Source organism: Diceros bicornis, chromosome 26, assembly GCF_020826845.1.
Source record: "Diceros bicornis minor isolate mBicDic1 chromosome 26, mDicBic1.mat.cur, whole genome shotgun sequence".
Classification (NCBI taxonomy): Eukaryota; Metazoa; Chordata; class Mammalia; order Perissodactyla; family Rhinocerotidae; genus Diceros; species Diceros bicornis.
In genome coordinates, this window is record NC_080765.1 from 45,223,925 (window position 1) to 45,492,038 (window position 268,114).

The window sequence follows — 268,114 nt, forward strand, 5'->3', positions numbered from 1 at the left end:
CACTGCTAGTGGGAATGTAAATTGGTGCAGCCACTATGGAAAACAGTATGGAGAGTCCTCAAAAAATTAAAACTATGATCTAGCTATTCCACTTCTGGGTATTTATCCAAAGAATATGAAAACACTAATTTGAAAAGATATATGCACCCCTATGTTCGTTACAGAATTATTTACAATAGCCAAGACATGGAAACAACCTAAGTGCCCATCGATGGATGAAGAAAATGTGGTATATATATAAAATGGAATACTACTCAGCCATAAAAAAGATGAAGTCTTGCCATTTGGAACAATATTGATGGACCTTGCAAGTATCATGCTAAGTGAAATAAGATGGAGAAAGACAAATACCATATGATTTCACTGATATGTGGAAGATAAACAACAACAACAACAACAAACAAACACATAGATACAAAGAACAGATTGGTGGTTACCAGAGTGGAAGGAGGTGGGGGAGGGTGAAAAGGGTAAAGGGGGACATTTGTACAGTGACCATGGAAACAACACTTTTGGTGGGGAAAACGATGTATTGTACACAGAAGTTGAAATATAATGATGTACACCTGGAATTTATATAATGTTATAGACCAATGTTACCTCAATTAAAAAAAAGTGGAGCAATTTTATAAATATATGAAGAAATGAAATTAGAGCCATAAACACAAATTATTGATTTAAACTGTAAAAACTAAAAACAACTAGAAAAAAATATAGCTGGAGATTTAAGTAATGTCAGAATGGGCAAGAAAATATAAAGCAAAAGAGAAGTGGAAGAAAAAACAAAATAAATGCTTGCTGGTTTTAATAATATAAAATTAAAATATATACTATGTCCAAAAAACCATTAACAAAACCAATGGCAAAGCATAAACTGGGGAAAGCTAGCTGCAGCATTTGTGAAAAGGTGTCTGACGTGCTCAAAAAATATTGTGTAACCATTTACTATTGAGTCAACATTTAAAGAACTCTCACAAATAAAAAAAAATTTAAGAGAAAAATGCTCGGGAACGAAACTGTAAATCAAGGATCCTATATCCAGCAACGCCATCTTTTAAAAACAAAGGTGACAAGAACTTTCCTAGGTAAACAAAAACTAGGAGAATTTGTGACCAGTAGAGACCTACTTTACAAGAAATACTAAAAGAATTCCTTCAGGCTAAAAGCAAGTGACCCCAGATGGCAATTCAGATCCACATAAATGAAACAAAGAGCACTGATAAAGTTGATCAAGTAATTATGAAAGACACTATAAATGCATTTTTTTCTCCTTTCCTCTCTTAAATGATTTAAAAAGCAATTGGATAAAATAATATATATGTAATGTATTGTTGGGCCTATAGCATAAAGAAATGTAATAGATGTGTAATATATTTGCCAATAAAATCACAAAAGAGGTTGGTGAGAGTAAAGTTATAATGGGCTAAGGAAATGACGACAGATGGTAATGTAATAACTGTAACAATGTATTGTTGGTTTTGTAACATTGATAGATATAACATGGAAAGGAATAATACATAAATAATACACAAAAGGGGAAAGGAAATAGAGCTATATAGAAGAAGCATTTTTATGTATCACAGGAATTAAGCTAGTATCAATCTGAAGCTGATTTTGATAATTGAAGACGTATATGGTAAAACCTAGATAGAGCAACCACTAAAAAAATCCAAAAAAATCACTACTGGGGTTAAAATGCTACATTAGAATATATTTACTTAATGCAAAAGCAAGCAGTAAAGACACAAGAAATACAGAAAACAAAAAGTAAAATGGCAGACATAAATCCAACTATATCAATAATAATATTAAAGGTGAGTGGATTAAACAATCCAACCAAAAGGCCAAGATTATCACATTGGATTAAAAAACAGGATCAAAGTATATATTGTCTACAGGGTACATACTTTAGATTCAAAGACACAAATAGGTTGAAAGTAAAAGAATGGAAAAAGATGTATCATGCAAACAGCAGCCACAAGAAAGCTGGAGTGGCTACACTAATATCAGACAAAATAGACTTCAAAACAAAAAATGTTACTACAGATAAAGAGGGACATTTCATAATGATAAAAGGATAAAACAAGAATATATAACAATTATAAACATACATGTATCTAATAAGAGAGCACCAAAGTACATACAACTAAGGCTGGGGATTTCTTTCAAACTTTCAAGGAATAGGTACTTTCCATCTTATTATGAAGAATTCTTCGATACATAGGCTGAAAATTAAAAATGCTACCATTTATTCCTTTAGGCAAACATATCAATATACAAATATGATAAAATATAAAAAAGAAAATCATATGATAAACTCAGAAACAGCTTCTGATTCTGAATTCTGTCAGTTTTCATACAAGATGTCATCTTACCTATCTCTCTGAAATTTAGGGTAACTGCTCTATTTTCTTCTTTGTTTCTCAAAATCCAGAGCATCCTGGTTCAGTGATGTTTTAACCAGTTTCATATATTTGTCAATTTTTTATTTTATGCAATGATTTTCAAAATAAATTTAAAGTCATACTTTTAAATGGTAAGTTTCCTTTATGTTTTAATTCAGAAACAGAATTACTAGTGAATACATTTTGCTAGAGCAACTTGATGGAAATAAAATTGTGGAAACTATATAGCAATTTAGAAAAGCTTTATTACAAAATGAAAGTGGAAAATCAGGATGTAAATTAGTATCTATGTAAAATATCTTAATGCATTGACATAAATGGAACAGAAGGTGAAAAAAAGATGCAGTTGATTGACACGGCTGGGCATTGAGATTTTGGAAGATATTTATTTCTTGTCTAACTTACCCATATTCTTGTTGAAATGTCGTGTGATACATAAAACTCAGATAAGAAGATAAAAAATAACTAGCTTGAATGAGCGGCAGAATTAGGGAATCCTAGAGCCCTGAATGAACCTTTCCCCTTCCTGTCCCAACACCAGTCTGACCCTCCCATCAGATGTGTTCATATCTCTGTGTCTCTGCTGTAAGAAAGAGAAATCAGCCCTGATATCCAGGAGCTGGCCTGGCACTCACAGCTAGGTCGTGGTACTCTCCTGATAAACACACAGTATTTCACAGTATCACACAAGGCTACTCTGTGACTATTATGGAGCAAGACAGAACAAGACCACTCTGTAATCATGTCCGAACACAAAAACATGAACACTGTCCAAGCCACAAAAATGACTAAATTCACCCTGTGAGGGCTGATATGAGTGACTGCTACTTCTTTGCCAATCACAGCTTTGGCCTCAGTCTAGTCTTCCCTCCTTATAGATAAAATATATTAAGTTATTCAATGAAAATTATCCCCACTTTGTGATGGCATTTAATCCAGAGCAAAAACCCAATTCCTTAAATCCTCACCCAAATCAGCTCACACAAGCCCAAATCTTTTAATAAGTCCTTTCTAGCACCTTCCTACTAAGATAAGATGCCTCACTATTCCCCCATGGTGTGTATTCTCCCTTGTTATAATGAGTAATAAACTCAACTTATTCAACAAGAGGAGTGTTCCCAGGTTTTGGCTGCAGGACATTGACAGTTGGAATAGTCAAGTTATTTGGTAAAAGGATCTCTCTTTCCATCTTTAACCTGAAGAGGCAGTATCAAGTTTTGTTCTCCCAAGATAGATAGTAGATGATTCTCTTACAAAAAACAAATGCTACATTCTGCACAATAGAAGAAACAAACATGGTTTCCTTAGAAATTAGTTCCCTCTGTGATTTTCTTAGCCCATTTCATTATTGAGCAAAAAAAATTTCATAACAACCACTTTTCCAAGAGCCCTTTTTATGTCTTTGTTTCTCAGACTGTAGATGAAGGGGTTCAGCATAGAGTCGCCACTGTGAACATCACAGCAGCTGCTACATCTGTCTCAGTGGAGTGGGAGGATAAAGAGTTGAAATACAGAAATATGATGGTGCCATAGAAGAGGGAAACCACAGCCAGGTGGGAGCCACAAGTGGAGAAGGCTTCAATCTTCCCTTTGTGGATGGCGCTCTCAGGACAGCACAGGTGATAAGGATATATGATACTAGGATGCAAATAAATGGAGTGATCATTATCAGCCCTGCCTCGATAAGAATCATCATCTCATTGAGGTGTGTGTCAGAGCAGGAGAGTTTCAGGAGGGGGGTCACATCACAGAAGAAGTGGGGGATGGCGTTGTCTGCACAGAATGAGAGTCGAGCCATCAGCAGGGTATGCAATAGGACATCCAGGTTGGCAATGACACATGACTCAGCAACCAGCAGGGCACAGAGCTGATGGGTCATCTTTGTTGAGTAGTGTAAGGGGTGGCATACAGCAACAAAGCGGTCATAGGCCATCACAGCCAGGAGGAAACCGTCCATACCCATGAACATGTAACAAAATACATCTGTGTGAGACACCCGGAGAAGGAGATGGTCTGACTCCTCAGTACGTGGTTGGCCAGCATCTTGGGGACGGCGGTGGAGGAGAAGCAGATGTCCACGAAGGACAGGTTGCTGAGGAGGAAGTACATGGGAGTGTGCAGGCGGGAGTCCATGTTGACGGCCAGGAGGATGAGCAGGTTTCCCGGGACCGTGGCCAGGTACATGCTCAGGAAGAGCATGAAGAGGAGCTGCTGCTGCTGGGGCTGCTTGGAGAGCCCCAGGAGGAGGACCTCGGAGACACTCGACTGGTTGGCCACTCCCATGGGCCTGGACTCAGATGCAGAGAAGAGAGGCAGAGGTCAGAAACCTAGAAGCTAGGGGTGTGGATGCAACAATCCAAGCTCCAGCCATGGTCGTGTTAACAAAACCTGTATTAGAGTTGCTCGGTCAGGATCTGTCCTTAGTCTCTACACCCTCAACTTCCAACTCCCAGTCCTAGATGATGCTGGTCCCACTGGACTCCTTGTCTAAATTGTATCAAATATAACATAAATACAACACACGGGCACATACTCAGCCCTCTCTGCCATTATGTATGTCTCTTTAAACATTCCCAGGCTTTCTTCTACTTCTTAGTAGTTCTTAGAGACAAGAGAAACAGCTGACTATTACTGGGTTTATCTCAAGCTCCAGCTGATGGATTCAAGACTCTTAATGCTTCTCCCTGGATCTGGAAGATTTAACAAAGGAGATTCTCAAAGAACTTCACTCATTAGTAAACAAGTATTGACATCCCCATTGTTATAATCTCACCTGGGAGAAGTTAGTGCTGCTGCTATCAAGTGTTCTTCACCTTTGAGGAACAGGCCAATGCTCCTCTTTATTATAAGGTTTGGAAAGTCTTGGAAATATAGGTAGGTCCTGAGCAAGTGAGGAGCAGAGGGTCAAGGCCTTAGACCTCTGTGCAGGGAGGATGTATAGGGGAATTAGAAACAGTATGTATAGGAGCTTCCATGGCCACTGGGACCAGATTCCCTGAGAACATCATTAGAGAAAAGCAGAGAGTAATTGTCTCACTTTTTTCCTGGTCCTGTGGACCCAACAAAGATGACAAAGTATATCATCCAACTCCGGGGTCAGAACTTTGAGATAAAGCAATCTGGGTGGGGACAAGTCCCAGAGAAAATTCCCTGAGACCTCAAATTGCATCACCTTGCTGATCTGGACTCATGTTTATGTATTTGAAAATTCAGTCGTTAAAAGATTTTTCGTCCTATTTTCTTTTTTTTTTTAATTTTTATAATTTTATTTATTTATTTATTTTCCCCCCCAAAGCCCCAGTAGATAGTTGTATGTCATCGCTGCACATCCTTCTAGTTGCTGTATGTGGGACGCAGCCTCAGCATGGCCGGAGAAGCGGTGCATCGGTGCGCGCCCGGGATCCGAACCCGGGCCGCCAGCAGTAGAGTGCTCGCACTTAACTGCTAAGCCACGGGGCCGGCCCCTCTTCCTATTTTCTTAGCTCGGAAACTGGGGTTATTTCAGTGTTATTTGAGTGAACCCCTTTTTTCCTCTCATATCTGGTCATTTACTGTGTAGAGTTAGCAACGCATTTGCAGATAAGGATGCTGGGGGCTGGGGGGTGGTGTGTAGCATTACACAGTTGTGCTGAGTCCTTTAAAGCATTTGTTGTAAAGGATAATCTGTTTGTAATTGGGAGCAGAGATATGAGAGAGAGCACAGCATGCCATGACTGAGAAACTCCAGGCGCCTAGAGTAGACTTCTTTTGGGATGTCTTCCCAGCTCACAATGGATCACCTTTTCCTGAGAATGGTCCCTGAATCCATAGAGTCACAGGGGCATGGGCTCCAGCAGCCCAAATTATACTCTACCACCTCCTGCCCAGTGAGCATTCGTGATTGGATTAGGGGACCTGGAACTGAGGCTGAGGGCCTGTGGGTCATTCTCAGTATAACTTGGTCTGGACAGGTAAATTCAGGCATTTGTAATCTCTCCTGATTGCCCCATAAATGGAGAAGCAGAAGTCTACAGAGAAGGACAAAAAGTGCAAACAGAGAGAGAAGTAGAGATGAGCTGGAGAGGGTACTGATGGCTGTCCAGTTCAGGGTTCAAGTCCTTTTCTGATGATTGGCTATATTGTGGCCTCACTCACAGTTCTTAGTTGCAAATAACAAAAACCAAGTCTTGTTGAGTTAAGCAGAAAAGGATTTCATGAAAGTGATAATGGTGTGGAAATTAATAAAAGAAACCTTAACTAAATTGGAGCTGAGAGGTCCTGCAGCAGGGTGCTCTCACACCCTATCACACATCGTCAATTATACCAATCAGGAAGGGAGGGACGCTTGCATTTTGGACAGGAAGTAAAACTACTTTACTACTAAAGGAAGACTTCTCTCCCCACCTGGCAATGCCCCGCCAATGAGAAATGCTGCAGCTCAGCCAATGAAAAGGTGTTGCCACCATGAGCTGCTACTTTCCCCCCAGTGGACTTTATTTAGAACAGCCACTCTCTACTCCCCCTTTTTCTTTATAAAAGCAGCTCCCTTCTTCTCTTTTCTGGATTTGCCTATAGTTTTCCATAGCATGCACAACCCCATTTGCAATTCTTGGATATTTCTGAATGAACTCATTTTGAGATAAAATAACAGGCAAATTTGCTTTTTAAGTTGACAGTCATACCTTTCAAAAGCACGGAGCATCTGGAGAACCAGGCTCAGAAGGTCACACACCAGCTACAATGGCCCCAAATCTTGCCACAGAACTGGTTTGATTAGTATACCTATGTTCCTGCTGCCTCCAAGCATGAATGTTATAGTTCATGGCTTTGACACAGTTATCATTGACATGAAATGCCACCAGTAGCACTGTCGCCCTGGAATCCATCTTGCTGCAATGGCTGCCACTGCTAGAAAAAGTCCTCATGGTTTCCCCTTCTTTGTGTCAAAGGCTGAGTCAAGATATCTGATGAGGGGGCTGGCCCAGTGGCATAGCAGTTAAGTTCATGCATTGGTTCGGATCCTGGGCATGGACTACTCACCGCTTATCAAGCCATGGTAAGGCAGCGTCCCACATAGAAGAAGTAGAAGGACCTACAACTAGGATATACAAATAGGTACTGGGGCTTTGGGGAGAAAAAAAACAAAAAAATAGAGGAAGATTGGCAACAGATGTTAGCTCAGGGCCAATCTTCCTAAAAAACAAAAACAAAAACACAATAAAACAAAATACAAAACAAACCCGAGTGACGTCAGCATCATGGCAGAGTGAGCTTCCCCCATTCAACTCTCCCCCTCTAAGACACAACAAAAAGGACATTCACATTCCAACAGAAGCTATTCACACAACACAGGGGACATCTGAGGCACCCAGGCAGCCATACACCTGAGGACAGAGGTGCTGGAATCTCCATAGGAAGTGGAAGGGGATAAGAGGAGCTCTTTTCCTTCCCCAAGGACTGCGACCCAGAGACTGAGACCTTGCGGCTCCCAGAGGAGGGGGAGGGGAGGCTCGCCACGTGAAATCCAGTACTCTCCAAGACCCCTCACAGCCTGAGGGGATCCCCCTGCGGAGAGAGCGGAACTGTTGCAAGGGTAGTTTCAACAGGCTGGCCCCTCAGGAAAGCAGAGAGCGACAGCTAAGTGAGAAACTTCTGAGATTGGGGAGGTGAAAGTAAGCGCCCCTCCCCCACCCAGCCCATCTGACTGGCACTTCAGCACAGCAGTGCTTCAGCTCAGCCCCATCCCCAGGGTCAGTGGCCCCCAGGTGCCTGGGCCCCACGGGCAGGGGCAGTGTGACCACGACCCACCCCCATGGGTGGTGGCTCCCAGGTGCCCAGCCTGACCAGCAGTGGGGCAAGCCTGTGCCCCCGCACCAGAGGCAGTGGCAGCTCAGGCCCCACTATGCCATAGCCCCAGCTGCTCTCGCTGGACCAAGCCATGGCCCAGCTCCTTCGGCTTGACCGCCCCCTCAACCCCTGGCTCCAGTGGCTTCGGCTTGGCCTGTGCTCAGGCTCCAGCTGACTTGGCACCAGCAGCTTCGGCCCAGGGCACTCCAGTTCCAGCTTCTTTGGCCCAGCACACTCCAGTTCCAGCTTCTTTGGCCCAGTGGCCCTCCAGCTCCTCCTTCTTTGGCCCAGTGCACTCCAGCTCCTCCTTCTTCAGCCCAGCGCACTTCAGTTCCAGCTTCTTCGGCCCAGCAGCGCTCTAGCCCCTGCTTCTTTGGCCCACTGGCACTTCAGCTGCAGCTGCTTCAACCCACCCACATCCGAGCCCCAGCTGCTTCAGCCTAGCTGTGCTCCAGTCTCACCTGTTCCCACGCTCCAGCTCCAGCTGTTCCCATGCTTCCCACCCAGCAGCCTCCACTCAGCCATGCCTAAGATCAGCCAGGGGCAGACGAGAGTGCCTGCAGGTTGAAGCAAGCCAGAATACACAGCCCTTGACCCCCACCCAGTGGCAGCAAGAGGAAACTGCGACCATGTATTTTCACCATGAGGAAAAGTAAGCCAACACCAACAGGCACCATGCAAAAATATATTCAATCTCCAGACCAAAAGGAAAATGACAAGCACCCAGAAGTCAACCCAGAAAGCACAGAAATGTATAACCTTAATGACAGAGAATTCAAAATAGCCATCATAAAAAAGCTTAATGATATACAAGAAAACACAGACAGACAATTCAATGAAATCAGGAGTTTCTTCACAAAAGAGATTGAAACTGTAAAAAAAAAACCAATCAGAAATCTTAGAGATGAAAAACACAATAGAGGAGGTAAAGACAAATCTGGAAGCCTTAAGCATCAGAGCTGACAATATGCAGGAAAGAATTAGCAATATCGAGGACAGCAATGCAGAAACGCTCCAGATGGAAGAAGAAAGAGAACTAAGACTAAAAAGAAATGAAGAAACTCTCTGAGAAATATCCAACTCAATTAGGAAATCCAACATAAGGATTATAGGTATTCCAGAGGGAGAAGAGAGGGAAAAAGGAGGAGAGAACTTGTTCAAAGAAATAATATCTGAGAACTTCCCAAACCTGGGGAAGGAGCTGGAAATACAAGTGAATGAAATAAATAGATCTCCTAAATATATCAACATGAAAAGACCCTCTCCAAGGCATATAGTAGTAAAGCTGGCAAAAGTCAATGACAAAGAAAAAATATTAAGGGCAACTAGACAAAAAAATAAAATAAAATAACATACAAAGGATTTCCTAGCAGGCTTTTAGGCGATTTCTCAACAGAAACTTTACAGGCTAGGAGAGAGTGGAACAATATATTCAAAATTCTGAAGGACAAAAATTTTCAGCCAAGAATACTCTATCCAGCAAAAATATCCTCCAGATATGATGGAGAAAGAATAACTATCCCAGATAAACAAAAGCTAAGGGAGTTCATTGCCACAAGACCCCCACTACAAGAAGTGCTCAAGAAGACCCTCATCCCTGATGGAAAAAAGAGACAGGGGATTCAAAGTTTTGAACAGGAGGAAAATAGGTCGACAAAACCAGAAAAATTACAGTCCTCTATCAAAATAGATTAGCAAACACTTAAATATAAAACTAAAGATCAAGGGAAGGTAAGCACCAAGCATAAATATAACCTCATCATGTTAAACACGAACTCACAACACAAGAAGGAATAAGATGTGACAACAATAACTTAGAAGAGGAAGAGGAAAGGGGTCAAATCGACTTAGTCTAAGGGAATAAGAGGCCATCAAAAAATGGACTATCACATCCACAAGATTTTTAATACAAACCTCATGGTAACCACTAACCAAATAATCAGAACAGATTCACACACGATAAAGAAAGAGAAAACTAAGAGAACCCTCATACAGAACTACCAAGCTAAATTGGTAGTCCGAAACACACGGGACGAGAAACAAAAGAAATGCAAAAGAACCAGAAAAAGAGCGATAAAATAACAACAACAAGCCCCCATATATCAATAATTACCCTAAATGTAAATGGACTGAACTCTCCAATCAAAAGACACAGAGTGGTGGGATGGATTAAAAAACAAGACCCAACAATATGCTGCCTCCAGGAAACACATCTCAGCTCTAAAGACAAACACAGGCTCAGAGTGAAAGGACGGAAGACAATACTCCAAGCTAATGGCAAACTAAAGAAAGCAGGGGTTGCCATACTTATATCTGACAAAGTTGACTTCAAGATGAAACAGGTAATGAGAGACAAAAAGGGGCAATATATAATGATAAAAGGGACACTCCACCAAAAGACATATCACTTTTAAATATATATGCACCCAACATAGGAGCACCAAAGTACATAAAGCAACTATTAACACACCTAAAGGGAGATATTAACAACAACACAATAATAGTAGGGGATCTTAACACCCCACTCTCGTCAATGGACACATCATCCAGACAGAAAATAAATTAGGAAATAATGGACCTAAATGAAAAACTAGATGAGATGGACTTAATAGACATATACAGAGCACTCCATCTAAACACAGCAGATTACACATTCTTCTCAAGCGCGCGTGGAACATTCTCAAGAATAGACCATACTTGGGAAACAAGGCATGCTTATATAAATTTAAGAAGATTGAAATCATAACAAGCATCTTTTCAGACCATAATGCCATGAAGTTAGAAATGTACTACAAGGCAAAAACCAGGAAAGTAACAAAGCTGTGGAGACTCAACAACATGCTACTAAACCACCAATGGATCATTGATGAAATTAAAGGAGAAATCAAAGCATATCTGGAGACAAATGAAAATGAAAATACACTGTACCAACTCATATGGGATGGAGCAAAAGCGGTCCTGAGAGGGAAACTCATAGTAATACAAGCCCACCTTAACAAACAAGAAAAAACCCAAATAAGCAACCTCAAACTACGCCTAACAGAATTAGAAAAAGAAGAACAAACAAAGCCTAAAGTCAGCAGAAGGAGGGAAATAATAAAAATCAGAGCAGAAATAAATGAAACTGAAATTAAAAAAAAACAGTAGAAAGGATCAGTGACACAAAGAGCTGGTTCTTTGAGAAGATAAACAAAATTGACAAACCCTTAGCCAGACTCACGAAGAAAAAAAGAGAGAAGGCTCAAATAAATAAAATTAGAAATGAAAAATGAGAAGTCACAACAGATACCACAGAAATACAAAAGACTATAAGAGAATACTATGAAAAACTATATGCCAACAAATTGGACAATCTAGAAGAAATGGATAAATTCCTAGACTCATACAACCTCCCAAAACTGAATCAAGAAGAAATAGAGAACCTGAATAGACCAATCACAAGTAATGAGATTAAAACAGTAATCAAAAACCTCCCCAAAAATAAAAGTCCAGGACCAGATGGCTTCTCTGGAGAATTTTACCAAACATTCAAAGAAGACTTAATACCTATCCTTCTCAAACTATTCCAAAAAATAGAGGAGGATGGAACACTTCCCAACACAGTCTATGAGGCCAACATCACCCTGATACCAAAGCCAGGCAAAGACAATACTAAGTAGGAAAACTACAGACCAATATCCCTGATGAACATAGATGTGAAAATCCTCAACAAAATATTGGCAAACCAAATACAGCAATACATTAAAAAGATCATACACCATGATCAAGTGGGATTTATACCAGGGACACAGGGATGGTTCAACATCTGCAAATCAATGTGATACACCACATTAACAAAACAAGGAATAAAAACCATATGATCATCTCCATAGATGCAGAGAAGGCTTTTGACAAGACCCAACATTGATTTATGATGAAAACTCTCAACAAAATGGGTATAGAAGGAAAGTACCTTAACATAATAAAGGCCATATATGACAAACCCACAGCCAACATCATACTCAATGGGGAAAAACTGAAAGCCATCCCTTTCAAAACAGGGACAAGACAAGGGTGCCCACTCGCCACTCTTATTCAACACAGTACTGGAGGTTCTGGCCAGAGCAATTAGGCAAGAAAAAGGAATAAAAGGAATCCAAATAGGCAACAAAGAAGTGAAACTCTCGCTGTTTGCAGATGACATGATCTTACATATAGAAAACGCTAAAGAATCCATCAGAAAACTATCAGAAATAATCAACAACTACAGCCAAGTAGCAGGGTACCAAATCAACTTACAGAAATCAGTTGCATTTCTATATACCAACAACGAACTAACAGAAAGAGAACTCAAGAAGACAATCCCATTTACAATTGCAACAAAAAGAATAAAATATCTAGGAGTAAATTTAACCAAGGAAGTGAAAGACCTATACAATGAAGACTATAAGACATTACTGAGTGAAATCAATGATGACATAAAGAAATGCAAAAATATTCCATGCACTTGGATTGGAAGAATAAACATTGTTAAAATGTCCATACTATCTAAAGCAATCTACAGATTCAATGCAATCCCAATCAGAATCCCAAGGGCATTCTTCACAGAAATAGAACAAAGAATACTAGCATTCATATGGGGCAACAAAAGATCCTGTATAGCTAAAGCAATCCTGAAAAAGAAGAACAAGGCTGGAGGCATCACAATCCCTGACTTCAAAACATACTACAAAGTGATAGTAATTAAAACAGCATGGTACTGGTACAAAAACAGACACACAGATCAATGGAACAGAATTGAAAGTCCAGAAATAAAACCTCATGTCTATGGGCAGCTAATCTTTGACAAAGGAGCTAAGGACATACAGTGGAGAAAGGAATGTCTCTTCAATAAATGGTGCTGGGAAAACTGGACAGCCACTTGCAAAACAATGAAAGTAGACCATCTTCTTTCGCCATACACAAAAATTAACTCAAAGTGGATCAAAGACCTGAAGGTGAGACCTGAAACTATAAAACTCCTGGAGGAAAATATAGGTAGTACACTACTCATCATCAGCCATAAAGGGATCTTTTTGAATTCCATCTCTACTCAGACAAGGGAAACAAAAGAAAGAATAAACAAGTGGGACTTAATCAGATTAAAGAGCTTCTACAAGGCAAATGAAACCAGGATGAAAATGAATAGGGAACCCACCAGCTGGGAAAAAATATTTGCAAAACATATATCTGACAAGGGATTAATCTCCATAATATATAAAGAACTCACACAACTGAATAACAAAAAACAAACAACCCAATCAAAAAATGGGCAGAGGAAATGAACAGAAACTTCTCCAAAGAAGATATACAGATGGCCAATAGGCACATGAAAAGATGCTCAACATCACTAATCATCAGGGAAATGCAAATCAAAACCACACTAAGATATCATCTTACACCCGTTAGAATGGCTATAATCACCAAGACAAAAAGCAACAAATGCTGGAGAGGATGTGGAGAAATGGGAACCCTAATCCACTGCTGCTGGGAATGCAAACTGGTGCAACCTCTATGGAAAACAGTATGGAGATTCCTCAAAAAATTAAAAATAGAAATACCTTATGATCCAGCTATCCCACTACTGGGTATCTACCCAACGGACCTGAAATCAACAATACAAAGAGGCTTATGCACCCCTATGTTCATCACAGCATTATTCACTATAGCCAAAACATGGAAGCAACCCAAGTGTCCCTCGACTGACGATTGGATAAAGAGGATGTGGTATATATATACCAAAAGACAAAATCGTCCCATTTGCAACAACGTGGATGGACCAGGAGGGTATTATGTTAAGTGAAATAAGCCAGAAAGAGAAACACAAACAGTGCATGATTTCACTTATATGTGGAAGATGAACCCCAACACACGGACAGATAGAACTGTTTGGTGGTTACCAGGGGCTAGGGAGGGGGGGGGGGTGGGCACAAGGGGTGGAGGGATGCACTTGTATGGTGACTGATAAACAATAATGTACAACAAAAATTTCACAATAAAAAAAATATATAAAACAAACCCAAAAGATACCTGATGAGTAGTCAAATGCCCACATCTTAGCTGCAAGAGGGGCTGGGAGATGTTATTCCGGGTTTTCTGCTATATAGGAAGAACTGGACATTTTCCCAAAATTATGAGATAGGGGATTACCTAGGCTTTGGAAGGGGTCACAGAAGTTGGGAAGCCAAAAAGCATGATAAATGCCCACTAGAACCCACCCCTCCAGTTACACAACAACAACACATATCCCTCTTACCAATTTACCCTTCAGGAGAAGAGAAATTCTCTGGCCTAACATAATGCAACTATCCTTCTCACAATATGGGAACAACACAAAATCCCATCAGTGACTGTATCCAGGTCGACAATGAGAATCTCAGTCATGATCCCATCATGACATTCTATAACTTCTGAATCAAACTTGAAAGCTAACCAATAACCACATATCCGACATGTATGTAAAACAGAGGGATAAAGGGAGAGAAAAGAAAAAGACAGTTAGCTCATTAAAATACATAAATATATGCATAACAAAGGAAGGAGGGAAATATGACTGGATGACGTAGTCTTCATGTCCACAGGTGGCCATGAACCCTTAGTCGATATTAATAATTTTCCTTATCCACAATCTAATTCCTGTTCCCTTTGTCTTTAGTCAGCATCTCAACTGTCCAAGGTTTTTAAAATCTGATATAATAACCTAAAATTTCATGTCTGAAAGATTTGACCTGCTTATGATTTTGCCCATATAAGATGGTCCTAGCCTTCCATTAACTGGCATCACTGGATGTGGCAATTCCAGAATCCTCTCAAGGAGATCTTTCCATTCATAATCCTCTCTGCTACCATTGTGTAGCAGCAAAACTATTTTCTATTGATAGTCAAAGTCATAACGATTTTAGAGTCTTCTTTTCAGTCAGATTATCCAGGAGCCCAAATTGGCCAGCAAGAAGTCTCTTCAGAGCCCAGTTTTGCTGATAAAAGAGGCAAAATTTTGAAAGGAGATCATTGTATTACAAAAGGACATGCCCATTTCTAACTCTTGTGTCCTTGCCCCATAAATAACTGGTTGGGAAACAGTTCAGCGTATATTGTCCACTGGTATGAAACTTACACTGTGTCCTGTAAAACAGCACCCTAACCTCACAGGGTAACCTCAACTGGTGCCAAAACTGAGTCTTTAAAACACCATTTCTCTATTCCATAAGGTCAACTTCTCCTGGTGATGGTGAGAAGTAAATACCGATGAATCCCATGGACACCAGCCTTCTCCCTTATGTTAGTTATCTATGGTCACGTAACAAATTAGCCCCAAACTTAGCAACTTAAAACGGTAAACATTTACCTCACGCAGTTTCTGTGGGACAGGTTTGGTTAAATGGTTCTGGATCACGGCTTCTCATGAGATTGCAGTTAAGCTGTCAGCAGGGGCTCAGTCATCTGAATGCTTGACTGTGGCTGGAGGATGGGCTTCCAAGATGGCTCACTCACATTGCTAGTGGCAGGAAGCTTCAGTTCCTCACATGGACTTCTTTGAAAGCTAACTTGATATGTCCTTGCAATAGAATAGCTGGTTTCCCCCAGAGCAAGTGATTCAAGAGATCAAAATGGCAGCCACAATATCTTTTATGACAGAGCTCCAGAAGTCACGCACCATCATTTCCACAACATCCTATTGCTTACACAGTGCTATGGACTGAATGTCTGTGCCCCCACAAAATTCATATGTTGAAATCCTAACCCCCAAGGTAATGGTATCAGGAAGTGAGGCTTTGGGAGATGATTAGGTCATGAAGGATTAGTACCCTTATAATAGAGGCCTGAGAAAGCTCTCTTGTCCCTTCCATCATGTGAGGTTACACTGAAGATTGCCATCCATGAACCAGGAAGTGAGATCTCACCAGACACCAAATGCGCCAGCATCTTGATCTTGGACTTTCCAGCCTCCAAAACTGTGAAAAATAAGTTTGTTGTTCATAAGCCACCCAGTCTATGGTATCTTGTTATAGCAGCCTGAATGAATTAAGACACCAAGTCAACCCAATTCAACGTGGGAAGGGACTATACCGGACTACGATCATGGGGGGCCCACTTGGCAACTGGCTACCACATTCCTTTTATTATAAAGTGAGTTTCTTGGTTAGAAACGATGTTTGTGGGATACCAAGTTGATGAATAGATCCATTCACGCCTAATACACATCCTATCAGTCTTTCAAACTCAGGTTGATGAAGGGCCTCATTGTGTACACTAGTTTCCCTTTCCCGAGTGCTTCTGCACATTCCCAGATACCCATGCTCACCATAGGTTTGCCACCTATATTGTCGCACATCATCAATTTTGTTATATCGTCTTGATTAAGTGGTAAGTGATACCAAAGATGTCATAAAGATCTGAGTCTCACTCACAAAGCTCAAACCTTAACATCTCCTTTAGGTTTGCAGTATAGGCCACCATCTGCAGAACCAAACACATACATCAACATTGCCTCGTAGACCAGAAATCTAGGGGAGCTAAAAGCAGCGATTTTCAAACTTTAACGTGCACAGAAATCACCCAGGGATGTTGTTAAAGTGAAGAGTCTGGCTCAGGAAATTTGGGATGGAGCCTGAGATTACGCATTTCTAACAATCACCCAGGCAATGCCTGGTCCTCGGATCATATTAAGTAGCAAGAGCTTAGCCTTGGAGTAAGAGGAGCCCTTACTCTGATAAGGTCCGAGCCACCAACACCTGTTCATGCGCTGCTGGCTCTCCAGCCAACCTCGCCTCTTGAAGGGATATCCAGATTAGAAGTTAGATCTTGACCTCCAACAGTCCCAGCCCGTGGAAGTAGGAGATATTCAAGATCATCTCGTGACCCATCCTAACCGAGAAGGGCAGACAGATGGGGCAGAAACCTAAAGAACTGGGACCAGGTGGAATGTGGAAGGCTCATGGGACCCGCCAGTTGCCCAGGTTGGCGGGCACCAACCCGAGTGCCATCTTTATGTCACTTTGGGCTAAAAGAGACAGAGCCACTTCCCGCAACGCAGAACCTCCGCTCCACGCTGGGGCTCACAGCCCGCGGTACTTCCGGTGAAAGACGGCGCCGCACTTCCCTGGGAGACTGCGCAGGGCTGATGCCCCGCTCCCTCCTATCTAACGACCAGGAGCACGCGGCGAGGAAAATGGTCCCCTAGTATTGAAGGATTGAAGAAGGACCTGCAAAGGGTGGGGCAAGGAGAGCCAGGAGACGCAGCCTCTGATTGGTCCCGTTCGAGGGTGGGTGCAGCGCTTCCGGGAAGAGGTACCGCCGGGTCTGCGCCTCACTCGCTGCGCCTGCGCGTGGCAGACCGACCTGGGGAGATTCTGCGGTGCTGGGAGACTCCGGATGCGGGTGGGGGTGGGGCGTGGGGTGGAAGTGCAAAACATAAGGGGGCCCAGAAACCTTAGTAATCAAGATAAATAATATTTCAATGCAATGTGTTTTATTTTTTTATTTTTATTTTTTTCAATTTTATTTATTTATTTTTCCCCCCAAAGCCCCAGTGGATAGTTGTACGTCGTAGTTGCACATCCTTCCAGTTGCTGTATGTGGGACGCAGCCTCAGCATGGCCCGACAAGCGGTGCCTCGGTGCACGCCCTGGATCCCAGCCCAGGCCGCCAGCAGCGGAGCGCACGCACTTAACCGCTAAGCCACGGGTCCGGCCCGCAATGTGTTTTAAAAGGCAAAATTAACGCAAAAATTCTTTGAACAACATATCGAAATTTTAAAGACAAGATCAGTAAGATGGAAGTTAATTTAATATTGTGTAAGACTTTCACTTGGTCAAGAGAAATTGTCCAATATGGCAATTATGTCAGTTGAAACCAAGATAGGCAAAGAAGTAGATTTTGAAAATATTACTGATGAGTTTGCTTCCGCTAAAGCTAGTGTTAATGATAAACAGAGCTGGAGATAAGTTAAAGTGGTGAAAACCGATTTTATTCAGTAACTACTGACAGTAGGGGACGGAGCTGAGTGCCATTCCAATTTCTGCAGAGGTGACTGGGCACTTTAAAGGGAGAATGAGAGAATAGGAGGGGGATGGCTGGGATTTGAGCAGAGTCAGGGAAGTGAAAAATTACAACAAGTGGGAGAGGGGGTTGGTCCGTGTGAAACCCATCTGGGTTTGCTAACTAGCGCTGATGGAACTTAGGCTCCTATCCTCCACAGACACAGAGACGAGGGCCCTATCTTCAGGTGTTCCTGCAACAAAGAGTAAATTCTTTTGACAGCCTTGATTTTTCTGAGGCAGGCGCTTTAAGGGGGACTAGGGTCATCCTAGGGATGCAGCCTTCAGCTACTAGATGCCTTGTTAGTATTAGTTCAAGTCTTTTAGGCCAAAGTTGAGCCTAGTCGAGAAGAGGGAGGAGCCTGACTAGAGTTTGGTCAAGGAGGGAATTTTTGTCACTAGGAAAGTAAAATTTTTAAATGTTCTGGTTTTGATATAAATAAAATATTGGATTCAAAACAATGTGAGTTTTAATGTACCTACTTTTTAATTTTTCAACTACTTTAAATGTTCTGGAAAAAAAATAACCATTAAAAAATACATTAAAATGTACATATCAGGCTTCAATATGGCTTGGAAGCTGTGACATAAGGTGGCAGAGAGCTGAGCCTTCAAGTCCTTCAGGAAACTTTTTCATTTTCCTCTTCAGTGACTTCCCTATATTGATTAATTCATATAATCATTTATTCAGGTAAATAATAGTTGTTTAGTAACTACTACATCCCAGGTACTGTTGAAAGAACTGGGTCCCTGTACTGATGGAGATACAACCTAGTTGGGGTAGGAGAGATAGAAAGAAAAACACAAAATAATTCCCCCAGGGTACCAACTTCTATTTATTCATTATTCATGAAACATCCGCTTTACATGAACCAGACCCATTGCCTAACACTGAGTGTACAAATGTGAATAATGACCCATTCCTTATTTCAAGGGTCTTATATGCTCACAGTGGGAGACCCAAGGAGAATGCAAACAACTGTAGTAGAAGGTTGTATGGGGCATATGAGAAGAATAAGGCAAGCAGTTCTATTGGGATGGTGTATTAGTTTCCTAGGGCTGCCGTAGCAAAGTACCTTAAACTAGGTGGCTTTAAACAACAAAAAATTATTCTCTCACAGTTCTGGAGGCTAGATGTCCAAAATCAAGGTGTTGACAGAGTTGATTCCTTCTGGAGGCTCGGCAGGAGAATCTGTTCCATGCCTCTTTTCTAGCTTCTATAGCTGCCAGCAACCCATAGTGTTCCATCACTTAGGATTGTTTAGTGCCAGCAATCCTTAGGGAGGCTTGTAGATGTAGCACTCCGGTCTCTGCCACCACCTTCACATGACCTTCTCCCTGAGTGTCTTCTGTGTCTCTGTCTCTTCACGTGGTGTTCTCTCTCCGTGTAGCTATGTCCAAACTTCCCTCTTCTTATAAGGACACCAGTCATTGGAGTAGGGCCCACCCTAATCCTGTATGACCTCATCTTAACTTGATTACATCTATAAAGACCCTACTTCCAAATAAGGTCATATTTACAGATACTGGGAGTTAGGACTTGAACACACCTGTGGGTTTTTTTTAGGTGGGAGACACATTCTACTCATTACAGTAGGGAATAATATTGAAGAATGATAGGGAGGTGGAATGCAGAGCACTTTGTGACTGATTGGATATGTGGGATTAGGGAGAATGTAGGGGGGTAGCAGCATAGTGGTACCATTAACTGAAAGAGGCAATGCAGGCAGGAGAGAAGTACAGTAGATGGTATGTTTGTGGTTGTTGGGATGGATTGTGGCGCTGATGGTGGCAGTTGGGAGATGATATGTTCCATTTAGCAAATGTTGGGTGTGAAGACATCCAAGTGGAGGGGTTCAGGAGTTGGACATCATGGATGTACATGCAAGGGGAGGTCTGACAGATATGGATTCAGAAGTCATCAGTACATAGGTGTGGTTAAAGACATGAACGTGGATGTAATTGCCCATGGAGAGAGTAGAGTGAGAAGAAGTCCAAGAATAAAACCCAAGAGTAGAACAAACACATATGGGATGATAGAAGAGGAGGAGGTGACAAAACAAATGGGACAAAGAGACAGTCGGGAAACAAGCAGAGAATGGTATTTAAGAAGCTAATGAAGTCATGAGTTTTAAAAAGAAACTAATGGTAAACAATGCCAAGTGCACAGAGAAATCAAGCAAAATGACTGGATAGCAACGTTGTACTTTGCAAAATTGTGTTTTCAAATAAAATACTAAGTTCTATTTTCAATGAATAGTTAGTAAAGTGGCAAATGGACTAGATCACCCTCGTACTTAACCTTTGGTTAGGCAACATGGTGTATCTGTTCTTTCTCGTTGTTTTCATGCTGTTGTTGTTAACTGTTGTTAAATGTGTCTCAGGTTGGGTTCTCCAGGAGCACATGCTTTTTGTTCACCTATTCAGTATTAGAGGGTTATGTGTAGTTTGTTTCAGGAGCCAAGCTTTGTGCAGAGCACCCAAGGTGAACAGTGTATGTGTGTGAGTCCCAAGCATCTCATTGTCTGTAGAGGCCCTTGCAGGCAAAGAGGAAGGGGGAGAGGAAGCAGCAATAAGCAGACTACACAGTATCACATATACAGTAACTCAAAGAGGAATTTTCTGTGGGAAGCCAGAAGGAATGAGAGTCTCAGCCTGGAGGAATCAGCAAAGGTTTCATAGAGAAGACATTGACTTGAATCTTGAAGGTTCAGAGAAGGTTTGCTCCTCAGGGAAAATGTCCAGGCATCCTAGACAGACAGAATAGCAAATGTTGATCCCTTTCTCCAAAATCAAAGGTACGCCTTATGTTAAACATACCCCATAAGGTAAAGCAGTCAAATTGGATGATGAGATACTCATATAGACTGAACGTTTCTTCCCCCAAAAATTCATATGTTGACACCTAACCCCCAGTGAGATGGGAGTTGGAGGTGGGATGTTGGGAGGTGATTAGGTCATGAGGAGGAGCTCTCATGAATGGGATTAGTGCCCTCATAAAAGAGATCCCAGAGAGCTCCCTTGTCCCTTCCACCATGTGAGGACACAGTGAGAAGATGGCCGTCTATGAACCAGGAAGCAGGTCCTCCCCAGACACCGAATCTGCCAGCGCCTCAATCTTAGGCTTCCAGCCTCCAGAACTGTGAGAAATAAATGTTTGTTTTTTTGAGCCACCCAGCCTATGATTTTGTATTATAGCAGCCCAAATGGACTAAGACAGGCACTAAAAATTAAGAAGTGTTCTTGGATTCTATGTGAGGCCCAGGAATGTGAATATGGTCAAAGGACCAGTCCTCTCAGTAAAACCACACATGCCCACAGAGACCTTCCAGTGACTATTTTCCTCCTCTATTGTTATTACCCACATTAGACCTCAGATTTCCTCTAACGGTCTCTAGGCTCACTCTTCAGGATGAGCCATCATAAAGGATATCCATAGCAGCATGATTGTCGACACAGAAAGTTATAGTAGAACCCACTGGGGAACTTAAAGGGGGGAAAATACCAATGCCCTGGTCCCACCTCAGAGATTCTGATTTAATTGGTCAAGGTTTTCTCCAGTATAAGTATATATATTGTCAAAGCTCCCGAGTGATATCTCACGCATCCAAGATTGAAAACAAATGCCATAGATTCTGAGAGCATTTCCAAGAAGGAAGGGCAAAAATTGTTGTTCCATGTAGCTTTTCAAAGTGATAACTTAGAGAGGAAAAACTTGACCTTTATGCAAAGTAGTTTGAAACACAGTAATTAGAAACAAATATAATTACCTATTTAAAGGAGCAAGGCTATACGTAAGTCCGAGTTCACTGATTAATATCTGTTGAGAGTATTTATTTATTCTAAGTTCTTTGCAGAAACTTTGAGAAATAGATTGCTACATTTCAGTGAGTTGACAGAGTTTAATATGCCTGGGAATGATAGGTCCATGGTACTTTCATCGGTAAGAGCATGTCTTCCTGCCAATCATTTTTTGCAGGGCCCCTTTCAAGTCCCTGTTCCTCAGGCTGTAGATGAAAGGGTTCAGCATGGGGGTCACCACTGTGTACATCACAGTAGCTGTGGTATCTTTCTCAGACGAGTGAGAGGATGAAGGATTGAAATACAGAAATATGATGGTGCCATAAAAGAGGGAAACCAGGGCCAGGTGGGAGCCACAGGTGGAGAAGGCTTTCCATCTTCCCTGTGTGGATGGGACTCTCAGGACAGCACAGGTCACCTGCATATATGAAGCCAGGATGCAAACAAATGGGGTGATCATGATCAGGGCACCCTCAGTCAGAATCATCATCTCATTGAGGTGTGTGTCAGAGCAGGAGAGTTTCAGGAGGGGGGTCACATCACAGAAGAAGTGGGGGATGGCGTTGTCTGCACAGAATGAGAGTCGAGCCATCAGCAGGGTATGCAATAGGACTCCAGGTTGGCAATGACACATGACCCAGTAACCAGTGGGGCACAGAGCCGGTGAGTCATCTTTGTTGAGTAGTGTAAGGGGTGGCATACAGCAACAAAGCGGTCATAGGCCATCACAGCCAGGAGGAAACCGTCCATACCCACGAACATGTAACAAAATACATCTGTGTGAGACACCCGGAGAAGGAGATGGTCTGACTCCTCAGTATGTGGTTGGCCAGCATCTTGGGGACAGTGGTGGAGGAGAAGCAGATGTCCACGAAGGACAGATTGCTGAGGAAGAAGTACATGGGAGTGTGCAGGCGGGAGTCCATGTTGATGGCCAGGAGGATGAGCAGGTTTCCCAGGACCGTGGCCAGGTACATGCTCAGGAAGAGCATGAAGAGGAGCTACTGCTGCTGGGGCTGCTTGGAGAGCCCCAGGAGGAGGACCTCGGAGACACTCGACTGGTTTGCACCTCTCACGGGCTGGACCCATGTGAATAGATCACAGTGAAATCAAAAGCCTAGACAAGGATGGTTAAGATGTGACAAATGAGGCTCCAGGCAAGATCACATTTGCAAATCAGTTCACAGAGTTGCTAAGACGGGATGTGCCCACCCCACCTGCACTCCCAATTTCCAGCACTCGGTTCTGACGTTTTTTCTACTGGTCTCACTGATTCTTATTTTGTAGTGAAAAACTCACATTAACACTATAAAACAGACAGGCAGGGCGGGCCCTGTGGCTTAGTGGTTAAGTGCGTGCGCTCCGCTACTGGCGGCCCAGGTTTGGATCCCAGGCACGCACCGATGCACCGCTTCTCCAGCCATGCTGAGGCCACGTCCCACATACAGCAACTAGAAGGATGTGCAACTATGACGTACAACATCTACTGTGGCTTTGGGGGGAAAAAAAAGGAGGGGATTGGCAGTAGATGTTAGCTCAGAGCCAGTCTTCCTCAGCAAAAAGAGGAGGATTAGCATGGATGTTAGCTCAGGACTGATCTTCCTCATGAAAAAAAAAAAACAGACCAGGGAAGTCATGATGGTGGTGTAGGGAGACTCTGAACTCACCTCCTCCCACGGACACAGCCAATTTACCACAACTCGTGGAGAGATTACCCCTGAGACGGAGCTGAAAGCTGGATGGGAGGGGCTCCTGCAACGGGGGACAGTCCTAGTTGAGGTGGAGGAGGCAGAGACTCCCTTCTGGAGAGAAAGGGCACCGCTTTCATGGGCCACGGGGCCATGCAGCCACCCGGGAGCGGCCCACAGGTGTGCAGCACTCCCTGGAGGAGCGGGGCCCTGAGCCGGGAGTGCCCCTGCTGTGGGCAATTTGTGGACCCAGCACAGTTGAGATGACTGGCGTGGTGTCTGACTTTGCCTGCTACTGAAACGTTGGTGAGTACCCCCAGAAAAGCTGATTCATAAAGAAATTAAAACCGGCTCTTAAAAGGCCCACGCGCAAACTCACCCGTTTCAGAAAGAAATCACCAGAAAGAAATGTGCACAGTGCTTTGGTGAAAAAAGACTCACCTGATAGGCCCTGAGTGCATCTCACTGAGAGATGAGACTTCTCCAGGGACTGGGACATTGACAGCGGCCATTGTTGTGGCCTGGTGTGGGCATGCTGACACAGACGCCATTGGAGTTCTCCCTGGGGCCTGCTAGCCCAGGTCTGCCCCACCCACTACAGCACCAATTTATTTATTTTTTATTTTTTTATTTTTTATTTTTTGGTGAGGAAGATCAGCCCTGAGCTAACATACATGCCGATCCTCCTCTTTTTGCTGAGGAAGACTGGCCCTGGGCTAACACCCGTGCCCATCTTCCTCTACTTTATATGGGACGCCACCTCAGCATGGCCTGACAAGTGGTGCATTGGTGCACGCCCAGGATCTGAACCCGAGCCTCCAGCAGCAGAGCGCACACACTTAACTGCTACACCACAGGGCCAGCCCCTACAGCACTGATTTAATCCAGCTCAGCCAGGGCAGGCAGCCCCCCCTAGAGATTGGCCCCACCCAACAAAAAGCCCTCGGGCAGCTTGTGGGCCTGCATAGATTGGTGACTGGATTCTCTGCAGCCTGGCAACTGAGCCCACTTCAGTGGGGCAGGGCGTGCACAAGGAGCAGGTGGAGAGTGTGGGACAGTGGTGGAGTGTGTGGGGCTCCCGCCGTGGAGAGACTGGGTCCACTTCGGGAAGTCGGGGTGTGCACATGGGACAGGACTGTGTTGACTGTGTGTGTGGACCTGTGAGTGGCAGGGCTTGTCAACTGCAGAAGACTTGTGCTTCTCAAAGACCCACATAGGGGGTTTGCCCCACCTTCCAAAGCCTGAAACAATTGGGTGCTCCTGTGCCTGAGGCCAGCCCCACCCAGCTGCAATCCTCAGAAAGCTGACAAGAGACCTAAAGGCTGGAGGCTTATAGCAATTGTAAGGCCCTGAGCCTAACAACCTGCCACATTGGGGGCCTACTCACTTAAAAGAAATACTGCAACACAAAGGTGGTATAAGAATTTGCAGCCAACAGTGTTGGGGCTCCCCACACCTGATAAAGAGACTGAAGGGCCCACAACAACTACAAGCAGCTGAGCATTACAACAGCTGGCCAGGAGCATAACTCAGCCTCCCTGGGCGCCTACAGGGAGAGCAAACAGGCCACAACAGAAGGACACACGTAGCCCACATAGGGGTCACCCCTGGAATATTGAGAACTGAGAGAAGCACACTGCAGGCCTCCTAAGGCATCACTTATATAAGGTCACCTATCCAAGAGCAGGAGACGTAGCTGACCTACCTAATATGTAGACACAAGCACAGGGAAAGAGGCAAAATGAGGAGGCAAAGGAATACATTCCAAGTAAGGGAACAGGACAAAACCCCAGAAAAGGAACTAAGTGAAACAGAAATGAGCAACCTACCTGACAGAGAGTTCAAACTAAGAGTGTTAAGGATGCTCACTGATCTGGGGAGAAGAATAGATGAACTCAGTGAGAATGTCAACAAAGAAATGGAAGATATAAAAAAGAACCAATCAGAAATGAAGAATATAATACTGGAAATTAAAAATTCATTAGAAGGACTCAAAAGCAGAGTAGAGGATACAGAAGAATGGATCTGTGAGCTGGATGAAAGACTAGAAGAAATTGCCCAAGGTGAACAGGTAAAAGAGAAAAGAATTAAAAAGAGTGAGGACAGTCTAAGGGACCTCTGGGACAACATCAAGTGCACTAACATCCGTGTTATAGGTGTCCCGGAAGAAGTAGAGCGAGACAAGGGGGCAGAGAATCTATTTCAAGAAATAATAGATGAAAACTTCCCTAACCTCAGGAAGGAAACAGACATCCAGGTACAGGAAGCACAGAGAGCCCCAAACAAGATAAACCCAAAGAGGACCACACCAAGACACATCATAATCAAAATGTCCAGAATTAAAGATAAAGAGAGAATCCTAAAAGCCGCAAGAGAATGTCAAGTTACATACAAAGGAAACTCCATAAGGCTATCAGCTGACTTCTCAGCAGAAACCTTACAGGCTAGAAGAGAATGGCATGATATATTTAAAGCGCTAAAAGGAAAAAACTTATAGCCAAGAATACTCTACCCAGCAAGGTTATCATTCAAAATGGAAGGAGAGATCAAAATTTTCCCAGACAAGCAAAAATTAAAGGAGTCTGTCACCAAGAAACCAGTGCTACAAGAAATGTTAAAGGGAATGATTTAAGGGGAAAAGAGAAGACCACAAATAGGAAAAATTATCTATTTCCATGATAAGAGCGTAATGGATATAAATGCACAAAAAGAGGTTAGATATGATATCAAAAACATAAAAGGAGGGAGGAGGGGAGTTAAAGAGTATAGCTTTCAGACAGAGGTCAAACTAAAGTGACCATCCATTCTGTATAGAAGAAGAAAGGAACAGAGAAGGACTACTAAAACACTGAGAAAAAAAAAGTTAAAAAATAGCAGTAAGTACATACTTATCAATAGCTACTTTAAATGTCAATGGACTAAATGCTCCAATTAAAAGGTATAGGGTGGCTGACTGGATAAAAAAACAGGACCCATATATACGCTACATACAAGAGACACACTTCAGACCTAAAGACACTCACAGACTGAAAGTGAAGGGATGGAAAAAGATGCTCCACGCAAATGGCAATGAAAAGAAAGCTGGGGTAGCAGTACTCATATCAGACAAAATAGATTTTAAAACAAAAACTGTAAAAAGAGACAAAGAAGGGCATTACATAATGATCCACGGAACAATCCAACAAGAGGATATAACACTTGTAAATATCTACGCACCCAATGTAGGTGCACCTAAATATATAAAGCAATTATTAACAGACATAAAAACAGAAATAGACAGTAACACAATAATAGTAGGGGACTTTAACACTCCACTTACACCAATGGATAGATCATCCAAACAGAAGATCAATAAGGAAACATTGGCCTTAAACGACACACTAGAACAGATGGACCTAGTAGATATATACAGAGCATTCCATCCAAAAACCGAAGAATACACATTCGTTTCAAATGCACATGGAACATTCTCCAGGATTGATCACATATTAGGCCACAAAACAAGTCTCCACAAATTTAAGAAGATTGAAATAATACCAAGCATCTTTTCTGACCACAACGGTATGAAACTAGAAATCAACTATAGGAAGAAAATCAGAAAAGCCACAAATATGTGGAGATTAAACAAAATGCTACTGAACAACGATTGGGTTAACGAAGAAACCAAAGAAGGAATCAAAAAATACCTGGAGACAAATGAAAATGAAAATATGACATGCCAGAATTTATGGGATACAGCAAAAGCGGTTCTAAGAGGGAAGTTTATAGCGATACAGGCCTATCTCAACAAGCAACAAAAATCTCAAATAAACAATCTAACAATGCACCTAAAAGAACTGGAAAAAGAAGAACAAACAAAGCCAAAAATCAGTAGAAGAAGGGAAATAATAAAAATTAGAGTAGAAATAAATGAAATAGACCCAAAAAAATAGAAAAAAATAATAAGACCAAGAGCTGGTTCTTTGAAAAGATCAACAAAATTAACAAACCTTTAGCTAGACTCACCAAGAAAAAAAGAGAGAAGGCACAAATAAGTAAAATCAGAAATGAAAGAGGAGAGGTTACAACAGACACCTCAGAAATACAAAAGATTATAAGAGAATACTATGAAAAGCTATATGCCAAACAATTCGACAATCTGGAAGAAATGGATAAATTCTTAGAATCATACAACCTTCCAAAACTGGATCAAGAAGAAGTAGAGAATTTGAATAGACCGATCACCAGTAAGGAGATCGAAACAGTAATCACAAACCTCCCCAACAATAAAAGTTCAGGACCAGACGGCTTCCCTGGTGAATTCTACCAAACATTCAAAGAAGACTTAATACCTATCCTTCTCAAACTCTTCCAAAAAATTGAGGAGGGGGGAAGCTCCCTAACTCATTCTAAGAAGCTGACATTACCCTGATACCAAAACCAGACAAGGACAACACAAAAAAAGAAAATTACAGGCCAATATCACTGATGAACATTGATGCAAAAATCCTCAACAAAATACTAGCAAATCACATACAACAATACGTTAAAAAGATTATACACCATGATCAAGTGGGATTTATTCCAGGTATGCAGGGATGGTTTAACATTCGCAAATCTAGCAACGTGATACACCACATTAATAAAATGAAGAATAAAAGTCACATGATAATCTCAATAGATGCAGAGAAAGCATTTGACAAGATACAGCATCCATTTATGATAAAAACTGAATAAAATGGGTATAGAAGGAAAGTACCTCAACATAATAAAGACCATATATGAGAAACCCACAGCTAATATCATCCTCAATGGTGAAAAACTGAAAGCTATCCCTCTAAGAACAGGAACCAGACAAGGATGCCCACTGTCACCACTCCTATTTAACATAGTACTGGAAGTCCTAGCCAGAGCAATCAGGCAAGAGAAAGAAATAAAAGGGATCCAAATTGGAAAGGAAGAAGTGAAACTGTCACTATTTGCAGATGACATGATTTTATATATAGAAAACCCTAAAGAATCCACCAGAAAACTTTTAGAAGTAATAAACGAATATGGTAAAGTTGCAGGATACAAAATCAACATACAAAAATCATTTGCATTTCTGTACACTAACAACGAAGTAGCAGAAAGAGAAATTAAGAATACCATCCCATTTACAATTGCAACAAAAAGAATAAAATACCTAGGAATAAACTTAACCAAAGAGGTGAAAGATCTGTACACTGAAAACTATAAAACATTTCTGAAAGAAATTGAAGAAGACACAAAGAAATGGAAAGATATTCCGGGCTCTTGGATTGGAAGAATTAACATAGTTAAGATGTCCATACTTCCTAAAGCAATCTATAGATTCAATGCAATCCCTATCAAAGTTCCAACAACATTTTTCACAGAAATAGAACAAAGAATCCTAAAATTTATATGGAACAACAAAAGACCCCGAATAGCTAAAGGAATCCTGAAAAAAAAAGAACAAAGCTGGAGGTATCACACTCCCTGATTTCAAAATATACTACAAAGCTATAGTAACCAAAACAGCATGATACTGGCATAAAAACAGACACACCGATCAATAGAATCGCATCAAAAGCCCAGAAATAAACCCACACATCTATGGACAGCTAATCTTTGACAAAGGAGTAAAGAACATACAATGGAGAAAAGAAAGTCTCTTCAACAAATGGTGTTGGGAAAATTGGACAGCCACATGCAAAAAAATGAAAGTAGACTCTTACCTTACACCATACACAAAAATTAACTCCAAATGGATTAAAGACTTGAATGTAAGACCTGAAACTATGAAACTTCTAGAAGAAAACATAGGCAGTACGCTCTTTGACATCGGTCTTAGCAACATAATTTCAAGCACCATGTCTGACTGGGCAAGAGAAACAATAGAAAAAATAAAGAAATGGGACTACATCAAACTAAAAAGCTTCTGCACAGCAAAGGAAACCATCAACAAAACAAAAAGACAACCTAACAATTCGGAGAAGATATTTGCAACCATACATCTGATAAGAGGTTAATCTCCAAAATATATAAAGAACCCAGGCATCTCAACAACAAAAAAACTACCAACCCAATTAAAAAATGGGCAAAAGACCTGAACAGACATTTCTCCAAAGAAGATATACAGATGGCCAACAGACACATGAAAAGATGTTCAAAATCATTAACTATCATGGAAATGCAAATCAAAACTACAATGATATATCACCTCACACCCGTCAGAATGGCTATAATTAACAAGACAGGAAACAACATGTGTTGGAGAGGATGTGGAGAGAAGGGAACTCGCATACACTGCTGGTGGGAGTGCAAACTGGTGCAGCCACTATGGAAAACAGTATGGAGATTCCTCAAAAAATCAAGGATAGAACTACCGTATGATCCAGCTATTTCACTGCTGGGTATTTATCCAAAGAACTTGAAAACTCCAATGCGTAAAGATACATGCACCCCTGTGTTCATTGCAGCGTTATTCACAATAGCCAAGACTTGGAAGCAACCTAAGTGCCCATCAAGGGACGAATGGATAAAGAAGATGTGGTATATATACACAATGGAATACTACTCAGCCATAAGAAACGATGAAATCCAGCCATTTGTGACAACATGGATGGACATTGAGGGTATTATGCAAAGTGAAATAAGTCAGAGGGAGAAGGTCAAATACCGTATGATTTCCTTCATTAAGTAGTAGATAATAACAACAATAAACAACCACATAGAGACAGAGATTGGATTGGTGGTTACCAGAGGGGAAGGGGGGAGGGAGGAGGGTGAAAGGGATAATTCGGCACATGTGTGTGGTGATGGGTTGTAATTAGTATTTGGGTGGTGAACATGATATAATCTATGCAGAAATAGAAGTATAATGATGTACACCTGAAATTTATACAATATTATAAACCAATGTTACTGCAATAAACAAAAAATTAAAAAATTAAAAAACAGACAGGCATCTACACAGCCAGACTCTATAAGTGTCTCTGTTTACATTTCTCAGTTCTCTACCTCCCACCGAACTCCTACATAACTCCTAAAGAGACAAGAGAAATGGTTGATTATTGCTGGGTTCATATCGAGTGACAGCCAATGGATTCAGGACTCCTACTATTGACTTCCTGTGTCTGGAAGATGTAGTGGAGGATGTTCCTAAAAGAATTTCACATCTTAATAGATATCAATGTCTCCACTGCTGTACTCTTACCTGGGGGAGGTTGCTGCTATTGCTATCAAGTGTTCTTCACCTCTGCATAACCGGTCAATACTTCTCTTCATTGTAGTGATTGGAATGTCTTAGAAACATAGGCAAGCACTGAGCGAGTGAGGAGCAGGGGTTTATGGTCTTGGCCCTCTGTGCAGGAAAGATGTTCAGGGCAATCACAGAACAGGCATTTAGAGGAGCTTCACAACAGCTGGGATGAAATTCCCTGAGAGCCTTACTAAAGACAAGAAAAGAATAATTGTCTTACCTCCTTTTCGGCGATTTTGGACCAAGCAATGATGACAAGGAATATTATCTAAAGTTTAGCTGTAACTCTTGGGTCAAAACTTGAAGATGTCAGAAGTGAAGCACCTGCATGAAGACAAATCCCAGACAAAATTCCCTGGGACCTGGTTGGTCTGGGCCTGTGCCCTTAGATGTAGAAATTCAGTTATAAAATCCTTGTTCTCCTCACTTCCTTTGTTCAGACCTGGGGCTGTTCTGGTCTTTTCTGTGTAGCCCTTGCTTTCTTATGTCTTGTATCTTCAGAGAAGATTAGTGATGCCTAATCTTCCCCATTTTGCAGACGGGAATGTTGAGAGCACATTACAGAGCTGAGCTCAATCCATGAACACATCTAGGATACAGGATAGCCTGACTCTAAGGGAAGTTGTCTTCAGGAGAACCCAGCATGCTGTGATTTACAAAGTCCATGCCTTTTGGGATGTCTGTCCAACTCACATTGTTTACCATTTTTTCCTAATGGAACCCCCTAACCCACATAGTAGTGACAGTGGGGCCCCAGCCACCGCGTTTATACCACATCCCGTCCCCTTCACCACAGTTGGTTGGAACAAGGGTATTTGGAACTGGGATTGAGGGAGAACCAGTCCATGACACTATGTGGCTTGGCTGGAATGCATATATCCAACCCTCTTCTGTCCACCCATTGCTACCCACGGACTGAGAAGCAGAGAGAGGCTGAAGAAACAAACACACAGAGAGGAGAAGATATTAGCTGGAGAAAAGCTTCATTGTTTTCCAGTTCTGGGTTCGAATCCTTTCCTGATGATCGCCTACATTCCAGCATGTTTCACTCAGGGTTCTTAGTTGAAAACAATAAAAACGAATTGTGGCTAATTTTAGCAGAAAAGGATTTCATTAAAAGAATATTGAGTCCATCGATGGATGAATGGATAAACAAATTGTAATCTATATATACAATGGAATATTATTCAGTAATAAAAAGGAATGAAGCCTGATACATGGATAGACCTCAAAATCACTAGGCTAAGTGAAAGAAGACACAAAAAGTCACATATTGTATGATAGGACATCTGGGTGGGGGGACCCAAGAGTCAGATATTTTGGGCTGGTGGCTCAGGGGAGGGTCTGGCTTCACATGGTTCAGAAGTCATGAATACATAAATTTATTTGAGGCTATAAGAGTGAATGTGATTGTCCAGGGAGAGAGAGTAAAAAAAAAATCTGAGAATAAAACCCATGAGGGCAATAACGTATAACGAGGTGATAGAAGAATACAAGCCAGCAAACGTGATCTGTAAATGTGGTAACCAGGAAAGAATCAAGGAACAAGAAGAAAATGGTGTCTCAGAAACCAAGACCTAAGATTCAAAAAAAGAAAAAACAAACAAACAAAATAAAACAAATCGTAATGTATTATCATAGTGATAGTATGTAACAAAATTCCCCAACCTCAGTGGCTTACAAAAGCAATAACCTTCTATTCATTGGTCTGCAGGTTGATTGAGCTTCAGACTGTGGCACATCTGGGCTTGGCACCAGATGGTTTGGGTTGGTTGGGTTGGGCTCACGTCAGCTGTTCTTGTGTCCTCCTGGGTCTCAGGCTGGTGGAGCAGCAGGCATCCAGAGCGTGTTCTCCTGGTGGAGCACTGGAGTGAAGGAGAGCAAACTCAACTGTGCAAGCCCATTTGAAGCCTTTCCTTACGTCATCTTCACTGACATCCCGTTGCCCAAAGCAATTCATGCGACCAAACCCCAAGTCAAGGGTCAGGGCACTCCATCGGCCATGAGGCCATGGAAAGGACATGCACATGTAATTGTACTACAAGGGAGTGAAGGATTGAGATTCACAATTCATTCTACCACAAGAACACAATGCCAACGAAACAGAGAAATTAAGGAAAGAACTAGATGGCATCAACTATATTTTGTAATATTATTTTTTAAAGAAAATATTAAGCGATGTTTTCACATCATATTTTATATTTCCAGAGCAAAGGGAAGGTTAATGTAATGAATAAAGTATTCATTATATTTTATAATATGATAAATGCAATACAGCCTGGTGGTTAAGCATATGTGTTTTGGTCAGCCAATATGGCTCAGCTCTTCTTGTTGTCAGAGTATCACTATAAATTAAATGTTAAATGAAAAAATGGGACACAAATATATTCAGAATACAGGGTTTTTAGATATTTTTCTTTCTTCTTGATAACTTCCTGCATTTTACAAAACGTTTCTTCAATAAGCAGTATCGAGAACTGTGAAGAGTCTGAGATTTTACCCGACTTGCAAGTTAAGAAGCTGGTCTGCCAGTTTCATGGAGAGTGGCAGAAAACGTGAGACTCCCGGGTCAGAGACAAAGGACTTTATTACTCGCAGCAATGGCAGGAGCCAGAGTATCAGCATTTACACCAGTTCCCTAAGCCCCAGTTCCCACAGAATGATGTGAATAAGGCCAGGTGGTACCTGCATACACAGTGGGTGTGTTAGAGGAGAGGATCCCAAAGCTTAGGAAATCAAATCTTTTGTAATTGGGAAAAAGCCTGTGGGACCTTGTCCCAGAAGGAGACATTTTATATTTAGTATACTGAACAGTGAAAAATCTTCCCTTTGCTCTGGAAAAACACACCATTTCTAACTTCCAAGGCCATTCATTATACAAAAATCCTTGAAGATATGGTCTAGAACAAAGCAGTGAATGTGTCTGCTCACAAAATGTGCAGAAAAGCAAGAGACCCATGGAGAATTGTCTCCCACCAAGCCTGTATTAATTTTATACTCATAAAGTTTTGTTGGTTGGTTGGTTGGTTTGTAACAGTGAATGGAAGATGGAGGCATTCATTGTTGACTATTCTTTGCAGGTGTGGGGTTGTACTCTAATTTTTTTTCATGTTCTAGAAGCTAGGGGAAGGGGAAGGGGAAGGAGAAGGAGAAGAAGGAGAGGAAGGAGAAGAAGGAGAAGAAGGAGAAGAAGAAGATCCTGACACACAGGGAAAGAACCTTTCATCCAAGTCAACTATTTCAGAAAGTCTGAGAGAATGAGCCAACACAAGCCAAAAGGAAGTAGAGTTAGTGATATTAATATTAATGAATGGGGGGCCAGACTCGTGGCCTAGTGGTTAATTTCACTGCACTCTGCTTTGGTGGCCAGATTTAGTTCCCAGACGTGGACATACACCACTCATTGGCAGCCATGCTGTGGCAGTGACCCACACACAAAATAGAGGAAGATTGGCACAGATGTTAGCTCAGGGAAAATCTGCTTCAGCAAAAAAAGATTTATAAAAACAATTAACCAATGCATGCTTTAAAAGGAAAAAAGGAATAAAGAGGACAAAGATCTTTCTGTTGCTAAAAGATACAATCCATAATGAATGTCTAACATTCATGAACCTCTATGCCCTCCATAACCCAACATCAAATCAAAATGTAAAACCTATTAATATGTAGAAAGAAAATAGTTGAAATGTTAATTATAAGACTTTACAGATCGACCAATAAATAAAAACATTAAGTATCCAATTGTTACCATCTTCATATACACTTATTTGAATTCTATTTCACAGATATAGCTATACCTTAGAATAAACCCGACTGAAGTTCCCTCTACATAAAGAGTCCCTGAGGATCCAAAGGGGATGTCAAATGTAGAAGGGTAAATCTGAGTTAGGTATTCATGGGCAGAGCTTGTTTGACACACTGGAGCTGGAAGCCCAGTGTAGCCGCCATAGCTCAGAGTCAGGCTTTAATTGTGGATAAAGTAAATTTGAGCTCAGATAGCTGTGACCTGAGGCCATAGATGGGTCCTGGTGTCACTGCCAAAGGGATGTGGGCCACGAGCTGTAGCAGACATGCCTCTAGCAGACAAAACTAGATCAAGGTTCAGAAGCTACACTGTGTGCTAGCAACTCACACAATCATGCCCATGGGTGTGTCCAACTTCCGGTCTCTCTCTCCACCTGGTGGGGGAAAGTGGTACTGGCTTACCCCTTTGAGTGAGCTTCTGGGGTGCTTTCACACCAAGAGGGAGGTACTGGACCCCTGCTAGTATTGAGAGGTTGGGTGGGACAGAAATAATGAAAAATAAAAAAGGAATGATGACCTTAATTTTTATTTCAAGCTGGAGAAATAGGTCAGAAACGCTACCTGTGGGGGCTGGCCTGGTAGTGTAGCGGTTAAGTTCGCGGTTCTGCTTTGGCAGCCCAGGGTTCAACAGTTTGGATCCTGGGCGAGGACCTACTCAGTACTCATCAAGCCATGCTGTGGTGGCATTCCACATAGAAGAACTAGAAGTACCTACAACTAGGATATACAACTATGTCCTGGGGCTTTGGGGAGAAAAAAGATAAAGAGGAAGATTGGCAACAGATGTTAGCTCAGGGCCAATCTTCCTCAAAAAAAAAAAAAAAAAGAAACCAAACCAAACAAAATGGAGCCTGACGCTTTAAAAAAAAAAAAGAAAGAAAGGCTACCTGTGGCATTAAGGGAACATTTATACACCAGGAAGTGTGCAGTTGCATTATTTATAGTACAGAAACACTTGAAACTGTTCAGAGTTGGGGAATGGATAAATTATATTGCATCCATGGATGGATGCAGCCATTGGCTTTTATGCAGCCATTAAAATCACATTTCTAAGACCTTTGCTGACATGGAAAGAAGGAGGTGGGAAGTTGGAACACAAAATTGTACGGAAAGCTTGCAGCAACTTTTCTAAAACTATATTCATAAGTGTATAACTGCAGTTATCTTTGAGCAGCAAGATTACAGGTTAATTTTCTTCTTTATAATTTTTGGTATTCTCTAGTGTGTAGGTATTACCTGTCAAATAACAAAGATGATACTTTTTTAAATGAGGAAATTTCTAAAATTCCTTCTTAAGAATATCCAAATTAAAAGTTAAGGCAATATTCATTCATTCATTCATCTTTTTTTCTTTCAGCTGGATTTGAGTCTTGCCATAGGTCTAGGAGTAGTGCCAGACACTGGTGTGTGAGATGAATAGTATGTGAATTTGGGTATGGAGGGTCTGGTTATCCGTGGAAAGCCTTTGTGGAGGGGAAAAATAAACAACAGAAAAAACAGAACTCAAGAACCAGAAGAGAGAATCAGGAGGCATCATGAAGAGGAGGTGGCATTTGATTTGCCTCTTGAAGACGTGGAAGGGGTTACTAGCCAGAGAAGAAAGCAGGAGCAGTTGGTCCACGCAGAGAGAAGAGCAAACGTTGCTTTGTTTCCCTTGTATCAAAGACTACTCGGCTGACCCCGCCCCCTAAGGTCGGACAGCCAATCAGGATGCTCACAGACGGTTCTCCCATTCTGCGCTGCTTCATCCCTAGATGCTCTGGGCCCCATGCCCACCCGGGCCTCTGAGTCTCACCTGAAATGTTATTACCCACTTTAGTCCTCATATTTTACTCTGCTGTTCTTTTGTCTGAGTTTCAAAACTAATTTTGTGAGCGTTTTTGTGACCCAACCTTTATGACTGACCATGACAGAGGACATACAAGGAGTATAAGATAGACCAGTGATCCTCCCCCGACTTCCCAGTAGAATCATCTGAGATTTTTTAAATCTCAGCATTGGGCCCTCACCCCTAGAGATTCTGATCTATTTGGTCAGTGTTGGGGCCTGGACATCAGTGGATTGTAAAAGCTTCCAGGTGATTCTAATATTCAAAAATAGTGTAGCATGTATCCTTCCAAACAGAAGTCATTAAAAAGAAGTCTCACGGGGCTGGCCCGGCGGCGCCACCGGTTAAGTGCGTGCGCTCGGCTGCAGTGGCCCGGGGTTCGCCAGTTTGGATCCCAGGTGTGCACCAACACACCGACGCACTGCTTGGCAAGCCATGCTGTGGCGGCATCCCATATAAAGTGGAGGAAGATGGACATGGAAGTTAGCCCAGGGCCAGTCTTCCTCAGCAAAAAAAAGAGGAGGATTGGCAGATGTTAGCACAGGGCTGATCTTCCTCACACACGAAAGAAAGAGAGAGAGAGAGAGAGAGAGAGAGGGAGGGAGGGAGGGAGGGGGAGAGAGAGAGAGAGAGAGAGAGAGAGAGAGAGAGAGAGAGAGAGAAAGGAAGGAAGGAAGGAAGGAAGGAAGGAAGGAAGGAAGGAAGGAAGGAAGGAAGGAAGGAAGGAAGAAAGAAAGAAAGAAAGAAAGAAAGAAAGAAAGAAAGAAAGAAAGAAAGAAAGAAAGAAAGAAAGAAAGAAAGAAAGAAAGAAAGAAAGAAAGAAAGAAAGAAAGAAAGAAAGAAAGAAAAAAGAAAGAAGTCTCATTACTTGGTAGATGCAACAGGTTTACAGGTGAATTAGGTCCACAAATAAATAACAATTGCCTTCTCAATGCCCCTAGCACAGACATCACTATGTTTGTTTCCAGACTGTCTTTGACAAAACAGCTGCTATCTTTTACTCAACTGATAAAAAATAAATTTGCATGGGGATCAGATTCAGTTTGGATTCTCCCATCAGACAGAAAATCTCACTCTGCCAACCACTTTTCCAAGGGCTCTTTTCAAGTCCCTGTTCCTTAGGCTGTAGATGAAAGGGTTCAGCGTGGGGGTCACCACTGTGTACATCACAGTAGCTGTGGTATCTTTCTCAGACAAGTGAGAGGATGAAGGGTTGAAATACAGAAATATGATGGTGCCATAGAAGAGGGAAACCAGGGCCAGGTGGGAGCCACAGGTGGAGAAGGCTTTCCATCTTCCCTGTGTGGATGGGACTCTCAGGACAGCACAGGTGATCTGCATATACGAAGCCAGGATGCAAACAAATGGGGTGATCATGATCAGGGCACCCTCAGTCAGAATCATCATCTCACTGAGGTGTGTGTCAGAGCAGGAGAGTTTCAGGAGGGGGGTCACATCACAGAAGAAGTGGGGGATGGCGTTGTCTGCACAGAATGAGAGTCGAGCCATCAGCAGGGTATGCAATAGGACATTCCAGTTGGCAATGACCCATGACCCAGCAACCAGCAGGGCACAGAGCTGATGGGTCATCTTTGTTGAGTAGTGTAAGGGGTGGCATACAGCAACAAAGCGGTCATAGGCCATCACAGCCAGGAGGAAACCGTCCATACCCATGAACATGTAACAAAATACATCTGTGTGAGACACCCGGAGAAGGAGATGGTCTGACTCCTCAGTACGTGGTTGGCCAGCATCTTGGGGACGGCGGTGGAGGAGAAGCAGATGTCCACGAAGGACAGGTTGCTGAGGAAGAAGTACATGGGAGTGTGCAGGCGGGAGTCCATGTTGACGGCCAGGAGGATGAGCAGGTTTCCCGGGACCGTGGCCAGGTACATGCTCAGGAAGAGCATGAAGAGGAGCTGCTGCTGCTGGGGCTGCTTGGAGAGCCCCAGGAGGAGGACCTCGGAGACACTCGACTGGTTGGCCACTCCCATGGGCCTGGACTCAGATGCAGAGAAGAGAGGCAGAGGTCAGAAACCTAGAAGCTAGGGGTGTGGATGCAACAATCCAAGCTCCAGCCATGGTCGTGTTAACAAAACCTGTATTCGAGTTGCTCAGGCAGGATCTGCCCTTAGTTGCTAAACCCTCAACTTCCAACTCCTAGTCCTAGATGATGCTACTCCCAATGGACTCATTTTCTAAATTTTATCAAATATAACATAAATACAACACATGGGCACATACTCAGCCCTTCTCTGCCATTATGTATGCTCTTTAAACATTCCCAGGCTTTCTTCTACTTCTTAGTAGTTCTTAGAGACAAGAGAAACAGCTGAATATTACTGGGTTTATCTCAAGCTCCAACTAATGGATTCAAGACTCTTACTATTTCTTCCTGGATCTGGAAGATTTAACAAAAGAGACTCTTCAAAGAACTTCACTCGTTAGTAAAGAAGTATTGACATCCCCACTGTTATAATCTTACCTGGGAGAAGTTAGTGCTGCTGCTATCAAGTGTTCTTAACCTTTGAGGAACTGGCCAATGCTCCTCTTTATTATAAGGTTTGGAAAGTCTTGGAAATATAGGTAGGTCCTGAGCCCTCTGTGCAGGGAGGATGTATGGGGGAACTGGAGACAGGTGTTTGCAAGAGCTTCCATGGCCATTGGGACCAGATTCCCTGAGAGCATCATTAGAGACAAGGAGAGAGTGACTGACTCACTTATTTCCTGGTCCCTGTGGACCCAACAATGATGACAAAGTATATTACTCAACTCCTGGGTCAGAACTTGGAGATAAAGCAACCTGGGTGCAGACAAGTCCCAGAGAAAATTCTCTGAGACCTTAAATTGCATCACCTTGCTGATATGGGCTTATGTTTACAGATTTGAAAATTCAGTCATTAAAAAATTTTTCTTCTCATTTTCTTAGCTCAGAAAGTTGAGTTATTGCAGTGTTATCTGAGTGAACCCCTTTTTTCCTCTCATATCTGGTCATTTACTGTGTAGACTTAACGATGAATTTTCACATAAGGATGCTGGGGGGGGGGTGGCATTACAGAGTTGTGCATTACAGTGTTCCTTTAAAGCATTTGGTATAAAGGATAGCCTGTTTGTAATTGGGGAGAGAGATGTCAGAGAGAGCACAGCATGCCATGACTGAGAAACTCCAGGCGCCTAGAGTAGATTTCTTTTGGGATGTCTTCCCAGCTCACAATGGATCACCCTTTTCTGGAGAATGGTCTCCGAATCCATAGAGTCACAGGGGCATGGGCTCCAGCAGCCCAACTTATACTCTACCACATCCTGCCCAGTGAGGATTCGTGATTGGATTAGGGAACCTGGAACTGAGGCTGAGGGCCTGTGGGTCATTCTCAGTATAACTTGGTCCAGACATGTAAATCCAGAAGCTTGCCATCTCTCCTGACTACCTTATATATGGAGAATCAGAAGTCTACAGAGAAGGGCAAAAAATGCAAACACAGAGAGAGAAGTAGAGAGGAGCTAGAGAGAGTACTGATGGCTGTCCAGTTCAGAGTTCAAGTCTTTTTCTGATGATTAGCTACATTGTGGCCTCACTCACCCCTCTTATAACAAAAACCAAGTCTTGTTGAGTTAAGCAGAAAAGGATTTTTTGAAAATGATAATGGTGTGGAAATAAACAAAAGAAACCTTAACTAAATTGGAGCTGGGAAGGCCTGTAGGGGGAACTTTCACACCCTATCACATCGTCAATTACACCCAACAGGAAGAGAGGAGTTTGCATCTTGGACAGGAAGTAAAACTACTTTACTACTGAAGGAAGACTTCTCTCCCCATGAGGCAACAACTTAGCCACTGAGAAGCCATAGCTGTTCTAAATTGCTACTTTCCCCCAAAGGACTTTCATTTAGAACAGCCTCCTCCCACTCCCACTTTTTCGCTATAAAAGCAGCTCCCTCCTTTCTTCCTATGGTCTGCCAAGCACGCACGTCCCCAGTTGCAATTCTTTTGGCTATTCCCGAATAAATCTATTTTGAGATGAAATAACAGGCAAATTTGCTTTTTAAGTTGAAAATGGATGCCTTTCAAAAACACTGAGCAGCTGGAGAACCAGGCTCAGAAGTTCACGCACCAGCTACAATGGCCCCAGATCATGCCACAGAACTGGTTTGATTAGCAAAACAATGTTCCTGCTGCCTCCAAGCATGAATGTTATAGTTCATGGTTTTGACACAGTTATCATTGACATGAGATGCCACCAGTAGCACTGTTGCCCTGGGATCCCATCTTGCTGCAATGGCTGCCACTGCTAGAAAAAGTCCTCCTGGTTTTGCCTTCTTTATGTCAAAGATTGAGTCAGGATATCTGATGGGTAGTCATATGACCACATCTTAGTTGCAAGAGGGACTGGGAGATAAGTTATTCAGGGTTTCCTGTGACTAGGAAGAACCGGGAATTTTTTCCCAACCAGAATGATGAGGTTGTGGATTACCTAAGATTTGGAAGGGGTCACAGAAGTTTGGAAGCCAAAAACCATGATAAATGCTCACTAGAACCCACCCTCCAGTTACACAACAATAACACACATCCCTCCTACCAATTTACCCTTCAGGAGAAGAGATATTCTCTAGCCTAACATAATGCAACTACCCTTCTCACAATACGGGAACAACACAAAATCCCATCAGTTACTGTATCCAGGTCCACAACAAGGATCTCAATCATGATCCCATTATGACATTCTATAACTTCTGAATCAAACTTGAAAGCTAACCAATAACCACATATGCGACATGTATGTAAAACAGAGGGATAAAAGAAGAGAAAAGAAGAAGAGAGCTAGCCAGCTAAAATACATAAATATATATGTAACAAAGGAAGGAGGAAAATATGACTGGATGATGTAGTCTTCATGTCCACAGGTGGCCATGAACCCTTAGTTGATATTAATAATTTTCCTTATCCACAATCTAATTCCTTTTCCCTTTGTCTTTAGTCAGCATCTCAACTGTCCAAGGTTTTTAAAATCTGATATAATAACCTAAAATTTCATGTCTGAAAGATTTGACCTGCTTATGATTTTGCCCATATAAGATGGTCCTAGCCTTCCATTAACTGGCATCACTGGATGTGGCAATTCCAGAATCCTCTCAAGGAGATCTTTCCATTCATAATCCTCTCTGCTACCATTGTGTAGCAGCAAAACTATTTTCTATTGATAGTCAAAGTCATAACAATTTTAGAGTCTTCTTTTCAGTCAGATTATCCAGGAGCCCAAATTGGCCAGCAAGAAGTCTCTTCAGAGCCCAGTTTTGCTGATAAAAGAGGCAAAATTTTGAAAGGAGATCATTGTATTACAAAAGGACATGCCCATTTCTAACTCTTGTGTCCTTGCCCCATAAATAACTGGTTGGGAAACAGTTCAGCGTATATTGTCCACTGGTATGAAACTTACACTGTGTCCTGTAAAACAGCACCCTAACCTCACAGGGTAACCTCAACTGGTGCCAAAACTGAGTCTTTAAAACACCATTTCTCTATTCCATAAGGTCAACTTCTCCTGGTGATGGTGAGAAGTAAATACCGATGAATCCCATGGACACCAGCCTTCTCCCTTATGTTAGTTATCTATGGTCACGTAACAAATTAGCCCCAAACTTAGCAACTTAAAACGGTAAACATTTACCTCACGCAGTTTCTGTGGGACAGGTTTGGTTAAATGGTTCTGGATCACGGCTTCTCATGAGATTGCAGTTAAGCTGTCAGCAGGGGCTCAGTCATCTGAATGCTTGACTGTGGCTGGAGGATGGGCTTCCAAGATGGCTCACTCACATTGCTAGTGGCAGGAAGCTTCAGTTCCTCACATGGACTTCTTCGAAAGCTAACTTGATATGTCCTTGCAATAGAATAGCTGGTTTCCCCCAGAGCAAGTGATTCAAGAGATCAAAATGGCAGCCACAATATCTTTTATGACAGAGCTCCAGAAGTCACGCACCATCATTTCCACAACATCCTATTGCTTACACAGTGCTATGGACTGAATGTCTGTGCCCCCACAAAATTCATATGTTGAAATCCTAACCCCCAAGGTAATGGTATCAGGAAGTGAGGCTTTGGGAGATGATTAGGTCATGAAGGATTAGTACCCTTATAATAGAGGCCTGAGAAAGCTCTCTTGTCCCTTCCATCATGTGAGGTTACACTGAAGATTGCCATCCATGAACCAGGAAGTGAGATCTCACCAGACACCAAATGCGCCAGCATCTTGATCTTGGACTTTCCAGCCTCCAAAACTGTGAAAAATAAGTTTGTTTTTCATAAGCCACCCAGTCTATGGTATCTTGTTATAGCAGCCTGAATGAATTAAGACACCAAGTCAACCCAATTCAACGTGGGAAGGGACTATACCGGACTACGATCATGGGGGGCCCACTTGGCAACTGGCTACCACATTCCTTTTATTATAAAGTGAGTTTCTTGGTTAGAAACGATGTTTGTGGGATACCAAGTTGATGAATAGATCCATTCACGCCTAATACACATCCTATCAGTCTTTCAAACTCAGGTTGATGAAGGGCCTCATTGTGTACACTAGTTTCCCTTTCCCGAGTGCTTCTGCACATTCCCAGATACCCATGCTCACCATAGGTTTGCCACCTATATTGTCGCACATCATCAATTTTGTTATATCGTCTTGATTAAGTGGTAAGTGATACCAAAGATGTCATAAAGATCTGAGTCTCACTCACAAAGCTCAAACCTTAACATCTCCTTTAGGTTTGCAGTATAGGCCACCATCTGCAGAACCAAACACATACATCAACATTGCCTCGTAGACCAGAAATCTAGGGGAGCTAAAAGCAGCGATTTTCAAACTTTAACGTGCACAGAAATCACCCAGGGATGTTGTTAAAGTGAAGAGTCTGGCTCAGGAAATTTGGGATGGAGCCTGAGATTACGCATTTCTAACAATCACCCAGGCAATGCCTGGTCCTCGGATCATATTAAGTAGCAAGAGCTTAGCCTTGGAGTAAGAGGAGCCCTTACTCTGATAAGGTCCGAGCCACCAACACCTGTTCATGCGCTGCTGGCTCTCCAGCCAACCTCGCCTCTTGAAGGGATATCCAGATTAGAAGTTAGATCTTGACCTCCAACAGTCCCAGCCCGTGGAAGTAGGAGATATTCAAGATCATCTCGTGACCCATCCTAACCGAGAAGGGCAGACAGATGGGGCAGAAACCTAAAGAACTGGGACCAGGTGGAATGTGGAAGGCTCATGGGACCCGCCAGTTGCCCAGGTTGGCGGGCACCAACCCGAGTGCCATCTTTATGTCACTTTGGGCTAAAAGAGACAGAGCCACTTCCCGCAACGCAGAACCTCCGCTCCACGCTGGGGCTCACAGCCCGCGGTACTTCCGGTGAAAGACGGCGCCGCACTTCTCTGGGAGACTGCGCAGGGCTGATGCCCCGCTCCCTCCTATCTAACGACCAGGAGCACGCGGCGAGGAAAATGGTCCCCTAGTATTGAAGGATTGAAGAAGGACCTGCAAAGGGTGGGGCAAGGAGAGCCAGGAGACGCAGCCTCTGATTGGTCCCGTTCGAGGGTGGGTGCAGCGCTTCCGGGAAGAGGTACCGCCGGGTCTGCGCCTCACTCGCTGCGCCTGCGCGTGGCAGACCGACCTGGGGAGATTCTGCGGTGCTGGGAGACTCCGGATGCGGGTGGGGGTGGGGCGTGGGGTGGAAGTGCAAAACATAAGGGGGCCCAGAAACCTTAGTAATCAAGATAAATAATATTTCAATGCAATGTGTTTTATTTTTTTATTTTTATTTTTTTCAATTTTATTTATTTATTTTCCCCCCCAAAGCCCCAGTGGATAGTTGTACGTCGTAGTTGCACATCCTTCCAGTTGCTGTATGTGGGACGCAGCCTCAGCATGGCCCGACAAGCGGTGCCTCGGTGCACGCCCTGGATCCCAGCCCAGGCCGCCAGCAGCGGAGCGCACGCACTTAACCGCTAAGCCACGGGTCCGGCCCGCAATGTGTTTTAAAAGGCAAAATTAACGCAAAAATTCTTTGAACAACATATCGAAATTTTGAAGACAAGATCAGTAAGATGGAAGTTAATTTAATATTATGTAAGACCTTCACTTGGTCAAGATAAATTGTCCAATATGGCAATTCTCTCAGTTGAAACCAAGAAAGACAAAGAGGGACCTGCCGGGTGGCATAGTGGCTAAGTTTGCATGCTCTGCTTCCGTGGCCCAGGGTTCACAGGTTCAGATCGCAGGGTGGAGCAACGCACCGTTTGTCAAGCCGTGCTGTGGCGGTGTCCCATATAAAGGAGAGGAAGATGGGCACGGATGTTAGCCCAGGGCCAATCTTCTTCAGCAAAAAAGGGGAGGATTGGCAACGAATGTTAGCTGAGGGCTAGTCTTCCCAACAATAAAAAATAAAAAGACAAGGAAGTAGATTTTGAAAATATTATTGATGTTTGCTTCCATTGAAGCTAGTGTCAAAGATAAACACAGCTGGGCATAAGTTAAAGTGGTGAAAACCGATTTTTTTCAGTAACTACTGACAGTAGGGGAAGGAGCTGAGTGCCATTCCAATTTCTGTAGAGGTGACTGGGCGTTTTAAAGGAAGAATGAGAGAATAGGAGGGGGATGGCTGGGACTTGAGCAGTCAGGGAAGTGAAACATTACAATAAGTGGGAGAGGGGGTTGGTCCGTGTGAAACCCATCTGGGTTTGCTAACTAGCGCTGATGGAGGTTAGGCTCCTACCCTCCATGGAGACAGAGACAAAGGGCCCTATCTTCAGGTGTTCCTGGAACAAAGAGTAAATTCTTTTGACAGCCTTGATTTTTCTGAGGCAGGCGTTTTAAGAGGGGCTTGAGCCAACCCAGGGATGTGGCCTTCAGATATTAAATGCTTTGTTAGTATTAGTTCAAGTCTTTTAGGCCAAAGTTGAGCCTAGTCGAGAAGAGGGAGGGGCCTGACTAGCGTTTGGTCAAGGAGGGAATTTTTGTCGCTAGGAAAGTAAAACGTTTAAATATTCGGATTTTGATATAAATAAAATATTGGATTCAAAACAATGTGAGTTTTAATGTACCTACTTTTTAACTTTTCAACTACTTTAAATGTTCTGGAAAAAATTAACTATTAAAAAATACATTAAAATGTACATATCAGGCTTCGATATGGCTTGGAAGCTGTGACAGGGTGGCAGAGAGCTCAGCTAAGACCATTAATTCCTTCAGGAAATTTTTCATCGTCCTCTTCAGTGACTTCCCCATATTGATTAATTCATATAATCATTTATTCAGGTAAATAATAATTGTTGAGCAACTACTACATCCCAGGTACTGTTGGAAAACTGGGTCCCTGTACTTATGGAGATACAGCCTAGTTGGGTAGGGAGGTTAGAGAGAAAAGCACAAAATAATTCCCTCAGGGTACCAACTTCTATTTATTCATTATTCATGAAACATGCACTTTACATGAACCCAGACTCAGTGCCTAACACTGAGTGTACAAATGTGAATAATGACCTATTCCTTATTTCAAGGGCCTTATATACTCATGGTGAGAGACCCAACGAGAATGCAAACAACTGTAGTAGAAGGTTGTATGGGGCATATGAGAAGGATAAGGCAAGTACTTCTATTGGGATGGTGTATTAGTTTCCTAGGGCTGCCATAGCAAAGTACCTTAAACTAGGTGGCTTTAAACAACAAAAAATTATTCTCTCACAGTTCTGGAGGCTAGATGTCCAAAATCAAGGTGTTGACAGAGTTGATTCCTTCTGGAGGCTCGGCAGGAGAATCTGTTCCATGCCTCTTTTCTAGCTTCTATAGCTGCCAGCAACCCATAGTGTTCCATCACTTAGGATTGTTTAGTGCCAGCAATCCTTAGGGAGGCTTGTAGATGTAGCACTCCGGTCTCTGCCACCACCTTCACATGACCTTCTCCCTGAGTGTCTTCTGTGTCTCTGTCTCTTCACGTGGTGTTCTCTCTCCGTGTAGCTATGTCCAAACTTCCCTCTTCTTATAAGGACACCAGTCATTGGAGTAGGGCCCACTCTAATCCTGTATGACCTCATCTTAACTTGATTACATCTATAAAGACCCTACTCCCAAATAAGGTCATATTTACAGATACTGGGTGTTAGGACTTAAACACACCTGTGGGTTTTTTTTAGGTGGGAGACACATTCTACTCACTGCAGTAGGTAATAATATTGGGAATGATAGGGAGGTGGAATGCAGAGCACTTTGTGACTGATTGGATATGTGGGATTAGGGAGAATGTAGGGGGGGTAGCAGCATAGTGGTACCATTAACTGAGAGAGGCAATGCAGGCAGGAGAGAAGTACAGTAGATTGTATGTTTGTGCTTGTTGGGGTGGATTGTGGTGCTGATGGTGGCAGTCGGGAGATGATGTGTTCCATTTAGCAAATGTTGGGTGTGAAGACATCCAAGTGGAGGGGTTCAGGAGTTGGACATCATGGATGTACATGCAAGGGGAGGTCTGACAGATATGTGACAAAATAACGCTCCAGGCAGGATCACGTTTGCAATCAGTTCATTGAGTTGCTGAGATGGGATGTGCCCATCCCACCTACACTCCCAATTTCCAGCACTCAGTTCTGATGTTTTTTCTACTGGGCTCACTGATTCTTATTTTGTATTGAAAAACACACATTAACACTACAAAACAGACAGGCATCTACACAGCCAGACTCTATGAGTATATGTATCTCTCAGCTCTTTCCCTCCCCACCCAACTCCTCCGTAGCTCATAAACAGACAAGAGAAATTGTTGATTATTGCTGGGTTCATATCGAGTGACATCCAATGGATTCAGGATTCCTACTATTGACTTCCTGTGTCTGGAAGATGTAGTGGAGGATGTTCCTAAAAGAATTTCACATCTTAATAGATATCAATGTCTCCACTGCTGTACTCTTACCTGGGGGAAGTTGCTGCTATTGCTATCAAGTGTTCTTCACCTCTGCATAACCAGTCAATGCTTCTGTTCATTGTGGGGATTGGAATGTCTTGGAAACATAGGCAAGTACCAGTTGAGCTAGGAGCAGGGGTTTATGTTCTTGGTCCTCTGTGCAAGAAAGATGTTCAGGGCAATCACAGAACAGGCATTTAGATGAGCTTCACAACCACTTGGATGAGATTCCCTGAGAGCCTCATTAAAGACAAGAAAAGAATAATTGTCTTACCTCCTTTTGGCCCCTTTGGACCAAACAATGATGACAAAGAATGTTATTTAATATTATCTATTATCTAATTCCCTTGGACCTCAACCCTGGGACCGAGGTGGTCTGGGGTTGTTCCTGTAGATGTGGAAATTCAGTTATGAAATCCTTATTCTCCTCACTTGCTTTCTTCCGACCTGGGGCTGTTCCTGTATTTTCTGTATAGCCCTTTCTTTCTTATGTCTTGTATCTTCAGAGAAGATTAGTGATGCCTAATCATCCCCATTTTGCAGATGGGAATGTTGAGAGCACATTACAGAGCTGAGCTCAATCCATGAACACATCTAGGATACAGGATAGCCTGACTCTAAGGGAAGTTGTCTCCAGGAGAACTCAGCATGCTGTGATTTACAAACTCCAGGGCAGATACCTTTTGGGATGTCTGTCCAACTCACACTGTTTACCATTTTTTCCTAATGGAACCCCCTAACCCACATAGTGACAGTGGGGCCCAAGCCACCGCGTTTATACCACATCCCCTCTCCTTCACCATAGCTGGTTGGAACAGGGTATTTGGAACTGGGATTGAGGGAGAACCAATCCATGACACTATGTGGCTTGGCTGGAATGCATATATCCAACTCTCTTCTGTCTGCCCATTGCTACCCATGGACTGAGAAGTGGAGAGGGGCTAAAGAAACAAACACACAGAGAGGAGAAGATATTAGCTGGAGAAAAGCTTCATTGTTTTCCAGTTCTGGGTTCGAGTCCTTTCCTGATGATCGCCTACATTCCAGCATGTTTCACTCAGGGTTCTTAGTTGAAAACAATAAAAACGAATTGTGGCTAATTTTAGCAGAAAAGGATTTCATTAAAAGAATATTGAGTCCATCGATGGATGAATGGATAAACAAATTGTAGTCTATATATACAATGGAATATTATTCAGTCATAAAAAGGAATGAAGCCTGATACATGGATAGACCTCAAAATCACTAAGCTAAGTGAAAGAAGACAGACACAAAAAGTCACATATTGTATGATAGGACATCTGGGGGGGGGGCAAGAGTCAGATGTTTTGGGCTGGTGGCCCAGGGGAGGGTCTGGCTTCACGTGGTTCAGAAGTCATCAATACATAAATTTAGGGGGCCGGCCCGGTGGTGCAATCGGTTAGGTGCTCGCGCTCAGCTGCGGCGGCCTGGGGTTCGCAGGTTCGGATCCCGGGCACACACCGAGGCATCGCTTGTTAAGCCATGCAGTGGCGGGGTCCCATATAAAGTAGAGGAAGACGGCTACGGATGTTAGCTCAGGGCCAATCTTCTTCAAGAAAAAAGGGGAGGATTGGCATCAGATGTTAGCTCAGGGCTAGTCCTCCTCACACACACACACACACAAATACATAAATTTATTTGAGGCTATGAGAGTGAATGTGATTGTCCAGGGAGAGAGAGTCAAAAAAAATCTGAGAATAAAACCCATGAGGGCAATAACGTATAACGAGGTGATAGAAGAATACAAGCCAGCAAACGTGATCTGTAAATGTGGTAACCAGGAAAGAATCAAGGAACAAGAAGAAAATGGTGTCTCAGAAACCAAGACCTAAGATTCAAAAAAAGAAAAAACAAACAAACAAAATAAAACAAATCGTAATGTATTATCATAGTGATAGTATGTAACAAAATTCCCCAACCTCAGTGGCTTACAAAAGCAATAACCTTCTATTCATTGGTCTGCAGGTTGATTGAGCTTCAGACTGTGGCACATCTGGGCTTGGCACCAGATGGTTTGGGTTGGTTGGGTTGGGCTCACGTCAGCTGTTCTTGTGTCCTCCTGGGTCTCAGGCTGGTGGAGCAGCAGGCATCCAGAGCGTGTTCTCCTGGTGGAGCACTGGAGTGAAGGAGAGCAAACTCAACTGTGCAAGCCCATTTGAAGCCTTTCCTTACGTCATCTTCACTGACATCCCGTTGCCCAAAGCAATTCATGCGACCAAACCCCAAGCCAAGGGTCAGGGCACTCCATCTGCCAGGAGGCCATGGAAAGGACATGGACATGTAATTGTACTACAAGGGAGTGAAGGATTGAGATTCACAATTCATTCTACCACAAGAACCTAGTGGTAAACAATGCCAATGAAACAGACAAATTAAGGAAAGAACTAGATGGCATCAACTATATTTTGTAAAATTATTTTTTAAAGAAAATATTAAGTGAGGTTTTCCAAATATATTTTATAATATGATAAATGCAATAAAGCCTGGTAGTTAAGCATATGTATCTTGGTCAGCCAATATGGCTCAGCTGTTCTTGTTGTCAGAGTATCACTGTAAATTAAATTTTAGGTGAAAAAGTGGGACCCAAAAATATTCAGGGGCCGGCCCAGCAGCGTGGTAGTTGGATTTGCGCACTCCACTTTGGCAGCCCAGGCTTCACAGTTCAGCTTTGCTGCGCGGACCTATATAACACTCATCAAGTCATGCTGTGGCGGCATACCACATACAAAATAGAGGAAGATAGGCACAGATGTTAGCTCAGGGACAATCTTCCTCAAGGAAAAAGAGAGGAAGATTTTCAATAGATGTTAGCTCCGCACCATCTTCCTCACACACACACACAAATTAGAATACAGGCTTTTTAGATATTTTTCTTTCTTCTTGGTAACTTCCTGCATTTTACAAAAAGTTTCTTCAATAAGCAGTGTCGAGAACTGTGACGAGTCTGAGATTTTACCCGACTTGCAAGTTAACAAGCTGGTCTGCCAGTTTCATGGAGAGTGGCAGAAAACATGAGACTCCTGGGTCAGAGACAAAGGACTTTATTACTCGCAGCAATTGCAGGAGCCAGAGTATCAGCATTTACACTAGTTCCCTAAGCCCCAGTTCCCACAGAATGATGTGAATAAGGCCACGTGGTACCTGCATACACAGTGGGTGTGTTAGAGGGGAGGATACCAAAGCTTAGGAAATCAAATCTTTTGTAATTGGGAATAAGCCTGCATGACCTTGTCCCAGGAGACATTTTATATTTATTATACTGGACAGTGAAAAACCTGCCCTTTGCTTTGGAAAGACACACCATTTCTATCTTCTAAGGCTGTTCGTTATACAAACATCCTTGAAGATATGGTCCAGAACAAAAGCAGTGAATGTGTCTGCTCACAAAATGTGCAGAAAAGCAAGAGACCCATGGAGAATTGTCTCCCACCAAGCCTGTATTAATTTTATACTCATAAAGTTTTGTTGGTTGGTTGGTTGGTTTGTAACAGTGAATGGAAGATGGAGGCATTCATTGTTGACTATTCTTTGCAGGTGTGGGGTTGTACTCTAATTTTTTCTCATGTTCTAGAAGCTTTAAAAAAGAAGAAGAAGAAGATCCTGACACACAGGGAAAGAACCCTTCATCTAAGTCAACTATTTCAGAAAGTCTGAGAGAATGAGCCAACACAAGCCAAACGGAAGTAGAGCTAGTGATATTAACATTAACCAAAGTATGCTTTAAAAGGAAAAAAAGATTAAAGAGGAGAAAGAACTTTCTGTTACTAAAAGATACAATCCATAATGTATGTATAACATTCATGGACCTGTATGCCCTCCATAACCCAACATCAAATCAAAACGTAAAACCTATTAATATATAGAAAGAAAATAGTTGAAATGTTAATTATAAGACTTTACAGATCGACCAATAAATAAAAACATTAAGTATCCAAATGTTACCATCTTCATATACACTTATTTGAATTCTATTTCACAGATATAGCTATACCTTAGAACAAACCTGATTGAACTTCCCTCTACACAAAGAGTCCCCAAGGATCCAAAGAGGATGTCAAAGGTAGAAGGGTAAATCTGAGTTAGGTATTCATGGGCAGAGCTGGTTTGACACAGTGGAGCTGGAAGCCCCTGTGGGTGTAACTGCCATAGCTCAGAGTCAGACTTTAATGGTGGATAAAGTAAATTTGAGCTCAGATAGCTGTGACCTAAGGCCATAGATGGGTCCTACTGTGGCCTCCAAAGGAATGTGGGCCACGAGCATCAATGCTGCAGCAGACAGGGCTCCAGCAGACCAAACTAGATCAAGGTTCAGGAGCTACACTGTGTGCTAGCAACTAACGCAATCATGCCCATGGGTGTGTCCAACTTCCGGTCTCTCTCTCCACCTGGTGGGGGACGTGGCTGACTCCTTTGAACGAGCTTCTGGGGTGTACTGACACCGAGAAGGAGGTACTAGACCCCCTGCTAGTATTGACAGGTTGGGTGGGGCAGAAATAATGAAAAAAAAAAAAGGAATGATGACCTTAATTTTTATTTCAAGCTGGAGAAATAGGTCAGAAATGCTACCTGTGGCATTAAGGGACACAAACAAAGATTTATACACCAGGAAGTGTGCAGTTGCGTTATTTATGGTACAGAAACACTTGAAACTGTTCAGAGTTGGGGAATGGATAAATTATATTGCATCCATAAGTGAATAAAATATGCAGCCATTACATCACATTTCTAATAATTTTACTGACATGGGAAGAAGGAAGTGGAAAATTAGAACACAAAATTATATGGAAAGCTTGCAGCAACTTTTCTAAAACTATATTCATGAGTGTATAACCGCAGTTATCTTTGAGCAGCAAGATTACAGCTTATTTTAATTTTCTTCTTTATAATTTTTGGTATTCTCTAGTGTGTAGGTATTACCTGTCAAATAACAAAGATGACATTTTTTAAGTGAGAAAATTTCTTAAATTCCTTCTTGAGTAAGAATATCCAAATTAAAAGTTAAGGCAATATTCATTCATTCATTTTTTTTTCTTTCAGCTGGATTTGAGTCTTGCCTTTGGTCTAGGAGCAGTGCTAAACACTGGAGTGCAAGATGAATAGTATGTGAATTTGGGCATGGAGGGTCTGGTTATCTGTGGAAAGCCTTTGTGGAGGGGAAGAGGAAACCAAAAAAAAAAAAAAAAAAAGGAACTCAAGAACCAGAATAGAAAATCAGGAGGCATCATGGAGGAGGAGGTGGCATTTGACTGGCCTCTTGAAGACGTGGAAGGGGTTACTAGCCAGAGAAGAAAGCAGGAGCAGTTGGTCCACGCAGAGAGAAGAGCAAACGTTGCTTTGTTTCCCTTGTATCAAAGACTACTCGGCTGACCCCGCCCCCTAAGGTCGGACAGCCAATCAGGATGCTCACAGACGGTTCTCCCATTCTGCGCTGCTTCATCCCTAGATGCTCTGGGCCCCATGCCCACCCGGGCCTCTGAGTCTCACCTGAAATGTTATTACCCACTTTAGTCCTCATATTTTACTCTGCTGTTCTTTTGTCTGAGTTTCAAAACTAATTTTGTGAGCATTTTTGTGACCCAACTTTTATGATTGACCATGACAGAGGACATATAAGGAGAATAGGATAGACTAGTGATCCTCCACCCTGACTTCACAGTAGAATCATCTGAGATTTTTTAAATCTCGGCATTGGGGCCTCACCCCTAGAGATTCTGATCTATTTGGCCAGTGTTGGGGCCTGGACATCAGGGGATTGTAAAAGCTTCCAGGTGATTCTAATATTCAAAAATAGTGTAGCATGTATCCTTCCAAACAGAAGTCATTAAAAAGAAGTCTCATTACTTGGTAGATGCAACAGGTTTACAGGTGAATTACGTCCACAAATAAATAAGTAACAATTGCCTTCTCTGTGCCCCTAACACATACATCATTATGTTCGTTTTCAGACTGTCTTTGACAAAACAGCTGCTACATTTTACCAAACTGATAAAAAATAAATTTACATGGGGATAAGATTCAGCTTTGATTCTCTCGTTAGATAGAAAACCTCCTTCTGTCAATCACTTTTCCAAGGACTCTTTTCAAGTCCCTGTTCCTTAGGCTGTAGATGAAAGGGTTCAGCATGGGGGTCACCACTGTGTACATCACAATAGCTGTGGTGTCCTTCTCAGATGAGTGTGAGGATGAAGGGTTGAAGTACACAGCAATGACAGTGCCATAGAAGAGGGAAACCACGTCCAGGTGGGAGCCACAGGTAGAGAAAGCTTTCCATCTTCCCTGTGTGGATGGGACTCTCAGGACAGCACAGGTCACCTGCATATATGAAGCCAGGATGCAAACAAATGGGGTGATCATGATCAGGGCACCCTCAGTCAGAATCATCATCTCATTGAGGTGTGTGTCAGAGCAGGAGAGTTTCAGGAGGGGGGTCACATCACAGAAGAAGTGGGAGATGGCGTTGTCTGCACAGAATGAGAGTCGAGCCATCAGCAGGGTATGCAATAGGACATTCCAGTTGGCAATGACCCATGACCCAGCAACCAGCAGGGCACAGAGCTGGTGGGTCATCTTTGTTGAGTAGTGTAAGGGGTGGCATACAGCAACAAAGCGGTCATAGGCCATCACAGCCAGGAGGAAATTGTCCATGTCCACAAACATGAAACAAAATACATCTGTGTGAGACACCCGGAGAAGGAGATGGTCTGACTCCCCAGTATGTGGTTGGCCAGCATCTTGGGGACGGTGGTGGAGGAGAAGCAGATGTCCACGAAGGACAGATTGCTGAGGAAGAAGTACATGGGAGTGTGCAGGCGGGAGTCCATGCTGATGGCCAGGAGGATGAGCAGGTTTCCTGGGACCGTGGCCAGGTACATGCTCAGGAAGAGCATGAAGAGGAGCTGCTGCTGCTGGGGCTGCTTGGAGAGCCCCAGGAGGAGGACCTCGGAGACACTCGACTGGTTGGCCACTCCCATGGCCTGAAAGCCTGGGGCCAGACGCAGACAAAGCAGCAAAAATTCAAAAGCCTGGAAAATGATGGTTAAGATGGGGCAATTAAGAAGATTACAAGAAGAAAGGTCATGTGACCAAAGTGAGGCATTAGAATGTTGTTCCCTATGTGTTTTGTGCCTCCATTTATTCATTTTCACAATGAATGCAGTTTTCTTACACATGTACAGTACCTCTGTGTCTTGACATGAGTACAGCCATGTTTGGCCGCTCCATTGACCTACAGCCACCAGCACAAAAAGAAATACAAAGCTGCTTTCTGTGTGATGGGAACTGGCCTTTTCCCAGGAACTGGCCTTTCTCCCATGGAGAGAGTTGCAAGTTGTAACATTTCAAGGCTCTTGGAGCGTCGTAGCCCGGAATGGACTGGCCATCTGTGCCGGGCTGAGACCATAACCAAAGAGAACAATGTACATACACAACTACTGGGCTGGGACGTTAGCCAGGGGGCTCAGTGCACGTACGCCACTGATAACCATTTGTGCATGGAAACACTAAATGCTTGCTCTGCAAACTCTGTAATTGCTTACTCTGAAAATTACTGATGGTATAAAAACTGCTGGAAACTGAGCCCCGGTGAGAGTTCCACCTGTGGAAGGGACACCTTGCCCAGGACGTGTGATCCTTGCCCAGCCGCGTCGATTAACAGGGCTCTCCCGGCAGTGGGGCGTGGATGTTGTGAGTAACTGATTTGATGTGAAGTAATTGATTTGATATGAAGTAATTGATTTGATGTGTTCTCTTTTCGGTCAACCTGGTGTTTCTCTTTCTGGTTGACTTGTGTCATTTCTCTTCAGCCGATGTGGGTGCTTTCCCTTTCCAGTCGGGCTGATGTTTTTTCCCTCTTAATATTTGACCTATTTGGATCTGTTTGCAGACTGTCGCCTTTACTATCCTCTATATAATAAAATATACCTTCAGTCCATTTGTTTGGAGTGGAAAGTGTCTTTTACGTCTCCGATCGAATCCCCGAACCTCTCATAACACTCTGGAAGGGCATTGAGAGATTGTGACAGTGGTTTTGTTTGTAAATCCTTTGTATGTTTGAACTGTCTACCATAACCATGTGTTTTTAAAAAACAAATGTCATAAAACACTACAGATATAAAAATATTAATAGAGACTTTAATATTTATAATAAGTACTGGAGAACACAAGTGTAAATAGTTACCATAGAGACTGACTTATAGTAAGCATGTACCCTAATATAGGGTTACTGATGTCATCAATATCTTTAGTGATAGAGAATGCCTCATCTATCACTTAGAGAATATGCCTTAGAGAATATTTTTCAGTTCCATCACCTCTAATCTGAGCATGTTGCATATTCTTAGCATGTTTGCTCTGAGGATGATATCCATGGTCAATCACTAACTGCTCCCAGGGTGGTAATGATAATATTGCTGCTGCTGCTTCCTGGACTCACATTTTCGGACCACTTTACAGACCTCTGAGCCAGCCCTTCTGAGCTATGTCCTCTGTGCTCCCTAAGTCTAATTTGTAAAATTAAAATGGAAATGACCCAGACATATGGGCAGAAACTTGACCAGTTTGTTTTCCCCACAGTTCAGGGTCTCGTAGACAGACAAGACATATACTGCTCAGGACTGGGCAATCACAAGAAACTGCTCATGACCTCAGAACTGTTTCTGTGGCTCTGCTTAAAAGAAAGACGTAGTGAGAAGTGCCCCCATAAGGCTTTACACCTTAACACGCAGTTATTGACAAAGTACCACTGATCTGACTCTTACCCGAGAAGAATGGCAGTCTTCACGGTCACCAGAAATTCCAGGCTTGCTTTACTTTTCCAGACTTGGCCAGAGATTATTAGTCTGAGGGAGAGAGACTCATCATTGGGATTTTCAGGCTAAGTCTGCGTGAACAAGGGGCTGGAGCACATGGACTCAGCCCTCAGTGCAGGAAGGATGTTTGGGGGAATCACAGGGCCAGCTCATTACAGGAGCCTCCATGGCCACTAGGGCCATATTCCCTGAGAGCCTCATCAGAGACAAGCAAAGAGTAATTGTCCCTTCTCCTCCTTGGGCTCTTTTGGATCCAACATTGATAATAAAGACCTGTCATCAGAGTTATGTAATTGTTGCTTCAGGACTTGGCAACATTGGAAATGATGCAATATTGGGGATAATCATTAGCAACAACCTTTTTGCTAGAGATATCTCACAATCCTATATTTTATATAGGATTATATAGGACCTATATTTTATATAGGGCCCAAGCTGGGTAATTGAGTAAATTGAGTAAAATAAAATATATTATTAAAATTAACTTCACTTTAAAAATTTTAATAAGGTTACTAGAAAATTTTTGATTACAGATGTAATGTTTGCTTGCTCTAGCATGTGGATCCTCAGGAGGCATATTATATCTGGTTGCCTCTCTCTTTTAAATGACGAAGTACTGTGGATATTGTCTGTCTTGCTAAACTTAAAAACTTCCATTCAGATACACCTACTGGGCACGTATTTAAGGAGAGTCTTGGCTTTCTCACCCCTCTCGGCAGCCTAGGGGTGAGAGAAAAAAAGGAAGCACGCGCCCAACGTGGGGCTCGAACCCACGACCCTGAGATTAAGAGTCTCATGCTCTGCCGACTGAGCTAGCCGGGCACACAATAACGCGCTTTATGCTCAGAAAAGAGTGTGTATACACCACTCGGCAAGACCATGAGGATGAAGTGGGAGCGCCACCGACTGCTGGCGGGAGAAGAAGCGCACGACAGCGGAGCGGGATTTGACCCAGGGCTCCGGGTCAAGAGGTGGCGCAGGAACTCCGCGAGCCTGGATCCCGAGGCAGGGGCTCAGCGACGAAACTCACCCGGCAGGGCTGTGCCCCCAGGCTGGGGGCGTGTGTCTTTCCGTAAGCTCTAGGTCCCATGGGCCCCCAACATACCCAAGGCCACTCGCATAATAGAGTCATTCATTCACTCAAGTGTTTACTGAGCGCTTACTGTATGCCAGGTACTGGGGATACAGGAGTTAACAAAATGTGTGTTTAAGACAGATGAAGAAAAGGAGTTGGACTCCGGATCAAAGGAAGTTGCTGCTTTTCATTTTGTCTCCTTCCTCACCAGGCTCGATGCCTGCGGTTTAACCAAGCACACGAACCGGGGTAGGGGTCTTTTAGGGGCAGTTCTGTCTCGCCTGTTCGGATACTCGCCCTGCCCTCTTTAGTTATTAAAAGGAAAAAAAGAAAATAAAAAAGCACTGGAGGCAGCTGGTCTGAGATTGGTCCCGGACCCCGCGCACTCTGAGCAAGAAGCGCAGTCCTGGACCCCCCGGATACCCTTCCCAAAGCCTGGCTGGTGTGGTGTTTCCGAGGACACGGGGCCTTCCGGTGACCAGAGCGCTCATTGAGTCACACGCAATCAAGGACAGCGTTTGCTAGACCCCAAATCCTGGAATCACACCAAGACTCCGCCAACAAAGCCCTTTCTCACCCTGGAGGAACTATAAAAACGCAGAAGTAATTATATTGAAATAGAAATCCAAGCAGAAAACCACCCACAATTCTAACCCAGATCAAGTCAACGTTACCCTTGGCCAAGTCACTCCAGGTCTCCCTTAGCACCCATTCAGTTCCTACACACCCATACATCAAAGGTGCTATGTGTGTTCTCACAGTTTCTGGTTACCCTTTGACCTGCATAATTCTGCATTGTGCTAGTCTCTTTTTTCTCCTTTCACACCCATTTCTTTCTTGGGCATTCATGCACAAACAGCTGGGGCTCGGGAATTACCCTCCGTTTCATAAAAATTGGGTCATACACCTCTCTCAAAGTGGGATCTTCCAAGTCAACCGGGAGAGACTGAGCATTCTTTTCTGAGGTGGAACAATATTAACCAAGCAAAATGTATTCAATTCCTCTCCATAGACCGCCATTCGTCTCACCTTTTATTTATTTTTTACCAAACTCTGCTGCAATAAAACACCCCTGTATATACATCAGCACTTTTATATCTGAGGCAGATTCACAGAAGTGGAATTGGAGGATCAAAGACTTGTGCATCCCGATTGTGAATTCACACATTTTTCCATTACGATGCATGAGTACATTCCCTTTTCTTTCGCTGGGAGGGAAGTCAACACGTCACTATTACTTTAACTTGCATTCTTCATCTTTGAATTTTACATAAAGTTCCCGTTCCAACTGCAAATCTTGTTTGTTTTATGAGGTTGTGTTTGTAATCCAAAACGTGGCCATACATTTACAGATGATGGCCCTCACATTACCCCAGGTGGGACTCGAACCCACAATCCCTGGCTTAGGAGGCCAATGCCTTATCCATTAGGCCACTGGGGCAGCTGCTAAGTCCCCTGCTAAGAATATTAAAAGACGGAATAACTCAGCATTGGTGGCTAGAAAGGAATCCAGGAAATGGTTTGGGCATTTACTCAAAACTTGGCTGAGTTCCTACAATGTACCAGCCTCTATTCAACTCTCCAGGAACGCATGTACCAGCCTCTATTCAAGTCTCCAGGAACACAAGTCTCGTGAACAAAACAAACTGCCCCTCCCTGCCGAGCTCCTGTGAGACTGCGCCCTCGCCGCCCGCAGCGCTCTCCTCTCGCTGCGTTCTTGCCGCTCCTCCAGTGCGGGCTTCCCGGAGTCTGGCTCGTCTGTTTCCTCCAGAAATGGTCCTAGGCTCCGGAACGCACTGGATTCTCCTTGGGATGAACGGATTCAGAGAGCAGTGGGGGACTCTGGCTGGATCAGTCGGTGGAGCATTGGGCCTGACCGCCCAGCTATGTTTGATAAACTTTCGGTCCTCCTGGGGCCCAGCTTAACCCAAGACCCGGCAGAGCGCAGGGCTGGGAGGAAGATGGTGCGGGACCTACACGGCGTGCAATGGGGAGACGACCCCTCCGGACCCTCCGAGACTCACCCGCAGACAGAAATCAGAGCTTCCTCCGCAGCCTCCTGCTCCGCGCGGCCCGGGGCCGGACGCCGTAACTCTGGGCTTGGCCACCGTCTCAGAGACAGAGAGCGCCCGGAAGATTCTACCCCGGACCTCACTTTTCCAGGCATGGGCGCGAGGGGGTGCACAGAGCGCCAGACCAAATTCCTCCCCTTGGGAGCCAAATCCAAAGTCCGCGGTATCGTGGACACACCCGTTGCAATTTTCCTTGCAACCCACCCTTCTTTATTCACTGAGGCCTGTAGTTTATCCAACGATAAAAATTCAGCAGAATCCGCAGCCGCTCAAGATGCTCTCCCCATCCCGCCAAGAGAGCTCCCGAGACCTCAGAGACTCCCCTCGCCACACCCCCAAATCTATCCTTTGTCATTCGTGCAACAAGATTATCTAACGTACAGTCCATATTCGAGTTTCCTCCAATAACGTCCTTTATGGCTTAAAAAAAAAAAATTCCAGGACCGACCCAGGGAGCACATTTTGCATTTAATTGTTGTGTCTTCTAATCTTTGTCCCGCCTGTCCTGGCAATCTGGCCACAGGAGCAGAAGATGAAGCGGCGGGCAAGGGGCTGAAGCCGCCATCCCTGAGACTGCAGAGAAACCAGCCTGGGAGGAAGGGATCGTCATCGAGAGGAACCAGGACGCAGGAGACGCGGGCTCCTTGTTCTTGGGGTGTGCTTGGTCCTCCGGTTGCTCGAGGTCTCTGCACATGCTCTGCTCTTATTTAAAATTATTTTCATTTTAGCGGAAGGCAGAAGAAGGAGGAAGTCCCAGCAGCAGCTGGCGCCTGTTGGGGCGGGACAGGTATATTTCTGTGCATCCTCTTCTTTTGGGGTCACAGATTCGAGGGGGAACCCAGGAGCAGGTCCTGGGCTCCGCCTTCGTCTCCCAGAGCGCGAGGCGATCACGTTTGCCGGAACTGGCAAATGCCCTCGGTGCGACCGCAGCTTTGGGGCTCCACGCACCCTTCTGGTTTTCCACATCCGTTTAAATTTACTCTCCTGAAGCTTTCCACTGCTTTTAAATTTGTTTGTTTTTAATACCAACATTTTCGGTTGGTTTTAGAGAGTTTGTCCTCCAAACCCCGCCCATTCGTGTTACTGGAAACCACGAGCCTCTTCGGGAGTGTTTTTCTTCGTAATTTCTTTAAAGCTGTTAATATTTTTTTAACCAGTAAATAAAAGTTAAAAAAAAAAAAACACTTTGGGACAGAGATGGTTCCCCCAGGAAATCTAACACGACAGGCTGTCCCGGGGGCCTGCGGTGGGCTCTGGGTGGGGGTGACCCCGCCCACCGCTGCCCGGAAAGCGGGGACCCTTCGCCCTTTACGGAAAGCAGCTCTCTAGGAAAGGAAACTTCTATTGGGTCAAAGCCAAACCCCACCTGGACCCCAGCCGCCGAAAAAGGGGTTAAGAGTCGGGCACAGGACCCCTGTCCTGACGGCGTGGACCCCAGGATTCGGTCCCCGGAACCCTTTCCCGATCTGGGCAGAGGGACCAGGGCAGACCTGGGAACGCCCCAGTGGAGGTGACGAGGAAATGGAGGGAGGAGGAGGAGGAAGAAAAGGGAGGAACGGAAGGGGAGGAGGGCCTCTAAGTGCCGTCACCCCACGCTCCCCGCTCCATAGTCACGGCCAATAAATTTCTGGACGCTTAGCAGCGGGGTGTTTGAGTCTCACCGGCGTATTTGCTGGACTTGAACCTTCAAAGGTGTGTAACTGTGGGAGAGCGTCGCCTCCCACGGATTTCCTCCGCTTCTGGCCTTGAACTGAACCTGACCGAAGCCTCGGCGGAGGGCCCTGCCCCGGGCTGTCCGCACTCTCTGGACCCCCAGAAATCCAATTAAAAATTTAAAAGCATCAGGAACTAGCTTGAGGCTTTTAGATGTTTTCTTTTAATTCTCTCTTGCAGTGTCGGGTTTTGACGCCTAAAGGCTGACGTAACGGGTCAGTTCCCAAATCTCTAGGGAAAGAGGAACACTTTTTCTTAAGTGTAAAAACCTGGGGCTCGTCCGGGATTTGAACCCGGGACCTCTCGCACCCTAAGCGAGAATCATACCCCCAGACCAACGAGCCACACAACTTGCTATTTCCAGCTCTTTTTTTTTTATGACTTCGTGGCGTCAGAGGTGCGGGACGCGAAGGACAGGGAGGTGGCGAGGAGAGAAGACTCCGGGTGCAGACCCGCCCGGAAGGGCTGAGTTCAGGGATCAGTGGGCTCAGAGGGAGCCCAGCGTTCTCCGCAACAACAAACTGAGGAGCAGTCCCTGAACGCCCCCCATCTGGTGGCCCCAGGGCTCAGGCAACAACGAGCCCCCAGCCAGGAAGGACGGCCGGCTGGGCCGGCGATCTTTGCGTCCTTGCACCGCCCTTGGGTCACTTCACAGACACACCTCGAAGCCGCGAGCGTGCTGGGGCAAAAAGCCCGCGACGAGCTCCCAGTCCGGGCGAGGGGGAAGCATTGAGTGTCTTTTGATCCTAGGTTACTGGGATGCGCTGCTTGGAAAGCCCGCACCTCCACAGTGTGGCATCCACTAGGATGCTCACCAAACGATATCTACTGAGTTTCTCAGGATTCGGAAGTCAAACCAAGAAAACGAGCCGCCCAACGTGGGGCTTGAACCCACGACCCTGAGATTAAGAGTCTCATGCTCTACCGACTGAGCTAGCCGGGCATCCCTAAGGCAGTACCGTCACGTCTAGATGTTGGCAGGGTGGCCTGAAGGTGGTGGGAACTCGGTTAGATAATGAATTAGACCTGGGCACCAGGGGCAGGTCAGAAGCCAAAGCTTCCTGGGCCCACGGGGGTTCCGCCGCTACAGGTTCCGCTTCCCACCGACGCCCCCGCTGCAAGAAGGGCGCTCCTAGTCCAGGACTTCCCTCACCGCACCCCTCCCCCTTGGCCTATAGCTGGGGAACCCCGCTTGGCGCCTGTGTTCGCCAGGGCCGACTTGGCGTCAGGGACTGGCAGGAGCAGCCGTGCAGCTAGGCGAAGGGGCACGGAGGGAGCAGCGCCGGGGTGGAAACCTAGGGTGAGATGTACCGCAGATAAGTTAACTGTTGACCCCTTGAAGGACGTCTGGATTATTTCCAGTTTTTTGGCTGTTACAAATATAACAGCTATAAACATTCGTGTACAGATTTTTATGCTCATGTAAGTCTTCGTTTTTCTGGGATAAATACCCAAAGGTGCAATTGCTGGGTCATATGGTAGTTATGTGTTCAGTTTTCAAACAAATTGCCAGTGTTTCCAGAGTGGCTGTACCATTTTACATTCCCACCAACAAAGTATGAGTGACCCAGTTTCTCCAATAAAATGTTCAACAGAAATAGAGAGTGTCAGCATCCTTGTTGCATTTCCAACCTCAGAGAGTATGTTTTCATGGTTTCACCACCTTGAAGTTTGCTGTAGTACTTTGTAGATAATTTTGGCGAGTTATGAGTATTACCTCCTTTCGCTAATTTACTAAGAATTTTTAAAACCATGAATGGAAGTTGGATTACATCAGATACTTTTCCTTGAATTTATTGAATACATTAACAGATTTTCTCATGTCAAATCAACCTTGCATTCCCTAGGATAGCTCCACTTGTCCGTGGTGTATTATTCTTTTTATATGTCATAGGATTTTGTTTGCTAATATTTTACATCTATTTTCATGAGCAAGATTATGTGCTTTCAAAATTATTTTTCATGCTGTGTTCAGTTTTGTTATCAGAGTTATGCTAGCCTCATCAAATGTGTTGAGAGGTTCCCTCTTCTTCTAGTCTATGAAAGATTTTGTATGAGATTAAAATTTTCTTTCTTGAATGTTTGGTAGCATGCTCCAATACAGCCATCTGGGTCAAGAATTTTCCTTGGAGGATAATTTTTGACTATTGGCTCACTTTCTTTACTGGTTTTAAGATCATTTTCCTTTTTAATTCCATTTGATTCCACTAAGGCATGCTTTGTATTTCAAAAAATTATATATTTTTCTAAATTTTCACAAAGTTGCTTGGAATATCCTTTATTATCTTCTTAAGTTATGCAACAACTTAAATTATGCAACACTATAAAGGGTTACATGTGTCTTCTTTCACTATTTCTTAATCAGTTTTTGCAGTTTTATCAATAACATTAGCTTTTTCCATGATCTTTCTTCAGGATTTGTCATTAATCTCTATTGTATGCTTGTTTTTTACTTCATTAATTTTGTCTCATCATTATTTTTTCCCCCATTCTAACTTCTTTGGGTATATTTTTGCTATTCTTTTTCTAACTTCTCGTCATTAGTTTTCAACCTTTCTTTCCTATTGTACACAGCTAAGGCTATCAGTTGTCCTCTAATTACTGCTTTAGCTATGTCCTACTGGTTTGGGTATGTAGTGTTTTCATCATCATTTATTTCAAAGTATTTTGTAAATCCCATTGTAATTTCTTCCTTAAGCCATGGAATTTTTAGAAGTGTCTTGCTTAATTTGCAATCATATTGGAATATTTTAGTTTTTTATTTTTGTTATTTATTTTTATCTATTTTTAGTTTCCTAGTTCTCTCTGCATCTTTTTTTAACTGACTGTTATGTACATCTATTCAGTTTTGTTTCAATTTTTGTGTATTTTTATTTTTAGAAGAATTCAGTTCTTTTTCAATGTTCTAGAGCGTTTTACATTGCTCCTGTTATCAAAGATATTTTTATTATTGTCTTTCATTTCTCTATACATAGTAAGGATAGTTATTACAGTCTGTGTCTGGTAATCTTAGCATCTGAAATCTTTGCAATTTTATTTCCATTGCCTGTTGTTCATTAGTTGTTGCTCATGGTGCCATGTTTCCCTGTTATTTTTTTATTGTAAGTTGCCCATTTCCCTTGTAAATTTCTTTGTGTGGGAATTCTGTAAGATCTAAAATAAAAGTATGTTTCTCCACAGAAAATTGTTGTTTATTTCTGCCAGGGGCTTAAGGAGTTACTACTCATGGGTCATTTTAAACTAAATCTTCTGCTTGTTTTTTTTTTTCCAATTGGTCCTCAAGTGCACAGTATGGATTATTCATGATCCTTGGTTCATGGCACACTCTCAAACTCACCATCCCAAACAAAAAGGAAGATCCTACGAATAACTTTTGTCCAACCATATGGTCCTCTCCACCACCCCATTCCTCTGCTTCCTCCTCTCCAGTGTAGCCATCCTCCAGTTCCTGTGAGAGGCAGATGCTCTTGGCACCCCTTGGTGCTCTTTCCAGCACATGCTGAAGACATTGGCCTGCAAGCACTTGCGACTTCACAGAAGGACTTTCCCTGGGCCCATGTGCCAAAGAAGTGGGGCAAGCTGGAGGAGTTAACGCCCTTCCCCTGAGTCCTCCTTCCCTCTCACCCCCAGGAACTGGGAGGAAAGGTGCCTTCTCATTGAGGGAGTGTTTTGTAGGAATTTGGTGCCCGGGGCATCCCACCTCAGGGTTCTGCAGAACAGATGTCCACCCTCGTGGAGCTCTTCAACATGGTTTGTTAGGCTTAGTCACAGGTACGAGATACTCTCTGATAACCGTTTTAAAGTGTGAGCTCTCCGGAATCCATTGCTGGACGTTATTTAGCGGGTGGGGCATGGAGAGTGGGTGTAACCACGTCGGGTCGGAGCCTCAGATGAACAACACATTCCCAATTGTTCTTCAACTGCTTGGATTTCGAACTTGCCCGTTTAAGGGGACCCGGTGTTCGGTGTCTGGGTTTCCGGTGCCCCGTCTCTCACACAGCTGGAGCCGCAGAACAGGGCAGAGGGGACCCGGCTCCTGGTGGGCCCTGAGGCTTAGGACCCCACTACCCGGAGCCGGATTCTCAGGACTCCTTCCCGACCTCGGGCGGGGTAGAAGGGGAGCCCCAGGAGGCCACGCCCAGGTAAGGAGTGACCGGATTTGGGGGCGGCCGTGAGCCTCTAGAGGCAGGCTGCAAACCCCAGTAGCCCATCGCCTCTGTCCCCAAGATCCTGGCCCCCTCGCGGAGGCCCTGGCCTCCTGAGCCCGCGAATGTCGGGGGAGCCCCAGGCTTGACGTTTCAAAGGCTTCCGACAGGAGAAGAACGGGCTCCTAATGAACGGAGGGAGGAACGACCTCTCTCTCCTCCTTCGGTGCCTCGAGCTCGGACTGACCAAGTAGTTTGGCAACGCTTTGGCGACTGGGCTCCAATTAAATTTTCAAAGCAGCAGTGGGCAGCACTCAGCCAGCTTAAGTTCAAGACTTTTTAAAAATTACCTTCCAGGGGATCGGGCTTCGCTGTCCCGCGCTAAGGTCTCAGGGCCCAGCCTAGATCTCTGATCCTCATCTGCGGGGAGAAAAAGGAGGGCTCGTCCGGGATTTGAACCCGGGACCTCTCGCACCCTAAGCGAGAATCATACCCCTAGACCAACGAGCCCCGCCGCTGGCACCTTCGGGCTCCTCTGTGTGGCCCACGTGGCCCCCGGGGCGGGACTGCAGAGCCTGCGGAGCCGCGCCGGGAGGAGACTGCATTTCAGACCTGCCGGGAAGGGCTGAGTTCAGGTACTGGTGGACGTGGAGGGAGCCCAGCGCTCCCCGCGCCCCCCTCCCCCGCCCCCCATTCTGTGGCCCCTTGCGACCTCGCTCGCCGCCTCCACTCAGCGCTTGGACGTCAATGAGCGTCCGGCCAAGAACTGCTCCCAGCGGCCGGCGATCTGTGCGTCCCCGCGCCGCCCTTGGGTCACTTCTCGGACGCTCCTGGCAGCGCGAGCGTGCTGGGTAAGCGCCGGGGCAAAAGCGAGCGAGGAGCTCCGGGTCGGGTGGGGCAGGCGGACAGCTGAAGGGCGGGGAGGCCGCGCGCGGAGGGTCGTTGAACCGCGATCACTGGGACTGCCGCCTTGGAAAACGCCGCACTCCCAGGGTGTGGCACCCAGTGGGTGCTCACCAAAGGCCTGCGGAGTGCATGGAGGAAACAGCCACCACCGCCTCTGCCTCTCCCCCCTACTCCCCTTCTCCCGACTCCGTTCCCGTCTCCCGCCCCAAAAATCAAAACCAAGAACTTCCGACGTGGGGCCTCCAACCCACGAGGCTGACATTGAGGGCCACTGTGTTCTGCCGAGTGTACCCGCCGGCCAGCAACGGTCCTGGCCTCAGGTGCCCTAGGCTGGCCTGACGCCAGGAGGGAGTGGCCCCTGAAGGGAGGTGGGTCAGGCCACCAACCAGACCCCACACCAGGGGCGGGTCAGCGATGCCCTCCCCCCTCACCTGGGGAGGAAGCGGGTCCTCCGTCCCCAAGTAGCGGGGAGGACGAGGACGCCGCCCTCGGGGCAGCAGAGGCCGCGTCCAGGGGTCGGGTTTCGGGGCACTCTCTGCTATAGGTCTGTCTTTCCCGCTGTCCAAGCGTGACCCTACCCCCAGGGATCCGGCAGATCTGAGCTGAGCGGGTCCGCATGTGCGATATCAGACCACCACTGACCCCACCCGCCTCCGGATCCGTGGCGAGAATTTCCTCGCTCTCTCATCTGGGAAGGCCTCCCACGCCCGGGCCCTACACTGAGGTCCTGCCGGAGGAAGCCCGGGGCTCTCTCCCTCTCCCCACCCCTTCCCTTCTCCCCATCCCTTCCCCACTTCCCTCTCTCCGCCCCTCTACCCAACACTAAAACGTAAGTAAGAGTGGGGCTCACCCGGACATGGGCGGCGATCATCCAGCCCTAGGATCCCTACCCCTAGAGCAACCAATAACGCACTTTCCTTATTGTAAATAACCTTCCCCAAGTCGTCTCCTTTACCCGGGGTTACTGCAGTTGGTAAGCGCGGGATCCTCGTCTCAGGGGAGGCAGTTTGCGTCTCCCGACGCCCTAGGTCCCCACCCGCAGGAGGCTCCTCCGAAAACGCGGAGGGGAAAAGGAAGGGCTCGTCCGGGATTTGAACCCGGGACCTCTCGCACCCAAAGCGAGAATCATACCCCTAGACCAACGAGCCGCCGTAGTGATGCCTTTTCCTTCCTCGTCCCCGTGCCTCTGAGGCTCGGGAAAAGCGGCAACCCCCCAGGTAGCTCAGCTGTCAGCACCTGTGAATCCCGCTCCGCCGCTTCGCGGATTCGCAGCCGCCGTCAGATTTCGGGCTGAAGCTCAGTTCTGCCGGATAAATCAACAAGTTTATCAAAAAGGTTATCTGCTCCAAGTGCAGCCTGAGCTGGTCTTACCGGAGGGAGATTTCGCGCAGCTGCAGCTCCCGGAGGCCCCGAAACCACCGCTTCCCAATTACGCCTCCCGATCGCGGCGGCGCGGCGGGGGAGGGCGGTCTCCCGCCCGGGCTGAGCTCCAGTGGAGGAAGAAGAATCGCAGCCGAGCCGGGGGTGAACTGCTGTGGAGCACAGCTCCCACACCGGACCGATGTTCTGTCCCCAATCTACGGCGACTACTTCCTTGAGCTGGAGCCCTCTAATTTAGGGGGGCAGGGACGGAACAGACACTGGAACTCCTAAACTACTGAACACGCGGACCCCTATAGCCCTCTACTTGGTCGATACCTGAATCAAACTCTCCCCCAGTACGACCCCATGGGGACTAGGCGGCCTGGAGTCTGGACAGGGTTTCTGAGCGAGAGGTTGGCAGCAAAAGGAGTTTCCGTGGGTGGCTCATTGGTCCAGGGGTATGGTTCTCCCTTAGGGAGCAAGAGAGTCAAATCTCGGAGGAGACTAGGCTCTCAGACTTTCTCGTCCTTTAATTGGGGCGGCTCTGCTGTGTTTCTGGAGGAGGAAAACCCTTGTGGGATTCATCGCCAGGGCCTTTGCTAACAAAAAGCGAGGAAGCCCCCCACGTCGGCCTTAAAGGGCATTGGTCCTTGCCTGGTCCCCGGCGTGAAAAGCTTAACTGCTACTCTCCTGGCCCTCCATGAGTGGGAATCCAGAAGTCCCAATGGGATGCCAATCCTGGTACAAGGGGCAGACACCCCAGCATGGTTTCCTGGAGTGAGCAGATATCTGCTGTTATCAACTTTCTCATTGTGCCCCCAACAAAGCACTTTGTATATGGGACCAGAATCCACAATGCCTCCATGGCCCACAACTGACAACAAAAGGCCCGCCCAACGTGGGGCTCGAACCCACGACCCTGAGATTAAGAGTCTCATGCTCTACCGACTGAGCTAGCCGGGCAACCGCACAGCTATTTTTTGCTGAATCTCTCTGTTAGAGCCAAGGAGTCTCCGGGCAGGATGATGTGAGGATCTCAACCCCACTGTGGACAATGTTTTTAACTACACACACCTCCCTCAACCCTGACCCCAAAGGTCAGACATAGCCTGAGACCCCCAGTGTTGCTGAGTGCTGAGTTGGATCCTGGTCCTTCTCTGTGCCTTGATGTGGCCCAAGGCCCACCCATTGATGCCCCGGGGCCTGGCACCACCCTGAGACCACAGGCAGTGGGTGCATCAGCTTGAGGCCACTCCAGGGATGTGGGAACAGAGGTCCCTTCCACAGGGTGATGGAAAGCAGGACTGACTCGTCGATTCCTTGTTCCTTCAAAATATTTTTCTGAACCCAGACTCAGAGTCGAGCCTGGTTACGTGGCGTGATCAGGCCCTTGGGATCCGGCTGGAGGAAGTGGCACAGAGCCAGGACCTGCCAATTAGGGACAAGAGACTGTTCAGGTTCCTGCTGAAAGAAGTCGGGAGGAGTGTGAGGTAAGGGGGCAGGAGGGGCTCAGGGAATTGAGAGGGGCCCTGGAGAGAAAACCTGGGCTTCTGCCAGCCCAGAGTTGCCTGGCTTGGGGAGGTGGGCTGGGTGGGCTGGAGTGGTCGGGCAGGCTGGAAACTCAGGCAGGAGGTAATGCGGCAGTCAAGGCACTGTTCTAAATGCTTTACCAAAATAAATAAATAAATAAATAAATAATTTAACATTCCAAACAAAGCTTTGAGGCATGAGCTTCTATTATCCCCACTTTACAGATGGGTAAACTGAGGCCCTTGAGAGCCCAGGCTTTATGGGCCCAGATCTGTGGAGTCTAGATGGGAAATAGAGGAGCATGGTCCTGTAACTCTCCCCCAGCCCTAAAAGAACTGCCCAGGATTTGTGTCCTGGACCTTTCACATCTAGGGGGAGACTCAAGACCCCAAACCACAAGCTACTTGGCCATGGAAATTTCCCAGTGCAGGATCTCTCCAGGAAGCACAGAGTTCCCCTGAGGCTGAGGTTCAGAGATGGACACTGCAAGGAAGTGTGGATGTGCAGCTCGGGGACAGGGGTCAGCTCTGCGTCCCCCAAAGTGGGACCTGAACAGGGGTTGGGGGGGCTTGGGCTCTGGGACTTCCCTCTCCACCCTCTTCACTCTCAACCCCTCTGCTCTCTCCATAATAAAGTAAAGGAACCCAGAATTAGGCCCCAGCATCCCATCCACACCACAAAAATGTCCTGTGTGCAAGGGAAGGGCTTGTCGGGGATTTGAATTCAGGAGTTCATACTCCCAAAGCAAGTCTCCTACACCTAGATTAACAAATCTGTGAAGGTCAGTTACTTCACCTGCCTCTCTTCCTTCCATGGAAGAAAGTGGTCTTGCCCCCTGGTTCTGTGGGGCCTGCAGCCGTCCATGCTTTGGCCAATCACTGGCTGAGCCAGGCCTTGAGCTGAGGCTGGGGGTACAGTGAGTACCAACCTGACCACGGGGCCACAGCTGCAATAGGGCTGTGAATAGGGACAGGGTCTTCTAGATGCTGGAAGGGGTCCCTGGAGAGAAGCACCACCAGGCTGGAGCAGAGGAGGCGGGTGCAGAGGAGCGGGGACACCTGCCTTTGGGAGGGGAGGACAGAAGGCCCCAGAAATTGGCCCCTGATGCTGGGGTCAGGTTTAATTTTAAACGAGTCTGTTCCTTATTCCCTGTACTGTCTTCACTGTCATCTGGGCTCCTGGCTCCCCCTGGGGAGGGGGGTGGGGGTAGGGTGGGGTGAGCAGGCAGCTTGAACCTGTGGGTCTGAACAGAACATGTCCGGAAGAGGCAAGGAGGCCACATCTTGCGGTATCATCTGGGTTATTTTATTTTACGCGTTCCAGGTTGGTCTGGGACTCACAAGGGGATGGTAAGATTTGTTCAAGCTGGGAGCCCAGAGCGTCGGGGTGGAGGCCTCAGTTAAACCCACAGGTCCAGAGCCGTAAAGTGGGGGCCCAAGGTGGGCTTCCGGCTGTGTCCCTGAGAAAAGAGCCTCAGCTCTCCCCCTAAGGGCAGCAGCAGGGGGTAGGGGGGAGAGGAATCTCAAGAGGAAGCAGAGCCTGGCCCTAGAGGCAGGAGGACTAGGGAGGTTCCTCAGCCCTTCCACCTAGTTCCCACGCTGTGGGGGCCTCCAGAGGCCCAGGTGCGGGTGCGGGTCCCTGCTGAACTGCGGGGCTCTGGCAGATAGACGCTCAGGGCTCAGGGTGATTCAGAGGAGCGGATTGGCTGATTCCCTCCAAGGGGGCTTTGGGGTTGCAGGCTGCCCTGGGGCCCTTTCCTTGGGGAGAAGGGAGTGGCAGCGGAGGAGGCTCAGGGAGGATTGAAATCCAAGCCTGTTCCTCTGACGGGAGCAGGGGTGTTACAGCAGACCCAGTCAGTGGGACAGTGGGATGTTAGGACCCTGCCACCTGTGTCTGTGTCCCCTTCCTGCCTGGCTCCCTGCCCTCTCCCCTCCTCCTTCTGAGACAGATCATCTCTTCCTCTGAGTTCCAGGCGCATGATTTGGGTGCTTTCCCCTCCAGCATCCACACTGGGGCCCGCCCCATGGTATGACAACCCTATCACCCACCCATAGAGGTGTAGGATGTGAGTCTCACCTAGTACGAGGGGTGTAAGGGGCCAGACCCACCAACCCAAAGCTGACTCACGGGTACTAGTGAGGCAGGGAAACCACGTCCTAGGGGAGCAGGACCCAGACCACACCTCGTGGGACCTGCCCTTCCAGGCCTGGTTCTGCCTTTCTATGCTTAAGCCCCCCCCACTCCCACCCCCACCCCCACCCCCAATAAATCTCCAAAGGTAGAAGGCGTGCCTCAGGATGTCTCCCCTGAAGGAAAATCACACCCAAGAACGGTATTCCCTCCTCCTCCTCCTCCTCCTTCTCGAATGAGGAGACCGGGGGTTTGTTTTCTCGGGAAGATCTTGCTAAACAGAAACAGGAGTTGTTGAAAGCCTGCTAAAGCTCAAAACGTAAGCCCCGCCCAACGTGGGGCTCGAACCCACGACCCTGAGATTAAGAGTCTCATGCTCTACCGACTGAGCTAGCCGGGCGACGGAGATCATAGCTTGGCCCTCTGTCCTTTGACCTGAGGTCTCAGATAATTCGGCTGCAGAAGCTTTAGGGCTACGACCAGAGGAAACCGAGGGCAGGGCCAGGGTTCCAATCCCTGGACAGTAGACGACTCGCCGGAGCCGCCGCAGCGGAGGAAGCGGCGCCCCTCCCCCGCCGACCTGACAGGCCTCCGCGTGGTGGGGTGGAGCGGTTTGGAACCTGGGGTCGCAGAATCCGCAGCCGCGGCGCCTGGAACCCGCGGAGTTGCGGCCGCCTCTCTCTTCGATAGCAGGCCCCGCGTCCTGGGTCGGAGCCCCGAGGGCGTTGTCTTGGGACAAGCGGCAGCGTGAGTCCGAGGGCGAGTGCGGAGGTTCCCAGCACTCCCCTGCCTCGTTCCTTGTCCGCAGGGCCGGGTGTCCTTCCCACTAGGGTCCCGCTGCCCACCTCGCGCCTCCAGCCCGGACTAGCGGAGGGTCGGAGACACCTCTCCCCAGCCAGAAAAATCCGCAGCGACCGCCTCCCCTGTGCTGTCCCCCTGTTTTCCCCTAAAAGGGGAGACTTGATGGGACCCTTCTGCCTGAAGGGGGCTTCGGAGACTTCTCGTCTTGTCCCACCTGAACCCAAAGGGTCCGAAAACTTGGGGGCGCCCGCGACTCGGGCGCAGGGCCCGTCGCCCCTAAAGCAAGCACCATACCCTCAAAGACCCAGAACGAAGTTAACCGATCTGGTCCGGTGAGCCTAACTCACCCATCTGCGACAGGGGCCGGGTCCCCCGCCCCGGGGGAGGAAACCTGGGGGAAATTTCGGGTCAGATATTACGAAGGGGAGAGTGAGTTCAGCTCGGAGCTTCGGAGTCCGGGGTCCATTCCCGGAGATGCACACGCAGGGCGGCGTCCGCCAGCCCCCGGGTTCCTCCTCCGCCCCCGCGAAGCGCGGCGGGGACGCGTGCGGCCGCGGAGCTGGGGAGGCGACGGGACCTGACGGCCGGGCACCGGGCTGCTGCTACTCCACGCCTGCGCTGGGCCCCAAACAAAGGGAGCAGCACAGCAAAATGCTGGAACGGACCTCGCCCTGAACCAGGGCCCCTTCGGCGCCAAGGGCTCGGCCGGACACCTGGAGGTTCCTACGCGCTCGGCGCGCGGTAGTCGGGGCGGGGCGGGGGTGGGGTTGGGGGAGGCCAGGGGGGCGCGGTCCTGGAAGGGAAGCCCGTCCTCTGGGGGCGCGCCCCGGTGGCCTAATGGAGAAGGCACTGGCCTCCTAAGCCAGGGATTGTGGGTTCGAGTCCCATCCGGGGTAGGGCAGTTGCTTTCTGGCGCTCCTGTGCTGGTTTCTGTCGCCAAAGACTGTTATCAGCCACGACTGAGGGCAGCAACTTCTAGGACCCCCAAGGTCGGGGGATGGGTGTTTTTTTTTTTTTAATTTATTTTATTGTGGTCATAATAGTTTATAACATTGTGAAATTTCAGTTGTACATTATTATTTGTCAGTCACCATATATATGTGCCCCGTACCCCTTATGCCCACCCCCCAACCCCCTCCCCCTCTGGTGACCACTAATCTGTTCTCTTTGTCCATGTGTTTGTTTATTTTCCACATATGAGCGAAATCAAACGGTGTTTGTCTTTCTCTGTCTGGCTTATCTCGCTTAACATAATACCCTCAAGTTCGGGATGGATGTTTCTTTACACCCGTGAAGGTGAGGACTGAAGGGAGCTGGAGCCACCCGGGGCGGACAGGGGGGATGGAGCCCACTGGGGTTTGCTGTGGGGTCCAGCGCATCTCACAGAGCGGAGAGCACACCTGCCCTCAGCCAGCTTGAGTGCTGATAGGTGGGGGTGGGGGTGAGGGTGGAGCTTTTTCTGAGCCACCACCCATTAGCCCTGTGGTTCTTCCTGGGGAGCGGGTGGGTGAGTTGGTCCTAAATCCTGGAACCTGTGAGTAAGTGGCTTTTCTAGCACTTAGGTGTTTGGGGGAAGGAACAGAATTAAGGGAGGGCTGAAAGACCCATAGTTCAGTCCCGTCAGGTCTTTGTCCCTATTTGGGTCCCAACGCAGGAAAGATAGAAACATGTAGAAGAGAATAGTCACACACATCTTCAACCTCTGAGCCCCCTGGAGTCCCACAAGAGTAATTCAGAGAGCAGAATCCTAGATTCCCTTCCCCCAAACCCCACAACTCCTGAGGAGGGTGATCCTCCACTGGCAGCTCTCTTCATTGAGAAACATGATAACCAGCAGCCCCTGGGGAACTTCTTCCACATAATGGCCTTTCCTGCTCTACCAGGACCAGGCTCTGGTCTCCCCCAGCAGGGCTGTGTCCCTAGGATTCGCCGATGGGGTGGGGTGGGGCACCGAGAATGCAGAAGTCTCAAAGACGCGGGTGTCCGCTGCAGGGCTGGCCCCCGGTGGTGGCGAAGAGCAAGCAGAAAAATGATTCAATCTTTGATATTTCAAAAGAATCATGGAATGGGTCATCCTGAGAGAAATCAGAATGTTGGAATTCACAATTATTGTCCAATTAATATGATTTATTTGAATCAAGTTTGAGAGTGGGGTCTTTTCCTTGCCTCGGGACCGATTTGCCCCAAACTGACCATGGAGCCCATCTGCCTGGTACATCCCCCCAGGTCAAGGTACACCCCAATCCTTCCCCTGAACTCCCCAGGAGCTCTGCCTGGGCCCCATGCATCTCTGCCCATATGAGCCCCCGGATGCCGCAGGTTTCCTCACCCATGGTCCAGGCTGATGAGGGGGAACACCCGGTAGGAGGTCATGGGGCCACTTGTCCGCAATCCTTGTCTATTCCCGGCTGCACTGACTTGCTCTGTGCCTGGAGGGGTAGATCCCAGGATCGGCCATGCCTGTGCCAGCCTCCCTGAGGACCTGACTCACCCCCGACTTTTTGGCACCTCCAGAAGTCCTCTGATTGAGGGTCACAGAATCAAGCCCACCTTTGATGTCAGAATTTCAGAGATACTGCTGCTGATGAGAGGACTTTAATACTAAGCAATCCCCCAATCGTGGATGTTGACACCTCAGATTTGGTGCTTCTGTGAGCGACTGGGTCCAGCTCCTGGGTGTACCTGGGTTAGGGAGGGTCTTCTGTTTTCCCCTCCACACCATAAAGACCCTCACTGCTGACCAGGCCAGAGATGTCTGCTCTGGGCCCCTGCCCTGGGTTCATTTTACCCTGAGCAGAGTAAAGTCATTTTGAGAGGATCTGACCCAGGTGAGGGCGCACGATCATTCCCGGGATATCGTCAGCCCCAGTAGTGCCGTGAAAGAGTTGGGCAGGGGTTTGCAACCTCCCTGGAGATGGGCAGCACCACTCTTGGGAGCTCTCAACTAGGTCCTCACGGCACAGCTGGCAAATAAACAGGAAAAGGAACTGCGAGGAGGGGTCGGCTTCTGCCAGTGGCTGATTTTCTTAGCGATTCTCTAGAATTCTGAGCAATAAATGGACTGAGCATTGGCTGTGCAGATCTTTATGTGGGTGCTTGGAACTGAGAACCCCTTCTGAGGTTCAGGAGAATGGGATGGGCTGTGGCTAACTAGCCCAGGAAAAAGACATTAGCCAGTGTGGGGCTCCAGATTCAGACTTGGAGACTGAGAGCCCTGTGCTCTACCGACTGAGCTAGCCAGACAGACATTAGGACCTCCTCTGTGGTTCTTCAAAAAGGAGCCTCACTCTGTCCATAAGAACAGAGTTCCTGAGTCAGAGTCAGACGCGGCGCTTTGTCCTGAGCAAAGCCCAACCAGCAGACCAGCTGTGTCTGTGGGTGGTGAGGACACATGCCCTTTGTGGATCCCAACACTGAGCGTCTAGGCCCCTGCCTGCTGTGGTTTCCATCCCAGGAGGGTCTATGAGGCCCCATAAGACTGACAGCAAAGAGAAACCCTCTCTTGGGCCACATTCTGGTTCCACTTGCAAAGTTTAAAAGCAAGACCCAAAAATATCAAACTGCTTCCAAGGAATTTAGCCACATCCTAGAAAAATGCTCAAGAATATGTATAGGAATACAAATATATCCAGCACACAACAAGGTAAGATTACAAATATCTAGCATCCAATGAAAAATTATCATACATAAAAAGAAGCAGGGAAATAATACCCATAATTAGGAGAAAATAAGTTAATAGACAGTGACTCAGAAATGAAGCAGATGACAGAATTATTAGACAAGGATGTTAAACAGTTATTATATGTTTAGGAAGCTGGAGAAAAGACTGAATGTGTTAAGTAGAGATGTGGAAGACATAAATAACCAAATTAACTTGTATAGATAAACTACAGTATTTGAGCTAAAAAGTACACTGGATGAGATTAGTGGCAGCTTTGTCATTATAGAAGAAAGGAGTAGTGAACTGAAGGCACAGCAATAGAAACTACTGAAAATAAAATCCACAGAGAGGAAAGACTGGACACAGAACACCAATGAGCTGTGGGACAATTTCAAGTGGTTTAATATGTGTGTAACTGGAGTACATGTAAATTGGAGAGACAGAAAGATGTTGGAAAAATAATAACTTAAATACTTCCAAATTTGACTAAAACTATTAATCCACAGATCCAAAAAAACTAAACAAGCCCCAAGCACAAGACATATGAAGAAAAGTACACTATCATCATCAAATTGCTTAAAATCAGTGATAAAGAGAAAAATCTTAAAAGCAGCCAGAGAAATAAGACACATTACATACAGAGGAACAATGATAAGAATAAAAGCAGATTTCTCTTCAGAAATAATGTAAGCTAGGAGACAGGAGCAACATTTTAAAGTTCTGACATTAAAAAAACTATCTAGAATGTTTACATATAAAAATCAACATACATTTTACAGACTAAAAACAAAAAAGACCATATGATCATCTCAATACATGCAGTGAAAGCATTTGACAAGTCCAACATCCATTCCTGATAAAAACTCTCCGCAAACTGGTGTGGAGGGGTAGGAGGGAGGGAAGATAATGAGTCATGAGAAAACCTTTGGAGGTGATGAATATGTTCATTATCTTGAATATGCCGATGGCTTGGGTGTACACAAATGTCAAAACTTATTGAATTGTGCATTTTAAATGTGTGTAGTCTATTATATGCCAATTATGCTTAATAAAGCTGTTTTTTTAAATGACCACAAATTCTTTGACACTCTTTCCACTGAGGGGGGGTGGTTTGTATCCCTTCCCCTGTTCTACAGTGACACTGTAGAACCTCCAAGGTTGGGTCATAAAGGGGGTTGCAGCTTCCGTCTTGTTCAGTAGAATACGTAAGTGGGAATTCCAAGTTGCCAGATAAGAAATTCAATTAGCCTGAAGTTTCCATGCTGTGAGGAAGCCCAAGCCACATGGATAAGTCACATGTAGATGCTCCAATCCACAGTCCCAGCTGAGCTCGCCCTTTCATTCATCTCAGTTCATATGACAGAATATGAGCAAAGGAGCCTCCAGAAGCTTCTAGACTTCATGTCTTCCCAGCCAAGCCCCAAATTTAACAAATACAAGTTGTCCCTGCTCTTCCTTGTTGAATTCCTGACCCACAGAATTGATGAGCATAATAAAATATTGTTTTATGCCACTAACTGTGGGAGTGTTACACAGCAATAATAACCGACAAATGGTAACTATTAAAATAAAAGATGGCGAATATTTAGTGGAAGAATTTTGAAAGCTTCTCTCTATGAACTCTGGAACAAAACAAGAATGCCTTCTATCACATTTCTATTGGAGGTTAGTGCAATAAGGCAAGAAAATTAAAAGGTGTAGATAAGGGTTGGAAATAATTACATAATACTGACATTATTTACAGATGACATGCTTGAACATGTAGAAAATTCTATAGATTAGAAATAACAGGGCCGGCCCCGTGGCTTGGTGGTTAAGTGCGCGCACTCCGCTACTGGCAGCCCGGGGTTCGGACCCCGGGCGCGCATGAGGCACCAATTCTCCGGCCATGCTGAGGCCACGTCCCACATACAGCAACTAGAAGGATGTGCAGCTATGACACACAACTATCTACTGGGGCTTTGCGGGAAAAAAAAGGAGGAGGATTGGCGGTGGATGTTGGCTCAGAGCCGGTCTTCCTCAGCAAAAAAAAAAGGCTATTAGCACAGATGTTAGCTCAGGGCTGATCTTCCTCAAAAAAAAAAAAGAAGAGAACTAATAAGTGAGTTTCACAATGTCACCGAATCCAAGATTAATATACAAAAATGTATTGTATTTTTATATATCTGCAAAAAATAGAATATCTTCAAAGTGATATAATTTACCATAGCATCAACAATATCAAATACCTAGCAAAAATTCTAATGAAAGATGTGCAAAACCTATCTCAGAAAAATATAAAACACTATGATGATAAGTTAAAGAAGATCTTCATAAACGGATACAGCACATTCATGAGTTGCAGGACAATATTGTAATGATGTTAAATCACCCTAAACTGATTGACAGAATCAACGCTATGCCAATCAAAATTCCAATCGCTATTTTTGTGTAAATTGGCAAACTGATTCTAACACTTGTATGAAAGTGCAAAAGACCAACAATAACCAAAACAAATTTGGGAGATTTACACTCCTATATCAAGATTTATCGTAAAGCTAAATTGGTTTGAGTACAAGGGTAAAGAGTACGGAACAACGCAGCGCAGTGGTAGAATCACATGTGCTCAAACTCTTGATTTGTGAAACATTTTTACACAAAGCAGTGGGGGAAAGGACCGTCTTTTAAAGAAATCGTTCTGAATCAGAGCCATCCCTGCTTAACAGATGGTGAAATTGAGGCCTGCGTGGCTAAACCTCGTGTCCAGAGCCCAGAGCCCGCGCTGGGAGGAATGTGACGCCCCCCGCGGCGGGCCCTAAACCGGAAGGGAAAATTTTCAGTTATGGGCTCCGTGAGCATTGGGACCCAGGACCTCTGTCCCTCACAACGAGAGCCATGCCTCTGGCCCAGTCCGGCCCATTATTGCGAGCCACAAACACGAGCCGCATCTATCGCTTAAAATTTTCTAGTAGCACATTTTTTAAAAATAAGTTGAAAGAAACAGGTAAAATTAATTGTAATAATATATTTTACTTGACCCAATACATCCAAAATATCATTTCAACACGTAATGAAATATCTTACTTTTCTTGTACCAAGTCTTCAAAATCTGGTGTGTATTTTACACTTAAAGCAGCACATCTCCATCGGACCAGCCGGAGGAAACAGGTGTCCAGCGAGGGAAGCGCACCAGAAGCGGGAATCATACCCCTAGACCAACGAGCCTCCCGCGTGGCAACTCTCACTAACGCTTCCTCCACAACTGTCCCCACCCATCCCCGCGCCACTCGGGTTCACTCAGAAGTGGGCTGAGCTCTCCTCCCAGCCCGGCCCTGGGCGGAGCGCTGGGGTCGCAGCGGCGAGACCCCAGGGACCCAGGTCGGCAGGAGCAGAGCGGTGCAGTCCCAGGAAGAGGGGTCCGCTGATCCGGGACCAGCACAGCGGGGCGTTCAAGGGCCCGCCTGGACCCCTGCACCTTCCGCCGCTCGTCCCCAGACCCAAGGACCCGAGACCGCACGCAGCCGAGCGACCCAGGCCAGAGCGAGGCCGCCCAGACCTGTGCGGTCAGGCCCCGGGGCTGGGGAGCAGGGGGAGGGCGCGGGGCCCGGGTCAGTGCTGGGGCTTCTCCGGTCCCGCGCAGCGGAGGCGCACGGCCGGGTGAGGTTCCAGGCTCGGTCTCCGCTCGAGGCTCCCGTCTAAAATAACGGAAAACGGAAACCTGTGAGTGGGGCTCGTCCGGGATTTGAACCCGGGACCTCTCGCACCCGAAGCGAGAATCATACCCCTAGACCAACGAGCCTCCCGCATGGTGATTGTCACTAACACTTTCTCCACAATTGTCACTACCCATCCCCGCGCAACTTGGGTCATTCCGAAGTGGGCGGAGCTCTCCTCCCAGCCGGGCCCTGGGGTGAGCGCTGGGGTCGAAGTGAGGAGACCCCGGGGGCCCAGGGCGGCAGGGGCTGAGCGGCGCAGTCCCAGGAAGAAGGGTCCGCTGATCCGGGACCGTGGTGACCGATTCCTGCCCAGGGGAGTGGGGAGCAGAAGTGTGGAAGGAGGGACGAGGGCTTGGATGAGCGGGAGGGCACCTTGCAGAAAGAGCACCTGCTCTCCAGGGGAACCGAGGCCTCAGGCTGTGACGGCCGTGGGGGCTGTGGCTTGTGGCTGGGGAGCAGGCAGGAGCAGGGGACTGGCATTGAGCAGGTCCTGGTCCCATAAGACGGGACCTGTACACTCGAATCTCTTGAGGAGAAGGGGGAGGTGATGGTTCCACTTTATATGTCCTGCTCGGGGGCTGCCAGTCTGGGTGTGGGAGAAGGAAGCACTCATAGTGGATTCCCGTTATCTCTGTTGATCCTCCAAGTGCCGTGGGTGACGGCCCCCTTGGGAGCCTCCTGCAGTTCTGGGCAAATCGTTTCCATGGGAAAGGCAAGGCAGGGCAGGTAAACAGTTTAGGACTGGCTAGTTGAATAATTCAGTGGGCTTTGGGAATAGCGGCTGTGCCTAGTGGTCTGGTGCCTGGGCCGGGGGGGTTGGGGGGGGAGGGGGGGGAATGATTTAGGGCAGGGGCAATATCTGCCTGGTGTATGAGTTAGACAAGGTCGGTGGGGATTGGTTGGTTTGCATATGAAAGGCGTGTTCGCAGGCAAATTGTTTACTGTCTCTAGGAAACAGCTAGCCCTGGGAGGGGCAGTCTCTCCCCAGCCAGCAAAGCCCCCCAAGATGTCAAACCATCATAAAATACAGAAAATAAAAACCATGATTAATACAGGTGTGAATTGCATCAAGTGTTTTTCCAAACATTTATGAAGATCACATGACTTTTCTTTTTTATTCCATTAATATGATAAATTACTTTGACAGATTTTCTTAAACATAAAACCAACCTTGCATTCCTGGACTACATCCAGCTCAGCTCTTACTTTGCATCTCCAATCTTTTAAAAAGAAGCAAAGACAATTATGCGATGGAAGTGATGGCCCTTTCTCCCTGACCCCCTCTTTGGGAAATGCTCTGGTTGGCTAACATGAGACAGAAGAGGGGGCACCAATCCCTGAGTCACCCATGGCTCTGCAACTCTCAGAAGCCAAGGACAAAGTTACCCCCAGTTCCCTTCCCCATGTACCTCTGTGACACAGGTTCATGGTTGAAAGGACAACCTCCACCGGGTGGGTGGAGTACAAATTCCGACCAGAGGCTGAAGAGAGGATGCCTCTCCATCAGGACCTGGGGTTAGTGCCGTGCCCGAGCCAATTGTCCCAGCCTCTGGTCTGCTTTCTTCTGTCTCAGCACCCCATCCCTGCCACTCCTGGGAAATGCACCCAAAGCCACTCTAAAGCCTCTGAGGTCTAGGTTTGAACCCTGCTCCAAGGACATACCTTGGCTGGTTACGGCTCCATCGGGCATTTGGAGGGACTGGGGCTACCACCTGGGAGGCTGCACTATCAGACCTGGAAATATCCCGGGTTTCCACAGCCCAGGTGCTGTGGCAAGGGCCACTGCCCAAACACTGAGGAGGTAATGACAAAGCCCCACTTCGGTTTCTAGAGCCCTGATCTCGCTTGCAAGAGTAGAGTGTTAAGAGCCTAGTGCTCTGCCCCCTGAGTTAGCTGGGGACTGTGGAGCATTGGAAGTGTTCTCTCCATGTTGATCCATGAGCTCAGCTGAACTTGCCCCTTCTTTTTCTAAGCTTCCCAGCTGCCCTTGGACCTCTTCCCCCCAGCCCTGGAACTGGGTCTCCTGGCAGAAGGGAAGAAGTTCTGACCTCGGGCTAAAGGAAGGGGGTCAGGGTTTCTTCTCTCAGTCTAAAGATGAGCAGATAGACTCTCCTGGGAGCAAAAACTCCTATTCCCTTTCCAAATGGACTCCGAGCATGAGGGCTGGTGTGTCTTACATGCCCCCATAGCCACTGCCTCTCCCCATCCCTCTACTGCATTCCTGCCACCTGGTGTCTTGGAAAAACCAGAGCCTTGTCCTGGGTCCCAGCTGGGAAGGACTGTGTTGGGAGGAAGGTCCTGCTGGCAGGCTGTCCTCAGTCTATGACTGTCACTGAAGGTAATCTTCAGAGGAAAGTCCCTGCTCTTGTAAGGGAATTGGGGAGGGGGAAATCGCACCCGTTGGGTCTCTAGTGAACTCAGAAGCCTAGGATCAGGAGGCACGAGGACCTCACTCCTTTATATTTAGTTCACATATGCACCCCCCAGGAAGGCCCAAGGAGTTAGATACAAGGCTTACATCCATCCCAGGGAGCCTGACAACTGGGCAACCCTAGTCTCCTTGACATAGTTAAGAAACATGCCCATCCGGTGGAGATGGGAAGGCATATAAGTGCCGTGTGTGGTTACTCAGCTGCAGCAGTGATTCCCCAGAGCGATGCTACTCCTGCCCAGGCCTCCTTGGACAATGGGAAACACCCTAAAATCCCAAAATGTAAATGCATCTCAGGCCCATGGGGACTGGGCTCTTTCTTGAGCAACCCACCCTCACTCCCTTGACTCTGTGGGAGTCCCCCCAGTCCTCTCAAGGTTGGTTGGTTTTCTCATTCCTTTACCAAAGCAACAGCCTTCCCAGCAGCTCTACGGTTGTGGGTAATCCTAACTCAGAGAGCAGTAGGGTCAAGTTCCTGGAATTTAGTCCATGGGTGTCTCCTCGTGGGGTTGGTCCCTGAAATTTGGGCTGTGTTTGGACTCCGTGAATATTTGTCTTGGTTAAGGCTTGAGCACCAGAGAATCCTGAATGCCTTGGCAAAAGCTGCGCCCAACGTGGGGCTCGAACCCACGACCCTGAGATTAAGAGTCTCATGCTCTACCGACTGAGCTAGCCGGGCGACTCTCCTGCAACATCCCTCAAAGGCAGAGTGAGGCACCCTGGGACAGGAAGAACACCTCCCCCCAAGGCCAGCACTCTCTGCAGTGCGCGTTCCTCAGGTCCTCGGGATTGGAAGCTCCGAGGGGGCAGGACCGCCTGGCCCGAAATTCAGAGACATTGGCAGGGAGGGAGGCACGCTGACCCAGACGGAGGCCCAGGGGTGCGGCTGCGCTGGGAGGCCGCGGCCTAGTGGCACCGAGTCACGGGAGACACACTCTCAAGTCCCTGGATCCAGAACACAGCGGGTGGCACGCTAAACCGCCTTCTTCTCTCCCAGGTCTGGGATGGAACCGAAGCTTCCCCCCTAACTGTGCCTCCCTCCTGGGAGATGGGAAGCTAGGGACCCTCTTGCAGAGGTCAGGATCACAGAGTCAAGGTCACCAGGGATAGGTAGCACAAGGCATCCTTCTGTATAATGGCTCCTAGGAGAATGGTTCCCCTGGGCCTGCGAGAGCTCCTGGGTCCAAATCCCAAACGAGTCTTACTTTCAAACTCTCAAATGTCTCCTCCTCCTGCCTCCCGCCTCGCGTACCCTCCACCCCACTCCACATCCCGCTCTAGGGCGGGCAGCGTGGCGTGAACGGGGAACACCCAAGGAACCCCAGGACCCACGGGGTGCGGCGCAGGGTCGCACCTTCTTCCTTCTTCCTTTCCAGTTGGCTTCTGGAACCTTCGCCCGTCCATGAGGGAGGACAAGCGTGGCGCCCCGAGGCCCCGAGCGTCGGTCCAGCCCAGGGATACCCCTGCGGGGGAAGGGCTGCCGGCCAGTGCCGGGACAAGGAAAGGAATTTCGGGGGACCCAGAGGCGCGCGGAGGCTTTGGGGGCCGCGCCCAGGGGAGGGTGGGCTTGGCCGAGGATAGGAGCCTCTGGGTCTTCTCGGACTCCGGCTTTGACCCGAGGCGCATGGCCGGGGCTGGCGGGTTGCTTGGGCGGGAATTCCTTAGTCCCGGGTTTGGGTCCCACAGGGAACCCCCATGGGGTCCTGAAGCCGCGCCCAGCTCCCCAGCAGCCCAGGTCCCCGCGCCTCAGCCTGGGCCAGAGGGAGGTTCTGGTGGCGGAGGCGCCGGGGGATCGACCGCTGGACTCCGGGACGCGCAGTCGAACCTCACTCGTCTGTGGAAACAGCCGAATCCTCCCGCCACGTGCTCCCCGTCTCGGGGCGGGCCTCTGGGACACTGTCCCAGCTGAGCGAGCGCGGAGCAAGTGGACGGAATCAAGGACTCACAGTCAAACCTGACCGGCTCGTTGGTCTAGGGGTATGATTCTCGCTTTGGGTGCGAGAGGTCCCGGGTTCAAATCCCGGACGAGCCCTGGTGCTTCTGCCGTTTTTCCTTCTCAGGATGGTCAGGTTGTTGCAACCCAAGGAGGCCAAGGAGAGCGGGAAGGGGCCTGCAGCACCCATTATTCCAGGGCCCAGCCCAGTAGATGACAGCGACTGCAGGACCTTCTGGTCTGTAGGGCTGGCCTGGGCCTGCACTCACCTCTGCTTAGCCAAACATCCCCATGCTTTGCCATGGAGTGGAGCAAGGACAGATGGGTGTGTCCCTGGACTGCAGGTCCCAGTGTTCTGGGGTGGAGGGAAGTGGCAGGGTGCTCAGCACTAACGGCACCCCAGGGGAATGGTCTTCAGACAAGATGGAGAGTTGGCATCCCAGACCCCAGAGATGAGGGCTCACTCCTCCCTGGCCGAGGGCTGTCTCACCCACCAAGGGAAATGCAGGCTGTGCGTCAGGCAAGTGAGGGACAGCAGAAGTTAGAGTCACCAAGGACCACCAGCCAAAGGGACTGTTTTGGCCTAAGGATGTTTTTCTTGCTTAAATGTGAGAGGTGCCAAATTCAATCCCAAGAGGCCTCCTTTTCTGAAATAGGCAGTGTGGGGCCTGGCTGTGATGCCTTTGAGGACCAAGAGGGAGGGACACCTCTGGCAGGCCTGGGGTCTTGAGCCCTCAGTGTTGAGGATGTCTAAGAGCTTGGGCTTGCTGGGTGAGGGTGTCACTCAGACACAGACAGGGCCCTCCAGGTGGGACTGGGCTCAGGGTGCAGCCACCTCCAGAACAATCACCCCCAAACTCCCACCCAAGGAGCCACCAGCTTGAGCTCCCTCTGATGCCAGCTACTTCTGTTCGTAAAGCACATGACTCGTATACTCAGGATGATGCCTTTGACCTAGTTCTGTGGTTCCCAAACTGTGTGTGGAGGCACATTTATAGTATGTTTGAATTTCCAGGGACATTTTCAAGTTTTGAGGGAAACAGCGATACTCAACATCCATCAGACACCATAGCTTAAGGCAGTTCAGTTTCAACTTTTGATGATGCTATATTTGTGCTAAGCTGTGATAAAAAGCAAGCACCGCCGGAGAATCGATGTGGAATAGGAACTGGGAGCAGCAGTATCCAATCTGACTCCAAGGCTGGAGAAGCTGTACAGGGCCCTCAAGTGCACATATCCCATTAGAAAATAATTATGGTTACTTAAAAGAAATGTAAAAATATTTTTTTTTCAAAAAGGTACTGTACTGGGTTGAATAGCGTCCCCCTCACACTTACGGCCACCCAGAACCTCAGAAGGTAGGGTCCTTGCACATATAATTAGTTAAGGTGCCATCCTACTGGAGTATGTGGGCCCTAGCCCAATGACTGCTGTCTTTATAAAAAAGACTATATGAAGACAGAGAGGCTGACAGAGGGAAGAGGGCCATGTGATAATGGAGGCAGAGACTGGAGTGATGGGTCTACAAGCCAAGATGGCCGGGAGCCACTAGAAGCTGGAAGAGGCAAGGATGGATTCTTCCCTACACCCTTTAAGAAGTGTAGAAAAGGTGGCCTGCTGGCACCTTGACTTTGGGCTTCTGGTCTCCAGAACTGTAAGAGAATAAATTTCTGTTGTTTTAAATCATCCAGATTGTGGTAATTTGTTATGGCAGCCACAGGAAACTGTTACAGGTACTGAGTTGGTAAGATTTTTTTTCCAAAAAGCTACTAAGGCGTATGAACCCAACTACCTCGTAAACTGAACTGTTCTTTCTTTCACCCAAAGAACACCAGGAAAAGACACTGACACTAAGGGCGCCCTGAAGGGAGAAATGTGGAGAACTTCTGGCCTGAGTCCAAGCCACAGTCCTGGGACCTGGAGTTCCAAGGTTCCAGGGGAAGGGCAGGGACAGCTGCTTTGGCGTCTCTCTAAGAGAAGCCTCGGTTCCCACTAAAAAAGAAAGAAAACTCGGTCCTACCAAACATTGAACCTGGCCTTTTAACAACCTGAACCGTTGAAGGAAAACAGAAGAAAATCAGCTGATGGAAACCATACACCCTCCTTCTCCCTCTTCCCCAAAATTGGGAAATGAATGCCTGTGTCCATTTCTCTTTTATTGGGGAGAGTGGAGCAAGGTTGAGAGGTCACCGACTTCAGGATGGGGGTAGGGGAGGGAAATTCTGAGCAGTTCCTCCTTAGGAGTTGGGGTGGCCCTGCTTCGGAGCCTCGTCCTGGGGCTCCACTTACCTCGGTCCCAGCCCAGCTCAGGACCTGGAGAGTCACCCCCATCAATTCCCTTGCCACACACAGATAGTCCCGGGGGCGGGTGTCCTGGAGTTCCCGGAGCTCTGGCTGCAAATCCTGTTCTCAGTCAAATGTAACAGCCCAGTTCGTTCTCAGTTTACTCAGTCTAAGAAAAGATACAGCTGCTGCATGCCTCCTGGGGCCATGTATTCAAAAGCTGGTTGGTGGGCCCAAACATTTAAATTGCTTCGCTCAAGGTGGAGAGTGAAGTCGGCACCCAGAGGAGGTTTGAAGGTTCAGCGAGCCATACTGCAATGCCAAAGTCCCACTGGCAGCATCTACGACCGGCCTATATTGTTAAAAGCCTCTCTAAATGGTTAATTTCTGAAGTATTTTTTTTGTTGCATCCTCGTATGGTGTCTTTGGCAGTTAAAACTACACGCCCAACATGGGGCTTGAACCCACAACCCTGAGATTAAGGGTCTCATGCTCTACCGACTGAGCTAGCCAGGCAAAGGCAATGCTGGTCCTGGCCGTCCTGTTGTTCAGAGTTAGAACGGCAGATGCTGCAAAACCTGGCAAAGGTGTGTCTGGCCTTGGGAGAACCACGTGGCAGAGGCGTGGCTGTCCCCAGGGTTGGCGCTCTGGGCTTTCAGGCAGCCAAGCACAGCCCCTACCCGAGACTCTGGACCCCGGGACCTGGTGTCCCCCTCATTCTCAGCTGGCTGTCAGCGGAAGGAATCCTTTAACCTCAGGGTTAAAGTGGAATTTGTCGCCTGGGGCCATTAGCCACAGCCCTGGGTTGGGACTTTTCAAGGTGGTCCTTGCAGGGTGGGGAGGGAAAGAAACAACCCCTCTCCAGGGCCCAAGTACGGTTCAGGGGAGCCTGCGTCCACACTCTCTCTGCTAGTCTAACTCCAAATCTTTGCCCGATATTGGGTCGGCCTGTTGATGGCTCCAGTTCGTTTAAAACGACCCAAAGAATCAGCCCCCTCCCACTCCCCTCTGACATACGTGCAGGGTGGACAGAGAGGCCCATGAAGTCCCAGTGGGGAAGGCTCATGGGTCGTTTTTGTTTGTTCCAGGGTAGGATCCTCGAATCTGTGAATCCATGGAGCCACAGCTCTGCCCGGCATAGCCAATGTCTTGGGAATATCTTGGAAAAATCCGAACCTGGTCCTGGGTCCCGGCCCAGGATGGCTTGGCTGTCCAGAAGGTCCCTGGGGCAGGGGCTCATTGTCTACTATTCACGCACGGGAACCACCCGGGGGGGATTCCGCCCCTGGGGTTTGGGGGGGAAGAGGGACTTCCCGTAGCTCTGTTTCTGACCTCCCTCTGCTTCCCCCAAAAGTCCCAGACTCTAGAATAGCTGCCACTACTGAAAAGTCAGAGGGCTAGTTAGAAAGAGAAGCCTGGGACAGGCCTGGGACTCCACTACTCTCCCCCCAAGTACCAAAGATGACAGCCCCAGCCTTAGCAAAGTAACCAGACATCCCCCCAGTCCCCCAGCCTTGGGGGTCTGTAGGAGGATCTAAGATGTGCCAATGCCCAAAGCTGAAGCTCATTTGCCCCAAGCCCCTGACAACAGAAACCTTCTTCAAGACCCAAAATGCACCCCCTCCACCCAGTGGAGCCAGGGCCCATAATCCCTGGCTTAAAAGGCTGGTGAGACCCCATTAGGCCTTCCTCCTCACCCAAGGCTGTGCGCTTCCCCTCCTTCTGCCCTCAGGCCTCGTAGCAACCCCCCTACAACTACATGCACCCTGTCAACCCCACCTACTCTTTGCCCACTCCCTCATCTCCCCCTCCTCACTCCTCTCCTGCGCCAGGACTGGAACCAGCCTCCTTGCCCCAGCCCATGACCCCTCCTTCCAGGTCTGCGCCTCTCCGTGCTCAAAGATCACCGCCTCTCCGGGCAGGGCCAGTCCCCCCACATCTGCTCCCTGCGGAGTTCCCAGCACAGCGCCTGGCTAAGAATGGGGCGGGGCAGGGGGGTGGCGACAGAGAGTTCAAGGGATGAATGGAGAATGGAGCCACAGGGCACGGTGCTGGGTAAGGTCATCAAGGCAGCAGGGACAAGAGGCACCCAAGAGGGTGGTTGGTCCACGGGCCTCCTTCTCATCTCAGGTATGTGAAAGCCCAGCGGAGTCCAGACTTGAACTCTTCTGGACATTTTCGGGTGTGGGCTGAGATGTACCGGGAAGAGCGGACTGGGGACCCTCTGCAGAGCTCTGGGGAGGACAGAGCCCCCGCGGCTGGCAGAGGTGGGGGCTGCGGACGAGGACGCCAGCTCAGGGATGGAGTCTCCTGAGGGAGGGGCCGGGGAAGGCTCAGGCCACAATGGTTGGTCCTCTAGGGTGACCGGCGCGCCTGACCCCTAAACCTCACGAAACCCACATTTCTCCGAATCCAAATTCTCTTCCAGTCGGAACAGAGTGGCAGCTGCGCCGCGCTTGGGACAGAGGAATCTGGGAACCGAGGCCCCAGCTCTGCCCCGAGCCTTGGGCAATGCAGAGAAAGGATTCGCAAGCTCCTCTGCGGTGGAGGCCTCAGTTTGCGGGGCCTGGAGAAGCGAGCGGAGCCCAGGAGTAGGGGAGGCAGAACGGAGTCCTGGACCCCCAGAGCTGCAGTCTCCGGGACCGGGCACGACACGGTCGGCGACATTGAACCAGCCTCCCCTCCAAGGCTGAGAGCTGAACACACCCAAGTCTCCTGTGGGGCCGCTGTCCTGCGGACACTGTGGCGGGACAGGGAAACGCGCCTGAAGATAACCAAGAAAGAGCACGAGCAGGCGGAGGGTTTAACCGGGCGTGGCTCGTTGGTCTAGGGGTATGATTCTCGCTTAGGGTGCGAGAGGTCCCGGGTTCAAATCCCGGACGAGCCCTATCATTTTTCCTTTTCTTCTCCCAAGCTCTCCCAGCCCAGGGCCTCCTGCGGAAACGAAATCTGGCTCTGATGTACCATCGCCCACCCAGCCCGCTGCCCGAATGGAAGGGCCAGAGATCCTTAATCTCTGAGTCCTGAGTTTGAGCTCCACACTAAGTAGTTTAGACTACCTGCGGAGAGACAGATCTCCACCCGCAGCCAGGCCACACAGACGGCGGGGCCTGGCCGCAGCCTCAGCCGGGGACCAATAGCCCTCCGCCCACCCCTCTGCAGCTCCTGCACTCCCAGGTGGGTTTCCCCGCCTGGGGGAGCGCCGAGCCTGCGCTGCTGTGCTGGGAAGCCCGGGTCCTCCCCGCGCACCAGCTGCAGGAGGACAGGAGCCCAGGTCCAGAACGCCCCCTAACTACGTTCCGGGTGAGCCAAGCTCTGGCCGCTGGCCTGCACTGCTTCTTTTGTTAATGACTAGTGCGGGGTCGGGAAGGCTCCCGCGACCTCCTTCCCACCTGCCAAAAAGTGGAGAGCAGCGCGGGTGGGTAGGGCCTGCCCTGAGCGTGCACCTAACGAAATGGACCGCTTAACTTCGGTCTCAATTTCTCCCCACTTCCTTTTCCCCTTCCTAGGATCTGAACAGAAACTTCAGGGCCAGTTCAGCCTGTGGCCCAGCGCCCGGCAGTCAGATGCTGGGCCGCCCAGTCAGAGCCCCAGTGCTCTGCATTACGCCATCCTCTAATGGTGGGCATTGACGTTGCCCCAACCTTCTCTTTGTCCAGTAAGAGGCGCCCCTCCTTTCCTCAGCTGGGGGGTGTCAGTGGAGGCCTAGGGGAGAGCATGAACTCCCATTCCTGCCCAGCAGTAAGGAGGCCCCACCAGACAACATGGTGGCGCCCTCTTTCCCCACCAGAGAGGCACCTTGTCCCAGGAGGCTGCTAAAGCAGAAGATTTAAATAAAATCTAGAGTCTCATACCATAATATTGAAAATATCTAAGATGCAATTGAAAATCACTGGTCAAACCAAGAACCAGGAAAATTTCCACTAGAAGGAGAAAAGACAATCGAGAGAGGCAGATACAGATGTTAGGACCATCAGACGAGGAGGGTAAAGCAGCCATCCTAAAAATGCTTCAAGGAGCAATTCCAAACCACTTGAAATAAATTCAATAATTGAAAATCTTAAAGAAATAGAAGATATAAAGAATAATCAAATGGAAAACTTAGAACCAAAAAATACAATAACTGAAATAAAAAGCTTAATTGATGGGTAACAGCAGAATGGACAAGACAGAAGAAAGGATCAGTGAACTTGAAGATAGAAATTATCCAATCTAAAGAACAGAGGAAATACACACAAAAACCCAAAAACCGACAAAACACAAAACCTCAGGGATTTGTGGGGCTTTAACCAAATCTCTAATGTTGGAGTCATTGGAGACCCAAGAGAGGAGAAAGATGTGCCTAAATGGTATTACAAGAAATAGTAGCTGAAATCTGCCAGTGTATTTTTTAAAAATAGACTTTATTTTTTAGAGCAGTTTTAGGTTCACAGCAAAATTAAGCAGAAATACAGAGTTTTCGTAAACCTTCTGCCCCCATACACTCGCAGCTTCCCCCATTCCCATGGATTTTTAAAACCCATCTCCCTCTACTTTTTTCTGATGTATTTAAAAGCACATATAGTATCGATTCACTCATAAAAACTTTTTACTTTTTTTAAAATATCTCTACAAATAGAGTTTTATTTTAAAATACCCGCACTGCCATGCGCACATCCTACAACATTCACCACGACACCTTAGTATTCGCTTATCTCCAGTTCACGTGCAGGTTCCCGGCTGCCTCTTAACCTCCTCTCTGTACTTGGTTGGCTGCCTTCAGGACGCAGGCCAGGTCCGCACCTCGCAGTTGGTGGAGTCTGAAATCTCTGTGGATTCTCAGCAGATTCTCCGAGGCGCCCCCACTCCAGAGTCTGGGGTAGGGGAGGAAGAGAGAACCGCTGTCCACTGTTAGCTGAAGTTCCTCCCTGCTCTGGAGGGGCAGGCCAGCAGCGGAGCGCGGCGGGCGATGCCTCAGCCCAAACCCACCCAAGTCTCACGCCTGCCGTGCAAGGACCGCCCCGCTCCCTGCGGGGACGCCTTCGCTCCCGCCCCTGAAGCCCGGGAGACTGGACGCGGAGGCAGAGGTCGGGAGGCAGGTGTCGCGGGGGGCGCCCCGGGGTCTCAACCTCCACCGCCGTCCACGGCCGGGTGGCAGGTTCCAGAAGCTCAGGATCGCCCAAAGGGCAGACCGGGAAGGGTTGGGGCAAAATAATTTTAAAAAGTGTTTTTAATAAAAATAAATTGATTTTAAATAATTCAAAGGAAGCATAGATGAAGTTATGCGAACAAGTAGAATCCAGCGGGTCTAACAATTATTGGAAGTTCACGGTTTGTTTGACCACGTACGGGTGATGGGCCCCATTGTCACTTCCCCATTCCGAGCCGCTGTCCGCGCGCCGCGGGATCAGCTCGGGGTGGTGGGTCGCCCTGAGTCCCGTCCTCGCCGCAGGGCTCCCGGCGGCCGCTGAGCAGCTGTCCTCCCGTCTATCGGTCGGTGCGCCGCGTCGTCTCCCACCCGGCACCGCCCTGCAGTTCCCGGCTCGGCCGCCCCGCCGCTCCTGGCCGGGCTGGGGACGTCGCGAATGCCGGGCAGTCTCCACACGCAGGGTGCCCAGAGGGGACTCCAGAGGTGGCCACATTCCCGTTTCCCCGGGACCTGACCCGCCGGGTTGTTTTGGTTTGTCCACAGCCAGGCACGTTCGGAAACTTAGCCGTAGTCTCCCACTCGTGGTCGCCCGGCTAGCTCAGTCGGTAGAGCATGAGACTCTTAATCTCAGGGTCGTGGGTTCGAGCCCCACGTTGGGCGTTCTTTTGACAGGAAAAGTCGCTCAAACCGCCTATTTCCAGCATTCGATTTAGGTACAATCTCTCCAATGCGCCAAAGGCGGAGTCCGACGAGCAGGAAGATGTCCAGCCCCTGCGACATACGCAGCCTGTCATTGCGCTCTGCCACCACGGGAAGCGCTCAGTGTCCACGTGTCCCCTCCTTGCACTGGCTCCGTGAGCCCCCTTCATTCCTCAACTTCCTCTTTAACTAAAGTAATCTTTGAAACAGGTCGGTCAGAGACTAGAACCTACCTGCCAGAGAAAAGCCACCCACCGCGGGTTCTCCTTTTAGTCAGCTGAGCGAGCCACCGCTATTATCTCCGCGTCTGCAGGACAGCGCGGCCGCACCTAAAAAGTTCAACTTGTACTAGGAAGGGGGTGGAGGTGTACCTGAGGTTCCCGAATCATGACCCTCACTGAACGTGAGGCGGCCCGTCAGTCAGGACAGAGCAGCCCAGACCATTGCGAGAAAGGATGAGAGTGACAACCCGGGTGGGGAGGTCCACCTCTCCCGGTGAGCCGGGCACCGCAGCCACCAACTACTTTTAATCCACCTCTCCCGGTGAGCCGGGCACCGCAGCCACCAACTACTTTTAATCCACCTCTCCCGGTGAGCCGGGCACCGCAGCCACCAACTACTTTTAAAAGTAAGGGCTCGTCCGGGATTTGAACCCGGGACCTCTCGCACCCTAAGCGAGAATCATACCCCTAGACCAACGAGCCAGCTCCCCGGAGGGCCGTTTGCCTTCTTGCTGAGCTCAACCGGCTCCGCCCTTGCTGGTCTGGACTGTTCTGGTTTTCTCGTCCATGAAATGTTTCCCTTTCCCCGTGGGTGTCGGAAAAGGATTTGATTCAGGTCCCCATGGACAAGAGGGGAACCGGGGAGGTTCAGCACTGCCACACACTGAGATTCCAAGTCGGCAAGTCCCGGGTCCGGGTTTCGGGGTGTCCTGCTCCGCCGTGGAAAACTGAGACCGTCAGCTTGGGAAAGCGCCCCCAGATCCTCCTTATGTCACCGGCTAAGCGCTGGGCTGCGGAGTGAAGCTGGGAGCGGGGTTTGGACCCACACCCCGAGGCGCTCCCGGGACACCCCTCCCACGCCACTCTCTGAAGGGACCTGCCACGCGGTGGAGTCTGACACCCGCTCCCGCCTAGGGACCCGGTTCCCGGAGTCAGAGACTCGCAGCCCAGGGCAGGCGCAGCCGGGAAGGGGACCCGGCGAGGGGTGGGGGTTTAAGAAGGGAGCGAAAGGAGGAGGGAAGATGTTGAGGAAATTCATGGAGCCCTCAGGGGAGACACCCGCCGATGCCCCTGCCCGTCATCGCGGTCAAGGCACCTCCCTGTCCACTGAGCACCACAGACACCTGGCCTCAGCCGGGAGGCCCCATCTGGCCACTTGGGTCCACCGGAGATCTGGGTTCACTGTGCACTAGGCCTGCCTCCGATCCATCCTTACAGGCCCAGACCCCACTCCAGCTCTGCTGGGGATTCTGTTCCTGCCCTAAAATGACCGGAAAAAACAAACCATAGGCCCCTCCAGGATTTGAAGCAAAAACGAGAATAAGAACTCCTCCACAAGGACCTTCCCCACTGAGCCCCAGCTCAAGCCAGGCCCTGGACTGAGGGCTGGGCTGGAGGGGAGCAGACCCTGGGTGCTGAAGTGGGGAGGGGGTTAAGGGAGATCTGAAGGAGGGACGCTGCTGATTTGGAAGAGGACTTTGGGGAGGAACTATCCTGCTGGTGGAAGTGGTAATAGTTTCCCCTTAAGAAATGGGAGTCTTAAAAGGTTCTGGCCATAGGAGAAGAAAGCACCGGCCAGGGAGCCTGGTTACTCCTGTTGACCTCCGCTAGGCCTCAGGATAGGGAGAGGTCTCCACCAGCATCAGAGTGGGCCCTGGGTTCTGTGCAGGAGACCTGCTCTGCTCAGGGACTCAAGAGTCAGGAGGCATGAAAGCAGCACCCAGCATGCATGCCCCTGGGCTTCGGTGGAGAATCCAGGGCTGTTTAGGTCAGATACAAGGCCCACTGGCCCGCCTGCCGCAGCTCTGGCCTGCTGCAGCTGGCCTGTCCGGGCTCTGTGCTGTAGTCCCCGGGGCCAGGTGCCACTCTGGTATTGGGAGCAGGAAACCTCCCAAATTTGGCAAAATTTCCACCAAAGCCTCACTCCCTGCCTGTATTAACCACGTCTTTTCTTTCCTGTATTTCTGATGCTTTGACATCTGGGGCCTTGCTGACCCTGGAAGGACTGCCCCCCCCACGGTTAGCGGTTAGCCAATTCCCGGAGATAGTAACGACTCTTCCGCCAGCCCAGCGCACATTTCAAATGCAAAGCACCGATACAGAGTCCACACGCCCCAACCACCTCTTTTACGGGGCTCTCACAATGCGAGCCATTATCCACCTGCCAGAATCACCCCAAAGCCAGGAAACACAACTAGGGACAGTATGCCAGAGCCTGCTGAGCTATGCATACTAGTAAACCCAAACCTGTTTACTCTGCCTCACCTGTCCCTTCCATGAAACCACAACAAAGGCTCTTGCCCACCTTGCCCTGTCACTCCCTCTGCCTCCTGACCGACCCTGGCACTTCCCCTGTGTGCCCTCCTAGACGAAGGGTGCCCCCTCCTCTTGGGAACTGTGAATAACAAGCCATCTTTTCAACAGCTGTCCACTCCTGATCTGTTGGCCTCACCATGCCTGAATAATAACAAAGCCTATTACAACACTGCCGTTCTTCCAGCGTGGAGAAGAGAGACCTGCGTCTGCAGCGCAGCCTCCAGACCCTGTAGGGACCTCAAACCCTTGGGGCTCCAACACTGAGGCACAGACCCTCCCCATCCTCCGTCTCCACCGCGGGTTCCTTCCTCCTCTTGGTTGGGGAAAGCCCTTCTGGCAGCCCCTCAAGAAGGAAAAAGACGTTTGAAAAGGTGGACTCGTCCGGAATTTGAATTTATGACCTTTCACACTCCAAAGCAAAAATACACGCCCAGATCAAGTTGAATATACTCCTGGCAGACACAGTTATCAGGTCTCCCTCTCGCGGACAGAGCGTGGCCGAGGAGGGGTTTGGCCCCCTCTCGGATCCCGGGGAGCGTTCCCCCAGCCAGGCCTCCCGGCGGCTCCCAGAACGCAGCCTCCAGGCCTGGAGGCGCCCGCCGGTCCCGCATCCGACCCAGGCGCAGCGAGGGACAGTTGGCAGCGTGGAGCTGGTAGCAGCCAGAGGGGACCGGCTTCCTCTCGCCCTGGACTCCCCGGAGCTCCGGAGCCTGCACCCTGAGAACACGCACTGTCTGGAAAAAACAGGGCTCGTCCGGGATTTGAACCCGGGACCTCTCGCACCCAAAGCGAGAATCATACCCCTAGACCAACGAGCCAACCCGACAGTGCCTCGCTGACGTTTGTCCTTGGAGGCCTGAGCCCGCGGCTCCGCCCTCCGGCCTCGGCCAGGTCTCGGCTTGCTGGCCCCTCGGGGAGCTGCGCAGAAAGAGGTTTCAGTTTCAATTCCGGAAGGGGAGGGGAGCGGAGTTCAGCTCGGCCGTCTCGGCCGGAGGGGGAGCTCCCGCTCACCCCGCCCCGGACCCGCAGAGCCGGCCTCCCCCGAGCACCGCGGCCCCGCCCCCGCACAGGGCCGCCCAGCCCCGAGCGCAGGCTCTGAGCTCCTCCGGGAGGCCGAGCAGCTAGAGGAGGCGGCAGGTGACAAGGCGGAGAGGGGAATCCGTGTGGCCCGGGTGAGCGTGGAGGTCTCTCGTGGTGGACCCTAGCCCAGAAATTTCCCCCAATGTGGGCCCCAGTCCAAGACCCCGAAAATGCCGCCTCCCAACCGGCCAGCCCGGGCGAGCCTCCATCACCTCCGGGTCCCGCGCAGATCCCGAGGCTCCTATCCAGCCCCCTCGGCCTGAGGCCGGCCCCGGAAGACCCTCGCAGCTCTAGGATCCCGATGCAGGGGTCAGAACTGGGGTCGGGGCTCACTTCTTCCCAAACGGGCAGCTGCTCGAACGCTCCAAACTGTCCTTCCCTCTTGCCCTGGCGAGGGATCCAGGATCCACCTGGGAAGGAAGGTCTCCCTGGCTTGTCCCGGCCGCAGGTCCCCGGAGCCTTCGCGATTTGCTTCATGCTGCCGGCCCTGAAAAGGGCTGAGGGTTTGAAAACGAGGGACCCTCCATGATTGGAGCCCGGCACCTTCCACACCCTTAGCGAGCATCCCACCGCTTTCCTTACTGGCCATCTCTAGTGACACTCGTCCCCGTGCCCTTGCCCCGACTTTACAGCTCCCTGAGTTGCTGGGGCCTCACAGACCCACAAACGGACAGCAGACAGGGGCCTGGCAGGCCCTGGCTCCCTGTTGAAAGGACCCGCGAATTCAACGCTCCAGCGCCCGGGGTGCCGCGTGCCCAGGATCCAATTTCAGGACAGCGAAGTTCTGGAGAACTCCAAGCTGCCTGCGGAGGAGGGGTGAGCCGCGTCCGCCCGGTTAGTTCAGTCGGTGGAGCATGAGACTCTTAATGTCAGGGCCGTGGGTTTGAGCCCCACGCTAGGCGTGGGTTTTGTCCCGAATGTCCTACAACGAAACGGAGGTGAGTAGGTCCATATATGTAAACTCAGCCTCCGCCCCGACAAAAGGAATCTGCCGCTGGTCCGGGGAGACCCGAATGCGGCGACTTCCAATTTCACCGGAGCACCCTGCTTTTGTCTCATTGTTTTGTTAAATATTTTGTAATTTAAAAAACTTGAAATTTACACAAAAGTTCCAGATACAGAACAAAGAGTGGTCGGGAGCCTCTCTGAGGGGTTTCCCCTCTAGGGACTTCCTCGAAATTCCCACGATCTGATACCAGCAGGCGCTAACCGGGCCAAGTCAGGAATATGGGCCAATGTACGACTCGAACTCCCTGCTTATGAGCTCGAACAACAGAGGAGAGCGACAGTAGACGACTTGGGAGCGGATTTTCAGCCAAAGGTGGAACCTCCCTAACTCTGACCCTGAACAGGGATCTACGTGGGGTCCCATCTGTATCCAGGGGTGCTCCCCCCAGCACCCCTGCCTCCTCCAACAATTGTGTGTCCCCGCCTACGCCCAGCACAGCTTTCCTCCCTCGTGGGACAGAGACGCTGCAGGGAAGGGGGCCCCTCATCTACGTCCAGCCCTGTCCTGGCCCCACCCCCCTTCCTAAGGTAGAAAGGAACTCGTGGGATACTCCCGGTAGAGGTTAGGCGTCCCCGCTCCCGCGAGAAGCAAGCATGCGGGAAGTGTGGGCTCTTTTCTGGGGATAGGGTAGGAGAGGAAAAGGGTTAGTGATGCTGGCCCTGAGGCTCCGCATCTGTGAGTCACGATGTCGGGTCGTCTGGATGTCTGAGTCTCCAGGGGTCTATTCCTCCGGATGTCCCTGCAGCTCCCGCACTCAGCCACCCTCGTCCTGGCTCCATGCCAGAGAAAACCGAGGCTTCCACACCTTGGGGTGGGGGGTTGGGGGTTGGAGAGGACTGGGGAGTGGGGAGGTGCCTGCCAGCTCCATCTTGATACCTGGGCCCCGGGCACTCTACTCGTGCAAAAGAAACTGTATTTATCACAGTTCTCCAGAGAAACAGAACATATATATATATATATATATATATATATATATATATATATATATATGGAAAGAGAGAGAGAGAGAGAGAAAGGGAGAGAAACTGATTTTAAGGAATTGGCTCACAGGATTGGACTGGAAAGTGAATATGCAGGGTAGGCCTACAGGCTGGAAATTTCAGCAAGAGTCAATGTTGTAGTCTTGAGTCGGGAGGTAGTCAGAGGCAGAATGCCTTCCTCTTGGTGGGAACCTCAGTCTTTTCTCTTAAGACCTTCAATCACACTATGGAGGGGGACCTGCTTTACTCAAGTCTACTGATTTAAGTGTTAATCACATCTAAAAAGATCTTCATAGCAACATCTAGACTGGTGTTTGACCAAACATTGGGCACCATAGCCTGGCCAAGTTGGCACATAAAATTAACCATCACAGGGTCCTATCAAGTACTGGGCTTCTGGGGCCGGCCCCGTAGCTTAGCGGTTAAGTGCATGCCCTCCGCCGCTGGCGGCCTGGGTTCGGATCCCGGGCGTGCACCAACACACCGCCTCTCTGGCCATGCTGAGGTCGTGTCCCACATACAGCAACTAGAAGGATGTGCAGCTATGACATACAACTATCTACTGGGGCTTTGGGGGAAAGATAAACAAATAAATAAAATTAAAAGTACTGGGCTTCTTTCTTAGTCGGAGACGCAAGGTACAAGAGCTTACCTTCTACTTCAGGTATGTCCCAGTATGCGCCAGACCAGAGAACAGTCTCTCTCAAGCTTCTGAAAGGTGCTCGCGCCTCCCCTCACCCGCGCATGTCTTATTGCCTTGCTACATGCATTTTCTCCAGGCACCGACAAGATACAGAGTCAGCTGGAGGGTTTTCACTCTGATACTGAAGGACCATTCATGTGTGCCTGTATCCCTGGCCCTTCTAATCCCTTCCCGCACAGTTTGCCATGCATTTCTGGCAACTCTGCTTCATTTAATGCTTTTTCCATGCTTCCGAGAGCTGTGGCAGCAGTGTATTATAACCAATTTGAGGGACCCTTGCCAGGGTGTTAAGTCCTGTGCCACAGAAGAGTGTCCCATATTGATCATCTCCCCCTTTCCCAGCTTTTCATTCTCCCCACCCTGATCCAGGGCCCCCAGGATCTGCTCCAGGCAAACTCTTCTGGTTACTGCTGACATCTCCTCCAGGCCCTACAGCTCCTTTGGGTGATGATTCCTCTCCTCCCTCAAGCAGTCCCAGTACTGTCCCAGCTGAGTCAGGCTGAGATGCAACCCTAGAATTTGGTCCGGTGGCCTGGAGGGGAAGTAGGAGCAGGTCCTGCCGAGAGCAGACCTTGTCTTGTAAGGTGCCTGTCTCATCTGAGGTTCTTCAGAGTCTTTAGGTGAGGGGGTGGAGACCCGGGCCCAGAGAGCTCGAGGTTCTCAATGCATCTACCCAGATATCCCCATTCCAAGTCTCAGGACCCCACTTCTTCCCTATGGACACCCTGACACTGCCAGCAGAGATTCGCTGAGGTTGAGAATTCAACTTGGTCTCAAGCTCTGCTGCTTTCACACTCAGGCCCTGAGCCTGGTCTTCAACTTCATCCGCCCGTCAGCTGTAGATGTGGGTTGCTTTCAACACTGCCAAGGTGGCCTCTGATTTTCACACTGCTTTGAATTGGTGATTAGTTGACCCCAGCCTGTCATTTTTTTGTTTCAATGCATTAAAGACACTCAACAACAGCCACATAATTCCACAGTCCTTACAACAACCATTTCCACTGTCTTTGAAATGTCAGAGCTACGGGACAAGCGCAGCTCATGTCCCTCGTCCTCTAGTCCATCCCAGTTCAACATGGGTGAAAGTCTTAATAATTACATGGCTCCCGCATGCTAGGGTCTCTCAAAACTCTACCTACTGTATTGTTTCTTTTGGGAGCTCTGGGGGTGATTTCTGTGCACCCAAAAGAACGCTTGGAGGCTTCTTTGAAAATTAATATTTTATTTCCTAAAAACAAAAACCAAACCTTTAGTCCTTCCTTAAGCTTTCAACTTTTACTTTCAAATCTTACTATCCTATTCATAAGCCTAGAAAGCTTTAACAGTTATGTTTAATGACCTCTGAATAACACAAGGTCCCTCTGACAAATTTAATTAACTAAACATCCTCATACATGGCAGAGCGTTGCAAAGCACTTTGATAGTCTCAAATAACAAATAAAAACTTCCCAATTACTAAAAAATTCCTATAAATCAAATAAATGAAATTTGTTAATGTGTTGAACCTGAAGTTCTCTTCAGTGATCCCCATACTGGATATCAACTAAGATTTCATCTTAAAGCTACACACCTAAATCCATTACTTAATTATATATTTTATTTTATTTTATTTTTTGTAGTTGAAAATGTTTTATTTTTAGAAATGTCACCTTTGGAATTTAAAATAAGCAGTATATTCGTTAAAGAAATTGTTTTACAATACAGGTAGTTTTTAAAAATTTGTCTGAAATCTTTTTCATTTTTAAAAAATATTTTAATAATTCTAAAAATAATTTTGGGAGGCATGGGGAAGGATGGAGGAGTTGAATTATTTCAGGGTCTCTGATTAGTGCTTTTTGTCTAGTCCAGTCAGGTAAGTAAAGGTTCATAAGAGAAATTATGTTTTAGGAAATCAAAGTTATGAAAATGACATTTGGGGGGCCGGCCTGGTGGCGCAAGTGGTTAAGTGCGCGTGCTCCACTTCGGCAGCCCGGGGTTCGCAGGTTTGGGTCCCAGGCGCACACCGACTCACCTCTTGGTAAGCCATGCTGTGGCAGTGTCCCATATAAAGTAGAGGAAGATGGGCACAGATGTTAGCCCAGGGCCACTCTTCCTCAAGGAAAAAAAAAAAGGGGAGGATTGGCATCGGATGTTAGCTCAGGGCTAGTCCTCTTCACCAAAAAAAAAAAGAAAAGGAAAAAGAAAATAATATTCGGCCTGGGATCATACCATCCAAGGAAAAAGAAAAGATCAAGGGGAAAAAAAGCTTGTAAAAATCAAGATAATATAATCAAACTATACTCATAAGATCCTACTCTTAGTAATAGAAACACTCAGTATATGCAATATGAGAATAATTTTTACCATTTATTCAACACCAGTCATTTGTCAGGGACTGTGCTAGGTGCTTTACAATCATGATTTCTGATTTTAAAAACCATTCTTAGGTGGATAATTAACACTGCTTTTTGAAACAGAAGAAGAAAATAAAGCTTATTAAAGTTTAATGACTCATCTAAGGCCATGGAGCTGGTAGGTATCAGAATTGGGGTTCGAATCCAAGTTTTTCTTCCACACCACATAGCACCTACCATATAGAAAATTAGCAGAACAAATTGTTCTTATTATTTTATCCAAATTTCATTTGTATAATCCCAGACATGGCCTGCTATTCTATCTTTCACAGTACTAACAAATAACTAAGAAAATTCATTGTGTTCCTATCGTGTGTTTGGAAAACAGTGTTATCACAGACAACAATAAGCTATTATTGTCCTCAGTTCCAATGATTCAGAACCTGTTACTCAAAACAAGAAGCCCTCTGATTCAAATATAAAACACAGTATTCTATTTAATCACAAAGATCTGAAACCCCATTTTTGAGCCATTTCTGTGTATAAGAATCCAGCCTGCAATCGTTCATAATAGAAGATTAAACTAAGAAGTCCCTGAAGCAGTCGCAGTGTTGACAAAATTCAGCCTGATGGTGGAGCCTACACAGACGCAGGAAACAAAGCTAGGCCCTTCCACACAGCCATAAGTCCATGCGATGATTTCGTTTTAAGTCAATGTCTCTTCATGCCGCACATATTCCCCAATGTCTGCTTGATGAAATACCACAATGACCATGGGGTCTACTTTCCTGCAGTCTTGTGTAGACCTTGCCGCCACCCCAAAACCCAAAGGGATGTCTGCCATGGAGTACACCACCCCTCCCTGGTGCTGAGAAGTATTTTCAGTGATCCGACCCAGTCCAGATTTCAACACATGGTTCCCATACAGGAAGGACTGCTCTGCTCCAGGGTTTAGCCACACTTTATAATTGGCATAGGGTGCAAGGTAATCCAGAGCTGTGATATGCAGTTGGAACTTGTGGGTCTTAGTGAATTTTCCAAAGAAGGTCCCCAGCAACACCAGCTTGTCACCAGAGATATTAGCGGCCAACTTCTGATCCTCGCACTCACGTAGTATACCTGGTCGCTGTGCAGCCTGAAACTGTAGGTGCCGTTGGGCCAGTCGATCAGCAGCTGAAGAGTCTCCACGATGTATTTTGCTACCTTCTCAAACATTACACGCATCTCCTCTTCAGTCAAAGGCCACATTTTCCCACTGGGTTGGAACACGGGATCCTCGTGCCTCCTCGATTATATATTTTAAATTGGAGTTACAAAACTGTCTCTCTGACATGTTAAATTATCTAAAATGTTACAGGAATGTAAAATACCCGTGCATATGGCATTCCTTTCTTTTTTAACCACTTTGAAGAATAATTACAGTACAATAGACTGCTTACACTGAAACATGTACAATTTGACCAGTTTTGACATATAGACACATCCAGTGAAACCATCACTGTAATCAAGATAACGCACATTCCCACTATCCCCAAGAGTTTCCTAGTGCCTCTTTCCGATTCCTTCCTCCCTCCATCCCCATCCTCAGGCAATCACTCCTGCTTTCTCTCACTATAGATTAGTTTGCATAATCTAGAATTTTATGGAAATGACAGATTCTTTTTCAACACAATTACTAATACTATTGTTTTAATTCTCTTAAATATTTCTACACCCAATTCTGACGCTTAAAGGAAGTAAAAGATATCTACACACACACATAAATGACAATAACATGCAAAGAACTGAAAGTATTCTCTTATGCCAACTAGGAACAATGATACCATCCTACATCATTTTGGTATAAGAAACCGAGCTCCGACTAGAGATTTTCATGGGGATGCTTCCTGGATTGAATTCTTGTTGGCGATACGGATGGGACCTCAAATTTCAATTTATAGTTGCCATGTTAGTGACTTCATAACTTCCAGAGAGGAGGGTTACAGAGTCCAGATCTTTGGATTTCAGTTATACACTTGCCTAATTGTTCTGTCTACCCACAGAAGTTTGTAACTCTGTCTTGAGATCCTTTGAATGGATTTTGCCCTTCTTTAGCTCTTAATTCGTATTCTGCTTAGATCTCAAGACTTTTGATGCTGTCAGACATCTGCAAGTTTCTCACGCGCTTTTTTGGCCTAGAGCTTCCACAGAGGACACAAGGATGAATCGGACTGAATTCCCGGGATCTCTGGATGCTGGGTCTGTGTGCGACACCCCGACTACTGATGTGAGGGCTACATAGCTTCATCTTCCTGAGTGGCAGTTAATAGGTAATGCTTTAACCTGGACAGAAAAATCAAGAAATGGAAATATAATCATGTTATTTGGAGAATTAAGGCATCAAAATGTTTCAAAGGGCTCCCCCTCTGGTGTCCAAAGCACACGGACCATCTGCTATTGGGTGTGCTCAACTGTCTCTGACAGGTTAAAGAAGTTGGAGATGTGGCCTCTGGGGAGGGAACTTAGTAGTCAGGGTTCAGGAGGAAGTAAGGGACTTACTTTAGCCCTTGAGAACCTTTTTTACTCCTCGAGGTTTTGTTTTGGTTTTTTTTTATTTTCCTTTTTTTGTTTCTGAATTTTTTTTTTGAGGAAACATCGATTTATATTATATAAATTTCAGGTGTACATCATTAAAAAAAACTCTACCTACTTCCAGTGATGTGGCCCTTAGTGTCAGGCAGCTAGCAGGTGATTCAACTTTAGAATCCCATTCTTAGAGGCGGGTTCCAGCAGTTTTAGGACACGCTGCCTAGAACCAAGCCTGAGACGGGGATTTTGGAGTAATCAGTCCATTAAGGGAACATTCTCCAGAGGCATCTGTAAAGTGGGGGAAGCAGGACAGGGCAGGTGTGCCACTTATTAAACGCGTATCTCTCAGATTCACACCAGTCCTACACCCTGCTTAGCGATACTCTGCTTTGCCAGCTGATCCGTGTTAAGTTTTGCTGATAGGAGGCGCTAGAGAGCCTGAAAGCCTGGCGGAGGAAGAAGGGCCTCACTACTTCCTGTTTGTTTCCTGGTCCTACCTACCGTGTCGCCTCACTTTTTTATCATTCCAGAAATAGCCACTGAATCCAGTTTCAAGTTTCCCCAGCAGTCCCAGAACCAGCCTCGTCACCCTCATGAGAGACATCAGCGTGAGAGGGCTGAGGCTCCCTGCTCGGAAGCTGCCTTCCAGTCCCGCGGGCCCCGCCGCTGAGCTCGGAGACACCCACGCGGGCTTCAGAGATCTGCTTTAAGCTCCATAAGGCCCTTCCCCAGCTTCTAACTTTTAATAACCCAACCTCTCCCCTCGGCTCCCTGCCCCATGGGGGCGGCTCTTTCTCGTGGTCCCTTTCTGCCTTCTCAACGGCCTCATTAACTGCTCTTTATGCTTAATCGTTTTCCATTAGTATGTTAAAATAATGGATGGGTTTTCTTTTTTCCTCCAGCTTTATTGAGGTATAATCGACAAATAAAAATCGTATGTATTGAAGGTGTACAATGTGATGATTTTATATATGTATACATTGTGAAATGATTACCACAATCAAGCTAATTAACATATCCATCACCTCACATAGTTACCGTGTGTGTGTGTGTGTGGTGAGAACATTTGATCTCTCAGCAAATTTCAAGTACACAATCCGGTATTATTAACTGTCATCACCATGCTGTGTATTAGATCCCAGAACGTATTCATCTTATGACTGAAAGTTTGTACCCTTTTACCAACCAGTCCCCATTTCCCCCATCCCCAATGGATGGGTTTTCTGACTGCTGCCTGGGCCCTGATGTGGTAATGAATTTGGGCTTGAACGCAATGCTGATGGGAGATAGGATGCTGGTAATTCATGGCACACAGTGGCATCATGAGCAAGCCAAGTATCACCTTGTTGATTATGATGAAGTGCTGACTGAAGCAGGGCCCTGGAGGACCACGTGCCTGCTGCCTTTGACTGTTGGTGGCAGTAAAGGTGACTACAAGGACTGTGGCATGGAAAGGATTCTTCTGAGTACACCAGTTTGCTTGCAGAAAAAAAAATGACAAGATTAGGGCTTTAAACTTTCAGCCTAAGTCATGTTCAGAGACCCAGGGACATTTTATGGCAGCCATAGAATAATCTTGTAGCTGCAGGGCTGATACTGTTAAAGATCAAACAAGTAATTGAATTATGCATGTCACAGAATAACAAGGTAAGTTGAGTTCACAGCCTGAGAAAATTTTTCATGTGGAAGAAATGGCATTGATTATGAGGAAGTGGAGCCAAAAACTGGGGACACCTGGGTGGGCTCAGACAAAGTTGAGAATCTTGAACCCCTGAGTCTCTTGGCGCCTCCTTGCCAGCAAAAGCAGCCCATCCACTGGTATCCGAGGAGAGCAGCCTTCCTCTGTTTGAATATCCTGTAATAAAATCACCCGGAGCAGTTGTCTTTCAAGGGGATGCCAGTTCTCCTCAAAGCCCACACCAACCACCCTTGGCGCCATAACTACAGTCAGATCAGCATGCTGCAGGGAACAAGTACAAAGGCTGACCCTGGAGGACAGGCTTATACGCCAAAAGAATTGCAACTTTTGTTCATTTATGCCAGCAGAAACCTAGGGAATATGTATGGGAATGGTTCTAAGGGTGTTAAAGTAAGGAGAATGGGATATGATTTTTGCATCTGGTGCATTTATTGATCTGGGTGCACTTCCCAGAAAGCCTGTATTTAACATGTTATCTCGTACAGCTGAGTGTGGCTTTACCAGGATTCTTGGCTGGTTGGCTTAGCATTGAACTCAGTGGGGGCCTATGTTTAATGAGACTGAGCTGTGAGAACGTCCCTGGCATCAGGTAGAGAAAGGAATCCAAAGACTTAGCGAGATGGAGATGCTGGACGGGATCTATCACATGTGATGTGCACACCACCACCCCACCAAGAGGACCCAGGGGACACTCCCTTCAATGAGGCACTGAGAAACATTGGTGAGGGAAGCACTAGCATCCTTGGATAGCTCTGTGGACCCCATTCTCTGCAGCCCACGTGTGATAGTGGGAGATACTGCAATGAGACGAGGTCCCTGATTTCAGTAGGGGTGATGGGGCCCTAGATGTTCAGGAAAGTGGGGGAGGTAAGGCCGGAGCTGGAGGAACAGAAGAGTCTCATTCATGGTTTCTAAAGGCAAAAGAGAACTATGTTTTTCAGTGGACACATGACACAGCTCCAGCGGTCATCCCCTCTATGGGCAGGTGGCATAGGAGGCTTCTGCTTTTACTCTACACCGTGTCCAGTTTGGAAGGTTTTTACCTCGAGGATGAAGACATGTATTGCATGGATTAAAAAAAAAGAAAACTTCATTATGGATTATTTCAAACATTCACTAAAGCAGAGAAAATAGTATAATGTGCCCTCATGTCCCTTAGCTTAAGCAATTATCAACTCATAGATAGGCTTGTTTTGTCTATACCTCCATCCAGGCCACTATATTTTTTCCAGCTTTATTAAAGTATAATTGACAAATAAAACTATTTATATTTAAAGTGTACAATGCGAGGATTTGATACATGTATACATTGTGAAATACTTACCACAGTCAAGTTAATTAACACATCCATCAGCTCACGGTCACTTTTTGTGTGTGTGTGGTGAGAAGGCTTCAGATTTACTCTCTTAGCAAATTTCAAGTATACAATCCAGTATTATTAACTATAGTCACCACCTGGCCCATTATTTGAAAGCAAACCAGTTGTCGTATAATTTAATCTCTAAATAAGTGGATGTGTTTACAAAAGATAAGGTTTTTAAAAATATATGCAACCACAGTTAACACATCTAGAAAAACAAACAATTATTCCTTTATATCATCAAGTAGAATGGATAGTTATTAAAATAGTGTCAGGCATGCAAGCACTCTTTTCTGAAAGCTGAAAATGTGCCCTCCTTACCAGAAGATAGGCCTCACTGGCTTTAGCTTAGGGCTGCGTCTGGATAACCTCCTTCATTTGCTTGCCCTACTGGGGAAGGTAGCCTTAGAGTTTCACTACACTTTTTCCCACTTCTCCTCCTTGGAAGGGGTCCAAAAGTCTAGCCTCTGTACCCCGGGTGGGACTCGAACCCACAATCCCTGGCTTAGGAGGCCAATGCCTTATCCATTAGGCCACCGGGGCTGACAAGTGACCTGTTGCAATGGTATTAGACCAGTCTCTCAGTCACCTCTCCGAAGTTCCTGCAGATTACGCCCAGCCTCCCGGCCCCATGCCGGCCTCTCTCCGGCCCCTTGACATCCGTATTCGGCCTGTGCTCCCGCTCAGATCTCGCCCGCTCTTGAGCATCCTCGGACCCCAAAGAGGCCGCTCACAAGCGGATGAAGCTCAAAGACCTGGGGCAGCAGGTGTCAACTCGCCTCGTTGGACTTGGGGATTATGAGCCTCGCTTAGGGTGCAGGAGGTTCGGGGATCAAATCCCGGGCGAGACCTTTCCCCTCTTTTTAGGGGAATCCGGGTCCGGGGATAACTACCAGCCAGAAGGCGTTTGCGATGCAAAATGTGGGAGCGGAAGGGAGAGGGGACCAGCCGGGCGCCTGGGAAAAGGGCCAGTCCCTGTCCGCACGCTTCTCCCCACATTGCCCTTAGACCGAAAGTGTTACCTGGGCCCAGGTCTCCGAGGGTTTTAGCGGAGCCCAGCGGCCTTAGGTTTTTGTCCCAAGGAACCTCCATAATGCCTCTGTATCCGCCCCGCTAGAGCATGAGACTCTAATATCAGAGAATCCAGCGTTTATTTTCCTACCATAAGATGAATGTTCTTTCTCATGTTTAAAATGTTTATCTTAATGAAGTTTTTCTTCTTTATATTTATGAGCCCTTAGTAAATCACTAAAACACCACAAAAACGATCAAGGAGAAAATGACACTCCGCGTGACCGCAGGTCACCTGCGCCCACCGCCCGGGGTACACGCTCAGCTGACACCTCCCCCCCCACCCCCCGGTTATCCTGGGAGAGGAGGTCCCATCATCTTGGTCATTCCGCTTAGCCAGAATCCCTTGGAGAGAACTCGGTTGTGCAGGGATAGACATTTTTTCAGGGAAAAATGGTGATTCAATCCTGGGCATATTCTTTATATTTAAATTTTTAAATACACATTCACACTAGTTATTTAAGGGTACACTCTCATTGCAAGAAATAGAAATAATCTATTAGATTTTTAAAACTTTTTATTGTAGTATATATATAATATTCAATTTGTCATTTTAACCATCTTTAAACGTACAATTCAGTGGCATCAGTTACAGTCACAGTATTGTGCAACCATCACCACTATTTCCAAATCTTTCTCATCACAATAATTATATTTTAAAATGCATCTGTCTTCTGACCCTCTTGGGGCAACTCCCCTACCCGCACCCCGCTTCCCCCCAACAGTCCAATCCCTCATCTGTCACAGTTCTCATTGTCTAAACTATAATTCATGTAGCCAGTCCCCAATTGGCTCCCGGAACTCGCGGCCGGTGCCTTCACGCTCCGTAGTCCGCACGGGTCCGGCCAGTGTTGGTCCCCGCAGTGCCCTCGGGGTCGCCCCAGGTGCAGTCCTAGCGCTGGGTCCCGAGCTCCACGGGTGCAGGCGCACGGCTGCGTGCCAAGGGCCAGAGGGTGGGGCGCGCGGTTGGCACCGCCCGACGGTCCTAGGCTCGTGTAGGGCGCAGTCTAGAGAGGGGGAAAATTTTTAAGCGGAGGGAGAAAAACATACGCTGCAGCGACCACGAAGGGACTCGAACCCTCAATCTTCTGATCCGGAATCAGACGCCTTATCCATTAGGCCACGCGGCCCCGCGGCTAACAATTACGCAGCTTTTCTCATAGAGCTTGTCCAGGAGACTGCAGCGTGGCGGCCACGCAGAGTACCCTAATACGCATGCTCACAGCGGCGAGGAACCCCGCCTCCTGGGCTCCGTGTGGGCGGGGCTCCGAGTGGGGCCCCAGGCGCCGGACTGAGGGCCGGCGGCTAGGCGAGGACTGTTCGCGCGGGCCTGTGAACGAGAGTTCGAGCCCCGGGGAGGCTACCTAGGCCCCTCCTGCTCCGAGAAGACCCTTGGGATCTCCTCCTCCATGTGTCCCCGGCCCGCGTTGGGTCAGGAGCTGCGCACCGCTCCTCCAGCGCCTGTGCTTCCCCCATCACAGCACCGCCAAGCCTGCAGTGCTCTGTTCCAGTCTTGCGACCCCAGACCGGCCTCTGAGCGCCGTGAAGGTGGGGCCACGTCTCCTGCATCTCCATGGCCCAGCGCGGGGTGCAGGTGGGGCGCGTGTGCTAGCAGAGCGCTGTGGACCCTGGGCTGGCCCGTCTCAACATCTAGCCCAGCCCAGCCCATGTTGGCAGCCCTGGCCTCTTATGCGCCCTCATGAAGTGCCGGGCACCTCGCATACATTGTCTCTCTTATTGTCGCACCTCCCTGAGAACAGGCACTGTTTACGTGTACAACGACCGTCAACGGACGTTTATTGCATGCCCACTAAGCGCCGGCTCCCCTGCCGGGATGCCCCGTTTACAGGTGAGGAGACCGAGGAGTGGAGGGAGTCTGGTGGCGCTGGGCTGCGGCCCCACTGTCAGCACCATTTGGGTGGCCTCGGGCGCAGTCAGGCCTGCAGGCAGAGCCGGCGCCTCAGCGAGCTGCGGATCTCCAGGCAGGCCTTGCGGCGCTCGTCGGAGTCGGGACCCAGCACGTCCAGCTCACACACCCGCCGGTTCACCTGCGAGGACCACACTCAGTGCTGCCTTGACATCTCTGGGCCTCACGGGTCCCCAGGGGCCTAAGCGTAAGTGCCCCTGCTCCTCTCAGATGTGCCCCCCACCCAGCGGGAAAGGCTCCCCACCCGCACTAGTTCCCTCACCAGCCAGACCAGCCGCACTCCACCCCGTCCTCAGCCTGAGGGGCTTCAGTTCCCAGCCCGCCTGCGAAACTATTCAAACAAGCCAATCACCTCCTCCGGGGGCAACCAGGGGCACCCTACCCCTGCTACCACAAAGCCTGCAGCCCAAAGGCCCTGCCGGTTCACTGTTTCCGAGTGCAACCCCGAGTGGCCCAGCGTGGCATGTGGTGTGTGATTATATATAATATATATAATCATCCGCCAGCCGTGGGTTTATGTGGCTAATAACTGCTGTCCATCTCACCCGTCCAGTGCAGGTGTTGTGTGTTTGGCCATCTCTTACTACTGAGTGGGGGGATCCCTCCCTCCCCAACAGGGTGAATAGGAGGTGATCAGAACACCAGGGCTGGGGAGGACACATCTCCCCCTGTCACCACCCCCCAGCCCCCAACACACCTCAGTCAGCAGCTCCAGGAGATCTCCCGTGGGGTCAGTTCTGAGCACCTCCACCAGCGTCTGGATAAAGTCTGAGCCCTTCTCATCCCGATAGGCTACACAGCCTAGGCCAGGGGGGACCAGGGCCGGTGTGTCAGACTCAGGCCCCTACCCCCTGCTTTCCAATCCCCAGGGGCCTATTGTTGGAAGTGGGGGGCAGGCACACAGGATCCGGGGGAGCGGGAACCACTTGCTTCTGGAACAAGTTGTTGCTCAATATTTGCGGAGTGCATATATGATGGATTCAATATTGAACAAACATGCACTATGAACCTATGATGTGCCAGGCGTGGGCAGGGCCCTGAGGCAGACAGAACTGAACTGCCCTCATGGAACTTACAGCCTGGAAGGAAGGGTGCAGGTACAGTGCTTGGCACAGTCAGCCCTCAAGACGTGCTCACCAGCATTACTACTATTATAAATAATAAACATGGAAGGAAGATGGCTTCACTGCAACTGGGCTGCTGTCCCTGCACTCCACCCCCCAAGCCCTGGCTGCCCCTAAAGCCACTCCAGATCTCCAGCCAGGAGGCTGGGCTTCTTGATGACTGGGCCCCTTACCCTCGGCGGCTGCGTAGACCGTCAGGATGTCTGCTTGGTCGGGGCCCCCTGGAGTGGAGCCCCTGGAGGAGCTGCCTGTAAGAGGGATCAACTCCGTTTACCCAGCGTCCTGGGACTCCATCAGCCCCTCGGTCTCCCCAAGTCTGGCCCAAGGGCAGCACAGGGCAGTGGAGAGCGCAGGGCAGGCAAGACATGTTAGAGTTCAAATCTCAGCCCTGCTGCTTACCGGCTGTGTGACCTCAGAAAAGCTCTCACCTTCCTGACTCCAGGGTTGTTTCTAGGCTCAAATAGGAGAAGCAGCCCTTGGTTTTCAAAGCTCTTTGAGGTTTAGGAAGGTTTTCCTTCCCATTCTCTTGGCAAAGAGAGGACGGAGGTGGCAGCAGAACCCCAGCTCAGAGTCCTGGAAATGCTCCTCAGACAGCTCCCCCCCACCCTTGGCAGGGCTTTCCAGGTCCAGGCTCTGGAAAGAGGGCAGACGCACCTTGGGCATGGGCATAGATCTGGAGGACATCAGCGTGGGAGGAGGTGGCTGGTGGTGCCTGCAGCCAGCGCCAGAACCAGGGGAGAGCTGTGGGCCCCACACCAGTGTCCCTGTGCCCTGGAGGAGGGGACAGTCAGGTCGTTTCTCTCAGCAGATACCAGGGGGTGCCCCCAGGGCTCCAGACTCAAGCCCCCAGGGCTCCAGTGGAGGCCTGCCAGGCTGGAAATGTTCAGAGCCCTGAATGACAAGTGCTGAGGGTGAAGGGCTCGAGTTCACAGCCCTGACCTCTACGAGAGGCCAGGAGAGGGGGTAGGGAAAGGGCTGGTATGCAGGCTTCCTGGAGGAGGTGGGCAGCAAGTCCTGGGAGCCTGAGAAAGCTAGGGCAGGAGGAGGCAGGTGGGAGGCCAGGACCCAGCCGGGCCTCCAGGGTGGGCCCCAGGCCCTGCTCACCCCCACGGCAAGCCTGAAGCAGGAAGATCTTGGGGCGGCCCTGCAGGACCCCGCAGCAGCTCAGCTCCTGCACCAGTGCCTCTGGCTGCACCTCTTGCCCGTCAGCCCCCAGCAGCTGCCCCTGAGGCCCCCCATGGGCCATCAGGGCCACAAGGGCACAGCTCACAGGGCCCCTGTGGGCGTCCAGCCGTTCTCGGAACTGGGCGAGCTCCTCCTGGAAAGTCTGGGGTGGGATGGAGATTGAGGCCTGGGCCAGGGCCACTGTCTTCCTGGGACCTGGCAGGCCTCAAGGCAGGCTTCTCCAGCCCCCTGCCCACCCTACCTCCCACCTCCTGTCAGCCTCAGGCTCAGGGAGGAAGTGTTTTTTCTACCCCCCTTGCTGCATGGCCTGGCATGGCCTCATTGGGGTGACATGGGGGTCCAGCCTCCTGCAGTTGGTTTTCTGGCCCCTGCGAGGAAGCTGCACCAAAAAGTTAAGGGGTGAGAGAGGAGGGCAGTGAACTGACGGGTGTCTGGGAAGGAACCTGAGATGCTCCCAGGAAAAGCCTGAGGGTCCAGCTGGGCCTTGAGTGGGGGAGCAGAGAAACAGCCAGTGTGGGAGGCCGCAGGAGCCCTGGAGACTAGCTTCCAGAGGCAGGGAAGTGGGTTCCCAATGCATGCAGCAGGGAGGATGGAGGCTAGACTTGGGGGTGCACTTCTCGCCCACGATGGGTGGAGAAGTGCCAAGGGTCGAGGAGAGGAGAGGAGAGTCCCAAGGGTCAGGAGGTGGGGGTGCCTTCAGAGCACCACCAGAAGTGCTGGGCTTCCACTCACCTGGGCTGTAGGGTCTGTCCTCAGGGTGGTCTCAAAGCCCAGGGCCTGGCACAGGTCCCCCAGTGCCTCCACGTCGTGCTGGGCCCCAGACCGGCCCTGGATCACGGCCAGGAGAAGGGCGGCCTTGGCCCCGGATAGGTCATACTGAGCACTGGGGCCAGGTACTGGCTACAGACAGGGTTAAGGTACACTCAGAGCCATCTGAGGACCTCCCAGCTCCTCGCCTCCCCCATCTTGGGTCTCCCTGAGCCTCTGTCCCACTGGCAACTGCTGCCACAGACCCCACCCCGTCCCGCTCACCTCACGCTCCCAGGGCTCCACGTTCCCCAGGCACAGCGCCCCCCGCAGGGAGCTCCGCAGGACTGGGCAGTAGGTGGCCCCTGAGGACTCTTCAGCTGTCCTGCAGAATACCTGGCGAGGGGCCAGAGGACCCCTCAGGAGGCTGCTCCATGGGGGCGTGGGAGGGGGAGGGAACCAGGACCCTGGCTCCGGGGAATAGTTTGGTTGGGATCATGGCTACTACAGTTTCTTTGGGGTCCCCTGCCAAAACAGAGGCAGAAGGAGATAGGAAAGAGGAGGAGGGCATGAGGGGGTTTCTGGCTCAGGCTCAAGGTCATGGGTTTCCCTGGGTATGGATAGCCTCAAGTGGACAGTGGCCATTCCATTAACCACCAACCCTTCATCTTTTAGGGGAGGTCACCAGGCTGGGCTGAGCTGCGGCTCGGGGCCCACCCCTCACCTCCAGGGTCACCCAGGGGCCACCCAACTGCCCGATGAGAACTTTGGGCCTCGGGACCAGATCTGAATCATTCTCAGCCCTCACCTCCAGGGACCCACAGTCTGACAGGACAATCACTGCCTAGGTGAGTGTGAACAGGAGTGGGCAGAAGTACAAGCGTCGACTCAGGGAGCCTGAGGAAGGGCAATGCTGACAGCCTGGAAGGGACTGTGTGAGGCTGGCCGGGACAACAGTGAGGGCATGCCAAGCTGACGAACAGCTTGGGCAAAGGCATGGAGTTGTGAAGACCCTGGAGTGTATAGGGGACCCTGAGTGGGTTGTGAGGAAGGGGACAGGTGGGGGCAGGAGGCGAGGCCCCTGGCTAACACCACTTGTGTAGACAATGAAGGTTTTGTAGAATGAATGGGTGGGGAGCATGTGAATGAATTGAACTGTGTGACGGGTTCAGGAGAGCACAGCAAGGCCAGGGGAGGTGACCGGCAGTAGCCCCCCTCCCTAGGACTCCCTGTCCAGGGCCCCCACCTCCGTCAGCAGCTGCAGCAGGGACCAGTGAGGACAGCGGCCACAGAGCTCGCCCAGGCCAGTGAGGAAGGCTCCAGGCTCGGGGACAGCTGGGTGGAGAAGCAGCACGTTGGCCTGGAAGGGAGGGTGTCGGCCTTCTCGCCCACCCTCCCTCACCCCTGCTTTGCCCTGCCCCACAACCAGGGGTCCCTGCCCTGCTCACTCACCCCCAGGAGCACTGGAGAGCAGCAGGAAGACTTTGGGGCAGCCCCGCAAGGCCCCACAGTGGCTCAGCTCCTGGACCAGCTGCTGTGGCTGCCTCAGCTGCCCACTAGGGGCCACCAAGGCCACTAGGGCACAGCCCATAGGGCCCCCATGGGCATCCAGCTGCTTCCGGAACCCAGCCAGCTCCCCAAGGAAGCCCTAGGGCAAGAGTGAAGGCTGGGCCTCGGTCCAGGGAGGCCCCGGGTGGGGGTGGAGGCGGGAGGCGGACGAGGGCTCACCTGGACTGAGGCCTCCCTCCTCTGCCAGCTCTCAAAGCACAGGGCCCGGAACACGCCCTCCAGGACAGCCACTGTAGAGGCCGACACCTCAGGGCTGCTGAGAGTCAGGGCCACCCTTGGACCCTGCATGCTGTATTTCCCCTAGGGAGGCAAAGCCAGAGCTGGGCGGTGGGGCTCAGCTGGGAGCCAGGAGTGGGCTGGGCCAGGCAGTGCCTCCCACTACCTTTCTCCCCAGACTCTCCCGAGTGTTTGCCATCACTTCGGCCACCCGCAGGGTCCCAGCTACCAGGTAGGCCATGGGGGCCAGGTGGGCACTTCCTCTGAGCATGAAGCTCCTGCCCTGGCACCAGTGCCCCGGGTCCCAACCCTTGCCCTGTCCCTGAGCCGCGTCCTATCAGCTCTGTTTATGAGCTGAGCCGGACTCTGCCCCTCTCTGCTGGAACCCTGGGTCCTGGGCCCCACCCCCTGCTATTCCCTGACTTCAGCGGGCTACTTCCTGGCTGGCATTGACATGCCCCGCCTGAGCCAGGACCTGTGCCCAATGCTATTTTTAGCTCCTGGCCCACTTCCCATCTGATCTCGTTACACCTGTCTCCCTTCTGAGCCAGCCACCAGCACCAAAAAAGTCTGAGCACTTTCCTGCCCCCCCCACCCCGTCACTCCCTACTCATCCACGCCCGACGCCCACACACATGCACAGAGCAGCTGTGAGCACAAGGCTCCGGGGAGTGGTGAAGGGCGTGCCCCAGAGGCAGTAACCCCCAACCGGGGTCAGCTGTCCACAGTGAGACCCCGGCTGCCTCATCTGCAAAATGGGGTCCATTGCAGCAACCTCAGGATGATTGACTGTCAAATGGGGGGCTGGCTGAGGAAGGGCCCAGGAGGCAAAGAGGCTGGCATGCAGACCAAGGGACAGAACACCTTGTCTCAGCCACCGCCACTGCCCCTCAGGCGGGTCTGCTGAGGCTATCACCAGGTGAATCAGAAATGGCTCAGCAGGGGCGGAAAGAGCTCTGGCCTGCACCCACCACCTCCTCGAAGGCCCCAGCCTGCGGCCAGAGAGGGGAAGGGCCAGATGTCAAAGGCTGGGTGGGGAATGGGGGCCTTGCCCATTTTGACTCAGCAGCCCTCTCTCCGTAAGGGATTTGAGCACAGGGACCAAGCTCTGAGTTCAGGATCCCCTACAAGCAGCGTGTGCATACACCCCCCTGCCCAGTCGCCCCATCTCCCAGCCTCTTTCCAACTTCACCAATGGGGAGAAAGGAGGTGGCCTGGTAAAGACCCCAAGTCCTGGGTCGGCCCCGTGGCTTAGCGGTTAAGTGTGCGTGCTCCACTGCTGGCGGCCCTGGTTCGGATCCCGGGCGCGCACCGACGCACCGCTTGTCTGGCCATGCTGAGGCCGTGTCCCACATACAGCAACTAGAAGGATGTGCAGCTATGACATACAACTATCTACTGGGGCTTTGGGGGAAAAATAAATAAATAAAATTATAAAAAATAAAATAAAAAAATAAAGTATTCATAAAGACCTCAAGTCCTACTCAGCTCTCCCATTCTCCTGCTGGAGTAGGGAGGGATGCCACCAGCTGCCCCACCTTGAGCTGTCCCCAGACCAGGGCAGGCACTGGCTGACACAAGAGAATGAGAGTCCTGAGGCTCGTGGCCGCCCTTTGGGGCCCAGCCGACCTGGAAGCCAAGCATGTAGCTCCACCTGGTGACCACACAGCATCACATGCCGCCACAGCTACCACGCCAAGAGGCAGAGGGTATGCATTCCAGGTCTCCCCACCCAGCAGCCACCTAGAGAACATAACAACCTGGAGGCAGTTTCCACATTTATTCAAACCCTTCAGCTGCCCTTTTGAGGCCAGCTGGGTCGAGCTCCTTTGGAGGGCCTGTGGTCTGTCCCTGTGAATGCCGACCTGCAGACGATGCAGGCGACACATGGAATGCAGTGCCTAAGAAGTCAGCACCAACGTGCTGACGAAGTGCTAGTGTTAAGTACCATAAACCCCATGCCTCTGGAGGAGTGGGGAGCAGCATGCCTCCGCTAGCCCTGGTCTGCACGGTCAGCCTCTTGTCCCTGGAGCCACCACGACCCTCACCAGACTGGTAGGGGGTAGCTCTCAGGGACTCACCAGGGAAGCAAGTTTGCAGAGAGTGGAAGCAGACAGCTTCCAGGTCACCAAGACAGGGAAGAGTGGTCATGGCCTAGAAATGGGAGGGGTGGAGGCCAGAAAGCCCCCGTAGCCATGCCCAGGACCCAGATGCTCACAGGTGTGGGGTGACTGACCCTCCCAGAGCCCAGCAGTGCCCTGGGGGTCAAGGCCTGTCCTCCACTCCCACTGGAAGGCACAGGTTGGCAGAGCAGAGGGCCTGGCCCACACACCCAGTGGAGAACACAGGTAACAAAGAGCCTCAGGGCAAGCAAGGCTGAGGGAGGTTCCTGGACAGGGACCCCAGGCCCTGCCCGAGTCCTCACACTTCCCAGCTGCCCTGGCCTCTCTCCCACTTTAATGCCACTGGCCCAGAAGGTGTTGGGGCTCCAGGAGCCAGAGGGCAAGAGAAACCCTTGGAGCAGGAAGAGAGTGGCGCTGAGGTCATAGCGGATTTCCATTCCAGGTTGCAGGGCAGAGCAGGGCAGGCAGCCGGGAAGGTGGAGAATTCCCGAGCGGGAGGGAAGAGGTCGTGCTGGGGAGACACCCCCTCGCTCTGGCCCTCACCCCACGGGCTGGGCCATCTTGGCGTGCAGGCTCTGGTGGGCAATGAGGTGGGCGCGCTGCTTGAAGCTCTTGTCGCATTCGCCGCAGCCGAAGGGTCGCTCGCCTGTGTGCACGCGCCGGTGATCCAGCAGGTAGGAGCGCAGCGAGAAGCTCTTGCCGCAGTCGCTGCAGCCGAAGGGCTTCTCGCCGGTGTGGATGCGCTGGTGGTCGGCCAGGTAGGCGCTGCGGCTGAAGCTCTTGCCGCACTCGGAGCACGAGAAGGGCTTCTGGCCCGTGTGCACACCCTGGTGGCGCACCAGGTCCGAGGAGCTGCGGAAGCTCTTCTCGCACTCCTGGCACTTGTGCGGCTTCTCGCCCGTGTGTGTGCGCTGGTGGCGTGCCAGGTCAGAGCCCCAGCGGAAGCGCTTGCCGCACTGGCCGCAGCTGTGCGGCTTCTCTGCCACCAGGTCCCGGAACTGACGCCGGCGCGTGGGCGGCCGCCCCCGCCGCGCCCCCACCGCCCGCCCTGGGGCCATCCCCGGCCGGGCCTCGCTTTCCCAGGCCTCGGCCTCCACAGGGCTCCAGGACACAGTCACGTCGCCGCCGGCCTGGACCTGGAGCGCCTCCTCAGGCCGGGATCGCTCGCTTTGGCTCCTAAGCCCCAAACCTGCAAGCAGAGAGAAGGCGGCCGCTTCAGTCCCACTTGGTTCTGGGGCCAGAGCTGAGCTGGCAGAAACAGGGCTCAGGGGCAAGCGCCTTGGCTGTCCCTCAGACAGCCGGGGCTCCAACAGAGCCCAGCGCAGCTTCCTCGTCCACACAACGGCGACATGGCAAAATGCCGTGGGGAAGCCCATCAGAGGCGCGGCAAGGAGCCAGCAGGCTGATCCTGCTGCATGGGCACTTACGAGTCACACACCTGTGCCACAGGGGCCTCGGGTGCCACACGGGGGTCCCACGTCTCACGCTCTGAACCCTGGCTATTCAAACTCTCAAACTGAAGAGCTTCAGGTAAAGGCTGTAAGTTATCCAAACTCACACTATCCACAGCAAAAACTGAGGAACCACATGGGTTCAGCTGAGGTGGTTCCTCTCACTACACAAGCTCTCCTTCTCCAAACCCAAGAAAAAACAGATTCAGATCAGGAGGAATCCTGGCCCGTCCCATTGGGCTGTGGGGATTAAATGAGATGATCTCCAAATAGTGCTCAGGAAGGCCCTGGCTTGGAGAGGGACTCCAGGGAGTGTGGCCTCTACTGAGCTGGGCCCAGGCCTCCTGGCGACGCAATAGGTGTTTTCACACTTCTCCATGTGGCAGGCTAAGGAACCTCACAACCACTGTCTGCACTAACCTCACAACCACTGTCTGCACTGAGGCCTGGCTCTGTCCCTCCAGCGTCCCGCCACCTCTGTGAGTGCCAGGTTCCTCGACTGTTGTAAAACAGGGACAACATGTCTATGCCCCAGGTTGTGAAGATCACATGAGAAAATGTCCATACAAGTGCTCAGCACAGTGCCAGCATGTCGCATGCACCCGTCACAAATTAACACACGCTTATAGGCAGAGAAAAATGAACGTTAACACAAAAGAGAAATCACCTGGCGCTCTTGAAGGGAGGGGGGGGAAAGCCTATCCTGGAACCTGCTAAGGAGCGGGTGGGAAGGCAGACTGAGGATTCCAGCAGGACATGCAGGAGTGTGTGGCCTGCCTGCACCCACTCTCTGCTGCTGGGACCCCCAAGGAGGCTGCAGCCTCTAGCTCAGAAGAGCCAAGGACCCCAAGGGTCCCAGCTGCACCCACTGCTTACCCAGGGCAACGTTCCGGGTGTTTTCCCGCTTTATGTCCCAGAAGAGATCCCTCTGAGCAGGGTCTAGGGACCCCCATTCTTCCTGGGAGAAATAGAAGGGAATGTCTCCAAACGTCACAGGTACCTGGAATGAGATGAGAAAACCCAGCTCAGGGCTGCCTTGCTCAGGACTCCCCAGGCAACCGTGGCGGGGACAGGAAGGGGGTTGGGATAGGGACCAGGATGGGTCCAGGCAGAAGCAGGATGGATGGAAGAGGCCTTGATGAGAAGGCAAGACCCATTTTAGGGACCCAACAGCGCTGAGGGCCCCAGAAGGGACAAAGAGACTGGTAACTCACATGGACGCCAGAGGCCAAGCAGGTGTCCGTCGCCTCTCTGGCACTCCCCTCTTTAAGAAGAGCAGGAAACTGGGCTGAAAGAAAAGAACGGAGCCTCAGAGAGGCCTGCCCAGGCTGGAAGTGAGACCTCACACACTCTCCTGCCCGTGACGCACACACACACACGTGCACAACTACGTGGGTGCGCACACACAGGCACCTAGGCTTACGGGACAGAAATATCCTTCCTGCTACCCTTAGGGGAACACCCAGGAAGGAGCCAGGTCCCAGCCCAGTCACTCTGCAGCCTACAAGCTTACTCACCACCATGGCTGTGCTGCTCCCAGCGTACAGACGGCCAGCTTCGTGCCCCCACCTTCGGAGGAGGCCCCTTGGCCTGGGATCCTTGGACTGCAGCCTCGGGTTCCACTTCCTCTGAGGGCACATCCTGTGCAGGAACCACAACATGCTTGTCAGCACCGACACCAGACCGGGGAGACAGAGTTTAATCCCTGGGAAGGAGACACAGGACACGACCCTCAGGATGCTGGGGTGTGGGGAAGGAGATCAATATGGGGCCCCAGGAAAGTCCAGAGGAGAATGTGACACGAGGCAACGCTGTGTGCTCAAGGCCACTCCTTGATCAGGCACAAGGCTAGAACCAGCCCCCAAAGGCCAGAATCACAGAGCTAGTTTGCAAGGGGACGTGGGGGGGACCTTCCTGTCGAGGGCAGAACCCCACACCCCAGCAACACCCCAGCCCCAGATGCTTCCAGCGTCAAGGACCCAACACCCCACAAGACAGTGTAGCGGACAGCTCTACCTTCTCACACCCTCTCTGGTCCTCTCATTAGGCATATCACTGTATCTCCAGGGCCTGGCCTAGAGCAGAACATGAATAAACATTTGCAGAACCTGTGTAGAGCTAAAGCCTGCCTTCCTGGAACATGCCCACTTCGGTCCTGCTGCCGCCCTTCAAAGCTACCAGAAAGAAACCAGATTCATTTGGACAGGGTTTTTCAGAAAGACAACACCTGTTATGACGTGCTCCTGTGGACGCTCCCTCCGGCTATGTCCCTACCACCCCTGGAGGCCTCTTCTTGATGGAGATGGCCACCTCTCTTCAGCCCAGGTGCCATCCAGGTGCCCCTGAATGTGGGAGAGGCCCCTCACCTGTGGCCAAGCTTTCACTGGCCTCTTCCGCAGGTCCTCCACCAAGGCGACGGCTTCCTCACCGCTCCCTGGGCACTGCTCACGCACCCAGCCCTGGACGTCCCCAGGCAGCACACTCAGGAACTGCTCCAGCACCAGCAGCTCCAGGATCTGCTCCTTGGTGTGCAGCTCGGGCCGCAGCCAGCGGCAGCAGAGCTCCCAAAGCTGGCTGAAGGCCTCATGAGGCCCGCCTGCATCCCCATAGCAGAACTGCCGGAAGCGCTGGCGGCAGGCCTCAGAATCCCTGCTGTCCTCTTGCTGGGCAGAGTCCTGCTCCCAGGAGGAATCTTCCACCTTCACGATCAGAAGCCCTTCTCCCTCCCCAGGGGTCTGGTCTTGCGGCTCCGGGGGGGCTGCCATTCCCCTACCCTAAGGCTCAGGGCTGGTCGGCCTCAGCCTGGGCCTGAGAGCCTGCCCTTCAGTCTCCAAGAGGGATCTCCTGTGGCAGCTGGGCTGGCATCTGGACACACACGCCTGGGGAAAGAACAAAACAGCAGGAGGGAGCAGTACATGAGCAAATGCCAGCTTGGAGAGACACCTGGGGACTCCAGCTCCCATCCTGTGGTGGCCCTGAAGCCTTTTTTAGGGTCTCCTGTAATACGTTGCTCATGTGACTCTCCTACCAATACAGGTCCACAGCCTCTTATCCTCAGCAATAAAATCCAAAACTCCCAGGTTTTCACCACCTGAGCTTCTATGTATGAGCCTACTTATAAGCTCCATTTATCCCACTTAAAGTAAATGTTCATGTTTTTATGGCCACAATATTAATGCATTTGCTTAGCTTATAAAAATTCATCAAGCTGTATTTACAATGTATATTTCTGTACATATATTATACTTCAATTAAAAAAATTTAATTAATGCATTTGATTACTGAGTGTTGCCCCAGAATCTACCGGCGGTGTCACTTGACATACCATATGAGCACTTGTACTATCTTTCTCAAATATGAAAACTTCTGAATTCCAAAACACATCTGGCCCTCGGGGCGTCCGCAAAGGGCTCACAGACACCATCTTAAACCATCTATCCACAAGTACATATGAATGTATAGCACATATTTATACCTTACTGCTATTTCTCACAACAGTTCTGAAAAGTATTTTAGAGTTTTCTTTAATTGCTTTTTGTTTCAAGAAGAAAAGTGATACAAACCATTATAATAAAAAAGAGGGAATTTAAAACACAAATACATAGAAGAGAAACTCTCCCTTCCACACTGCAGCTGCACCTCCATCAACGGTCTGACATATGACCTCCCAGACCTTTCCCTGTGCATTTAGTGATAATGTATCTATAGAAGCGAAAAGAATAAAAGTGCTTTGTGCGTGTTTTTACATAAATGAGGTCTTACTGCACATACTATTTTGTAACTTGCGTTTCCACCTGACAAAGCTTCTTGGCTAGCCGCTCTGGGAGATACAACGGTATGGAGGTGCGCCAGTTTCTTTACCAATACCCGAGGGAGGGAGACAGTCAGGTTGTTGCCAATTCTTCTCACTACACACTAAACACTTTCTTTACTTTATTCTTCTCCTGCTCACAACACCCCTGAAAGGTACGCGCTCCATTCTCACTCTCCAGTGACCGAGGCGGCGGCTCGGCTGAGAGACAGCCAGGGACTCACCAGGGTCGCTCAGCAGGACGCGGCAAGCGGGAACGCGGCCCCAGCCGGAGCCTCGCGCTGCGCGGGGCTGAGAGGCGGAGGGACGCACAACGGGTGCAGGCGCCCCAGGCTGCCCTCGGCACTTCCAAACAGTGCACGCCCCCTTCGGCCTCTGCCTCGGGGCGCCAGCCTGGGCCACCTGGCGCCCCGCGCTCGATCTCCGAGCCCAGCGGCCCGCGTCGCCAGTCCCGCCCCCGGGAAACACCGCCCACAGTCGCCTAGGCGTTCCCAGTTCCGCCGCCAAGTCCCGGCGCCGGAACTTCGCGCGGGGCTCGTCGGGCAACGCATGCGCCAACGCAAACGCTCTGATCTACACAACCCAGAAGGCCGTTCGCCCATTAAGCCTGCCTTCTCCCTGACGGATGACCAATGAACGGGGAGAATTCCCAGGGCTGGCCAATCAGAAGACAGCGACGCCTTGCGCGTCAACACCCATACCCTCGGGCGGGTGGTTTGCGCCTGGACTCGCGCTGTTCCCCTCTGTCTAGTGTCATGTTTAGAGCTGTCTGCTCTCTTGGTTCCTGTTTGGCAAGAAACGGAAGCTAAGGCTGGCCTGGTGGGAAGAGACGGCGGCTGACCTAGCCGCGAGTGGAGCGCCTGCTCCTCGGAGGGGATGCGCTGGGACGGACTTTTCCTTCTGCCCCCGGCTCTTTTCTCCCAAGAGTGGGTCGAGGACCGAGGGTGCCGCGCGGCCCAGCAGCTGGAGCGCGGCCCAGCAGCTGGAGCTCGGCCCTGAGAGAGTCGTTTCCAGCCTTGTGGGACCCGCCCTCGCCCTTCACCTTCGTCTTTAGCCGCTCCAAGCGGGGCGCGGAGTTTCCTGGTAGATACAGTCCAGTGAGGGGCGCGGAGCCTCCTGCGGCGATTCTCCGTCCCTGAGCGTCGGCTGGAGTCGCTCAGAGGGACGCGGCAGGCGGGGACAGTGACCCCGGGGAGCTCTGCGCTCTCCCACCAGCAGCGTCGTCTCGGGGGCGGCGGGGGTCCCAGGGCCGGGGAGAGTGTAGAGCAGGTGGACCGTGTCCGGAAAGCTCTGGGTTCTCCTTTGCATGCATGTGGACCTGCTCCTACCCTCTCCACTTACTCCTCGACGTGGAGATCTGAAGCTGAAATTGAAAGAGCTTTCTTGTTTTGTTTTGATTATGCAGGTATTGCAGGCTTAGTGTAGAAAAGAAAGTTGAAGTATGGAAAATTGTAAAGGTATCCATATCCACAACGCTAGTTCCCTCACTCTGCTTAAATGTCACTCCCTCACAGTGGCTTTCCGTAACGCTATGTAAACAGCCTCCCCCACGCCTCTGCCATGCCTTGTTTTTCTTCCTTTTATCACTACCTGTCATTTGTGTAATATTTGTCTCCCACTACTGGACTATAAGCTCCATGAGATCAGACCGTTTTCACTGCCCTAGTCCCAGCACCTAGAATTGTGCTTGGCACAATATTTGTTGAATAACTGAAGGTAAAAAATATTCCCGGGCCGGCCCGTGGCTTAGCGGTTAAGTACGCTCGCTCTGCTACTGGCGGCCTGGGTTCGGACCCCGGGCCCGCACTGACGCACCACTTGTCCAGCCATTCTGAGGCCGAGTCCCACATACAGCAACTAGAAGGATGTGCAGCTATGACATACAACTATCTACTGGGGCTTTGGGGGAAAAAAAGAAGAGGATTGGCCATAGATGTTAGCTCAGAGCTGTTCTTCCTCAGCAAAAAGAGGAGGATTGGCATGGATGTTAGCTCAGGGCTGATCTTCCTCACAAAAAAAAATAAAATTAAAAAAAATAGAAATAGAAAAAATAGATATCTATTTTTATAATTTTTCCTATAGGATATTGGGGATCAGAATTTCTATGTCTTCTTGACTAAATTTTGATAGTTTTAATAAATTTTGATAGATTTTTCTAGGAAGTCATCCCTTTCAAGATATACAATTTCAATTTTTATTTTCAGCTGGGAAAGATTCACCCTGAGCTAACATCTGTTGCCAATCTTCCTCTCCCCCCCTTCAAAACTCCAGCACATAGTTGTATATTCTAGTTGTAGGTCCTTCTAGTTCTTCTATGTGAGCTGCTGCCACAGCATGGGTACTGACAGACGAGTGATGTGGTTCCATGCCTGGGAACTGAACCTAGGCCACTGAAGCAGAACATGCCGAACTTTAACCACTAGACCATCAGAGCCGGCTCAGCAATGTCAAATTTTTTAACATAAAGTTGTATATAGTATTTCCATTTGATTAAAAATTTAAAAATCAGTATGTCTGGTTAAATCCTACTCCTTGTTTTGGGATTGTGAGATGGCACTTTAATGGTGGTGGAGCAGCAGGCTAGGAAGAGCCTGGGTCCCTGTTGACTTTGTGGATTAGGGCCGCCATACCAGTCCTGCCATAGGCTGCCTACCTCCAGCCCACTTCCAGATGTTATCTGGAGAAATACACTTCTGTCTTGTTTAAGATCCTGTTATTTTGGGTCTGTTATTTGTAGTTGGACTGAATCCTGATTCACTACCACGTAGGGTTGTTACAAGGATTAAATAAATGAGAGAATACAGGGGAACCACTTAGCCCAGCACTAACTCTGAACACACCGTAAGTGCTCAGTACAGAGGGGTGAGTCCCAGGGAATTATTCACCACCAGCAACCTGTCATATGGGCATGCCCACAGGACGATAAGGGACATGAGAGGCTGCAAGAGTTTGGCCCTCCAGGCATCTTTTTCACTTTTCCCTGAAGATTTGAGCCCAACTTGTCCTGGTCAGGCATATTGGATTGTATTAATCTTCATGGCTAGCCTGGAGCTTAGTTAGTTCAGAACAGAAAAACTGGTGTGCTCTAGGAGGTGACTGAAGTGCAGGCCACGGAGTGCTGCCTTTGCAACCCAGGGGGGAAGACTGCCTGACCATACATCACAGGTTGGCTGAGGAGCATGAGGATGAGGAAGGTTGGATCATCCTCATAACCTGCCATCCCCACTCTCCATGGGCCACCAGGGAGAACCTCAGGTCACACAGCCTCTCACAAGTCTCATCTCCCTAGCCTCCCCTCCTGCCGGCCCCTCCTCCGTTCCTCCCACCAGGGGTGTCATTTCAGCTCCTGGAACACCAATATCTTCCTCATGGCAGGGCCTTTATTCATTCTGTTCCCCTTGCTAGAAAGGTTCTGCCCCCAAATCCTTGTAAAACAGCATCTTGTCATTCTTCAAGTCTCAGCTTAAATGTTCCCTCCTCAGAGGGGCCTTCTCTAACAATCAGTTCCTAACATCCTTCATTGCTTCACCCCGTTCCTTTCTTTCTGGCATTCGTCAGAAATTGAAATTACTGACAATTACTTGGAACTAATGTATGTGCCATTTATCTGCTTGTCTGTCTCCCCCACCAGACCAGAACCCCGTGAGGGCAAGAATCTTGTCTGGCGTTTTCATCGCTAATTTCTCAACATTTAACAAAGGACCTGGAACGCAGTCATTCATTTCATATAGCTGTTCGTCTTTACCCGCGGCGGATACGTTCCAAGCCCCACTGGATGCCTGAACCGCGGATAGTACCCCCCGTCCCCCGCACTGGCCACCTCAGTGTTCCCAGTTCCACCCGAAGAGGACCGCGGTCTCCTTCCAGGCCGTTCCGCACCCACGCCCGGCTCTCCCCAGATAGCCCCGTCAGGCCCTGCTCCGGGGCTCTGAAGGTGCCAGAGGGCCAGCGGGAGGTGTCCGGGACCAGCCGAGCTCCGGTGAAGGGGCCAGGTCTCCCTCGGCACCACGGACAGGCAAACCGCGGATGTGGCCGCCCAGGCTCCCCGAGTCTCCGGGGCAGCAACAAGATTCCGGGGCTCGGCACTCCAAGGTGCAAGTGGCCTGGCCCGGGGCCCTCGCTGTCCCCCACCCCCACGCCCCCACCCCCGTCTGCATCCTCTCTAGGACGGCTGGAGGCTTGGCATCTCGGTGGCAAGCCTGGAGCCAGTTCTGAAACCTCGCGGGCTGGCGACGAAACCAGCAGTCCACCCCGGGTAGTTGGTTTTTTCCGCAACAGACGCCAGGCGGAGCAAAAAAGGAAAGTTTCAAAGTCTAGAGCTTCGCCAGTTGCCCAGGCAACCGTGCTTCTTGGGAGCGTGGAGGTGGAAGGGCCGCCCCGAGAACAAACGCCAGCCGTGATTGGCTAGTTTTGCTGGGGCCCGCCCCTCGCTCCGCCCCGACACTTGATTGGCTAAGGGCGAGCGGGAGGGGCGAGGCTTTCCGGAAGCCAGCCTCCCCGGAATGAGACTGCCCCTAGACCAGGCCGTGGCGGGTCTCCAGATGTCGCTGCCCCGCGGGGTCACGCGAGATCAGGAGGAGCTGTCCTAGGCTGGCGCTGTGCTGAGGCCGATGCCTCCAGGGAGGGCAGCGCTGCCAGCCGGGCCCTGAGCGCCCTCAACAGGCACCTGGGCCGAGCCCGCGGGTCGCACAGGGAGGGGGTGGGGTCCCAGAGGGAACGTCCCCTCCGCCCTCACTCTGCCCTACTCCTGCGGCGCAGGTCAGCCGTAAACCACCAGGTCGGGTTCTCCAGTACCGAGAGCTGGGATGTCAGGTGTGAGCAGAAGCCAGGAAGCAAGCCTCCTCACCCGCTGCCCGGAGACACCAAAATGCTTCTCTGTCGTCCCCCCGCCCAGCCTGCTACCTCTCAGTGACGCTCATCACCCACCAAATCATGAACGCCCTTCAGCCTGACATCCCGGGCCCTTCCACGACACCCCAGCTACCTCCTCAGCCTTAGTTGCTCTTGTCAAATATTTTCCAAACCGCGAAGTTCCACTCTTAAAATGCCCTCACCAGGTCTGTCCCAGGACAGTCGCCTCTGGATGGATCTCTAGGAAGAAGTGGACAGAGACCCATGGAACCCCTGGAATTATGTCCGTCTACACTGTGCTGTGACAAGGGGAAACAGGTTCTCCTGGATACTGTGGTCTCTGAGCTCCTCTGAGGCCAGAGTGAAGTCTTTAAACGACTCCCTGGCTCACTCGACAGACCTCTGAGTGGTTCAAATCCTGACACGCTGGCCACGTGGCCAAGGAACTGAAATCAAGGCAAGCAAATGCCCACTGTGTCAATGAGCACTCTGTGCTAAGCTCACGCCAAGTGATGACAGCTCCCAGTGTCGCTTTAACAAGTCTCCTTCCCACCTCTGTTTCTCTCCTTCAAGAGAAAACAAGCTTCTGGAGCAGCAAGCCTGCTTTATGTGCACGAGTGCAGCCCCTCACACTGAGCCAAGCAGAGAAACCCCATTTCTGGCTGACAGCCTGAGCCAGGAGGACAAGCCGAAGGGAGGAAACTGCTTTCTTCCTCACTTCTTTGAGAAAGAGCCATCTAATTCAACCAGTCCTGCCAACAACTCAACCCTGGATCTCACTGAGACCTCCCAGACACCACCAAGTCCTGCCTGGGTACCCACTGGTCAGCAGCTTCCTGGCATCTAGCCGATTACATACACCACCCTGCCCCCATCTCCAATTGAGGCCAGCACCCCTGAAGGTAAAGTCTACTGTCTTACTTTTTTTTTTTTTTTTTTGGTGAGGAAGATTAGCCCTGAGCTAATATCTGTTGCCAATCCTCCTCTTTTTGCTGAGGAAGATTGGCCCTGGGCTAAGATCAATGCCCATCTTCCTCTACTTTATATGTGGATGCCTGCCACAGCGTGGCTTGATAAGTGGTCCATAGGTCTGTGCCCGGGATCTGAACCTGTGAACCCCAGGCCACAGAAGCAGAGCATGCGAACTTAACCACTACGCCACCAGGCCGGCCCCTGTCTTACTCTATTTAGACAGCCCTCCCCAATAATATCATGCACTAATTAGACAGTCAGTAGCTGTTGGCGTGCATGGAAATAGTGGTATTCTTTACACAGTAAAAGCCCTGGACCTGAACCCCAGCTTCCAGCTCTCTGCTGTATGACTTTGGGCAAGTCACTGGACTTCTCTCTCAGCCTGTTTCCTCATCTATAAAACTAGGGTAAGACCCACTGCTGAGTTGTGGAGAGTAGACGCGACATATATACGGCACTAGGCCCCACGCCTGGCAGGGCCGCTGCTCAACAACTGGCAGCTATTATTACTATTCACACTCGGCCACCCTGTTCAAGTCACTTCATCCCTTAGGAACTGGGAGCCAAGCAGGACTGCGGACACCCTGCTGACCCTATGATCCACGGAGACGGGTGGGCTATCAACAGCCTCCCTGATGCAGATGCCCTCAAGGTCAGTTGGTGTCAGAACTGAATGTTAGCTTGGGAGCTGAGCTGCAAATCTAAGGTAAGAAACAGGCTGAGCCCACCCCTCTCCAGGAAAAAAAAGTAGAGAATGGGAAATAGAAGTTACAGAGGTCAAAAACCAGAAGACCAGGAGTAAAACAGGGGCAGGTAGGGCAAATTATAAAGGACATGTAGGAAGAGGCCAAGGAGGCGAGAAGTAGCAGGAGGAGCTGGCAGCAGCCTCAGAAGGGACCAGGGACAGTGGTCCCTGGTAAGCGAGCAGTCCTCACAGGATTACTGCAGGGCTCCAGTGGAAGCAGATGGAAAACGTCCAGTCACAAAACTCAGGCCCCAGTGCCTGAGAGAGGAGACAGGGTAGGCAGGAGACAATGAGCGTGAGTTCCTAAGCTGGCTCTGCGTTGCTCCCAGCTCTGAAGAGAAGCAGTGCCCCAGGGATGAGAGTGATGGCAGCAGCAGACCACCCTCCGGGGGGTCCACAATTTCAGAAGTGGCTGATTGGCTTCAGGTTTGGAAACCTCTCTGTGCTCAGAAGCCTGCAGACTTATGGTCCCAAGGCTCTGGAATGGGCCCCAAGCCAGGTCAAGGCTGGGGAGGACAGTGCCCAAGACCCCAAGAGAGCGATGATTCAGGGATGCCTGAGTGACAACACCTGGTTGAGCCCCACAGGCCAGGGTCAGCCACCAGGGCCCCACAAGACAGAGCTATAGGCTGATGCTTGAATTCCAAGGCCTTTAATTTGCAGCTGGCATGCCTGCTCCTCACCCTGGCTCCCCCCATGCTGCCATGCCCCACCCCCATGCCAGCACCTCCCTAACCCCCTTCCCATGCCCCCCCTCACTCCCCCAGCAGCTGCCCTCGCTCCTCCCCCAGCCTGTCCCCTCCCTCCCGCCTCCTAGGTGGGAGCAGGTGGGGGTGCCGCCAGAGCGCCTGCAGCGCCCAGCATCAGCATGGCCAGGGCCTTGGGGCCGGTGGTGTGGATCTTCTCGTGCCGGTGCAGGTTGGAGCGCCGGCTGAAGCTCTTGCCGCAGAGGGGGCAGGAGTAGGGCCGGACGCCGCGGTGGGTGCGCTGGTGGGCTGTGAGGTGTGAGCTGTGGCTGAAGCTCTTGCCGCAGTCGAGGCAGTGATAGGGCTTCTCTCCCGTGTGCGTGCGGTTGTGGGCGATGAGGTTGGAGCGCTGGCTGAAGCACTTACCACACTCGGGACACGGGTAGGGCTTGACCCCGGTGTGGGTGCGTTGGTGCGTGACCAGGGCTGAGCTCTGCGTGAAGCACTTGCTGCAGATGGGGCACTTGTGGGGCTTGGCGCCCGTGTGGGTGCCCTGGTGGGTGACCAGGTCCGAGCGGCGGGTGAAGCGCTTGGCGCAGCGGTCGCACACATAGGGCTTCTCGCCCGTGTGGATGCGCTGGTGCTGGATCAGCGTCGAGTGGTGGCTGAAGCTCTTCCAGCAGGAGGGACAGGTGTAGGGCTTCTCGCCCGTGTGGATGATCTGGTGCTGGATGAGGTGCGAGCTGCGGCCGAAGCGCTTGCCGCAGTCCGTGCAGGCGTAGGGCTTCTCGCCCGTGTGCGTGCGCCGGTGCGTCACCAGGTGCGAGTGCCAGCTGAAGCCCTTGCCGCACTGCTCGCACTTGTAGGTCTTCCTGCTGGTGTCGCCATCGGGGGCCAGGCCTTCCTCGATACTCTCGGGGGCTCCCGTCTCCCCCTCTCTGGGTTTCTCTGAGAGGCTGGTGTCAGGTGGTGCTGGTTTTGGCTGTCTCTCCTCTGGGGGACCCAGCTGCCCGTCATCTTTGGCTGGCCCTGGGCTCCGGCTGCTGGCTGCTTGCCGCTCGCACTGCAGGATGTCCCCCTGGGCTCTCCCTGCCCTGGTCCCAAAGGACTTCACATCCCCAAGGGCAGCCAGGGAGGGGGTTGGCTCCTCCTTCCCCACCTCAATGGCTCCTGGAGAAAGAGGGTTTCCAGCGAGAGAGAAGCTTTTGTGCAGGACCCAGGGGCACTCTGGAGATGGAGGTAAGGGCAAGGACCTGGTAGGAACCACCCTCTGCAGAGAAGGGGAGGCTAGCAGCCCTGCCCCAGGAAGGGCCATGTGTCTGCACCCCACAGGAAACAGAGAGCCCACACTGACAAGGGGCACCTGGCAGTGACAGCCACGACCCCTCTGCCCCATGCCACAGTGCCCACCCACCTGCCACCTCTGCACACACCTCTCCTCTCCTCCTCCTCCTCCTCTCCCGTCTGCCGGCAGGTGCTCGAGGCCTCGCCCTTGCCCTGCACTTGGGAGGCCCAGACAGGTCTGCTGAAGGGAAACCCTGCCCAGAAAGAGATGCTGCGCTCAGTCACGGAACCTCTGGGCTGCACAGAGGGGGTGCCACCCCCCGGTGAAGTGATGGAGCAAAAGGGGAGGGTGTGCAGCCCTGCAAACACGGGTAAAACTAAGTGAACTCAAAGATCATTTGGGGTCAGGCGTCTACCCCACTCTAGGAAGTGGCTCCAGGGTAACCACCAGACACACCCTTCTTGGGGCTGAGTCAGTCTCTGTCTCGCTTCCCTGAACGAGCACCAGAAGCAAAGAGAGAGGAGCTGTGCCAGGCTAGCAGTGGGCCCAGAGACATCGTAAACCCAGTACAGTCTCCCACTCCTGCACTTGCACTTTCCCAGGCCCATCGGCAAAAAGGGCTTCTGGAGGAGGGGCAGTGGGCAAAATGAGGCCAAGTGGGAGGGCCTGGGATAAGAGCACCAGGGCCTGCCCACCCAGAAGTCAGGGACCAGAGGCCCGTTTGTCAAGTCCTCCGGGTTGAGGGCTCGAGAATTCTGGTCTTCAGTCAGAGAGCAGATCCAAGCCCCATGGGAGGGAAGGACTGTGTTGGACCAGTGGAGTGGTTTAGGGCATTTGTGAGGCCACAAATGGGTGCTAGGTTCCCTCTGATCCCCCAGGACATGCCTGGACCTGCTGGTCTGGGCGCTGGAAGCGTTAACAACAGGTGGTGAGTAAACCTGAGATAATTAAAGGAGTGAGCAGGGCAGCAGCTGTGACCCTGGGGCCCACCCGGGAAATCATTGGTGCGATTACCAGGCCCCCGGCTCCGCCTGGACTAGCAGGTATGCAATAGATGTGTGTTGACAGACAGACTGATTGACTGAAAACTGCTTACCCTGAAAAAAACTGAGGGACCCAAGGGCAGATGTGACAGCTCAGAGTCTATGGGCCTGGAGAGATTAGCTGGCACCATGCCCCACACACAGGGCAAGCAGACCCGACCCCAGAGCTAAGCCTTCTGCTCAGACATCACTAAAGTTAGGCTTCAGGAGGAAGATGGTGAAACCATAGGAATAAGCACTAGGGAAGAACTGAGAAGCAGAAGGTCCAGATCAGCACTGTCCAACACAGCAGCCACCAGCCACCTGTGGCTATTTCAATTCAAATCTGAGCTGATTAAAGTGAAAGAAAATAGGGCCGGCCCCGTGGCTTAGTGGTTAAGTGCGCGCGCTCCGCTACTGGCGGCCTGGGTTCGGATCCCGGGCGCGCACCGACGCACTGCTTCTCCGGCCATGCTGAGGCCGCATCCCACATACAGCAACTAGAAGGATGTGCAGCTATGACATAAAACTATCTACTGGGGCTTTGGGGGAAAAATAAATAAATAAAAAATTAAAGTGAAAGAAAATAGAAAACTCAGTTGCTCTAGCCACATTTCTGGTGTTCAACAGCAGCATCTGGCTCGCGGCTACCATATCAGCAGATACAGAACAGGTCCATCGCTAGGAAGGCTCTACAGGACAGCATGGTCCAGATGAACAATGGGGTGGGGGTGGTTAAGCCCTGGAAAGGGGGGGGGGGCGGCAGGACAGGCCCCACCCCTGACACCCAGGGCCTCAGGAAGTGGTGCCCCAGCACACTCGAGCCCTTACCCAAGGACACCCCGTTCCTCTTCAGTAGGACATCCCTGTAGAAACTCTGCTGCGTGTGGTCCAGCTGCCCCCACTCCTCCCGGGAGAGGTACAGAGCCATGTCCTCAAAGGTCACTGGCATCTGAAACAACATGAAACACCCACTCTCTAGGACAGGGTGGAGGGGCACGATGGTGCCAAGACGAGGGCGAGACCCCAGATTCCCAACGTGCTGCCCCGAGCGAGGCCTGCCCTGGGGTCTGATGGTGAGGTAGGACAGCCACCCAAGGATGGCGTTTTTGGGGCAAGAGCAAAGTGGTTGTGTACAGCAGAAGACAAGAGACAAAAACAAAAGAGTCCTTCTTTGCGGGACCACAGCAAAGATCAGGATCTCCACGCACATCCCTCTTCAGCCCCCACCCTCAGGCCACCGCTCAGACCCAGAGACGATTCAGAGTGAGAGACGCTGTCCTTGCTCATCCTTCTGCTTTTCCTCCAGCCTCAGCTGGATCACTCACCTGGGACCAGGCGGTGAGGAGCGCCGCGGCCATCTGCCGGTCTCGGGTCCTCCCCTCGTGGGAAAGCACAGGGATCTGGGGGGAGGGGAGGGCTGCAAGGGGAGAGAGGTCCTCAGGGTGGCCACCTCACCCTGCTGGCCCCCTGCGGCGGGCTCATGCCTGGCCTACCAGGGCCGCCAACGGCTTCCTCGAACCCACCCCCAACCTCACCCAAGAAGAGGGTGAGTAGGCTCTGAGGCTGCATGGGGGCAGCCTCTGAGAGGCAGGTGGACCGACATCTGGGCGTCTCCCTCTGACCATGGCAGGGGGGGCTCCACCTCTCTCCACAGCTGCCCCCAACCCCACTCCCGGACAGCACCTCCCTCCACCTCTGTCCCTCTCCTCACCTCTGCTGGGCAGGAAAAGAGCTTTCTCCTTAGAGCCCTGGCTTAGGGGCACCCAGCCTCGTGCTCCTCGAGCCCCCTCCTCCTGTGATGCCCCCTCAGGGTGGAGCTCTTCTGGCTCCAGCTTGATGTGGGGTGACTCCTGAGTGGCTCCCAAAGGTACCGTCTCCTCCGACTCAGAAAGCATTTCTTGACAAGGATGCCCATGACCTGGAACCTAGGAATGACAGCCACCATCAGCACCGGGACAGAGAGGGGGAGACACACCCAGGGGTCCCGGCCGGGCAGATATCTCAGGTGGCTGAACGCACACCCAAAGACAAGGCACAGCTTGAAGGACTGGCGTTGCTTCCTTCTCCATCCCTGGGCACCATGCCTCTCCTGCTCACCCCAGCAACAGAAAGAGGGCAGGCTCAACAAGGCCCTGCCCACTGCAGGTGCCTCTTCTCAATGCAAGCCTCAACCCTCCTCCAGCAGTGTGGAGTTATGTTTTAATGTATGAGAAAATTAAGTGTAGTGGGCTGAATAGGGTCCCCTCCAAATTCATGTCCGCCCTGAAACTCAGAATGTGACCTTATTTCAAATAAAGGTTTTTGCAGATGTAATTACTTAAGAATCTTGAGATGAAATCATCCTGGACTTAGACTGGGCCCCACATCCAAAGACTGGTGTCCTTATAAAAAGAGGAGACATGGAAACATGGAGGAGAAGGCCGTGTGACAACAGAGGCAGAGATTGGAGCGATGCTGCCACTAGCCAAGGAACACTTGGAGCCACCAGAAGCTGGAAGAAGCGAGGAAGGAACCCCTCGTAGAGCCTTAGGAGGGAGCAAGGCTCTGCTGACACCTTGATTTTGGGTTTCTGGCCTCCAGAACCGTGAGAGAATAAATTCCGGTTGTTTTAAGTCGCCTGGTTTGTGGTGATCTGTTACGGTAGCCCCAGGACACTAACACACCCAGGCTCAGAGATCAGACAACAGCCCAAGATCACAGAGCTCACGAGTGGCTCAGCCAGGATTTGAACTCAAGTGTATCTGACTCCTAAGTTACCTCCGGGGCAACTAGGTCTTGTAGGTGACAGGGAGGCATCATGTGGCCTTGGGCCATTTCTGGCCCGATTCAATTTGGCCAGAACACTTGGGGTTTTTTAGCTTAGAGAAAAAAAGCCCAAGGGTGCCACTAACTGTGCCGAGGCCTTGCGCCTACCTGGTTCTGATGGAAAACTCCTCTTGGGCTCACCAACTTCAGCACCACCCCCCACAGTGGGACTTCCAGGGTCTCCTGACTCATCCCTCCTTCTTCACACCAGCTTCAGCCCCAGCCCTCTGAGGGTGAGGAGCAGGCTTTACTCATACAACCAGCACTCAAATCCAGAACAGCCCCTCACTAGCCGTTCAACCCTGAGCAGGCACAGCCTCCCCGAAAACCTCAAGAGCTTTGGGAGTCACTTTCCTCGCAGGAGCATCAGCCATAGCACAGGGACTGGCCAGCCTTCTGCTGGGAACTCAAGCCTACCCCTCCACCCCATCTATGTGTGGGTCTCGAAAGGAAAAACCCTCTGGCCAGGAGTCAGAGTGCCTGGGAGCCAGAGGAGCCAGGCGGCCTCTGAGACTTACCTGCTCTGCCTCCCGCACAGATAATACGTGAGAAAGAACTGCCCACTCTGCAAAGTTCTGGATAAACACAGAGCGGCGCCGGTAATTATTATTATTACTCTACTGTGTGAGCTGACAGATTCCAACATCAGCAGAGAATGTGGTGGACGTGTGAGGCCTGTCTGTGTTACAAACGCATTGTGGAAGGGAAACCGAACAGTGGTAACAATTCTTTGTGCTTCCATGATGTGAAAATGGTAGAACTGATACTTTGTATTTGTACCTACAACCACTGGAAATACTAGTTGAGGGGATACAGGTTTCCCTGACCTAGTCTAGTTGCTGTGGGTGCTCCTGTTTTATGTGTTAAAATAATGATCTCCTATGGGCTGATTAACTGTTACAGAGAACTCGCAGGCCTATTACCGCCTCTGACCCCCTCAATGACCTGGGCAAGGTGAGTGGGATGGCAGACACAATGTCCGCATTTTACAAATGACATGCCTGCTTCCCAGAGGCCAGGGGACTTGCTAGGTTCACATACCTGGCTGCAGCTAACTAATATTCCTCTGATTCCAAACCTAGTGAGCCTGGTCTCCCTGCAGGCTGTAATTACACACACACACATGCACACACCCTGCAGGCTGTAATTACACACACACACATGCACACACCCTGCAGGCTGTAATTACACACACAGGCAACAGGTACAGGAAGGACTAGGTGCTCAGACCCAGAGAGAGAGGAGACAGGGTCCTAGGCAGAGGGAGTGGAGGGTAGACTGAGGCTTCCCTGTGTGCTCTGGGTGCTATTCAGAGAGACAGCCCCACCAGTAGGACCCTCGTGCAGCCTCCCTGCTCTCTTGTGTGGCCTTTGGTCTGCCGACTATGGAATTCACCAGGCAAAGCAATGCAGTTCCGCAGAAGTCGATCCCAGGTAGAAGGCATTTCCCATCATACCACCTTCTCTTCAACACCCGCCTCCCCCCATCCACCAGCCCTACCCCCGCAGTGAGTCTGGCTCTTCCACTGTTGCAGATGCCCTGCCTTGAAAATCCTCTCCCGTTCCAGTTCCTTCCCGGGCATGCCTTCCTTGCCTAGTGCCCCTGTCCATACCTGTCGGGCCTTCTCCTTGTCCTGGGTAGCCCAGATGCCTCTGCCATCTGCAGACATTTTCTCTCTCAGAGATAAAAGGCACAGCACTCTCTTGGTGGCCAAGCCCCCTCCAGCTCCCGGCGAGGAGCCTGGAAGAGCAGAAAGAAATCAGCCAGCATTTCCTGGACGCCTCTGAAGCACCCCAAAAATCCCCATGCAGGACCAGACCCATCCCTGTGCCCAATAAGAAACAAAGCCCCCCCAGAAAGAAATAAAGCCCCCTTGATGCCATCTGATGGCCTCACTCTCTAGATGTTTTTGGCCCCTCACTTCGACAGAAAGCTATTTAATATTGTCCCCTTTGTCAGTGAAGCAAGACCTCCACATCTCAGAGCAACCGGCTCAGGGCAAGCCAGGGCCAACTCGGAATCTGTATCTCCTGTCATCAGGAGCTGAAAGTTCTGCAGACATCCTACAAAACAGGTGCTGGTGGGGCCCCACCCGCCACAGCCAGCTCTGCCAAGGAATCCAGGCCCCACCATCTTCCCAGCCCAAGACACACACCCTGCACTCGGCCTGACTCAGCCCGCCTAGGATCCAGAAATTGAGCCGCCTGCTCTCAGCAGCCCTTCCTGTGGCTGCAACCACCCGCCCGGGGCCAGGAGTCCCTCCTGCTCACAGTCCCGGACCGACGATATTCTTCCCCTTCCCGAACCCGGGTCCAGGCCCTCTTCTCTCCCGGCCAGCCTGAAGCCTTCCACCTTTGACCCCTCCCCTCCTGCCAGCTGGCCACCCGCATGTATCTCAGGATCCAGGCACCCTCCCCTGCACCCCTCTCACCAAGGTGGAGGTGGAGGGGGCACCTTGGGTAGTGGGGGCCCCTCCCTGGGGAAGGGAGTCTCCGCAGCCTGCACTGGGCACGGGGAACCGGGTGGAGACTGGGATTAGGGACAACAGGAAGTCCCTCCCAGATCCCGTTCCCCGCGCAGCTGCAGCCCTACAGGGTTCCCGGCTTCGAGGGTTCCGGGTCTGGGGTCCGGAGCCCTGCTGCACCTGCTCTTGGCCGGGAGGTGACTCTCAGATCCCCACTGCCTGCGTGTACTTGTGATACCACCAAAGCAGGGGCGCCAAAATGGGAAAACACATTTTGTGGAAGGACTTTGATATTTGATGTTTCAAAGAGAATATTGCAGCTGTCCTGACAGGACAAAGGGTACTTTGCTGGGTGGAGGGCTCCGTGGTTCTTTTCAGCACACAGGGCTTCTGAAGGTCTTACGGTGTCTCCATGGAGACGTCCCTGGATTTCAGTTAAGGCCCCCAGGTCAGTCAGCAGGTGCTCTGGGTTCCCCCCCAGGACTGGCACAGAGTTCTCTCTCCCTAAAAGTGAACTTAGGAAACAGAGACGTCTGGGAACTTCCCTCTACCCCCACCCCGATGCCCCACACTTTGGAAAGATGTGGGATCAATCTGATTTTTCGAGATCCCCTCCCCCCAGCTCCTTCTCAAGGCTGGGGATAGCAGGGGTAAAGGGGTCTGACCCAGCTCTCCATGGGGTCCCAGACCCTCAGACATCCCTGGCGGCTTCATATTCCACCTCTCAGTATCTGTTTTTCCTTGGGACCCTGAGAACTAAGGCCTCCAAAATGGAAGGACAGAGACTACACTTCACCTTCTGGTGTGAGGAACCTATTTCTCCTGAGCAGGGCATACGGGATGGGTGTCAGGAAAGGGGTGGGAGCCCATTCTGGAATATGGAGTCATATTCCAGAAAAGTTCCTCCAGGAAAAGTTCCCACGCTCACCGCCTTCAGCCCAGCAGAGTCCTCTGAGATGCATCCCCTTCACTCAGGAAGACAGGCGCAGCTGGCCCCTGGACCAGCCCATGGCTGTGCTGGGTGGCTCAAAGGGTTTAATTTTTTTTAAACTAAGTTTCCAACATTTAAAAGTTAGGAGAGTTCTCATAAAGTTGATTTTCTTGAAAAATCAGACCATCCGGCAACCCTGGGCTCATACTCCCCACATATGGGGCCTGCTCTCAGGTTGTCGCACTCTGTCCCTGCAGCATTTTGAGTTTGCATCTCTGCTTTTGGAGTTAAACACGTTTTAGGAGTCCTAGGATTCTGATCGATTCCACTGTCACTTTGATGAAAGAAAAACTACCCCTGGGGTTTGTCTCTAGTCAGTATTTCCAGGTGTTTTAATCCTCAAGGCAAAGAGGGATGTACAAAGTTGTAGCAAAAATCAATACTGTTTTCAAGCACACACGAGAGAGCTCAAAACAGAAAAAGCCACAGGGTGCCTGGAAAAGATGAACTGCTCAGTCTGTGAGTGTTTCTCCATCAAATGAGGAGCACAGCCAGTGTCCAGAGTAAGGAAACTCACTCCTGAGATGGACCATTTCATCCCCCCAAGAGGTTTGGAGCCCACCATGATATCGCCTAAACTAGACCAAATGAAATCTCAACATTTACTTAACTGTTCAGAAAATATTTATTGAGCACCTGCTATATGACAGACATTCACCCCTTCTTGGAAGTGAAAGGAAAGCCTTCGAGGGCTGGCTGTAGGACTGAGCAGGTCTAGCAGGAAGAGTTAGTACATTTGCTGCATGGGAACTGCAGTCCCTGAAAGAGTTCAGAAAGGCACCAGGAGGGCTGGCCCCGTGGCTTAGCGGTTAAGCGTGCACACTCTGCTACTGGCGGTCTGGGTTCGGATCCCAGGCGCGCACCGACACAGCGCTTGTCCGGCCATGCTGAGGCCGCGTCCCACATACAGCAACTAGAAGGATGTGCAGCTATGACATACAACTATCTACTGGGGCTTTGGGGGAAAAAAAGGAGGAGGATTGGCAATAGATGTTAGCTCAGAGCGGGTCTTCCTCAGCAAAAAGAGGAGGATTAGCATGGATCTTAGCTCAGGGTTGATCTTCCTCACAAAAAAAAAAAAAAAGAAAGAAAGAAAGGCACCAGGAAAGGCAGAGTCAAAAAGTAAAGCAGAGATTAAAAACCTAGATGCCTCCAGCAACCAGGCAGTACCATAAATGACCAGTGCCTTGGGTGTAAGAGCAGACTGGGGAGGGATTTCAAGGGCCTCAGGAAACCATCTTTTGTTTAATGGGGGCGGTTGGGAGCCCAGTATTGACAAAGCTTTAAGATTTTTCAAGAGAAGCCAAAAAGAATTCGATTTCTACGTGAAGCATCTTGACTTTTAAATGTTGGTGATTAAAAATTTTAGAACTCCATACAACTCCAGCAGAAAACACCTGCTGTCCAGCTCATAGGCCACCAGTTTAGGGACGTACTCACCTCAGGAGCCTGTCACAAGCATAACCATCATGGATGAAGGCGCTTATCGGAGCTTCGGGCACCGGAAACACTCAACAAATGCAGCCTCACTGAGCTTGAGTAAGGAGAAGACGCCACCATTAGGAAATAAATCATGATCCACTTTCACAGACCGGCCTGAAAGCTGACTCAGGTCTTAAAGAGGACCTTACAGAAAACGTCCAGAATAATAAAAACTAGAAGAAAAGAATCGTCTGAAGAAAAAAAAAACAAACTAACTTGTACTAATTAAGGCGGTGAAGCCAGGCTGGAGACAGGGCAATGCAGAGATCCAGCCTTAGGAAGGAGAGAGGATAGGAGAAAATAAAGGAATGTAAGAGAGGCCAAAAAAAAAAAATTAATAATCGAGTAAACAGCAGAGCAAATATTAACCACTGAAAAAGAAGAAAAGGAAACCAGCGTAGGTGTTAGGTGGGGCCCCAGGAATAAAACTTTTTTAAAGAAGAAGAAAAATAAGAACCCCAGGGCCGCTGCAACCCTCAGGTCATGAGAGCTCATGCGGCCGGCCGCCCGCTCACCCCCGGAGGCGCGAGGCGACCCCGCGGCCCCGTCCCCTGATGCTGGCGGCCGCAGGGAGGCGCGTTCGGAGCCCGGGGAGGCCCAGGAGCCCCGCTACCAAGAGTCGGCGCCGCCCAGCTCCGCACCCCGCGGAACACGGACTCCAGGAGCACGTCGCCCAGGCAACGACGCTGTCCCGCGCGCGTGCCCACGGCAGACGCCGGTGATTGGCTGGCGCCCCGAAGGCCCCGCCCAGCTCCGGGCTCCTCCCAGCCGCCCTCACCTGCGCGCTCCCGTCCGCGCCCTCGAGGGGCAGTGCCACCGAGAGGGCAGGGGCTCCCTGCTGCCGCCTGACTCTCGCGGGTGTCCTCGCGTTTCTGGTCCGGGTGCCCCGTTCCAACTTCCGCTTTTCCTGGCTCTCTCGCGGCGCTCGGTGTGGGCCGCGGGCGCGGGGGCGTCCGGGGCGGTGAGGACCGCAGGGTGGACACCCGCGAGCCCTCGAGTCGGCGTCCCCCGTGGGGAAACTGAGGCTGGCTGCTCGAAGGCCCTCTGCCCAAGAGCCCCGGCGCCGGGCCTCCACGCTGGGGACCCGGGAGCGCGAATTCCGGCCCAGAGACCCGGTCCCGCCCCACACTCACCTGTTCTGAGTTTTCGTTTGTTTTGTTTCAAAAAGGGGAGTATACCCTATGCGGCTGACCTGCCCGCTCTGTGTATGTGACATACCTTAGAGATTGTTCAATGTAAAAAGCATAGAGAAAAATACAGAAAAAACAAAAAAACATGCAGTGTGTCAAGGACAAACAGGCGGACACTAGTTAAAGCGGGGGAAGCAGCTTTTACTCGGTAACACTGACAGCAGGGACAGAGCTGAGCTCTGATTTGTGCAGAGGTGACTGGGCGTTTTAAAGGGAGAATGAGGGCTGGGGAGAGCGGGCTCAGTCGTCAAGGACAGAAACATCACAAGGAGCTGATCAGTGTAGATGAGACGAGGCCAGGTGTGTCTGCTGGTGGCAGTTACGGCCGTCGGGAGGCTATCCTCCCAGGAGAAGGGACACAGAGGCCCTGTTCTTCCCGACGAGTACATTTCAAAGGAATGGCTCTCAGCTCCGTGACAGATGCTTCTGCATTGTAGAGACACATATTCACAATTATGAGCCCTTTTTAGTAAATGCTGGAAGAAAGGGAGGTCAGGGGCCTCTCAGCAGGCGTTGGTAAAACAAACAGTAAATTCTCCTGGCAGCAGCGTTGAGCTTCCTTTCTCAGGCCACCATCTAATGGGGGGCTGGGCTCACCCGAGCCCTATGCTCCCAGAAGCCATGCCCAAGTTTGGTCAGGTCTCTCGGTGCAGGTCTGGATGGGGTGGTGGTGTGCCGAGACTTCTGCAGTCCTCAAGCAGTGCCTTGCTGTTTTTTAACTGTAGCATGTTCCATTGCATGGCCATGTCACAATTTCTTTAACCAGGCCCTACTCATCACCCTATTCTTCATACCCTTGCCTTGCAGCAACTAGAACTATCCAGCAGCTATTATCAGGGAGACTTTGCTCCTTTCCGGTGGGTGAGCAAGACTAACACCTGATCTTGCAAACAGGGCCGGTGGAGAGGCTGCCAACGCCAAGCCTGGCTGCTAGGTCTCAGCAGTGATGCTGGCCAGGCAGCTTGCCCGTTGCAGTCAGCAGAAACAGCTTTTTCCTGCTCTGGGCAAGCTCCAGGAGGACAGGAGTCTCCTCCCCAGGTGGCAACACCAAGCTCTTCTTTCCATGAGTATTCTTTTTGAGTGTCAAGGCTGGCAGCTTCAGCCTCAGCCAGGCAAGCTGTGAACAGAAAGGCCAAAAAGCCCCCAAACTTAATAGGGTAGACTGGATATGTTTCCCCAAACATCCATGTCCCACCTTCCAGAATATTGTCTCTACCTGGGAGCTAACGATAGCTTACAGCATGGGGCGGGGAGCGGGGGACACGGGACACACACACTCTATTGAAACTAAGCTTAATAGTCACTCTGGCTGGCCCTTTGGGGTGGAAATTAGAGTAAATTAAGTTACTTTCCTTGTAGAGGTTGGTGCGTTTTTAGGAAATCAGGACACTGTCATCATCCCAAAATACCCTTCGCTGCTGCTCCTCCTGCTCTGATACCTAGAGTTTCAGGCTACATTCACTCATGCAAGCCAAAGACACAGAAGCAGGTGGGGACGGGGGCACTTAGGAGGCATCCTGACCGGCTCAGCACCAGAGGACCCCTACCAGAGGCCTTCATGGGAGCAGCTGGCAGTGGAACCCAGGCACCCACCCTTGATGTCCTTTCCAGCTGATGTTTTCAGCCCTTCATCCTGCTGCAATCTGTCCCCCACCCCCATCCCTTTTCCACGTGTCACAGGGTCTTTCACAAGCATCTTTTATATTCTTTTTACTCCATTGGGTGTGAAAAATGTAGAACTTTCATTTGTTTTCGCTTTGTCTCATCCTTTTAAAAATTCTATTTTTCTATAAAACAAATACTATTGTGCTTTATAATGTGAAAAAGAAACCAGCTAATGATAGGAATCAGGGCTCCTTGGAGAAATGGCTGATCCTAGGACTGCAAGAAATGCACAAGATGAATCTGCAGACGGTGGGAGGGGAAACGACACAAGCTCTCTAGACAAGTGTGTGGCAGAATCGTCTAAAGCTGAACATCCACATACCTTGTGACAGAGCGATTAACTCCTGGGTACAAACCCAGCAGTAGCTCACATATATGGTCAGCAGAGATGTATAAGAACCACTAGATGGTGCCCTAAACTGAAAATCACCCAGCATCTAGCCACAGTAGAATGAATAAATAACGCAACAGGGAATACCATTCAGTGGATGAGTCCCCCGCTGTGGAGTAAGGCCAGATGAAGAGTTCCTTTTGTGTGACTTCATTTACACGAAGTTCAAAAACAGACCAAACACATCTGCTGTGGTTGGAAGTCAGGATAGTGATCATGGGGAAGGGGAAGCGACCAGAAGTGGGCAGCAGAGCAGCCATGGGAGTGCTGGTAAATTCTGATTTGGTCAGGATGCTGGCTAAATGGCTGTTTTCCCTTGATGGAAATTCATCATGCTTTTCATTTTTGGTTTGTATACATTTCTATATATTACACCTAAAAGTTTACATTAAAAAAAAAGTGAATGAAGAGAAACCAGTTAGGCCATTGCTATGGTCCAGGCAAGAGACGATGGTGACTAGACTTGGGTTGTGGCAGTGGAGGTAGAGAAACAGGCAGACTTGAAAAATATTTAACCATCAGAACTATGGAACTTGGAGACTGACGAAATGTGAGGATGAGGTAAAGTGAGGGCATGAAGAATAAATCCCAATTTCTGGCTTGAGTGACTGAATGGATTGTACTATGTTTATCGAACTAGAGAATAGCAGGAAAGACACAGGTTTGATGTAGGATTATTCAGTCCACATTTAGTGAGGATTTGCTGTGTGTTGGCGCTGGGGACACAGCCGTGAACGGCAACAAAGCCCACTCTCCTGGAGCTGGCGTTTCAGTGGCTGGGTGAGTTTCGTTTTGAGCATGAAGACTTTGAAGCTTTCACAAGACATCCAAGTAGCAACGACAAGTGGATAAAGAGCTGAGAAGCAAAATATAAATACATGAGTATTGGCACTGAGAATGGTTATCGAGGCCACAGCAGCTATGAAACCACCGAGGGGGGTATATTTAGTTATCTACTGCTGCATAGCAAATGATCCCAAAATGTTGCAGCTTAAAACAAATGCTTATTATCTTACAGTTTCTGCACCTGACAGGGCTTAGCTGGGTGCCTCTAGCTCAAGGTCAAGAGTTGTAGTCAAGTTGATGGCTAGGGCTGTGGTCTCCTCCTAAAGCTTGATGTGGGATGGGGGATCCAAGCTGGCTAGCCTTGGTCTGTCACCAGATGGGCCTTTCCTCAGACGTGCCTCCACTAGGGTGAGCAAGCAAGAGAGGAGAGAGGGTGCAACCCAGTCTCAGAAGTGACACCCCGTCATTACCACTGGTTCTGATTGTTAGAAGCAATCACTAAACTCAGCTGACACTCAAGGGGAGTGGATTACACAGTGGTGTGATTAACAAGAGGCAGGGATCACTGGAGGCCGGGAGGGAATGGAGTGAGAAGAGGCCCCCTAGGTGGGAGCCCTGGCAGAATGCTGGTATTTAATGGTCAGGTAAAGAAAGAGAAGTTGGGGGCCAGCCCCATGGCTTAGCGGTTAAGTGTGCGTGCTCCGCTACTGGCAGCCTGGGTTCAGATCCCAGGCACGCTTGTCCGGCCATGCTGAGGCGGTGTCCCACATACAGCAACTAGAAGGATGTAGAACTATGACATACACCTATCTACTGGGGCTTTGGGGAGAAAAAGGGAGGAAAAAGGAGGAAGATTGGCAGCAGATGTTAGCTTAGGGCCGGTCTTCCTCAGCAAAAAAAAAAAAAGAGAGAGAAGTTGGTGAAGAAGAATGAGAGGAGACAACTGGAGAAGTAGAGAAAGAAAGAAAGCAAGAAAATACAAGTGTGTGAGTCCCAGAAGCCAAGAGAGTTCTCAGGAAGAGAAGCCTGGACAGAAGCAGTCTCCCCATGGAGACTGAAATTTAAGGATGAAAAGGAACTAGCAAAGCAGGGGTGGGAAGGAAAGCATCCATCCCAGTCGGGGCAGGGAGGTGGGGTCAGAGAGGGGTGTTCAGGAATTGAAAGGTGGTGACTGGATCATGGCAGGCAAAGGAAAAGAGGGCAGAAGATGAAATCCGTGGTAGGAAGGGGCTGTGGGTGGGTCCTCAGGTGAGCTGTCTGGATTTAGTTCTAAGGGCAAGGGAAGCCACGGAAGAGCTTTGAGCAGCAGAGTGAAAGGATTCAATTAAATAATTTGCTGAAGTCACACAGACAGCAGCAAATGGCAAAGCTGAGACTGCAGCTTGGGCCATTGAGGCAAAGGCTGGCTCCTGCCAATGGGAGAAGATGAGAAACTTGGGGGACAGCAAATTTACAGACGCTGAAGAAGACTGAGACGGACACAAGGAAAAGAACCCCTCGTGTTCTCATCAAAATCCCCAAAGCTTCTGTACCAGGGCTGGTCCTTAGTGAGGGGTCTGGCTGTGTCACAAACACCCTGCAGTTACTCCTTCAAGACTGCAGCTGCCAGATGAAAATGCCAGAGTTACGGCTGCAGGAAAAGACGCTACTAACGCAGTTTAGAGACACGCACTTAAACGGCTGGATTAACAGAGGGTAGTCAAGGGATCATGGCACTTTTAGTAGTAATTCTTTCCTGAGCCGGAGAAGGATTCTCCCTTTGCTTCGAATTATTGTAAATGGAGGAATCCTATGGAAACTGAATATACAGGAAAAGTCGTTTCTCTTTTGCAACCTCTGAAGAGATGAGAGGAAAGATGAAGACCACATCAGTTAGTATTTTCAGGTGCTTTTGTTGACCTGGATGATACTAGACGTAAAATTTTTTTCACATTTAATAAATAAATGGTAATTTGGGGTTTGGTTAGTATTTTTTGTTTTTTGTTTTAGACACCAATCACTTCCAAAAAAAAAAAAATCTAAGGTAACAACTGGAATAGTTTGTGTGCATTTTCCAGATAATTTTAGGAGATATTGAAATATACCCCAAATAGGTAGATTTATATTAAAAGTCCTTTGGGGACGTGTTTATCGCTTACTAAATGGAGGTAAGTAACAATGCAGCAACTTCACAAGAATTTTCGTCTATTAGTGGATAACACTCTGGGAGAGAGGAGTGTATTTTCAGCCATCAGGAAGAATGTGAAGGGACTCATGTTCATTAACCCCTTTTTTTCTGCAAAGTAATTTGAGTTAGTAGAAGAAGTCAAAAGGAGTCCCTGCTTCCGTGACCCAGTCCTGCCCAGACTGTAGGCCTCACGGGGGCAGCACTTGTCCGTTCCATTCAGTGCTGCGTCCCTGGGGTCACACACACCGCGGAAGCGAATATTTTCCGAATGAATGAATGAATGAATGGTGCTCGCAAGCGGCGGGCCAGGAGCAGGGATATTAAGCGAAGTCCACACCTGGGCAGAGGTTTAGGGATGACGGAGGCCAAAAGCTGGTGTCGGTCTTGTCTCACTCCAGGCACCTGCCTTTCTGCCTGGAGGCTATTTCTGGTGGTTGGGTCAAGCTTGTCTCTGCTTTTCTGACATATTTCCAGGAAAAGTGTGCGCCGCAGTCGGAGGCCCTGGAAGTCCGCGTTAACAGCGAACACCAAGCCCTTCCGCTGTGCCCCCAGCCAGCTCCCCCAACTCACACTCCGGCCGCTGCAGGCCCGAGGCCCCGAGCCCCCAGGTTGCCTCTTTACCCGGAGAGGCTGCGTTCCCGCAGTTCTTTCACATCACCTCCGTACGAAGGTGCTGGACCCACTGGGGAGGGCTCGCTGCTCGCGGTTCAGCCGCCCCCACCCGCAGGGCTCAGACTCGACCGTGTCCTCGAAGGCCACAGCCATGGGGGCGCAAGTCAGTCCTGGGGGCAGGGGCAGGGGCAGCAGTGCGAGGGGCGGGTGGGACCCCGGGTCTGGGTGTGCAGGAGGCGCCTCCGACCGGCTTCGCCCCGGCCCCGCCCAGGGGCGGCCGTAGCAGCCCGGCGGGAGGACGCCGCCCGAGTCCAAACCCGAATCTTGCCGCGGCGAGTCCGCGCTGTGGAGCGCCGGGTGCCGGGTGCGCAGCGGACTTCGGAGGGCGGCGGGCCCCGTGGGCTGCTCCTCAGCCGTTTCCGTCCTGACTTGTGCCAGGCGCCGGGCCGGGCGCGGAGGATGCGGAGCAGACAAGGGAAACACCATGTCCGCAGGGAGCTTGTGGTCCAGCGAGGCTCACGCTAGACAGTTAAAGGAACAGGATAAGCCCAGGTGCTGTCAAATGCAGGAAGACAACGACCCGGCAGAGGAGTCAGAGCTAGCGCGGGGTCTGGCCCCGACGGGCCCGGGCCGAGGGGCGGCCAGCCCCGAGCCTCTGGACACCGAGCAGGTGGCCCCGGGTCCCCGGGACAGGTGATGCCGTGGGGGGTGCCCACGGTCCCTGAACGCGCAGGGGGGCACCGCGGACTCCCCCGAGGAAAGCGCCCTACAGGCTGCGGCCACGGGCCCGACCCAAAAAGGCCCGTTAGGGCAAGGGGAAAGGCTTGCCTGGAGTTGGAGTAGGGCTCATGGCCAGTGGTGAGGTCACTTCCCCTCTTGGGAGCCCCTGCCTCATCATTGGTAGAGCTGGGACAAAAGCCACCTGGCAGGATTCTTGGGAGGACTTTAGGTGGCACAGTTGATGGCACCCTCTCTTCTCTCACCACATGGTACTGTACTGTTTCCTTCTGAACATCCACCACTGTTTGCTCATGCATGGGGCCTGTGAGCCCCAGGAGGTCAGCGCCTGTTCCTCCAGTTTACCTCTCTGTCCTCAGCACCTACCGCTGCCTGCACACAGCAAGCACTTGGCAAAGATGTGTCGTGTGAATGGATTGCCTAGCAAAGAGCCCGGCACACACCAGACATTTTAAAAAGTACAGGGTGACAGAACCCTCAGAGGCACAGGGCCAGCCCTGAGTAGGAGGAGTCGGCTCTTACCTGGGGGGTAGTTAGACTCTGAGACACAGTCCTGGGTTGGAATCTGGATCAGCCACTTTCTTTCTCTGGCCCCGCCCTCTTACCACCTGGCTCCCAAACTGGGAGGTTAAGGGTTAACTCTGGGAAGCCCCCTCTTCACCTGGATGGGACTGGGGCAGGGAACTTCCTGTTCCACTTTCCCGGAGTTCTTCCCCAGGCTGGCTGAGGCTGACTCTGGCCCTGGGGCCCTCAGAGAACCCCCAGCATCTCTGCCTCTGGAGTGGGGACCCGGAGAGGTGAGTCGCAGGGAGGCCTGGGGTGCAGGCTGCCAGGACAGACATAGGGGTTCACAGCAGCTTGGAGAAATAAGGGGGGCTGCAGGCCTCAGCAGTGGGATAGGGGACTAGGTGGCTGGAAGAAAGTCTTGAGAGGATGTGGGTGGACCCTGCTGGGAAGCCCAGTGCCAGCCAACTTGGTGGACCTGTGACTATGGGGGCATCAGGGAGGCTCGCGGGACTTCCTGTGACATGGGCTTGCTGGACTCACTGGGGAGGGGAAAGCGGGCTCCACGTGCCTCCAGTGGACTGATGGCCTCATGGACTCAGCCCAGCACCAGGAGGGGAGCCGGGCCAACAAAGACAAGCCGACCAGGCTCCTGCCAACTGTGTCCCTGGAGAAAGGGAGAGTTCCTGGCTGAGGACCTGGCTCTGGGCTCTCCTATTGCCTGGGCGGGTCTCGTGGCAGCATCCCCACCCCGGGCTAGCCCAGTGTTGGCCTCCCCGGTTCTCTGGGCTCCAGATTAAGCTGGTCAAATATTGGATGGTGGCTGAAGAGCCTGCCCCAACCCAATCCAGCCCACCCCACCCCCAAAGATGTGCATATTAACAGAGCTTTTGTCCTGGAGACCTGGGGGGAGGGAGAGACTCTAAGGCCAACTTCCCTTGAATCCCACCTCTTTCAAACCTTTTGGTGAGACCTCGCCTGGAGGTCCCAGCAACCTGTGTGTCTAGGTCTGAGGGGTGGAATTTGGAAGCCCCTAATTTTTTCTGATTCATGCTGTGATATTCTGGCTAAAACGAGGCAAATCGCCCACAGCAGGAGGGAAATTGGGTCCTTTTCTGTTTCTGAGCTTTTGCACTGTGCTCAAGATCAGCATTCTTACTTTAAAGCAAATCCTGGCTCCTGGTGTGACCTTGAGCAAGTCACCCATTCTCACAGGGCCGCTCTTTGCACGTGTCAAATGGAGAAGTTATAATTTACCGCATAGGCTGGAGTAGGCTTCAGTGACCCAAAGCAGAGAGCGCGTGCAGACAGGCACTTGGGCCCCGCGGCCCTCATTCCAGAGTCCCTGATTACGCGTGATGGGGTCTCTCACTATTTGCTCTTGCTGCCAAAACGCAACGAAACAAAAACCTGTTTTCTTGAACATTTATCAAAGACCTTTTCTGCACCAGACATTTTTGTGTGCATTCCTCAATAATTACAACTGCGAGGTGGCCATTACCATTCCCGTTTTGTTATTTCTACTAACAAGCAGTGAAGTCACTTCAAGCGCTGGATGAACAGCTAGCGAATAAGACCCAGTTCCTATTCGCAGGCCAAGAGGAGAAATACACTCAACCATGATTGTGGCACAGCGTGTCATTGGACAGGGAGAGACAGGTGGCGGGTGCATTGTGGAGTCCCAGAAGAGGGGCGCCAGTGGGTAGAAGGAGCCCCACGTAGGGTCAGATGCCAAAGTGCAGGAAAGAACTGAGATTGGACAGGCTGTGGGGAGAGGCAGGGAAAGTGCTGAAGGGAGGAGGGGGAAAGGTGGGGAGATTCTGGGGGGGGGGAGACTGGAGAGAAGCAGGAAGGTGGGGGAGGGGAGGGAAGCTGGGAAGATGCAGGAGGGAGGTGGGGGAGGTGGGCAGGTGGGCAGGATGTAGGCCTGGGTCTTTGTCTAAGCATCGCATCCCTCTCCTTCTCTGGGGTGGGAAGAGCTAGGGCCAGGCTTAAAATGCAGCTTTCTGGGGCTGGCCTGGTGGCATAGTGGTTAAATTGGCACACCCAGGGTTCGCAGGTTCGTATCCTGGACGTGGACCTACACCACTCATCAGCCATGCTGTGGCGGCAACCCACATACAAAATAGAGGAAGATTGGTACAGATGTTAGCCCGGGGCCAATCTTCCTCACCAAAACCAAAACCAAACCAAACAAACAATCCAGCTTTCCTCTGTTCTTCTATCACATCACACCTCACAGGTTCAGAGAACCCTTGGGCCCTCAGCCCGGATCTCTACAGGGGCTCCACAAACTGTCCAAAGCTCTCCACCAGGCTGACTTCTCCCTGGCTCCATTGCCAAGGCTGGGTTACTGTCTCTGGCAAATGTCTGCACCTGTGTAAAATGGGTCACTGACAGGACCAGCTGTTAGCTGTGGTCATTTGTGTTATTGTGCACGGACGCACACCCACCTTATGCTGTCCCCCAGGTTCGGGGCACTGCTCTCCTCCCTTCCGGTGGTGGGAAGTGATGCAGGAGGCTTTCTTCCCATCTCCCTGCCTGGGATGTCCATGGGGTGGGGGTGGGGGGGCAGGTCTGGGAGAAGCTCATTGTAGCCCTGAGGCAGGAGAGCAGGGAGGGCAGAAAGATGTTAAAACTTGGGTTTCCGGATCCATAAAATAATTCCTGCCCAAATTAAAATATAAAAGTGCCTCAAAGTTTTGCAACAAAAGTATGGTCCTGTTCAGAAAAATGTCTGGGTTTGTGCTGAAGGACTGAATTAAGTCCCCTGTGGGTGGGGCTGAACTTGGGGCAGCTCCCCATTGCTGGCTCTGGGCCACCCCCCAAAAGGAAGGCGGAGCCCCTCAGAGCCATTGGGGTGAGAGAAGTGGGGTGGACTCAGGAGGAGGGGTGGGGGAGGTTGTCAGTCCCATGGAACCAGTGCCCTCTAGTGGCAAGTTAGAAACATTGACTTTTTATTGCTAGCCAGTCTCACAGGATTGGGATGGATATCTCCCAGACTGGTAGACCAAGGCAGAATCCACAGTTAAATAAAAAAAAAAAAAAAAAAAAAAAATTAAGAAAGAAAGGAAAATGACTGCCTCTCCCACCCATCACCTAGCTCCCAATGGCGCACCCACTAGAGGCCTCTGAAGTGGGCGAGGCCAGCTTTGGCGTGCCGTGGGGACACATGTGTCACAAAGCTCTGCAAGCTGTGAGCCTCAGTCTCTCATCTGGAGACCCACCCCAGCTCCCTGGCTCATCCTGGCCTCAGTCCCCGGGAATGGAACCTAGGGAGGTGAGGGGATTGGAACACCAAGTGGGAGCTCAGCCCTGCACTGGTCAGATGAGTGGCCTCGGCCTTGGCTGCTGGGAGCCACCTCCAGAGCCATAAAGTGAGGGGCAGGGTGTCTGGTCAAGGAGATGTCACATGCATGAACTCCCCCACCCAACCCCTTATCTTTAAAATTCTCAAACTTCCAGAGAAGTTGAAAGAACAATGCAATGATTCATCTCCCAGAATCAACGATTGCAGTAATTTTGGTACATTTGCCTGTCGGTCCATAAATATTGCTGAACCCTCCTACCCTGTCACTTCCAAACCCTTCAACACCTTCTAAGAATGAAGGCATTTCCTACATACCACAAATCTGGAATACCAGCTCAGAAATTAACAGTCGTCTCCATTATCATCTAGTGCCCCATTCGTATTCAAACTTCCCCAACTGACTCCAGAATATCTTTTTTAAAAAAAAATCAGGATCCAGTCAAGTTTCATGCATTTGGCTGTATTGGCTGTTAGTCTCCCCTAGAGCAATGCGCCCCCTACCGGCACTTATTCTTTATAACGTAGACTGAAGAACCTGCCTGGGTGTTTCTGGGAATGTCCCGTCTTCTGGTTTGTGTGACTGTTTCCTGGAGGGATCGTTTGACTTGTTCTTGTTCCCTGTAATGCCCTTTGAACTGGCAGTTGGGTCTAAAGGCTGGATTGGATTGCAATAGAACATTTTTGGCAGGGACCTGTCTTTGGTGTTGCCATGTGCCACCCGGAGGTACGACATCAAGAGGCAGGGAAAGCCAGAGTGTCTTCTCAGGGATGCCGACTTTGATCACTGGGGTAAAGTGATGCAAAGTTCTAAATGCTGCAGGAGAAGACGATAACACAGGACTGTTGTTTTCTCTGCCTTTTGGTGTGTTGGTTAGGCTGAGGCCTGGGGCTGTGCTGCCCTCTGACCCACTGCACATGACCAGTGTGAGAAACGATTTTTCTGGAGGCCACATCTTTAGGCATTTCTTAATACCACAGGTGTGAGAGCAGAGAGGGAGAGAGACCCGAGAGTGGGAGCAGCTGCTGTGAGGCATCCCCCAAAGTGAAGTATGCTTGCAGAACCTGTCCTGGCTGCGTGGGAGCAGGAGCAGCTCGGAGCCGTCAAACTGGAGGAGGAGGAGGCCACCGGCCAGGAGGGCCCCAGGCGGCCAGAGGCCAGGCACCGGCCTGAGGTGGCTCACCAGCTCTTCAGATGCTTCCAGTATCAGGAGGATATGGGGCCGAGGGCGTCCCTGAACCGGCTCCGGGAGCTCTGCAGCCACTGGCTGCGGCCCGAGCTGCACACCAAGAAGCAGATCCTGGAGCTGCTGGTGCTGGAGCAGTTCCTGAGCGTGCTGCCCCCACACCTCCTGGCCCGGCTCCAGGGCCAGCAGCTCAGGGATGGCGAGGAGGTGGTGCTGCTGCTGGAGGGTGTCCAGACAGAGTCCAGCAATGTGGGGCCACTGGTAAGAGGGTGGTGGGCCAGGCGGGCCGGGCAGCAGGGTGAGAAGACAGGGACTTCATTGCCCCATTAAGAAATCACTGAAAACTCCACTTTCCTCCCTCCACCGAGTCCTTCTTAACCTCCTAACTCCTTCCCTGTCTGATTTGCACCTTTCCTCTGTTCCATTTCCCTTGGGAGTCAGTAGGAAATGGATTATTGCCCTGTCTGTCGCCTAACATGAATGTGTTTTGAACAGGATTTTAGTTTTAATTCTGGCAAGAACTGTCCCCGTGCAGACATCACCTTGGAGGAACATGGGGGCCCTTCCCAGGTCTCCAGCCACAGCCCCAAAGGAGAAGTGCCCACAGAAGGGGCTCCAGCCCTGGAGCCATCGAAGGAACTCCCACCATCTCAGCCAGGACCCTCCAAGCCTGCTGAGCTGGGGCCCTGGAGACATTCCCCAAGTTCAAAGCAGACCCAGAGCCCAGGTCCCAAGAAGACATTCCAGGCCCTGCAAGATAGCGGTGAGGAGCTGGTGCCCAAGTAAAGTGGGAGCTGAGAGGCTGAGTGCATGAGGGCAGGGCAGCAGTGGGCAGTCTCCCTAGTTGACAGGGATGGAAGAGAGCCAAGATATCTCTCCCAGGCCCCGGCAATGGGTGCATGGCCTCGTAGCCACATGATAGGTAAGGCTGGCTTCTAACAGCTCTTTCTTCCTCCCCCAATGCTGTCAGCCCCCCAGGGTCCCCTGCTGTGGCTGGAGGAGAACTCCCGAGATCAGGAGCTGGCAGCTGTGCTGGTGAGCTGGACTGGTCCCTTTACTCCAGGTTGTCCTCATGCCCTGGAACGTTCTCTGCCTCTGTAGTTTTAGCAAATCCATGTCTTCCTTAATTTAAACCTTGAAAGCTCTTCATCCCCCTCAGTTCCCAGAGCCCCGTTCCTCACTCACTGAGGGTCTCTGCCCCTCCTTTTGTTACAGGAGTGCCTGACATTTGAAGACGTCCCAGCAAAGAAATCTTGGCCCATGCACCCTCTGGGTAAGAGGCCCTTCCTGGGCTTACCACCACTGAAGGCTCTTTTTTGTGTTTTGGGCGTGGTCTCTGAAGCTCCAGACCCTACCTGACTTTTTGGCCTCTTTGGCTAAAAATGGGCTATTTTGATGAGGTCTTATGTACACATTTTTAGAAGCTCATTGTGTCTGGTCTAATAACCAACGCTGCTAACTTTGAGCTTTTAAAATAAGTGGTCATGGGGTGCTTGCTAGTGGGTGTGGGGTTTCCCTCTGGGGGAATGAGAGGTCGGGCAGTAGATAGTGGTGACACAACATTGGTAGATAGTCGTTGCACAACATTGTGAAAGTACCTGATGGATCTGAACTGTACACTTTAAATCGGTTACAGTGGAAAATTTTATTATTTGTTTTGTTATTGTGTTATTTTTTTTTAATCCTCACCCTCTGCCCACCCAGCGGCTTTGGAGAATCCTGGGTTTCTTTCCGATTCCAGACAATGCAGTTCCGGCAGTTCCTAGGAGCCCCTCGGAACAGGCCTGATCGTCCCTGTTTTCTGCTTCTTTCCCAGGATTTGGAAGCAGAACCCCAGACGAAGAGTTTAACGACGAGCCGGAAGGGGTTGCCCGACCCGCTGCCACCTCAGCAGAGTCTCGGGCAGATAGTCCCAGGGTGGTGGAAGAGCCCCATGCGCAGTCGCTCGGCCAGCGCCCGGAGGTGAATGGCAGCGGCGGAGGAGCGTCGTCTCCCAGCAAGAGTGACGTTCCGGAGGTCAAAGTGGCCGGGGAGGTCCCCAAGTCGGAGCGAGAGATGAAGGTCGTCTGCCCAGAATGCGGCGTGAGCTTCCCGGAGCTGGCCCGCCTGGAGGCGCACCAGCTGCGCTCTCACCCGGGGGCGCGGTCCTTCCCATGCCGGTGCTGTGGGAAGATCTTCGGCCGCAGCTCCATCCTCAAGCTGCACATGCGCACACACACGGACGAGCGGCCACACGCCTGCCACCTCTGCGGCCACCGCTTCCGCCAGAGGTCGCACCTGAGCAAGCACCTGCAGACGCACTCCTCCGAGCCCGCCTTCCTGTGCGCCGAGTGCGGCCAGGGCTTCCAGCGCCGGGCCAGCCTCATGCAGCACCTGCTGGCGCACGACCGGGACCAGAAGCCGCGGTGTGCCCCAGAGACCAAGACCCAAGCGCCGGAGCCAGCGGCCGTCCTGTGCTCCCACTGCGGCCAAACCTTCCAGCGCCGCTCCAGCCTCAAGCGCCACCTGCGGACCCACGCCAAGGACCAGGGCCACCAGTGTTCCGAGTGCTCTGGCAGCCTGCGCCCGATCCCTGAGCGCAGGCCCTATGTGTGCGGCGACTGCGGCAAGGCCTTCCGGCGCAGCGAGCACCTGGGGACCCACAGGCGCGTGCACACGGGCGAGCGGCCCTACTCCTGCCAGCTCTGCGGCCGCAGCTTCAGCCAGAGCTCCCAGCTGGTCTGCCACCTGCGGGTGCACACGGGCGAGAAGCCCTACGGCTGCCCGCACTGCGGGAAGCGTTTCGTGCGCCGGGCCAGCCTCGCCCGCCACCTCCTGAGCCACGGCGGCGCGAGGCCCCACCACTGCACCCAGTGCGACAAGAGCTTCAGCCAGATACAGGACCTCGCCCGCCACCAGCGCAGCCACACGGGCGAGAAGCCCTGCCGCTGCAGCCAGTGCGGTGAGGGCTTCAGCCAGAGCGCCCACCTCGCGCGCCACCAGCGCATCCACACCGGGGAGAAGCCCCACATCTGTGACACCTGCGGCCACCGCTTCCGCAACAGCTCCAACCTGGCCCGCCACCGCCGCAGCCACACCGGGGAGCGGCCCTACGGCTGCCAGACATGCGGCCGCAGCTTCAGGCGCAATGCCCACCTGCAGCGGCACCTGGCCACCCATGCAGGGACGGGGGATGCGGCGGCGAATGGGCAGGCCGAGCCCCCCCAGGAGTGTCGGGAGTGCGGCAAGAGCTTCAGCCGCAGCTGCAACCTGCTGCGGCACATGGTGGTGCACACGGGGGCCAGGCCCTACTCATGCTTACAGTGTAGCCGCAGCTTCAGCCGCAACTCCCACCTGCTGCGCCACCTGAGAACCCACGCGCGGGAGACCCTGTACTAACTGCGCCGGGTTCCCCAGGCCTGCCCTGCGCGCATCTCCCCGGCATCCTCCGCAGCCCAGGCCTGCAGCGGCTGTCCCTGTCCACCACCCCACCCCACCTCCTTCTGAGTCCACCAACCCTGCATGTTAGTTCTGCCCTTCCCCAGAGGCATCTCTTCCTGGCCTCAGGCATGTATTTCAAAATGCTCAAAGTAAAACAGCCTTCTGGAAAGTGGTCCTTCTACATTTTTAAGTTCCCTGAATACCATCTGTTACCCTCCCCACTGTGTCAGAGAGATGCCTTTCTCCTTCCCCCACCAGCACCTTGAATAACAGGTGGATGGGAGCAGGTGGGGGAGAGTCCCCCCCACCCCAGACACGCCAGCGGTGTGTGTGTGAGGGGGTGGCCATTTGTCATAACCAGCTGTGGATAAGGCCAAGGGATCTCACCCTGGAATATTTCTCCTCTGGAGTCTACCCCCAGTCTGTGCTGTCCAATATAGTATCCTCTAGCCATATGTGGCTGTTTAAATTAATTTAAATTGAATAAAATGTAAAATCCCAGATTCTGGATTCTCATGGGAAAGCGGTTGTTCTGGAACGTTGATAACTAATTCAAACTGAAAATGCTAGCAAGGGAGCGAAACCTGCCTGCCAGGGGTCGAGTTGTCACTTGGTTACCCCTACCCACACGTAATCCTCCAAACCCAGAGCTGGTTAGGCTGATGGCCCAACCGTCTTCCTTCTACCCACCTGGCAGTCTTGGCCTCCTTCCCCCTCTGGTGCACAGATTCAAAGTCACGTGACTTCTGGTAAAAACTGGAGCGAAAACAAAGCGCCCTCGCCCCCCAGCTCTAAGAACACGCACTCCTGCTTTAGTCTGTGGCTTTTCACACACAACAACATGGTGTCTGAGTTATCTGTGCCCCTCTCCCAACCTGACACACAGCTGCTCTTTAGCACATGGTTGTGGAAAGGAGTGAACTCAGCATCCAGGGCTCAAGGGGCTGAGGGAGATCAACCCCACATCTGGGGAAGGTAGAGAAGGTTCTTGGGCTCAGCTGGGTGGGAAAGCACTGAGCCTGGGCATGGTCCCCTTGTAGGGTGGGAGGAAGATTGGGGTACAGAGAGTCACCAGATGTCACAGAACAAATGAGTCCTGGAAGAGCCCAGGGAGGGAAATGTCAAGGAGGAAGGATTGGTCAAGTAAGAGATTGAGAGTGAGGAGTTGGGAGAACTCACAGCATTTAAAGGCTTTATCATTTCTTCAGCACCTACTGTGTGCCAGGGAATGTGCTGGGCTGTTGAGGGGAACACGGCCTGAAATAGGAGGGGGAGGCAGTCTTGGAGAACAGGAGGAAGGGCATCCCAGGCAGAGGGAACAACACGTGCAAAGGCCCTGAGATGAGAGGAGCTTGGCAGGCTGCTGGAGATGTTGTCCAGGAGGAGAGATCCCCAGGGCCCTGAGGATGCAGATGGGGTCTTACAGCCCAGCGGTAGAGTTTATTCACAACGGGAAGGCGGAGGATTTGGTGCAGGGAGTTCTTCCTTTTTTTTTTTTTTTCACTTTTGTGAGGAAGATTAGCCCTGAGCTGACATTTGTTGCCAATCCTCTTCTTTTTGCTGAGGAAGATTGGCTCTGGGCTAACATCCATGCCCATCTTCCTCCACTTTATATGTGGGATGCCTGCCACAGCATGGCCTAATAAGCAGTATGTAGGTCCCTGCCTGGGATCTGAACCTGCAAACCTTGGGCCACTGAAGTGAAGCGCACAAACTTAATCACTACGCCACCGGGCTGGCCCCAGAGTTCTTCCTTTTTTGTTTTTTTTGTGTGTGTGTGTGTGTGAGGAAGACTGCCCCCAAGCTAACATCCGTGCCCATCTTCCTCTATTTGGTATGTGGGATGTCACCACAGGCTTGATCAGCGGTTCATAGGTCTGCATCCAGGATCCGAGTCCGCGAACCCTGGACTGCCGAAGCGGAGCACACAAACCTAACAACTACACTACCAGGCTGGCCCCCAGAGTTCTTCCTTTTTAACAAGGAAATCACTGAGGCCTTGGCTGCTGGATGGAAATAGCTTCAGCACAGGAGGAGGGTTTCTCTGTAGGAAGAGTCAGGTGGGAGGACATAAGGGGAGGTGAGTGGAGGTGGACACAGTGTCACTTGAGAAATGAGAGAAAGGGTCTGAAAGGACTTGAACGGTGACAGGAGGTGAGGCTAGGACATGGCCAAGGAGAAGTGAAGGCTGGGTGAGGACCTGGTGGTGGGCGGCCCCTTGTACCCAGAGAACTCAGGCCAGAGATGAGCCTTCCCACGTACAGGCTGTCACAGGGGTCCCCTGGATGTGACAGAGGGTAGGGTGTGGGCCGCAATGGGGCTCTGCAAAAGGACTATCAGACTGGGCTGCCTTCTGCCTCAGGAAGGAAGGGCCAGGCTAAGAGGAAGGGAGACACTTCCCCTAGTCCCCTCCCCTGCTGGGGCAGGGCTGAGAGCAAGCAGGGTCCCTCAGGATCCTCAGGGCCACCAAGAAGCTCAGGTCAGGGTCGTGGTTCAGCCATGGCCTCCTCCTGCTGCACACACAGCTGCCCCCAGGGGGCGGTCTTTCTATGAACCACAAGTTCAGGCTGTGATCCAAAAGGCTCTGAAGAAGCTGGCAGATGAGGGAGGGGGACAATGACCCACAGAAATGCCCCAGGTCCTTGAGGCCTCCTGGCTCCCAAGCCCCTCCCCACATCCCTCTCTCCCTGCAGCCTCCCCTCCCCAGACAGTGGGCTCAGCCCTGGGCTGTGATCAGGGAGCCTTCCCTCTGCTGGGTGTCTCCTCCTCACCAGGCCCATGTCTTCCTCCCTCCTCCCTGCTCTGCCCTCAGGTCAAGGCCCTGGAACCCTCCACAGTTCAGGTCCAGCTCCACCCCTCACTTCATCTCAGCAGCTGCTGCTCCTGCCAGCCACCCTGAGTGCACAGCTGCTCTGTGTGTATCTGCCTCAGGCAGGAGTTGAGGGAGTAGGTGTTTGGGGGAGGGGCATCTGGCCTCACAAATGCTGAGCACTGCTGGCCCCCCAGGCCTTGCTCCTGGCTCCCCCAGTCTCTGCATTTGCAGGCCCAGGTGAGGCCACAGGCCAGAGATCAGAGTCCTGTCCCTCCCTCCTCTGCCCCTCTTCCTGGCCCAGGTAGAGGTGCACCCTCCTCCCCCTCTGTCTCAGCTCCCAGGCCTCTGATCTTGGGAGAAAGACCAAGGAGTTTCAGAGGCCCCAGCCCAGGTGGAGCGACGAAGGCCCAAAGAGGGAGGTTGAGAGAAGAACAGAAGTGGCCAAAGCCCCTGAAACCGAGCCCCCTGCTGCCCCCCGGGGCAGTGATGGAGTCCTGCTGTGCATCAGGCCCTGTGATGAGCAAGGCACCAACTTGGAATCTTCCCATTTCTACCACAAGTCCATGAGCAGTTGTGAGCAGGGACCCGTTCACAGATTGGAGAGGTCAGATCCTTGCTCCCCAGAGCTAGGACCCCAGCCCGGGTCCATCTGAGGCCCAGCCTCTCCCTGTAACCACTGGGCCCCCTGCCTCCCCTCCCAACAGGCACTCGATTTGGTTCAACCAACTTTTATTAAGACACCAGGGCTAGAGTGACAAGTCAGACTTGCAGAAGGAAACCAGGGCAGGAAGAGTGTGGTGGGCAGGGTGGCCAGACTGTGCACAGGGAGGAGGTAATGGACATTGTCAGGGACAGGTCAAGGCTGATCAGATGGCAAACATCGCTTCAGAAGGTACTCTTAGAGAAGGGGGAAGTCAAAGGGCTGCTAGGTGTGGCGGCTCCTCCTGGACCCCGTGGGGCCCCCTAGACCCATATGTGGTACTTGGAGAACTGAGCTATACGGGAGCAGAAACTCAAACATACTCCAGATGAATTGCGCCACATCGCTCAAAGCCTGAAAGCAAGGAGCCACGATCTCCCATGCCCAGGCCAGTGCGTCCTGCAGCCCATGCAACAGCCCTTAGGAAAACCTCAGAGTTCTGTCCCAAAAGCTCTCTTCAGGCTCAAGGGCTTCTGCACCCTCAGGTTCCAGGGTGGGGCCAGAGGTCCTCTGGACTCAGGGCGACGTAACACCTGCTGCACTTCAGGAAGTAATGGAGTAGAGTCCCGTGGGGATGGGGAGCCATTCAGGGTCCCACCTCGGGGGATGCAGCCCCAGGTCCTGACCCTGGCTGAGGCCTCCCAGGCTTTCTGAGAGTCTGGGAGACAGTAGATCAACATGGAACCTGCCTGCTTTCCTGCCAACAGCTCCAAAGACACGAGGATTTTCCCAGAGGCTCTGCCCCTCAACTCCCCTCCGTGGCATAAACCACGATGGCTGTACCTGCTTGTTGGCTGACTGGCCTCAGAGCCCAGCACATGGCCCATTAGGCTCATTTAGCATGGAATTGAGGGCAGGGCTCTGGCTACTGTGTGCTGGGTGGGGAGGCCTGGAGGCTGTTGCCAGCGAGGCTGCCACCTCCTGAGCTGTCGGGGGCCATCCCTGCACCCCCAACTCATGGGCCTGTGTACACACCTGGCTGCACCAAAATTGAGAGAGAGCCAGAGGGGAAGGGAAAGCAAGGAGGGCTGAGAGGGGCGCCTCCAACTCACTGCGTTGTTTTCCCGATGGGGAGTACCGCCGGTGTCAAGCAAGTCCTCACTGACATTGTCCTGGGGATGGAAGGGCGCCAAAGCTGCAGACCTGCCCCTGCCTGCTGAAGTCTGCCGTCCCCGCTGTGGCCTCCGTGGCTCTGGTTGAGGCACGAGGGGGCCAGGAGCCCAGATGCAATAACCTGGACTCGCCCAGCTCGGGGAGACTGAGCTCTGGGGGAGGGGCAAGGCCAAAACTCACCTCCATGTCTTCCAGGTCTGAGTCGAGCTGTTAGGAGAAAACCATGAGTCTTCAATCCCCCAGCCTCCCTCCCTTTCAGTCTTCTCCACCAGCCCCAGCCCTGCCTCCCGACGCAACTGGATCCAGCCAGGTGTCCGGGGATCTGGCGTCTGGCATCGCTGCTCTGTCGTCAGTATGCCCTGTGACTCGGACACCTCCCTCAGCCTCCCTGGGCCTCCGTGTCCCCCACCTGTGCACTCAGCTGCCACACAGGTGTCCATTTTGTCCAGTGTAAGGAATGAGCAGACCTGAGGTGGCACCTTCATCATCATCATCAATATCATCACTGTCGTGGTGACCACCTCAGCCCACCTGAGATACGGAGAGCAGCGGGCTGGGGGCATTCTCACCCACCTGTGCAGCTGCCTGGAGTTCACGTTCAGTGTCATCACAGAGATTGTTTACAAACCTGTGCTGTGAAAAGAGGCAGAGTTCAGACAAAGGCACCTGATCTTTCCACCTCCTGGGTCCCAGAAGGGCCAGAACATTCTCAGCCTCGCACACTAGAGCCCAGGCCCCCACTGAGGCCCCTACCCTACATGGGGAGGAGCTTCTACCCACTTGGGTCCACAGATTCTCAGGGGGACTTGGGATCTCTGTAGAGGGAACAATTACACTCAGGCCTGTGTGACATTGTCAAGACTCCACACGTGTTCTAAACACACACACACACGCACACACACGCACATACAGTCACCGGGCACACAGATATACAAGTATGAACACTGCTTTGGAGCGTGCCGGGTGAACCCAGATCCCAGATACCCGGCCCTCTCTGGTCCTGGGGGAGAGCGGGCCGGGGGAGGAATTGGCAGTGACCATTCCTCTCTGGGGCAGCCACAGGGACACAGCGGTGCCTGCAGCTGCTCTGCCCGACTGCTGACCCTGCAAGCCCACAGCAGCCCAGGCCCCTGCTCACCCCAGACACTGGGCTCCACCACAGAGGTGGGTCGGACCCCGTAGACTTCCTCACGTGTCTCCACGTTGTGGCCCCATCTGGCTTTATACACGCTGGTTTGGGGACCACTGGGCAGTCAGTTCCGCTCACAGAGTGTGTAGGGCCTGGGCAAATATCTTTGCGGGGCACCTGCTAACAAACTTTGAGTCTTGGCCCAATGTCACAAGAAATAGGAAAATGAAATATGATGCCGCTCAGTGGGAATAATCTGCTCTCAAATCTCCCTCCTAAACTGGGCCTGGTCACGGGGCTCTGGAAGACTCCACTGTCACAAGGCCCAGAGAGCAATGGAGCATCTGTTCACACTCTTTTTTTTTTTTTTTTTTGTGAGGAAGATTAGCCCTGAGCTAACATCCAATGACAATCCCCCTCTTTTTTTGCTGAGGAAGATTGGCCCTGAGCTAACATCCGTGCCCATCTTCCTCCACTTTATATGGGACGTCGCCACAGCATGGCTTGACAAGTAGTGTGTCGGTGTGCGCCTGGGATCTGAACCTGTGAACCCCGGGCCACCCAAGTGGAGTGCTCGCGCTTAACCGCTACACCTTGATGGAGGTGGGGGGCGAGGGAGGGTGGGGGATGACGGAGGGCACCCCAAAGGGAGGAATAGACACTGACGCGATGCAGATCCTGAGCTGCTGGTCCAGGCACCTGAGAGGAATTTGAAAAGTTTCCAGGAAAGCTCTGCCCAAGCTCTACCCCCAGGTTTCCAGGGGATAAAGGATCTCCTGGGATTGGGGATTCTTCTGACCCTCCAGACCCTCCCTTCACCAGCTTCCCCAGGAACATGTCAGGTCCGCTTAGGAAAGTAACACCCTTGTCCCATAACAGTCCTTGCTCCTCAGTGTCCCTGACAATCACACACAAACACACACACACGCCTCTTCTTACACACACAAAAGCACTCACACAGAGCTGCCCTCTAGAATTTACCTCCCAGACAGGAATTCTTGCCCCATAGCCTCATTTTATCTTCATTCCCTCCGTAAAGACACTGGCTCCTATTAAGGTCACATTCTGAGGTACTGGGGGTAGGACTTCAGCGTATGAATTTGGGGGGGACACAATTTAACCCCTGACACCCTCAAAGAGGACCCAGGCTTTTGAGGAGCCACCTGTGTGAGCCTCAGAGTGACAGACCTACAAATCACATTTCCTTGGTCAAAGTGTCACTTTTGTTAACTAGACCTCAGCTGGTGTCTCCCTGCCTGTTCTGAGCCTAGTCAATTGTCCAAAACCCCCTTTCCACACCCAGGAAGTCCAGACCCTTCCCTGGGCCATCTTTGAATTCCAGGCTGGGAGAGAGAAGGGAGATGTTCCTGTTTCAGCTACAAGAAATATTTCTGGGCTTCATCTCCACGATCCTGGCTTCCCGGCCCCATGTGGCACTTGGCACCTCCAGGACTGTCTCACAAAGGCCACCGTCTGAAGGCATCTTCTGTTTCATTGGGAGCCGGACCTTTTATTTATAACTTTAGTGAGATAGAATTCATGTGCAATACACTTCACCCATTAAAGTGGACAATTCAATGCACAGAACTGTTCAGTCATTACCACAGTCAATTTTAGAAGCTTTCACCACCTCCGAAAGAAATTCCTCACCCCTTAGTCATCATCACTTAATCCCCTCATCCACACCTCTCACTTAGCCTAGGAAACCACTCACCTAGTTTCTGTCTCTATGGATTTTCCTGTTCTGCACATTTCATATAAATGGAATCACACACTAGGGGACCCATTCTGTCTGTGGCTTCTTTCCCTTAGCCTAATGTTCTCAAGGTTCATCCATGTTGTAGTGGATGTCAGTGCTTCATTCCTTTTTATAGGTCTATAATATTCCAGTGTGGGGATAGAACACATTTTGTTTATCCATTCACCTATTGGTGGACATTTGGGATGTTTCCAGCTTTTGGCCCCAAAACCTCATTTTAACTTCATTCCCTCTGTAGAGACACTGGCTCCTATTAAGGTCACATTCTGAAGTACTGGGGGCAGGACATCACCATATGAATTTTAGGGGGGACACAATTCAACCTCTGACACCTTCAAAGAGGACCCAGGCTTCTGAGGGGCCCCCCCTGTGAGCCTCAGAGGGACAGACCTACAAAGTACACTTTTTTGGTCAAAGTCTCACTCGGGTTTGGGTCATTGTTCATTGTGAACAATGGTGCTATGAACATCAGTGTACAAGTTTCTGTGTGGACAGATGTTTTCTCTTGAGTATACACCCGGGAGTGGAAGTGCTGGGCCATATGGCAACTACGTGTTTAACTTTTCGAGGTACCATCAGACTGTTTTCGAAAGTGACAACACCAGTTTAGATTTCTGACAGCAAGGTACAAAAGTTCTAATGTCTCCACATCCTCACCAACACTTACTATTAGGTCTTTTTTATTCTAGCCACCCCAATGGGTATGAAGTGGTACCCATTCTGGTTTTGATTTGCATTTCCCTCATGACTAATTATGTTTAGCATCTTTTCATGTGCTTATTGACCATTTGTATATCTTCCTTAAAGAAATGTATACTTCGATCTTTTGCCCTTTGTTACATAGGATTATTTGTGTTTCTATTGTTAAGTTGTAAGTGTAGTTTATGTATTCTGGAAATAGTCCCTTATCAGATTATCATTTGCAAATACTTCGTCCCATTTTGTGGCCTCTCTTTTCACTTTTTTGATGGCGTCCTTTGAAGCACAAAAGTTTTAAATTTTGATTATGAGACCGTACCTTTTTAAAAATAAGATTAATCCGTTTGACATGGCTTTTTTGTGTAGTAGACTTAATTCTTAAAGGCTGAGGAAGTAGAAGTTTCCAAGTAGCACTGAAAGCAGCCTCAAATTTCACATTGGACACTTCTCTTCTGGGCGCCCGACCAACTTTTGGGTTCCTCTCTCCGCCTCCTCCTCCCACTCACTCTCCTTCCATCCCCCCACCTGCCACCCAGCAACTCTGGATTCAACCTCTTCTGAAAGCAGAATGTTTCAGATTCTCAAGTTCCTGCCACCAAACTTCACCCCAGGTCCCTCAGTGCTCAGAAGAAATGAAGGGCTTTCTCTCCAGTGATTTTTGTCCCCCTGGGTGGGGCTGATCAGCTTTTAAAATGTAAGTTTCCATCTCCTCATACATCGAAAAGATCCTGCTGAGGCCCAGATTTCTGGTTGTCTGCTGACTTAGCATTCTCAGGCCACAGGCTGGTAGAAGATGTCCGGCTGTACCCTCAGACTGATCTGCTTATCACGACCAATGACAGTTAACGTCACTGTTCACTGGGGCTATAGCCCACAGCCTCGGCTGTTGGCAGCTCTGTGGGGCCACTGTGGCTGGATGGCAGTCCCAGAAGCGGCTGCTGTGTGACCTCACACATGGGGAGTAGACTGCTCTCCAGCAGGGCCATCAGTGTGGCAAAGTAGTTAACGTGAAGTGATGGGCCCCTGGGAGGGAGAACATGGCAGAAACACAGAAAAGCCATGAGACAGAGGGGAGCTGCTGGCCCAGCTCCCTTGTCCACCAGGCCACCCCCACCTTGTTCAAATGCAGACTCCTGGCCCCACCCCCAGAGTGAGGATTCAGGGTGAGGGCATGGCATCTGCACTTTTAAGTTCCCTGGGTGATTCTGATGAGGAATATTCCAGAACCACAGGTCCAGAGGCATTGATTTAGATCCTGAATTCTGTGGGGACTGGAGGGTGAATGAGGTGGCCCAGATTCCCCCCACTCATCACCCAGGGTGCTGAGGAGGCAATGACCCTGATTGAGAGGCAACTCAGTCCAGTGTCTTTCCTCCAGCCCTGAGCTGATAGGGCACAGGAGTTCTCCTTGAGGGAAGAGGCAGACACTCCAGTGTGGAGGCCATGAGAGCTTCTGTAGGGCTAGGAGGGTGTCCTATTGAACGTGTGCAGTCCTCGGTCTGGGGTGGTGACCAGCAAGGAGGTCCATAGGGCCTGGATTGTGGAGGGTCACCTGTGTGGCCACTGATGTCACCCAGGACGTGGGCACTGGTGCTCAGGGGTGGTCTCAGGGCTGGGTCCAAGGTCCCCACCTATATGGTGTTGACTGGGGCGTCTTGGAAGGAGGACAGAGTGAAAAACTTCTGGGAAACTCAGAGCAGCAGGTGGAGAGAGGGATTGGGGATCAGGTTCCCCGTCAGGCCTATCCTCTAAACACCTAAACAGCCTGGAGCCACTGTTGCTGAGTTGGTCAGGGCTAATAGGGTCAGTGGCCTGAGCCTCAAGAAAGGCTAGCTATTCCAGGAAAAGAGAGTCTTGGAGGGACAGTGTCCAGCCAGAGTCACCCAGCAGTGGCTCTAGGCTCATGTGCCCATCCCCTAGGAATGGAGAGTGGTTACTAGCCACCCAGGCACCCTTCTGGCAATCCTGCACACACTGCATTCTGTCCCCTAGAGTCTGTCCCCCAAAGTTAGAGTCAGTGCTGTGGGAGGTGAGTACCAGATGGAGAGGAAGCCAGGAGGGGCTCCTGAGCACAGGGTGACCTGTCCCCGTGTGCCACCATGCCTCATGGAGGGGAGGTCAGGCCCACTCTTGCAAGCCCAGCCTCCTGTGGGGACAAAGGGCAGTCTCCAGGTTTGGTTCCCCCGGTTTCCAGGATTACATAGATAACAGCCTGCTCTTCTTGTGGACCCCTCACCTGTCAGATACACTCTGCTACACTGTTGCCTCACCACCTGCCTCTGTAACACCCTAACACTCTGTGGCCTCTGCCTCTTTCACTCTCTTTCAGGGTTAGACGGTAACTCAATCTGAGTCTCCCCTGCCAGCCATACTCACAGTTCTGGGCCTGACTCCCCCCTGTCGCCAGCTGTGTGGAGGTTGAGCCTGGGGTGCCTACCTGTCCCTTGCCAGCTGCAAGAGGGATAATTGAGGTGGTTTGCTGGATGGCCCCACCTTCTTCCTCCTACCCACCAGGAAGTGGGCTCCTTCTCGTCTGGTGGACAGATTCAAATTCACGTGACTTCTGGTAGAAACAGGAGAGAAAACACAGCTCCCCCAGCTCTAAGAACACACACTCCTGCTTTAGTTGGTGGCTTTTCACCCACAACAACATGGTGTCTGAGTTATCTGTGCCCCTCCCTCAACCCAACACACAGTTGCTCTTTAGCACGTGGTTGTGGAAAGGAAGTGAACTCAGCATCCAGGGCTCAAGGGGCTCAGGGAGATCTGACCCCAAATCTGGGGAAAGTAGAGAAGGTTCTTGGGCTCAGTTGGGTGGGAAAGCACTGAGCCTGGGCACGGTCAGCCCTTGTGGGGTTGGGAGGAAGATTGGGGTACAGAGAGTCACCAGATGTCACAGAACAAATTAGTTCCTGGAAGACCCCAGGCAAGAAACTGTCAAGGAGGAAGGATTGGTCAAGTAAGAGATTGAGAGTGAGGAGCTGGGAGAACTCACAGCATTTAAAGGCTTTGTTGTATCTTGAGCATCTACTGTGTGCCAGGGAATGTGCTGGGCTATTGAGGGGAACAAGGTCTGACATATAAGGGGGAGGCAGCCTTAGAGAACAGAGGAAGGGCATCCCAGGCAGAGGGAACGGCATGTGGAAAGGCCCTGAGATGAGAGGAACTTGGCAGGCAGCTGGAGATGTTGTCCAGGAGAGGAGATCCCTGGGGACCTGATGAGGCAGACAGGGCCTAACAGCCCAGGGCTGGGTTGTATTCGTAACGGGAAGGGGGAGGATTTAAGGCAGGGAGTTGTTCACAGAAATCACTGAGGTCTTGTCTGCTGGGTAGAAAAAGCTTGAAAGAGGCAAGTGCAGGGAGATCAGCTGGGAGGGCATTACAGGTGTCCAGGGTGGGAATGATGGTGACCTCAAGGGGACAGTGGGGCCACAAAGCCCCTCATGGCTTCAGCACAGGGGGAGGGTTTCTCTGTAGGAAGAGTCAGCTGAGAGGACATAAGGGAAGTGAGTGGAGGGTGGACACAGTGTCACTTGAGAAATGAGGGAAAGGATCTGAAAGGACTTGAATGGTGACAGGAGATGAGGCCAGGACATGACCAAGGAGAAGTGAAGGCTGGGTGAGGACCTGGTGGTGGGCGGCCCCTTGTACCCGGAGAACTCAGGCCAGAGATGAGCCTTCCCGTGTACAGGCCATCAGAGGGGACCCTTGGACGTGAAGGAGAGTAGGGTGTGGGTCGCAATGGGGATTGGCAAAAGGACCCCCAGGCTGGGCTGCCTTCTCCCTCAGGAAGGAAGGGGCCAGGCCAAGAGGAAGGGAGACCCTTCCTCTAGTCCCCTCCCCTGCTGGGGCAGGGCTGAGAGCAAGCAGTGTCCCTCAGGATCCTCAGGGCCACCAAGAAGGTCAGGTCAGGGTCGTGGTTCAGCCATGGCCTCCTCCTGCTGCACACACAGCTGCCCCCAGGGGGCGGTCTTTCTATGAACCACAAGTTCAGGCTGTGATCCAAAAGGCTCTGAAGAAGCTGGCAGACGAGGGAGGGGGACACTGATCCACAGAAATGCCCCAGGTCCTTGAGGCCTCCTGGCTCCCAAGCCCCTCCCCACATCCCTCTCTCCCTGCAACCTCCCCTCCCCAGACAGTGGGCTCAGCCCTGGGCTGTGATCAGGGAGCCTTCCCTCTGCTGGGTGTCTCCTCCTCACCAGGCCCATGTCTTCCTCCCTCCTCCCTGCTCTGCCCTCAGGTCAAGGCCTTGGAACCCTCCACAGTTCAGGTCCAGCTCCACCCCTCACTTCATCTCAGCAGCTGCTGCTCCTGCCAGCCACCCTGAGTGCACAGCTGCTCTGTGTGCATCTGCCTCAGGCAGGAAGTTGGAGGGTTGGGGGGGGTTGGGGGGAGGGGGATCAGGCCTCACAAATGCTGAGCACTGCTGGCCCCAGAGGCTTTGCTCCTGTACTCCACCCAGGGGGTTCTGCATTTGCAGGCCCAGGTGAGGCCACAGGCCAGAGATCAGAGTCCTGTCCCTCCCTCCTCTACCCTCCTTGCTGGCCCAGGTAGGGGTGCGCCCTCCCTCCCCACCCCCTTCCAGCTCCGGCCTCTGATCTCGGGAGAAAGACCAAGGAGTTTCAGAGGCCCCAGACCAGCGGAGCGATGAAGGCCCAAAGAAGGAGGTTGGGAGAACAGAAGTGGCCAAAGCCCCTCAGGCCAAGCCCCCTGCTGCCCCGGGAGTGGGTAGTGATGGAGTCCTACTGTGCATCAGGCCCTGTGGTGAGCAAGGTGCCAACCTGGAATCTTTCCGTCTCCACCACTAGTCCATGACCAGTTGTGAGCAGGGTCCCCATTTACAGACTAGAGAGGTCAGGGGGCTTGTCCTTGCTCCCCAGAGCCGGGACCCCGGCCTGGGTCCATCTATGGCACAGACTTCCCCTGTAACCACTGGGCACCGTGCCTCCCATGCCATCAGGCACTGGATTTGGTTCAACCAACTTTTATTAAGACACCAGGGCTAGAGCCACAAGTCAGGCCTGCAGAAGGATACCCGGGCGAGGAGGGTGTGGCGGGCAGCGTGGCCGGACTGTGCACAGAGAGGAGGTGATGGACGTTGTCAGGGACAGGTCAAGGATGAGCAGGAGGCAGAGGTCACTTCAGAAGATTCTTTCAGAGAAGGGGAAGTCAAAGGGCTGCAAGCTGTGGCGGCTCTTCCTGGACCCCTGGAGCCCCCTAGACCTGGATGAAGAGCTGTGCCACAGACGACCAGAGACGCTCACACACACTCCAGATCTTCTTCATTCCAGAGCAAAAGGCCCGCCAGCAGGCAGCCACCTTCTCCTGCACCCAGGCCAGCACAGCCTGCCAGGTCTTCTGCAGTCGCTCCAGCAGCCTTTTGAACAACCTCTCTATCTTGTCACAAAGGCTCTCCCTGGGTTGCTGGGTCACAGGGCTCTCAAGTCTCCGGTTGTGGCCAGAGAGCATCCGGGTTCTGGAATGTATTTCCCGCTGCATATGGGGAACTCGGTCAGCAAATCTCTGTGGGGATGGGGAGCCATTCAGGGTCACGCCTAGGGGGATGCAGCCCCAGGTCCTGACCCTGGCTGAGGCCTCGCAGCCTTTTAGAGACTCTGGGAGACAGAAGCCCACAGATGGAACCTGCCTGCTTTCCCTCCAACAGCTGCACAGACACGAGGACTTTTCCCAGAGGCTCAGTCCCTCAACTCCCCTCCGTGGCATAAACCACGATGGCTGAACCCGCTTGTTGGCTGACTGGCCTCTGAGCCGAGCACCAAGCCCGTGTGGCTCATCATCCATGGAATGGAGGGCAGGCATCTGGCCACTGTGTGCTGGGTGGGGAGGCCTGGAGGCCGGTGCCAGAGAGGCTGCCACCTCCTGAGATCTCGGAGGCCATCCCTTCCCGCTCTGTTAATGGGGGCTGTGTACACACATGGCAGTACCAAAATCAAGAGAGAGCCAGAGGGGAAGGGGAAGTGAGGAGGGCTGAGACGGGCACCTCACACTCACCGGGTTGTTTTTCTTACAGTAAGCACCCACGGTGTCAATCAAGTCCTCATTGAATTGGTCCTGGGGACAGGAGGGTACAGAGGCTTCAGACCTCCTCCTGCCTGAAGTCTGCCGTCCCCGCTGAGGCTTCCACGGGTCCACGTGAGTCACAAGGGAGCCTGGAGCCCAGACCCAATAACCTGGACCCGCCCAGCTCCTGGGGACTAAGCCCTGGGGGAGGGGCAAGGCCAAAACTCACCTCCATGTCTTCTAGATCAGACTCGACCTGTTGGGAGAAAACCATGAGGTTTCAATCTCCCAGCCGCCCTCCCTTTCAGTCTTCTCCCCAATCCCCAGCCTGTTTTCAGCCCTGCTGCCCCCATATCAGAGTCCATCCCGGTACCTGGGGACCAGATGTCTGGCATCGTTGCTCTGTCATCAGTATGCCCTTGACTGGGACACCTCCCTCAGCCTCCGTGGGCTTTTGTCCCCACCTGTGCACTCACCTGCCACACAGGTGTGCATTTTGTCCAGTGTAAGGAATGAGCAAGCCTGACATGACAGTTTCATCATCATCATCATCATCATTGCCAGGAAGCCACTCCACCTCCCAAGTTAGGAGAGCAGTTGGGAGGGCGCAATGACCTACCTGTGCATGTCCTTGGAAATTACGTCTCAGATTACCACAGAAATTGACTATTTCACTGCACTGTGAAGAGAGAGACATTTGGAACAAAAACGCCTGATCCTTCTCCCTCCTGGGTCCCAGGTAGGCCAGAACATTCCCAGCCTCACACAGCACAGTGCAGGCCCCCACTCACCACCCCAGCCACACATGGGAGAGAGCTTCTTACCATTCGGTTCTGCAGAACCTCAATAGGGTCATCCTGGATTAACTGTGGAGGTAATAGTGACATTCAGCTCTAGTATGACTTTCCAACCCCTGAGACCTGTTCTACACACACATACACACACACACACACACACACACACACAGACATACACTCACCGTTAAACAAACATAGAAGAATGAACACTGCTCTGGAGCATGCAGCTCAACCCAGTTCCCAGATACTCGACCCTCTCTCGTCCTGGGGGAGAGCAGGACGAGGGAGGAATTGGCAGTGACCATTTCTCTTGGGGCGGCCACGAGGACTCAGCGGTGCCTTCAGCCAGCTGCTCTGCCCGACTGCTGACCCTGCAAGCCCACAGCAGCCCAGGCCCCTGCTCACCCCAGACACTAGGCTCCACCACAGAGGCGGGACATACCCTGTAGACTTCCTCCCAAGTCTCCACGTTGTGGCCCCATCTGACTTTATACACACTGGTTTGGGGACCACAGGGCGGGCAGTGCCACTCACAGCATGTGCAGGGCCCTGGGCAAATATCTTTGTGGGGCACCTGCCTGCACACTTTGAGTCAGCGGTGGTACCATCCTATTGGACCAATGTCATATGAAACAGCACAAAGGAAATACCGTGCCGGCCAGTGGGAACCATCTGCTCTCCAAGTCACCCTCCTAAAGCGGCCCTGGTCAATGAGCCCTGGATGACCCCACTGTCACAAGGCCCAGAGAGCACTGGAGCATCTAGTCACACTTAAAACTGGGGTGGCAGTTGAGGGAGGGCGGAAGAGGTCGGAGGGCACCCCAAAAAAGAGGAATAGACAGTGAGGCCGATGTAGGTCCTGGGCTCCTGGTCACACCCTCTGGTGGAATTTGAAAAGTTTCCAGGAAAACACTGCCCACACCCCACCCCCTGGTTTCCAGGGGATGAAGGGTCTCCTGGGATTGGTGATTCTTCTGACCCTCTAGACCCTCCTTTTACCAGCTCCCCCCACGAACACGTCAGGTCTGCTTCGGAAAGTAATACCCTTGTTCCATAACACTCATTGCTCCTCAGTGCCCCCGACACTCACACACACCGGCCTCTTCTCACACACACAGAAGCACACACACAGAGCTTCCCTCCAGAGTTTACCTCCCAGACAGGACTTTTGGCCCCACAACCTCATTTTAACTAGATTCCCTCTGTAAACACACTATCTCCCGCTAAGGTCACATTCTGAGGTACTGGGGGTTAGGACTTCAGCCTATGAATTTGAGGGGACACAATTCAACCTCTGACACCCTCAAGGAGGACCCAGGACCCTGAAGGGGCCAACCATGTAAGCCCCAGGGGACAGACCTACAAAGCACACATCCTTGGTGAAAGACTCACTCGGGTTAACCAGACCCCAGTTCATGCCTCCCTGCCCCTTCAGAGCCTAATCAATTGTTGGAAACCCCGTTTCCACACCCAGGAAGTCCAGACCCTTCCAGGCCACCTTTGAATTGCGGGCTGGGAGAGAGAAGGGAGCTGCTCCTGCTTCAGCTACAAGAAATATTTCTGGGCTTCATCTACACAATCCTGGCTCCCTGGCCGCATGTGACACTCACATGGCACCTCCAAGACTGTCTCACAAAGGCCACCATCTGAAGGCCTCTTCTGTGTCATTGGGAACTGGACTTTTTTTTATTATAGCTTTGGTGAGATATAATTCACATACAATACACTTCATCCATTAAAGTGGACAATTCAATGCACACAACTGTTCGGACATAATCACAGTCAATTTCAGAACCTTTCTCCACCTCAAAAAGAAATTCTGCACCCCTTAGCCATCATCCCTTAATCCCCACCTCCCCACCCCTCACCCAGCCTAGGAAACCACTCATCTACTTTTTGTCTCTATGGATACTCCTATTCTGGACATTTCATATAAATGGAATCACACACTATGGGACCCATTTTGTGTGGCTTCTTTCCCTTTGCCTAAGATTTTCAAAGTTCATCCATCTTCTATTGTGTGTTAGTGCTTCCTGCCTTTTCGTGATTGAATGATGTTCCACTGTATGGCTAGACTACATTTTGTTTATCCATTCACCTATTGATGGACATTTTGGGTATTTCCATCTTTTGGCTATTGTGAGCAATGCTGCTATGAACATCGTGTACAAGTTTCTGTGTGGACAGACGTTTTTTTCTTAAGTATACAGCCAGGAGTGGAATTCCTGGGTCATGTGGTAACTATGTGATTAAATTTTTATGGTACTACCCAACTGTTTTGCAAAGCGACATGCCATCCTACATTCTCAGCAGCAGAGTGTGAATGTTCCAATGTCTCCACATCCTCACCAATGCATACAATTATGTCTTTTTGATTCTAGCCATCCCAGGGGGTGTGAAGTGGTACACATTATGGTTTTGATTCACATGTCCCTCATGACTAACGAAGTTAAGAATCTCTTCACATGTTTAGTGGGCATTTGTAGATTTTCCTTGGAGAAATGTATACTCAGATCATTTGCCCATTTCTACCTAGGTTTAGTTGTGTGTTTATTATTAAGTTGTATGAGTAGTCTATATATTCTGGATACAAGTCCCTTATCAGATTATCATATGCAGATCTTTCTCCCATTCTGTGGTTGTCATTTCACTTTTTAGTGGTGTTCTTTGAACACAAAAGTTTTAAATTTTAATTATGAGACTGTACCATTTTTAAAATAACATTAACCCATTTGACATGGCATTTTTGTGTAGTAGACTTAATCAGTTGTTAAAGGCTGGAAAAGGAGAAGTTTCCATGTAGCACTGAAAGCAGCCTCAAATTTCACATTGGACACCTCTCCTCTGGGCCCCCCGCAACCAACTTTTGGGTTCCGCTCTGATTTTTCATTCTTTTCTCAGTCTCAGCCGTAAACCATGATGGTTGTACCTTCTTGTTGCCTGACTGGCCTCTGAGCCCAGCATCAGGCCCAAGTGGCTCATCACACGTGGAATTGAGAGCAGGGCTCTGGCCGCTGTGTGCTGTGTGGGGAGGCCTGGAGGCTACTGCCAGTGAGGCTGCCACCTCCTGAGCTCTTGGGAGGCCATGTCTCCACTGCCCACTCAGGAGAGCTGTTTAGACACATGGCAGCACCACAATCAAGAGAGAGCAGGAGGGGATGGAAAAGCAAGGAGGGCTGACACGGGAGCCTCAAACTCACTGGGTTGTTTTCATGATGGCGAGCATCCACCGCTTGAGGCAAGTCCTCATTGAAATGGTCCTGGGGACAGGAGGATGCAGAGGCTGCAGACCTGTTCCTGCCTGCTGAAGTCTGCCATCCCCCTCCCTGCCCCGTGGCCTCCATGGCTCCTGTTGTGGCACAGGGGAGCCATGAGCCCCGATGCAATAACCTGAAATAACCTTGCTCCTGGGGACAAAGATTTGGGGGAGGGGCAACGCCAAAACTTACCTTCACTTCTTCTAGGATGTGCTTGATCAGTTGGGGAAAAATCACGTGGTTTCAATCCCCCAACCTCTCTCTCTTTCAGTTTTCTCCCCAAGCCCCAGCCTGTTCTCAGCCCCATCTCCCCCCCATAACTGGGTCCAGTCCAAGTGCCCACACTCCAGGTGTCTAGCATCGCTGCTCTGTCGTCAGTATGCCCTGTGACTGGCACACCTCCCTCAGCCTCCCTGGGCCTCCTTATCCCCACCTGTGCACTCACCTGCCAACAGGTGTGCATTTTGTCCAGTGTAGGGAATGAACAAACCTGAGGTGGCACCTTCATCATCACCATCGTCATCATCGTGACCACCCCACCACACCCAAGTTACGAGAGCATGGGCTGGGCGCACACTGACCCACCTGTGCATCTCCTTGGGGTTGACTTTTGACGTAATCATAGGAATTGTTTACATGCTGGTACTGTGAAGAGAGGCAGAGTTGGGACAAAGAGGCCTGATCCTTCTCCCTCCTGCGTCCCAGGTGGGCCAGAACATTCTCAGCCTCGCACAGCAGAGCCCAGGCCCTGCCACCCCCCCCCCACTATACATGGGGCAGGGCTGCTTACCATTCTCCCGCTTCGACGCTCAGTGTGATCCTGTTGGGCTAGCTGTGGAGGTAACAGTGACATTGAAGTCTTATATGACTTTCCAAACCCCCACACCTCTTACACAAACACACGCACACACACAAGCTCATACACTCCATGTGCGCACAAACATACAAGAATGAACACTGCTCTGGAGCGTGCAGGGTCAACCAGTTCCTACATACCCGGCCCTCTCTAGTCCCAGGGAAGAGTGGGCCAAGGGAGGAATTGGCAGTGACCTGCAGCCAGCTGCTCTGCCCGACTGCTGACCCTGCAAGCCCACAGCAGCCCAGGCCCCTGCTCACCCCAGACACTGGGCTCCACCACAGAGGCGGGACAGACCCCGTAGACTTCCTCCCGATTCTCCACATTGTGGCCCGAATCTGGCTTTATACACACTGGTGTGGGGACCACAGGGTGGTCAGTGTCACTCACAAGGCGTGCAGGGCCCTGGGCAAATTTCTTTGCGGGGCACCTGCCTCCCCACTTTGAGTCAGCGATGGTACCATCCTGTCGGCCTGATGTCACAGGAAATAGGACAAAGGAAATACCGTGCCGGCCAGTGGGAACCATCTTCTCTCCAGTCTCCCTTGTACACTGGGCGTGTCCACTGAGCCCTGGATGACCCCACTCTCACAAGGCCCAGAGAGCACTGGAGCATCTGGTCACCCTCAGGACTGGTGTGGGGAGTGAGGAAGGGTGGAGTAGATTGGAGGGCACCTCAAATTGGAGGCCAATGCAGGTCCTAGGCTCTTGGTCCAGGCCCCTGAGAGGAATCTCAAAAGTTTCCAGGAAAACACTGCTCACCCCACCCCCACCCCCGTAACACCCTTGTCCCAAACCACTCATTGCTCCTCAGTGCCCCTGACACACACACAGCTCTTCTCACACACACAAAAGCACACACACAGAGCTGCCTCCCATAATTTCCCTCCCAGACAGACATTCTGGCCACACAGCCAGGACCTGCTACATAAAGTGAAGGGCTCAGAGCAAAATGAAACTGCGGGTCCCTTTGTCAATAATTATTCAGAATTTCAGGACAGTGACAGCAGAGTATTCCACCAACAAACCTCAGGGCCATTAGGAGACTGGGGCCCTGCTGAGTTCTCGGGTCACATGCCCATGACAACTGCTACTCCAGCAGCCACTCCCATGGCCCAGGGAGAATGGGACAGAGCCAGGTGCATGGAGAAGGATCAGTGTGGGTGGACGCCTGTGCTGGTGGGAGAGGGGGACACACAGCAGAAACGGGACTTCAGGGCCCAGTATCCCCCCATCACCTGCTCTCACTCACCTTGGAGTAGCACATGGCTGCTCAGGATCCAGGGGCTGTGGCCTGCTGGGGAGGACAGTTGTGAGGAAAAGTGAAGCAGCCTCTCCCACACCCAGGAAAGCCCCTTTGGCCCAGCTCCCTCCCTGGGCTTCCACTGAGCCACTCACCTCGTCCCAGGTCCTCCCAGCAGAGCCCCCAGCGGAGGTTTGTGCTGCAGAGGGAGGTGCAGCTGATTTCAGAGCAGAGGAAGAAGGGCGGGGGTGGGGGGTGGGGTGGAGGGTGTGGAGCCTGCCCGAGGACAGGATGCAGGGCTAACTGTGTGTGTGTATGTGTGTGTGTGTGAGAGAGAGACACAGACACAGAGAGGGTCAGAGACAGATGGAAGGAGAGACAAGGAGACCGAGGTCTGAGGGGCCTGGGAGGGGAGGGCACAACCCTTACACTGAGGGTCCCTGGCCGTGGCCCCTCCACTCTCTGAGCCGGGGTGGGAATCTCTGAGCCCAGGAATGGGCCTCTTCCCCACACCCCATCAGCCTGAGATAGGGGAGGGACAGAGGAAACGTAGAGACCTGGGAAAGCAGGTGGGAATCTCCCGGAGCTTCTGAGAATGAAGGCAGCCAGGTGGGGTCAAGGTACCGGGAATGCCCACCAGGTCCCTTGAAAGGAATGCACCTCAGCTCCAAAGTCCAGAAAAAGTTTTGGAGCAGCTCCTGGCTCAGGATGCGGCAGGACCTGCAGACCCCTGACATGGACCCCGAGGCTTGGACCCTGTGCAGACCACCACATAGGCCCCTGCAGGGGCATCTGGTGGCGATGCCTGTCTGCCCCTGGGACAGGATGAGGCCCTCAGGAGGGGTGGAAGGAAGCCTTGCTGACCTTGTAGGCCCAGCTGACCAGGCTGTCCTGAGCCTCCTGGGGCCCCACAATCCTGAGGCACTTCTGCAGGAGCCCCCAGACCCCAGCCAGTCCCATAGGGTTAGTCTCACACAGCCTGGCTCACCTCCCAGCTCTTCCTAATGCCCCACTTGGGGCCAAAGACCTTCACAGCTCAGCACAGCCATCGTCCTGCCCTCTGTACTAGGGTCCCAGGGCTGCCATGACAGAGACCACAGACTGGGGGGGGAAACAACACAAATCTGTTCTCTCAAGTTCTGGAGGCTAGAAGTGGAAATCAAGCTGTTGGCAGGATCTGTTCCTTCTGAGGGCCGTGAGGAAGTGTTCCAGGGCTCTCTCCTAGGCCTGCACATGGCCATCTTCATGCTCACACGGTGATTTCCCTGTATACGTGTCTGTCTGCAAATTTCCCATTTTTATAAGGACACCACTCATATTGGATTAGGGCCCATCCTAATGACTTCATTTTAACTAGATTCCCCCTCTAAAGACACTATCTCCTGTTAAAGTCACAGTCTGAGGTACTAGGGTTTAGAACTGCAGCATATGGATTTTGAGGAGCCACAATTCAACCTGTGAAATCCTCAAGGAGCACCCAGGACCCTGAGGGGGCCACCCCTGTGAGCCCTAGAGGGGCAGACTTACAAAGGATATTTTCTTGGTGAAAGTCTCACTTGGGTTAACTGGACCCCAGCTAGTGTCTTCCTGCCCCTTCGGAGCCCAATCAAGTGTCTGAAACCCCCTTTCCACACCCGGGAAGTCCAGAAGCTTCCCTGGGCTGTCTTTGAATTCCAGAGTGGGAGAGAGAAGAGAGCTGTTCCTGCTTCAGCTACAAGAAATATTTCTGCGCTTCACCTCTGCAATCCTCACTCCCTGACCCCACGTGACACCCAGCACCTGCAGGACTGTCTCACAGAGGCCACCATCTGAAGGCATCCTGTGTTTCACTGGGAACTGTACCTTTTTTTTATAGCTTTAGTGAGATAGAATTCACACAGAATACACTTCATTCATTAAAGTTCACAATTCAATGTGCAGAGCTTTTCAGCCATCACCACAGTCAATTTCAGAACTTTTCACCACCTCAAAAAGTAATTCCTCATCCCTTAGTCATCATCCCCTAACTACCACAACCCCACTCCTCACTCCCCACTTCCTGGCCTAGGAAACCATTCATCTACTTTCTGTCTCTATGGATTTTCCTGTTCCGCACTTTTCATGTAAATGGAATCACACACTGTGGGAGCCCTTGTGTGTGCCTTCTTTCCCTTAGCCTAATGTTCTCAAGGTTCATCCACGTCATTGTGTGTGTCTATTCCTTTTTACGGCTGAATAATATTCCACTGTATGGATGGAAGACATTTTGTTTATCCATTCACCTATTGATGGACATTTGGGGTGTTTCCACCTTTTGTCTATCATGAGTGATGCTCCCATGAGCATTCGTGTGCAAGCTTCTGTGTGGACAGATGTTTATCTCTTCAATGTATTCCTAGGAGAGGAATTGTTGGGTCATATGGTGACTATGTGTTCAACTTTTCGAGGTACCACCAGACTCTTTTCCAAAGTAACGATATCATCTTATATTTCTGGCAGCAGGGCAAGAAAGTTCCAATTTTCCCACATCCTCACCAACTCTTACTATTATGTTGTTTTGATTGTAGGCATCCTAGTGGGTGTTAAATGGTACCCATTTTGGTTTTGATGTGTATTTCCCTCATGACTAATGATATTCAGCAACATTTCACGTACTCAATGGCCGTTTTTATATCTTCCTTGGAGAAATGCATACTCAAATTCTTTGTCTGTTTTTAAATATGGGTGTCTTTTTATTATTGAGTTGTAAGGGTAGTTTATATATTCTGGATATGACTCCCTTATGAGATACATCATTTGCAAATACTTTTTTCTAACCTGGGGCTGTCTTTTCACTTTTCTGATGGTGTCCTTTGAAGCACAAAAGTTTTAAATTTTGGTTGTGAGACTGTACCATTTTTAAAATAAAAATAATCCGTTTGACATGGTATTTTTGTGTAGTAGATTAATCAATTCTTAAAGGCTGGAGAAGGAGAAGTTTCTGTGTTGCACTGAAAGCAGCCTCAAATTTCACACTGGACACCTCTCCTCTGGGCGCCCCCACCAACATTTGCGTTCCTCTCTCTGCTTCCTCTTCCCACTCACTCTCCTTCCATCCTCCCACCTGCTGCCCATCAACACTGGATTCATCCTCTTCTACAAGGCACAGCAATTCAGGTCCCTCAAGTCCCTGCCAACAAACTTCACTCCAGGTCCGTCAGTGATAAGAGGAAATGAAGGGCTTTCTCTCCAGTGATTTTTGTCCTCCTGGGTGGGGCTGATAAGCTTTTAAAATGTAAGTTTCCCTCTCCTCATACTCTGAAAGGATCCTGACAGAGGCCCAGGTTTCTGCTTGTCTTGTGGATTAGCATTCTCAGGTCACCGGCTGGTCCAAAACATACGGCTGTGACCTCGGACTGGTCTGGTTGTCACAACCAATGGCAGGCAACATCCCCTTCAGTGGGACTGCAGCCCACAGCCTTAGCTCCGGGCACTCTGAAGGGCGACTGCAGTTGGACCAAGAAATGGCTGATAGGTGACCCCACTTACGTGGGTTGGCCCCCACTCCAGGAGGCCCTCAGCTTGGCTCTGTAGAGAACGTGAAGTGATGGGGCCCTGGGAAGAAGAACATGGCAGAGACACAGAAAAGCCAGAAGACAATGTCACGAACTGCTGCCCCAGTCCCCTTGTCCACCAGGCCACCCCCACCTTGTTCAAATTCAGACTCCTGGCCCCACCTCCAGAGTGAGGATTCAGGGTGAGGGCATGGGATCTGCATTTTTAAGTTCCCTGGGTGATTGTGATGTGGAATATACCAGAACCACTGATTTAGGGGCGCTGATTTAGATCCTGAATTCTGTGGGGACTGGGAGGGGTAGGGTGAATGAGGTGGTCCAGGTTCCCCCCACTCATCACCCAGGATGCTGAGGAGGCAATGACCCTGACTGAGAGGGAGCTCAGTCCAGCGTCTTTCCTCCAGCCCTGAGCTGATGGGGCCCAGGAGTTCTCCTTGAGGGAACTGGCAGGGACTCCAGTGTGGAGGCCGTGAGAGCTTTTGTAGGGCTAGGAGGGTGTCCTATTGAATGGGAGCAGTTCTGGGTCTAGGGTGGTGACCACCAAGGAGGTGCGCGGGGCCCAGATTGTGGAGGGTCACCCATGTGGCCGCTGACATCACCCAGGACATGGACACTGGTGCTCAGAGCTGGTCTCAGGATTGTGTCCAGGGTCCCCACCTATGTGGCATTGACTTGGGTGTCATGGGAGCAGATCAGGGTGAGAAACTTCTGAAAAACTCAGAGCAGCAGGTGGAGAGAGGGGCTGAGGATCAGCTTCCCAATCAAGCCTGTCCTGTAAATACCCAAACAGCCTGGAGCCACTATTGCTGGGCAAGGACAGGGCTACAAGGGGTCAACCACTTGAGCCCCGAGAAAGGTTAGCTATTCCGGAAAAAGGACAGTCCTGGAGGGGGCAGTTCCCAGCCAGCACCATACGGCCCAGGATCCAAGCTCATCTGACCGTCTTCTAGGAATGGAGAGTGGTTACTCGCCATCCAGACACCTTCTGGCAATCCTGCCCCACCCCACCCTGAGCAGTGGCCCCCCCAGAGTCTGTCCCCCAAAGTTAGAGTTGGTGCTGCTGGAGCTGAGCAGGAGATGGAGGCGAAGCTGGGAGGGCCTCCTGAGCACAGGGTGATCTGTCCCTCTGTGCCACCATGCCTCGTGGAAGGGAGGCTCAGGCCCACTCTTGCAAGCCCAGCCTCCGTTGGGGAGGAAGGGCCTTCTCTGGGTGTGGTCCCTGCGGTCTCCAGGGTTAGATGGATAACAGCCTGGCTCTTCTCGTGGACCCACCTCCCTGTCAGATACACTCCGCTAGACTGTTACCATGCCATCTGCCTCTGTAACACCCTAACATTTTGTGGCCTCTGCCCCTTCACTCCCTTTCCAGGTAACACAGTAGCTCATTCTGAGCCTCCTCTGGCAGCCACACCCACTGTTCTGGGCCTGGCTCCCTGCGCTGGAGCACAGATTCTAAATCACGTGAATTCTGACAAAACCAAGAGAGGAACCAAAGCCCCTCCCCCCACCACCCGCAGCTCCAAGAACACACACTCCTGCTTTAGTCGGTGGCTTTTCACCCACAACAACATGGTGTCTGAGTTCTCTGCGCCCCTCCCGCAACCCGACACACAGCTGCTCCTTACCACGTGGTTGTAGAAAGGAAGTGAACTCATCATCCAGGGCTCAAGGGGCTGAGGGAGATCCGACCCCACATCTGGGGAAAGTAGAGAAGACTCTTGGGCCCAGTTGAGTGGGAAAGCGCTAGCCTAGGCATGATTAGCCCCTGTGGGGTTGGGAGGAAGATTGGGGTACAGAGAGTCACCAGAAGTCACAGAACAAATTAGGTTCCTGGAAGACCACAGGGAAGAAACTGTCAAGGAGGAAGGATTGGTCAAGTAAGAGATTGAGAGTGAGGAGTTGGGAGAACCCTCAGCATTTAAAGGCTTTGTCATTTCTTCACCGCCTACTGTGTGCCAGAGAATGTTCTGGGCTGTTGAGGGGAACAAGGTCTGAAACAGAAAGGGGAGGCGGCATCAGAGAACACGGGTGAGAGCATCCCAGGCAGAGGGAACGGCATGTGGAAACGTATTGAGATGAGAGGAACTTGGCAGGCAGCTGGAGATCTTGTCCAGGAAGGGAGATCACCAGGACCTGAGGATGCAGACAGAGCCTTACAGCCCAGGGACAGGGTTTATTCACAATGCAGAGGAGGAGGATTTGGGACAGGGAGTTCTTCATTTTTAACAAGAAAATCATTGAGACCTTGGCTGCTGAATGGAAATAGCTTGAAAGAGGCAAGAGCAAGGACATCAGCTGGGAGGGCATTACAGTTGTCCAGGCTGCCAGTGATGGTGACCTCAGGGGGGTGGTGGGGCCACAAAGCCCCTCATGGCTTCAGCACAAGGGGAGGGTTTCTCTGTAAGAAGAGTCAGGTGGGAGGACATAAGGGAGGCGAGTGGAGGGTGGACACAGTGTCACTTGAGAAATGAGGGAAAGGATCTGAAAGGACTTGAATGGTGACAGGAGATGAGGCCAGGACATGACCAAGGAGAAGTGAAGGCTGGGTGAGGACCTGGTGGTGGGCAGCCCCTTGTACCCGGAGAACTCAGGCCAGAGATGAGCCTTCCTGTGTACAGGCCATCAGAGGGGACCCTTGGACGTGAAGGAGAGTAGGGTGTGGGTCGCAATGGGGATTGGCAAAAGGACCCCCAGGCTGGGCTGCCTTCTCCCTCAGGAAGGAAGGGGCCAGGCCAAGAGTAAGGGAGACCCTTCCCCTAGTCCCCTCCCCTGCTGGGGCAGGGCTGAGAGCAAGCAGGGTCCCTCAGGATCCTCAGGGCCACCAAGAAGCTCAGGTCAGGGTCGTGGTTCAGCCATGGCCTCCTCCTGCTGCACACACAGCTGCCCCCAGGGGGCGGTCTTTCTATGAACCACAAGTTCAGGCTGTGATCCAAAAGGCTCTGAAGAAGCTGGCAGACGAGGGAGGGGGACACTGACCCACAGAAATGCCCCAGGTCCTTGAGACCTCCTGGCTCCCAAGCCCCTCCCCACATCCCTCTCTCCCTGCAACCTCCCCTCCCCAGACAGTGGGCTCAGCCCTGGGCTGTGATCAGGGAGCCTTCCCTCTGCTGGGTGTCTCCTCCTCACCAGGCCCATGTCTTCCTCCCTCCTCCCTGCTCTGCCCTCAGGTCAAGGCCCTGGAACCCTCCACAGTTCAGGTCCAGCTCCACCCCTCACTTCATCTCAGCAGCTGCTGCTCCTGCCAGCCACCCTGAGTGCACAGCTGCTCTGTGTGCATCTGCCTCAGGCAGGAAGTTGGAGGGTTGGGGGGGGGTTGGGGGGAGGGGGATCAGGCCTTACAAATGCTGAGCACTGCTGGCCCCAGAGGCTTTGCTCCTGTACTCCACCCAGGGGGTTCTGCATTTGCAGGCCCAGGTGAGGCCACAGGCCAGAGATCAGAGTCCTGTCCCTCCCTCCTCTACCCTCCTTGCTGGCCCAGGTAGGGGTGCGCCCTCCCTCCCCACCCCCTTCCAGCTCCGGCCTCTGATCTCGGGAGAAAGACCAAGGAGTTTCAGAGGCCCCAGCCCAGCGGAGCGATGAAGGCCCAAAGAAGGAGGTTGGGAGAACAGAAGTGGCCAAAGCCCCTCAGGCCGAGCCCCCTGCTGCCCCGGGAGTGGGTAGTGATGGAGTCCTACTGTGCATCAGGCCCTGTGGTGAGCAAGGTGCCAACCTGGAATCTTTCCGTCTCCACCACTAGTCCATGACCAGTTGTGAGCAGGGTCCCCATTTACAGACTAGTGAGGTCGGGGGGCTTGTCCTTGCTCCCCAGAGCCGGGACCCCGGCCTGGGTCCATCTATGGCACAGACTTCCCCTGTAACCACTGGGCACCGTGCCTCCCATGCCATCAGGCACTGGATTTGGTTCAACCAACTTTTATTAAGACACCAGGGCTAGAGCCACAAGTCAGGCCTGCAGAAGGATACCCGGGCGAGGAGGGTGTGGCGGGCAGCGTGGCCGGACTGTGCACAGAGAGGAGGTGATGGACGTTGTCAGGGACAGGTCAAGGATGAGCAGGAGGCAGAGGTCACTTCAGAAGATTCTTTCAGAGAAGGGGAAGTCAAAGGGCTGCAAGCTGTGGCGGCTCTTCCTGGACCCCTGGAGCCCCCTAGACCTGGATGAAGAGCTGTGCCACAGACGACCAGAGACGCTCACACACACTCCAGATCTTCTTCATTCCAGAGCAAAAGGCCCGCCAGCAGGCAGCCACCTTCTCCTGCACCCAGGCCAGCACAGCCTGCCAGGTCTTCTGCAGTCGCTCCAGCAGCCTTTTGAACAACCTCTCTATCTTGTCACAAAGGCTCTCCCTGGGTTGCTGGGTCACAGGGCTCTCAAGTCTCCGGTTGTGGCCAGAGAGCATCCGGGTTCTGGAATGTATTTCCCGCTGCATATGGGGAACTCGGTCAGCAAATCTCTGTGGGGATGGGGAGCCATTCAGGGTCACGCCTAGGGGGATGCAGCCCCAGGTCCTGACCCTGGCTGAGGCCTCGCAGCCTTTTAGAGACTCTGGGAGACAGAAGCCCACAGATGGAACCTGCCTGCTTTCCCTCCAACAGCTGCACAGACACGAGGACTTTTCCCAGAGGCTCAGTCCCTCAACTCCCCTCCGTGGCATAAACCACGATGGCTGAACCCGCTTGTTGGCTGACTGGCCTCTGAGCCGAGCACCAAGCCCGTGTGGCTCATCATCCATGGAATGGAGGGCAGGCATCTGGCCACTGTGTGCTGGGTGGGGAGGCCTGGAGGCCGGTGCCAGAGAGGCTGCCACCTCCTGAGATCTCGGAGGCCATCCCTTCCCGCTCTGTTAATGGGGGCTGTGTACACACATGGCAGTACCAAAATCAAGAGAGAGCCAGAGGGGAAGGGGAAGTGAGGAGGGCTGAGACGGGCACCTCACACTCACCGGGTTGTTTTTCTTACAGTAAGCACCCACGGTGTCAATCAAGTCCTCATTGAATTGGTCCTGGGGACAGGAGGGTACAGAGGCTTCAGACCTCCTCCTGCCTGAAGTCTGCTGTCCCCGCCGTGGCTTCCACGGGTCCACGTGAGTCACAAGGGAGCCTGGAGCCCAGACCCAATAACCTGGACTCGCCCAGCTCCTGGGGACTAAGCCCTGGGGGAGGGGCAAGGCCAAAACTCACCTCCCTGTCTTCTAGATCAGACTCGACCTGTTGGGAGAAAACCATGAGGTTTCAATCTCCCAGCCTCCCTCCCTTTCAGTCTTTTCCCCAAATCCCCAGCTTGTCCTCAGCCCTGCGTCCCCGCATATGGTGGTCCATCCCGGTACCTGGGGACCAGATGTCTGGCATCGCTGCTCTGTCATCAGCATGCCCTGTGACTGGGACACCTCCCTCAGCCTCCCTGGGCCTCCGTGTTCCCCACGTGTGCTCTCACCTGCCACACAGGTGTGCATTTTGTCCAGTGTAAGGAATGAGCAAGCCTGACACCACACCTTCATCATCATCATCGTTGTCATGGTGAACTACCCCTACCAACCAAGTTACGAGAGCTGGTGATGGGGGCATACTGACCCACCTGTGCATCTCCTTGCAGTTGACCTGTGATATTGTCACGGGAATTTTCTTCTTGACTGTGCTGTGAAAAGAGATAGAGCTCCCACAAAAAGGCCTAATTCTTCTCCCCCCTGGGTCCCAGGTGGACCAGAACATTCTCAACATCACACAGCAGAACCCAGGTCCCACTCACCACCCCACACCATGCATGGGTGTGTCCTCTGATCCTCAATGTCTTCTTGGGATCTCTGTAAAGTTAGACTCAGGCCTATGTGACCTTGCCACCTCTCAGACCTGTCATACACACACACACACACACACACACACACACGTGCATACACTCACCATGCACACAAACATATAAGTTGAACATGGCTCTGGAGTGTGCAGGGTGAACCCGGATCCCAGACACCCGACCCTCTCTGTCCTGGGGGAGAGCGGGCCAAGGGAGGAATTGGCAGTGACCATTCCTCTCTGGGGCGGCCACAGGGACTCAGCGGTGCCTTCAGCCAGCTGCTCTGCCCGACTGCTGACCCTGCAAGCCCACAGAAGCCCAGGCTCCTGCTCACCCCAGACACTGGGCTCCACCACAGAGGCAGGACGGACCTCATAGACTTCCTCCCATGTCTCCACGTTGTGGCCCCATCTGGCTTTATACACACTGGTTTGGGGACCACAGGGTGGTCAGTGCCACTTGCAGAGTGTGCAGGGCCCTGGGCAAATATGCTTGTGGGCACCTGCCTGCACACTTTGTGTCAGTGATGGTATCATCCTGTTGGCCCAATGTCACAAGAAATAAGATGAAGGAAATACGATGTCAGTCAGTGGGAACCATCTGTTCTCCAAGTCGCCCTCCTAAAGTGGGCCTGGCTGCAAAACCATGGATGACCCCGCTGTCACAAGCCGAGTGAACACTGGAGCATCTGGTCACCCTCAGGGTTTGGGCCGGGGGCCAGGGAAGGTGGGGACGGTCGGAGAGCACCCCAAAAGAGAAGAATATTTACTGAGGCCAATGCAGGTCCTTGGCTCCTGGTCCAGGCACCTGTGACGAACTTAAAAAGTTTCCAGGAAAGCACTGCCCTCCTCCAACCACCAGGTTTCCAGGGGAGAAAGAGTCTCCTGGGATTGGTGATTCTTCTGACCCTCCAGACCCTCCCTTCACCAGATCCCCCGACAAACGTGTCAGGTCTGCTTATGAAAGTAACACCCTTGTCCCATAACACTCATGGGTCCTTGGTACCCCTGACACTCACACACACACGCCTCTTCTCACACACACAAAGGCACACACACAGAGCCGCCCTCCAGAATTTACCTCCCAGGTGGGTATTCTGGTCCCAAAGCCTCATTTTAACTTCATTTCCTCTGTAAAGACACTAACTCCTCTTAAGGTCACATTTTGAGTTGCTAGAGGTTAGGACTTCAGCATATGAATTTGGAGGGCACTCAGTTCAACTCCTGACACCCTCAAAGAGGACCCAGGCTTCTGAGGGGCCTCCCGTGGGAGCCCCAGCTAGACAGACCTACAAACTACGCTTCGTTGGTGACGGTCTCACTCAGCTTAACTAGACCCCAGCTAGTGTCTCCCTGCCCCCTCAGAACTCAGTCGTTTGAAACCCCCTTTCCACACCCAGGAAGTTCAGACCCTTCCCTGGACCCACTTTGAATTCCAGGGTGAGAGAGAGAAGGGAGCTGCTCCTGATCAGCTAAAGAAAATATGTCTGGGCTTCATCTCCACAATCCTGGCTCCGTGACCCCATGTGGTGCTCGGCCCCTCCAAGACTGTCTTACAAAGGCCACCATCTGAAGGCACCTTGTGTTTCATTGTGAACTGTACCTTTTTTTCTTAATAGCTTTGGTGAGCTATAATTCATATACAATACACTTCACCCATTAAAGTGGACAATTCAATGCACAGAACTGTTCAGTCGTGATCACAGTCAATTTCAGAACCTTTCGCCACCTCATAAAGATATTCTGCACCCCTGAGTCATCATCCCTTTCTCCCCTCATCCCCAGCCCTCACCTGGCCTAGGAAACCACTCATCTACTCCCTGTCTCAATGCATTTTGCTGTTCTGGACACTACATACAAATGGAATCACACACTATGGGACCCATTGTGTCTGGCTTCTTTCCCTAAGCATAGTATTTTCAAGGTTCATCCATGTTGTAGTATGTGTTAGTGCTTCATTCTTTTTTACGGCCGAATAATATTTCACTGTAAGGATGGACCACATTTTATTTATCCATTCACCTATTGATGGACATTTTGGGGTGTTTATACCTTTTGGCTATTATGAGTAATGTTGCTATGAACATTCGTGTACAAGTTTCTGTGTGGACAGATGTTTTTCTCTTGAGTATACACCTAGGGGTGGAATTGCTGGGTCACGTGGGATCTATGTGTTAACCCTTTTGAGGTACCACCAGACTGTTTTCCAAAGTGACAACACCATTTTACATTCCTGGAAGCGGAGGTTGAAAGTTCCAATGTCCCCACATCCTCACCAACACTTACTATTATGTCTTTTTGATTCTAGCCATCCCAGTGTCTGTGTGTTGGTACCCATTGTGGTTTTGATTTGCATTTCCCTCATGACTAATGATGTTGAGCATCTTTTCATGTGCTCATTGGCCATTCGCAATTTCTCCCTTGGAGAAATGTATAGTCTGATCCCTTGCCTAGTAATTGATACGGTTATTTGTGTTTTTATTATTAAGTTGTGAGAGTAATGTGTGTATTCTCGATATGAGTCTCTTAGATATATCATTTACAAGTACTTTTTTCCATTCTGAAGGTGGTCTTTTCACTTTTTTGATGGTGTCATTTGAAGCACAAAAGTTTTAAATTTGCTTATGGGGCTGTGCCATTTTTGAAATAAGGTTAATTTATTTGACATGGCGTTTTTGTGGAGTAGACTTAGTAAATTCTCAAAGGCTGGGGAAGGAGAAGTTTCCATGTCACACTGAAAGCAGCCTCAAATTTCACACTGGACACCTCTCCTCTGGGCTCCCCCAACTAACTTTTGGGTTCCTTTCTCTGCTTCCTCCTCTCACTCACTCTCCTTCCATCCCCCCAACTTCCTCCCGTCAACTCTGGATTCATCCTCTTCTGCAAAGGAGAGAAATTCAAGTCCCTCCTGTTCCTGACCCCAAACTTCACCCCAGGTCCATCAGTGCTCAGAGGAAATGAAGGGCTTTCTCTCCAGTCATTTTTCTTTTCCTGGATGGGGCTGATAATCTTTTAAAATGTACATTTCCCTCTCTTCATACTTCAAAAGGATCCTGACAGAGGCCCAGATTTCTGGTCGTCTGGTGACTTAGCATTCTCAGGTCATGGGTTGGTTGAAGACTTCTGGGTTTGCCCTTGGACTGGTCTGGTTGCCATGACCAACAGCAGGCAACGTCCATGCCCACTGGGACTGCAGCCCACACCTTCAGCTCTGAGCAGCTCTTTGGAGCCACTGCGGCTGGAGGGCAGCCCAAGAAGTGGCTGCTATTTGTCCCCACCCATGGGGGGTGGACCCCACCAAAGCAAGGCCATCATCCTGGCTCTGTAGAGAACATGAAGTGATGGGCCCCTGGGAGTGAGAACATGGCAGAGACACAGAGAAAAGCCATGAGACAGAGTTGGGAACTGCTGGCCCAGCTGGCTTCCCTCCCGCCTTCTTCAAACGCAGACTCCTGGCCCCACCCCCAGAGTGAGGACTCATGGTGAGGGCATGGCATCTGCATTTTTAAGTTCCCTAAGTGATGCTGATGTGGAATATTCCAGAACCACAGTTCCAGAGGCACTCATTTAGATCCTGAATTCTGTGGGGTGTAGGGGGTGAATGAGGTGGTCCCACTTCAACCTGCTGGTCACCCAGGATTTCTGAGGAGACAATGACCTGAATTGAAAGGGACCTCAGCCCAGTGTCTTTGCACCAGCCCAGAGCTGATGGGGGCCCAGAAGTTCTCCTTGAGGGAAGGGTCGCACACTCCAGTGTGGAGGCAGTGAGAGCTTTCCTAGGGCTAAGAGGGTGTCCTATTGAATGGGGGCGGTTCTGGGTCGAGGGTCATGAACAGCAAGGAGTTCCACAGGGCCCAGATTATGCACAGTCACCTGCATGGCCACTGATGTCACCCAGGACATGGGCACTGGTGCTCAGAGGTGGTCTCAAAGTTGGATCCAAGGTCACAACCTATGTGGCATTGACTGGGACATAATGGAAACAGAACCGGGTGAGAAATTTCTAGGAAACTCAGAACAACAGGTGGAGAGAGACCCTGGGTTTCAGCTTCCCAATCAGGCCTGTCCTCTAAAGACCCAAATAGCCTGGAGCCACTGTTGCTGGGCAGGGCCAGGGCGACAAGGGGTCAGCTGCTTAAGCTTCGAGAAAGCCTATCTTTTCCAGGAAAAGGAGAGTCCTGGGGGGGGGTTAGTTCCCAGCCAGAACTGCCCAGCCAGGCTCCAGGCTCACCTACCTGCCTCCTAGGAATGGAGAGTGGTTACTAGCCACCCAAGTACCTTTCTGACAATCCTGCCTCCACTCCACCTTGGTCAGTGGCCCCCCCAGAGTGTGTCCCCCAAGGTAGAGTCAGTGCTACTGGAGTTGATCAGGAGATGGAGGGGAAGCAGGGAGGATCTCCTGAACATGGGGTTGTTGGGGAAGAGGGAGAATCCCCCTCTGCCCTTTCCCTTAAGGTTCTTACGGCTGGCCAAATAATTAAAAAGGCAGGTTAACAGGAGAAAAATCAAACAAAGTCTAATAACATGTAAACATGGGAGAAACTCAGAAAATAGAAACTGAGCAACTCATCATTCTGACTAAGCTGCTTGCTTAAGTAATTTCGCTAAAGACGAGGAAGGGGGTCGGGGAGGTAGTGGCTTGGGATTTCAGAGGGGAAGAAGACAATTCATATGGTGATGGAAATGCAAATATTTGTCAGACAACTCTTTACAGGGCCAGCTAGAGAATGTGTGCCGAGAGAGACAGAATTTTTGATAAGATGGGCTTGTTGGTGCCTTTCTTATCATAGCATCTATTCTACATTATGCTACAGCCATCATATAGTAGTGGCTCCTTCCTAGAACAGGCCTTCTACGTTAAATTCCTTAGGCAGTTAGGGAGGGGAAGCTCAAATGTTCTTCCTGAGACTTCTGAGCCTTTATTGTCTTCAGCTTGAAATAATCTGCATACCAGAGTGGTGCATCTTGGGGTGGCCTGCCCTGTACACCATCAGGGTGATCCATCCCTGTGTGCCACCAGGCCTCATGGAGGGGAGGCTCAGGCCCACTCTTGCAAGCCCAACCTCAGTTGTGTGGGAAGAGCCAGATACGCTCCGCTATACTGTTGCCTTGCCACCCACCTCTGTAACACCCTAACACACTGTGGCATCTGCCTCTTTTACTCTCTTTCAGAGTTAGACAGTAACTCATTCTGAGTCTCCCCTGCCAGCCACACCCACAGTTCTGGGAGTTGCTCCCTCCTCTCCCTAGCGGTGTTGAAGTTGTGACTAGGATGCTTGCCTGTCCCTCATCCACTGCTGGAGGGTCATCTGAGTTGGTTTGGTGGATGGCCTGCACCTTCTTCTTCCTATCCACCAGGTAGTCTTGGCCTGCTTCCCCCTCTGGTGCACAGATTCAAAAACACATGATTTCTGGTAAAAAAAAAAAAAAAAAAAGGGAGAGAAAACAAATCCCACGCAGCTCCAATCACAACACTCCTGTTTTAGTTGGTGGCTTTTCATCCCCAACAACATGGTGTCTGGGTTATCTGTCCCTCCTCCAACCTGACACACAGCTGCTCTTCAGCACACAGTTGTGGAAAGGAAGTGAATTCAGCATCCAGGGCCCGAGGGGCTGAGGGAGATCTGACCCCACATCTGGGGAAAGTAGAGAAGGTTTGTGGGCTCAGCTGGGTGGGAAAGTGCTGAGCCTGGACACGGTCAGCCCTTGTGGGGTTGGGAGGAAGATTGGGGCACAGAGAGTCACCGGATGTCACAGAACAAAGTAGACTCCTGGAAGAGCCCAGGGAGGAAAATATCAAGGAGGAAGGATTGGCCAAGTAAGAGATTGTGAGTGAGGATTTGGGAGAACTCACAGCATCTAAAGGCTTTATCATTTTTTGAGGATTTACCACGTGCCAGGGAATGTGCTGGGCTATTCAGGCAAACCTCAATAGCCCAGCACATTCCCTGGCACACAGGAGGCACGCAAGAAACCATAAAGCCTTAAATGTTGTGAATTCTCCCAACTCCTCACACGCAATCTCTTACTTGACCAATCCTTCCTCCTTGACATGTTCCTCCCTGGGCTCTTCCAGGAGTCTACTTTGTTCTGTGACATCCGGTGACTCTCTGTACCCCAATCTTCCTCCCACCCTACAAGGGCTGACCGTGCCCATGCTCAGCGCTTTCCCACCCACCTGAGCCTGAGAACCTTCTCTACTTTCCCCAGATTTGGGGTCAGATCTCCCTCAGCCCCTTGAGCCCTGGATGCTGAATTCATTTCCTTTCCACAACCATGTGCTAAAGAGCAGCTCTGTGTGGATTGGTGGTGGGGCACAGATAACACAGACACCAGGTTTTTGTGTGTGAAAAGCCACAGACTAAAGCAGGACTGTTTTAAAGTTCTTAGAGCTGGGTGGGGGCTTTATTTTCTCTCCTGCTGTTACCAGAAGTCATGTGATTTTTAATCTGTGCACCAGAGGGGAAGCCAGGCCCAGAACTGTGGGTGTGACTGGCAGTGGAGACTCAGAATTAGTTACAGTGTTACCCAGATAGAAAGCAAAGGGGGCAGAGGCCACAGAGTGTTAGGGTGTTACAGAGGTGGGTGGTGAGGCAACACTGTAGCGGAGTGTATCTGACAAGCAAATGGGTCTCCATGAAGAGTGAGATTCGAGTTATCCATCTAACCCTGGAGATGGCAGGGACCATACCTGGAGATGGCCTAATCAAAGCCTTGGTAATAAAATCAATGTTTCCATTGTGTCCCATTATAAGGAGAACAGATTCTTATTGAACTTATGCAAATAAGTATATTGCCATGAAAATATACTCACTCACTGGGTAAGAGTTTCTAAATTCTGGAGGGATCAGGTAGGGAGAAAAAGATAAATGTTTCAATTCTGCTTACAAAGGTATGATTTACCAAATTGCTATAAATCATTGTTAGCTTGAGAGAAAAGAGAAAAACGTGTCCTTAAAGCTGGAAAAACAAAACATCAAAAATCAACAACATATCAAACAAAAGTCATAAATTATAATCATCCTCATCAGTTCATTCAGTCCTGTGTAATCTTCTGTTAGCAGTTTCATGAAGTCATCAGTTTCTCCATTAGAGTTCTGTAATTTCTTATCCAGTTCAGTCTTACGATCTGAAAGTTTATCAGAAACCTGAATTCTAGAGCAAGTGTCAGAGTTCTTTCCATGAATCTCTCTGAAGATGAAACATATTTGCAAAAGCATCAGAGTAAAACAACAACTATCTGCAAATGACAAAAAGACTCAAAAAGGGCAATTGACAAAGAAACTTGGCTATTTCTGTGACATACAACACTTCAAGATAATAACTAGAATTGTGGCTCACAATCAGGAGAGATCAGAATTTTAGGAATGTCATATAATTTTTAAAATACTTATATCAATAACATTTACCCACATAATACCACCTAAGAAGGTTTACTTCTTTGACAATCACTTATTTGACAATGCTTCCCATGTAATTTAACATACCAAATAAACCTAATTAGTTTAGTGTCTCCCTGTTTATAGGAAGAGAGAACAAATTTGAGTAGTCCCAAGGGCCCTCTGAAAATTCTCAAAGAAAAACATTTTTTCCTTCTTCCAGGTCAAAAGAAAGACTTCATTCAGGATTTGAATATTTTTTGTGGGGGGAAGCTTGTCAAAAATATCAAAAGGTTTTAAAACACTTGGTCAAATAGGAAACAATGCTTAGTTATCCATTCAATCAAAGTGACAACAGAAACAGTAGAAAGAAACAAACAAAAAAAACCTTAATAGAGAGACCTCAGCTTTTTGGACATAGCAAATTATTTTTAACAAAATATAGTTTTTCTGTCTTTTAGGTAGACTTACTCAAAGGTAAAGAAAAATTTTTTATAACCTCTTTCTCAAGAGCAGACCAAAAGATCAAGAAAAATCATCCTTTTAACAGAAGGAAGACCAAATTCTAATTTTGCACCAGCTTACTTTTTTTTTTTAAGGAAGATTGGCCCTGAGCTAACATCTGTTGTCAATCTTCCTCATTTTTCTCCCCAAAGCCCCAGTAGATAGTTATATATCATAGTTGTACATCCTTCTAGTTGATCTATGTGGGATGCCGCCTCAGCATGGCTTGATGAGCGGTGCGTAGGTCCACACCCAGGATCTGAACTGGTGAACCTCAGGCCACAAAAGTGGAGTGTGTGACCTTAACCACTATGCCACTGGGCTGGCCTCAGTTTTGCAGCAGCTTACTTTTGACATTAAAACTCATTTACTTAATTGGAATTACCTTAATCTTAGCCAACTTGACCATGCATAAAACTCCTCAGGGTTTTACTTTCACAAACTTTCTGTCACTTACTTTTTACATTCAGAATTTGTCCCAAGTTTTTTCCTTTTTCCTTTCCTAGTGCTTTAGGACAAATTTATCTTTCTTAATAAACAAACAAAAACATCTCTATTCTCTATACCTTCTTTACTGAAAACATACGTTTTACTTTCCTTGCATACAAACTTCTGGAAATATATGCTTCCTCATAGAAAATTCCTCAGCATGTACAAAACATGTCTATTAACAAACCTAAGCATTTTGAGTTTCTCTGAGATAAGAAACCAAAAGTAGACAAATCTGTGCTTAATAATCAATCTCTAATATTTTATCTTATGTGGAAATGACCTAGATACTCAACAAATTTTTATCATTTAACTTAATTTAGCAAAACTCTAAAGTTGCAAGTTACCAGAAAGAATTTGGAAGCTGTTTTTTTTTTCAGTTATACAGACTATAAAACATAATTATTGTTCCCCAAAACCCTTACTCATGTTTGTCTGTCTAAATCATTTGTTTCCAACTATTGTGTTTCAAATACCCACAAAAACTTCATGAGACATCAGACAAAATTAGCTATTATTTAAAGCTATTATTTTGCTGACAAATTTGTAACAGGGATAACATGAGCTTATTTGACTAGTAAACCCAGGCTGCGTGTCTGCATCATATCCAAACACTGACAACTCTGAGGACATGCCTACTTCAATCAAACCAACAAACTTAAACAAGTTTTCATTTACCAAAGATTAATTTATATCATGTTAACTTGAAAGACATTTGGGTTAGTTTCTATCATGTTTAGAAATAACTTATGTAAGCGCTTATTTTAAATCAATTGATTAGAGCTCTTAATTTTGGCCATACTATCTGGAGGTAAAATATCACACATATATAACATACATATAGACATACATGAGCACACAGGTAGACACAGACAGAGATCTTACAGCTTTTGTTAAATTTTTATGAATCAGGCGCAATACAAAACTCACTAGTTTATGAGAAACGTTTGCATTTCAAACAATGGCTCTTAGGTCCTAGAGAAGACGGCAGCAGAAAATGTACATCATAAAGTCACAGAAAAAGAAGTCAAGTTTTTTATTTTCTAGATAGAGTTTCTGGGGCACATTTGCCTTGTCAGTAGGCTTTGGGATTGGCAAAAGGACAGGTGAACTTTTAACTGCTTTCTAGAGCCATAACTCCAGCCCTGCAGAGATTTGCAAAACAAAGAAGATTGCTTCCAGTTCCCCCAAAGAACTGGATTACAGTCTGAATGACAAAAGGGATTGACCCATCTTTTCAGCTACATTTTCCCAATTGCTTTTTTATATCAGGGAAATTTTTAACTTAAGAGGTGAATCAACAGATTTTTATGTTCTACTAGAAGGACTTACAACTATAACATATGACTATGCGCTGGGGTTTTGGTAAGAAAAATAAAAGAGAAAGATTGGCAACAGGTGTTAGCTCAGAACAAACCTTTCCCAGCAAAAATAATAATAATAATAATAATAATAATAATTGTGCTTTAAAAAAATATTTTTATGTTCTAAAACTTCAGGACAATGTATTCCATCTTTAAAAGTCTGCACAAAGCATTTAACAAAGGCCCCCATCTTTCTTTTAAGTGTACAATTTAACCCTAGATCAATTTATCTTGAGGGGGGTTTTTATTAAAATCTTTTTTATTAGCACCTGATATTAGCCTCTAGTTTTATTTCATACCGTTCAGTCTCAGGCAACCCTACTGAATTCCCTTTAGTATGTTTAATTAACATTGTCTGAAGAGCAGATTTGTATGCTGTCTTACAATCAGGCAGGGGAAACATTCCCCAGTGAGGGACAATGTCTATCCCCACAATACAATCTATAAAACCACCAGGAAAAAGAGACGCAATCACTTCACATAAAGCCCATAAATGTATCAATTTTCCTAAAAAATTCATCTGAATTCCATCAATTCTTATTCCTCTAATTATAGCTTCCATTAGGACTCCATCAATAGGTTTTGGTCTTATACTATTGATTAGGGGAAGCATTCCCAGCCAAACATAACACATTTAGGCAAAGTTGGTTATAACCTCTTTGTATAAAATTAGCTCAAACATTCCAACCTTTATAATCTTATCAACACTTATACTTTTATATTTTCTCAGTTTAATTGTAGCCTGACTCAGGGTCTTAAGGCTAGTCATTGTATTTTTTGTATTTCTTTTTAATTTGATCTTTTCATAGGTACCAATAAAACAATTACAATGACAATTGTTTCCAATTTAGAAGTTTTTCCAATTTAAATGATCCACCATCTGGCCACATTGATGAGTAGGATCTTAATAGTGACTCAAACCAATTAGCCTTCTACAACTTAACCACAGATGCCAGAGGCAACCCCAAGAGAGTATGAAAGGAGCAGCCCTCACAAGACCCAGAAAGTTTGCTCCCAAAAATAGTCTAAGAAAGCAAAGACCTTCATTGCACAGGCAGTTAGTGCCAGCATTATCAAGCAACAAAGGCTGAGACAACAAAGGCCCCTTGTGAAAGCAACTGGGATCCCTTATGACAAACTCCCCTGAGAGCTGACACAGCTGGACAAAGAGAGTGCTTCTTGGAACCCCAGTCTATTCAACTGGCTGCCAAGATGCACAAGATGTACATGAATCCTCCGGATGGCAGAGATCAGAAAGGTCACAAAGCCATGCTCTCAAGACATAGAACAGAGCAAAAGAAAAAAACCTCATCTTATATGCAAATTAACGGCTTTACTGAAGCTTTGGGTCTCTTGGAGCCAGGTTAATACCTAGAAGGTGGGTGCCATGGGGTTGGGGATTGTGTGTGGTTTTACAGATTACCTCATTGCATGGACATTTTCTTGACTTTGGTGGAGGACCTGTTGTCATCAACCCCATTCCATGACCAGCTTATCCTATCATTGGAGTCTTCTTGAAGTGGCGAGCGCCCTAATGGCTCTTAACTGCTTGACACGTGCCCACGAAATTTCCAGCTTTTTTGGCTTCCAAGATGCCCTTAGCAACACCTTTCACCCTATGCGCGTATTCCCAGAGAGCAGGCTTATAGAGATGCCTCTGTCTTGCCCTATGGGTTTTCCTTTTTATGACAAATGACACAAAAGACAGAGTGACCATCTCTGGGAGGAGAAGAATCAGTAAACCAATGAGTACGCAGTAGCTCATACTGCATACTTGTAGCTAAAAGTTTCCCAATTTGGGAAAATGCAGCCTAAGGGGCTACAGGTGGTGATGGAATTAGCACTTTTCATTGTTTCAGGATTTAGACACGGCCGGTCAAAAGTACATTTATGCTGCAGCTAGAACCAGATCATGAAAATTTTCAAGCATCCCTGAAACCAAGACCCTAACAATGAAAGCCAAGCCAAGGCTTCCTTCTATTGGCCAATGTAATTTCCCTGACACTGACGGCAGTTTGGTAGGATCCTTAGCCACAAACAGGAGTGCAACCTGCATTTCTCTCTGACCATCTCTGACCACAAAGTGGAGTGCAACTGCATTTTTTTTTGTCCCACCATAGTTTTGGGGCCCCCCAGCCCAATCTGACAATTATCAAGCCAAGCCCTCAGAACACAAAACAAGCTTGGTAAGATTCTGCTGTTCTTTGTAAACATTTACACCTTCTGGAAACTTTAGGTTGAAAGATGGGGCCTTTGACTCTTTAAAGATTTCTTTGTTTCTTAGTTTGAAAGCTCAAAAGGAGCCCAAAGTGGCCACTATAATTTTAAATTATCCTGGGTTATCTTGCCAGCTATTTATGGTTATCCCCATTTTAGGGGGCTTTTCCCAAGGTGGCCATAACAAACAAGGTAATTTCTAAAGAAAGTTTTATGATCGCTGAGAAACTCAGTCCCCAAACAGCCAGTTTTAAGCTGTTTACTGACACAGACACAGACACAGATAAACCAGACACCAGTGAACTAATTCCCAGATTTAGGATAAAAAGTCCTACAACTGTGTCCACTCCGAGTGTGCATCCAGATGGTTTTATTGGACCCCAGATGGCCCTGCCATAAATGGAAGCACCCCAGATAGCCCTGCTGTAAATGGAAGGATCCCTGATGGAGGGAAAAGGAGTTCATGGGCATCCCTGAAGTGACTTACCCTATTCCTGATTGAGCCCCTGGACTTGCCAGACATAGCCATTTCTCTTCCTACCACAGTCAGCATTAGGAGGCAGCCAGTGTCAGTAGGGGAAAGCAGGAAGGGCAGATCCCCAAGACAAAGAGAGCCTCAGTAACTGCTAGTGACTTACTTGACAGTTTTCCTGTCTGAGGTCAACTGGCCATGAGCAGGACTTGAAGTCCCATCTGGGGTGCCAAATTTGTTACCACCCAAGGAGGGTCCTCTGCCAGCTACAAGACATGCCAATAGTCAAGAAGCAAGGTGGTAAGAGAGAAAAGGTTTTATCACAGCTTGCTAGCAAAAGAGAAGAGGGCTGACTAATGTCCAAAAGAACCATCTCACAGAACAAAGACATCAGGCCAGTTATTTAGGGGGCTGGTCTCCAGGTGGGGGAGGCATCTGGTCTTCAGGTGGGGCAGCTATCTGGTCTAAGTTCCTGACAATCCTTTGTTTTACTGGATACGCATCAGAGACTGGAGCAATGCCCTATACCCTGATTTAGTTTAAAGATAATAAGAACAAAATCTTTAATATGTATAGTAAAGATTATTGTTTATGTGAGTGGCACCAACAATAATGTTTCAGTATTTTATGTTATTTGAAAATGACCCAGATATTCAATGAGTTTTTATCACTTCATTTCACCTAGCGAAACTTCAAAGTTTCAAGTTACCAGAGAGATTTTGGAAGTTATCTTAAATATAACACATAATTATTGCTGAAAAGTTCATCCAACACTTTTAGCTTTTTCACATCTGTTTAGTTCACGCATTCCCAATAATTATTTAGATTGCCTATAAAACTTCATGAGACATTAGGCAAAATTATCCATGGTTTTAAATTATTATTTTTGCTAACCAGTTTTGTAACAGAGATAACATCAACTTGTTTGACCAATCAGTGTAGAACAAATGCTGCATGTCTGCATCATATCCAATGCTGATAACTCTCAGGACATGTCTGTTTTAATCAAACAAACAATCTTAAATAAGCTTTCAGTTACCAAAGATTAATTTATATCATGTTAACTCGAAAGACATTTGGATTAGTGGCTATTACATTTAGAAATAATTTATATTAAGTGCTTACTTTAAGGCAATTGAATGGAGCTCTTTAGAAAAACTATACCACCCAGAGGTAAGGTATCACACACACACATGTATATATATATAGACACACATACACAGAGACTCCACAGCTATTGTTTTAAAATTACTGCCATGAATTGGGAACAGTAATAAAAGGCTCCCTAGTTATGAATCCAAATTTTATTTTAAGCCTTTTTACTAATATTTGTGGAGAAGACACTTGAGATGCTAGATTTTTGGCAAGGGTGCTCTGGTGGCCATTTTTCTTTCCTTTTTTCCTTTTTTTTCTTTGGTATTAGGAATTGGTGATGGGCTTAGATTGTTCTCAGAGAGTTTGCAAGCTCTTTGAGATAAGGCAAATGGGTGGAATCTGAACTGCCTCTAGAGCTGCAGTCTTTTCCAGTCTTGCAAGAATTTTTTAAGGACAGTTGCTTTTAATTCCCCAGAAATTGTGATGTAACTTAAATGACATTTAGGTTGATCTACCTGTCCAACTACATCACAAAGGCACAGAGAAATCATTCAAGTTTTCTCTAAGATAGAGTTTCTGGGGCATATTTGCCTTATCAGTTTCTAACGTCCCAATATCTGAGCATTTTGAGAGGAACAAGGGAGGCTTTGGGATTGGCAAAAGGACGATTGAACTTTGAACTGCCTTCTAGAGCCATACCTCTGACCCTGGGATTTGAATGACAAAGATGGTTGTTTCCAGTTTTCCAAAGAACTGGATTACAGTCTGAATGATAAAAGAGGTTGACCCACCCTTTCAGCTACATTTTTCCAATTGCTTCTTTATATCAGGCAGATTTTTAACTTAAGATTCACTTAAGAGGTGAATCAAAAGATCTTTATGTTCTAAAATTTGAGGACAATGTATCACACCGTTAAACAGTCTACACAAGTGTTTAATAAAAGCCCTCTTTGCAAGTGCACAGTTTAACTTGAGACCAACTTACCTTGGGCAGGGAGGTGGAACTCTCATTAGTGTCTGCTAGACCATGGGAGGAAGCTGAGGCCCCTTAGCAACAGCTTTCACATTAAGCACGTACTAATCTGCTGCAAAGTTTACTGAGGACCCGCCCAGGCAACAGGCTTACAGAGGTGCCTGCATCTTGCCCTGTTTTTTTCCTTTTTATGACAAATAACACAGAAGACAGAGACAAGGAAAAATAGTGACCATCTCCGGGAGGAGAAGGATCAATAAACCAATGAGTACTCAAACCAAATTTCTCGGAGTCACTGACTGACCCAACATCTGACCATTTTCTCCAGAGTTTAAAGAATATTGTTGCCATGTGATACTATAAAAGAATATCACCTTTTCCTATTTCATGGGTTCATAGCTAGAAGTCACCCAGTTTGGGAGAATACAGCCTAAGACTCTATGGGTAGGGATCGAATTAGCATTTCCCATGGTTTCAGAATTTAGACGTAACCAGTCAAAAGCATATTTGTGCTGCAGCTAGATCCAGATCATGAAAATTTTGGGGGTCCCTCACAATGAAGGCCAAACCAAGGCTTCCTTCTATTGGCCAATAAATTCCCCCAAGGCTGATGGCACTTTGGTAGGGCCCTTAGCCACAAACTGGATTGCAAGCACCGTTTCTGCCCAATCATCTCTGACCACAAAATGGAGTACAACCAAATTTTTGCCCAAACGTATTTTGGGACCTCCAACCTGATGATTACTAAGCCAAGCCCTCAGGACACTAAACAAGCTTGGTAAGATTTTGCTGTTCTTTGTAAACATTTACACCTTCTGGAAACTTTAGGTAGAAAAGTGGAGTCCTTGACTCTTTAAAGATTTCTTTGTTTCTCAGTTCAAAAGCTCAAAAGGAGCCCAAAGTGGCCACTGTAATTTTAATTTATCCCCAGTTATCTTTCCAGCTGTTTACAGCTCTTTCCAAGCTAGTCATAACAAACAAGGTTATTTCCAAAGAAAGTTTGTTACTGTGACTGAGAAACTCAGTCCCCAAAACAGCCATTCAATTCAGAAAAATTAACACAACACAATTCTGTATAGAACACAGACCAGAATACTAGCTGGTTTGCCAGGAGTAGCTCAGGACAAGTGCTAGGAACTACTCAAAACCAGATCGCCAGGGTCAACTCAGAATCAGTGCTGGGAGCTGTCCAGATCCAGAAGCAACTTCACGAATGAGGCTTTATCCTGCCTCTAATTACCTTGGGTGGTTCAGGATCAAGGTTCGAGTCTCAGCCTACCAGGATTCCCCAGAATACAAGCCAAACTTATATTTCCAAGAAATCAAACTAGAGAGGTGAGGTAAGGGACAGTCACTTTCTTAAAGTTACACACAGAGCCCAGAGACATCTTGATCCAGAAGCTTTTTCTTCTCCCAAAGGAAAAAAAATGCCTTGGGACCTGGAGCACTGCAGGGGAAATGGGAATCCAATCAGTTGAGCCATTAGATGAAATTGTCTAGGCAGCCACTTAGGGTCAATGAAAAGACCCCCCACCCCACTGGAGCTTCCAGAGCCTCTGATGGGCATTCACAGGACCTTGTCCCTTCGTGGCTGCCACTTTGTTACTGCACAAAATTGGGGTTCACTTGCCCAGTGCACATAAACAGCCAGTTAATTACAGCCTCAGCCTTTGGGAAAAGAGATCAGCTTTATTCTGTGAGATCAAAGTGCAGGGAGACAGGGGGCATGAGCCCTCAGGTCTGTCCCCCCGATTCAGGATTTGGTGTGAAATTTAAGAGGTTAGGGAGAACAGGCTGGCACGTGGAAACACTGGCAGAACAGGTTTTGATTGGTGGTCTTCAAGCATTTATGTTAAGGTTTTAAACATTTAAGACACTGTTCTAAACATTTATGATGAGGATCTAAACTTTTATGATAGAGTTCTAAACATTTTTGATGAGGTGGGGAAGGAATTTTAACACCAGATCTTCCTGAATGAGGGACCCCTAGCTTCTGATGAGAGTTTGAATTTCAAGTTCCAGTCATCTCCTGGTCCTTTGGTTCCATGGGGGGAGGATTTTTGGTTCCACTGACATTTCAGGTCAAGATTTCCTCTTCTGTGCATGCTCTGGCTATGTGACTTTGCATATTTTCTGAGAGGCAATTCTTAATCACTCTGTTGATTAAAGATGGGGTCATTGAACTGATCTTGGAGAGCCAGTGGTTACGGAAGACCCTTCCCCTAGTCCCCTCCCCTGTTGGGGAAGGCTTGAGAGCAAGCAGGGTCCCTCAGGATCATCAGGGCCACCAAGAAGCTCGTGTCGGGGTTGTGGTTCTGCCATGGCCTCCTCGTGCTGGACACACAGCTGCCCCCAGGGGGCGGTCTTTCTATGAACCACAAGTTCAGGCGGTGATCCAAAAGGCTCTGAGGAAGCTGGCAGATGAGGGAGGGGGACACTGACCCACAGAAATGCCCCAGGTCCTTGAGGCCTCCTGGCTCCCAAGCCCCTCCCCACATCCCTCTCTCCCTGCAGCCTCCCCTCCCCAGACAGTGGGCTCAGCCCTGGGCTGTGATCAGGGAGCCTTCCCTCTGCTGGGTGTCTCCTCCTCACCAGGCCCATGTCTTCCTCCCTCCTCCCTGCTCTGCCCTCAGGTCAAGGCCCTGGAATCCTCCACAGTTCAGGTCTAGCTCCACCCCTCACTTCATCTCAGCAGCTCCTGCTCCTGCCAGCCACCCTGAGTGCACAGCTGCTCTGTGTGCATCTGCCTCAGGCAGGAAGTTGGAGGGTTGGGGGGGGGGTTGGGGGGAGGGGGATCAGGCCTTACAAATGCTGAGCACTGCTGGCCCCCGAGGCTTTGCTCCTGTACTCCACCCAGGGGGTTCTGCATTTGCAGGCCCAGGTGAGGCCACAGGCCAGAAATCAGAGTCCTGCCCCTCCCTCCTCTGCCCCCCTTCCTGGCCCAGGTAGGGGTGCGCCCTCCGTCTCCCTCTATCCCAGCTCCCGGGCCTCTGATCTTGGGAGAAAGACCAAGGAGTTTCGGAGGCCCCAGCCCAGCTGGAGGGACGAAGGCCCAAAGAGGGAGGTTGAGAGAAGAACAGAAGTGGCCAAAGCCCCTCAGGCCGAGCCCCCTGCTGCCCCAGGAGTGGGTAGTGATGGAGTCGTACTGTGCATCAGGCCCTGTGGTGAGCAAGGTGCCAACCCGGAATCTTCCCGTCTCCACCACTAGTCCATGAGCAGTTGTGAGCAGGGTCCCCATTACAGACTAGAGAGGTCAGGGGGCTTGTCCTTGCTCCCCAGAACTGGGACCCTGGCCTGGGTCCCTCTGAGGCCCAGCCTCTCCCTATAACCACTGGGCCCCCTGCCTCCCATCCCGACAGGCACTCGAGTTGGTTCAACCAACTTTTATTAAGACACCAGGGTTAGAGCCACAAGTCAGACCTGCAGAAGGAAACCCAGGCACGGAGGGCGTGGCGGGCAGGGTGGCCAGGCTGTGCACAGGGAGGAGGGGAGGGAGGTTGTCAGGGACAGGTCAAGGGTGAGCAGGTGGCAGAGGTTGCTTCAGAAGATTCTGTCTGAGAAGGGGGAAGACAAAGGGCTGGGAGGTGTGGCCGCTCCTCCTGGACCCGGTGGGACCTCCGAGACCTGGATGAAGAGCTGAGCCACAGGAGCACACTCGCAAACACACTCCACATGGACCGGACCGAAGTGTGCTAGGCCTGCCAGTCTACAGCCGCATTCTGCATCCGGGCCAGCCGGTCCTGCCTCCTCTTCTGCAGTCACAGAAGCAGCCTTTCCAACAACCTCAATGCTCTCTAACAAAAGCATTTGGGCTGCCTAGGGCCAGAGGGATTCCAATCTCCGAAATGCAGATCCAGGTGTACATACACGTACAAGGAAGGCTTTGGCTGTGGGCATGGGGGCTGCTCAGAGTCTCACCTGGGGGGATGCAGCCCCAGGTCCAACCCTGGCTGAGGTCTCCCTGCCTTTCCAAGAATCTGGCAGACAGAAGCCCACAAATGGAACCTGCCTGCTTTCCCTCCAACAGCTCCACAGACACGAGGACTTTTCCCAGAGGCTCAGTCCCTGAATTCCCCTCCATGGCATAAATCATGATGGCTGTACTGGCTCGTTGGCTGACTGGCCTCGGAGCCCAGCACCAGGCCCATGCGGCTCATCACACATGGAATTTGGGGGAGGGACTGCCACCTCCTGCGCTCTTAGGGACCATCCCTCCAACCTGCTTAGGGGGGCTTGTACACAGCTGGCAGCACCAAAATCAAGAGAGGGGAAGGGGAACCAAGGAGGGCTGAGACAGGCGCCTCAAACTCACCAGGTTGTTTCTCTTACAGTGAGCAGCCAGGACGTCAACCAAGTCCTCACTGACATTGTCCTGGGGATAGGAGGGTACAGAGGCTGCAGACCTGCTCCTGCCTGCTGAAGTCTGCCGTCCACACTGCGGCCACCAGAGGTCCTGTTGAGGCAGAAGGGAGCCAGGAACCCAGATGCAATAACCTGGACTCGCCCAGCTCCTGGGGACTAAGATTTTGGAGTGGCAAGGCAAAAACTCACCTCCAGGTCTTCTAGGTCTGAGTTGACCTGTTGGGAGAAACCCATGTAGTTTTAATCCCGCAGGCTTCCTCCCTCTCAGTCTTCTCCCCAAGTCCCAGCCTGTCCTCAGCCCAGCCTCCCCACATAACTGGGTCCAGCCAGGTACCCGAGGACATGGTGTCTGGCATTGCTGCTCTGTCATCACTATGCCCTGTGACTCAGACACCTCCCTCGGCCTCCGTGGGCCTCCTCATCCCCACCTGTGCACTCACCTGCCACACAGCTGTGCATTTTATCCAACATAAGTCATGAGCAGACCTGAGGTGGCACCTTCATCATCATCATCATCATCATTGCTATGAAACCACCCCACCCCACAAAGTCCGAGAGCAGGGGGTGGGGGCACACTGACCCACCTGTGCATCTCCTTGGGGTTGATCTTCCATATTATCAAGGAAAATGTCTAAAAATTTGTGCTGTGAAGAGAGGCAGAGTTGGGACAAAGAGGCCTGACCCTTCTCCCTCCTGGGTCCCAGGTGGGCCAGAACATTCTCAGCCTCACACAGTAGAACCCAGGGCCCCACTCACTTCCTTTATTGTACATGAGAAAGAACTTCTTACCGTTTGGGTCCTCAGATTCTCAGCATGGATTCGGGATCTCTGTGGAAGTAACAGCAACATTCAGGTCTTATATGACTTTCCAAACTGCACACTTGTTCTATACACACAGAAACACACACACACACACACACACACTCTCTCACATGCATATACTCACTGTGAACACAAACACTGCTCCAGAATGTGCAGGGTCAACCCAGATCCCAGATACCTGGCTCTCTCTGGTCCCCGGGGAGAGCGGGCCAAGGGAGGAATTGGCAGTGACCATTTCTCTCTGAGGCGGCCACAGGGACTCAGCGGTGTCTTCAGCCAGCTGCTCTGCCCGACTGCTGACCCTGCAAGCCCACAGCAGCCCAGGCCCCTGCTCACCCTGGACACTGGGCTCAACCACAGAGGCGGGACGGACCCGGTAAACTTCCTGACAAGTCTCCACGTTGTGGCCCCATCTGGCTTTATAGACACTGGTTTGGGGACCACCGGGCAGGCAGTACCACTCACAGCATGTGCAGGGCCCTGGGCAAATATCTTTGTGGGGCATCTGCCTACACACTTTGAGTCAGCAATAGCACCATCCTGTCGGCCCAGGCCCAATGTCACAGAAAATAGGACAAAAGTTGCTCTATGTATATATTTAAAGTAATTAGTGATAGGTATGGACTTATTGCAATTTTGTTAACTATTTTTGGCTGTTTTTTAATTCTTCTGTTCCTTTCTTCTCTTGTTCTCTTCCTTTGTGATTTGATGATTGTCTTTACTGTTAGGTTTAGGTTCTTTCTCATTATCTTTTGTGTGTCTACAATGGGCTCTTGGTTGGTGGTTATCATGAGGCTTACCAATAACAACTTATATTTATGATGGTCTATTTTAAGTCAATAACCACTTAAATTGGAATGCATTCTAAAGCCCTACATTTTTACTCTCCTCCATATGTTTTATGTTTTTGATGTCACATTTTACGTCTTTTTATCTTATGTATCCTTTAACTAATTGTTGTACTTATAGTTATTTTTAGTACTGTTGTCATTTAACCTTTATAGTAGGTTTATAAGTGATTAATCCCTGACCTTTACTACATATTTATGATTCCAGTGAGATTTATACTTTCATAGGTTTCTTGTCACTAATTAGTGCCCTTTCTTTTCAGCTTAAAGAAGTCCCTTTAGCATTTCTTGTAAGGCCGGGTTAGTGGTGATACCCTCCTTCAGCTTTTGCTTGTCTGGAAAACCCTTTATCTCTCCTTCTGTTCTGAATGCTAACTTTGCTAGGTAGAGTATTCTTGGTTGGAAGGTTTTTTCTTTCATCACTTGGAATATATCATGCCACTCCCTTCTTGCCTGCAAAGTTTCTGCTGAAAAATCTGCTGATGGTCTTATGGGGAATTCCCTTGTACGTAACAAGTTGTGTTTCTCTTGCTACTTTTCAGATTCTCTCCTTGTCTTTAATTTTGACATTTTAATTTTAATGTGTCTTAGTGTTGGTATCTTTGAGTTCATCATATTTGGAATTGTCTGGGCTTCCTGGATCTGGATATCTGTTTCCTTCCCAGGTTGGGGAGGTTTTCAGCCATTATTTCTTCAAATAAGTTTTCTGCCCCTTTCTCTTTCTCTTCTTCTTCTTGGACTCCTGTAAAGTGAATGTTAATCCTCTTGATGTTGTCCCACGAGTCCCTTATGCTATCTTCATTGTTTTCATTTTGCTGCCCTGACTGGATGAGTTCCTCTGCCCTGTGTTTGAGTTCACTGATTCATTCTTTTGCTTCATCCAGTCTGCTGTGGAATCCTCCACTGTTTTTCAGCTCAGTTATTTCATTCTTCAGTTCCATGACTTCTGTTTGAAACTTTCTTACATTTTCTATCTCTTTGTTCAAGTTCTTGCTATGTTCATCCATTCTTCTCCTGAGTTTGGTGAACATATTTATGACTTTTACTTTGAACTCTTTATTGGGTAAATTATTTATCACTGTCTCATTATGTCTTTTATTTTCTGAGGTTTTATCTTGGTTTTTTTTTTTGGAATATATTCCTTTGTTTTTTCATTTTGCTTGACACTCTGTGTTGGTTTCTATGCATTAGATAAAACAGGCCACTGTCCTAGTCTTAAATGGTTGGCCTGCTATAGGAGCTGAACATATCATTCAACCCTGTCCTAGCTCTTGGTCGTCTCTCAAAGCTTTGTGATTTTCCAAGTAGCCAGTTTTATTATTTTTTTAATTTGGAAATAAATTTATTTTTTAAAATTTGAGTGGGAATATAAATGATAACTTAAAAATTAGTAGAAGAATAAAAGCTAATAAAACTTGATCAATCCAATAGAGGCAGAGAAGAAGGGGAAAAATTATTTTAAAAAATACAGGTAGATTGGGAAGTACAAAAATATAGTAGACAGATAATCCAAATATCAATAATCACATATTTGTATATGGACTAAAGTAACCAGTCAAAAGACAGTGTTACACTGGATTAAGAAACAAAACCAAACTGTATGCTATTTGTAAGGGACACACCTATAACACACTAATGCAGAACATTTGAAAATAAAATGACAGGAAAATAACAGGGAATTTCAAACTAAAGAAAAACAATTATATCTACATTAATAGCAGACAAAATAGAGTTTAAGGCATAAACCATTAGTATTGATTAAAAAAAGGTACTACATTAAAAGGTTTATTTCACTAGAGCATAAAAGAATTCTTATTTTGAACACATCTAATAGTCTCAAACCACAAAAAGCAAAAATGGACAGAATTACCAGAAAAAAGTGAGAATCCTCATCTCAGTGGAAAACATTAAGACCATTCTCTCATTTACAAATAGATAAAATAGACCAAAAAATTAGCAAGGCTATAGAAGATTTTAATAGTATTAATAAGCTTGATATCTTAGGCATATTTAGAATTCTGCTCCCAACAGGGGGAGAATACATCCTCAGAAGTAAACTTAGACCATGTACAAACTTGAGCACGGACTGGACCGCAGAGTAAGTCTCAACCAATGTCAAAGATTGTTACCCCATGGCCCATTGTCCCTTACCGCAGTACAGTTTAATTAAAACACATAACCAAAAATTCTCATGCTTGGAGACTTATAGACTCAATTCCTAAATAATTCATAGATCAAAGAAGAAATCACAGGGAAATCAGAAGATAGACGGAAAATTAATAAACTAAGCATCTTACAAAACTGCAAAAGGATAAAAAAGGGTAAACTCAATGAAAGTAGATGTATGGAAATGATAAAAATAAAAGAAGAAATTAATGAAATTGAAAGTGAAAATATATTCATGATTTTTTAAAAGCCTGCTCTTTGAAAAAGCTAATTGAATATGCAATTCTCTGGTAAGATTCATCAAGAGAAAAAAGAGAGAAGACAGTAATAAATAATCTCAGCAATGAAAAAGGAGACAACAAAAAATATAACAGCATAAGATAACATCAGCTTTATGCCATTATCCTTGAAAACTTTGATGAAATAGACAGTTTACTCAAAAAATACACTTTAGCAAAACTGACCAAGGAAGAAATAGAAAACCTGAAGTAGACTTCATATTACCAGGACTGATATTTAACCTGTATGCACTAGTTCAGCTGAGATAGTTGTTAAAAGATTGAACTTTTTCATATGAATTGAGAAATAAAGACAATCCTGAATCATCCCCAGCAGTCACATCCTGGCCCCCTCTGGCTACCCAGGCCCTTCTTCTAGGGACACTTCCTTCAAGATCTCCATATAGTCTACCGTCCCCTCACATAGTAGAGTAATTCCAAGACCCGGTTCTAGCACTGCCACCCACATCAATTCCAACTGGCTAGTTTTCATGCAGTGCTGGTGATTTAAATATTCTGAACATCACCTCTGCCATAGCCATTAAAGAAATGGGAAAAATCAACTAAAACCTATCTACTAATAAAGCAGCATGTCTATCAGTTTTACAGGTGACTTCTACCAAATGTTACAAGAAACAAAACATTCCAATTTTATTAAACTGCTCTGATTCCAGAGAAAGAAGGAATTCTCCCTACCTCGTGTATGAAGCTAGTATGACCTTGATACCTAAACTCAACATAGGTAATATTAGAAGAAAAAAAATGAAAGGTCAATCTATAACATGAATGTAGATGCAAATATTCTAAATAAAAGGAGATTGAATCCTGTAAGATATTAATCAAAATATCATGGCCAACTTGGGTTTATTCAAAGAATGAAAAGATGATTTATCAATAGAAAATCTATGGATCTAATTTATCACATTAACAGATTAAATAGGTAAATCCATATGATTGTTTCCATCAGGGAATAAAATTCAACATTTAGTCATAATTAAAAACAAAAGAGGGTGCATCATTACCAACTTCATAGAGATTAAAAGGATCATAAAGGAATACAATGAAAAACTTTATGGCAACAAATTAGACAACTTAGATAAACAAATGCCTAGACAGTCATAAATTACTTAAACTGACTCAAGAATGTAGAAAATCTATAGACCTACAGGTCTATAGCAAGTAAAAAAATTGAATTGGTAATTTTAAAATCTTCCCACAATGAAAAGCCCTGACCCAAAAGGCTTCACTGGTGAATTTTACCAAACTTTTATGGACTAAATAATATCAATCCTTCACAAACTCTTCCAGAAAATAGAGGAGGGGAGAATACTTTCCAACTCATTTTATAAGACTAGTATTACTCTGATACCAAAACAGACAAATATCATAAGAATAGAAAACTACAGACCAATAACCCTTGAAAAAAACAACACACAAAAATCCTCAAGAAAATACTGGCAAATGAAACCTAGCAACAAACACAAAGGATTATATGTCACAACCAAGTGGAATTTATTCCAGGAATAGAGAGTGGGTTTAACATTCAAAATTAAATTAATGTAATATATCATATTAACAAAGGTCAACACCCATAGTCAAGATCATCTTAATAAAGGCAGAAAAGCACTTGACAAAATCTAACACCTATTTGTGACAAAACTAGGAATAATAGGGAACTTCCTCAACCTGATAAAGGACATCTAGGAAAAACCTATGACTAAAATTATGCTTAATGTTGGAGGACAGAATTCTTTCCCCCAACATTGGGAACAAGTCACGAACATCCACCTCTCTTATTCAACATTGTGCTGGAGGTACAATTGCACTGGGAGTGCAGTCAGGCCAGAAAAAGAAATAACAGGCAGCTAGATTGGAAAGGAACAAGTAAAACTGTCTTCAAATGCAGAAGATATGATCTTGTATATAGAAAATCTTAGAAATTAACAAAGGAAATACTAGAACTAGTAAACAAGTTTAGCAAAGTCACAAGATATTCAAGGTTAATATACAAAAATCAATTGTATTTCTACTTACAAGCAATGAACACTCCAAAAATGAATGAAGAAAACAATTTCATTCATAATAGCATCAAAAAGAATAAAGAACTTAGGAATAGATTTAACAAAAGTAGTACAAAATTCATACACTGAAAACTATAAAACATTGCTGAAAGAAACATAAGAAGATGTAAATGAATGGAGAGACATTCCGTGTTCATGGATTGGAAGACTCAAATCATTAAGATGGAAACTCTCTTCAAATGAATCCATAGATTCAATGCAATCCCTATCAAAATTCCAGCTGCCTTTGTTGGATAAATTGTCAAGCTTATTCCAAAATTTATATGGAAATGCACATGACCCAGAATAACCAAAACAATCTTGAAAAAGAAGAACAAAGTGGGGAGACTCACACTTCCTGACTTCAGAACTTACCACAAAGCCATAGTAATCAAGACAGTGTGGTACTGGCATAGGATAGGCATATCAATCAAGGGGACAAAATTGAGAGTCCAGAAACAAACCCTCGCATTTATGATCAGCTGATTTTCAACAAAGGTGCTAAGGTAATTCAACAGTTTGGGTAAGGATAGTCTTTTTGACAAATGGTGCTTGAACAACTGGATATCCACATGCAAAAAGATGAATTTAGACCCTTATCTCACATCACAAAAATGAATTCAAAATGGATTTCAACCTAAATGTAAGAACTAAAACTATATAACCGTTAGAAGAAAACATGGGAGTAAATCTTCATACAACACCAAAGCACAACTGATAAAATGAACTTCATTAAAATTAAAAAGCTTTGGGGCTGGCCCGGTGGTGCAAGCAGTTAAATGTGCACGATCCACTGTGGTGGCCCAGGGTTCACCGGTTCGGATCCCAGACGCGCACCAAAGCACCACTTGTTAAACCATGTTGTGGCGGTGTCCCATATAAAGTAGAGGAAGATGCGCACGGATGTTAGCCCAGGGCTAGTCTTCCTCAGCAAAAAAGGGGAGGATTGGCATTGGATGTTAGCTCAGGGCTGGTCCTCCTCACACACACACAAAAAAAATTAAAAAGCTTTGCACATGAAATGACACCATTAAGAAAGTGAAAAGAAAGACTACAGAATGGGAGAGAATATTTGTAAATCACATCTGATAAAAGATTTGTGTCCAGAATATAAAGAAGTTTTGCAACTCACTTATATGTACATGAATAACACAATTTAATAATGGGCAAAATACTTGTATAGACATTTCACCAAGGAAGATGTACAAGTGATGAATAAGCTAGCACATGAAAAGATGTTCAACATCAGTAGTCCTAAGGGAAATGCAAGTCAAAATCAAAACGAGACACCACTTCACACCCACTAAGATGGCTTTAATAAAAAAGACAATTAGTAAGTGTTGGCAAGAATGTGGAGAAACTAGAACCTCATACAGTGCTGGTAGGAATGTAAAGTACAGCCACTTTAGAAAACAGTTTGGCAGTTTCTTAAATTTTAAACACAGAATTACCATATGACCCAGCCATTCCACTCCAAGATATCTACCCACGAGAAATAAAAATATGTGTCCTCACAAAGACTTGTCCATGAATGTTTATAGTAGACTTATTCATAATGGCTAAAAAATGGAACCAATCCGAACATCTATCAACTGGTAAATAGGTAAACAAAATGTAGTATTTCTATACAATAGAATACAATTTGGTAACAAAAAGGAACAGTGTACTAGTATGTGCCACAACATAGACGAACCTCAAAAAAATTATGCTAAGTGAAAACAGCCAAACCAAAAGACCACTTATTGTATGATTCTGTTTATGTGAAATGTCCACAGGAGGCAGATCTATAGAGAGAGAAAGCACAGGGGTGCTTGCCTGTGGCTGGCAGTAGGAAGAGGGAGTGACTGCTGATGGGCAGGAAGGATTTTTTAGGGTGATGAAAATGTTCTAAAATTGGATTGTGTTGATGATTGCACAACTCTGTAAATTTAGTCGAAATCACTTAATTTCGACTTAATTCACTTAAAATGAGTGAATTTTATGGCATGTAAATTATACCTCAATAAGCTGTTAAAAAACCAAACTGTTAATTAACTAGAAATAGAAGGAAACTCATCAAAAGTATGCACTAAAACCTAGAGCACATTTAAAAATGGTAAAACTTTAGAAGTTTTCTCTATTCAATTAGGAAGGAGAACGTGTCTGTTATTACTACTTCTGTTCACCGCTGCTCTGGGGTGGGGGAGGCAGGGTCCTAGTCGGTGCAGTAAAGATATGATTGTCTATATCAGAAGTTGGCAAACAGTTTCTATAAAGGATCGTTTAATAAATATTTAATGGTTTTGTGTGCTAGATGGTCCCCGAGCCACCATAGACCAGCCTGTTTTATTTTTAATAGCTCCTGGTAGTTGAGGGTGAAGACCTGTGTGTCTCCCAAAGGGGAGGATCTGACTCAGCACCTAGATTCAGGCTGACTGGAAGCCAGACCCCGGGGCAGCAGCTTTTAAAGAATGCAAATATAGGGGCCAGCTGGTGGCGCAAGCGGTTAAGTGCTTGCGCTCCGCTTCGGAGGCCCGGGGTTCGCCGGTTCGTATCCCGCGCACAGACGCACTGCTTGTCAAGCCATGCTGTGGCGGCGTCCCATATAAAGTGGAGGAAGATGGGCAGGGATGTTAGCCCAGGGCCAGTCTTCCTCAGCAGAAAGAGGAAGATTGGCAGATGTTAGCTCAGGGCTGATCTTCCTCACAAAAAAAAAGAAAGAAAGAAAGAATGCAAATATATAGAGTCCTCAAATATATAGAGTCCTGTGGGAACACGAGCATAAGCCCCGCTGGCCCCCAGAGACAGATGATCTGGAGGTGTTCCCTGGTCAGCAGTCACAAAAATCAGGGCTTTGGACGAGCGTACAATCTCCTTTCTGGGAGACATCCGTGAGCTGTCTTGAGGGAGTGGGAGACTGCAAAGATGGCGTCCCCCAGCCTACGTTCCCTAAGAGCAGCTCCGGAGCCCCAGATGTGGACAAACCTGAAGCCTGCTCCTAAGGCAGCAAACAGGCCTCTTTCTCAGACAGTCTGGGGTCCGTTTCAGTCTGCGCTCTGTACAGTGCCCTGGAGGTGGAAGCCTGCCAAGAACTGAATCTCTGATGATTACAGTCCCTATTAATAATCTCTATTATTACAGTAGATTTGGCGTGTCTGTGGGAGGAGGCAAGTTCAGGATCTTCCTACATCACCATCTCGATCCAGAACCCCCTAAGTCACCTTCTGAAACTGAGCCTGGCTGTGAGCCCTGGATGACCCTACTGTCACAAGGCCCAGAGAGCATCTGGTCACCCTCACAATTGGGGTGGGGCGACACAGGGTGGCGCAGGGGAGGGCACCCCGAAAGGGAAGAATAGACACTGAGGCCAATGTAGGTCCCGGGCTGCTGGCCCAGGCACCTCAGAGGAATTTTAAAAGTTTCCAAGAATAAAATAAATAAGTTTCTGGGGGCCTGCCTGGTAGCGTAGTGATTAAGTTCATGCACTCCGCTTCAGCCACCTGAGGTTCAAGGGTTCGGATCCTGTGCATGGAACTATACCTCATCAAGCCATGCTGTGGTGGCATCCCACATACAAAATAGAGAAAGATTGGCACAAGTGTTAGCTCAGGGGCAATCTTCTTCACCAATAAACAAACAAACAAACAAATAAATAAATAAATAAGTTTGCAGGAAAGCACCACCACCCCCAACCCCCAGGTTTCCAGGGGATAAAGGGTCTCCTGGGATTAGTGATTCTTCAGACCCTCCCTTCACCAGCTCCCCCCACAAACGAGTCAGGTCTAATTACCAAAGTAACACCCTTGTCCCAAAACACTCATTGCTTCTTGGTGTCCCAACACACACACGCATACACGCCTCTTCTCACACACACAGAAGCACACCCACAGAGCTGCCCTCCATAATTTACCTCCTAAACAGGAATTCTGGCCCCACAACCAGGACCTCCTAAGTAAAGTGGGGCTCTTTGCCAATAAATATTCAGAATTTCAGGACATTGAGAGCAGAGCATTCAACCCACCAAGCTCAGGGCCATTGGGAGACTGGGGCTTGTTGAGGGCCTGGTCACAGGCCCATGACCCCTGCTTCCCCAGCAACTGCCCCTCTGGCCTAGGGAGAAGGAGACAGAGCCAGGTGCACGTGGAGGGCTATGCATGGGTGGGGCCTACGCTGGTGAGAGAGGACAGCACAGAGCAAAAAGGGTGAAACCAGGGGCCAACTTGCTTTTACTATACTCGGTCAGTTGTCGGTTTGCAAAGTAGTTAGATAATGCATTACTAAAGCCAACCCTACAGATAACATCTCTGACACTTAGTTCCCTGTGGTAACGGCTGCTTGAGTTGTTTTTCAGGAGCTAAGAATGGACCCCTGTTCAGTTCAGGCCGGTTGAAGCAACCAACCCACCAACTGGGCCTTTGCTGCTGTCTGATAGGTGACCTCCTGATGTCAGGGAACAAAAAACTCCGCCCTCAGATCATGCTAACACCACCATTTTGTGAACATGTGTCCTGTGAGGAGCCACGAAGCTTGATTATGCTTACGCAGATCATCAATTACGTCACTTCTCCTCACCTCCGATCATCTATTCCCACACTTCAGACTGCCCCACCCATTTATCCCATAAATATTCCCAATCCCCATTTTTCAGAGAGGTGGATTTGAGATTTGTTCTCCCGTCTCCTACTTGGCTCCCTTGTGAATAAATTCTTTCTCTACTGCAAACTCATTGTCCTGGTGATTGGCTTTTCATGTGACAGGCTTAAGGAATCAGGTTCAGTAACAACAGGACTCACAGGGACCACTGTGACCCCATCACCTGCTCTCACTCACCTTGGAGTAGCTCGTGGCTGTTGAGGAGCCCAGAAGCTGTGACCTGCTGGGGAGGACAGTTGTGAGGAAAAGTGATTCAGAGAAGCAGCCTCTCCCACGCCTGGGAAAGTCCCTTTGGCCCAGCTCCCTCCCTGGGCCTCCACTCACCTCCCCCAGTCCTCCAAGCAGAGACCCCAGCTGAGGTTTCTGCTCCAGAGGGAGGTGCAGCTGATTTAAGAGCAGAGGAAGGAGGGGTGGGGGAGGGTGGAGCCTGCCCTAGGACAGGATGCAGGGCTGTTGGTGTGTGTGTGTGTGTGTGTGTGTGTGTGCGTGACAGAGACAGATGGAGAAGGGCAGAGCCAGAAGGAAAGAAAGACAGGGAGACCTAGGGGCCTAGGAGGGGAAGGCACGTCCCTTACACTGGGGGTCCCTAGCTGTGGCCCCTCCACTCTCTGAGCTGGGGTGGGAATCTCTGAGCCCAGGAATGGGCCTCTTCCCCCCACCCCATCTGCCTGAGACAGGGGAGGGGCAGAGGGAACGTCCAGACCTGGGAAAGGTAGGAAGCTCCTGGAGCTTCTGAGAAGGAAGTCAGCCAGGTGTAGGTTAAGGTACCAGGAATGCCCAGCAGGCCCTTTGAAAGGATAACTTCAGGTCCAAAGTCCAGAGAAGGTTCTGGAGCAGCTCCTGGCTCAGGACAGGGCAGGACCAGCAGACCCCTGACCTGGGGCCTGTGCAGACGACCACATAGGCCCCTGCAGGGGCATCTGGTGGCGATGCCTGTCTGCCCCTGGGACAGGATGAGGCTCTCAGGAGGGGCTGGAGGAAGCCTTGCTGACCCAGTGGGCCCGGCTGACCAGGCTGTCCTGAGCCCTCCTGGGGCCCTGCAATCCTGAGGCACATCTATGGGAGCCTCCAAGCCCTGACCAGCCCTATAGGGTTAGTCTCACACAGCCTGGCTCACCTCCCAGCTCTCCCTAATACCCCACTCGGGGCCAAAGCCCCTCCCAGCTCAGCACAGCCATTGTCCTGCCCTCTGTACTAGGGTCCCAGGGCTGCCGTGACAAAGACCACAGACTGGGTGGCTAAACACGAAAATCTCTTCTCTCAAGTTCTGGAGGCTGGAAGTGGAAATCAAGGTGTTGGCAGTGTTGGTTCCTTCTGAGAGCCGTGAGGGAAGGATGTGTTCCAGGCCTCCCTCCTAGGCCTGTAGACGGCCTTGTTCATATTCACACGGCGATTTCCTTGTATTGGTACCTGAGTCCAAGTTTCCCATTTTTATAAGGACACCCGTCATGATTGGATTATGACCCACCCTAATGAGCTCATTTTAACTTGATTCCCTCTGTGAAGACCCTATCTCCTATTAAGGTCACATTCTGAGGTACTAGGGGTTAGGATTTCAACAAAAGAATTTTGAGGGGACACAATTCAACCGCTGACACCCCGAAAGAGGACTCAGTCTCCTGAAGGGGCCCCCCTGTGTGAGCCCCAGAGGGACAGACTACAAATCACACTTCCTAGGTCAAAGTCTCATTTGGGTTAACTAGACCCCAGCTGGTGTCTCCCTGCCCCTTTGGAGCCCAATCAATTGTCTGAAACCCCCTTTCCACACCCAGGAAGTCCAGACCCTTCCCTGGGCCATCTTTGAATTCCAAGGTGGGAGAGAGAAGGGAGCTGCTCCTGCTTCAGCTACAAGAAATATTTCTGGGCTTCATCTACACAATCCTGCTCCCTGACTCCATGTGACACTCAGTCCCTGCATGACTGTCTCACAATTGCCACCATCTGAAGGTGCCTTGTGTTTCATTGGGAACTGTACCATTTTATTTATAGCTTTCATGAGAGATAATTCACACGCAATACACTTCATCCCTTAAAGTGGACAATTCCATGCACAGAACTGTTCAGCCATGACCACAGTCAATTTCGGAACCTTTCACCACCTCAAACAGAAATTCCTCACCCCTTAGCCATCATCCCTTAATCCCCACATCCCCACCCCTCAACTGGCATAGGAAACCACTCATCTACTATCTGTCTCTATGGATTTTCCTGTTGTGGACATTTCATATAAACAGAATCACACACTATGGGACCCACTGTGTCTGGCTTCTTTCCCTTAGCCTAATATTCTCAAGGTTCATGTTGTAGTGGGTGTCAGGGCTTCATTCTTTTTTTATGGTTAAATAATATTCCACTGTACAGATGGACTACATTTTGATGATCTATTCCCCTGTTGATAGACATTTTGGGTATTTCCACCTTTTGACTATTGTGAGTAATGCTGCTAAGAGCATTCGTATACAAGTTTCTCTGTGGACAGGTGTTTTCTCTTGAGTATACACCTGGGAGTGGAAGTGCTGGGTCACATGGTAACTACATGTTCAACTTTCTGAGATACCGTCAAACTGATTCCAAAGTGACAAGACCATTGTACATTCCAGGCAGCAGGGGATGAAATTTCCAATATCCCCACATCCTCACCAACACTTACTGTTATGTCTTTTTGATTCTAGCCATCCCAGTGGGTGTTAAGCGGTACCCATTATTGTTTTGATAAGTATTTCCCTCAGGACTAATGATGTTTAGCATCTTTTCATGTTCTTATTGGCCAATGGAGATCTTTCTTGGAGAAATGTATAGTTTGATCCTTTGCCCATTTTTACATAGGGTTATTTGTGTTTATTATTAAGTTGTAGCAGTAGTTTATATATTATGCATATGAGTCCTTTATCAGATATATCATTTGCAATACCTTTTCCCATTCTGTGGCTTGTCTTTTCACTTTATTGATGGTGTTTTGAAGAATAAAAATTTTTAAATTTTGATTATGAGACTGCATCATTTTAAAAATAAGATTAATCCATTTGACGTGGCATTTTTGTGTAGTAGACTTAATCAACTGTTAAAGGCTGGAGAAGAAGAAATTTCCATGTCGCACTGAAAGCAGCCTCCAATTTCACACTGAACACCTCTCCTCTGGGCCCTCCATCAACTTTTGGGTTCCTCTCCCCGCTCCTTCTTCCCTTTCACTCTCCTTCCATCCCCCACTGGGCCACCCATCAACCTGAATTTCAACCACTTCTGCAAAACACAGAAATTCAGATCCCTAAAGTTCCTGCCCCCAAACTTCACCCCAGGTCCGTCAGTGCTCAGAGGAAATGAAGGGCTTTCTCTCCAGTCATTTTTCTTGTCCCCCTGGATGGGGCTGATAAGGTTTTAAAATGTAAGTCTCCCTCCCCTCATACTCTGAAAGGATCCTGACAGAGGCCCAGGTTTCTGCTTGTCTGGTGGCTTAGCATTTTCATGTCACAGGGTGGTGGAAGACACCTGGCTGTGCCCTCGGACAGGCCTGGTTGTCGTGACCGGGGGTGGGGGTGGGGGGCAATGTCCCCGCTCGCTGGGACTACAGCCCTCGGCCTCAGCTCCACCAGCTCTGTGGGGCCACTGTGGCTGGATGGCAGCCCAAGAAGTGGCTGGTAAATGACCCCACCCTTAGGGAATGGCCCCCTCTCAAGCAAGGCCCTCAGCTTGCTCTGTAGAGAAGGTGAATTGATGGGCCCCTGGGAGGGAGAACATGGCAGAGACACAGAAAAGCCCACGAGACAGAGGGGAGCTGCTGGCCCAGCTACCTTGGCCACCAGGCCACCCACCCCACACCTTGTTCAAATGCAGACTCCTGGCCCCACCCCCAGAGTGAGGATTCAGGGTGAGGGCATGGCATGTGCATTTTTAAGTTTCCTGGGTGATTGTGATGAGGAATATTTCAGAACCACAGATCCAGAGGCACTGATTTAGATATTGAATTCTGTGGGGACTTGGGAGGGGAGTGAATGAGGTGGTCCAGATTCCCCCCACTTGTCATCCAGGATGCTGAGGAGGCAATGACCCTGACTGAGAGGGAACTCAGTCCAGCGTCTTTCCTCTAGTCCTGCACTGATGGGGCCCAGGAGTTCTCCTTGAGGGAAGAGGCAGACACTCCAGTGTGGAGGCCGTGAGAGCTTCTGTAGGGCTAAGAGGGTGTCCTATTGATTGGGGGCAGGTCTGGGTCCAGGGTGGTGACCAGCAAGGCAGTCCATGGGGCTCCGATTGTGGAAGGTCACCTGCTGGCTTCTGATGTCACCCAGGACATGGGCACGGGTGCTCAGGGGTGGTCTCAGGGCTGGGTCCAGGGTACGCACCTATGTGGCATTCACTGGGATGTTGTAGAAATGGGTCATGGTGAGAACCTTCTGGGAAACTCAGAGCAGCAGGTGGAGAGAGGAGCTGGGGTTCAGCTTCCAAATCCAGCCTGTCCTGTAATCACCCAAACAGCCTGGAGCAGCTGTTGCTGGACGGAGCCAGAGCTACAAGGGTCAGCCACCTGAGCTGTGAGAAAGGCCAGCTATTCCAGGAAAAGGAGAGTCCTGGGAGGGCAGTGCCCAGCCAGAGCCCACCACCCCAGGCCCAAGGATCATCTGCCCACTCCCTAGGAATGGAGAGGGGTTACTAGCACCCTCTGGCAATCCTGCCCCCACCCCACCCTGAGCATTGCCCCCCCCTTAGAGTCTGTCCCCCAAAGTTAGAGTCAGTGCTGTTGGAGCCGAGCAGGAGATGGAGGCGAAGCTGGGAGGGCCCCCTGAGCACGAGGTGACCCGTCCCTGTGTGTCACCATCCCTCGTGGAAGGGAGGCCCAAGCCCACTCTTGCAAGCCCAGCCTCTGTTGGGGAGGAAGGGCGGTCCCCAGGTGTGGTCCCTGCGGTTCCCAGGGTTAGAGGGATAACAGCCTAGCTCTTCTTGTGGACCCACCTGCCTGTCAGATACACTCCGCTACACTGTGGCCTCACGCCCACCTCTATGATACCCTAACACTCTGTGGCCTCTGCCCCCTTCGCTCTCTATCGGGGTAACACTGTAACTCATTCTGAGTCTCCCCTGCCAGCCACACCCACAGTTCTGGGCCTGGTTCCCCTGATCCCCAGCTGTGTTGGGGCTGGGCCTAGGGTGCCTGCCTGCCCCTCGCCAGCTGATAGGGGTCATCTGAGCTGGTTTGGCAGATAGCCTCACCTTCTTCCTCCTACCCACCAGGCAGTTTGGCTGGCTTACCCCTCTGGTGCACAGATTCAAAGTCACATGACTTACGGTAAAAACAGGAGAGAAAACACAGCTCCGCCAGCTACAAGAACACACACTCCTGCTTTAGTCTGTGGCTTTTCACCCACAACAACAGTGTGTCTGGGTTATCTCTGTCCCTCCACCAACCCAATACACAGCTGCTCTTTAGCACATGGTTGTGGAAAGGGGGTGAATTCAGCATCCAGTGCTCAAGGGGCTGATGGAGATCCCACTCCACATCTGGGGAAAGTAGAGAAGGTTCTTGGGCTCAGTTGGGTGGGAAAGCACTGAGCCTGGGCACAGTCAGCCCTTGTGGGGTTGGGAGGAAGATTGGGGTACAGAGAGTCACCAAATGTCACACATCAAATTAGGCTCCTGGAAGAGCCCAGGGAAGAAATTGTCAAGGAGGAAGGATTGGTCAAGTAAGAGACTGGGAGTGAGGACTTGGGAGAATCCACGGCATTTAAAGGCTTTATGGTTTCTTGAGCACTTATTACGTGCCAGGGAATGTGCTGGGATGTTGAAGGGAACAAGCCCTGAAATAGAAGGGGGAGGCAGCCTCAGAAAACAGGAGAAACGGTATCCCAGGCAGAGGGAACAGCATGTGCAAAGGCCCTGAGATGAGAGGAGCTTGGCAGGCAGCTGGAGATGTTGTCCAGGAGGGGAGACCTCAAGGACCTGAGGATGCAGACAGGGCCTCACAGCCCAGGGACAGGGTTTATTCACAATAGGAAGGGGGAGGATTTTAGGCAGGGAGTTCTTCATTTTTAACAATGGAGTCATTGAGGCCATGGCTGCTGTATGGAAATAGCTAGAAAGAAGCAAGAGCAGGGAGATCAGCTGGGAGGGCATTACAGTTGTCCAGGCTGGCAATGACGGTGACTTCAAGGGGATGGTGGGGCCACAAAGCCCCTGATGGCTTCAGCACTCTGTAGGAAGAGTCAGGTGGGAGGACATAAGGGGAGGTGAGTGGAGGGTGGACACAGGGTCACTGGAGAAGTGAGGGAAAGGGTTTGAAAGGACTTGAACAGTGACTGGGAGAGTTACTGAACCAAAGTGGGTTTGCTTTCTGGTGAGTTGAAATCAGATTCTCCACCAGAAGTTGTTGTCACACAAACTAAAATATATTAGCAGCAAATAGGAGACCAGGTGGAATCATTTCCAAAGTCGTGACTCTCCCCAATCAAAGGGAAGCAGGCCCTTTTATTTTGGGTGGGAAATGAATATTTACAGGGGAAGTTTGGTCATCACATGTAGAGGTGGGAATTAGCTGGCGCAGGAAGACGTGCTCTCACAGACATTGCATGTTATGCTAATAAGGCCTACGCTCCTTGTAGGGTGGAGAGTCTTGTATTAAGATGAGGAAAAGGGCATTTTCTGGTCATCTTCAGGTCATCTGCACAGGTGCTGACCTTGCAGTGGCTAGATCTGGTTCAGGCCGGTTGACACTGGTGTCTCTTCCCGACATAGCTCTGAAAAACAACCTTGAGGGAGTGTTAAGCCCCTTTAAACTTCCTTCGAGTTGCTTAGGGAATGCTCTGGTGACAAAATCCTTCCTCTAGTGTTTTTTGTCCTGCTCCTCTTCTTGAAGGGCATGGGCCAATGATCCATGTTCCGTAACTGTTTCCTGCTGGGTATGGGCGTTGTCATCATAGGGACCAACAGAGGAACGAATTTTTCCCCAGCTAATCTAAGATACGTTTGTGGGTCCCCAGGCATTGCCCTGCGCTGCTTGTATCCATGTGTAACCACCATCTGTAATTTTATTGCTTCAATGCACTTTATCACAAACTGCACTAGAGAGATAGGTATACAAGGTCCAAAGAGCAAGAGAAGTGTAGCTATTAGAGGGCCCAATAGTGGGAGGAACCCAGTTAAGCTGGGAAGGGCTTGTTTGTCCCCATTCCAGAATGGTTCTGTGAAATCTGGTTGACTCTTTTTTTTTTTAATTTTTATTTATTTTTTTTTTCCCCCAAAGCCCCAGTAGGTAGTTGTATGTCATACTTGCACAGCCTTCTAGTTGCTGTTTGTGGGACGCGGCCTCAGCATGGCCAGAGAAGCGGTGCATCGGTGCGCGCCCGGGATCCGAACCCCGGCCGCCAGCAGCGGGGGGTGAGCACTTAACCGCTAAGCCACAGGGCCGGCCCTGGTTGATTCTTTTCTGTCAATCAACTGGCTTTTCCCAGAAACCTGGTTGCACTTTCTTCTCTAGTTCCACTAGCATCAACATAGAAACAGCAAGACGTATTTGTTAAGGCACAGACTCTGTCCTGGTCCGCCAAAAGATAATTTAAAGAAATTCTATGATCAAGAACCATTTTGGCTAAAGAGTAAATGGACTTTTGTAAAACCTTAAAGTCTAGGCCTGATTAGCTGGCCACCATGGCCACTGTGGCAGTGACTTCCTTAATAGTGACTGCATTATAAATGGTCCCTCCTGCCAATGCCACCAGTGACCCAATTAGGGAAGTTACCCCTGCCACCACTAGGCCACAAATGGTTTTGTACATCTAAGGTGAGTTTTTGTGTGTGTGTTTTATTTGTGAAAACTTTAATCTCATCTTCAGGTGGCGTTACGTACCCTATTGTCCATGTGCCTCTCATTTGGATGGTATGTAGACATCTGACCCCCCGATCCCTGACTTGTTTGGCCCCCAAGGAACATGAGTCCCAAGGGAAAACAGACAAGACTGGGTTCTGGAGGGATAGTCTTATTTGGTAGGAGAGTAATAGTGGACTTGTAGCCACACTTTAGACTGGGCATCCTGAGTGGATCACATCCAGGGGAATGACTTTGGAGCTTAGGGCTAATCTCGTCATCACCTTTAATCCAGTTTACCCACTTATTCCATTTGGTCCCTGTATTTTGGCACTCCGGTGGCCAGCTTACAGTCACCTGTTTTCCCCCTACCCTGACATCTATGATGGAGTCATTGCAAGTGCCAGAGATTATAGTCCCATTTAAATAGGTTATTTGAAATCACTGTGGGGGAATACAGTCAAAGGTGCTGTTTTGGGGTGTTCCCCACTGAGCTGTATATGTGATGCTTGAGTCCACCGAACATTTGGGGTTTCTTATAAAGTTGAAATTAGGGTCCACGTTAGTCCACCATGTTAGAATCATTGATGGAAAACACCAAGGTGTAGGGAACCCACAGGCAGCTTGGGGTTTATCCAGATTACTGGGTTGGGATATGATAGATTTTCCCGAGTAGGTGTTTGACTGCAAATATCTCCAGCAGAGGCCGGTATCCCTTGCAGGAGAGGATGGGCCCCATCTACTGTGGGCTGGTTGTGACTGACCCACAGTTAGAGAGGTCACTTCCTTGGAGGATATCCCATGTTAGACTGATGAGAGTATTGTTTTCCCATCTCCATCCTGACACCAAGGGGTTCCCAAAGTCAGGGTTACTATTATTATCCAATAAGGGAAATGCATTTTGGGGTTAGGGATGTGTTCTATTATCAAAGCCAAAGCATTCAATTATAGGTGTCCCAGGGGAGCACAGGCAAGGGCGAGGGTTAAAGCTATCAGCATAAATATACAAATGTAATCCCTACTACTTCTGCCAAGGTAAGATGGCAAGTCATTGGATTTCCTTATCTTTTTGATGTCACTGGAACAAGAGATTCAAATCAGAGAGCGGTTTCCAGGAAAACTCAGAGTCATCCGTCCTCTGCCACCATCTCTCTTGATGTCTAGGTATGCGCACCCTTTTCACTTGGTGTGGTGGATCCAAGGGGTGACTCCTTCTAATTTTAAGGAGGAGTGAGGTTAGTAACACCAGGCGAGGCCCTACCCAAATAGGATTTAACTGATCTTGGGGTGAACCACTTCTCCAAGTTTTAAGATAGACCCAAACTCCAGGTTCATAAGGGTGGAGTTTGACCTCTGTGGGCATGGGAAGACAGAAATTTCCATATTTATTGAGGGCATCTGCCACCTGTTTTAGGTTGATTGTGTGTTTGATTGCCATGGAAACCTCTGGGTCTGGGTCAATGAGTGACTCTGAGTCCTTGGAGAATGGCCTCCCATAGGTCATCTCAAAGGGGCTGAGCTTCCTCTTGCCTTTTGGGGCTGCCCTTATCCGAGTGAGGGCTACTGGCAGCAGTTTTAGCCAATTTTCCTGCATCTCTTGGCACAGTTCAGCCAAGGTTTTCTTCAGAGTTTGATTGTCCTGCTCAGTTTTTCCAGACTATTGTGGTCTCCAGGCAGCATGTAGCCTCCATTTAATTCTTAAAACTCTGGCCACTTCAGAGGTTATCTTTGATATAAAGGCTGGCCCATTGTCACTCTAGATTGATCTAGGCAATCCAAAATGGGGAATTATCTCTTTTAATAATACCTTTGTTACCTCATTTGCCCTTTCTGACCTACAAGGAAAAGCTTCAATCCGTCCAGTAAATGCATCCATAAACACCAAGAGGTATTTGCATCCCCCAGGGGCATAGCAGTAAAATTAGCTACCCAATCTTCCCCTGGTAAAGTTCCCTGGATCTGAGTTGCTTTGGCTAGAGGGGGTACAGGAGGTTTACTTTACACACCTTTTTTTGGCAATAAACACATTGTTCAGTTATTTTGTCAATAAGTTTCTTCATACCTGGGGCGCTTATGGCTTTCATTAGCCACAGATATAAGGTCTCTTTTCTGAAATGTGTAGAATCATGAGCACTCTTAATGAGCCCCCAAGCTGTTTGTTTGGGGACCGAAATCTTCTCTTGTTGGTTTCTCATCCAGCCCTTGACTACTGGGGACTGTTGGTAACTCCTCGTGGTGGCTCCCCTCACTTCATCAGAGGAACACACTGGCGTAAACTCATAGAAGGGTAGAGTGGGTATTAATGGTAGTTGGAGAAGCCCTTGGGATATGGCTGCCTCCTTTCTCGCAGCTGCATCTGCCAAGTTATTTCCTCTTGTGGCCTCTGATTCTCCTCACTGATGGCCTTTGCAATGGACCACAGCTACTCTCTCAGGGCCCTGTGCTGCTTCTAGCAGTCTAAGGATCTCTGGCCCAGGTTTAATTTCTTTACTGCTGCTGTTAAGAAGTCCTCTTTCTTTCCGAATGGCCCTGTGAGCAGGAATTACAGAGAAAGCATACTTAGAGTCTATATATATTGTTACTATTTTTCCTCATCCAGTTCGAAGTCTCTAGTTAATGCAATTATTTCTGCTTTTTGAGCCGAGGTGCCTGGTGTTAGCCCGTTGGCTTCTATGGTTTCATGCAGGGACACTGCTGCATAACTTGCTCTTTGTGCATTATTCATGAAGCTGCTCCCATCTACAAACCATACTTCTTCTGCATTAGACAATGGTTCACTCCGGATATCTCTGCGGCTAGAGTAAACCTGATCAATCATTTCTGGGCAGTGATGGTGCTCAGGGCAGGCCACAGCAAGATGCACCACTCTGGTATGTGGATTATTTCAAGCTGAAGACAATAAAGACTCAGAAAACTCAGGAAGAACATTTGAGTTTCCCTTCCCAAACTTCCTAAAGAATTTAACATAAAAGATCTGTTTCAGGAAGGAGTTACTATCATGATGGCTGTAATATAATGTAAAATAGATGTTACAAAAGGAAAGTCACCAAGCCCCTCTTATCAAAAATTCTGTCTCTTCCCAGCCACATTCTCTAGGTGGCCCTGCTAGGTGTTGCCAGACAAACATTTACATTTATAAGGGAAATCTCCATTTGTAAAGGTATCTCTCTCTCTGTACTGGGAAGAGGGGGGATGACCTCATCTCTAAAAACTTATCAATATGAAGGGTGAGGCCTTAAATCTGCATAATAACCTTACTCTTGTTTACTGTGCTTTTCTGGTAATCTCCCGTAACTGACTCCCCCAGGAGTCAAAGACTCCTTTGTCTTTGACTGAAGATGGTATTTAAGACGAGAATCTCTGCTACCATGTTGATAAACTCAGTTTCCCTGGTTTCTCCCATGTATACATGTTACTAAACTTGGTATTACTTTCTCCTGCTAACCTGTCTTTTAATTATTTGGCCAGCCATAAGAACCTTAAGGGAAAGGGCAGAGGGGGTTTCTCCCTCTTCCCCTACAGCAGGCGTGGAATAATAGGCCCATAGGAATCAAGGAGTAGGGTAGCTGTGTTTAGGTTATGACAGGGTTTTAAAGAAATCTGAGGGGAATCGAGCAGCATAGCCTGATATTGTAGTACTCCATTCTGGGATAGCCAAGGATGTCCCTTAGTCTCTAGTATGCTAGAGACTTAATGGGGAGTCCCCATCATCATAGGTTGGCCCATCATCAATTTTTCTGCCTCCTTGATTAATAGGCAGGTGGCAGCTACAGCTCTCAAACATGGGGGCCATCCTTTTGCCAGAGTGTCTAGTTGTTTTGAGAAAAGGCTACCACTCTTTTATAAGGGTCCCAACGTTTGAGTTAACACTCTTACAGCTATTCCCTGTCCCTCATGAGCATAGAGGTCAAATGTCTTGCTCAGGTCAAGGCCAGTGCAGGCACTTCCATTAGCAAGTCTTTGAGCTTATTGAAAACTTGGTCACACAGCTTATCCCATTCAGAAGGGTCTGTTTCTGGTCCCTGTAGTTTGTCATCGAGAGGCTTATCAATCAACCCAAAGCTAGGCATCCAAATGTGGCAGAAGCCAGCCATCCTTAAGAAGCCTCGTACTTTCTATGAGTCTTTGGTGGAGCAAGTTGACATATTACCATTTTTCAATCTTGAGGAAGGCTCTGTTGCCCCCTTGAAATGATACACCTCAAATATGTTACAGTTTCCTAAGAGATTTGTGCCTTTCCTGTAGAAACTTTACATCCCTTACTAGCTGAGAAGTTAACATAGCTACAGTGTTTTCATCAGAGACTTTCTTAGTAGGGCTGGCTGTTCAGATATCATCTACTACTGTAACACAGTACTCTGTTCAAATTTTAATTTCCCTAAATCTCCTAAAGCCAGAATTCCTCCGAAGATAATAGGGGTGTTTTTAAACCCACGAGGTAAGACAGTCCAGTCGTACTGCTGCCTTAGGTGGGAATCTGGGTCCTCCCTTTCAAAGGCAAATATTTCCTGGTACCCAGGATCCAGTGGGATACAGACAAAAAGCATCCTTTACATCCAGCACTGTATAGAACCTGCTGTTCCCAGGGAGATTAGCCAGCAGGGTGTAAGGATTAGGTTCTATAGGATGTATGCCTCGGACTGCTTCATTGACAGACCTAAAGTCTTGAACAAACCTGTATTCTCCCATCCCCAGCTTTTTACGGGTAAATTGGGAGTGTTCCACGGGGATCTACATGGCCTAATCAGTCCTTGTTCTGAAAGTCTGTTAATTACAGGAAGGATTCCTCTTATGGCTTCTGGCTTCAAGCTGTATTGTTTTCCCTGAGGGCAATGCTCTATCTGCTTGAATTCCACCTTTACAGGCGTGGCAGCGGCTGCTCATCCCCCCTGCCCTCACGCCCATACTTCCCAGTTAACTCAGCTTAAAACCTTTAGGGGAATCTCTCCCTTCTCAGGTGCTGGTGTCTCTTGTAATAGGGCCATAGCTCAACTCCTAGACTATTAGGGACTCCAATGCACACTTTATCAGCTCTGCCACAACTAGGCAGCAGATAGATCTCCCCCATTCCCTGGGCCCTGCAGTCCCTTTTCAGACCTGAATAACCGACATACGGATCACTACCATCCCCTGGGCCATGCAATCCAGCTCTGACTAGTCAACAGACCTTAAAGAAATAACTTCTATAGCCGTGCCATGGGTTTGGGGCCACTTACCTCCATTGAGAGATCCTCTGACCAAGGCACTCAGCATGGCCACAAGGTCTCCCAACGGGGTAGTGACATTAAGCCAGCAGCACAAGTGCCAAACACCTCATGTGATCCAATTCCCATCCCCTGGTAGCATGAATGGCTAGCCCGGTCAAGCTGCCATTACCCACTGCTCCATCCGTTAGAGACCAGGGTGGCGGGAGGATGGAAACCTCAGAGGGACAGGGATCCCATCTGGGTCCCCAAATTTGTTAGAAATCAAAGTGGGTTTGCTTCCTGGTGAGTTAAAATCAGACTCTCCACCGGAGGCTGTTGTCACACAAAGTAAAGTAAATATTTACGGTACCGTAAATATTTACGGTAAAGAGGAGACCATGCAGAATCATTTCCAAAGTTGTGACTCCCTGAACAAAGGGAAGCAGGTCCTATTATTTCGGGAGGGGAAAGAACACTTACAAGGGAAGTTTTATCATCACGTGAAGGGTGGGTATTAGCTGGCACAGATGCAGTCTGAAGACACACTCACAAATACATCGCCTCTCATGCTAATAAGGCCTAGGCTCATCCTAGGATGGAGAGTCTAGTATTAAGTTGAGGAAAAGGGCATTTTCTGGTCATCTTCAGGTCATCTGCACAGCTGCCGCCCTTGCAGTGGCTAGATCTGGTTCAGGCCGGTTGACACTGGTATCTCTTCCCGACATAGCTCTGAAAAACAACCTTGGGGGAGTGTTAAGCCCCTTTAAATTTCCATGGAGCTGCTTAGGGAATGCACCAGTGACAGGAGGTGAGGCCAGGACATGGCTAAGGAGAAGTGAAGGCTGGGTCAGGATCTGGGGTAAGCGGCCTTGTAGAGCCAGGGAACTATGTCCAGAGATGGGCCTTCCCGTGTACAGGCTGTCAGAGGGTCCCCTGGATGTGAAGGAGGGCAGGGTGTGGGCCACAATGGGGATCCGCTAAAGGACCCCCAGGGGCCGGCCCCGTGGCGCAAGTGGTTAAGCGCACATGCTCCACTGCAGCGGCCTGGGGTTCGCAGGTTCGGATCCCAGGCCCGCGCCGACGCAGCGCTTGTTAAGCCGTGCTGTGGCGGCGTCCCATATAAAGTAGAGGAAGATGGGCACGAATGTTAGCTCAGGGCCAGTCTTCCTCGGCAAAAATGAGGAGGATTGGCATCGGATGTTAGCTCAGGGCTGGTCTTCAGCCATGGCCTCCTCCTGCTGGACACACAGCTGCCCCCAGGGGGCAGTCTTTCTATGAACCACAAGTTCAGGCTGTGATCCAAAAGGCTCTGAAGAAGCTGGCAGACGAGGGAGGGGGACACTGACCCACAGAAATGCCCCAGGTCCTTGAGGCCTCCTGGTTCCCAAGCCCCTCCCCACATCCCTCTCTCCCTGCAGCCTCCCCTCCCCAGACAGTGGGCTCAGCCCTGGGCTGTGATCAGGGAGCCTTCCCTCTGCTGGGTGTCTCCTCCTCACCAGGCCCATGTCTTCCTCCCTCCTCCCTGCTCTGCCCTCAGGTCAAGGCCTTGGAACCCTCCACAGTTCAGGTCCAGCTCCACCCCTCACTTCATCTCAGCAGCTGCTGCTCCTGCCAGCCACCCTGAGTGCACAGCTGCTCTGTGTGTATCTGCCTCAGGCAGGAGTTGAGGGGGTAGGTGTTTGGGGGAGGGGCATGTGGCCTCACAAATGCTGAGCACTGCTGGCCCCCCAGGCCTTGCTCCTGGCTCCCCCAGTCTCTGCATTTGCAGGCCCAGGTGAGGCCACAGGCCAGAGATCAGAGTCCTGCCCCTCCCTCCTCTGCCCCCCTTCCTGGCCCAGGTAGGGGTGCACCCTCCTCCCCCTCTGTCCCAGCTCCCGGGCCTCTGATCTTGGGAGAAAGACCAAGGAGTTTCAGAGGCCCCAGCCCAGCTGGAGCAATGAAGGCCCAAGGAGGGAGGTTGAGAGAAGAACAGAAGTGGCCAAAGCCCCTCAGGCAGAGCCCCCTGCTGCCCCGGGAGTGGGCAGTGATGGAGTCGTACTGTGCATCAGGCCCTGTGGTGAGCAAGGCACCAACCTGGCATCTTCCCATCTCCACCACTAGTCCATGAGCAGTTGTGAGCAGGGTCCCCATTACAGACTAGAGAGGTCAGGGGGCTTGTCCTTGCTCCCCAGAGCCGGGACCCCAGCCTGGGTCCATCTGAGGCCCGGCCTCTCCCTGTAACCACTGGGCCCCCTGCCTCCCACCTGGTCAGGCACTGGATTTGGTTCAACCAACTTTCATTAAGACTCCAGGGCTAGAGCCACAAGTCAGACCTGCAGAAGGAAACCTGGGCAGGGAGGGCGTAGTGGGCAGGATGGCCAGGCCACTCACAGGGAGGAAGTGAGGGAGCTTGTCAAGGACAGGTGAAGGGTGAGCAGGTGGCAGAGGTCACTTCAGAGGATTCTTTCTGAGAAGGGGGAAGTCAGAGGGCTGCAATCTTTGGGGCTCTTCCTGGACCCCATGGGGCCCCCTAGACCAAGATGATGAACTGAGCCACAGAGAAGCAGAGACTCTTCAGCACATTCCAGATAGACTGGCCAGCACCGTGTCAGGCCTGCAAGTCGGCATCCACATTCTGTGCGTGGGCCAGCGTGTCCTGCAACATCTTCTGCAGTCGCTGCAGCAGCTCTTGCGACAAGCTCACTTTGCTGTCGCAAAAGATCTTTTCAGGCTCCAGGGCCTCTGGATCCTCAGGTTCCTGGGTCTTCAGAGCCTCAGGTTCCGGGTCAGGGCCAAAGGGCCTGCAGATTCTGCAACAGCACTCCTGCTTCACTTCAGGAAGTAAGACAGTCACTTCCCACAGGAATGGGGGACCATTCAGGGTCCTGCCCAGGGGGATGCAGCCCCAGGTCCTGACCCTGGCTGAGGCTTCACAGCCTTTCTAAGAGTCTGGGACACAGAAGCCCACAGATGGAACCCGCCTGCTTTCCTGCCAACAGCTCCACAGACACGAGGACTTTTCCCAGAATCTCAGCCCCTCAACTCCCCTCCCTGGGAGAAACCACGGTGGCTGTACCTGCTTGTCCGAGCCCAGCACCAGGCCCATGCGGCTCATCACCCACGGAATTGAGGGCACGGCTCTGGTCACTGTGTGCTTGGTGTGGAGGCCTGCAGGCCGGTGCCAGAGAGGCTGCCACCTCCTGAGCTCTCAGGGGGCCATCCCTCACCCCTCCACTCAGGGGGGCTGTGTACACACACGGTAGCACCAAAGTCAAGAGAGAGTGGCGGGGAGGGGAAGCAAGGAGGGCTAAGACAGGAGCCTCAAACTCATGGGTTGTTTTTCTGATACTGAGCACCCACGGCGTCAAGCAAGTCCTCACTGACATTGTCCTGAGGACAGGAGGGTGCAGAGGCTGCAGACCTGCTCCTGCCTGCTGAAGTCTGCCGTCCCCACTGTGGCCTCCAGGGGTCCAGATGAGGCACAAGGGAGCCAGGAGCCCAGACCCAATAACCTGGACTCACCCAGCTCCTGAGGACTAAGCTCTGGGGGAGGGGCAAGGCCAAAACTCACCTCCACCTGTACTAGGACCGTCTGGACCTGTTGGGAAAAAACTCAGGTGGTTTCAATCCCCCAGCCTCCCTCCCTTTCAGTCTTCTCCCCAAGTCCCAGCTGGTCCTCAGCCCCGCCACACCCCATAACTGTGTCCAGCCAGTTACCTGGGGACCAAGTGTCTGGCATCGCTGCTCTGTCATCAGTATGCCCTGTGACTGGCACACCTCCCTCAGCCTCCCTGGGACTCTGTATCCCCACCTGTGCACTCACCTGCCAACAGGTGTGCATTTTGTCCAGTGTAGGGAATGAACAAACCTGAGGTGGCAACTTCATCATCACCATCGTCATCATCGTGACCACCCCACCACACCCAAGTTACGAGAGCATGGGCTGGGCGCACACTGACCCACCTGTGCATGTGCTTGGGGTTATCAAGGAAATTCTCCACCTTTGAGATTATCAAGGAAATTCTCCACCTATCTGTGCTGTGAAGAGAGGCAGAGTTGGGACAAAGAGGCCTGATCCTTCTCCCTCCTGGGTCCCAGGTGGCCCAGAACGTTCTCAGCCTCACACAGCAGAACCCAGGCTCCCACTCACCACCCCAAGAATACAAGGGTAAGTTTCGTCCCATCTTCTTCAGATTCTCAATGTGGACTTGGGATAACTCGGCAGTAACAGCGACATTCAGGTCTTTGTGACTTTCCAACCCCTCACACATGTTATACACACACACACACAAACACACACTCATACACTCCCCGTGCACACAGACATACAAGTATGGACATTGCTCTGGAGTGTGCAGGGTGAACCCGGGTCCCAGACACCCGGCCCTCTCTGGTCCCGGGTGAGAGCAGGATGAGGGAAGAATTAGCAGTGACCATTTCTCTCTGGGGTGGCCACAGGGACACAGCGGTGCCTGCAGCCAGCTGCTCTGCCTGACTGCTGACCCTGCAAGCCCACAGCAGCCCAGGCCCCTGCTCACCCCAGACACTGGGCTCCACCACAGAGGCGGGACGGACCCCGCCTTAGTAGACTTCTCATGAGTCTCCATGTTGTGGCCCCAGTCTGGTGGCTGTACACACTGGCTTGGGCATCACAGGGTGCTGAGTGCCACTCACAGCATGTGCAGGGCCCTGGGAAAATATCTTTCACAGGGCACCTGTCTACACACTTTGAGTCCGCGATGGTACCATCCTGTTGGCCCAATGTCACAGAAAATAGGGTAAAAGTTGCCTTCCTTTTACATTTAAAGTGTTGATAGGCATGGACTTACTGCCATTTTGTTAACTGTTTTTGGCTGTTTTTTAGTTCCTCTCTTCCTTTCTTCTTCTCTTGCTCTCTTCCTTTGTGGTTTGCCGGCTTTCTCTACTGTTATACTTAGATTCTTTCTCATTTTGCAAATCTACTATGGAGTTTTGGTTGGTGGTTACCCTGAGGCTTACATATCACAACTTATATCTCTAATGGCCCATTTTAAGTTGATAATGACCTAAATGTGAGCACTTTCTAAAGCCATACATTTTTACTCTCCCTCCCCCACATTTTATGTTTTTGATGTCGCATTTTACATATTTTTATCTTGTGTATGCCTTAACTAATTACTGTACTTATGGTTATTATTACTACTTTTGTCTTTCACCTTTCATACTAGCTTTATAAGTGATTAGTCCACTGCCTTTACTATATATTTATCTTTCCAGTGAGATTTATACTTTCATAGGTTTCCTTGTTACTGCTTAGCATCCTTTCTTTTCAGCTCAAGAAGTCCCTTTAACATTTCTTGTGAGGCCAGTTTAGTGGTGATGAACTCCTTCAGCTTTTGCTTGTCTGGAAAATTCTCTATCTCTTCTTCCATTCTGAAAGACAACTTTGCCACATATTCTTGGTTGGAAGTTTTTTCTTTTAGCACTTGAAATATATCATGCCACTCCCAATGGGCTGAAATGTTTCTGACAAAAAATCTGCTCATAGTCTTATGGGGAATTCCCTTGTACATAACAAGTTGTATTTCTCTTGCTGCTTTTCAGATTCTCTCCTTGTCTTTAACTTTTGACATTTTAATTATAATGTGTCTTGGTGTGGGTATCTTTGGGTTCATCTTTTTTGGAACTCTCAGGGCTTCCTGGATCTGGATATCTGTTTCCTTCCCCAGGTTAGGGAAGTTTTTAGTCATTATTTCATCAAATAAGTTTTCTACCCCTTTCTCTCTCTCTTCTCCTTCTGGGACTTCTATAAAGTGAATGTTAATCCTCTTGATGTTGTCCCACGAGTCCCTTATGCTGTCTTCATTGTTTTCATTTTGCTGCTCTGATTGGGTGAGTTCCTCTGTCCTGTCTTCGAGTTCACTGATTCATTCTTCTGCTTCATCCAGTCTGCTGTGGAACCCTCCACCGTTTTTCAGTTCAGTTATTGTATTCTTCAGTTCTGTGACTTCTGTTTGAAACTTTCTTATATTTGCTACATCTTCATTAACATTCTTGCTATGTTCATCCATTCTTCTTTTGAGTTTAGCGAGCATCTTTATGACCATTACTTTGAACTCTTTATCAGGTAAATTACTTATCTCTGTTTCATTAAGTTTTTTTTTCTGAGGTTTTATCTTGTTTATTTTGTTTGGAACCTATTACTTTGTTTTTTCATTTTGCTTGACAATCTGTCTTGGTTTCTACACATTAAATGAAACAGCCCTCTCTCCTAGTCTTGAAGGATTGGGCTGCTGTAGGAGCTGAACTTATCAGTCAACCCTGTCCTAGCTCTTGGTTTTCTCTAAAATCTTTGTGATTTTCCAAGTGTCCTGTTTTATTTTTAATGTTCCCAGTAGTTGAGGATATGTGAAGACCTGTCAGTATTCCATCAGTATTCCATCTAGGTGCTCAGTCAGCATCTAGATTCAGACTGACCAGAAGCCAGACTCTCAGGCAGAAGCTTTTTTTTTTTTTTTTTTTAAAGATTTTATTTATTTATTTTTCCCCCAAAGCCCCAGTAGATAGTTGTATGTCATAGCTGCACATCCTTCTAGTTGCTGTATGTGGGACGCGGCCTCAGCATGGATGGAGAAGTGGTGCCTCTGTGCGCGCCCGAGATCCGAACCCGGGCCACCAGCATCAGAGCGCGCGCACTTAACCACCAAGCCACGGGGCCGGCCCCGTCAGGCAGAAGCTTTTAAAGAAAGCAAATATATACAGTCCTGTGGGAACACAAGCATAAGCCCCACTGGCCACCAGAGACAGGTGATCTGGAGGTGTCTCCTGGTCAGCAGTCTCAAAAATCAGGGCTCCAGATGAGTGTACAAGCTCCTTTCTGGGAGACATCAGTGAGCTGTCGTGAGGGAATGGGAGAGTACAAAGATGGCACCCCCCTTGCCTACATTCCCTAAGAGCAGCTCCGGAGCCCCCAGATGTGGACAAACCTGAAGACTGCTCCTAAGGCAGCAAATAGGACTTTTCTCAGAAAGACTGGGGTCTGCTCTCTGTGCAGTGCCCTGGGGGTGGAAGCCTGCCAAGAACTGAATCTATGATTATTACAGTTCCATGGGACCTAGGAACACAAGTGCTCCCCTGGCCTCCAGATCCAGGCAATCAAGGGGCATCCCCTGGGTGGTAGCAACAAAAGCCAGGTCACCAGATGTAAAAACAGGGTCATCAGACATGGGTAGTAGCTCCCTTCTGGGAGACACTGGCCCTCTGGAGCACAGCAGAGGGAGAGTGCAAAGATGGCACACACTGAAGAAAGAGAAAGAAAAAAGAGCGAAAAGGAAAAAGGAGAAAAGAGAGATAATAAGAACAAAGAAAAACAAAGGTGGCACCCACTGGCTTTAGCGAGGCAGATAGAGAGCAGGAGGACAGTGCCCACCAGGCTCCAGCCCTAGAGAGTATCCCAGCAGAGCCCTGCCCCTCAGACCAACACTGTAAAATTAGCAAATGAGTCTCATTCACATGAAGTCTGGGGGCTTTTGAAAGGGCTGCCTCTGTGCTGGGCTGTGGGTGGGTGAGTCTGGGGCAGGCCCTACCAGCTCTTCCTCAAGTCCTCATGACTCATGAGCGTCCTGAACACAGCCCTGTTGGTCTTTAAAGCCAGATGTTTTGGGGGCTTTAAAACATCCGAGGTGCTGGTCTACAATTTGGGGTGCCCGATGTGGGGTACAAACTCTTCACTCCACAGGGAGAAGCTCTGGGTTTTCAGTCTCTCCTGACTGGGGGGGTCACCACGCCTGGGGTGGGGTTTGTGGGGAGATTGCACTTCAGTCTTTCCTACCTGCTTCCATGTGGTTTCCCTCTTACTGGGTGTGAAGGGGTTGCTCATCAAGTTTTTAGGTTGTTTTCAGAGGAAATTTTTCCATATATAGCTGTAGATCTGGTGTGTCTGTGGGAGGAGGTGTGTTCAGGATCTTCCTACATCACCATTTTGATCTGGAACCCCCAAGTCACCTTTCTAAACTGGGCCTGGCTGCTAAAACCTGGATGACCCCACTGTCACAAGGCCCAGAGAGCACTGGAGCATCTGGTCACCCTCACGATTGGAGTGCAGGGTGAGGGAAGTCAAAGGGCACCCCAAAAGGGAGAAATAGACACTGAGGCCGATGCAGGTCCTGGGCTGCTGGTCCACACACCTGAGAGGAACTTTTAAAGTTTCCAAGAAAAAAATTAATTCATTCAAATTAAAAGTAAAAAAATTTTCAGGAAAGTGTAACCACGGGCCCTCTAGGACCAGTTCAACTGACCCCATCTTATCAACAGAGTAATTAAGAGTGGTTTTTCAGGAACTGAGACCCCAGTTTAGGCCACTTGAGACCACCAACCCATCAACTGTACAAATGCCCGATAAGTGACTTTTTTGATGTCAAAGAGCTAAACACTCCACCCTCAGATCATGCTAACACTACCATTTTGTGAACATGCACCCTATGAAGAGCCATGAAGTGTGACTATGCTTGAGCAGATCATCAATTACCTCACTTCTTCTTACCTCCAAACATCTATCTCTACACTTCAGACTGCCATGTTCTTCATCCCACAAATTTTGCCTCAAGCCCTGGGTCAGGGAGAGAGATCTAAGAGCATATGCCCCTGTCTCCTTGCATGTAGATCTAGCAATAAAGCCGTTTTCTTTTCCGAAAAGCTGATGCCATAATAATCGGCTTTTTTAATGCGCAAGAGGCAAGACAACCCCAATTTTATGTGGTAACAATTTTGGTGACCATGAAGGGACAAGGTCCTATGACTGCCCACCCAAGCCTCTGGAACCATTGCAGGATGTGGGTCTCTTCATTGACCCTAAGCAGCCACATAGACAATTTTGTCTAGAGAGTCAGCTGATTGCATTCATTTCCTGCTGTGGTGCTCCAGGCTCCAAGGTGTTTTTTCTTTCTTTTGGGAGAAGAAACAGCTTCTGGATCAAGACGTCTCTGGGCTCTAAGTGAGTAACTTTAAGAAAGCAACTGTCCTTTACCTTGTCTCTCTGGTTTGATTCCCTGGAAATATAAGTTTGGCTTGTATTCTGGGGAATCCTGGCAGGCTGAGGCCCAAACCTTGGGCCTGAAACACCAAAGGTAATTAGAGGCAGGATAAAAGGCTCACTCGTGAAGTTGCTCCTGAGAAGCTCATAGCACTGGTCTAAGCTGCTCCTGGTTCTGAGCAACTCCTGGCAAACTAGCTAGTATCTGTTTAGTGTTACATATAGAATTGTATTGTGTGTTAAGTTTTGTCCAAATTGAATTGGCTGTTTTGGGGACTGAGTTTCTCAGAGATTAACAAACTCTCTTTAGAGATTATCTTGTTTGTTTGGCCACTTTGGAAAGAGCCCCCTAAAATGGAGATAACTGACACAGCTGGCAAGATAACCTGGGATAATTTAAAATTATAGTGGCCACTTTGGGCTCCTTTTGAGCTTTCAAACTGAGAAACAAAGAAATCTTTAATATTTAAAGGGTTGAGGGCTCCACCTTCTGGCACAATTGCTCAAAACCTAAATGTTCCAGAAGGTGCAAATATTTAGAAAGAACTGCAAAATCTTACTAAGTTTGTTTAGTGTCCTGACGGCTTGGCTTAGTAATCATCAGCTTGGAGGTCCCAAAAATACAGTCAGATAAAAATGTGCTTGTACCCCATTTTGCAGTCAGACATGGTCGGACAGAAATGTGGGTTGCACTCCCCTTTGCCGCTAAGGGTCATACCAAACTGCCATCAGCCTCAGGGGAATTACATTGGCCATTAGACGGAATGTTCTGATGAGATAAGATCATTTAAAAGTCCACTTAAAAGCAAAGACTTCAAAATTCTGAAGTAACTTTATTGAAAGTTTTGTTGCAAAAAAAAAATAATAATAAGTTATAAAAGGTACCTAAAAGGGAAGTTTATTAGGTCATGGCTTTACAGACACCATGTAATCTACTCCCAGAGTTAATAAGACTCTGAGAGATTTCCTGGGAAACTGCTGTTCAGTACAGCCAGATATAGTTACTCCTCATCTTGGCTGAAACCTGACAAGATATTTGAAAGGACTTAGCAACTTATGGTAAGAAATTTGACCAAACTAGAAGTTGACATTCAGAGCCTGATAGGAATTTTCTTTCCTGGCTTTCCTCTCTAAGTTAAAATAAAACTAAGCACTCAGAAAGAAAGAAGAAAATTAGGGATGATGTAGTTGGACAGGTAGATCAACCTATAATGTCATTTAAGTTACAACCCAATTTCTGAGTAATTAAGAGCAACTGTCAAAAAAAATCCTTGGAAAACTGGAAACACAGCTCTAGAGGCAGTTCAGACTCCACCCATTTCCTTTATCTCAAAAAGCTTGTAACCTCTTTGGGAACTGTCATCTAACCCATCACCAGTTCCTAAGACTGAAGGAAAAAAGGAATGAAAAATGGCCATGAGAGCACCCTTGCCTAAATTTTAGCATCTTAAGTTGCTTCTCCACAAAAATATTAGTAGAAAAAGCTTAAAGCAAAATTTCGATTCAATTATTCTTTCATAACTAGTGAGCTTTGTATTACCGTACCTGATTCATGGCAGTAATTTTAAAACAACAGCTGTGGAATCTCTGTGTATGTGTCTCTATATGTATCTTATATATGTGTGATATTTTATCTCTGGATGATATAATTTCTAAAAGAGTTCTATTCGGGGCCAGCTCTGTGGTGTAGCGGTTAAGTGCACACGCTCTGCTGCTGGCAGCCCAGGTTCGGAACCCGGGCGTGCACCGATGTACGACTTATCAGGCCATGCTGTAGCGGCATCCCATATAAAGTGGAGGAAGATGGGCACAGATGTTAGCCCAGGGCCAGTCTTCCTCAGCAAAAAGAGAGGAGGATTGGCATCGATGTTAGCTTAGGGCTGATCTTCCTCACACACAAAAAAAAGAAAAGAGTTCTATTCAATTGGCTTAAAGTAAGCACTTAAATAAATTATTTCTAAATATAATAGAAACTAACCCAAATGTCTTTCAAGTTAACATGATATAAATTAATCTTTGGTACATGAAAGCTTACTGAAGTTTGTTGGTTAGACTGAAATGGGCATGTCCTTGGAGTTGTCAACATTGGATGTGATATAGACATGCAGCCTTTATGAGTCAAATAAGCTCCTGTTATCACTGTTACAAAATTTTTCAGCAAAAGTAATAGGCTAGAATGATAGCTGATTTTGTCTAATGTCTCATGAAGTTTTTGTAGGAAATCTAAATAATTATTGGGAACAAATAAACTAAATAGATGTAAGTAACGTAAAAGTTTTTGGGTAAAGTTTTTAACAATAATTATGTGTTACGGCATGTGTATTTAAAATAACTTACAGGGCCGGCCCTGTGGCTTAGCGGTTAAGTGCGCACGCTCCACTGCTGGCGGCCCGGGTTCGGATCCCGGGGGCGCACCGACACACCGCTTCTCCGGCCATGCTGAGGCCGTGTCCCACATACAGCAACTAGAAGGATGTGCAACTATGACATACAACTATCTGCTGGGGCTTTGGGGGAAAAATAAATAAATAAAATTAAAAAAAATAAAATAAAATAACTTACAAAAGCTCTTTGGTAACTTAGCACTTTGAAGTTTTGCTAGGTGAAATTAAATGATAAAAAATTCATTGAATATCTAGATCATTTCCAAATAAGACAAAATATTAGACATTAATTACTAAATATAGGTTTATCTACTTTGGGTTTCTGTTTAGAGAAACCATAAGATGTTTGGGTCTATTAGGAAATATGTCTTGTATTTTATTTAAAAACTGTACTCTGAAGTAGCATGTTTCTAGAAATTATGAAAAGTATTTATAAATTTGTGAAGCCACAGAATGCTAATGTAAAAGACAGCTCATAATTGCTTACTTCTTAGTTTTCACTAAAAATTAAAGTTTCTAAGGGTTAAACTTCTAATTAATATATTTTATTAAAGCTACTAAAAGTTAAGGAAAACTTTATATTCAAGGAAAGTAAGATATATGCTTTCAATGAAAAAGATTTAAAGGTTGGAGATATTTTTGTTGCGTTAAGAAAGATAAATTTCTCCCAAAGTACTAGGAGGGGGGAGAAAAGAAGACATTGGACAAATTCTGAATGTAAAAATAAAGTCGCAGAAGGTTTGTAGAAGAGGAACCCTGCGGAAAGAATTTTGTGCATGGTCAAGTTGACTATTTTCAAATATATCTAATTAAGTAAATGAGTTTTAATATTAAAAGTAAGCTGGTGCAAAATTAGAATTTGGTTTTCTCTCTCGTAAAAGGGTAATTTTCCTAGACTTTTAGTCTGCCCTTGATAAAGAGATAATAATAGCTTTTTCTTTACCTTCGAGTAAGTCTACCTGAAAACCTGAAAGACAGAGAATCCTTTTTTTTTTTTTTGCTGAGGAAGACCGGCTCTGAGCTAACATCTATTGCCAATCCTCCTCCTTTTTTAGAGAATCCATATTTTGTCAAAATAATTTCCTATGTTCTAAAAGGCTGGAATCTCTTTATTAAGAAAACTAAGGGGTTTTTGCTTTTTAACTCTCTCTGTTTGCCTTTAACATCTTCTGTTGTCACCTTGATTAAATAAATAACTAAGCATTGCTTTCTATCTGACCAAGTGTTTTAAAACCTTTTGATATTTTGGAAAAACTTCACCAAAATTCAAACTTTGAGAATTTCCAATGGGACCCTGGGACTTCTCAAGGAATTTTTTTTTTCTCTTTTTGTAAAAAAAGAGTTATTAAACTAATTACACTTATTTGGTATGTTAAATTACGTGGGAAGCACTGTCAAAAAAAATGATGATAAACCTTCTTAGGTTATATTATGTGGGTGAATGTTATTGATATAAATGTTTTAAAAATTATATAACACTCCTGGGCCGGCCCCGTGGCTTAGTGGTTAAGTGCACGCGCTCCGCTGCTGGCGGCCCGGGTTCGGATCCCGGGCGCGCACCGACGCACCGCTTCTCCGGCCATGCTGAGGCCGCATCCCACATACAACAGCTAGAAGGATGTGCAACTATGACATACAACTATCTACTGGGGCTTTGGGGGGAAAATAAATAAATAAATAAAATTATAAAAAATATATATATAACATTCCTAAAATTCTGATTTGTCCTACTTGTCCCTAGTTATTATCTTGAAGTATTGTACATCAAAGAAATAGCCACGTTTCTTTGTCAATTGCCATTATTGAGTCTTTTGTCATACAGACAGTTATTGATTTACTCTGATGTTTTTAAAAATGTTTCATCTTCAGAATGAAAATGAAAATGAGATTCATGAAAAGAACTCTGACACTTATTCTAGAATACAGGTTTCTGATAAACTTTCAGATCATAAAACTGTGCTGGGTAAGAAATTACAAAACTGTAACAGGGAAACTGATGGCCTCATAAAACTGCTAACAGAAGATCAAGACCAAGAGTGGATTATATGGGACTGAATGAACTAACGAGGATAATTATAATTTTTATGACTTTTCATTTGAAATATTGTTGATCTTTAATGTTTTGTTCTTCCATATTTAATGAAACCTTTTTCTCTTTTCTCCTAAGATAACTATGACTTACAGCAATTTGGTAAAAATTATATCTTTGTAAGCAGAATTAAAACAATTATTTTTGCTCCCTACCTGATCCCTCCAGAATTTGGAAACTCCTGATGAGTGAGTATTCTTATTTTCATGGCAATATAGTTATTTGCATAAGTTCAATAAGAACCTAATCTCATTATAGCAAGACACAATTGGAAACAATGGTTAATTACCAAGGCTTTGACTGGAATGTCATATTGGAGAAAAACATCACAGACACAGATATGACCAGACAGCTTTGGGGAACAAAGACTGACTTTATGGAATAAAGCCACTTGGACATATTGGCCTGGTACCTAGCTTACAGCTTCCCACCAACCTTGCTAGGTGAGTGAAGAAGGTCACTTCCCTGGCAGGTGCAAAGAACCTCAGGATATTTTGGGGAACCTCAACAGAAGAGAGGAATTCACTCAAATCTAGAGGTATTGCAAGTGGAGTCTGAAGACAAGTTCTTGGCTTGGTTTTCCTTTTAGAGGCCTTTAAAGTTCAGTCTGAGATTCCTTATGAAAAGTTCCAGCAAAGCAGATTTAAAAGAGCCTATGATCAATTGCTATTCTTGCTGTACTTATGTAAATAACTGGGCCAAGTTTATCAAAACTAGATTTATTTTGCAAGCCAAAGAGTCTTAATTTCTCTATCTTTGGTAAAAATAAGGGTGATTTTAGAGAGAAAAAATATGTTTCAATAAAAACTATAGTAGACATTCATGGAAATTAGACTCTAGTTCTGTTAATTGTCTTTGAGGTTTTTGTTTTCTATCTGTAAACTCGACTGGATCCTGAATTCCTCTAGTCTCCTGAAATATCTGGCTACAAATCTCCAAACTAACACTCAATTTTTCCATCATTCTCATTTGGAACCACTGAGAACTGAAATTGCCATTTTTTCTGAAGCCCTGCAAACTAAAGTTTGACAACTTGATATAAACTTAAGAGAGATTCACGCCTGTTGCTGTGTAAGCCACTCAGAAAGATTCCTTAATGCTCAATGACATCATCAGAGACATTTCAAACTGCAAAAGATGCTTCAATCCTGACATCTATAAATCTTCTTGATTGGCTGCCCCCTGGGCTCAGAGACTGGTTTAAAATTTGCTCTAAACATTAACTTTGTTTTTCTTTTTGTATCTCTAGAAATGCTTCTTATTAAACACCTGGTGATTTGCTTACACAGTGTAGGCCTAACTTTGGGAGCCAGCCTGTATCACCATCTTACTAAGAGACTGGTTCAGTGAGATGGAACAACCTATGCCCCTTATCAGCAGGATGAAGTTAGAGCAATTGTCACCTCCTTCCCCTCAAGACTGAGAAATGAACAACAAAGAAGGGGTACTTGTAACCACGGAGCCAGTAGGACCTGTTCAACTGACCCCATCTTATCAACAGAGTAATTAAGAGTGGTTTTTCAGGAAATGAGACCCCTTGTCCACTTCAGGTCAGTTGGGACCACTAACCCATTAACTGTGCCTGTGCAAATGCCAGATAAGTGACCTTTTTGACATTAAAGGGCTAAACACTCCACCCTCAGATCATACTAACCCCACCATTTTGTGAACATGCATCATATGAAGAGCCATGAAGCTTGACCACACTTGCACAGATCATCAATTACCTCTCTTTTCCTATGTCCAATCATCTATCTCCACCCTTCAGATCACCTTGCCCTTCATGCCATAAATTTTGCACCAAGCACTGGGTCAGGGCAGCAGATCTGAGAGCATATGCCCCTGGCTCCTTGCAGATCAACCTAACAATAAAGCTGTTTTCTTTTCCCATAGGCTGATGCCATAATAATTGGCTTTTTTATGTGCATAATGAAATAAAAATCCCAATTTTGTGTGGTAAAAAAAGCACTCTCCATCCCCAACCCCCAGGTTTCCAGGGGATAAAAGGTCTCCTGGGATTGGCAACTCTTCTGACACTCCAGACCCTTCCTTCACCAGCTCTTGCCACAAACATGTCAGGTCTACTTACTAAAGTAACACCCTTATCCCATAACACTCACTGCTCCTCAGTGTCCCTGACACACACACACACAACTCCTCACACACACAGAACTGCCCTCCATAATTTACCTCCAAGACAGGAATTCTGGCCCCACAACCAGGACCTAGTACATAAAGTGAAGGGCTCAGATTAGAATGAAACTGTGAGGCCCTTTGTCAATAATTATTGAGAATTTCAGGACAGTGACAGCAGAGCATTCAGTGCACCAAGCTCAGGGCCATTGGGAGACTGGGGCCATGCTGACTGCACAGGTCACATGCTCATGACCCCTGTTCCCCTAACAGCCGGTCCCATGGCCCATGGAGAATGGGACAGAGCCAGGTGCATGGGAGGGATCAGGACATATGGAGGCTGAACTGGTGGGAGAGGAGGACACACAGCAGAAATGATGAAACCAGGGGCCAACTTGCTTTATTTATACTCGGTTAGTTGTCTGTTTGCAAAGTAGTTAGATAATGCATTACTAAAGCCAGCCCTACAGATAACATCTCTGACACTTGAGTTACCACAATAATGGATGCTTGAGTTGTTTTTCAGGAGCTAATAGTTGACTCCTGTCTGGTTCAAGCCAGTTGGAATCACCAACTCACACACTGGGCCTGTGCAAGTGTCTGATAAGTGACCTTCTGAAGTCAGGAAGCCTAACACTCCACCCTAAGATCCCAGTCACACCACTGTGAACACATGTCCATGAAGAGCCATGAAGCTTGACTACCCTTATGCACATAATCAATTACCTCACTTCACCTTATCTGTAATCATCTATTCCCACACTTCAGACCACCTCACTCCTTTATCCCCTAAATATTCCCTATCCCCATTTTCCGGGGAGGCCAATATGAGATTTGTTCTCCTGTCTCCTTGCTTCACTGCCTTATGAATAAACCCTTTCTCTGTTGCAAACTGGTCATCTCAGTGATTGGCTTATCGTGCAATAGGCAAAATGAACCTGGTTCAGTAACAACGGGATGCCAGGCCCCACCATCACCCCATCACCTCCTCTTGCTCACCTTGGAGCAGCACATGGATAATCAGGATTCCAGGGGCTCTGAGCTGGCGAGGAGGATAGTTTGTGAGGAAAAGTGATTCAGAGAAGCAGCCTCTCCCACCCCCAGGAAAGCCCCTTTGGCCCAGCTCCCTCCCTGGGCCTCCACTGAGCCACTCACCTCCCCCAGGTCCCCCCAGCACAGAGCCCCAGCTGAGGTTTGTGCTCCAGAGGGAGGTCCAGCTGATTTAAGAACAGAGGAAGGGGGCTGGCCTGGTGGTGTAGTGGTTGAGTTCTCGCACTCTGCTTCAGCTGCCCAGGGGTCGCAGGTTTTGATCCTGGGCACAGACCTGCACACTGCTTATCAAGCCATGCTGTGGCTGGCATCCTACATATAAAGTAGAGGAAGATGGGCACAGATATTAGCTCAGGGCCACTCTTCCTCAAGCAAAAAGAGAAAGATTGGCAACAGATGTTAGCTCAGGGCCAAATTTCCTCACCAAAAAACAAAAAAAAATTCCAGGAGAGTGTAACCGTGGGCCCTGTAGAACCAATCTTCTTCACCAAAAAAAAAAAAAAAACAAGAAGAAGAAGAACAGAGCAAGGAGGAGTGGAAGAGGATTGATCCTGCTGTAGGACAGGGTACAGAGTTGACTGTGAGTGTGTGTGTGTGTGTGTGTGAGTGTGTGTGACAGAGGAAGACTCTGAGGGGCAGACAAAGAAGCAAGGAGAAACCAGGAGCCCAAGGTCTGAGGTTCCTGGGAGGGGAGGGCACATCCCTTACACTGGGGGTCCCTGGCCGTGGCCCCTCGCTCTCTGAGCTGGGGTGGGAATCTCTGAGCCCAGGAATGGGCCTCTTCCCCCCACCCCATCAGCCTGAGACAGGGGAGGGGCAGAGGGAACGTCCAGACCTGGGAAAGCAGGTGGGAATCTCCCGGAGCTTTTGAGAAGAAAGTCAGCTAGGTGTGGGTTAAGGTACTGGGAATGCCCAGCAGGTCCTTTAAAAGGATAACCTCAGGTCCAAAGTCCAGAGAAAGTTCTGGAGCAGCTCCTGGCTCAGGACAGGGCAGGACCTGAGGAACCCTGAAGACGGCCCCCCAGACCTGGGCCTATGCAGACGACCACATAGGCCCCTTCAGGGGCGGCTGGTGGCGATGCCTGTCTGTCCCTGGGACAGGAAGAGGCCCTCAGGAGGGGCTGGAGGAAGCCTTGCTGACCCTGTGGGCCCGGCTGATGGGCTGTCCTGAGCCTCCTGGGGCCCTGCAATCCTGAGGCACCTCTGTGGGAGCCCCCCAGGGCCTGACCAGCCCCATAGGGTTAGTCTCACACAGTTAACACCCCACTTGAGACCAAAGCCCCTCACAGCTCAGCACAGCCACTGTCCTGCCCTCTGTACTAGGGTCCCAGGGCTGCCATGACAAAGACCCCTAGAACAGGTGGGTAAACAACACGAATCTCTTCCCTCAAGTGCTGGAGGCTAGAAGTGGAAATCAAGCTGTTCGTGGGGTTGATTCCTTCCAAGGGCCATGAGGGAAAGATGTGTTCTAGACCTCTCTCCTAGGCCTGTAGGTGGCCATCTTCATGTCACACGGCGTTCTCCCCATATACATGCCTCAGTCCAAATTTTCCATTTTTATAAGGACACCAGTCATATTGGATTAGGGTCCAACCTAATGAGCTCATTTTAACTTAATTCCCTCTGTAAGGAAACTGTCTCCTATTAAGGTCACAATTTGAGTTACTGGGGGTTAGGACTTCAGCCTATGAATTTTGGGGGGGACACAATTCAAACACTAACACCCTCAAAGAGGACCCAGGCTTCTGAGGGGGCCACTTATGTAAGCCCCAGGGGACAGACCTAAAAAGCACACTTCCTTGGGGAAAGTCTCACTCGGGTTAACTAGACCCCAGCTGGTGTCTCCCTGCCCCTTCAGAGCCCAATCAATTGTCTGAAGCCTCCTTTCTACACCCAGGAAGTCCAGACCCTTCCCTGGGCTGTCTTTGAATTCCAAAGTGGGAGAGCGAAGGGAGCTGCTCCTGCTTCAGCTACAAGAAATATGTCTGGGCTTCATCTCCACGATCCTGGCTCCCTGACCCCATGTGACACTCGGCACCTCCGTGACTGCCTCACAAAGGCCACCATCTGAAGGCACGTGTGTTTCATTGGGAACAGTACCTTTCTTTAATAGGTTTAGTGAGATATAATTCACATACAATACAATTCACCCATTAAAGGGTGAAATACAATGCACAGAACTGTTCAGCCATGACCACAGTCAATTTCAGAAACTTTCACCACCTCAGAAAGAAATTCTTCACTCATGGGCCAGCCCCGGTGGCCTAGTGGTTAAGATCAGCATGCTCCACTTCAGTGGCCTGGGTTTGGCTCCCAGGCGCAGACCCACACCACTCATCTGTCAGTGGCCATGCTGTGGCGGCAGTTCACATACAAAACAGAGGAAGATTGGCAATGGATGTTAGCTCTGGGCAAATCTTCCTCTGCAAAAAAAAGAAAAGAAAAGAAATTCCTCACCCCTTAGCCATCATCCCTTAATCTCCACATACCCACCCCTCACCTGACATAGGAAACCACTCATCTACTTTCTGTCTCTATAGATTTTACTGTTTTGCACTTTTCATATAAGGGAATCACACACTAGGGGACCCATTGTGTCTGATTCTTTCCCTTAGCCTAAGATTTTCAAGATTCACCCACGTTGTAGTGGGTGTCAGTGCTGCATTCCTTTTTATGACTGAATAATATTCCATTGTATGGATGGACCACATTTTGTTTATCTATTCACCTATTGATGGGCATTTTGGGTGTTTCCATATTTTGGTTATTGTGGGTAATGCTGCTATGAACATTCATGTACAAGTTTCTGTGCGGACAGGTGTTTTCTCTTGAGTATACACCTGGGAGTGGAAGTGCTGGGCCATATGGTAACTAGGTGTTCAACTTTTTAAGGGAGCACTAGACTGTTTTCCAAAGTGACAACACCATTTGACAGTCCCAGCAGCAGGGGATGAAATTTCCAATGTCTCCACATACTCACCAACACTTACTACTATGTCTTTTTGATTCCAGCTATCCCAGTGGATGTGAAGTGGTACCCATTATGGTTTTGATTCGCATTTCCCTCATGACTAGTGATGTTGAGCATCTTTTCATGTGCTCATTGGCCATTAGTAAATCTTCCTTGGAGAAATGCATACTCTGATCCTTTGCCCATTTTTAGATAGTGTTATTTTTGTTTTTATTATTAAGTTGTAGGAGTAGTTTATATATTCTGGATATGAGTCCTTTATCAGTTTATCATTGCAAATAACTTTTCCCATTCTGTGGGTTGTCTTTTCACTTTTTTGATGGCGTCCTTTGAAGTACATTTTTGTGCTTTGAAGTTTTAAATTTTGGTTATGGGACTGTACTATTTTTGTGTGTGTGAGGAAGATCAGCCCTGAGCTAACGTCCGTGCCAATCCTCCTCTTTTTGCTGAGGAAGACCAGTCCTGAGCTAACATCTATTGCCAATCCTCCTCCTTTTTTTTTTTCCCCCTTTTTCTCCCCAAAGCCCCAGTAGATAGTTGTATGTCATAGTTTCACATCCTTCTAGTTGCTGTGTGTGCGACGCTGCCTCAGCATGGCCGGACAAGCAGTGCGTCGGTACGCGCCTGGGATCCGAACCTGGGCCACCAGTAGCGGAGCGCATGCACTCAACCACTAAGCCACAGGGCCGGCCCTGGGACTGTACTATTTTTAAAACACAATTAATCCATTTGACATGGCATTTTTGTGTAGTAGACTTATCAATTTTTAAAGGCTGGAGCAGGAGAAGTTTCCATGTCACACTGAAAGCAGCCTCAAATTTCACATTGGACATCTCTCCTCTGGGCTCCCCCACCAACTTTTGGGTTCCTCTCTCTGCTTCCTCCTCCCACTCACTCTGCTTCCATCCTCCACCTGCCACCCTTCAACTCTAGATTCATCCTCTTCTGCAAAGCAGAGCGATTCAGGTCCCTCAAGTCCCTGCCCCCAAACTTCACCCCAGGTCCATCAGTGCTCAGAAGAAATGAAAGGTTTTCTCTTCAGTTATTTTTATTGTCATGGATGGGGCTGAAAACCTTTTAAAATGTAAGTTTCTCTCTCCTCACACTCCGAAAGGATCCTGAGAGAGGCCTGATTTCTGGTTCTCTGGCGGCTTAGCATTCTCAGGTCATGGGCTCATGGAGGACACCTGGCTGTGCCCTCAGACTGGTCTAGTTGTCATGACCAACACCGGGCAATGTCCCTCCTGACCGAGAGTGCAGCCCACAGCCTCAGCTCCAGGCAGCTCTGTGGGGCCATTGCGTCCGGATGGCAGGCTAAGAAGTGGCTGCTAAGTGACCTCACCCGGGGGGTGGACCCCTCTCAAGCAAGGCCATCATCTTGGCAAAGTAGAGAACGTGAAGTGCTGGGCCCCTGGGAGGGAGCACATGGCAGAGACACAGAAAAGCCACAAGATAGAGTCGGGAGCTGCTGGCCACCCACCCCCCAGCCAGCTCAAATGCAGACTCCTGACCCCAGCCTCAGAGTGAGGATTCAGGGTGAGGGTATGGCGTCTGCATTTTTAAGATCCCTGGGTGACTCTGATGAGGAATATTCTAGACCCACAGTTCCAGAAGCACTGATTTAGATCCTGAATTCTGTGAGAAGTGAGGAGGTGAATGAGGTGGTCCAGGTTCCCCCCACTCATCACCCAGGATGCTGAGGAGGCAATGACCCTGACTGAGAGGGAACTCAGTCCAGTGTCTTTCCTCCAGCCCCGAGCTGATGGGGCCCAGGAGTTCTCCTTGAGGGAAGAGGCAGACACTCCAGTGTGGAGGCCATGAGAGCTTTCCTAGGGCTGCGATGGTGTCCTATTGAACGGGGGACAGTCTGGATAGGGTGGTGACTAGCAAGGAGGTCCACAGGCCTGGACTGCGGAAGGTCACCTGTGTGGCCATGGATGTGACCCAGGACATGGACACTGGTGCTCAGGGGTGGTCCCAGGGATGGGTCCAGGCTGCCTACCTATGTGGCACTGACTGGGATATGGTGGAGCAGGACAGGGTGAGAAACTTCTGGGAAACTCAGAGCAGCAGGTGGAGAGAGGGGCGGGGATCAGCTTCCCCATCAGGCCTGTCTTCTAAAGAGCCAAACAGCCTGCAGCCGCACTTGCTGGGCGTGGTCAGGGCTACGAGGAGTCAGCCGCCTGAGCTGTGAGAAAGGCCAGCTATTCCAGGAAAAGGCGACACCTGGGAGGGCCGTGCTCCGCCGGAGTCCTGGTTTCCGAGGTCGCAGGTCTGGGGGAGGCGAAGCCGAGCCCTCGCGCGTTCGGCCCAAGGGCCAGCCTTTGTCCCCTGTCCCCAGGGCTTAGCTCCACTTGCATCCGCCCAGCTGCACCCGGGCCCAGCCCCGCCCCTGGGAACAGAGGATGGGGCTGGGCAGCGATGCACCCGCCCCCAGCAGGAGATCCGGCCCCTTCCTCCTAGCGGCCTGGTCCCCGTCAGCGGGAGGTGACGCCCCCCACCAGCAGGGACAGAAGGGGCAGCAGGAGGGACACGGACCCCCGCCCCGTGGCCTGATTGATCTCGCACTGACAATCGCAGGGTCCGGGCTTGAGGGTGGCTTTGGGGGTCCTGGGGGCGCGAGGGCCAGCGCTGGGGGCCGGGCAGTCCAGCCACTTGGGGCCCATGGGTTGGGGCGAGTCCGGCTCGGCCTGGACGCTGCCCTTGGGAAAGCGCCAGTAGTGGGCGCCCTTGAAGAAGTAGGTGTCCCCTGCAGGAGGGAGCAGACGCTCAGAGGCCGGTGCGGGCGCCCCGAGCCCCGGCCCCCTTGCCCCTCGCTCGCCCGGGGGCTCCCCGAAAGCCCCAGGATGGCCTCTGTGCCCCCAGGACCCCGCCGCCCCAGCCCCGGGGTCCCCGACCCGCGCGCCCTCCCACCTGTGTTGCTGACGGTGACATCGTCGGGGGCCAGAGGCGCCCCCTCCCAGAGGCTCAGGTCGCGCGGGTAGCCGGGGTCCGGGCGCGCCGCCGCCTCGTCGTAGCGCCAGTAGCGCCGGCCCCGGATCAGGTAGGTCTTCCCGTTCAGCGGCCACGAGAACACGGCGTCCACCGCCTCCCCCGGGGGCAGCCCCAGATCGGAGAGCGGCCGCGCGGCGCCCTCCAGCTGCCGGTCCTGGAACACCCAGAACTGGGGGCCTGCGGGGGCGGCTCGGTGAGCCGGGCGCTCCTCCCGCGCCCGCCCCCACTCCGCCCCCCGCGCCCCCGGGGCCCACTCACCGCTGAAGAGGAGGATGCGGCCGTCCGGGTGCCGGGCGTAGGCCGCCTGGATGACCTGCACCTGGGCCGGTAGCCCCTCCCAGAAGCGATGGAGCCGCGCGGGCCGGGGGGACACCAGCTGTCCCGAGGGCTGGAGGCGCCAGAACCAGGGGCCTGTGGGGTAGAGGAGGTGGGCGCGGGGCAGGAGATGGCAAGAGGTCTTCTCCCCGAGGGTGGGGCTGGGACACTGCTGGGTCTCCCCCTGCCCCTGCTGTGCGGGGAGGTCCATCTGGAAAGCACGGCTGCAGGGACCGGCATGCGCGCGACTTTCCCTCTTTTTAGGGCTGAAAGTCCTGCGCCCCGGGAAACGCCACAGGCCTGGCGGGTCACCCTGAGTGGGTAGGAAGCCAACGATATGGAGTCAGCGGAGATCTGAGTGACTCACCTTTGAAGAAGAAGGTTTCCCCACGGATGTTGGCGATGGCGTCAAAATTGCCCTCGCAGCGATCAGGGCCGGGGAGGGAGGGGCTGCGGAGGAAAGAAGAGGTGAGCAGAGAGGGCCGGGCTCCTCCTCTCTTACTTAACCTTGACGACAGTCCTACGGGGAAGGGACTCTTACCGTGCCCATCTCACGGAGGAGCACATGGAGGTCAGGAGCTCACCCAAGGTCACACAGCTGGAGAGGGACTCACCTGTCTGGGGGCAGAGCAGGGGGCGGGGGAGGAGGAGCCAGGGGTTTCCTTGTGGGCGTGTCATAGGGGGGTTGGGGCGCTTTCCCTGTGGAGAGAGAGTCAGAGCGGTGAGGTTCCCTACCCTGCTGCAGAGGCCACAGGGCAAGCCCCTGCCCCCACTGCCTGTACCGTAGAGCTGCTGCAGGCCTTCCCTGTCATCCTGGGACAGGCGGTACTCAGCCGGGTTACCCACCGGGCCCTGGTAGAAGGGCCTCATGATGGAGTCAGGTGCTGACGAGTGGCCCAGGCCCAGGGCATGGCCAAACTCATGAACAGCCACTGCAAACAGGTCCGTCCCCTCACCATCTGGGAAGGGAGCAAGAGTGGGCTGGAGCTGTGTGCCCCACCCCCACACCAGGAAGGGGGCAGCCAGACAGCTAGGAGTGGGGCCTGCTGGTGGACAGGAACAGCCAGGAGGCCTTCGGAGGTGGCCATGGCTTCCTCTGCCCAGACCCCTCCCTGAGCCCCTTCATCCTTCCTGCGTGCGTTCACTTATCCGGTAAATATTTTGAGTGGCCTTGTTTGGCAGCGTTAGACACTGGGACATCAGGCTGAGGACACCCACAGAACAGGGTGGGGAAAGAGCAGGAGGAGACAGTCTGGACAGAGGAGAGGCGACCGCACACTGACGCAGCCCCTGCCCCCAGGAAGGCGAGACTGTGCACATGGAAGCATTCTGGGGAAGCAAGGGCCTGGGGGTTCAGGCAGTCTCGGGAGGAAGCCCCAGCCCTTGGAATATCCCCTCCTCCCTGCTCCATCTGTGGGCAGAGGGCCCCCGCCCCTCCCCACCCTTCCCACTCCCACCCATGGGGAATGTTGCTCAGTCTCCTCGGCCTCAGCTCCCAAGACCTTCACCCTACTCCCACCCCCATGCCCTTCCCCTCCCCTCTCCTTCTATCCACACCCCTCTACTGCCCACAACCCCTCAGTCCTCTATCCTCCTCCCCCATGTCTCCCCACCCCAGCCTCCACCCCTCCCCACCTCCCTCGGGTCTGGCCTCTCCTCCCCACCACTGAAGCCTTCGTCCATCTTAGAATGTGCAGCTCCAGCAGGCACTCTCCATCCGACCACAGCCTGCCGGCCCCGGCGCCCAGCCTCGCTCCCAGCCTCTCCGATCACAGAGGCCTCTTCCTCCGGGACCCAGCCCAGGCACCAGGAGCAAGCCTCTTCACACTCCCAGCCGCTGGCCGAACCCGAACTCATCGATCTGATCCAGGAGCAGCCTGCTCCAGCCAGGGAGAGGCCGGAAGAGACCGAGACAGGAGAGAGGTGAGCAGCCCCCCAGGGAGATGCGGATTCCCCAGATGACCAGCTACTTCATGGAATCTCTAACTAGGGTCAGCAGGGTTGAAAGTGGGTTATTGGAAGTGACCTGGTGACTCAAAAGAGATTTCTCTCAGCCCCTAAAGGCCGCGAGATGAGAGGTGAGAATGAAATGTGTCCGTCATAAGAAGAGAAGCAAACCCTTGTCCTCATTTACTTCTCCGAAAACCTCCACCTCCTGACTCCAGTTTACAGGAGAGAAAACTGAGGCACAGAGAGGTCAGGTGCAATGGCAGAGCTGGCTCTGAGGCTGAGCACTCTGGCTGTGCCATCCTGCCTCTCAGCAGAGACCAAAGAGGGTCTTGGTCAAACTCATATGTGTGATGAGTTTCCTTGTTGACTGGGGTTTTCTCATCCATCTGAGTCCTTTTTCTGAGAAATTGGAGGAAGTTTGGTGTCTTAATCAGGTAGATCTCTTTCCTCTCTCACCCCCCTTCCCTGCTTGCCTCTCTTTGGCTGCACCCCTTCCTTGCCTCCTTCTCATACTTTGTGGTTGGGGGAAATTACACAACTGTGCAGATCCAGCCCCATGAGATTCCTGGTGGCCAGTCTACGGGGATCCTCATTCCCTCCTCTCATCCTTGCCCTAGACCTCAGCAGGCAGCTCCTTGCTCTCTCCACTCTGCCCCAATTCCAGGCCCACAGCCCCTCGAGCCACTACCCAGCCCCAGCCCCCAACTCTTAGGTGACAAACGCATTTCCTATTTCATCAAAATAGGCCATCCGATGTAATCTGTGACTTCCTGTGCATCCAGGGCAGATAGCTTCATCTCCCGCATGCTCATCTCCTGCCTCCCGCCCTGCCCTGGGCGAGGACCCTTTCTTGCTCACCTCCTCTAGAACAAGGAAAATGCCCTACCCATCTGTGTATCCCTGCATCCCTGCCTCCATCCATCTATGCCTCAGTGCACTCATGCATTCATCCTTGCATCCATGCATTTATCCACCAATCTACTTGTCCGTCTATCCACCCACGTGTCCATCCATCCATCCATCCATCCATCCATGTGTCCTTCCATCCATCCATCCATCCATCCCCCACCCCTTTCTATTGGCTCATCGAGCGGCCCTGAGTGCTCAAGACTCCCTCTTCCTAAGACCCCCCTGGACCTGTCTGCCCCCACCCACACCCCCCTGTCTCCCCAGCACGTTCTCTGGTCAGTGGTCTAGACTCATCTTCCCTTCCTCAGCTCCTCTCACGCCTAAGCCCACTGTGGTCTGGATTCTTCCCCCACCCACCAAGCCTGCAGGCACTAGGGTCACTTCGTCCCCAGGTGCCCTAATCCGGCCCTCTGGAACCCCCTGGACTGGTTTGCTGCCCTGCCTCTGCTGACCACTTCCTCCTTCATTCTCGCTCTTGGTCACCTTTCGGCCTGTTCTTTCTCCATTTCCTTTGATTCCTCCTCCCCTGCAGCCGTCCCCTTGACTGTGGGGCTCTCCACAGCTCTGTGCTTGACCTTCACATTCTACACTCTCCTCCCGGAACCTTACCATCCCCCAGCACCGCTGACTCTTAAATCTGCCACCAGGCCCTGCTCATAGCAGCTGGCAGTCACTGGCGCACTACTCTGTGCCAGGCCCTGTGCTGAGAGCTGTAGGAGAATTACTCATTTAACCCGCAAGCCCACACCACCACAGGTCCTGTTATCATGCCTATTTCTCAGACGGGGAAGCTGAGCACGTTGAGCTGAGCACGTTATACATGTAGCAACAGAGGAGCCCTGACTTGAGCTCTGCTCCACCCCACGTTCTTAATGCTGCGTCCTGCAGCGGGGCGACTGTGCATGCTCTCTGCAAATCCTCTACAGAGCCTGTGGCCCCATCCCCTGGCTGCCCCTTCCCCAGAAAATAGCTCTCCCCCATGGCCCAGCCTCCCCCCACAGCTCACAGACAATGGCCGATTGATCAGGGAGGAGAGGAGCTGGGCCCCTGGCCTCCAGGCAGGACCCACTCTGTGGCGCTGTTTCTGCTCCAGGGCTCCCTCCAGTTGAGACCACATCCTTGCTCAGGATGTGGTCCCCAGTCCCCTTCTGTCCCCAGTCCTCTCCTGCTTCCCTTTCCCCTGAGAACGTGACCCCGAGAGACTGCCTGCACAAGGATTTCCATCTTGAGCGCTGCTTCTGGGGACCTGACCTAAGTCAGAGGAGTCCACATTCCAGAGCAGGACACTCGGCCACCGAGCACCACGTGCAGTGAACGGCCCACAAGCACTACAAACATGCGCCCCAACATGACTCACCCCTGCCTTCTGCGAGCCACCCTGAGCCAGAATCCTGGCTGTCACCTGACTGTCTCCATCCCGTTGGCCCCCAGGATCCAGTCAGATCCCAATCTTTGCCCATCCTGACTAACCTTCCCTCAGAGCCGCCCCCTGACCTCTGCCCCCCAATCACCAAGCACCATGTCTTCCCTGGACCCTGTGGTAGCTTCCTGCCTCCCCACCCCTATCTCACCCCCCACCACAGCCAGTCGTATTTCTAGAATGCAAAGCCTCCCTCAGCTCCCCTTGCCTTCAGAACCCTGTTGTCCAAACTCCTCCATGTGCTCTGCTCTCCAAGGCCCTTTGTGGTCCAAGACCTGCCATCTGTCCTCTGCGGTCTCCCTTCTGACACTCAGCCCCAAATGGCCCAGGCTGTTTCTCACCCCACTGCTGCCACTCTCATACCTGGACTCAGCCAGCCCACTGGCTTATGCTTTCTTATGCACCCCCCACACCGACCCCCACTGCCCTGTGGACTCCGGGAGAGCAGGACCTTGTGCACTAGTTGGCACTCAGCGTATACATGTGGAATGAACAGCATCACCACTGCGGGGAAGCTGCCCTCAGCCAAAAGCCTCGGGTCGGCCTTCCATCTGAGGGACCGCGAGCTGGGGGACTTCCTCTATTGTGATTCACAGCAGTTGTGTCACCGTGTGTAGCAATTGCCGGTTACTCTTCTGACTCAGCTGCTGGATGGACTTGTGTTTTTGCCTCTTTAAGTCCTCAGCTCAGAGCTGGGCCCCTGACAGGCCTCTGTGATGGGTACTTTTCTGCATCAACCTGGCCAGCCTGTGGGGCTGTTGTTTGGTCAAACACCAGTCTAGATGTTGCTGCGGAGGTTATTTTGTAGATGTGATTAACATGTATAATCAGTTAACTGTAAGTAAAGCAGATCACCCTCCATGCTGTGGGTGGGCCTCATCTAATCAGTTGAAGGCCTTGAGAGCAAAAACTGAGGTTACACAGAGAGGAAGGAATTCTACCGCAAGACTGCAACATAGAAATCCTGCCTGAGTTTCCAGCTAGCAGGCCTGCCCTACAGATTTTGGACTTGCCAGTCCCCAAAATCCCATGAGCCAATTCCTTAAAATAAATCACTCCATACACACACACACTCACACAAACATCCTACTGGTTCTGTTTCTCTGGAGAAGCCCAAGTGTTACAGCCTCCATCAGTAAATGTAATTTAACCCTAATTCTTAAGGACAGACAGACCTGGGGAGAGGACCTCCCAGAAGAGGGGAGATTGTACCTTTTGACCCAAAAGTCCAGGTCTCCTCATCGTCGAAGTGAGTGTCCCCAGAGATGGAGTGCTCCCCAGGGAAGAAGGCATGGGCGAGGGTGCCCCCTTGCCCGTCGAAGGGGTAACTGTCCTGGTGGTATGCCCGGGCAAAGTCGATGAGGATGTCGGGCTCGCTGGGGCCCTGAGAACCCACCTCCCGGAATCTGAGGCCTGACTCAACGCCCCAGGCGGTCAAGGCGTGGTGCATGAGGGTCCGCACCGTCTCCTGGCTCAGCGCGGAGCTCTGGGGGAAGGACTGTACCCTGGGGAGAGAGGAGAGGGAGTGAGGGCGGCCAGGGAGAGAGAAGGCAGCCGTTCAGAGCCCTGCCCAATGGGCAGGCCCGGGAGGGTGGGATGCGCACCAGGACCTACCTCCATGTCAGGGTTCGCTTCTTCCACATGCTGCCACTCAGGGCGTATCGGCGGCGCCGCTTGACCAGCCCTGCCACCCCCAGCACGTCAGGCAGGGAGCAGCGGGGCTTATGCATGGCAGCCACTGTCCCTCGGTCTGTGGAGAGGTTGGGGGGGGGTGTGGAATCAGCACTAGGACAATCTGCACTAATCATGACACCAGCTAACTTTCTACCTGGGGACACTGAGGCGCAGAGAGGTGAAGAAACTTGCCAAGAAGCCCCCACAGCTTGGATTTGAACCCAGGCAGTCCAACTCTGGAAGCCAGCTCATACCAGACTATGAGACTGCCCTTCTGGGCGGCCTCACCCTCTGCACCTGGCCCTGGGCAGCCTGCCTCCAGGTGGCGTGCAGTTTCGGGCTGGGATCTGGGCGTCCCACTTCCTTGAGCCCTGGCGGTTGGACTGCAGAAAGGAGCCCTGGGCTGCAGTGAGAACTCTACTCTTTGAGGCTGGGACCCCCTCGGAGGTTGCCCATACCTCACACCCTAGTTCCCAAGTCCCAGGGCCGGCTGGGTCTCTGGCCTCGTGTGGCAAGCCACTCCCTACCGGGTTAGATGGGCCTGGAATCCCCTTTCCCAGCTCAGCTCCATTCCCAGCAGCCTCCTGGTCTTCAAATGAAGGTCCAACCTCACCTCCTTGGTTGAGGTGACAAAGAGTAACTGAGCACATCCAAGTGCCAGTCACTGCTCGGCAGTGGACAGGACAAGGAAAGGTCCCTTCCCTCGTAACTAGCTAGGGTCCCTCCAGTTCTCCTTTCTCCGCATTTAACCCAACAGATGAGCCTCTCAGCTCTACCTCCAAAACATACATACATACAAAACATACAAGCCTGGATTCAACGGCTTCTCGTCACACCCCCCACCCCACCCCCAGTCCAGGCCACCATCATCCCTCATCTGGACGCTATAAGTGCCTCCTTCCTGGACTCCATGCTCCCCACTCGCCATTCTCCATCAGCAACCACAGGAAGCTTAAAACTGCACTTCAAACCCTCCCGTGGTTTCTCATCACACTTGGAATCAAACCCAAACACCCTTCAAGGCCCCGCATCAGACTCCTGCTTACCTCTTCAGTCCTCCCCTCATTACAGGCACACAAGCTTGTGCCCACCACAGGACCCTTGCACTTGCCTGGGACTCTCTTCTCCCACATCCTCCCATGGCTGGCTCCTCCTCTTTGTGTCCTATGAGTGCTCTGTGTCTTCTCAACTCAGACGACACCTTTCAGAGGAGCCTGCCCTGACCAGACCAGCCCCTCAGTACCATTAGCGTGTTATTTTCTTCAAAAAACTCGCCACTCTCTGAGATTATCTTGTACGTTTCTGTTCTTGATCTGTATGTGTCTCTCTCTAGAATGTTAGCTCCATGAGAGCAGGGACCTTATCGCCTCTGTTCACCACTGTACCAGCGGAGCCTGAGATGGTCTCGCGTGTAAGAAATTCTTGATAAATGTTTATTGAAAGAGAAACGCCTGAGAACTCCCTGGGCTGGGACCCAAGGTCAGCATTTGCACAGATCCGTGAGTCAGGGGCATGCGGAGGTTTAAAAACGGCTGCGCAACGGTCAGGCCGGGAGCAGAGGCAGGGCTGGGGGGGGTGGGGGCTACCTACCCAGGAGGCCTGTCTCAGGCAGCCCAGCAAACCTCTGCATGACCTTGATGGCATCGCGCAGCTTTGCAGGGCTCTGCAGCTGGGCCTGGGCAGGGTGGGGCGGCGGCAGGTAGCCATAGCGGGTCAGCCAGTCCTGGACCACAGGAGGGAGCAGGGGAAGCGGGAACGGTCGGAGGGATGGGACTTTCCCTTCCACCACCATCCTGGAAGCCCCACCCGTCGCCAGGCCCCCAGCCCTGGACACCCACCTGCTCCCCCTCTCAAGATCCCAGCCCTCCAGCCCTGGGTTTGCCAGTCTTCTTCTGGACCCAAGAGTCCTGGTCCCCAGATCTTCAAATCTGGGCCCCAAACCTCCTAACGGATCCAAGAATCCGGGTCCCTAGACTCCATCCCCAGTCACTCTGAACATCTGAATCAGCCCCAAGCCTCCTCCGGACCCAGGGGTCCCAGCCCTGGCTTCCCTCTCCCAGCGCCCCCTGCAGATCCCAGGAGCCCGCGGACCCGGCACTCACCACGCCCAGGCTGACGTCCTGCGCCGCGGGCTCCGAGGCGCGCGCGGGGGGCGGCAGCAGCGGGAGCAGCAGGGCCAGGAGCCGGAGCATGGCGCGCTCCGGCCTGGGCGGCCGGCGGGGCTCGAGGGGGCCTGGCCCGGGCCGCTCTGGGGTCCTGGGGGCGGAGGTCAGGGGCCCGTAGAGGCTCGCGGGGAGCCGACGCAGGATAGGAGGGGCGCAGGAGGACTGGGGACCGCGCCGGGGGTCCGGGGCCCTGGAAGGCACGATGTGGGGGGCGTCCAGCGGAAGGCCCAGGGGCGCTGGGGGTCCCGGGAGGGTTGAGAGGGCGCGGGAGGGGGCGGAGGTCCGGACTCCGGGTCTGCTGCGACAGCCTCTCGGGGTCCCAGGCGGTCCTGTCCCGGCCCCGTGCGGCCCCTCCCTCCGGGTGGGGCGGGGCGGGGCACCCCGAGAAGCGGTGACGGCGCGGCGGGGGAAGGGGCCCGATCTTCGGAAGTCCAGCGACAAGGGGCGGGCCAGGTGGTGGCCCCTGCCTCCCGCAGGACCCAAGGACCCTCCTCCAAGCACTTCAGAGGGTGGGGCGGGGTCGGATGGGGGGCGGCGGCAAGGAGCCCGGCCGCGTCCGCAAGTTTCTCTTCCCAGATGCCGGCTCTGTTGGGACTCCCCGGAGCACGGCTCGCTTCTGCTTTCTCAAAAGCGCGCAGTCGGGCCCGGGGGAGGGGCGCGCGGGTCCTCCCCTCCTCCAGCCGCCCTTCCGGGACCCCCCGCGGCGCGCAGCCGGCAGAGCGCGGGGGGATGTCCGGGCGGCGGGGTCACTTCCCTTCTCGGCGGGGTCCCGGCCCGCCCCCCACCCCTCTCGGCCTGCGCCCTCTGTGTGCTCGGGTGCCGCCGCCTGTGGTCCCCGCGGTCATTCCCCCAACCACGTGGGCTGCTCGGGTCTCTGCCCCGGTACGCGGTGGTCCTGGCATCTCTAGATCCCAGATCCAGGGGCGGCTCCAGGACCGCGCCCCCTCTCCGCAGGTGCTAGACATTTAAAATCCGGTAACATCACGCAGAAGCTCGAGTGCCTGCGGCGTTCCAGGGGCGCAGGACAGAGGAGGGGATGAATGGGAGCAGATCCTGGAGGCAGAGACCTGGGGCCTCTCAGATCCGCGCCTCACCCGTGCCGCCCGGTGAGCCCAGGGCTAGGAGGCCGGCAGTGGAGAAGGATGGGAGGGATCAGGCAGGGGCGTTCCCGGCGAGGGGCGGGTAAGTGGGTGTGAGTGAAACCGCTCTGTCTCTGGAGCAGGGCAGCGACAGGACCCCATGTGCGTTTTAGACAAAATAAATAGTGAGCAGGATTAGCGAGCTAGGCAAACTAAAACATGGAGATCCTGTGTTAGTCCACTCCGCTGCCATAACAAAATACCACAGACTGGGTGATGTAAACAACAGAAATTTATTTCCTCACAGTTCTGGAGGCTGGAAGTCCAAGATCAAGGTACAGGCAAGATTGGGTTTTCCTGCCACTTCAAGGCGTCTCTCCTCGGCTTGCAAGTGGCTGCCTTCTTGCTGTGTCCTCATATGGTCTTTCCTGTGTGCCCAGGCATCCCAGTGTCCCTGTGTGTGTTCACATCTCCTCTATAAGGACACCAGTCACATTGGATGAGGGCCCACCCTAACGGCCTCATTTTGCTGTAATCACCCCTTTAAAGGCCCCATGTCCAAATACAGTCCCATTCTGAGGTACTGGGGGTTAGGACTTCACCATATGAATTCGGGGGGGATACGATTCAATCCACAACAGATCTCATGTGTGATGAAAACCTACTCTACTCCTCCTGTGTGTGTCTCCTTCACTCTCACACCACTACCACACTCACAACACTTCTGACACCAGATGTGCAGGGGTTTTTCCCCACACCAATCAGTTCTCTGTGATTGGTAGGACACCCAGCTGGGTAGCACCAGCTGGGTGTCCTACCATTCAATTCAATTCTGACACTAACCAGAGTTAGTGCAGACCCCACAGGTTAAGGGCTCAGCCCCACCAGACTACCGCCCCTCCAGAGTGGGTCCTCGGGTTACCCACAACTTCTGTGCGACTTGGCTATAAATAGTAGGTTCCCATGACCACCTCCCCCTTGGATTTGATCATTTGCTAGAACAGCTCACAGAACTCAGGGAAACAGTTATGCTTACCAGTTTATTATATAATAAAGGATACAGATGAACTGCCAGATGAAGAAATGTATCTGGAGAGGTCCAGAAGGGTCCCAAGCACAGGAACTTCTGTCCAGGTGGAGTTGGGTGCACCACCCACCCTGCACGTAGTCACCAACCCAGAAGTTCTCCAAACCCCTTTTGGGATTTTTACGGAGGCTTCATCATGTAGGCATGAGAGATCATTAATTCTATCTCCAGCCACTTTCCTCTTCCTGGAGCATGGGGGTGCGGCTGAGAGATCCAAGCTTGGTCTGTTGGGTGACCAGCACCCATCCAGGAGCTATCGAGGAGCCCACCAGAGTCACCTCATTAGAACCTTATCCCCAGGAAATTCCAAGGGATTTAGGAGCTCTGGGTCGGGAACCAGGGCCAAAGACCAAATACTAGAACAAAAGATGCTCCTGGTGCTCTTAGCACTTAGGAAATTACAAGGGTCTTAGGAGTCCTGTGCCAGGAACCTGGGAGCAGAGACCAATGTATATTTTTTCTATTGTTTCACAGCCCACCTCCTGGTCTCTGGCCATGGACCCCTTACAGCAAAAGCATATACAACTCAAAAGATACTGACACAGTGACTAGAATCCCAAAAAGTCATTAGTAATCAGCCCAATCCATCATCATATCCTATGAAGGTGTCCCCCTGGGTGAGGCCACTCAGGTGTGCAGGCTTCCTCCTGTCTGCACAGGTCCAAAAGCAGGAATGGTCTCGGCAAACACGTGGCTTCTCCCTTTTAGGCATCTAGTATGCTCAAGCTAAGGGACAATCTCTTCTCTTGCTCCGAGCCTCTTTCGAGGTGTTAATGTAATTATGAATGTCGCTTATTACATAACTCATTGACTCACTACCCATAGCTACTATTCTTCCTTCTCAGCCTTTATACCCCCACTCTCCCACCTTTGGAAGGGACACTAGGTTCGGCCGCTGTGCTGGTCTAGATTGCGGGCAGCAATACTAGTCTAGCAAGTGCCCCCTCCCCCCAACCCCATCCACTCTCGTGCACACAGGGTGAGGTTGCGCAGGTGCAGAGCTGGTGGGCCGTGTTTAGCACCAGGCGGTAGAGCTGCATTCACCGTTAGCCCTGATTTTGTCAGATGGAGTGAAGGCCCATCCTGCTCCCTCTGGCCCAAGAATTCCGACATAAGGCTCAAGATATAGTTGCAATCCCTTATTTAGGAATCATCGCTGTTTCAGGCACTTCGCAGCCCTGGTCATATGACCACTGCATCAGGTAGGGAACAAAAAAGGTTGAGGTGATGTGGGGAAAAAGAAGAAAAAAATCAGTCATTTTACCAGCATCCTCCCCCCTTGGGAAGACTCGCAGTCTCACCAGCATCCCTCCCCGCCTCTCTTCCCCTGATCCACCAGAAAAACAGAGAAATCTACCCAGTGGGGACACTCCTTTAGCCCCACTCATGTTCATGTTCAGTGTGAGCACACACTCGTGAAGGCGTGTAAGCCACCTCTTCAGGCCTTTATCTCCCCCCATTTTAGACAGTCAGTGTTTCAATTGCCTGTTCCTATTCTCCATCAAACTAATACTCCGAGGAGATCTCTCTGCTCACTGTTGGACATTGTGGGCTATAAAGCGTGGTCCTTGGTCTGAAGAAGTGATAGTTGGCCACCCATATTGGTGGGTATCCTCTGTTCTGGTTTTTTATAGCATTCTGAGCATTTGCATCTACCACTGGGTAAGCAAAGCCCAGTCCAGAGTCAGTGTCTAGTCCTGTCCTGAGCCATTTGTAGCCCCGTAGGGCCACCAGCATCCATCTGACTTGCCAGCTACAATCAAGGCCTTCCCCTCAGGGAATCTGCCACAGAGCCATCTGCAGTCTTCATGGGCCCTGGTGGCCACCTCAAGCCAGCACACAGGGATATCTACTTAGGATAGGAGAAAGGGAAAAGTCACTAATGATTCTAGTCTCCTTCCAGACCCAGAAGGGGGTTCTTCTTATGGGCATCAACATGTCCTACTTTAATGCACCCCTCAGATTCCCACAGTGATTTCCACAGGGCTGTGCCCCCTCTGGCCATGTGCCCATTGCCCTCCTGCCTGACCATATGGCCAGGCCATGGGCCACCACCCAGGAGTCGGTAGAAACAAAAGCATAGGGAATTTTACCACCGTTCAACTCTTCTATCACGGCTAGAAAAGCAGCATACAGTTCAGCCCACCAAACTAATTTGTTTTCACTTTCTTTGATTAGAGTGGTGGCCTTCCAAACAGGATGCTGCCCGCTCACCTTGGAACTGCCGTCTGCAAACCAAGCAGCTCTTTGTCAGTCAGTCAAGAGCTATTTATAGGGCACCATCACATGACACTAGCATCCAGCAGCTCCTCACACAGTCCCCGAGTCCGTCCTAGGGAAAGAGTCTCCCTGCCCGTGAGCGTTCCCCAGGCAGCACCGTCCTGGGTACACCATTTCTGTTGTATTATGGAACTCTTCTGAGCACTTCATCCCCATTCTAGTGTTTCTCCGACGTCACCCAAGACATCCTGAGTATTTCAGGTTTCAAGATCATTTTATGTCCTTCAGTCTTCAGGGTAGCTTCAACTTATGTCTGACAGCAAGGTAGTAAATGCCCCTCAAATGGCAATTCTCTAGTCCAAAGTCCCAGGAGTCGTCGCCGAGAGGCGCTCGCCGGCTTTTGCCACGAGCCCCAGTCTGCACTCCACACGGGGCCGCGGCACAGACTCTGTCCCGACCAGCACTCCAGCTGCCACTCCACACTCTGTGGGCTCAGGCAGCTGTGCTGGCTCCCGTTTAGCATGTCCAATTAATGTTGCTCGAAGGGCAGAGTGACATGCCTCTGTTTTACAAGACTAGGTGGGGGAAATGTTCTTCAGTCAGACACAGTGTCCATCCTATAATATGGTCAGGGAGAAATGACACAACCACTCCACAGAAAGCCTGCTCATACCTGCCGGTTCTCCTCCTAACTCTTCCCTTAATTCCATCAACCCTTACGTTCCTAACCGTGGTCCCCATCAGGACGTCGTCGACAGGCTTGGGTCTTACAATACAGGGTAGGGGAAGTGTTCCCCACTGTGACACAACATCCATTCCCATAAAACATCAGGTGAAGAAGACACGACTTCTTTACGTAAAGCCTGTTTAAACATTCCAACTTTCATTATCTTATCGACTCTTACATTTTTATGTTCTCTCAATCTAATTGTACCCAAGTCAGGGCTACACCAACGGGTTTTGGTGCCACAGTGCGTGGGGCTCCTGTATCAAGGAGCCCTGGGAACTTCTCTTCATTGCCTGACCATTTTAGCCACTCTTGTGCAAAAGGCCTTGGGTCGAAGAGGATCCTGGGAAGATGGTGGAGAAGGAAGCATCAGGAATCTGTCTCCCCACTGGACAATAAATGCACTGGCAGAATCTGTCTGACGGAAGCACTCTGGAGCTCTGAAGACTTACAGATTCTGGGGCAAGTCTTGCGCAGTACGTGGCGGGAAATTTTATCTCGTAGCGCAGGCAGCTGTGCAAGTAGCTTGCACACAGCCTGCAGAAAGTTGTTAAAATGTCAACACTACCCAGAGCAGTCCACAGATTCAATGCAATCCCCATCAAAAGCCAATGACATTTTTTGCAGAACAGAAAAACCCATCCTAAAATTCATATGGACTCTCAAGGGACCTCGAATAGCCAAAAGAGTCTTGAAAAAGGAGCACAAAATTGGAGGACTCACGCTTCTTGATTTCAAAACTTACTACCAAGCTACAATAATCAAAACAGAAACAGTGTGGGGGCTGGCCCAGTGGCGTAGCAGTTAAGTGTGAACACTCCGCTTCGGTGGCCTGGGGTTTGCAGGTTTGGATCCTGGGCGCGCACCAATGCATTGGTTGTCAAGCCCTGCTGTGGCGGCGTCCCATATAAAGTAGAGGAAGATGGACACGGATGTTAGCCCAGGGCCAATCTTCCTCCACAAAAGGAGGAAGATTGACATCAGATGTTAGCTCAGGGCTGGTCTTCCTCACAAAAAAAAAAAAAAGATAAGAAAAGAAACAGTGTGGTATAGGCATAAAGACAGTCGTATAGATCAATGTAATAGAATAGAGAGCCCAGAAATAAACCCTCGCATATATGGTCAAATGATTTTTGACAAGGGTGCCAAGATCACTGGATGAAGAAAGGACCATCTTTTAAACAAATGGTGCTGGGAAAACTGGATATCCACATGCAACAGAATGAAATTGGACCTTTATTTAACACCATATACAAAAATTAACTCAAAATGGGCCAAGGACCTAAATGTAAGACCTAACACTATAAAGCTCTTAGAAGAAAACACAGGACAAAAGCTTTATGACATTGTATTTGGCAATGATTTCTTGGATGTGACACCAAAGGCACAGGTGACAAAAGAAAAAATAGACAAATTATACTTTATGAAAATTTTAAAATTTTGTGCATCAAAAGATACTATCCACAGAGTAAAAAGGCAACCCACAGAATGGACGAAAATATTTGCAAATCATGTATCTGCAACAAAAAACAAACAACTTGATTCAAAAATGCACAAAGGACTTGAATGGACATTTCTCTAGAGAAGATATATGAATGGCCAATAAGCACATGAAAAGATGCTCAACATCACTAGTCACTAGTGTTTCCTTCCTATCAATATTTGCTTTATTCACCTTATTTCTTAATAACTGTTTAAAAATTTCCACCCTGCTAAGACCAGTCTCTTGATTCTCTCCTCTGCCTTTCCCCATTATCTTTTTAATAAACCTAATATTTTTGCTATTGGTAAGACCCATGAGGTGAAGCTGAGAGAGAAAATTCCAGAAGGCTTCCTGAACTGTCCTTCGGTTTTGCAGCAGTCAGGTCACATGGGGTGCCCTGCAAAAGGGCCCCTCAACCACAGCACTTACCATGACCTGGGTAATGGGCGTATGCAGGGGTGAGTGTCCTGGTCACCGTAAGCCAGTCCCACATGGCTTGCATACAGAACCTACCAGCTGGTGCATCCGGGGTGCTCCACTTGGCATCTATAGGGGTGATGGAGGGTCCTCCTTCTCAGGGTAAACAGGCTTACAGTGGCTTTTATCTAGTCCACCAGGCTGGCTGTTCCCTCGGGACTAAGCTCGTGTGTGTCTGGATCACGTGCAGCCAGCTGTGACTGTTCCCCAGTGAGCTGTGGGTCCTGTATCAACCCCAACACGCTCCTCCACTCTGCAGCCTCAAACCAAAGACACAGCCCCCAAACTGGTTACTCTCATGATCCACTTCAGTACAGGTTTTCAGGAAGCTGATGATACCAACCCACAAAGCAAAACAACTCCTTCACACCTTAAACTCTGGTCTCAGTAGTTTCTTGGTTTTGCCCTTCCCCCACACTGACTCCCTTCTTGGTGACCAGAGGCCTCAGAGCTACTTTCTGTTGTTCCTACAGAATTTTCACCTTGGGGGGCAGCTTCGAGACTAGTGGCTGAAGCTGAGACTCACTGGAATCTGAGCTTGGTCTAGCATCCAGGTCCCACTCAGCACTCTTTTAATTTTGTTTTAGCTACTACAGATAACAGTAACCAAGGGATTAAATATTTTGCCTTTTTCTTATTAGTTTGCATTTCCTTATGCATCCCATAAACCAGCTCCCAGGGAGCTGGGTGTATCTCTAAACTGGTAAAATTGGTAACTTTTACCTTTAGTGCTGAGTATAGCACAGCTGCTCCATACCATGGGTGACCACTCCTCATCCCCCTCTCTCCCCACCCCCCGCATCCTTTCTATTCCCAAACCACACGTTTCCATGAGCCAGGGCCGTGCCAGCAAATCCCACCTCACTGACACTGACTGTAATGGAAACCTCACTTCTCCCAGCACCCCTATTTACAAGGGTTCTAGGAGCTCTGTGCCAGGAAATGGGGGCAGAGACCAATATATATATTTTCTATTATCTCACACCATGTTTGTCATTGGATTGGCAAAATTTAAAACGTCTGATGATGCGAAGTAGCGGCCAGGTGTGGGCCAGATGGAATGCATGCTCTGCTGGCAGGAGTGTGTTTTGTGTTTGTCTCATGATGGGATCAACCCTCCACATGAAATTTGGTTCAGATGTGGAGACTGGTGAGGCCACTCCCACCAAGAGAATAGGAGAGATGGATTAGTCACATGCTGAGGCTTTCTGGGGGAGCAGAGCAGGTCTGAAATGGCTTGAGAGAGCAAGGAGCAGCTTTCATTATGGTTAGGGGGTAAGGCCAGGCTGGCGGCCTCCCTACACTGGCCAGGGCTTTCCTGATTTAAATTTCCCTCCAGTGCAAGGGAGAGAGCACCAGGGCTTTCTTATCAGCCCGCCCAGCTGTGGGGCGCAAGGGGAAGAGGGAGGCATGGGGCTGTAAGGTTGTCAAACATCAAAAATGGAGCCAGACTCTATTACAGAGTGTAAATTAATATGTGCACTTTGGAAACCAGGTTGGTGATATTTGACGAAGCTGAGGAGCACAGCCCCTGCGGTAGATTAAAACAAATGGCTGCAAATTCTTTGCTCCTCCTCCCATGGAGAGGTGGAACCTAATCCTCTCCCTTGAGCCTAGGCTGGCCTCAGGGACTTGCCTGACCAGGAGAATGCTATAGAAGTGATGGCCCTGGGACCCGCAAGGCTGAGTCTTAAGAAGCCTCGCAGCTTCTCCCCGGGCCTCTCGGAACCCCACTTCAGAGGAAGTCAGCTGCCGTGTAAGAAGTCTGGGGGAGCCAGGCCGTGAGGAAATCCATGCAGGCCAAAGGTAGAGGCTATGTGGAGAGGGAAGAGCTGTCTGGCCCCAGCTGATCCAGACTTCCAGCCCAGGCACCAGATGTGGAAGCCAAGAGATGACTCCAGCCCTGGCCACCATTCACCGGCAACTGCATGGGATCCCAGCAGAAAGACCCCCGGCAGAACCCAGCCAACCTGCAAAAGTGTGAGAGAGAAAATCAAATTGTTGTCGTAAGCCTCTAAGTTGTGGGACGGTTATTATGCAGCAAGAGATGACTGGAACACCTCCCCCACTGATCCCACTTCTAGACCGGTAACAGCAGGAAACTCCCACCGATGTGTGCATGGAGACGTGTGTACAAGGATGTGCATTAGAATGTTGTTTATAACACTGAAAAAGTGCCAAAAGACTAAGTGTTCATTGACAGGAGAGTGGAGAAATAAATTGGGGCATAAACATTGGCTGAAATACCATACAGCTGTTAAGAACAAACTAAACCCAAATGCATCATCATGGATAAATCTCAGAAACATTCTGGAAAACCCTTGCCTGGATTCTTCAAGAAAAAGTCAATGTCCTGAAAGACGTATAAGACAAGGAACTACTTTAGATTAAAGGAGACTAAAGAGAAATGACAGCTAAATGCAATACATGATCATAGATTAGATCCCGGATCAAAAAAAAATCATGTAAAAAGGGCGTTACTGAGAACATTTTAACGTGGGCTGTATATTAGGTAAGATTACTGTATCTATTTTATCAGTGTTCAGTTTATCACATGTGATAATGGTACATGATTATGTAGGAGAATATCTGCATCCTCAGGAGATGCGAGCTGAAGTAGCCAGAGGTTTAGAGAAATATGTGCAGGTGTGTGTAGTGTAAGAGACATGGAAATTAATAAAAGAAACCTTAACTAAATTGGGTCGGGAAGGCCTGTAGGGGGAGCTCTCAGCCCTATCACACATCATCAATTACACCAAACAAGAAAAGAGGATGCTTGCACCTTGGACAGTAAGGAGAACTACTTACTACTGAAGGAAGACTTCTCTCCTCACCAGGTAACAGCCCAGCCAATCGGAAATACTGCAGCTTAGCCAATGAGAAGCATTGCCGCCCTGACCTGCTACATCTCCC

At 49.8% G+C, this 268,114-nt stretch overlaps 6 protein-coding genes, 2 long non-coding RNA genes, 19 other non-coding genes and 4 pseudogenes across 37 annotated transcripts; 7 read left to right on the forward strand and 24 right to left on the reverse strand.

Annotated features, from left to right (window-relative positions):
* Nucleotides 1–3,737: 3,737 nt before the first annotated feature.
* LOC131422977 (olfactory receptor 1F1-like) lies at nucleotides 3,738–4,688 on the reverse strand (annotated as a pseudogene).
* Nucleotides 4,689–22,223: 17,535 nt separating this feature from the next.
* Nucleotides 22,224–32,978, reverse strand: LOC131422031 (olfactory receptor 1F1-like; annotated as a pseudogene).
* Nucleotides 32,979–37,706: 4,728 nt separating this feature from the next.
* Nucleotides 37,707–38,644, reverse strand: LOC131422978 (olfactory receptor 1F1-like; annotated as a pseudogene).
* Nucleotides 38,645–53,642: 14,998 nt separating this feature from the next.
* Nucleotides 53,643–54,580, reverse strand: LOC131422979 (olfactory receptor 1F1). The gene is given in 2 exon segments (XM_058570595.1): nucleotides 53,643–54,271; nucleotides 54,274–54,580. Coding segments are annotated over 2 exon segments (936 nt in total).
* A 2,585-nt stretch (nucleotides 54,581–57,165) lies between these two features.
* Nucleotides 57,166–57,238, reverse strand: TRNAK-CUU (transfer RNA lysine (anticodon CUU)). Its single transcript has one exon. It is a non-coding gene; the product is annotated as a tRNA-Lys (tRNA).
* Nucleotides 57,239–58,859: 1,621 nt separating this feature from the next.
* TRNAR-CCU (transfer RNA arginine (anticodon CCU)) lies at nucleotides 58,860–58,932 on the reverse strand. The gene has a single exon. It is a non-coding gene; the product is annotated as a tRNA-Arg (tRNA).
* Nucleotides 58,933–61,548: 2,616 nt separating this feature from the next.
* Nucleotides 61,549–61,620, reverse strand: TRNAP-AGG (transfer RNA proline (anticodon AGG)). Its single transcript has one exon. It is a non-coding gene; the product is annotated as a tRNA-Pro (tRNA).
* A 526-nt stretch (nucleotides 61,621–62,146) lies between these two features.
* Nucleotides 62,147–62,219, reverse strand: TRNAK-CUU (transfer RNA lysine (anticodon CUU)). Its single transcript has one exon. It is a non-coding gene; the product is annotated as a tRNA-Lys (tRNA).
* A 3,640-nt stretch (nucleotides 62,220–65,859) lies between these two features.
* TRNAP-AGG (transfer RNA proline (anticodon AGG)) lies at nucleotides 65,860–65,931 on the reverse strand. The gene has a single exon. It is a non-coding gene; the product is annotated as a tRNA-Pro (tRNA).
* A 1,472-nt stretch (nucleotides 65,932–67,403) lies between these two features.
* On the reverse strand, nucleotides 67,404–67,475 carry TRNAP-UGG (transfer RNA proline (anticodon UGG)). Its single transcript has one exon. It is a non-coding gene; the product is annotated as a tRNA-Pro (tRNA).
* Nucleotides 67,476–68,579: 1,104 nt separating this feature from the next.
* Nucleotides 68,580–68,652, reverse strand: TRNAK-CUU (transfer RNA lysine (anticodon CUU)). The gene has a single exon. It is a non-coding gene; the product is annotated as a tRNA-Lys (tRNA).
* Nucleotides 68,653–71,676: 3,024 nt separating this feature from the next.
* Nucleotides 71,677–71,749, reverse strand: TRNAK-CUU (transfer RNA lysine (anticodon CUU)). Its single transcript has one exon. It is a non-coding gene; the product is annotated as a tRNA-Lys (tRNA).
* A 1,224-nt stretch (nucleotides 71,750–72,973) lies between these two features.
* On the forward strand, nucleotides 72,974–73,046 carry TRNAR-CCU (transfer RNA arginine (anticodon CCU)). The gene has a single exon. It is a non-coding gene; the product is annotated as a tRNA-Arg (tRNA).
* Nucleotides 73,047–79,517: 6,471 nt separating this feature from the next.
* On the reverse strand, nucleotides 79,518–79,589 carry TRNAP-CGG (transfer RNA proline (anticodon CGG)). Its single transcript has one exon. It is a non-coding gene; the product is annotated as a tRNA-Pro (tRNA).
* A 2,954-nt stretch (nucleotides 79,590–82,543) lies between these two features.
* TRNAK-CUU (transfer RNA lysine (anticodon CUU)) lies at nucleotides 82,544–82,616 on the reverse strand. Its single transcript has one exon. It is a non-coding gene; the product is annotated as a tRNA-Lys (tRNA).
* Nucleotides 82,617–83,897: 1,281 nt separating this feature from the next.
* On the forward strand, nucleotides 83,898–83,969 carry TRNAP-UGG (transfer RNA proline (anticodon UGG)). Its single transcript has one exon. It is a non-coding gene; the product is annotated as a tRNA-Pro (tRNA).
* A 2,627-nt stretch (nucleotides 83,970–86,596) lies between these two features.
* Nucleotides 86,597–86,669, reverse strand: TRNAK-CUU (transfer RNA lysine (anticodon CUU)). Its single transcript has one exon. It is a non-coding gene; the product is annotated as a tRNA-Lys (tRNA).
* A 2,299-nt stretch (nucleotides 86,670–88,968) lies between these two features.
* Nucleotides 88,969–89,040, forward strand: TRNAP-AGG (transfer RNA proline (anticodon AGG)). Its single transcript has one exon. It is a non-coding gene; the product is annotated as a tRNA-Pro (tRNA).
* Nucleotides 89,041–91,868: 2,828 nt separating this feature from the next.
* On the forward strand, nucleotides 91,869–91,941 carry TRNAK-CUU (transfer RNA lysine (anticodon CUU)). The gene has a single exon. It is a non-coding gene; the product is annotated as a tRNA-Lys (tRNA).
* Nucleotides 91,942–92,612: 671 nt separating this feature from the next.
* On the reverse strand, nucleotides 92,613–92,684 carry TRNAP-AGG (transfer RNA proline (anticodon AGG)). The gene has a single exon. It is a non-coding gene; the product is annotated as a tRNA-Pro (tRNA).
* Nucleotides 92,685–95,263: 2,579 nt separating this feature from the next.
* On the reverse strand, nucleotides 95,264–95,335 carry TRNAP-UGG (transfer RNA proline (anticodon UGG)). The gene has a single exon. It is a non-coding gene; the product is annotated as a tRNA-Pro (tRNA).
* A 270-nt stretch (nucleotides 95,336–95,605) lies between these two features.
* On the forward strand, nucleotides 95,606–104,139 carry LOC131422732 (uncharacterized). Its single transcript, XR_009224138.1, has 4 exons — nucleotides 95,606–95,689; nucleotides 96,230–96,413; nucleotides 102,740–102,931; nucleotides 103,721–104,139. It is a non-coding gene; the product is annotated as an uncharacterized LOC131422732 (long non-coding RNA).
* On the reverse strand, nucleotides 101,260–101,870 carry LOC131422731 (60S ribosome subunit biogenesis protein NIP7 homolog; annotated as a pseudogene).
* Nucleotides 104,140–106,719: 2,580 nt separating the features above from the next.
* On the reverse strand, nucleotides 106,720–106,792 carry TRNAR-CCU (transfer RNA arginine (anticodon CCU)). Its single transcript has one exon. It is a non-coding gene; the product is annotated as a tRNA-Arg (tRNA).
* Nucleotides 106,793–108,377: 1,585 nt separating this feature from the next.
* On the reverse strand, nucleotides 108,378–108,450 carry TRNAR-CCG (transfer RNA arginine (anticodon CCG)). The gene has a single exon. It is a non-coding gene; the product is annotated as a tRNA-Arg (tRNA).
* A 7,403-nt stretch (nucleotides 108,451–115,853) lies between these two features.
* Nucleotides 115,854–121,928, reverse strand: ZNF213 (zinc finger protein 213). Of its 3 annotated transcripts, none has more exons than XM_058570207.1 (6): nucleotides 121,698–121,928; nucleotides 120,029–120,541; nucleotides 119,180–119,303; nucleotides 118,877–118,950; nucleotides 118,539–118,662; nucleotides 115,854–117,400 (listed from the first exon to the last, which is right to left on the reverse strand). In XM_058570207.1, the coding sequence occupies exons 2-6, from the start codon at nucleotides 120,425–120,427 to the stop codon at nucleotides 116,751–116,753; spliced, it is 1,371 nt and encodes a 456-aa protein (XP_058426190.1). In that variant the 5' UTR covers nucleotides 120,428–120,541; nucleotides 121,698–121,928; the 3' UTR covers nucleotides 115,854–116,750. The 3 variants fall into 3 exon arrangements, with proteins under 3 accessions (XP_058426190.1, XP_058426192.1, XP_058426191.1); XM_058570209.1 differs by lacking the exon at nucleotides 121,698–121,928 and adding an exon at nucleotides 121,434–121,689; XM_058570208.1 differs by lacking the exon at nucleotides 121,698–121,928 and having other exon boundaries at nucleotides 120,029–121,689.
* Nucleotides 121,929–128,807: 6,879 nt separating this feature from the next.
* On the reverse strand, nucleotides 128,808–139,573 carry ZNF205 (zinc finger protein 205). Of its 8 annotated transcripts, none has more exons than XM_058570213.1 (8): nucleotides 139,558–139,573; nucleotides 138,738–138,831; nucleotides 135,455–135,582; nucleotides 132,749–132,962; nucleotides 132,363–132,454; nucleotides 131,866–131,986; nucleotides 130,161–130,265; nucleotides 128,808–129,897 (listed from the first exon to the last, which is right to left on the reverse strand). In XM_058570213.1, exons 3-8 carry the CDS (start codon nucleotides 135,509–135,511, stop codon nucleotides 128,855–128,857), a joined length of 1,632 nt encoding a protein of 543 aa, XP_058426196.1. In that variant the 5' UTR covers nucleotides 135,512–135,582; nucleotides 138,738–138,831; nucleotides 139,558–139,573; the 3' UTR covers nucleotides 128,808–128,854. The 8 variants fall into 8 exon arrangements, with proteins under 8 accessions (XP_058426196.1, XP_058426195.1, XP_058426198.1 ...); XM_058570212.1 differs by lacking the exon at nucleotides 139,558–139,573 and adding an exon at nucleotides 139,295–139,396; XM_058570215.1 differs by lacking the exons at nucleotides 138,738–138,831; nucleotides 139,558–139,573 and adding an exon at nucleotides 136,710–136,766.
* Nucleotides 139,574–146,853: 7,280 nt separating this feature from the next.
* Nucleotides 146,854–155,480, forward strand: ZSCAN10 (zinc finger and SCAN domain containing 10). The gene is made up of 6 exons (XM_058570218.1): nucleotides 146,854–147,125; nucleotides 151,121–151,587; nucleotides 151,822–152,089; nucleotides 152,297–152,361; nucleotides 152,542–152,599; nucleotides 153,143–155,480. Exons 2-6 carry the CDS (start codon nucleotides 151,192–151,194, stop codon nucleotides 154,702–154,704), a joined length of 2,349 nt encoding a protein of 782 aa, XP_058426201.1. The 5' UTR covers nucleotides 146,854–147,125; nucleotides 151,121–151,191; the 3' UTR covers nucleotides 154,705–155,480.
* A 12,446-nt stretch (nucleotides 155,481–167,926) lies between these two features.
* On the reverse strand, nucleotides 167,927–175,354 carry IL32 (interleukin 32). 2 transcript variants are annotated; one of them, XM_058570219.1, is made up of 9 exons: nucleotides 175,288–175,354; nucleotides 175,142–175,183; nucleotides 173,824–173,865; nucleotides 173,619–173,678; nucleotides 169,804–169,845; nucleotides 169,599–169,658; nucleotides 169,209–169,235; nucleotides 168,971–169,030; nucleotides 167,927–168,481 (listed from the first exon to the last, which is right to left on the reverse strand). In XM_058570219.1, the coding sequence occupies exons 2-9, from the start codon at nucleotides 175,154–175,156 to the stop codon at nucleotides 168,176–168,178; spliced, it is 612 nt and encodes a 203-aa protein (XP_058426202.1). In that variant the 5' UTR covers nucleotides 175,157–175,183; nucleotides 175,288–175,354; the 3' UTR covers nucleotides 167,927–168,175. The 2 variants fall into 2 exon arrangements, with proteins under 2 accessions (XP_058426202.1, XP_058426203.1); XM_058570220.1 differs by having other exon boundaries at nucleotides 175,142–175,186; nucleotides 175,288–175,351.
* Nucleotides 175,355–248,171: 72,817 nt separating this feature from the next.
* On the reverse strand, nucleotides 248,172–258,155 carry MMP25 (matrix metallopeptidase 25). Its single transcript, XM_058570221.1, has 10 exons — nucleotides 258,066–258,155; nucleotides 257,554–257,686; nucleotides 255,904–256,039; nucleotides 255,502–255,794; nucleotides 250,793–250,969; nucleotides 250,625–250,709; nucleotides 250,378–250,460; nucleotides 249,954–250,106; nucleotides 249,615–249,872; nucleotides 248,172–249,450 (listed from the first exon to the last, which is right to left on the reverse strand). Exons 1-10 carry the CDS (start codon nucleotides 258,153–258,155, stop codon nucleotides 249,179–249,181), a joined length of 1,680 nt encoding a protein of 559 aa, XP_058426204.1. The 3' UTR covers nucleotides 248,172–249,178.
* Nucleotides 249,699–251,765, forward strand: LOC131422739 (uncharacterized). Its single transcript, XR_009224139.1, has 3 exons — nucleotides 249,699–249,744; nucleotides 250,275–250,478; nucleotides 251,699–251,765. It is a non-coding gene; the product is annotated as an uncharacterized LOC131422739 (long non-coding RNA).
* Nucleotides 258,156–268,114: the final 9,959 nt, after the last annotated feature.

Bases quoted from the DNA above. Each gene is read 5' to 3' on its own strand.
- ZNF213 (XM_058570207.1), bottom strand. From the start codon at position 120,427: ATGGCAGCCCCCCCGGAGCCGCAAGACCAGACCCCTGGGGAGGGAGAA. The intron at 119,304-120,028 runs GTGAGGGGCCTC...GTTCCTGCACAG, and splicing joins CAGTGAAAGCTTGGCCACAG to GATGTGCCCTCAGAGGAAGT. The intron at 118,951-119,179 runs GTGAGTAAGCTT...CTTTTCTTTCAG, and splicing joins GGAGCAGCACAGCCATGGTG to CCCAGTTTCCTGCTCTTCTT.
- ZSCAN10 (XM_058570218.1), top strand. From the start codon at position 151,192: ATGCTTGCAGAACCTGTCCTGGCTGCGTGGGAGCAGGAGCAGCTCGGA. The intron at 151,588-151,821 runs GTAAGAGGGTGG...TGTTTTGAACAG, and splicing joins CCAGCAATGTGGGGCCACTG to GATTTTAGTTTTAATTCTGG. The intron at 152,090-152,296 runs GTGAGGAGCTGG...CAATGCTGTCAG, and splicing joins CCAGGCCCTGCAAGATAGCG to CCCCCCAGGGTCCCCTGCTG.
- MMP25 (XM_058570221.1), bottom strand. From the start codon at position 258,155: ATGCTCCGGCTCCTGGCCCTGCTGCTCCCGCTGCTGCCGCCCCCCGCG. The intron at 257,687-258,065 runs GTGAGTGCCGGG...CCTGTGGTCCAG, and splicing joins AGGACGTCAGCCTGGGCGTG to GACTGGCTGACCCGCTATGG. The intron at 249,873-249,953 runs GTGAGTGGGCCC...CCGCCCCCGCAG, and splicing joins CCGCATCCTCCTCTTCAGCG to GCCCCCAGTTCTGGGTGTTC.
- IL32 (XM_058570219.1), bottom strand. The intron at 169,659-169,803 runs GTAAGAAGCTCT...CTCTCTTCACAG, and splicing joins AGGTTCTGCAGAACCGAATG to TGCAGTGAAATAGTCAATTT. The intron at 168,482-168,970 runs GTGAGTGTGAGG...CCATCCCCACAG, and splicing joins ACTGTAAGAAAAACAACCCG to AGATTTGCTGACCGAGTTCC.
- ZNF205 (XM_058570213.1), bottom strand. From the start codon at position 135,511: ATGTCTGCAGATGGCAGAGGCATCTGGGCTACCCAGGACAAGGAGAAG. The intron at 132,963-135,454 runs GTATGGACAGGG...TGTCATTCCTAG, and splicing joins ACAAGGAGAAGGCCCGACAG to GTTCCAGGTCATGGGCATCC. The intron at 129,898-130,160 runs GTGTGTGCAGAG...CTCTTTCTCCAG, and splicing joins GGAGGAGGAGGAGAGGAGAG to GAGCCATTGAGGTGGGGAAG.